The sequence below is a fragment of the Poeciliopsis prolifica genome, unplaced genomic scaffold (genome assembly GCF_027474105.1).
Source record: "Poeciliopsis prolifica strain line A6 unplaced genomic scaffold, Auburn_PproV2 SCAFFOLD007, whole genome shotgun sequence".
Taxonomy (NCBI): domain Eukaryota; kingdom Metazoa; phylum Chordata; class Actinopteri; order Cyprinodontiformes; family Poeciliidae; genus Poeciliopsis; species Poeciliopsis prolifica.
Window position 1 is genome coordinate 5,750,145 of NW_026562382.1, and position 272,356 is coordinate 6,022,500.

At 38.1% G+C, this 272,356-nt stretch overlaps 6 protein-coding genes and 1 long non-coding RNA gene across 13 annotated transcripts in view; 3 read left to right on the forward strand and 4 right to left on the reverse strand.

Annotated features, from left to right (window-relative positions):
• Nucleotides 1-1,541, forward strand: part of LOC129361501 (uncharacterized) — a 7,634-nt gene extending 6,093 nt beyond the window's left edge. Inside the window, exons 2-3 of the long non-coding RNA XR_008606150.1 lie at nt 370-450; nt 1,225-1,541. This is a non-coding gene — a long non-coding RNA (uncharacterized LOC129361501). The remainder of the gene's footprint in view (nt 1-369; nt 451-1,224) is intronic.
• Nucleotides 1,542-12,145: 10,604 nt separating this feature from the next.
• Nucleotides 12,146-200,593, forward strand: il1rapl1a (interleukin 1 receptor accessory protein-like 1a). 5 transcript variants are annotated; one of them, XM_055031848.1, is made up of 12 exons: nt 12,146-12,357; nt 40,473-40,576; nt 89,966-90,251; nt 103,518-103,704; nt 106,065-106,218; nt 140,202-140,276; nt 179,491-179,623; nt 186,037-186,182; nt 189,520-189,666; nt 192,984-193,154; nt 194,842-194,886; nt 198,619-200,593. In XM_055031848.1, exons 2-12 carry the CDS (start codon nt 40,495-40,497, stop codon nt 199,338-199,340), a joined length of 2,148 nt encoding a protein of 715 aa, XP_054887823.1. In that variant the 5' UTR covers nt 12,146-12,357; nt 40,473-40,494; the 3' UTR covers nt 199,341-200,593. The 5 variants fall into 5 exon arrangements, with proteins under 5 accessions (XP_054887823.1, XP_054887824.1, XP_054887825.1 ...); XM_055031849.1 differs by having other exon boundaries at nt 189,523-189,666; XM_055031850.1 differs by having other exon boundaries at nt 89,969-90,251.
• A 6,677-nt stretch (nt 200,594-207,270) lies between these two features.
• On the reverse strand, nt 207,271-209,046 carry nr0b1 (nuclear receptor subfamily 0, group B, member 1). The gene is made up of 2 exons (XM_055031853.1): nt 208,030-209,046; nt 207,271-207,873 (listed from the first exon to the last, which is right to left on the reverse strand). The coding sequence occupies exons 1-2, from the start codon at nt 208,715-208,717 to the stop codon at nt 207,632-207,634; spliced, it is 930 nt and encodes a 309-aa protein (XP_054887828.1). The 5' UTR covers nt 208,718-209,046; the 3' UTR covers nt 207,271-207,631.
• An 18,686-nt stretch (nt 209,047-227,732) lies between these two features.
• LOC129361361 (TLR adapter interacting with SLC15A4 on the lysosome) lies at nt 227,733-230,147 on the reverse strand. The gene is made up of 2 exons (XM_055032170.1): nt 229,996-230,147; nt 227,733-228,799 (listed from the first exon to the last, which is right to left on the reverse strand). Exon 2 carries the CDS (start codon nt 228,795-228,797, stop codon nt 227,871-227,873), a length of 927 nt encoding a protein of 308 aa, XP_054888145.1. The 5' UTR covers nt 228,798-228,799; nt 229,996-230,147; the 3' UTR covers nt 227,733-227,870.
• A 1,815-nt stretch (nt 230,148-231,962) lies between these two features.
• Nucleotides 231,963-235,658, forward strand: LOC129361422 (uncharacterized protein C13orf42). The gene is made up of 3 exons (XM_055032254.1): nt 231,963-232,488; nt 232,933-233,077; nt 235,176-235,658. Exons 1-3 carry the CDS (start codon nt 232,084-232,086, stop codon nt 235,439-235,441), a joined length of 816 nt encoding a protein of 271 aa, XP_054888229.1. The 5' UTR covers nt 231,963-232,083; the 3' UTR covers nt 235,442-235,658.
• Nucleotides 235,659-238,504: 2,846 nt separating this feature from the next.
• rnaseh2b (ribonuclease H2, subunit B) lies at nt 238,505-243,407 on the reverse strand. 3 transcript variants are annotated; one of them, XM_055031281.1, is made up of 11 exons: nt 243,167-243,398; nt 242,811-242,879; nt 242,059-242,166; nt 241,528-241,604; nt 240,639-240,753; nt 240,381-240,445; nt 240,189-240,294; nt 239,406-239,487; nt 239,272-239,317; nt 238,926-239,003; nt 238,505-238,676 (listed from the first exon to the last, which is right to left on the reverse strand). In XM_055031281.1, the coding sequence occupies exons 1-11, from the start codon at nt 243,228-243,230 to the stop codon at nt 238,566-238,568; spliced, it is 921 nt and encodes a 306-aa protein (XP_054887256.1). In that variant the 5' UTR covers nt 243,231-243,398; the 3' UTR covers nt 238,505-238,565. The 3 variants fall into 3 exon arrangements, with proteins under 3 accessions (XP_054887256.1, XP_054887257.1, XP_054887258.1); XM_055031282.1 differs by lacking the exon at nt 243,167-243,398 and having other exon boundaries at nt 242,764-242,874; XM_055031283.1 differs by lacking the exons at nt 240,189-240,294; nt 240,381-240,445 and having other exon boundaries at nt 243,167-243,407.
• A 10,439-nt stretch (nt 243,408-253,846) lies between these two features.
• LOC129361204 (uncharacterized) lies at nt 253,847-256,334 on the reverse strand. The gene is made up of 5 exons (XM_055031951.1): nt 256,124-256,334; nt 254,699-254,955; nt 254,390-254,576; nt 254,130-254,257; nt 253,847-253,960 (listed from the first exon to the last, which is right to left on the reverse strand). Exons 1-5 carry the CDS (start codon nt 256,266-256,268, stop codon nt 253,847-253,849), a joined length of 831 nt encoding a protein of 276 aa, XP_054887926.1. The 5' UTR covers nt 256,269-256,334.
• Nucleotides 256,335-272,356: the final 16,022 nt, after the last annotated feature.

The following is a 272,356-nucleotide window of genomic DNA, read 5'->3' on the forward strand; positions in this document are numbered from 1 at the left end:
CTTTTATGAAAGGGTGTAATTGCTGTGACCACTTTCAGCAAGTTACATCATCCTGCAACTATAAAACTGATTCAGGAATGACTCGAGGAGCATAAAAAAGGTTTTAGGTGTTGACTTGGCCTCAGAGTTTCTCAGATCTAAGTCAAATTGAGCATTGTGGATATACTGAAGAAACAAGTCAGATCCATGTAGATGTCTCATTAAAAATGTACAGGATCTAAAGGATCTTCCGCTGACATGCTTGTATATTCCCAATCATCCAAATTGTATCTACTACACCAAACTTAAATCTGTTTTGCTCAGCAAAAGTCTGGTTGCCTCTGAATTGAGCCTGTTTTTGTAGATATTCTGTTGACTTCTTGTAACCAGGTACCACAACACACCTTAAGGAGACGAGTGGAGTTCTTGCTTTGACCAATCGGGGCATTTTTAAGACAAACCCACAATTAGGTAAGAGGACAAGACTGCTAGTATTTACAAATTGTTATGCATGTTAAGATATTTGTATCGGGACACTGACTTTGATTGCAACATCTAAAAGGATGACCAACAAACTATTCTAACTTTTAAAGAAAGTCATTCACATCAGTTTTAAACACTTGTTTGACTTGCAGCAACTAATTACAGGCATATTGCTGCAGAGCAAATCAGTCAGAGCATATCATGAATCATTATACAAATTAATGTAAAGTCATTCATTGCATCAATGATTAACAAACATCTAACACTCCTTTATGTCACTCTAAGCTAAAAGTGTCTTTTAAAACCTTGCTGGGCTTTTTGGAGTTTTGTGTGCACATACGCTTGTTTTTGTAGATGACGGGAATAGAAATTACACTAATCATTCCACTGATGTTTTTCTTTCCTTTTAAGCACCACTGTACATGAAAGTTTGTGTATGTTTTTAAATCTTGGATATTTCTGCACACATTGGATCAGAAACTCTATCAAAATTTCTCACATTTTTTACAAGAGGATTAAAGTGAACACAGACTGCATGTGGGAGCAGTCTTTGTACTTAAATGAAATGTCCTGCAGTGCTAAAGCTTGCGTGTTTGACAAGCTGGAAAGTAAATATGCCTTTCAGTGTTAGTGTATGCGACATAATGGGATCTCCTACATTATGCTGGGGTGCTCTGGTTTTTTGTTATTTTCCAAAAGCGTTATATCTCTGCAATGTATCAAAGTAGAGCATTCTTACCCTCAGTCATTTTTCCAACATAGGTGACATCAAACTACATGCCAGAGCTGAGTGAGACATCATCAGGATACAGCTTAAAAACTGCTATGTCATTCTGACTGGATAAGTGCAGTTTAATTCATATCAAAGAGAAGCAAGATGATGAAAAGACATGAGCCCCAACTACAAGAAGGAAACCTGGCAGATTGTCAGAACAGCTAGCCTTGGGATCCCACAGATTAATGGCAAGCATTAAGTGACCAGTTCGGACCAATTTAAGTCTCAGATATGGTTTTCTTATGAGAGCTTTTATCACAGTGTCTGAGGGTATCTGTTGACAGACAGGCCTCAGTGAGGGATAGTTCACTCCTGCATTTACATTTGCAATGCCCCATGACTGGTTTAATTCACTATATAGTGGAAGTAATGTTTAACAGAATATATGATGAGTGCTTCAAAACTGCCTTTCATTCTACATACAGTATATATATTCATATACACTATGTGGACACTTTATTTGAAGTGTTTAAAGCCGGGGACAAACTGTAAGACTTCCACAATCATCCCAGATTTTGATCCACAGCATACCGTGGATCAGACCGCTCTTGTTTCTTGACTGAAAGACTTTGGCTCACTCACGCAACTGGACCAGATCAGGAATCACAAACGTTACAATTTGTTGGATAAACTAAAGCTAACATAAAGCTCTCAAGGAAACTCTAGGGCCCCAGATTTGAACGAACAAGCCAATACCAGTAGACGATGGTGATGGTTGCACTGTAGTTCTATTCTTAACGCTTTTGACAATGTATTCAGCTTTTCATAAAGACTTGCCATTTATTTATCTTGTATGTCTTTATGTCTGAGCTAAAGTGAAGTCATGTACTTACAAATACCTTGAATTTCATCTGACCAAAATCTTTTTGGATTTTCTTGGTTCAATTTCCAAATCTCAGCAACATAAGTCAGTCTTTATGCTCCTTTTATGTATATATATTCAAAGAGGGTCAGAGTGGATTAAATTGGTCCGTGCAGCAGTCTATTTCAGCAGGAGAGCTGGGCAAGTGAGACTCCCTGGGATTAAAACCTAATTTAATGAAGACGTATAGCGTGAAAATCTCCAGATACGTCCTGGTGTCAATATCATGAAGACGCTGTGGACGACTACTGCGACAAACGCAAGAAAAGAGAAAGATAAAGGGCAAAGGCTGATGGTGTAAAGTCCTACGAGATTTAAAACTTGGGTTTAAACATATTGAATTTATCTGCTACGATTTCTGTCTTTCAAATGACTCCAAACAATGTATGTCCTTGTTGAAAGCTATTCATAATTATTGAAAAGTTCACGGATTTTTTTTGTTTGTTTGCATTTGATGGTTTGAATGAGGATTGAAATGCTAGTCAGCTGAGTTGGTGGATTTGTAACTAGAACTTGTTCTTATTACTGTGAGTTGGTACCCTCTTTGGAACATCTCCGCAAAATTAAATGCAAATTTCTTCTCTTAGTTTGTCTTCGGAGAGACAGAAGCAGTTAGAGGCAAGGAGACCTGGTCCACGTTCAGCCCCTTGCACCATGCGTTGCTGTCTGTAAAATATTTACATATTAATATCCTGCAGGCATCCTCTGGAATGAATTAGATTTTATTTACATTTTCAGTTCTGAGTGGATGAATATTTGCCTGCAAAACTGACACACTTAGAGGTCCTCCTTAATTACTGACTCCTGGCTAACCTTGCTGCCTGAACTTAGCTTTAAAGCATCAATTGTGGCTCATCAATTTCTATGTAAATCAACACTATAGGCGTGAGGAGGGGATAATTGTTTTCTAACAAAGCTGATGTTTTAAAGAGGACAATTGTGTTATGTAACCTTGTGTTGAAAGAGAATTTGCAAAGCACAAGAGAAGTTCGTTGAAAAATGTGTATAGACGAATAACAAGGTCACAGATTTAAAAAAAGCTTAAATATTGGACTTTGTTAACAAAAAACTTTTCCTTTCTTTGTTGACAGTTTGAATGTTCCAAACTAGTGAAATATTATTTAGCAGAAAATTAATCCAAAGATTACAATGGCTCACACATTTCAAGCTTTTTTGTGATGTTAGTGAATATTCATCAGTTTAGACAGAGTGCTTGCTTAAAGTAGTAAGAGAAAAAGTGAGGCCATTTACAGGTCATTGTTAAGACAATGCTGGAACATAATTTACTCTTACCAGAATCACAATCCACTGTTTATAATTTTTGCAAGTGTTTCTCATATGTAATTGAAAAAACTATATCAGGGCAGTATTACTCAATCCTGATAGAGTAACATTGAAGCACATTTACATTATTCATTCCATTATAAACAAATATCTGAACAGAGGAGTGGAGGTGCAATGTTTTGGATTCTTTCGTCTGGTTCTAAAGCACGCAACTTTAAAACTGTACAGTAACAAGTTTATTATTTTTAGCTTGATGCTACCACTAACAAGCAGGTATGCAAGATATCAAACTTAATACTGGAATGTGGTTTAATACATGCTGTCTTTTCCAAAATATTATAAGTAATTAGAAACATATTTTTTCAACATAACATACATTACGTGGAATCATAACTTATGTTAAACATTACTAGATTTAGTGTTAATTCTTTCTCACTTATAATAAAATTTCCAGCATAAAAGCTCATTTTTGCAATGCATAATTTTGTTGTATTAATCTCTGAAACATCTGCAAGCAAACTTGAAAAAAGGCCAACTTGTAAAAATGAAAAAAAAAGACTTGTTTTCAATGGTGATGATTTTTGTTCAAGACCTACTGTTGTAGGTCTTGAACAAAGACCTACTATAGGTCTTTGTTCAAGACCTACAGTAGGTAGGTCTTGAACCTAAATTATTATCATAATAATTTGAGGGTATTATGATAGAGACAAAGAAAAACCTGCTTTAGTTTTGTAAAAGAAAAACATTTAATTGCAATTTGTAATGTATTGTGCTTTCAGTTTAAAATCTATACCAAGAAAATCTTGTCATAAAAGACCTTCAGTTTGAATTAGAAGAGTTAGAAATAAATCTGTATGAGAAAAGACACATCTTCCGTGGGCCCCCAAGGACAAAACCAGTAAATGTAACTCAGGAAACATCCCTGTTGTCTCCAAAGAGCAGGCGTTTGAGTGGCTCAACCAAGTGTCCTTGGGCTAGACAGACACTAACCAACCCTGACACACCTGCTGTACTATTCAGTGTGAGAAAGTGTGGAAATGCATGTCAGTGTATAGAAAAGAAAGTCTCGTTTTGAATCACTGTGCACCTAGGTGAATGTGGCTTGGTCTGTGCAGGGTTTTCAGTGCTCCAACATACAAGCACAGTGCAATGTTTTCTTTGGTTATCCAGAGCAGTGGGAAATAATTTGCCACATCAAAATAATTAACCATGTAAAGATTGTTTTTTTTTTTTTTTGGTGTTTGTTTTTTTTTCTCTTCTTTTTTCATTGAGAAATTATGCAAATGTTAACATCACTCAAAGGTTCAAATAGGTTCTGCTTCCTGTGGCAACATCTGCCATCAAACCTTTAGCATTATAGATAATGAGTCATTTACATCACTGGAGGAATTTTTGCTCTCATTTCTGTATGGCCTGCTTTTGTTCATTTCTCAGTCAAGCTTAGGAGAGGACTTTGACTAGGCCGGCCAATTTTCCACTTCATTTTTTTAAATTTTTTTTTAATAAATTTTGATTTGCCTGCATGCTACAAATTGTTGTCCTGCTGTAGAACATGCAGATCATGGAGACTTCTTTCAGAAAGACCACAAGCCAGTATTTAAACCCAGAACCTTCTTGCTGCAAGGTAACAGTGCAACCAAATGCACTATCATAAAACCAAGTAACTTACAATATTTTGTTCAAATGCTTTTCAGAGGAGTTAACAGTTTTCTTTTGCAGTGTTTTGCCTGAAGATTACATTTCAAATATGAAGTCTCCAAATACACATGAATCAACATCTAACGTTAAAAAATGCATTTGTAAAAAGCCAGACAGATGATTTTCTTTAGTGCCACTCTCAGCATCAAACACACCACATGCTGTAAACATGTAAACTTTAGCACTATCCCACCTATGAGACTTCCTCATATCTCACTCTTTCTATACTCCTCCATCTTTCAGTGGATTCCTTTAGATGAAAAAATGCAGATCCTGCCTCAGTCCTCTGATTAAAAGGAAAAAAAAAGCCTCGACTGGGAATTGTCAGCAACATTCCCATGTGGCTCCAGATGCAGACTCTCGATTGGCTGCTTGATGTATGATTCAGATGAAATGGGAACACCTAATGAGACTAACAAATGGTGCTAACATGGCTCTGAGCTGACGGAAAAACACACAAACACTGCAATTCAAAAGTCATTTAAAAAGGCAACATTATCATGCCATAAAGACGGTATGATACCAATTGTCTGTACAGGTAAAAACTGTGCTGAACCAAGACACAATATTCATTTTGATGCAAAACAAAGAATAAGTTTATGTAAGATTATTATTGGTGTTTGTTCAAAACAATTTGCAAATATGTATAAAGAAATTTTTTATGTTTTTTTTTTTTTTTTTCCTTTTTTTTAACATCCAGTAGTTTTACATTTGCTGATTTATGAATGTTTGTTTGAAACCAAGTTTTGCTTTCTGGACCCGTCTGAGATTTTGAACAATTTCTTCTCCTGAAACAAAACTATTTCAACAAGCATTCACTTCTTTGACCAAAGTACTTTATAAAAGCAGCTCTCAGCACTCGGGTCATTGAAACGGTAAAAAAAATATTCTCAATATTGCCCTTTTTCTTTAAAGAAACATCACTAAACAATCTGAAACCACTTTCTATTTTAACATAGTCTTTACTGCCTTGTTTGGAAAGAAAAAAGCACACAATTTTCCCAATGTCAACTTTTACCAGCTGTTCAAGTGAAAATCTGACACTGATGCCTTTTCAGATTATGACATCAGAGCTAGCCAGTCAGCTTCAAAGGTCATGGCACTGTAGTGTGGAAATATGCTGCTTTGATCAAGATGGCTTGCTTCCAGTCACCCTCAGAGCTCATCACAGCATCCGCATGAGAAACTGTCTAAACAATGATGAGGATGCGCAAGTTCAGTTTTTTTTAACACCAGAGAAATATCTTTTTCTTCACATTGACTGGGAAATCATTATTTTTCAAGGATAGAGTGTATTTTGACAGCATCAGTCAAATATCAGGTTTTTCTCCCCAGACAAAAAAAGAAAAACCTGATTAAAAAAACAAAATCAATATTCTGTCTCTTTCCTTTACACTGTTTTTATTTAATTGTGTTTCTTTTTCCCTGCTGCCAGTGGTTTATGCTGGCACAAATCTACATGCCAGATGAGCGAGGGAAAATGGCTTCATCTCTACAATTACAAGAAGGTCACGACCTGCTGTCACGGCAACCGCTTGGCATCTATTTGGAAGCTGCTTGGCACCCGAAACCTGCAGATTTCATAAACCTGCAATTAGGCACCGGGCATGTATCAGTCAGCACACTCTGCGAAACATCTGCTTGTGTGTGTATCTTTGTCCATATCCAATGTGTGTGTGTTTGCCGGGAGGCAAAATTACAATCCACGAGAAAAAATCAGCTCAAAACTGAGGAAGCAGCAAGTCTGATTGGAAATCTGCTTCATGTATGCAAAGTTGGTCATCATAAAAGTCTTTTTTTTTTATCTTTCATCTAAGAATTGGAATACTAACTGATCTCTTAGTTTTCTCAACATAAATGCATGTTTTCATTTGATTACACAAGATCAGGTTTTGGGTTTTGGTGTGCCCTATGGGATTACATGCAGCTGTTTAAGAACGAGAAAGATATTTCTCAAGAAGATGCACTGCTGCATCTTTTTGAAATAGGCAGACAGAAAATATGTATATGTGTGTGATACAATTCAGAACACAAAAGAAGTGGCAAGCTCACACATCAGAATAAACACATACGTCGTCGTTGAACAAAATATATGCATCCAAATTAGTCCATCAACCATTGGACCTGAGATCAAAACCGTGGGATTCACAGAAGGTCTCTGGACTTAAGGACCTATTAGGGGCTATGTTCAAATTAAATGAAATAAATAAATGTTATATGATTCTGTGTGAGAAATAAATCTCTACTTTTTTTTATTCCAAGTGATGAAATAATGATTTCAAAACATTCCAATTTATTGACATCCACCTGTATTTAACTTTCTAAATTTACAAAGCTTACAAAACTGATCACTGTATACAACAAGTAGATGGTTGTGTATAAGGATAGTGAGTTTTGGATTTTAATATATTTGTATAAATATCCAGTCAGTTTTAGACCTTTGCCCTTCAGGTCGGAAGTGTTGGATTTTTTTTAACACACCTGAGTCGGCTACTTTTCTGAGTTTCAATAAAAAATAAAGGTGTCAGATTCTTGTTTCTTATACCCATTTTATGCCATTCAAGTTTGTATAGGGTGACCGGAGGTGGGGAAAAGCCTACACAGACCGGTTATTTACATTAAATCCTAAACAAAACATCACCAAATAATTGGACGTTACTGTGAAGGAAGCCTTTTCACCTGGAGAAACAAACCCCCACTTGTACAAAAAGAACAAACTCCATGGGAACTCTAAAATTGATTCTTGTGCTTTTTTTTTTTTTGCAGCTCGGCAGCAGCACCATCCTCCCTTTCCAACAGAGTGATTTATTTGGGGTTTTCGGTTGAGGCCGTCTTTTATCTTTCACCCTCTGTGAACCATTACTGGAAGAAATCAGGTGAAAAGACAGGCTTCCTTTATTACTTATTATTCACATGTATAAGTGATGAAACATAAGACGTGTTTGCATTAGACATAGCCTAGTTCAATCCTAATGGTGCAGTACCGACAATTTGTGTCAAACGTGTAATCTGTCTGAAATAACACAGTTGATTTCGTTTAGTAAGTCATTGATACTGCAGTCATGTCTCTTCCTGGACAAGAATGTGGCAACAGTGGAGAGGAACAACTTTTTAACAGGTGAAAACATCTTGTAAATGGAGGCTGGCTATTGTTAGAACTAAAATGACCAACATTTCCCATAATTGTTCCAACATATTAGACGTAGTGGAAAAGGTAAAGAACAAAAATGCTATGATGGGATTGTTTCTGCGTTTGCAGCTGACAAAAACCTCAAATTCAGATTATTAGGAAGTTTGAAACATTACATTTTGAAAGGAAATAAAATGCTATGTAATTGTTACAGAACTCACAGAGCATAATTCTGACTTGACAGATCTCCAGCAGACAGTCATTGCACCATCCATGAGAAAAAAAACAAAGATTATTACTGAAGAAACTGGCTGTTCACAGAGTGATGTATCGTAGCAAATGATTAGAAAAACCTGTGGAAAGAAAAACAGTTTAAAAGGGGTGTTCAAACAATATGGATAATTGCAACCATGAGAGGATTGTAAAGCAAAGCCAATTTAAAGGGTTGAGAGGAAGCACAAGACATGGACCGAGGCTGAAGGCAAAGCTTCACCACACTGTTCAAATACTTCCTTTATTACAGCTAACATAAAACCCCAAACTTCAGGCATGTCAATGAAAAAACTTTAATCAAGTGACTTTATATGAGTTTTGATTGTCTAATTTATTAGAGATACACATGCAAATGGCAGTGTAAGGCTCTAATGTCAACACGAAGATTCACACTTTCAACTGATAAATCATCAGTGCAAGTACAACTTAGTTTTTTGAAGAATCACTGGAAGATTCACACCGTCTGAACTCAAACATAAAACATTTCATGTTCCCTTAAAAAAAAAAAAAAACTCCAATTCAGATAGAATCCATTTATTAACACCATCAGTGGCGCAAACTCACAAATCAACTGCTGCCACTGTTCTTGTGTGGCCTAGATCTAATTTTGCCCTACAGTTTTCAATTTAAGCTAACACATAATTGTTTCTTTATCTGATCGCATCTAACTGAAGAGTTTTTCTCTTACGATGGTAGAAATTGGGAAATGATTCTAAATCAAGATAATCTCTACTTATTAAAGTAGAGATTATCCCGGTTTTAAAAGCATGAAACATTTCCGAATGTGAGCATTTTGTCACAGACAGAGAGAGAGAGATGCTGAACAATGCAGCTGCTGCTAATAAGTAAATAAATAAATAATAAATAAATAAGAGAGAAGAAGAAGTGTGGGAGTGAGATGTGATTGAGTCATGTGATCTCCTCCTCTTAGTTTCTATGGCATCACTCATGGACCATTTATCCACCTAATACGAAAGAAGTGAGCGAGTGAGAGTTGTTTTTTTTTCCTAGGATGAACGAAGAGGAGGATTTATGTCATATCAGTCAGCCTGTATATTTTCTGCAGGCGGAATGATGGTCAGGTACCCACTCACACTCTGAAAGAAAAACTGTGGAGGCAGAAACGTCTGTGACTAGTTTCCTGGGCCCTTGGCGAGAGTGGTTATACAAGGTAGCTCTCGTTTTCCTCATCTATTTTATAGAGAACACAGACTCTGATAAGATTTGACAAGGTAAGCCATGTGTCCTTATGGTGACGCATAAACACATCAATGTAGTTGAAGCATTACAAATAACAATAATAATAAAGAAATCTGAACTACCTCCGTAGGGTGTTGCCAGAATAAATTCAGTGTATTTTTTGTTTCTTTTTAAATCTTCCATCACAAAATGCACAAAACTGCATTGTCTAGAGGAAGGAAATTATAATCTGAGGGTTACTAACTGCATTTCAATTCATCCCATTTACTCTGACATCCCTAAATGAAATCCGTGTCAGTATCTTTGCCTAATCCAGATGAAAAATGTGTAATTAACTACATATTATAGACATGACCTTTAGCTATAACTTAGAGCTTTTAAATAATTCTCGTGTTAAGACATGATTGATTAAGCAGTGCCTCATTTCTTACGTTAGGAGTTTAAGCAACACTTAGGAGGTGAACAGTGCTGTCTACAACCCATGAAGTGCAAAATGAAAACGGGAACCCCCCCCAAAAGAAAATTTGAGTAACTCTTTGGTTACTGCCCACCAGCCTGCAAACCGAGTCTCCATGGTAACTGACTTCTATACTGCCTCATGATTGGAGGTATTTTCTCCACAGATCCAGATGTCCTGTGTTGTCAGTCCAAAACACAGCGGTCTTTCAGTTTCAGTTGAACATACTTTGTGTGCACTTGCAGCTGCGTGTAACTCACTGTTGTGGTATTCATGACTAAAAGACGTAGACTCAAAGTGATATGTGGGCTTTTCCACATCTACCTGTAACAGAAAATGTGCCTGAAATCACAAAGACTGTTGGGATCCAAAACTGAGTTCACGCAGCTAAACTAAAAATTGATAAAATCTGCCATCTTTAAATGATTATCCGATAACAATCTAACTATTTTAGTAGTTCACAACCAAATAATGTCAGATGGAAAATTTCACAATTGACTTTACAAAAAGACGTTGACTGGCTGAATCAGATTCACTTTACTTGAGTTTCATATTGACAATACTTTGGATATAGATAATTGTCATGATCCATGAGGTGTTTTCAGTTATGGATGTTTAATTCTCCCGATTGCTTTGTCACTTCCACCCCTTCCTCAGTATATGGGCACATCGGTTTATCCTTACGTCAACCTATCTACGTGTTTCCATGATTCATTCTGCTACCATCTCTGTTAGTTTTTCATTTTATTAAAGTTCTTATTTTTCAAACAATGTTTGCTCTAGAGTTGAGTTTTTGCCAATAACAAATATGACCCCCATATTTCACAGAAAACCTTCTTCTTTTTTTAGTTTGAATTGTTTATTTTCTCAAGGCTTATTCCATCCTGCTCCCCATAAATAAACTTTTTCCTTTCAACTCATCTTCCCTATGCTTAGACGAATCACTCTATGAACATCCATCTTTTTTTAAAAAAAAAAAACATATGACCACAACCTTGGACTTCTTTTTGTAATGAAAATCTCCTTTTAAGTGTCTAACATAGTTAAAATTTTGAGAAGCAGAATTGTCGTGTGCACATAGATTAAAAGAATTAACTGAGTAAAACGAGTTTGTGGCACCAAAATACGTAAACTATTTAATATAACTCCAAATCATTGAGATGCGTTTTGAGAATAAAACTGAAAAAAATTAAATAAATCAAAATCTTGCTTTGTGTCTAGCTCCGCCCCTGTTTTAAACCCCACTCTCTCTCCCTTTCTCCGTTTTGCTTTCCTCCCTCCCCCCCCCCTCTCTCTCTCTCTCTCTCTCTCTCTCTCTCTCTCTCTCTCCCTGTCCCCTCGTTCTCTCGCTTTTCAATCTTCTCCGTCCTACCAACAACAAGTGAGGACCAGCTCTGCACCGTCCATCCGCTCTCCGTTCCGCGTCGGGGCTTTGAGTTGAGTTATAGATGTCTACTGGAATTTCTTTTCCCCTCGTCCATTTCACTGCTTAATCGATGAGGATGACAGATTGCAGGTGCAGCGGCGGCGTGCGTTAGAGCCAGCAGGGACGGTGTGTGGTGCACTAGGACCGGGGAGAGACGGCTCTCATCGTGAGCACTGGAGCTGTGGAGGGAACCCCCCCTCCCCCGCCCCCCCCCCACACACACACATTGGATCTGGCGATTATATCCATACATTTCTCTTTTTCTCCCCCCCCTCCTCCACCCCCCACTCTATCGTGTCCACGGGGATCGCACCAACGAGTGTATTCAGGAAGCACACAAGAGTGGATATCTAATTTGGCTTAAAAGTCAGCTATTAGATATTTTTTGTTGTCTTTTGAAAAAAGAAAGAGGGTGATGTTTTCTTAGGTTCTAGAAAAATCTTTTTTTTTTCTTCTCTCGGTCTGTACGTTTATCTCCAAGAGCGCAAAGTGACATCTGCGCCAGAAAGCGCCCAGTGGACTTTTATTTTCCTCCAAAAAAAAAAAAAAAAAAAAAAAAAAAAGAAAGAAAGAAAAAGGGGGGACAGAAGCATACACAAACCTTTATTCTTGTTTAAATTACAGTCGGGTGATTGGCTGAATGGGTGACCTCGCAGAAACACAGATCACCTCCAGCTTGCAGCCGCTGTACGCGCACGGTTTTTTCCTCCACTAACCGGGAGTTGTGATGTCCAGAGCTTTCCCCGCTGACTGACACTCGGCGTCGTACCATTTTGGAACCGAACTGAAGGTAGGCCAGTTTTGCTTCTTCCTCCTCTGGGCTTGCTTACGTGTTATGGTGCAATTTGGCAAAGTTTTCAAACGTCAGTTCAAGAAAAAGAAACAACTACCTCTATGATTATTTCAGGCGACGCATTTCTCCTGTCTCACTCTGGGGTTTCTCTCGGACAACCGAAGTTGGTACAAAAACAAAACGAGGTGCAGGGAACGCAATAAGCCTGACGCTTGGAGGAGAACTTCAGCACCTGGCAGATAATATCAGCGCCAATACCTGTAGGTTGCCACAAATGATCGGAGAATTGGATTATTTTTCGAGTGAAATTTCGGCCACTGTTTCGAGCTCAATCATGGAGATTCCGGAGGAGCCCTCTGCAGTGCAGTGTCTCGTACATGCACGGAGCCGCCGGGTTCACTGGAGCTCACTCAGGAGAGGATTTAGATAAAGGTGTAAGCGAAACGGAAGCTCTTCCCGAAGGCAAGCCTTATTAATACACACAATCCATCCTTTTATACGAGCTGCAGGTTCGGCAACAAAGCAGACTCGTAATAACGCACACGCATTAAAACTTGAGCTGTGTGCGTGTTTGTGATGCAGTTTGAAAGGACTGGATGAGGCTTTGCGTCACTTGTTTCAAATAACCTAAAAAGTCGTACAGATTTCTGTCCTGAGGGGAATGAAAGGGAAAACAGGAATGTGACCATGTTGGAGCAGCCGATCAGGGCTCATTCCGATCTACCCCCCCCCCCCCCCCCCCGAGGATGGCGGCGAGGCGGTCCGTTGGGTGGAACCGGAGGGATACCGACGCATGACGCAGGAATCGGAGCGATGGACAGGGGATTGTGTGTTCTGCTGCTGATGTCCCGCATTTATCGTTGTTTCTAAGGCTGCGTTTGTTCAAGCCCGGTTCAGTCAGAGAGATTGCGGGTGGTCTGCCCGTCAGCGAGCATGTGTGCTTTGAACGAGCCAACACGCACGAGTTAAGTCTCTCGCTGCCTCTCTCTTATATAGGTTTGCCAAGGCCGTTCACATTGTTTAAAAGTCAAACTCGACCACAACTGTGAATGTTAGCAGACACCCAGCTCGGACATAAACCCGGTTAATCGTACCTGGCAGCTTCCCCCCCAATCCCTCCCCTTCTCCCCGACCCCCCCTTTCTTATAATCTTGTCATAGGCCTACAACTAATTGCGCTTTCAGGGGCCACTTAGAGGTGAGCCACGTCTTCATCCAGCTTCGTTAACAGCTTTTAAAGAACCTGAGTGAAAAATGTCTTCTTTCTCTAAAACATGATCAGTGCGGGGTTTTTTTTTGTTTTTTCTTTGCTCGGAGCTCAGAGCCCGTCGTTAATGAATTCGCAAAGTCGCTTGTGTCTGATGTTGCAAAGTGCGGCAGATAACTGGCAGCTCGTCGCTCCCGCCGGCAGCGCCTAGTCAGAAGGATGATGACAGGAACTGTCCGTGGTGCTCAAACAGACAACTCCTTTGTTCGAGTCTGGCCTCATTTTGTGGAGTTGGTGCTGCGGTAACTCTGCCGTGAATCCGACTCTAAAATGCTTGAGCTGCACGACCGAGATTAAAACATGCGAGTGTCTGATGCTGATCGCCAAAAAAAAAAAAAAAAAAAAAAAAAAAATCCTTTTTATGAAGTAACATGTTATGATTACCTGCTTAATGGTGTGTTTTGTCCCACTTTGGCTGACAGGAAGACCTGACCTGTAGAGGGTTGAACTTCATTAGAGCCCTGAAAGTGACCTGGGGTATTTAGCAGCATCATGTTAGGCCTCTTCAGTCCTGGGTGTTTATTAGCCACCTTCCTCAGATGTGATGGAATCGAGATGTCAGGAATTTGTTGAACCATTTCTGTCTCTGTGGCAGACAATATTCCATGTAAAATTTCCTCTTGGACTTTTCTGTGTTTTGACCCTTACTGGAAAACTTTGTTTAGAACTAGGTTTCATCCAAAATATCAACGTTCATTAAACAATTTGGATTTCCAGTGAAATCAGGAGAATAACAATAGTATATTCTTGATTTAAAAGCCTAGTTGTATAGGAAATAAATTAGTTTTTTTTTTATCCTATTGCTTTTCACTAATGTGCTTTTGTGACCCGAGGGAAGGAGTTCAAACTAGTTGTTGTTGATGGACACTGAACTCTGCTGACTGAGCAGTCCATATGAAATATGCAGTATTTGGTCCCCACAAAGCCCGCTTCAGAATTCCTGTTTCACCTACTTCTTACATCAACTTTGAGGACTAAGTGCTTGCTGGCTGCAAAATATATCATGATGAAATGACCATTTCTATTTGCTTCACATGTTGGAGGTCTTGATGTGAGGCCTGACTTGTGTACATGATTGTTTTTGGTACAAGATCACGTTTTTTTTTTTTTCCTCTGTTACAACATTGTGCACTCAGAATTCATTGACGGGTCATTTGTGAAAATGGACTATATGGAAGAAATTATGTTGATTCTCTAAAAATAAAATGTGAGCTTGTAATCTAATTTAGGTAACTTAAGATTACACAGAGGGCTCACTTTGATGTCTTTAATGCTCATAACGGAATATCATATCACAACATACATTCTCGTCCTGTAAACTATGTACAACATGCTGCGGTTCTGAAATTAATCAACATTTCAATTCAAAGACACTTGAAAGAGTTAATTATTCAAGAGTACAGTTTTGTGTTGAAACTGATACAAACTGACCCATTCTCATTTTCCGAATTGTATCACTTCTTCCAGCAGCAGTACTGCAATAACAGTCCCTCCTCCTGTCCCTGCAGCCGCTCACCCGACCAAAATTATGACCTACAGCTGGAAGTTATAAACTATGCTAACATGACGATTACATCGAGAGAAAAATGAATACTGTCTTTTGTCAAAAGGGCAAGCTTAAAAAATCTTCAGAGATACTTCAGAGAAAAAAATGACTGACAAATGATGCCACATACTAGCTGCACTAATACATGCTTGCCAAGTTTTGGATTTAAAAATAAGGGACATTTTCCCGCCGTTCCACCAAGCCCGATCGAGGTCCAGTATCCTTTACATTTTAAGATTTACAAGAAATTTAATATAACTACGTCAACCACTTACAAACTACAATTAGGTGCTCATACTCTGAAAAGCCTACCTGTGTTAACACTCAAATGTTGTGGACATTCTTAATTACTCAAGCCCCATAATAGAGCCTAAATGAAAACACAAAAGGAAACTGAACCACATTTATTTATTTTATATATTCAACCATATCTATTCCCTTGAGTGAAACAAAGTCGTTTATGCAAAAATTGCATGTGATTTAGCCTTGGACGTGAATCTATGTGAATTTATTGGTGTTTGCATAATTTGTCTTAAAAAACAGAAAAATATCAAAAACAACTCAATGACACACTCTTTCTGGTTGATTGCGGTCCTCAGCATGTGATCTGTGTTTTTCAGAGCACCACTTTTGGTGGAAAACCTTGTTTGTTCCTGCTGTCGGCCCCTGCCGCGACCTTGGTGGCAGTTCTCCTGAGGCTAGTGAAAGATTTCAGTTTGGAGAAGGACAGGGATGTTTATCATTATTATTATATCGGAGATTTACATGAAATTAATAATACAGTAGGATGTCAGGAAAGAGGGTTGAAATATGTCAGTTTCCTGACTAATACGGGAGACTTGATGGGTACGTGCTAATGCTATGACGGATGTGTGGGAGCAATGTAAGAAGGTCAGAAAAGCCACAACAGTAAAATGGTAAACGTCCATAACAAGATGGGCTAAGGCTTATGTAAATATTTGCTTCACAGATGTGTTCTGTACCAAAGTCCCAAGCCAAGCAAGAGTCCATTTGTACCACGCTGTGGTACAAATTAAACCAGGATGACGTTAATCCCCTGGTGGCTGAGTTGGCTACTAATTAGTGAGGCAACAAAACAAACCAGTGTACCCCCTCTGTTACTCTACCATTTAGCTGTAAAGACATTGAAGATTAATGTGGCAAATAATAGCAAAGGTACATGGTGGAGCCAGACTGAAGCTGACAATTGGAGCAGAAGAAAAGGAACCCATGGCAACCTACCTTGCTGTTCTGGGTGATCAATTGAGAAAAATATTCAGCACAATTAGTAGAAAGACAGAAATTGTACAGGAATCCATTTGCATGAACCATTTTTTTTACTCTGTAAAAGTAGGTTTTGTATGCATCACATACATGTTTGTTATGAAATCTAATTTATTTTAGTAAAGAATGATTCTCTATTTGTCCATCAGGAAAATCATCATAAAGCTAACAGGAAAGTAGAAGCTCAAGGTGGCTTAGCTTTGTATTAGCAATTATAAAAAAATAGTTGCACAAACGAATGAACCAGACATACTTCCACAAAGGACTATAACACTTGTACTGTTAGTTTGCCAAAAGTTCTACCAAAAAAGGAAGCAACATCTAAATCATTACTTTTTTAAAAAATTATCCTCTATTTACTGGTATTTCCCTAATTGCAGAAGTTAATGATATTGTCATGATTAATCGTATAATTCTTACAACCGTTCTTTGGACTGAGAAGTAGTTTGTATAATAAGCCCAGCAGATTCGCAGCTAATTGCTGCTGCCTCTAGTCTGGAGGAGCTGAGGGGGGGAAACTGTGAGGAAGGGCTGGTCTGTGGGGCAGAAGCTCACCTGGAGATTGCCCCTTCAAGGAGGAACTGTGTGGAAACTGGTGGTGTTTTGTATGAACAATTATTTTGACACCCTGAGTAACTCAAGGATGATTCAAGGATGGGAGAATCAAGGATTTCTCAAACATGCATGAAAGAATCAAAGCAACATTCCATGCATGTTTTTGGTGAGGGAATAACACGACAACACGGTCTTAGATGATATCACTCACTCCTTTAGGGAGTACAAGAGGAAGTATAAATCTTTGAGATCTCAATCACATCTGTGACGAGTAACCAAGTCTCATCCATGGAGGCCTCAACTCATCTACAACTTTAAACTCTGAAAGGATCTGCTGTAAACATTTGGTGCCAGATTCCACAATACACTTTCTGAGTTCTAATGGAGTCCATGCCTCAATAGGTAAGGGCTGTTTTGGCACTAAATGGTCATCGGCATTCTGTTAAACAGCACAATAAGTACAGTGTAATATGCGACTGTTGTGTATTAAGAAGAGTAGACATCATTGCATCAGTAAAAGCCATATTGGCAGCATTTCCAGACCTGAATGCCTCCCTCCTGCTTCTCACAACTTTCTTCAATTAAAGCATTTAGTTTTTGTGATGCAGCGTGGATTCCACAGGGTTAAAGACATAATGTCTGATAGTGTGTGCAGACTGCACACCGTGTGTGCTATAAACACAGCTGGGGAACTGATACACCGCCCAAGAGGAAATCAAATTAACTCTGGGGGAGCTGTGACAGCTTCTGTGAACCCAATAATTGACTCCAATGCTTTTCTGTGATTACTGTTGCACAATATCTCTGAATGTGCATGATCCTGAGTACATATCAAAATGTCTTTAACTGGCTACTGTGATGGAGCTTGCAAAGGGTAACTGGGGACTACCGATGCTAAGTGGGGCCATTGTTGTTGGTCAATTCATTTCATGGAATATAAGGCAGATGTGCCCAGAACTAGAGCTACCAAATTGATGGACAACGTGCGTCCCCCTTACTAACATTGATTGAATTAGGCCACCCTGCAGACCCATTGCTTTCCCAAGGAGGAGAAAGCAGTCCTGCAGTGAGGTTTATCAATAAGCGGGTGGTTGGAGTGTGAATGCTGGTATTCCCCGTGGGCAGACAGCCGGTGATGAGGAAAGAACTCGCTCAGAGAGAGTCCCTGATCACACGGCAGATTGGGAGCCCTCGGTGCTAACGTCTGTCGGTCCCTGCCGCAGGGGAAGAACTGGGTGGAGCCACACAGAGCTGACCCAGAAGGACTCTCTGGGCCAACTTCAGGTCAGCCTTCATACAGAAACCAGATCTATGAAGCTGTGCTGTGTATTTTTTTATCGCAAGATCTTTTTTGTGCCTTTAAATCATAATTTAATTATTTTGTATTTGGTCAGATTAGCAGAACTGTGATCAGGTGACGGATTAGGAGCCAAAGCGTCTTGAAAGCCAAGAATTGTTTCTTTTTTTTTTTTTTTTGATGGCTTTGTTTTGAAGGCTGGTTGCCTTGACGTGGACCCCCTTGAGGCCACTGGCAGCTGAGCTCCCACTGTGGCAGATTGATATTTGTAATTTAAGGGAAGCTGTCACACAGCATCCTCCAGATGGAGAGAGCTGCAGAAGCATGCAGTCGATTAAACATGGTTTGTTTAGAAATAATCATTGTGATGCGGGAGCCGGGGAGCTATTTCAGGCAAATTGGCTCCAAGTTTAAAAATCTCCAATTACACACTAACCCAACTGAGCATGTTTTAATAACACACGCGTGTGGAGTGCAGAGTGAATGGGAGGGAAGTTCCTAAGCACAAAAGATCAGAGCAGTGGGAGCAGGTCAGTGATTTGTGGCCATCTTGCAGAAGAGGTTATGGGATGGGTTGAGTGCAAATTCATTATCAGCATTCAGATGCGTTCACACATAATCACGTGCATGTGGAACAGAGTTGTGTTTTCTTCCTTTTTGTTTCGTTGATTGACATCAAGACAAGAATATAGTGAATACAAAACGTTGCTTATTAACTACAGTGTTGTGCAACAATGGCTTTGGTTTGACTATTAACAACTTATGAGCCAAGGGTAATTATTAATAAAGTTTGTAACTGTGATCTAGAATTGAAAGAATTAAATTTTTCTTATACTTTTATTAACCATTGTAGTAATTCAAACCAATAAAAATATTGAGACTTTGGATTAAGAACCTAAAAATGGATTAAACTAGACGAGTGCAGGAAAAGAGTATGCACAAGCAGAAATGTATAGTCCTATTTATATAATTTTTTTATCTGAACAGCCATTTGAAAAAAAAAATCTGCTTTAACTACTATAAATTCTAAAAATACTTTATTTATTGTAAATATGTTTCACTGCTGCAGAATTTAAGCAAGTGCTAGAGGTACAAGTGCAAAAGGGAATCACTAATAACACTAATGACACTCCATGCAGAAGATTTCAATTCAAGTGGCTCCAGCTGATGGTACCCCTACCTACATAGTGATAAATATAGCCAGTCATTATCTGACCTCTTCAAGGCACTTATAGAGCACTCCTCATCACAATACAAACACTATAAAAGCAAATAGTTGAATGACAACAGAGAATCAGAGTTTCCAAATAATGTATAATCTCCTTACACTTTCACCAGTAATAAGTTGTTTTGTTATGTACATACACATGGAAAGATTTGAAATATGATAATAGCTTGAGAACATTTTTAGAGCCTCTAACTTAAATAAAATATATTTTTTTTGTTAGTGATTTGCCTTTACTCTTCATCTGACAGAACACTTAATCCAGGTTTATCATGAATACATTTTATCAGAAGTTTCAACCAAAAACAAATGGGCTTTGAAATATCAATTTCTGTATTCAAACATTGTTGTAAGATAGACAAACAATGCTTTTTGCTAAATAAGATGTAGCTACTTGCACATTAACACAAAAGGCTGAAAATATATACCTAGACTGCAGTACGTTTACGAGCTCAGAGCTTATAATCTTTAGCAATTCGTTTTGAATACTAGATCTAACATCAATAGATCAAGTATTCTTTAATTTTTGTGTTTATTAGCCAAGTTAAATTAGTGCTCTATATATTTACAATTAAAATAGTCTGAAAAAGCTTGCCAAATACCCACTGCAGACAGCTGACAAACATAAAATCAGTTTCATTGGTTCCTTTTACATTGTTTCAGAAAGGCTTTTCATCATTTTCAGTTCTGGGATTGTAGCCTTTATTGGGTGGGAAATGTGAGCACATCTTTAATGGGACTGATCACAAACATTATCCTCGCACAATATAATCTGTGGCATTTCATTACCTCAATGGAACTCAGCATCTGCAAAAATGTGACTTTCTCATTTAGTATTTTTTTTTTTTTGCTCAAACATTTTCTCAGTTGCAAGAGAGACTCTTTTACCTTGAAGAATTTGCCCTAATTGTTAAGTTATTTTATCAAAAGAGTTTTATCTAAGAGAAAAAACACAATCAATTACATCTTTGAACAGCCTTGTGCTTTATCAAAGTGTTATGGACATCCGATGACAAACACAACAATCCAGCAACATTGAAGGCGGGGCTGTCTGAACTGCTGGTGCATAAGCACACACAACACTCAAAACCGTCCACTTCACATCTCAAAAACTGAAGGAGGTGACTCTCCTCTCCTCTCCTTTGCGAGGACGGAATCCAACACTGAGGTGCTCAGCTGGAAGCTAATGGATAAACACACATTCGTCCAACGCTGCTCTTCCTGAAAGTCCAGCTCCAGTCTGTGTGATGGGTTGGCCAAGCTCTGTGTGGAGGTAAATCCATACTCTAGCTAGTAGCTCTTAAATAGTATCTCTGGCTTCTTTCCCACCAATGAGATTATTTTCTCTTGACCCAGATTATGACATTGGCAATCAACATTTATGGCCAGGCCCCTGGGTTTACTTGAACCATCCCTCAAATTGAATCTTACCTTAATGCACATGTCCACCATCAGTTGGTGGACCTGTGTAACGTGGGCAGCCTAATAGTTTTTCAGGTTGAACCCAGTCAATTCCTGAATGCCAAGGCTTAATCGGGAGGCTCTCCTTGCTTTCCCATCAGGCCTTCCTTTGGGAGGTTGTGTCAGTCTCCCTTGTCTGGGCAAGGCTATCAAATTTTTGTGGTTGTTTTCCATTAACAATCATCAAATTGCTTATTAGGTTCTTCTATAAAAACTTTTTTGGAGTCTTCTTTAATGTAATTGACGTTCAGCGTCAACTATCAAGTTCTTAAGTCCCGTGATTGAGATAAACTGAGGTTTACTAAGAGGGTTTTCTGAAACTTGGAGGTTATGGAGGCAGATAACATCATTGTGACTGTGAACGAAAAATAGACTGCAAGTGTCTTCTATGCAAACCATTTTTTTTTAGCAAGTCAGAAATCTGGCTCGGCGTTGCTGTCGGGACAAAGAAAAACTGTAAGATACAATCAAGGTCATACGGGCCTTTACAGATTTCCGAGTTAACACTTTTGGAGTCATTTTGTTTGAAAGACACTTTGCCCTTCCAGGTACTCTGTGCATATGTAATCCAGTCCCATCAAGGACAATTTTGTTTTTTTTTCTCTAATGTGATTGTGTCAGACATGACACCAAGCCTCACCAGATCTCATTTTGACCCTGCTGTTATTAATCTCTCCAGCCCTGATCACATGCTGGCTATAAAACACGGAGGCTGGACCACACCAGTTCTAATGGAATCATTCTCCCAGCTGTCACTTTGCATTGGTTCTGGGCAAATCTCAGCAATGTCCCATGGGACGAGAGATAAAATATGAACTGTCGCAACTTGTGGACACACTCAACTCACACACAGGAAAAGAGCACAGGAATGTAGAATGGAGAAACACACTTCTGTCTTCCACACTGACACATAACACTTTTTGCACACAAGACTAGCTCTGGAAAATTGCCTTGTCATACAAGATGAGATTGTATTTAAAGGTGTAATTTAATCATCTCTTCTTTCTTTTTTTGTGGAATTGGTGCAGAAAGTGAATCACTGTGGGTAGGATTCCTTGGAGATATTGAATGTTGAGAATCCCAGAGCTGGCAGTGACATGCCGGAAAATTGTTACAGTTTTAGGTATTTGATTTGGTCACAGCAATGAAATTGCGAGCTAGGATCTGTTTAAAGGCAGCCGGTTCATAAAAGAAACAGACAGGAAACACAAAAAAAGGTTATCTCCATTTTTTTCTGCACCCTGATTTGTCCACATGCTGCTGAAATCCAGTGAGATGACACAGATTTAAAAGAAGGAAAGACTAAATCATAGAGAAGGTCATGGAAGAATTGGCAACAGAGAGACAGAACGAAAAGCTGCAGTGGGAGGAAAAGAGAGCTGGAAGTATTTCTACAATTTCTTAAGCTCTAACACTCCACCCTCTTATGTTGTCAGCTGCAGTGGTCTGTGTTATGGAGCAGCAAGTCTCTAGGGAGTGGGGACTGCCATAAATATTGCACTGTTTTGAACAGCCGTCTCTGATGTTGGGAGCCGATTGTGTACAGGATGCTGGCTATTAGCGCCATTGGCCAGTAATGAGTGGGAACCAAGTCCCAGCCAACTGTTAAAGGTCTTTAAACACTCTTCCAATCGAGCTCACACAGACCGAGACACATGGCAACAATGGCAACAACAGAAAGCCTCCGTGTTGGAGAATATGTTGGAGTCAAAACTCTCTGATGGGCAGATTTCTTTAAAGGATGAAAGCAGATTGCCTTTAAGGAGGTTTAATGACGTATGACCGCTGATGTCTCAGTTTGTTGAGGCTGTGACATTGGTGCATGTTTGCCGAAGGTCAGTGACATCAATGTGTTTGTTTATCTTACAGGTGTGTGTGTGTGTGTGCGTGTGTGTCTGTGCTCACTAATTTGACACACAAGCCCAGTCAGTCCTGTTCTTGGCTCCAGCAGTGATCTGGCACTTCTCCTAGTCCTGCAGCTCCTGCAATGCATCGCTCCCTCCCTCTCTTTCCTGCTGCCTTTTTCCCTTCTCTTCCTTCACCTCCTGCTATCCTGTTTTCTTAACCCTCCTTCCTTACACTGTTGCTGATTTTTTCTCATTTTCAAGAAACAAAAGAGAGATAACAGGGGTTTAACCCAAGCATCCCCCCCACTTTATGAGTGATTTTGACACTATGACTGTAAAATGGGAAAAAAGTATGTAGCTGTACACACTCGAACCTTGAACACCTTGAGCAACCTCGCAGCAGGGACACGCACATTCAGCCATGCGTACCCAACTCAGCACTGTCTGTTTGTTCACAAAAATCCTGTAATTAGATCCCATCTGAGATAACTGGACAGCTCCCTGCAGGGCTTTTATGCTACTCTGAGGCCCACAGCAGCTGCATTATGGTCGGAGAACAATCGATGATACTGACTGAATGCGTGTTTGTGTGTGTGTGTCTTTATCCAGCATTTTAGGTATTACTGCTGAAACAACTAGATAAAGTGGATACTTTATTTTAACCTCAACAGCCCTTCTGAGATTTGAAATGGCCAAACATTTTTCCTTTGATTGTTTTGAAGCAGTTTTTTTTACTACAGTTTTTACAATGGATGTTGCATTTATAAATTTAAAGTACAACTAAGTACATAGTGTGTGTTTGAAATAATGCAATCATTTCTATTCCTTTCTCTGATACGCCTAAGTAAATTCCATGGGATATGCATGTGATTAGACGCCATACTTATACTATAATGAATTGAACAGGGAATGTGAAAAGAATATCAGTGAACAAATTATATGATGAATAATAAACACAGGAGAGATCAAACACAAAGTTTTAGAAATATTTATAGCAGGGTGAAGTTATAACATTATACTCCAAGTTTTGAAAATCTCAGAGTGATGTTCAAAATCAAACCATCCTCTGAAAATGGAAAGAGAGAATGAATCAGAAAGCAACAGAGTAATTGAAGCAACAGAGTAGTTGTTCAAAGTACTGATTTTCAATAAACTAAACTTGGTTCCCTGGTAAAAAAGTACCCTTAGAAAATAACCTTTTATATTCTGATGTATTGGTCTATATGAAGATTCGTGGTTTTACTTTGTTCAAAATGTTGTAAACCACTCATACATTTCTGTCCATTCCACAATAATGCTCTACTTTGTGCTTGCCTGTTGAATAACATGAAATGCGTTGACAATTGTGGCTATAACATAAGAAAAAGGGGAAAAGTTTAAAGCCTTCCAAGACACCATAGATAATTAAACGTATAATGTACCGAGGCAAACGGGTAGGCCTGTTGAGATGAAGGCGGAGAAGACAGGAGTGAAGGTCACCGGGATGTGCTTATGGAGTGTAATTCACACACAGGGGGCTGGAGTACTACGGCTTAGTGCAAATAAAAGCAGCACATGCTCAGTTAATTAAACATTCCCAATGCATCCGCAATCCATGCATCTGTCCCTGCTGAGTTTGTAAAACCAATCGCTCACATGTCTATCCATTACTTTATTTACATTTTTGTTTTATGAAAGATCTTTTCACCTCTTTTTCAGTTCTGCAATATGCTTCCAGTACAATTGGCACACCCACACTTTGATGAGTTTTCTGCAAACTACATTGTCTGATTTATTTTCTTCTCCCATTTGAACAAAGTCTTTACAGCATCTAGAATGTACATCAGAGATGACATCCCGACTTTAAATTATTTGAGTTTATTACATATTCTCAACGATTCCACTACTACTTGCTCAGTCATAACTTCCAATGTTTTATGCAGCTCTGTGGCTTCATATTTTCAGTTGTTAAAATTTTATTGAGTTCAACGATGTAATCAATCACCAAAATTTGTCAGTCTCAATGTTCCTCCTGGATAATTCAAAAGTTTCTATATCTGTTTTATATAGATACATGCAGATAACAATACAGTTAGAATGAGAAAAGGGTCAGCATCTAGTATCTGAATAACTGGGTTAAATATCTTAATTTATTATTAAAAATGTTTCTGTTATCTTTGCATAGACAATCAAGTTCCGAAAATACTATTTGTGCTTCTTTGAGAGTTTTCCAATCACACTTAGAATAGTCTTAAAGATTACTGGTTAATATGTGTATCCTCATTAGTTGGCTTCAGTTTGCAATATCAGTGCCAGGTACAATCATTATACCGACATGTAATTAATGAACAAGTTGCACAAAATCTGCTTAATAAATCAAAATAAAAAAAAACTAAACAATGGAATAGTCCCCTAAGTAGCTCCGGAAATGTATTTGCCAGGCTGTGGCGGTATTTTAAGTCACTGTAGGTTTCTGTAAAAAGTCTGGATAAATTGTCATGATTCTCTTGCAAGGTCTCTCCTTATAAATGTTTTGTTTTGAGTTTTTGTCCTTTCTTGTGCTCTGCTCTCTGTGCATTTTGAGTGATTCTCTTAGGTCAGTGTTCTGCTCCCTCTGTGTTCATTAGTTTTCTCTCTCGGTTTCTTTGCTCTCATTCTAACACAGCTGTTCCACATTCCCTCTGATTGAACTCATCTGGTTCCAAGGCCATTTCTCCACCCTTGTCTCAGTAGTTAGCTCCCGTCTTCCTTTGTTTAGTGCCGTGTTCTTCCATTAAGCTTACATGTTACATGTGCCGTAATTCTAAGTCTTTATTCAAACTTTTAATTTTTCAATGGTTTGTCTGCATTTGGGTCCAACTAAAAACCAAACAAGACTGAAACAGAGTTGAGCTAATGGCTTGTCAAATTTAGTTCCAAAATGTATTTTTCTTCTCTTAATATAACTTGAAATGAACTAATTTTCATAATGGTTAATGAAAAAGTGTAAATGTGTGCCTTATTGTCAGTGTCAGTTCTGCTTTAGATGATTATATAAATATGGTTTAGCAAAACCATATTTCAGAATATTTATACAGGAATGTTTTCAACTACATGTTTACCATTGGTGTCTTTCTCAGGTGCCAGGGTAGCTTCCTACGATAAATCTTAACACACACACCCACACACACACTTCCCCCATAATTAAGAAGTTATATTGCGAAAAGATTTACCCTAGAAAAAGGCTCCACCAGTGGAGTGGTAATTATTGTAACAGTAGGAACGTTGGGATGAATTCTGTGGAGAAAGTTGATTTTAAATTAGTTAGTTTGGGTTGCGTTATAGTCCTGCTAACCTACAAAAACAGGACTAACTTAGCCCACATTGTTGCTGTCGGTGACAAAATTTGTATCACACATTTTGCAGTTGAGTGGACAGGACAGCGCACTGGGACCTTGTAATTCACCTTTAAACAGAAGACAGTTTTAAACTTTGGCATTCTAATGCAAAAGTATGTTTAGGATGCATGCTAAAATCTAAATCAATTCAACAGTTTCATGTTTTACATTACTTTCACTTAGGAAAACGCATTTCAAACCTAAAGTTTAGGTAAGATTAGTGAAAAAAGTCAATTTTAATCTGCGTCTAATGGAATTTTGAAAAGTGATTTGGTGTAAAAGTTTAGAAAAATAACACTTTCATTAACCAGTATAAAATCGTGGAGAGTTGAGTCATATTGAGATAACAAAAATGGAGACTAGAAGGTCCCTTAAATCTTTTAACTTGTTTAATCTCATAAGAGCTCCTCTGTCCACTCTGAAGTTAATCAAACGAACCTCTACTATAGGTAAGAACATGTTTAATGATGGCAGAACTGAACTGACATTTAAATCTGAATAGTCCCATTAAGATAACTCACAGCAACATATTTATAAACTGATGTATTTTCTGATGAAACCAGTGGAAATTTAGTTCATCAGTTTCTTTCATATCTGTTGTTACCAATCCCAAACTCTCTTCCTTCTTTGCACACACTTTGCTCTCAATTTCTTCCGCTTCTCTCTATTTCCAGGCTGTCCCTAGTCAAGCAGAGAATCGATTTTTAAACAGGCAAGGCTCTAGGGACCGAGCAGAGAACCATTACTGGCCTCATTTAGGCTCCATTGCCACTGCGATGGCTTCTCAAGACAATAGGATAGAGTCTGTCATGGACACCAAAGCGTAAATGCACATTCCAACTGAAAACCGCTCAAGCCAGCATTTCCTGTCTTCTGAGAGCTTTACTTATTTATTTATTTATTTAAAGAGGACCATAGTGCTGCTTTTCCACTACTAATGCGGCTATCTATTTCACAGTTGCAAGCGAGAAATGAGGATATAGCTAATGTATGGTTTGATTTTTGCATGCTAGTTACTGTGTGCAGCTTTTCTCTCTTCTGCTTCTCCAATACTTTTTTTTGGTCAAGTCTGCAACATATGGTAGAGCTTCTCTACTGTAAACAGCAACCGCTGAGACCTCATCTGGGAACCGAGTTCCTCTATAGCAGCTGTACGGATATCTGACAGCTCACACATGCAGAGCCAAACTCAACTATGTTATTCTGTCTGGGATTAAAAGTTTCTAGGAATCTTGCGGTCTAAGATTTCTAAAAGGACTTATGAAGAAGAGAAATCCAGATCTGCATTGTTTTAATGAGGCAGAGGAATTGCAACAAAAAACTGTAAATGCCTGTGATATTAATCTCTTGTAGCCAAAATATTTTATTTTGGATGGTTTCTGATACAACAGCAACCACTGATTTAGAAAATTGTGTGAGCTATGGAGTGAATATATGGATGTTCTCTAACGAGACATGTCAATATCAGACAGCAGTTTTGTAAATTGGGGACATTATGCACTCACTTTGATAGAGAAAATCAATAACTATTTGGTGGTTATTTTTATTCACTTAAGCTAATGAGAAGATATTATTTAGCAAATCAATAACGATGCAAAGCCCTGTTACCAGGATGCAAGATTCACTCAAAAAGGCCATTTTTTATTTCAGAGTAAAGTATAAGCTCAGAGATCACACATTTTCCTCTAGGAGTGTGTTTTTAGTCTGAAAATGAAATGATACAGAACAAATTGGTTTGTGATTTTAGACAACCCTGAAAATCCTAATAAATCATTTTGCCTACACAGAAATGTGTAGGCAAAAGGATTGTTAGATGATGCCTTTTCAACAGTGAGCATAAAACAGAAGCTAAATGAAACCTAAACATTTTACTGAGTTCATGTAAACTACTGAACCTTCTGGAAATACAGATTTTACATTTTGGTTGGTATGTCTCAGAGTCCCAAGATTGTCGTGATGCATCACTCTAGGTAGAGTCAACACTTGACATAGGGTGAGCAAAACTTACTGCATTGATAATACTGTGTGATTTCTGAAGTCTTAAGTTGCGATCAGATTATCCCCCTCCAGCTTCATTGTCTGCATAGCAGTAAAATATAGGTTGTTTTTCTTTTATAAGTTTTCAGAATATTTTCCTCAAGAAATAACTCTGTAATCCTTTCCTGACTGAAGCTTGCTAATGAATTTAACTGTAAAATTTCTTTAGATCAAAGGATGATATTTTGCTTTTTGAGATCTTTTAGCCTTTCCACATTGTAAGGCTGGTTATATTAATGCAAATTTGTGTAACTTTAACTTGACGGACTCATCATTTAACAAGATGATTACTCTTTTAAATATGTTCAAGATGGTTTGAACATGTTTTTGCCCTAATAAATGAAATCATCATTTGGTATAAAGTCAAACCTATATTAGGACATCTTTTCTATACATTCATACAGATAAACATGTTTGAAGTAATCAAGCAATCACTCTAAAACCTAGAGTGGTCAACAAGACTCCTTCATCTTCATATTTCCACATATAAAACTATATATTTGTTTAGTTGTTCTAGGTTTTACTTTGAAAAATTAAAACATACAAAGCAGGATTATTTCGAAGTAATTTTGACATGGCATACAAGTTTTCTATTCATAAGACTTGTTTGTTTTGAGATTGTTTTATGATATTTTGTTTTTCTGAGCAACTTTGACTCTAAGGTTTTTCTTTTTTCACCTCCACTTCAATAAAATCATAAAACCTTTGGATCCTGTGACTGCAACATCAGTTCTGACCTAGTAGAGCAGATGTATTCATTGGAGCACACGCAAACCAGCTACATTTGATCAAAATGAAAAGGTCAACTTAAAACAGGTCACCCATCAGCTTTCTATTTCAACTTATTCTACAAGTATTAATATAAGCCATCACATTTATAAGTTCATGGAAATAAGAATATGGCAGTAGGCTAACTGGGATGCTAATTAAACAATACTATTGTTCTCAAATATTTGGTAATTGAAATAAATCTAATAATAATTTGTCTTTTATTTATATATTGCAGCATACCATTCGATAACTATGTTCCTTAGTTCTTCTACCTCAGCAGATGCGACATATGTAAAAGCCTAAAGAGACTGAATGATCTCGTTCAGCTTCAAGTGTCTGTGATTACAAGGAGGGGTTTGATTAATGGAAGTGGACTAAAAGTGCCCATCAAAAACAAACCAAGAAAGCTGTTGTGATGGCATGCTCTGATGCTCTCAAAGCTAATCCACTCCAACTTCAAATAGACAATTCAAACAATTCAATGTCAATTTCAACAACTTCAAATAGACAATTCAAACAATTCAATGTCAATGATCTGGCATGAGCACATGCCAGATCATTGACAATTTATTTACTAATGTAGTCTCTACATAGTGGCTACTCTCTGCAATGTCATAAATTAGATAATGCAAATTCTTATTAAGTGTCCCTTCATTGTATTATTTTATCTTATTTTTTCGGGAATGGTGTAATTTCTTTTCTTCTTTTTTTAGGTGTCAAACATGGTGGTGGCAGTATAATGCTGTATTAAGGCTTTTCTTCAGTAGGAAATTACCTCGTCAAAGTTTAGACTTAATTTCAGTTTAGAACCTTTTTCCGAAATCTGAAAATAAATTGATATTCAGATACACTCCATTCAATAAGACATAATTGTGTTTTGCTCATCTGCAAAAATAGTGGACAAAATATAAGATTTTTTGATGCAAAATTTAGAAATATATCTGAAGATTTCAGTGATTGCAATTGAAAGTACTGACTCCGCTGTGCTGCATACAGATTCTGAAGATTTTGTTTGGGACTGTGTGTCAAATAAATCATGTATCATTTTTGTGCCACCTTCAGCTCCAGAATTACTGTGAATTTAGTCCTCAAAAACACATGGAGAGTTGAGGTAACACCATGAAAAAACAAAAAAACACTAAAGGACAAATATTTTTTGCAAGGCATTGTCCATTTAAGCTGCTGCTATTGACATGCAAGTGGATGTAGTGCAATCAACGTGGATTACCCATGCTCAGACTCGTGTATGAAAATATGGAAGAGATCAATTTAAATGAATAGTTATTCAATATTTTCAGTTATGCATAGACTGAAAAACAATTATGTCAAATATCTTACAAATAACTTCAAAGCGCATAAAAAGACTGGCACGCCTGCTGCCATTTACTCAATGGCTCCCCAATTAGCAAGTCAAAGTATTATATGTTGGTATCCCTAGCCGTCTCTTGCACTACAGCAATAAAAGTGATGCCAATCCCCAAAAAAAGACTGTATGAATGAATGTTAAATCATACATGTTCTGTGGGATGTGGGATCCTGTGTGTGGGACTGGATGGTTGTGTTTTTAGTCTTCCTGTGTGTCGGTAGTCTTCCAGCTGCCCCCAGTGGGGAGTGTGCACTAAATGGTCGAGGAGAGTGTTGGCCCCTGCTCTCCATCAAAGGCTGCATTGACTGGGAGCACGAGAGCGTCTCTGCAGCCAGTCATCCTTGGACAGCTGACAATGGCCCGAGCACTGGGGACGAAGCTGAGAGTAATCAACAACAACTGGAGGAAAATGCTTCACTGCTGGTGGAAAGTTTCTCAACCCAGACCTCTGCAACAGCTAAGCTGTCTGCTCATGACCGATCATGAGCAAATGGATTTAGTTTGCCCTGAAGCTGTTTCAGTTAATTACTTACACAGTGTTGCTTTTTATAAGCCCGAATGTGTTCTTCATGCATGTGTGTTTTTTTAGAACGGCGCTGCGGCAGATTGGCTCAGAATTGTGCGGTAATTAATCTCACTCAGTGAAGAGGTGCATGTTGGGACTGAGGCAGGGCATAGCTCACAGCACCTTGCTCATTAAGTCCAACCACCTATGGCCAGCCCCTAGAGAGTTAACCAGGTCCTGCCACGGTCAAATGCGGTCAAATGCATTTTAACAAAAGCACATTCAGCCCACCACCAGGCATGATGTTTTGTTTTTGTTTTTCTGAGGCAAGGATTCACCATACTGCTGCACAACAATCCTCACAGGACGCGAGGCACAACCTGACACATCTGACAAACAGCCGAGCCTATGAATACGCAGATGCTACATTGATGAGACATCAGCTCAGGTAGACATACAGTAAGGATTGTAGCAGTGTGCTGTGCCTTGTGCTAGCTCTCAGCATGAAAGTCTTTGACACAGTGACACAAGCAAAACACCTATGACTCATTCATTTATTGTGAGCATTCCTGTGATTCTTGTTCCTTTTCTTTATCCTCACTCTGCCTCTTACTTGTTGCCTTTGATATTGTTGTAGCTAAACCTTCAGATGTGACAGTAAGATGCATCTGTGCACATATTAGCTGTTTAGATTTTTTTTCAGCAATGTAACAATAAATACAGCTCACAATAGAAGACAGTATTAATACTGGGTTCACAAGACAGGAATGCAACACATTTTTTTTCTTTTTGATTTTACAAATCTTTAGCCAGCAGAGAGTATTGCATTAAAGCTTTCACATTTTTTTTCTTTCCATATTTTATTCTCTATGTTCCCAATAAAAAGCATCAAAATGCTCATTTAAACTTTGGATCTCACTAGTTTTATTAGTCCCAAACTGTTTTATAGATTTGCTGTGAAACATTTAATTACTCAATTAAGCTTTGAACAACTGGAATATTTTAGAGATAATGAAATATAGTTAATGCATCAAACACTTCAAATCACATCAAAATAAACATTTATTAAGTTTGGAACACTTTTCAGGTTAAGTGTCACAATTCCAACCCTTCTTTTGTCTGAACTTGACCAGCAAAAGCACCCAGAAGAGAGCGACAGAATTAATATTATGTTTTCAATGTTTTTTAGTATTTATTCATTTATACCTGGGTAATTTTGGTATGTTATGGTAAATCTTTCAGCCCCACATTGACAACAATTCAACCAGTAGTACCATTTATACATGATATTGTAAGTGGGGGAGTTAACATCGTCTACTGTGACTTCAGGTGGGTGGGACTTCTGTGAGACGTCAACGCTGCCTGTGAGTGATTTAGGGCGGGGGAAGATCAGGCTCAATATCTGCTACTCTTTGAGGAGATAAAGTATAATGTATACTTCTGTATCTCTAAAAGTCTTCCAAAGGACCAGAAAAAGTAATGTAATTGACGGTTCTACCTGACTCAATACAGGAAAGAATTATTCACATTTAATGCAGTGAGATTTTTTTTTTTTATAGTATATGCAAATATCTGGTTTCAGCTGTATCTTGTTAACTTGTCACGGAGTACAACTCTAGACAAGGTAAAAAGAATAATATTATAATCCTTTAATAAAGCATTATGGGAAAAATACCATGAATACATACATGACATGACACCAGCATTTCACATTTACTGTGAGCAAAGGACTTAATGTACATGAGGTTCATTCTTTTCCAAAAGAGAAAACGTATGCCATGACTGTTTATTGAATGCCGAGACCGTTTGTGTCCAGGTAAGGCAGAGAGTCAACTCTCACTATGGAGATGTCCTTTGCCTAAAACTATAGTGGAGGCTTCCTTGAAATTGGATTAAATCCGATAAATGATCAGTCGTCCACTGCCTCACAGAGCAAAATTGTGGAAAAATCTTTCAGTTTCTCAAGGCGGCACAGCAGAATGCTGGAGAAACTGTGACAGTCCTTGAATCTTAATCTAGTATGATTCTTTTGTCTCTGGAGAGATGAATGAGGAAAAAAAATGCTCTGCGAGACTAACATACCTGGATAAGACATGCAGGAAATGTGCGTTCCTAACACAATGCACAATGTGGTAAATGAGTTTGGGGAAATATACAGATAGTCTTGGAGATACAGTCACATATTCTCCTGCAACACGAGGTACATTCTTCCACTTCTTTGTCAGAGGAAGCCAGCAGGCGTGGTTGGGCCGTGCCCCTCATTTTCTGGTTTACAAGCAGCAGGCGAACTGCATGGGTGCTGCTGTGTGTGATGATGTGTGCACGCTTCATGCATCACTGAATCGTTGATATCACGCAATGCCTCTGTGTGTGTCTTCTCAAACACACCTGCTCCTGAAGCCTCAGAGAAGGAGCTTGGCACGTGGTTCACAACACAGGCGATACCATATCTGTGTGGGACTGTGCTATGTACCAAGTGAAGTGCTGTTTGTCCTGTACTTATATTTATTTATTTTTTCCAAGTCACATATATTTATGCTTCAGTCAATGTGGAGGTTGATGAGACATGGGTTTGGAGATATTGATCAAGTTTCTGCTTTTACCTGCATTGCTCTACTCATTAGGGCAACTGCCTGTGTCCATGTGGTCAGAGGGTGAAAGGCAGGGTGTATTCCCTGGACAGGCTGCCCTTCTGTAACCCACAAATAGATTTAGACAACCATTCACTACCATAACTGCGGGCGATTTAGAATCTCCAGTGTAGCACAAATCTGCAGAAGAGTCAAACATCATGAGTAAAACATGCAGGAGCTGGGATGGATTGAAAGATGAGACTTTACTGCCATGAAACAACATGCTAACAACTGGCTCACTGTGCAGAGTATTCTTGGACATCTGAATCTGTCGTTGAATGTCTTTAGTCTTCCAGACCCTTCTGGTGTCCTGAGAAAGGACTAAAACTCATGGTGACATGTCATTTATTACGTCTTCATAGCTTCAGTAATTTTATATAACTTAATCCATATTCTATTTTAACTTATTTTATACATGTTGGTTCTATGCAATTTGGTTGAAAGAGTTTATTTTTTATACATTTTTTATTTTAGCTTGGATGATGAATTGAAAATTTCTTATCTAATTGTTTGATATCTACTGCTAGTTTTTTTTTTTTTTTGTGCAGTAAATAGAAATAGTATTGTTCTTGCGTTTGTCCTGTTTTACATTTTATGTTGGTTGCCAAAGAAATTATTTCTATTTAAATCACTTTCTGTAAAGGGCTTGACATTTACAATCCCTTTCCCTAGTTTTTCCCGTATGACTGTTTAATTAATTTAATTGACCTTCAAATACTGTGATGTTTTAAACACACAAAACCTCTGCTCGTTGAAAGCCTCTTCTACAAAACATGATCTAGAATTTAAACATATTTTTTTTTATATAGAATTGATGAATAGAAATATCATTTGTTGTGACCTGGCAGGCAAATGCAAGTGTTATAGCAGGAAGAGAAGTGGAGACATGAATTTTAACACATTGGTAAAAATAAAAATAAAAAATAGAAATATGTATAAATGAGAAATCTACAGTGTAAATTTAATACTGTGCAGCTATTAAGAAGATAGCATGCTCAGACTAAAATCAGTATTCAGCTGAACAAGTTGGTTTATAGAATAAATAAGGCTGTGATGTGTTGTTAAATATCACATTTTGATTGTGTTTATATTACAGCTTTTTTGAAAACTTCTCTTTTCTCACTAGAAAAACCTAAAACCTTCACCGCTTTCTGCTAAACGAGCACCAGGTTGGTTTAGAAAATCTGCAAATTTTATCCTTTGGTTATTGAACAGAAGGATTGACTCAAATAAAATCTAAATCGGAGCCAAATAAGCACAAGTATCTTATTTGCTTGTGCTTAAGATACACAGATGATTTTTAATTTGGAAGATTTCAGTGTGAAAGAAATTGGAGCATCCAGCATTCAAGGATATGTTATGCTATCCATTTATTATTTATCATAAACTATTAAATTTATTTTTTATTAATTCTACATTACATCTCATGTTGAATTGTTTGATGTAACTGAAGTGAACTGGTACTTCAGCTCCGGTGTGCAATAGAACAGTTTCCTGTTTTTACACATTGTTCAAAATCTTATTGTACTAAAGTTATAAAGTTACAAATCTTTTTAATGACAAAAGTTTTTAAAAATTAATTTAACAATTAAATTAACACAAATTAAGGTTGCAAATGATCACTTTTGTCCTAAATGGCTGCATGACTGTACTGGGATAGTAAAATAATTAGCTAAATTTCAAATGACACCATATGCACAACAATCAGTAAAATGAAATGGTAACATTTCATTATTTAAAAAGCCTGTAGGTCTTTTGTTAAATAATCACAAATGTTCATGAAAGCTAAAGTCACGTTTATGTACAACACATGCTGGTTCTGCATGGAAATCTATTGTGTAAAGGAAAGCTTTCTGACTTTGCAAAGGTGATTTGCATGCCACCCAACTGCTGCGTGGGTTTTGTTTAAGCGTCGTATAATATTCAAAGCACCTTTTAAAAGTTGAGTGACAGAGAAAAAAAGAAAACGGCACGAATCTTCAATTGTTGCTGCAAATAGTGGCAGTCATTACAAAGGTTAACAATGAGGAGCTGAAACCGCTGCTTTATGGAGTCCAAAAACCGCTGCTTTAATGTCTGCTATTGCTTTTTCCACAACTGGTACATCGAGAAACGCTCTGTTTTCCGAGTGTAAGCAGCGAGTCTGGCGTGCTGACCATTTTGGTGTTACCTCTTACAAGCTGCTTTTTAGCACTTATGTCTTTCAGTGGCAGCTGCCTTGTGGTGAGATTGCAGAAAGCGAAGCGATAAAGAGAGGTGGACGGGCAAAAGAGTTTGTGTTCATGGTGGTTCAGTGACATACGCGATGCTCTCTCTGTGCAGGAGGTGACAGAGGTCATGGCTGGCAGGACATAAATACTCCAAGCTTATGAAGGCATGAAGAAATCATCTGAACAAAGAGAATGAGTCACTGACATTGCTATGCTGGGTCAAACTACTGAAAAAGTGTAAACTAAAGGAAAGGAAAGTCTCTAACAATCATCTGCAGACTTTTGATTTGTCATCTATCTGTGTAAACAAACTCTTTGTATTTTTACACAACCACTCGGCACCAGAATAAATCTAATTCTGTCAATTAGATTTCCCCACAGTCAATGTACCCAACACTCCTTTGCTGGAGTGATGCTTCAGTAGTGAGAGAATGACATTGAGCAAATTAAATACAAAGTCACTTGGCATATCATTAAAAAACTTAATTTATTTTTACAATTTTATTAAAAAAAAAAAAAAACATTACTCATCTGTCTTACTGATACTTTTTAAAGTTTGTGTGTTAATGTTAAAAAACAATTATGTTACAGAAAACCTCAAATTCGGTGTCTCAAGCCATCTTATTTCTTTCATTACAGAAGGACAATGTTATAGCCTTGTTATGATGTACACAGACATCAGAAGACTGCTGACTTGACAGCTACAAGGAGTGCAAATCAGAAAAGATGTTTGCTGCCAAAGCTTACTTTTCAAATGACCATATCTGAGGATGTTAATGTGAAAAGGTGCACAACGGAGGATGGAAAGCATGATCTGTGGTTCAAGTCAGTGCTTCAAGGGTGACTAAACACGGACATCCACGACATTGTATTTAGTCACTCTTAAGTCAAAGATGTCAAAAGCATCTTCTTTGGGCAAAGAGAAAAATGGATTGGGCTCGTAAAATTTACATTTCATTTAGAAGTCAAAAATTTGAAGGAAGAGTGGAGAGACACAAATCCAAGCCTCTCGTGATCCAGTGTGAACTTTTCACAGGCAGTGATGGTTTTGTGAACATGGTTTTGTCTTCTGCTGGGGTTTGTCCACTGCATACAATCAAGTGCAAAGTAACCACAGCCAGGAAATTAAGGGCGTTTCATGCTTCTCTCTGCTAAAGAGCTTTGTGCTGATGCTGATTTAATTTAATTTTTAAGCCAGATTTGCAGCACCAATATCTGGTTTAATGACCATAGTATATAATGCTTTGGTGATGATGTACAATTGGGACCCTGTTAGGACCGCAGAGCCTTTATCATTCTTTTTTTTTTCTTTTAAGCCCATTTTAAAAACATTCTGGCTTTTTAGACATAAAGAAGGGTCAGTTGCAGATGTTTTAAGAGGAAATTGAATAATTAAGACAACTCTAGATCCCAGAGAAAGGAAGCATCAATTCAAGCCTCAACAAGTTCATTGTCAAATTTTCAGACCTTTTTTTTTCCCGTACAAAGAGGCACAAATCCAGTGTCCTTTAGCAGAATGTTATTCGTATTTTATCAACCAAAAGTTGTTTTCAAGCATACAGTCAGGAGGGAAAGATATCTTTTTTTTTTCAAATGGAGGATTGCGAGTACCTCGGAAACTCACACTGAGAGAGGCTCTTTTCATCAAGTATGCAAATCTAGAGAGCATGTGACTTTCCGCATATTCCAAGGTCCCCTCTGGCTCAGACTCCTATTTCCAGTCCTCGGCGGCCAGGGCTCCATTTTCTCCCTCCTAGCCTATGATCTGAATTTTCTGTTGTAGTCGAGTCATTCTTTACACCCACTGGAAAATATCAACTCTACTCATTTTTTGATAACTGTTCCCAAAGATTAAGAATTTATCTCATTACATCATACCACCTCAAGGAGAACACTATAATTTTAGACACTTTACAAAGGCAGAATAGACTTCTCTTTTTAATAAAAAAGACAGCAAATTTAGTGAGAATAAGTGTCGCGCAGATCTGCTCACGGGTTCAGATGTGTGTGCATGAACACACACATTAGTGTGCCACTCTGCAGCACTTCTCAGCTGATGAAATAAATCAGCAACACCCTCAAGTCAGGTAATATAAGGAATCCACCAAAACATTTGGCTGGTTTTGCAACAGAGCTGAGGAAGGCAAATAGTCTCCAAAGAAGCATTTCAAGGGAAAAGGACTTACTGTATAGCAAACACAACTACCAGTAAGGCGTTCACTGGACTCAGTTGAAATGTAATTTGACTTTGGTTTTCCATTTGATAAAAAGAAATGCAGAATTTATTGAAGGAACAGTTTGCACTGCTAGTTTTTTTTTCTTCCCAGTTTGGCTCTATTAAATTCATATTTAAGATATTCACTATAAAAACTTATGACAAGAGGAAAAGATAAAAAGGTCATTCTAAAATGTTTGGATTTGTTCGATTCAACCAAAGACATAATTAAATAATTTGTTACTTGAATTCAGGGTTAAAATTGAGAGAGAAATGTATGTCTAAGGTTTAAAATGGAATTGGTCATTAAGATAAATAATTAACTTTAAAACAAATGTTTAAAATATATGTTAAAACATTTTGTATGTTTTTGTGGGTTTTTCACCTCTTCATTGATTCACACTCACTGGTGAAAATAAAATATTAAGTGAAATTCTGAAGTCTCTTCAAGTACTCCTTTTCAAGGGTGGGAAGCCATGAAATCAGAACATTTGACAATATTCAACACATTGAAACATATTTTAATAACATTGGTTATTAATTGTATTTCTTCCTGACTGTAATTTAAAAAAAGAAAATTGATAGCCACATTGTTATGCCCCCAAGGTCTAGGGGTTCAGGGGCAGTAACATAAAAATGTCCAGAGAAAATAGGGGATATAAAAAATGATTACAAAGAGGAGGTTTCACAAAACCGAAACACAATACAGAAAAAAAAGAGGATTAACAAACTAAAGAATATTCAGTGTAATTTAAATTACAAAGTGTCCAAACAAGTCAATCCAAAATAACCCAAAATAAATAACACAAAGGGAGAACCTAACCTCCCAAACACACACTTCAGTACAGTGTAGAAGCAATCAAGATCAAAGTCAGAACTTGCTAAGCAGAACAAAAACAGGTCAGTCATACAATGTTCCCCACAATTGCCCAAAACAGTCAATTACAAACAGGCAGTCAAACAAACACAGAGGACAGCTGAACAAAGCCTCTTCCGATTAGCTGCTCCCCATTGGAAAAATTATTTTAGGTGCCTTTTATAGTGAACGGGTGAGGCTCATCAACATCTGATTGGCTCCTCAATCCTCGTGCTCTCGCAGCCGAACCTGCAAAACAATAAAGAAAAAAAGAGCCATAACACACATATTCTAGAAAACATAAACCTTATAAAGCACATAAATGATGGAATCACGTGTTTTCTTAATATGCTAATTATCTGAGCAAAAATATAGGATAAATAAAGTTTTGAGTTAATATTTCACCTTTTTAAGAATTTACAAGTTATTTGGAAGTAAAGAAACTTGATAAGCAAGAGATCATTAGAGAAAATAAACAGTTTGAAAAAGTAAAAATAATCTGTTAAAACATGGTTTCTATCATTTTTAGGCTGAAAATGTTAATAGGTGTTTTTGGATATGTTTTCAAGTTTTCTGTTACACCTAAAACTAAGGTAAAGTAGTAAATGTTAGAAAGTAGAAGGCTGTTGGGTTTGTATTTAATTTAATTATTTGAATGTTTTAATTGTTTTTCAATAACTTACCACAAACTAGAATGAAGATTTAATTAAGAAGAGTCTATCTAATGATTATTTTAGTAATGATTATTCTTTTGAACAGTCTGAGGATTAATTGGATTAAAAAAATTGCACTTTCTGCAGCTTTTTTAATCAGCAATTTAAGATAATTTTAGTTCTGATTGAGAACGAATGTTTTTTCTTGTTGCGCTTACAAAAGTACATATGAATTGAAAGTCTAAAAGTTGAAGTGTAAAAAAGAATATTTAATTTATTTTTGATCAGTTAAATGTTTAACACTGTGTAAACCCACTACATGCGACTGACTACGCTTTAGTGTTGTTTTACTGCAGGTAAATTGGGGTTGTTGAAAGGTAATGCCATCGGTCAATAAATGGCTACTTTGATTAGTGAATTCTTATTTCATTTAACATCAAATTTATAGAGCAGCACAAGCTCTATTTCAGGAGCCAGCTATTACAGGGTAATTACTTCATGTTAGATTATGTCATTTACTCAGGGAAGATGAGGAGTAGAAAATGAGCCACCACCGACAATTGATGTAAGATAAGTCGATCAGGGGAATAGGTGGTATATTTGCTTGATCTCTGTAAGTCACAAGGTGATGATGTGAAATACTGTGTGAAGTGTCCCACCTCTTGCCTCTTTTCGTAAGGGAAGTGGTGATTAAAATCTATGTTTCTCACACGTAATTTCTTTATTGATTTGTCAGCATTCCTAGAAACGGCTTCCAATGAAAAAATATCTGTGTAATCATCGCTTGTCTCAATTACAATGGTGAAAGTAAATCGTTACACAAAAGACCCCTCAGGGCAGCATTGGAAAACGGTGTTGGGTGAATGTTCAGGTTCGTGTGTTGACAAGTGGTTGTGCAAATGTGTGTGAGTGGAGAGTGCCTTGATCACATACATTGGCACGTGACTGATGGCCCTTCTCTCTCTCTCTCTCTATTCTGCCAACGCCTCACCCCTCCTCCCTTTTCCTCTTTTACTATTCTCTTTTCAGGCTTTGAGGACGGGGGAGGAAGATGAGACCTCCCAGCCCTCTCCTGATCCTGCTGTACTTCACCCTGTCCAAGAGTGTGAAAGTGGTCTCAAAGAGAGGCTCAGGTATTTAATGAGCCTTACCTAAACCCTTTGCATGAGTGCATTGATTGTCGCATGCCTCAATATTGATGATGCTACATTACAATCTATTACACCTGTCACTGGCACAGTTGCAAGATTACTACGCAATTCTTCTCATCGAAGCCTTCAAGGCACTTGGAGAAGGTGGTAAGAGGATCAAGAAATGAAAAACAAAAACAATGCCACAACTTTATTTAATCCATTCAATTAAAATGAAATTAGAGTAGTGTTGCTCAATGTCAATAGTGTAAAATGAGCTTCATAGACGACTTTTTGTTAACAAGAAGTCATGCAGTACCAATCATGTCCTGAAATGGTAAATATTATTTAATTTTCTAAAAGTTACAGAATGCCATGTGTGGAGGCTCACCTAAAATTACCAAGTTGTTTTTGCTTCAGTGGTTTTATAATCAAAGTGTATCCTGTCTCATTGAATGTCATTCTCAGAAGACTTCTTTAGGTTTGTTCATTCTATTACTTATGAAGCCATGTAGTGAAATAGTCAACTGTGGTTATGATGACTGTGCAAGTCCAAACTGGAAGGACAAACTTTCATGATAAACAACCAATCGGAAAAAAACAAAAAAGCATTTGTCACGTTTGTCAATTGTCAATTGTCACCCCAACCAGAATACACACTATTAGTTTGTTGTGATGTGCTTTTTAATCTTTATTTGAAATGCTCTTTTAACTAAAGTTCATGTATAAATATTGCTTTGCATTACACATTTTGACTGCATTACATGAATCCAAAAGATTGCTCATTTAAAAAAAAAAAAAAAAAAAAAAAGGGTCCATAATGTTGTTAATTACACAAATATAGTAATCTGAATCTGAACTGTTTGTTTTTATTATGTTTGGGCCAGCAATGAAGTTCTATCAAACAAAATGAAATATCTAGGATTAGTTGAGTCAATCAAAACCACAACCTGGCGGTTCTCCATTGCTGAGCATCATCGTAAATGAAATCATTGGAGAGCAAAATCCTGCTCGGTCACGCCCTGCCCATATTCATGCCCACAATAGTGAAGAACAGAGTGTAATAGAGACACTACCAAACTGGGGTACACCCAAACCAGATATTAAGCAGTTAGACTTGACAATGGAAAACCCTCTTTCGATTCTGCAATTGAGGTTAAAAATAGTTATCATGCATCACATGCTTTGAAACCTGACAGGTAATTGCAAAGACTGTTATCGTCTCCACAGTAGAATCACTGTTTTTGCAAATTGGCTATAATTGCAGTTTCTTTTCCTTAATTGTATCTCAGGTGAAGAGTACACTTCTTAATGAAAAGATATACAGTGTTCATCTTTAAACTTGCCCACCCTAACTCAATACGGACCGAGAGTGACGGCTGCCGAATGATCCAATTTCTCAGTAAGAGGGGTTACCAAGGGTTAATGTGAAACTCATTTTGGTTCTAAATACCAGAAAATTGAACATCAATTCTGGACAAATGCATAGGTCAAAAAAGAAAATAGAGTGCAAAAAGACTTGGAGTTTAAACTTTTCATGACATGAATACTGGTGTGTTAAAGATGGAACCACCTATGTGAATCCAAGCTGCCAGAGTAAAAGGGAGATGCATGGTATTCTTAATTTGCACATCCTGTTTTCATGGCAGTGTAGCAGTAGGGGTGAATTACCAAGAAACACCCGCATTTTTAGGATACTCATTTAAAGCGCACCTTCCTGTCCCTGTGATTTAAAGGACATAACCTCATATTCAATAAAAGAAAAAGGTGTGTGTGTTTGTAAAACAAACACACATAAAAACATATTTCTGTATTTCTTGGTATTGTTGTTTTGCAGACATAGTTGGACTTACTTAGCTCTTTAAAGGGTGACCTTTATACAAGCATTAGCGTTCTAATGGCAAATAAAAAGGCGAGCTAGAGACAAAGACCAGGAAGAGAACTCATAAGTAACTTATGGGATGTTACAAACTAAGAACAAAGCAATCTTTCATCCCCTTTTTATCCACTCAGTCCCATTCACAGGAACAGGAAGGTGGAGCTATTCCCAGCAGTCAACTGGCAAGAAGTTGACCCTGTACACGTGGCAAGTCCATCACAGACACGCATACACATAGCAGCTTTATTGCCAAGTTTACTAACTGCACCATTTTATTGTAGATAACTCTTCTACTGCTATCCACTGCTATGCTGTCTTGGTCATTTTGTCAGTTTCATCTCCTTCTCAACATATTTGGTAATATTTTGGAATACCGCCTCATTGTTTGTATCTGTATAAAAAGTAAAATGATCATCTCATGATCAAAACGGTTGAAAAGTTGATTTTGGAGATTTTAGAGTTTCACTTCCCCTGTCTATAGTTTTCCTTGTGCCAGGTCTCAACAGTGGGCAAGGGGGGAATTTATGTGCCAAAAGGAAACATTCACAAATAAAGGTGCTTGAAATGCAGATTGTTATTATTATTTTAAATGTAATTGTGTAAAAGAAGTAGAAACTGAATGTTGATGTGTAAGTTATATTATATCTGCAAGTAAATCAAAAAGATGGTTCGGTTGGTGTTTGCTCAGACATTCATAAATCCTGTGAAAAGAGCAGCGAGATATAACTGATTATCAGTTTTGCTGAAAACCAAATGCATAATTACGTCAAATAATAAATTGGCAACAGTTGCTCACTAACAAGCTGTTAGCTTTATGGACTGAATACAGTAACGCATTGCGAGACTAATTAAATACAATGTATGGTATTTATGAGCACAGTCATAACTAAATGACTCTTTCACATTAGGCATATTGGCGTTTTTGTAGCGTCATTATAATTAACTGGGACTCTGAATCCACGCATAAGCCGACTCAAGTGGTTGTTGTAGTGGTCGTGTTCGATTGTGCGTTTTATTGCACTTGTCAACATATGCAACTACCTTCGTTGTTGGATTGTTTGCTTCAGTGGAGTGTTTCCAGATTACAGATACTCCAGAAAAGCAGATAAATTAGGTGGCTCTATTGGGTCTGTTTGGTCAAGTATTGATAGGAAAAAGTCAATACTCCCTCGTGAACACAGGTCAGAGGTGAAGTGGCTACCAAATTAAATTATTGTGTGCTTTAGTTCGGTGTGATTCTGAATCAAGAAGGCATTTGAAACGTTTAAACACTTGAAACTCACCTTAACTTCGGTTGCAAAAAATCAGGGTTTATTTATTATTTATTCGTATGCACTGTATTAGTAGTTTCTTTACTATTATTTGCACTAGTTTTTAAATGACACAGAAACACTGAACCTGCCATACTGCACAAAAATAACAATATGGTTGCCTAGGCACATGTCTGAAATAAGTGTGTAGTTTTTACCTCCCTGAGTTACAAATTGACTTTGAATTGGAATCAATGAATCAATCCATTTTATTCGTGTATCACTTTTCAGCAACAAGACTGCTCAAAGTCCTTTACATCCTAAAAGCAAAAGGATACAAAGTCATAAAACGACATGCAATTCTTGAGAAACCAGTGTCAAACATTACCTTTCCCACAACATATTGCTGTTTTATTTATTTTGGAGTTTTATTAAACACTTATTTTTTTCTCCTCCCCTTTCAACTCCTGTTTTCCTTCCCTAAACTGAACTAAAAATTAGCTGAAATAAATAAGATTCATTAAAGTAAAGGAGATTAAACGGCTGATTATACCCTTAGTGGACGCTTGATTTTTGGTTCTTGGATTTTGGGCTTTTGTCTTCATGAGGGCTAGAGAAAAAAAGCCGTGAAAGGCCTCCCCTGACTGCTGTTACCTTTTCTTAATTTGAACAAAGGAAAACTAAAAGTTAGACAGAGATGTGGACCATTGCTTGGATAACGGTTTTAACGAGGTGTTTGTGGGGCATTGTGTTTCAGATGGGAATACTCTATTGTTTCTCGACTGAAGGAAAGAGTTAGGAATTTGACTCGACCACATTGTGGTGAGAAATCACCTATAAAGGCTTTATTGGTCCTCCAGGGACCCTCGATGGAGCAACTGTTCCATTGATTTTTACTCTTAATGTAAGAGTGGCATTCCCTGCATTGTAATACCCCCAAAATCCAGTAATTATTCAATGTCGAATCTGCGTGGGTTTGCACTGCCTACAATAATGACTTTCCCTAAGGTGTGCAGACTTCATATGCCTTTCATTCTCATTTTCTTTGTCTCATTCTTGGTGTAGCTGAAATCTTTAATGGCCGTGGAATCTCATTGGAATTAGATATCAGTCGCATTGAACTATTGTTCCAGGTTTCTCAAAGTTGCTGTCTCTGCACACAGAAAAGGGGATGTGTGTATCAACCTCCTGCGTTTGACCCACATCCTTGTGTGCATATGCTGTGCTGTTGCAAATGAGGGTTTCTGCTGCAAGTGCCCTGCGTGATTGTTCAGTGGACTGACCACAGCCATGCTGACACTGCTTGAGATTCACTCCCAGGGACTGGGAGCAGCCCTCTGACAGAAATGGACTGTCAGTGTTCATCCATCAGCATCCAGTTGTTCCAGTGGTGCTCACACCACAACACGTTAGACATTTGGCGTGAGAGAGGGGGCGATAACAAGGCTTGCATGTGTTGTGTAAGTGGTGCTGAAAGATGGATAGAGTGAGTGACATTCTCACAAGACAAATACAGTTGTCAAGTATTTGATAAAAGAAAACCTTTACACTTTGTTGATGGTGAGCTTTATGCTGAAGCTGAACAAAAAGGTAAAGATTTATTCAGATCGGTTTGTACTGATTTCTTTTCTATAGAAAAATTGTCAGTAATTCAGGATAATGTGACAGTGGTTAATGAAGCACTTTGAACTGCCTTGTTGGTGAAATGTGCTGTACAAATAAACTTTACATGAGTTAACAACAACCTGAAACAGGAGACAGATGCTGTTTTTATTAATTCAGAAATTGGTATTTATTGTTTTGCTGTATAACAAAAAAATAACTTTTTTTGCTACAGTTTTAGCTGCAAGAGGCTAAGGTATTTGTCTATTTTTGTTTGCAAAATCTCTCATAGCCAGGTAGGTTGGCTGAAGAGCATCTATAAACAAATTTTCAAGCATCACTGCAGACACTATTGAATTTAGAATTATTGTGCTAAAGGGGAGTTGAAATTTTTACTACGTATTGCAGAAATGTTACATTAACATTTGACAAACTTACGCTTTGCACAGCTTGGTTGATGCGCTACGAACAATGTGATGGAAACATGTCTAATCCACATTTTCTATTTTTTTCTTGGGACATTAAAAAAAATGCTCATAATGATCATCACTAATGGATGAAAACATAGCTGGTCTGGAAATATTGTTTTATAACTTTGTTCTGCTTTTAACCTCTCCACAACTTTATCCGAGACTTGTCTGAGTTTTTTTTTTTTTGGCTTCATGATGCCGTTTGTCCTCCAATGTTCTCCAACAAACCTTGAGCAGGTTGGTTATAGAGGTACAAAATACTTCTTTTATACTGGTTTTACACACGTAGACTTCAATGATTTGGTGACTTCTGAGAGCAATTTGTTTTAATTTGAGTTCTTAGCTACGAATGTTCACTGCACTTTTTTGAAGCTACTTGTTTTTTCCCCTTCAAATTTATGACTGATACTTTTTGTTTTGATCCGGATAAACTACTATGATGGTGACTCTATTGTAACAAATGGCTTTGATATTTTGGAAGTGATCTAACAAGATGGTTAAGTAAAATACTTTAGAAACGTGTTCAGGGACCTTTTTCAATCATATTTATAAACAAAAGAATATTTAAAATCCTTTAATTCTTTGTGACTTCATATTCTTCACTGATCCCGTTTTGAAGTGCATAGGTAGAAAGCAAAACGATTTCTCTTATTTGTTGAAGATAACCAATGTTCAGAACTGAATAAGCATTTTGGATGAATAATGAAATATTGTCGAGAAAGGAGAATCAATCTGATTCCACAGTAGCAAGCAGGAACTTCTCAAACTGAAATTGAGCCAACAGTAATAAACTTGTACTTCTCTTGCTGTGACAAGTCAAATTGCTTGGCAAAGACAAAATCTGTTCTATGAGCACAGCACATAACTGTCTATCAATCAAAGTCGCCTCGTCAAAAGGGGAATTTTAGTGCTGTGCCATCAGGATGATGCCCAGGAAACAGTTTGTGTTGTGTTTTACCCCAGGCTTTCTAGACAATAGCTCTCATTATGGGCTATACATAGATGCAGCTCTTTGCTACCTCACAAAAACAGAAGTCAGTAAAAAGTCACAAAAGAGAAATCACATCGATAGAAGCTCTGAATGCTATTTTAGGTAAAATTGTGTCTTTTAAACATACCTCTGCAAACTGTCTTTACTGGAGCTTTTCAAATGTGGCAAGTAATTTGTCCATGGAACATCATCGCATTTTACAAGACTTGTAATCTGAATCCTACATTGAAAACTTATATTTAAAAAAGAAAAAAAAAAGTATACCATCCTCTACATTGAATGTTGCCATCACCCTAATCTTTAGCTCTCTTTAATGACTCTTTCCCAGTTCCAATTTGAACTTTTTGCTGGGCCTCTCAAAAATATTTCAATTGCCCTCATTCAAAATCTACCAGGGCCTTGGATCTTTAACTTAATTTGCAAGAGGCATTTAAAACAAAATTAAGGACTAACTTAAAACAGATGAGAAGAAAGTTGGCAATGTGCCTGGTGTATTTGCACAGTCAATAGTTGTAAAGATCTATTTTAAACAGCTGTTTAATTAAATTTTCTGTTTGAGAAACACTAAATGTCATAGTAATGAAACAATTATGGATGCTCACAAAGTGCTACTAGCTGTGACTGTGGCAAAAGCCACTGCAGTCAGCTGTCTCTGCACTCTGTTATGACAGCTTATTGCTACACAGTGCTGGCAGCAGAAGACATCAGGGACATTTGTGTGTTTGTATGTGTGTATTCACTGTCTGTAAGATTTCAAATTCATGTGAGCTATAACATCCAGACCTTGGTCCCCTCGTTTCTCAAAGCAGGGATAAAGAAAAAAGAAATGATGTGGCCAATATTCTAAATGCCTCTGCAAAGTCTCGTTCCAAATCTCTGATAAGAGTGTGGCATAGATAACAGTAAATCTGACATGGCCCCAAGGCAATGTGGGAGATGAAGTCCATGGAGAGGATGCTTGAATAACCACTCGATAAGCACCAGGAAAGGAATGCAAAAATCCTACCCGTCTGTCAGTCAGTTAATTTATTTGTCAAGGTTCTCTCGATTCATTCCACAAATCACACTGCAGCAATTTCTCTGACACTTGAAAACTGAAATGTGCTTCTCTATACATTTCCTCTGTCAAGCAGATGAGCTAAATGACATACACAAATAAGATGTAGAGAGACCTTGTCTCTACTTGTCATGCTCATCTCATTCCCCAAAGGCCTCCGAGATGCTTGTATTGAACATTCATTCCCCTCATTTCTAGGGCAGGACATGAGCCTAATAGTTTATTGACGGATCAACTCTCTACTTTGACATCCATACACACAAATTTATGGCTGCAGTCAATCGCAAGCAAAATGACTGATCACGCTGAACCTTTAACTCAATACGGCTAAAATTAAACAACATTCTTGATTCAGCTGCTTTCCATTCTTATTGTTTGAAACAGAGCGCCAAACATGTTGCATTTAAAGTTCATTAACAGTTCTCTAACACTATTGCATGTCTGGTATAGAAAAAACAATGCAACTTTAGAAGAATCACATGGTAGATTGCTACAAAATTTATTTTAACACTGCTTAAATGCTGTTTTGATGACCCAATAATGACAGTAACTGATCTAATAAACAGCGTCAAAAATATTCAGTATTTCAATTTACTTTATCACATATTCAATCCAGTTCAGGAATTTTTTACTTTAAATCAGGACATTATATGATAATGTCCTGATGATTTCCTTATAATTTTATCATTTTTTTCTATATTTATTTATTTGTTTGTGTTGGCTTGCTTTTTGCTTATGTGTTTAAAAACAAGCTAGCAGATTTTATTTTATTTATTTATTTTTTTTTTTACATAATGCAACCTATGTTACCAGTAGTTAACCATAGTTGCATTATTCAAGTCCTGGACTGAACATGATGCATTTCATTTTATGAGGTGGACTTACTACTAAATACGAGAAAGAAGTTGCATATTAAATAGGCATTAATTATAGACCACCTCAAAGTTTTATGAGGTTGTTTTGTATCCAGATATTCGGACCTGAAGTTTTCTTACTGGGTTTTTATTTCCTTCAATGGAGGCAGCCTGAAGTGACAGATACTGGTCCATTTACTTCAAACTTCACTCCAATTCAAAATTTATAATATTCTTAAATACTGACCAGCATCTACAGCATTTTTGCTGTAGATGCTGTCACATGTCAAATGGCAGGCATTTGACATGTCTGCCATGATATGCGATACCTAAAACTTAAAAGAAAGAAAACCAGATGGCTTATATTTTGTACCTATTACCTCATTGCTTGGTCTATTTGTGCCCTAAAAGCTAGTGTGTGGCTTGATGTCAAATTTGTCTTTATATTGAACTTATCAGCACAGCCTGGTTTCCGATGAGTTAGGCTTATCCCACAGCAAACACACTTTAAAACCATGTAGGTGTGTGAAAAGAAACACTTTAAAGATTTAAAGATTACTTTCCTCAAAATGCATTCATTTCTTTCCATTTAGAGCCAAATAATGCATTTTTTGATACATCACAAGATCGGAAACTGTGTCACAGTGGCTTAAGAATTCCAATCTCATCATTTTTGCACGTCTCTCCTCTCAGCAGAAATGACAAATCAAGAATGTATTGACAGGTTGTCACCTTTGCTATTGTGCAATGTGTCCGTAATAAAAGAAAGCAACAGAGGGAAAGATTTGAATGAGAGGAAATGTCCGTGCTGTTTTGTCCTTGCATAGGCATATTAAAATTGTACATATCAGGGATTGTACTTGTAATGTGAATGATAAATAAAATCCAACAGGAATGCATTGTAGATTTTTGTTTGTTTCTTGTTTGTTCACAACCCACACCAATTCACTACAGAGGCAGTTCTGGCCTGGTCAATACCTCTCTCTCTAAATGATGAGAAATGACCTGCACTGCGGTAACACAGTGCCAGCAGATTGATCACATGCAGCCTACTTGAGATTGAGAGGCATTTTTTATTTTTTTGTAAAAAGCCTGAGCGCATCTGGATGATGTGTTGTGAAAAAAGGAATGTTTCTTTTGCCTGATTCACAAAAACTGCTCAGCAGAGGAACATTTGTGTATTTATGAGAAGTTGAAGGACTAAAAATCAGCTTTTTTAAGACGATGTTTTTACCCACAATGTCACTTTTTCTGACAGCTAAGATGATGACAAGATGACAAGAAAAGGCTAGCTCAAATAAAAATAAAAACTACTTTTCTAATTTGTTTTGGCCCACTAGGTTTCAACATGTTTTATTCAGCTAGCTCTTCAGATTGTGCAAAAGTAAGTCCCCTTTTCAATTCAGAAAATATCATCAGGCACTTTATTGTTTATTTCCTTCCAAGTAAATCTGAAATCATGCAGTGTTTCAGAAATCTTTTTGCTATACCTTTTGCAACACTTTTTCTGTGTTGCTAGAAACAGAGAAGGTTCAGTGCAAAACTTAACTTAGAAAATAGAAAATCAAAAAATTATAAAGCACCCTGAATGTGTTTATTTTATTAATTTCAACTCATTTATCGAATTGGAGTAAGTGTGCTGTTTGAAAAGCGACATTTAGGAGTGTTCAAATCAACTGCCACTGGTTTACTTATACATCTAAAATAATGTAATTGAAACAGAGATTATGGTTTATGTGTAAGCCATAATTATGTAAGATGCAAGAAAAAAATGTTTGGAATATTTTGCATGACTTTATATGAGTGTCACTTTCTGAGATGACTGGCAGGAAATATTGCACTTTTATGCTATATATATATTTTTTTTTTGAGGTATACTAGTGGTGAGTGTTAGTCTGTCATTGTTGCTCTTACAAGGTGTCAAGGGAATAGTGAGGGTTCTTTTTACTGTATACACATATTCCCCTTAAAAGACGTACCTCACAGAAGAGAGCTATGACTGTCTCTTAAAATCTTCAGTGAACCCTGCAAAAGACAGATTTGTAGCACCTTCCAATGAGGGCCATGAAATTAGCTTTGTTACAGTAGAATCAAGAACAAAACAGTCAGAGAAGCACATATTCTTTGTTTGCAGTCTTTTTTTTAATGCAGATGCCTAACCACTGACTAGTTACCATCATATTATAGTTAATTAACTAATTGCAGTCTGATTGAGTTCATCAATCAGAATGATAACATATCAGTTCATGATTCATTGGTCTGTTATTTATTTAATAAGTAAAGACGAGAAGATTTTGAGGCTTTCACCTTGTGAAATAGTAACATAAATATTTCAGTAATATTTAGTTGAGCAGCAGTTTGTTTTCACAAGACTAAGCACTGAAGTGTAAGTGTAGCTTTACGGACAAACTGGAAACATTTATTTCATATCATCCCGGGCTCAACAAACAAGTTTCTGTGACGAATGCAGGTGTCAAATCTCGTCACTAACATAAACACAAAAGCTATAAATGTCTGGGTAAAGTGAGAGTTCATCTGTTAAACTGCCTGAAGATGAATACATAAACCAAAAGCTGGACTTTGGACATTTTTATAAGCGTCTTTGTGAGCCTGTCTCTTTATTATTAAATCAAATATAATTTTAGATTTTTGTTTTTTCTTCAGGTTATCTTAGAAAGTGAGCCATTATTGTGACAGGTTAATTTTCTAAACTACAGAAAACTAACTGTCAGGGACGATCAATGATGAAAAATTGGACTGATCTGGATATACAATAGTAACACTAGTGTTAAACCAGATTTACCAATATTTTATTTCATCAATTTTTTTTATCTGATTACTTGATTATTTGTAAGAGTAATCAGCAGATTACCCGATTACTAAAATATTAGTTTACAGCAGCCCTAATTGAGTGTAAACCGAATCTGAAGTTAAATCTATGCTTATTCATCATGTAAGTTGCTACCTTGCTCAGCCCAACTTTGGCCTTTCAATTTCATTATAAATACTAAAAATCAGCTTGACATATCCTTAAATTAATGTTGCAAAACATTTTTGATTGTCTTTTCAGTATTGATGCCAGGCTTAAAATATTGATAGGCAAGGGTAACTGAGCCTGTTTATTTCAGAGCTTGAAAAGAAGGGAATTGTGGTAAATTTATTCTTTATAATCATGACTGAGGTACATCTAAATTTAAATGGTGAGGATGATCAGAGGCCATTCTCCAGTTAAATAATGAACACGATGCTTTAAAAATCGGACAAATCGGACACTGACTTCACCGTCATTAGTCAAGTAAGGGAGACGAGACGCCCACAGCCCTTTTGCACAGCGTGATGATGAACCATTGATTTGCAGATAGGTTTTTCCCTGTGAGTGCTCTTCCTACAACATAAAAAACAACATTCTACAAAAAATTTCTGGTTAATACTTGTTGAAAATTCAATCTGTACAAAGCAAAGTGTAGTAGATGTTTTCAGGTGAAGCATTATGAGAAGAAGACAAAAAAAGAAGTCTGGAAACGCAGAAATTACTTTGACTTTAGGACAGTTCTGTTGTGTCTATTCTTTATTTTACTGGTTCTTGTACTACTTGGGGATTTATCCACTTTTTGCTGTTTTCAGGTGAATTTGGAGGGATTTAGGATACAGAAAAAAAAGTTGAAGAGGCTGGCCACTACTGCCTAAAATATAGAAAATTGTTGGGCTTTGACCAAAGTGTTAAATCTCTAGTCTTTTAATAAAAACAATGGTACTTTTAACCCAGCCTGTGGCAAGATGCATACTTTTTGGTTACTGGTCCAAAATGTTTTGCTTTCATAACATATTTGAGTTCAATAAATAAAGCATGACTATGAACTTCATGTTTCACTTATGTTGGCAAGACCACATTTCAGGGATGCACAGATAAAGGAAATCTGCTTTGAAGGGTTAGATATATTCAATAAAATATTCTGCAGTTATGTTTATGGTACATCTCCCAATTAAAGACCACCACAGCCTAGTAATTATTTTCCTCAATTAATCTGCGGTCAGGAGAAGCAGTGTGTGTGCGGCTGAAGGCTTCTTATTCCTAAATGAACATGTGATTAGTGAGATCCAAACTGTAACATGTTTGTTCTGGTCTCTGCTGATAATGAAGCAATTTTCCTTGGTAATAAATCATGAAAGTTCTATATAAGAATAACACGTAGCCTTTGGGATATTCTATGGAAGTGAATGTGAATGCTTAGATGGGTTTAAATCTCCTGCAGAAATTTTCTGTCAGGTAATTAAATAATGATAAATGAAGACTGACTGAGACATCAGGGCAACATTTTCAGCATTACATACATGTTTTACAAGTACATTGTGTGGGATTGGGAAAGGCTTGTGCAATTTGTAATTTTTGCTCTGATGTTCCCTATGTTTTCAAAGAGATAAACTAATATTTAACTGTTAAGTTGACAAGCTAAGTTAAGACAAATAATATTAGGATCTGATGATGATTTGATAGGCGGTTGGGATTCAAGTCTAAAGCCTAAGCTACACTAAACTGAACATTCTTTCGATTTGTATTTTTCCTCTTAGATTTGTTCAGAAGCTGCAAAGCCTATACTCCACAAGTGCATCATGCTAATGATGGCAATAAAATCAAAATTAAGAGATAATACCGACCATGGCTAAAACTGTACTAGGCTAAAGATAATGAGGAATTGCAGCTCTGACTTCTTTTATATCATTTACCATAAAACGTCACAAACTGCTTCATCTATTACATGTAGAATTGAATGGAAACTGAGTTTGAACAAAATGGGAGGGATGAAGTCAATAAGCAAGAAAAGACAAAGTAAGCCTCCTTCAAATATAATGGAAAGTCTGTAAAAAGAGCTATGTCAAAAAGGTTGGTGTACTGGATTTGATTATTACTTAGGATATCTCTATTTCCACCATCTTAAGATTTCATTTGTTGTCACTAGAAATATGGAGTCATGTTTGATTGTTATTTGACTGTGATTACAATATATGACTTTGGAAAACCCAGAGGTTACACCGCAGGCAGCAAAACAACAAAGACCAAAATGTTAGGAGCCCCTTTAGGCTATAAAGCAGAATTACTCATAGTCTTCTGTCATCTTCCTCTGGTAACGGTTGCTGTTATTAGACCTTTAGAAGCACATGCTTCCAATCAGTACACAAACACACATCCTCAGTTGTTATGTGCATCTCTCTCTATCCCTCATTAGGCAAAAACTTGCAAAAAAAGTGAACTGCATGCAGAGTGTATGACTTCGTATGCAAATGAGAGGAGCCTCAGCCTCTACCCTGATGTGTTTGTGTTCTTCGTAGCTTGATTGTGCTTATGTGTATTTTAGTGAGGGTTTTTTGGCAAATGTAGGGTGATTTCTAGGATAAGCAGTTCTTTTTTTTTTTTTTTTTTTTACATATCATTAGTAGCCGTGCAGTGCAACCCCATCACCCTGACAACTACATCCCTTCCTTTCCCTTCTGCTTATCACCATAACAACTAATCTACCGTAAATAGTGCTTTCTCCTTGTCTGCCATGTCACATTCTTTCTTTCTCTCCACCTCTCTCTCTTTCACTCTTTGCTTCATTCATTTTTTTTCCCTTGTGTCTCTTTCCAGTCATCTTTTTGTCACATCATTGCCGTTGTCATTCTTTGCCACCATTTCTTCCATTTTTTTGTGTCGTTGTGTGGTTCAGAGCTCAGTTCCCCCCCTCATCCCACTGCAGATGTGGGTGGTTCTGATGACTGCACAATACCCTTTCGGCTGCCTCACATTGTCAAGTGCCTGAGTTCAAGCGACGATCAATGCAAAAAACAGCTCAAACAAGTTATACAGAAAAGTCCCTAAACCTTACATTGATTTAATACTTTAAATAAGATATAAGCTTAGACATACTTTCTAAAAGCATCCTTTGCATACCTGCATACTTGAGTCTTGTCGATCGATGTGATCTTGAATGGAGGTTTATGTTGAAAAGATTCAAGCCTTTGTGTTCGACCTGAATGTGTTATTGACAGTGGGCCTGGCCTGATGACTTGATTGGGCTACTATGCTCAGGGATTAACTTGCCGGCCTGGCAGGCTTTTACAATCAAAGACCGAGCCGATGGTCTGTTTGGCTGAGTTGCTCTGGGATTGACTCAACAGCCGGATGTGTTAATTCAGAGTTATCCCAAGGTTGAGCAGGTTTTAGCAAAGACTCACAAGCTGTTTCATAGTTTATGTTGACAATCTATATTGTGATGTAAAGGGAAAATGAATTGTTTCATCAATGGCAATTAACCCAGATTAATTTATGCTGTTGAGACTGAAGTTGGATAGTTTTGAGGCATTGGGTCTCAAATTGTGACCCGGTTTGTTGGGATAAAGAAGAGGCTAGAAAAAGAGTCCTCGTCCTCGTTCTGCAGACCATAATTTTGAACTCCATCCTAACCCTATGTAAGAAAAGTGGGTTGTGCTGTCTTTTGCATTGATCGTCGCTTGAACTCAGGCAATTGTAAAGCTGATGTGATTCAGTCGTGCAACTCCATGGAGGAATGTCAGTAACCCCAAGTTACTCCCAGATAAGTTCATCTCTCTTATTTTGACCATTGGTCATAAAGTAAGTAAAAACAGGGAAAAAAAAGTTGTAGTTCAGATTTTCTTGCAATCACTTTTTAGTATTATGACTCCCTATACTGACTAGTTTACTCAGTAACGTTTGGTGAGCTCATAAGTTGATATTGTCAAGACCAGTAAGTCTGCATTATTTCAATGTGGAGAGCAATGTTCATATTTGGGGATATTTTTTTCTCAATGACCTTTAAAATATAATCAATTTAATTTCAATAATTATTTAGTAGTTTTATAGTTTTATAACTATCTTTTTAGTTGTAACTTTAGATGTTGCTCACTTTGACTCATTTTTAGGTAAACCCCATGTGCTGCATCTATACCAAAACTCAGTGATGTTGTGAAAATTGACCAATGCTGTGATTAAATATTAGTTGTTGTTTTTTAACCAAGCAGTTTTTTGCACGTGAGGTCAACATTGCTTACCTCTGCTACATTTCAGATCATGTTTCTTTGTTCATTACGTTCATCTCCTTTGCTCTTTCCACTCATCCGCTACTCAAAGCTCAAGGGAAGCCCTCCTGGGGCCCTCTTATGTAACTACCACCCACTCGCTCTCCTGGATATGTGCATGTGCAAAACACAACGTGAGTTTTAAGGTGGGAGGAGAGTTGATATCATTGATTTACACAAAATATTACTTTCATCCTTATGGCTGACAGCTGAAAGCTTGATTACTGTCCTCTCAGATGAAAAGTTGGGACAGGCTCATTGTGTTTAACTGGCAGCACATCAAAGCTAAACACAAAGTGATAAAGAAATGGAGCATACCGGTTAAAATTACTTCTGAAATAAGACTTTTAAATTAAGCTTTTACCCCACATATTTAATTCCCATCACATCCTTTTATCTTGCTGAAACATACCTGGTTTGCAGTAGGTGAGGTTGCAGCCGGCTCCTGCTCTTAGCATAGGCCACAGACAGTTTTCTAGAGCACCTGCTCCTGAAGGGGGCGCTGCTGCAACAACTCACAAAAACGTTGTTGCAGCAATCAAATAAATAGCATTAATGTGCAGTTCTGATTGATGATCTTTTCTGATGCTTTGTATTAAAAATAAAAATCCACCCCCTTATGCTGTGTTGTTCCTCATTCTGATGGACCTCCCACCACTGCCAGTCAAATTCCCCCAAAAGCTAATTTAAATCTACCTACCATTGTGCAACAGACATTTTTAAAAGGTAAATTTGCAATATACCTGGGAGTGGAATGCTATGTATGCATTATTCAGAAAATAGTTGTTGGTAAGTGACTGACAGCCTAATAATGATGCCCTAAGAGACTACACATGTGCAATTTGTTGCAATGTCCTTTATTGAAAATATCCGTAATCTTAAATTATATGTCGAGCGCTTCAAGTAGTCTGCTGCGACTGCATGTTTTATTTTTACCACGCAGTAACAGATCCATCTCATTTACATCTGTCCTGAACAGGTGCACTGATAACATTGCTTCATTTAACTGTCATACAAAAACGTTTAACTGTCTTGTTGCTGAAATGTGCCTTACTTGACATGACACAATTGATTATGACAAATCTTTTTATGTGGCAATAAAATTGTTAAACTTCCCTAATGCCCAAATAGGGCTCGAAAGCAGTGTGTTCACAGATTCACTTTGTGTTTTAATAATCTTGTCACATATTTGATTATCATCAAAGAACTCGGTAGTACAAATCAATCAGCTTCTCATAATTAAACTGTGAATACAAAGAGCAGTTGAACACCCCAACATTTCGGGTTCAATGGGGACAAACCACAATCTTGTCTGAGGCACCAAAATGACTAGAGCTGGCTCTGCTGCAGCCTGCGTTGTCGAGGCTAAAAATGCCCATCCTTCCCCTCTCTTTCCCTTTCCTCTTCTGCCTTCACATAGAGGTTGTCTTAAGCTACCCAGCTTAACGCTATTTACATTTTCATTATTCTACTGCTACCAGGAAGAAATGGCATAAAATCCAGCAGTGTTCAGTACATTAGACAAGCTTCATTCTCACAGCAAGTGGATTTACATAAATAAGGAGGTTGATACATTGCAAAGAGAGAGACAGAGGAGACAACAAAAGATGAGGTAGAAAAAAGCACAAAAGGAGTGAGAACCTTGAAAATGCTCAGGTGACATAGGCAAGAAAAAGGCATAGAAAGTTGAAAACAAGAGGACATTGCAGCACGTTCTCTAGCTGTTTAAAGTGGGCTCTGAGGGACTGACAGAGGTCCTCTGATCCACTGCATGTAATCAATACAGCTCTGGCTTCCCTCATTACCGGCTTAGATCTCATTGTGCTTGCCATAACGTAGAGAACTGGAATCAAGCTGCTCATTGGTATGTGTGAGAGTGGATGGTAAGCTCATTGCTTCTTTAATTTTTCTATTCCCACTCATTTTTTTCCCCACAGTTTTATATCTTTGGCATTTAATATTACAAAAGTGACATTTTACACCACCTGCCATAATTTCGTTGTCTTTCATTTCAAAGGCATTTGCAATGGCAACAAATCTGTATCATAATAAGGCATGATGCAACAATAGTACCTCAGATGTAATAGGATGTGCACCTTCCAACAGGCTCTGCTTTTGTCTGATCAGCATGTGAAATATTTTCCCAAAAGTTATGGAGGTTTTGTGCTTGTTCTGGTCCCCATTGTTTCTGGTCTGGTAACATTTTAAACTGATTTCTTTCTTGTGACCAACCTTAATTAGCCCAGCGATTTAGATACGTTTTGGCTTTTCTGTCGTTCTTGATAAGTTGTCCAAGGTTTCACCCATAAAACCTGCTAAGCCTAGTGGATGGCCGCTTGGCAGGCATTCATCCAGCGGCCTGCCGTGTTTTTGAGTTAAAAACATGTTTGAGTTGAAATTTGAAACTATCATTTGGCATTCATCTGCTATTGAAAGGCTGGAAGATTAATACCTGAACACCAACTATAAAGTCTTAATAATTGCAAACATTTTAAAAAGTCTTAAATAAATAAGCAATGCTTAGCCTTTTGGGGGCTCAAGTAAAGCCTGGTGGCCCGCCAGGCTTGTAATACACTGGGGGAAACCCTGTTGTCTGTACAATGTTGTCTATCACTCCTGGGAAGATTCACTACAGCTCCACGTTTTTTCTGTTTGTGGTTCAATGGAATCCCAAAGTCTTAAAAATTAACATTTCCATCTGATGTCACTAACTTTGTTTCCTATCTGTTCTTGAATTTCTTTAAAGTGAAGAATGTTTTGTAAATTTTCTAAAATGTACAATCAGCTTCATCCTGTCAGTCACGGTTTGTGCAGTTGATTTTCCAATTCGACAGGTCAGTAATCAGGAATGGATGCAGCTTGCACTTAAATTAAACTTTTTCACATGATGTATTATTTCCTTAAGTGGCTGTGGGAAAAAAAATGTAGCAGTTGGCTTTCAATGTATTAATCCCAATTAAGCCCTTTCTTTTTTGACAAGTTAATGATGAAAAAAGTTGCATTCATGTGGAAAGTTAGTTTATTTCCTTCATAATTTAGCGTCTTACAGCTCCCCATTTTTTGTCAAGTCATAAGTGTTAGAAGTTCTTTTATCATGTTGTGTAATCAGTCTAATCTAACATTCATATTGCACATTAACCAAGATTAACCTCAACACAAATGGGTTTCCATCAGAAAACAAAAATAAGTGTTGTGACATTAATGACCCTTTCTCTTTGCGATCCCAACTCATAACCTCTAATTTTAAATGTGTCAAGGCAAATTAGTGTTGTAGCCTTAAGAGGAAAAAACCCACAATGAAGTGCAGCAAAATTTCAATGAACTAACAAATTATTTTGTCAAGGTTTATTTATCTGCCCCATGTAATCAGTAGTTTGCAGCAATCATTATTGAGCCAAAGTTTTTTATTTATTTTTGTATTTTGTTGATTTTAGAGGACTATTTCCCTATTATACAGTATTTATACAATACTACATTATTCTCCAATAATCTTACATAGCTGATTAGGGGAAGTCGGCATGTTAACTTGCTAATATTATTTAAGAATGGATCAGACTTGGGGATGTCGAAGCTAAGAAATAAAACGGTAAGCAATTTATTTTCTTTATCTGCAGCTTAAAATGAGGCAAATCATTTCAGTGTTGCCATCTATCAGTTTCTCTTCTCATTCAGTTTAGTCTGTGTTGGATCTTCTTTGACATAACTTTTAGTTGTATAGATCCTACCACAACTAACAGTATTGAAAACTTTCCATCTGTTCAAAAGTCAAAAGTAGGAGTACGAAAATGGATTACACTGTAGTATTTGTTTTCTTGACTTGAATGCCTTTTAACCTATTTATTTCTTTCATATTCATGATGGTATACAGTGCATTCTGTAGATTAATAAGAAAACTTACTAGCAGCCAAGGATTGTCTATTTTTTTTTTTTTTTTGCATGCGAGAAATAGTGACACATTTTTCACAAATGTACAAATGTTTGTTCTTAAACTAGTAAGAGGTCCTTTTTTGTGTGTATTTCTTTTTGATTTCCTTTGATTTCCTTGGAATGCTAATGACAGACTGGCTTTAGAAGTGTCTTAAGATCAACATTTGTCCTTGGCCAATTACGGCCACAGATTTCCCTCTTTCAGTCCTTTCTGAGTGAACTTTTTACAACCACTTTGGCCTTGGGACTTTCTCTTCAAAACAGGAAGAAAGGCTCAATGAGAAAAGGAAAGAGTTCTGTTTGGCCTCAGTCTCTTCAGTAAAATTTTCCCAGGAATTTCCCGTTTAAAATCCTTCTGAGAAACTTGTTGTGTGCTGGATGAATTCATCACCTGTAACCTTGGGGTTCTCTCAGCATCCCAAAGTGAATTTGAAGAAAACTTGTCAAAAGAAAGAGGCTCAGTAAGCTTTCTGAGAACATTTTCTAAGAGCATGTATAACCTTTTTTTTTCTTTTTAACTGCACAGAGCACATGCTTTCTATCAGTGTAATGACAGACCTGTAATACAACAATAAATATAGTTGCGTACCATGATATATAAATCATATTTATGGAATTACATTTTTCTAGTCCTCTTGCAAAACAGAGGATGGTGCTCTGGACTTTGACAGATTAATTTCTTCTTCTTGAATGTAGACTAATGTGCCTGACTGAAAAAGTAAAGATTTGTCACATCAATCGAAAACTGATGTTCTTCAGAAACCTTGGGGCTTGTCAACATCTACTTTTAAAGTACGCTCCATTTCTTTTTGGCAATTTCTTAGCTCTTAGCCTGAACGTAATTTGTTAATCTTGACCTTTTAGTGCTGCTCAAATTTTTGCATTTTAATGCTGGAGTGTTTCTACCTCATATTTTAAGCTATTTTTTATTAAATACCACGAGGCATTTATTTTGAATTGGTGCTATGTAAATAAGCTGAATTGATTTTAATTAATTGATCTACTCTGTTGCACATATGTAGAAAATTTTAATTACTAAACACTGTTCCATTGAAATGTGATGATACCAAGTAATTGGTTTGCATCTTTAGGTTTGTATGTTACTACTTGCACAAATACACTCACCAGTCTTTATTAGATACAGCTGTTCAGCTGTTTCTAAGCATAGATGGCTAACACACCAATCCAAGGACATCAGCTCAATGCAGCTATGAGATTTTATGAACTTAACATCAAATTGGGGAAAGGAATCAATTTCCCAAGAATGAACATTGTGAAAATGTTCAATATCTTTTCTAACTCATCTTGAAACTCAGTTATTACATAAAGAGTGTGATATTTTGAGCCTTTTGTTTTGTAATGGATATAACTTACAGATTATGATATTCAAAAATTCAATGTCTTAGAAAATCAGAAAAAACAAGGGATTAATCTAAAAAAAGGATATTTGAGACAACATTTTCAGAATTCAGGAACAGTTTCTGTATACTCAAAACTTGGTTGTTGCTCCTTCCACATTTATTACTGCATCAATGCAGTGTGGATAGAGGCAATAAACTTGTTTCTCTTGAGGTGATTGGAAGCCCAGGCTGCTTTGATAAAAACCTTCAGATCTTCTGCATTGTTCGTTCCAGTGTCTCTCTTCCTGTTGACAATACCGCATAGATTATTTACTAGGTTTGAAACAGACCAGTACAGTACATTTCATAATCATCAAGATAACAAGAAATAAACATGAAATTTTACAGTTTGTGTGATGTATTCAAATAGTACACAAGCGTAGCTTTCTGAAATGAGCGACAAAAATTACTGAATTTTTTTTATGATATAAAAATTTTTTCAGGCTGACCTGTAAATCACATTGATGGTTGTGGGTATCAGAGGGTGTTCAGCTATTGTTGAAACCATGAGTTGCTGGATTTTTTGCAAATAACCATCTCTTGAGCTTCCAAAGAAAGAATGATCTAAAAAAGTAGAAAAATGTGGGGGAGGATAAAAATACTGTGTTGATACCAGAGCGGAAGTAGCTTGAAGTACCACTCATTATAACCAAGGTACGCAACATACCGTCTCTGGTTGTGAAACTTTTAAAACCCTGAAAAACACCAGGATGCAAACTGTTCTGAGTTCACTGTCGACAAATGACCTCAACAGTCACCAAATCCAATAGATCAATCTTAAAGACCTTCGATGAGAAGCGGTGATATAAGAGATTTGCCTCTTGCAGCCAAAAAATTGGCAGCAAATGTAGGATGCCATAATGTCAGATTAGATTAGAATATTAAAGGAATGTTGAATCCACAGAGTGCCATGAAGATTTAATGATGTTCTCAGGGCAGAATAGGGTCAAATCCATTAGTAGTAGGTAATAAAGTGACATTTGACAGTAGAAATGCTGCCTGCCTAAAGTCTCAATGTCTATAGCTGTAGATCTGTATGTTGTTAAATCTTGTGGATCTGAATTAGACGATGGGAAATGTACATTGCTGCAACTGAGCTTGGCCGTAGTGTGACACAAATCCCTGTCTGATGAAAGGTACACACCATGGGAACACAAATAGGAGGCAGATCATTGCGTACACAAAAGCTGAGTACTTTACACAAGCTGTGCATCCACTCAGCTCTGTTTGATTAGGATGGTCAAAGGTATCCCTCCTTACCCATTAGAAGATTGCAACGAGAGTCTTGAGTGTGAAATTAAAATGTAATGCTACCCAAATAATTCTGTTGCAATTGTAGGTTTTGGCTTTGCAATAAAACACCATATCAGGTCAAAGCAATCAAATCAACTGCAAATAAAGCTCAGCAATTAGCTTTGTGTAATTATGAGTTAATGTTTGCGTGATGTAGAGGATATTTGCTTGGTGCTGCTTTTCACCCACACATATTCAGTGCAGAAAATATAAATGCATTAACAGGTCATTTCTTTTAAAGATATTTTTTATCAACGCCTTCGAAGCTCACATGTGTTTTCATTGTTTGAGAGAAACACAGTGAATGGGTATAAAAGCAATGTTTAACGTTGGAGGTGAAAGTATGAAGGACGGCACCTCTCCACAGATGCACATCACGACTTCCAAAGAGCCCTTATATCCCTGATCATGTATTCAGTTCACTTTTTTTTATCCCACTCCATGCCCTGCTCTCACCATCAATAATTTAACCCAGAGGTTTCAGTCAAATTAGCTGAATTATTTTGAAGTAGCCCAACGCCTGCTTTTCACTAATGGAAGGGTGCTTTTGGGCAGATGTTTTATTGAAAAGGAGGAGGTTTTAATTCACTTTAAATTTTTGATAAGTAGTGTTATACTTGGGTTATGGGCAAACTGGTTTCCCCCGGCCTAATGGACAGGGGAGCGGATGGCAACTTCACAGCCAACACCAAATGCTCTGGGGTTTAAGTACATCCCTTATTTCCCACAGAATAGGGAATTTCTGTTTCTGTAAGATTGAAAGAGACAGTAATGACCATAATTGCCTGACAGGGCCCATTCACATCCACAATTCAATACCCTACTTTCTGTATCTGCGCCTCTCTTGAGAATACAGACTTTCATTCAGCAACACACTTCTTTTTTTTCTTTTTATGTTTAAACACCTTAAAGAGGCTTTTAAAAATTGCTCTTTGCTTCTCCCCTGTGCAGAAGTAACTTGACACAGAGACTGAATACACACCAACCTTACACTTTCCATCATTTTTCTAGCTTTGAGCATTTTTGCACACCATTCCCAACGATACCTCGTGGTCTTTTCTTTCCCTGTAATGCTCGCTTTAACACCAAGTCCTCCCACCATCAGCCTGTCGCATACGAACGATCCCGCGTGCCTCATTGGCATGGCATGACTGAGCAAGGCGCAGCTGTTGCTGGATAGAGCAAATTCGGGCTCAGGTCCAGCCTTGCCAGCAGCTGGATTAGCAGTGTGGCCATTAGCATCTGAACTCCTGTAATAGGACAATATGACACGGATTATGCTTTCTGAGGAGCTGACAGCAAGACAGGGGGAAGCTGGGAATTGGGGTAAATTCAAACCTGGCAGGCAGACGTTTTAAAAAAGAAATATGTGGGTGCGTTGTGGGATTATTTGATGCTGAACAGAGGAAAGAAGTTAATAAGCTGAAATTGCAGAGTGGACAAAAAAAGACCAAACAAAGTGAGAGAAAAAATAGAATTACCCACACAAAGGAAAAATCTTTAATTAACGTAATTAAAGAATGCATATATTAAGGAAATGTAGTGTTTTATGATGAACTGTTTAAAAAAAAAGACTGTTGTTAATGGATAGACCTTACAGTTTGTTTCGAATAGTCTTTGATATTTAATGTTTATCTGCATTAGAGCGTCCTTTGTCATCAAAGCTGCCAGTTATAATTATTAGTTTCACAAAGGGCTTAGTTCATTAAATATTTTTTAAGAAAAATAAGATTTAATAATATATTTTGGAAACCAATCTGTTTCTGCTGAAAAAAAATGTGTACATTGGAATGTTAAGTTAAAAAAAACACCTTTTCATTCGACTTTGATGTGGCAATTAGACTTAATGAAAAATGATCCATGCTTAGTAAATAGGTGGAACTCAACACTGCAATTATTGTTTTACTCTTTGGAAAATTCAGGTGTACTTAACTTGAATCTGAACATTTTAAAAATATATCCATAAGACAACTAAAGGAAAAAATATTTGTAGAAAATTAATTTGAACTTACTGTAAATTATGACTACTACATAGTATATGTGCTCAATAATTGATTGCAGCCATCAGATAAGACAACCCAAATGGTCCCTGAATGTCAAAACTAGCTGGACCTCTGGATCGCTGCTTTGCCTCTCATCACTTCCTCTACATTGGGACCTTGGTTTCCAAATGAAATGCTAAATTTACTTTCCTCTGAATTAAGGACTTTGGACCAGTGAGCATCTTTCTCCTCAACCCAGGTCAGATGCTTCTTACTTGGGGAGAAAGTTAAGTTAATGAACATGATGACAGTTGCAGGCCGTGACCTGGGCACATCAGTGTGCTGTGGCTCTCAAACGACAAACATGTACTTCCACCGTCCACACCTTTCGGTAATTAACGCTTTGCAATTATGTTTGTTATTTATACTGCTAGATCAGATTTTCTTTCAACTCATGATCATTGCAACCCACAATCATTAAAATGAACAGAAATAATTGCTTGAACTGCACCACTCTATGGGTAATGATACAACATAATGTGTGTGTTTCGCCATTTTAATTGAGTTACTGACAGGAATTAGATACAGATACAGAAATTAATTAACTTTTTATGTTTTCATTTATGTGTAATTGTAATTTATTATTAAGAAATTTGTTTTGTTTTCTACTCTGTAATAAAACAGATTGTGTGTTTAGTTAAGTCTAGTAGTTGGGCTATCTTGGTCCAGACTTGGTGAACATTCTTTGCAGCAATAAATGGTATAATTACCTCAACAGCTGTAACATCATTCTTCTCTTAGTCTATGGTGCTTACTTGTTTATTTTATTTTGTCCAAATATTTTCTGAATTTCAACTAGTTTTAGCAATTGTATAAATATTATGTAACAAAAAGATAAAGATGAAAATGTCTGCAGTTTTTAGCAAAACCTATTAAAATTATGATGATATGGCTACTGTAGGGAGAGAAGTAAAGAAAAAAAAAAGATGTTGCGTCCTAAAAAGAGCAGTCTACATTTCTGGATATAAAGCCATGAGTTCTGCTCAACAGAGGGAGAGGAGGAAGTGCCTTCAGAGGCTGCTATACACAGCCTGATCCCGATTCTCCGGTCTCTCTTCAAGCATCATCTCGCTTGAAGGGAACCGATTAGCACTTAACCATTCAACAGTATCCGACTCTAGTTGCTGCGGCAACCAAATCTTTTGTTGGTCTCCTTGTCTTCAGTGAAGTGGCCCAGCTCTGATGAACTTTGAACTTTAGATGGCCAACAAAGTTGTGGCACTCATTATCAGCAAGGAAAAGGGAGGGAGATGGAGACCTAGCAAAATTGAGGGTACATTTGCAGACATGATTCAAGAGTAAGGTTAGGTTATGCAATCCAAGTAAAACATAGTGTACTATATCCTCTCTCTTAATTCTGCTGATTTATTTTTTAGCAAATAGTAAAAAGCATCTGTTTGTTTTACCAGATTTTACAATAATCTGAAGTGTAGAGAAACACACTGCAGGTTTCATACTGCAGTTATTTTTAAGTGGAAACAAAGTCATATTGGACAGGCTGTGTGTGGAAAACCTAAGTCAGAAAAATGCATTCAATCAAAGACAATGTTACATGATAAAACAAAACAATTGTGCTGTACAAAAACTAATTTCCAAACCCATCTTTTGATGGACTGTTGTTAAACACTGTTGCTTCTATAGGATTTAAGTGGAGAATAATTTTGAAGGTGATGTCCATAAGAGTACCAACGTTGCAATGACCCTATTCCATTTGTGTGCTATGCAGACTTTTAATACACAATTAAGTGAGACATTAATATAAGGGCATCTCCTTTTCATTAGATATTTATGATGAGAGCACTGCAACGTTTAATTCCTACGGTTGTCATTGAATGACACTAATAAAGAAAAGTATTTGCGGCAGATATCTGCAAGGCAAAGTTGAAGCCCAAGTTAACCACCTGACCAGTCCTTTCAGACAGTCGAGTAGGCGCTCGGATCCAATGGCCTGCTTTGCTGCTTGCCTCCAGGCTGAAGTGCTTGTCACAGGCATTGCTGCATTTTGATACAATGCTCCATTACATCAATAATGGATAGTAGGATGAAGGAGGAAAGCTAAATAGGATTGGACAGTTCACTCAACAGAAGATAACAAGTATGCATGATGAGGGGAAAATGGTTGGTTGTTTGTGCACAGGCAGTCTTTGACCGCGTGCATGGTATTGTACACGCGACATGAACTAGACACGCATGTGAAAGATAAGACGATAGGCGTGTGGAAGACAGAGGAATACGGAGGGATATCGACATAGTGTGTTTCTGCTACGATGGCACCATTTCACATCAGACTGACCCAGTTTCCACAGAGCCCATACATTTTAGATAATCCCTGAGGAAACTGGGTTGTCACAGTCTGCCTCCCCTGCATGGTTTTACATTGTGGTGTACAGCAGGTAGAGCCAGGGACACAAAATGAAGCACTTAAATGTACAAGCAGAATCATCCCTGGTCGTGTTAAAGAGAGGATATTCATTTCCCGACCGCTATTAAACTGTCTTCCTTTTGCTTTTCCCTCCTCCTCCACCTCCCCTTCTCCGCCTTTTTCTTTTTGCACCGCTTGAAGTAGTTATGTGGTTTTATGCGGCAGCCATTTAAATCATTACCTTTCCAACATTGATCCATCCAGAAGGTAATTTGCTCAATCAAGAGAATTAAAAGCCAGCATAAGATTGAATAATTCACCTTCCAGATGAAAAGAGGAGGGGAAGACTAGACAAAGAATGATATGAGAAATGCCAATGTTAACATAGTGAAGACAAAAATGAATTCACAAGTAAAAGGAAGGGCATTAACGGATTAAAATGGGACAGAGGCAGGAGTGTATGTGAAGTCAATGAAAGTAAATTAGGCTGAATTGCGATGCAGCAAATGACATACGGAAAGCAGTAGGATTGAGCACAGAAAAAACAGTCAAGCTAAAGTGATTTTAAGATTTGCTCTCAAGACTTCTTTGGTAATCAGAAAACATTCCATCATTAACCTGCTGCCCTGTTCTTTCTCTAATTCAGTCTAAAATTCCCTCTGAATTTCTGTGTGCCCTTAAGATTCAATTCTCTTTTGTTAATGACATATTGAGCGACACTTCTGCTATTTCTGTTAGCCTCGAAGCAATCTTACCAAACATTAGGTATGTTTTAAACAATTGCTTGTCTACTATGCTTGCATTGTAAAGGCCAAAGAAGCGGAGAAACGTCGCCATCGCTTTTGTTCAACTCGGTGTACTGAATGGTGTACTTCAGTTCTGTAGCTCCGCCCATGCTCATGTTACGCCAAAAAAACAAACGTACATAAAGAATGCCAATACATTCAATACGAAGGTAACATTTTTATAAATGGAAAATATGAATCTGATATGTCGATGGCCAAGTTAAACTTTTAAATCCTGATGAGGAGACGAGCCGTTAAGCAGCTAGGCGATTATTGTGGAGCATTTTCAATTATACTTAGTCATAAAGGTAGCTGTTAATGTTGACGTTTACAAAGATTACTTTTAGCATTATTATGCTGGTGCTATTGTAATAATGTTGGCATTACATTTCTGGTTAACATTATTGCAATAGCGGTATCAACAGAATGTTTGTCTTAGTGTGAACAGACATGCATTAATTAGTGATAACATGTTAGTAATTAATGTTCTCAACTACATCCCACTCCAGATCACATCCTAAAAATGCTTCATCTTGCAGCCTCTGTACACAAATGTTATTGAATCACATGACTAATTTCTAGCACACTTCATCATGGAGAAACAATTAGCAATTGAGCTGAAACACCAATTAAATGTCTGACTTGTTAAATGGAGAAATATCCTTGAAAGGAACAGATAATTAATAAAAATAAATTATGTTTGAGAATAAACAGACAAGTTCATCCAACTCAAACTTTCATTGGCAGTTATGTGAAGCTATGTGTAAAAATATAAGAGCTCCTGCTTTTTGTAACCCATAAATTATATATTTGAAAAGCTACTTTCTACTGTAGAAAATAGTTTGAAAGCACTGACATTTAGTTGGATGCCAAGTTGTACTGTAAAATAATGGGTAAATTTGGAGAGATTTATTTTAGTTTAGTTCAATTTTATTTAAAACAGTCCGTATAATATATATTTATTTGTTGAGCTAAACTGAATACACACATGTTTTTTTTTCTATGAGTGATGAGAAACTTAATTCCAGTCCAAACTCAACAAACTTGGGTTGTAGTGACAAGACACATTTGAACTCGGAGGTGAGGTATATTGAATACGGTAGCTGCTGTGCTTCCCTGTTCGCACTGTCTTTGTTGCATCACAACAAACTATTGCGCACATTCTGCATTATGCTCACAAATACATTTGTCTGGGGAAAAACTGCAAACACTGGAAAACATTTTAGAGTTTATGTTTGTGTAGACATATTTTTCACTGTATTGACTCCTGTAAATAAAGTTTAGTTTTTGTAAGTTTTGGTGCAGTACTACAACAGGCTGTCAACTGGCTCACAATTTACCCTGAAGTGGCCCTTGAAGCCATCACATAAGGGCAAAAACTAAATAAACCAAATGCTCTGACCTTCTCTCAAGACAGTATGAAGCTCCAACCCACAACTACTGTTTATTTTTGTCAGTAAAAATAATTTCAAAGCTTTCCTCTGACTTGCAGATGGATTTAATCGGCTTTCAAGCCTCTGAATGAAATTATGGCATCTTTCTGGATAACACTCCCCTGTATTAGCAACCAGGATAAAAACTGTTGTACCCAATTATTTTTGACAATAAATTAAAGGATAATGATTATAATTACAAGGTTGATATGATCAAGTAGAGTTTTAAAAAAAATCTTCCTCTGTAATACATTTCTGGATTCAGTTTATTTGTTCTGCGACAGATTAGCAAACTGTTTACCCCGCCTCTTGCCCGGAACGTTAGCTGGAGATAGGCACCAGCACCTCCTGACCCCTCGAAGGGACAGGGGTGTTAGAAAATGGATGAATGTATTTAGTTTAGCTCAACAAAATAGGTAGACTGATTGGATGTACAAAGGCCAAAATATATGAAGTACCCACTTGTTTCGACCACAGTATGAGGAATACCATCCCTAAACACACCACGCTTCAAAACCTTGGTGTAGATGGAGTCTAGAAGTCCAGAATAGCAGCTAGCAACAGGAAATGCACAAGCACAGCAACTGTGAACAGAAATAAATTGGAAAATGTGATGTAAACAACATGAAAGCATGGCTCCATTTCACATTATATCAGCTAACCAGTTTGGTGATGGCGGTGTAATGGTGTGGTTGATCTTTCTCTCTCTATCCATCTCTCTGTTGGATTCCGATTTCAAAGATCTTATGTTATGCAAAAATTACTGATAAGCCAACCACAGTCATGAGGAGGATGTGTGTGCGTGCATTTGAGTGTGTAATGGAAGGTGCCAGCTGAAATGTTTTTTTATTATTACTTATTTATTTGTTTATGGGGCAAGTGAAGAAGTTCAAGACCAGTAGTAATCTGTTGATTTCAGATTACAGGTGAAATGTTTGAAAGACAAATTCGTCCATTTTTTTGGTGTGTCCTGTTTGTTGATGCCTTTCGACTAAGCTCAGTTAGCGACTGTCTTTAATTGTGCCATTTATTTTTAATCAGCTTTTTTTTGTTCTCTTCATCACAAACAGAATCCGTTTCAACTGAGCACATGTTGTCATTTAATCTAACTCCTCCAAGCATGTCTGCAATGGCCTCACAGGAGTCTTCCTGTCAACTTTACAGGAATCCTGGCTGAGTGTGCCTGGCTGTCAGTTTTCTGCCTCTTTCTCACCAGTGAAAAGGAGGCACATGAGCACCTTCCTCCTGCTGTGCTCCCCTGGCTGCTGTGTTCACCACTGCAGAAAAACTCAAGGGGAAGTGTCTATGATTCGAAACCACCATCCCACCGAGTGTGTGCGTGTGTTCAAGTAGCTGACTTCACCTTTTCAAAAAAGTTTTCCTTGATGCTATTAAACACCTTATGCCTTGATAGATTCCTATACAGTAACTTTTTCTAGGTGGGTGGATGGATGGATGGAGGGAGGGAGGGAGGAAGGGAAGGAGGGAGAAGAAAGATATAGAGAAGAAAAACTGTTAAATGTACACACCATGAATCGCCTTCATTCTAATTTCAATGAACATACCCACACACATAGAAGCAGCCTCTGTACATTCAATTATCATCTTACTTTTAGGCCATATTTCATCCTCTGGCCCAGGACTCTCTGGACCAAGAAAGCCAGTATCAGCGCAAAGTTTCCCTCAGACATCTCTGTAACTTGTCACTGGTAATGGACCATGAATTATGGATATGGTTCATACATCATCCTCACATTCACGCTGTAACATGCACAAATTTACATGTGAGATTAGTGGAAGAAGTCTGACCTCTAACCAAGGGCGGGATGGTTGGTGGAGGAACTGGATGGGGGAGATCTAAAATTTAAGTCAATTTCCTGCTGTGCTTATCAGAGCTATTTCACCGGCATGAGAGCAGCGAGCGGCCATCGGTTTCAAGGATTTAAACTTAGGCAGGAAATGAGACATTGGGGTGTCTTCTGAATATCTCTACAATGATGGCATATAAATGAGAGAGAAGGGAAAGAAAAGTGACTCAAAATACTTCATATCAGTGCAGAAAAGAAAGCATGAGTCAGTGGCTTGATTTGTGTTTGTACGACGCCAGCTGTAGCTTTCTCTAGTGTGATTTAAAATGATCACAGTACTTTACAGGCTGTGGTGACTGCATCAGACTGTGTGACAGACGTATCTTTTTCCCTTCATTAATCTCAATTTTGTTGTTCACGGTGGGGAAGAGGGATGGAGATGAAGGGAGAGAGGCCAGCGAGTGAGCGACGGACAGAGTCAAAGGGAGAGAAGTGAGATTAAAGATACGACTGGCCATGAAATCAAAAATGAGACGGAGAAAGGGGTAAAAGTGAGAAAAGATGGGGAAAGGTGACGGTGGGAAGCAGAAATTAGCACTGATAGTGAATATATAGTTGCCTTGAAGATGGATGATAAAAGTGAGGATGATGATGGTTAGAGTAAAGATGAACTGAGGAATATACGTTCAAATTAGAGAAAAATTGCTCTGTGAAAGAATGGTTTGAGGAACGGAAAAGGCGCTTGCTTTTTGATCTCTAACAGGATTATTTTTCCATGCTATCCCTTTTATTTATTTGTTTCCCTTATTTATTCATATGTAAATACTGGCTATGCGCAGGCAGAAAACCATATTAGAGCAGAGTGCTGCGTTGAGCCCACCCTGTGACTGCGCATCACCAATGTACATTGCCATCCTGGGTAATCCTTAAAGGATTTCTGTGGACCTCAGCATCCCTGCTGCTGTCGGCTGGGACACAGGCAGCCTTTTGCTTGCACTATTTACTGCTGTGTTTAGTTTCTGAGCCATTTAACAGCTCAACCTTTAAAATATAACATTTGACAAGGTGACTAGCTGTTAGTGTTCTCGCACCGTGAATTAAAGAGATGCTTGCCTGGCGTATATGTCAGCTCATATTGAAAGACAAAATCGCAGCCGAGGACAGCTTTATTACTGTTCTGTCCCTTATTAAAGTAAGGAATTGGTTAAATGTTTGGTAGCTATTAGAGCATTCCCAGGATTTTCTTTGAGCAGGTTAAGCCTTCATTTGAGTGGTAGTTGTTAGATCCTGTGGAGGATATTGATTTGGTCTTACTTTCGGATTATATGACTTTGGCACTGCTGGTTTTTAATGAGGCCATCAGCGAAGGACAGCGGCTGTGCTCTGTGGCTTTAAGCTGAGGAGGGATTTCTTTATGTCTAGCTTTTCATGTATGTTGGTTTAACTTCTTGAAACCAAATATAAGATTTTCCCTAACTCTAAACTATGCTGATTTAAAAACTACCTAATGTAGGCTATTTGGCAAACCAACACAAGGTCCACGTAAAGATTTGACCAAATAAACTGGGTTACACTTTCAATCCAAAGCTTAGGTTCAGTTACTAAACTTCAATTTATATAAATATTCCACAATAACTTCTATTGCTAAAAAAATAATATCTATGTTAAAATTAATTTATTTCTGCATTAAACGATCAACATCATATGAATAAGATCATTGTAAATTAAATATGTCTTCATATTCCTGCCAGTAGTGGAATAATTTCCACTGTCAAATTATGTCAAAATATAACTAAATATTTTATTTAAAGGAAAAGCAAATCTTAAGGAATCATTTATTGTAAAAAAAAAAATATATATATATATATATATATATATATATATATATATATATATATATAAATTAGTTTCTGTGGCTGCATATTTTTGTCCTTCACAGGCTTAGAGAAAAATGCTACCTCTAAAAATTTTATATTCCCACTGTCTAACTCATAATTACTCAATTTCCTGGGGTAGTTAGACACAAGCTTTAATTTGTTTTCAATTAGAAATTAGACAAGGATCTCTCAAATGGAAAGAAAACAACATAGACAATTATACAATTGATCTATTCCAGGTCATTTAAAAATATGAATTTATGTATAGATATTTCTATACCTATCTTGGATCTACAAAAATGAATTGCTTTAAAGTCCAACTAGTGTTTCCAGTAACATTTATAAAATTAAGTTGATGTATGATTTACTAGAATATTGATGAATGTGCGCTTTATACCTCCAACCAACATGTGATTCCTTTCAGGTCAGAAAAGAGAGGTTGTACCCAGTCCCTCGTGAAAACGCCTTTTCATTCGCTGAGTCTCGAATCATAAACTAATGCAAATACATGCAAACACCTAAGATATATTATCAAGGAGAGTAAAATAAATATCTAACCTTTGTCAATAAGTGATTTCATAAAGTGGACCATAAGGTGATATTTGTCACGTGTTTTACTGTTTGTGTGTGTCAGTGTCTGCCCTTTGCTTCCCAAACATACAGCAAGAGCCCATTAAACCAGCTGTGTCAATTGTCTTGTAGGGTGCTCAGGGCCACAAAATGCAATTAGATTTTCCTATAAAATATTTATTTCCACAACACCTACAGTGCACCAGAGGGGCCTTTATCCACTGTGGCCTTAAATATGAAAATAGTATATAAAGTTCTTGCCTGAGAGAGCAGGAGATACAATTTCTCAGCGTGAGCTTTTGTTTGTGGGCACAGATGAGTCCAGGCGCATAAAAATGAGGGCAGTGCATGACTGCAAATTATACTACACTCTTATATTTTTAAAATGAACAAATTATAATTTGTTTTCATACACCACAGGTGTACTTTTGGATGCTTATTTTTAAGTTGAGCAGAGTTAAAGTATACCAAGCACAACACTAGAAACATGAAATTACTGCCCTGATAGATTAAAAAAAAAAAACTACTTCTCCAACTTGAGTATATTTTGAGTGCTTTACATATATTGTTGTAATTTAAGATGTTTGTATTCACTTAGCATGGTCATGGCTGTTATAATTTGGGTGGACGGTGTCAGGATTTCCTTTTGAAATATGTAAATATTATACAACATAAGGTTTGGTAATTTGCAAGAGAAGAAATGAGTGCACACAAGGTTTTTCTAACCTTGTGTGGAACCTGTTCCACACACGTTCACATACATACAGACTTGAATCTATCAACATACACTCAGAAATATTTTGGTCAATTGTCCCCTAGAAAGTTGCAGAGAAACCAAATGCTTTTGTAGCCAACAAAAAAAGGTGCTGGCATATTCCTGGCTAAATATTTGAACACTCTTCCTGACAAAATTAGAGCTCATTTACATTTCTATATTTCCTGGCACAGACTTAGCTTGTAAGGACAGTCCACACATTTTCAATAGGGGTAGAGTTCCTATAGCCATTGCAATATAGATTTTGATGTGGGGTTTTATTATTATTATTATTATTACTATTATTATTTTTTTAATTGTACTGCCAAACGTCCAGTATTTTCTAAGGTGATGTAAAAGGTCACCCTTAGGTGACTGGATTCTCGTTAGGATTGTCGAGCAATCCAGGAATCTCCAAGAAATAAGCCACTAACTAAAACTGTTTGAATGTCAGTGTTACTGATCACAGCGAAGGAGGCTTAACATCAGATTGTTGGTTGATTCTCGCTGGAGGGCATCAACCATGGGAGGGTTGATGCCCTCCAAGGGCCTCAAGGAATCAATACCAATTTCTTGATACAAAGGAATTTGGTTGATGCCAAATTTGATTTGACATCAACCAAGGAATTTTCAGCCTCTCACATTCATGCAACATTCCTATAGACAAAGATATTTTGAACGAGCAAAATATCTTCTTGAGAAAGATTAAATGGTCAGACAAAATAAGTATCACCCTTTTGGGCCACAGTGTCATTCGAGCCTGGTTATAGAACTTTAACGATGTGGATTACAATTGAAATATCAAGTACTTATTTTAAAAAAATGCCATTGTTGTTCCAGTTCTGAAAAGATGGTTCACATAAATTATTAAAAATACCAAACTATCATGATATTATGCAGAGAGTAAGAGTAGGCAATAATTAGCTTGCATTTCATCATTAGAAATTAAAAAGCACTCATCAAAACATTGTATATACTCTAATATTTAACCAATAATATTAGATTAATTTAAACTATATTCAATCAAGTATAGTTTTAGCAACAACAGAATGATAATCTCACATATTTCTCTACACTAATGTTGAATATTTAATAGATCTGATATCATTGCATTACTAATTGCAATAAAGACATTGTTTTGAGCACTCTTTTGTCCTTCCAAGATAACATGCTCCTACTCTTATCTGTTTTGTGTTTGTAAGCACTACTCTCAGGGGATATTTTAAAAGCAGGAGCTTAAAATGTCAAAATTCAATATGGCCATCTTTCATCTTGACCCTTTTTATCACAAGCTTTAGAATATATTTAAGTTGGACACTTGGGGAAATCAATACATAAGCTCAGCATACTAATTATGTGTCCACAACCTTATGCTGTGGCAGCTGGGGATTAATCGATGTGGTTTTTATGCCTCTGAAGTTTTGTCATGCTTCGTTGGAAAAAAAAAAGGTCTGTGTAGCAGTTTCCTCTCCATTCTTTGAAGTGCTTAACATTCTCAGCTGATCAGGGTTTTTTTGTTGACCTTTCGCGTGAAGTTCACACTCTGCTGCTGGTAAATATCAAAGTGCAGAGTCCAACAGGTGAACCCTAACTGTGGGAGGAAAGCCTGTAAGAGAATTATATTTTGCACTCTTACAGTGTCTTCCCATGCATGTGCTCATGTGGGAAGATGAGTGGGTGGAGGCCAAATGTTAAGGAATAAGCAGGATGGACCATCGTCAGTGGAAAGATCAAGAGTCTGTGCAGCAAGTATGCTTGAACCACTGTGAGCTACACTGCAAATGCAAAAGTCTTATGCTATCTCCTGAATCGTGTGTTTAGCAGATGTGCAATGTGGATATTTTATGATTCAACTGTTTTTGTGCATAGGAATGTTGCATGAATTTATTCATGTATGTGTGGGCCTATGATATTTATGCAACGTGTGTGTCTGGATGGCACTAGGAGGATTACTGTAGATTTACAAGTCGCGCTAACAATAAGCAGACACACCCCTGGGACCCATACTCAATCACTATCACAATGAAATGCTGCTAATTCCTATTTAAAGCTGCCGCACAGGCACTGCCCTCCCTACCCTCAGGGCCGGAGGGAGAGCAGGAGGCACAGAGCGAAAGGCGGGAGGAGAAATCTATGTTTTGTTAGTCTGTATAATTTCTGCTAATTCCTCCTGCTGATTTCATCTCTATAAAACCTCTCGTATCCTGTTTGTTTTATGGATGTTTATGAGGTTACTTCATGAGTCGGATGCTTTTGCCGCTGGAGAGCAGCACACGGTAGCATCTGTGTCATTTGTCTTGGAAAATACCCACGCAAATGTAGCCTCCTTATTGCACCTTATTGGCTTTGCACTGAATTACTTTGAAGCCTCAGACTTAAAGAGGATTGCTTTCATTTGTGGCCAACAGGTTAATGTTTAAAGTCCGTTGTTTTATTAAATGTGCACATTAATTCATAATGTCGGCGCAGTCAATGTGAGCAGCAAATGAGGGTATTATTTTCCGTTGTTAGGAAGTGTCACATCAAGGGCAAATGTGCTGCGTTTGTGAGTTTATTCTTGTTTCACAAAATCGCTGCTTGCTCTCCACTCCTGCTACAGCTTCCCTCTGCTATCTCCTGCACAAGCACACTCATTTAGAGAAATGCTTTAATTGGGCACAGAATCAGGAGCAAAAATCTCCAGCTGCATAAATATTTTAGAGGGAAAGCATTCAGCAGCGCTGCACAATCTTGTTCTGTTCTGTCTTTTCTGTCCCTTTCAAATCTCTGCTTGTTTTCTCTTGCTCACTATGCTTCTATACCTCACCACACAATAAGCTGTCCGTGGGTTTTAGTTGCTGTATTGCTTGTCTTCTTTCCTTTGGCCATTAACATGTGTAATTTTGAGAAAATAATACAACTGACTGATCCTTTTTGCTAATATTCAGTAGAAAATCTTGCATGCAGTAGCTGCCAAGCAAAAACACATGCACATTTAAAGTGGCTCTAAACTGGGACGCAATAATAAATGGGGTAATAATTTCTGCATTATTAATGAAGCGGCAGCATACTCCCCTTAATTGAAAAGTTCTTTTATCTTCAGCACATGCTCATTATCCCTTCCTTTAACACGAGTGTTACAACACAAACTGCAGATAGCAAGCTTGTGCTTTGTCCATTCTCATTTCAGTTTTCAGTCTTACTACACGATTGTGCAGGATTTTGACGTTTAGGGGGTTTAGGGGGTATATGGAGGAATGGGGCTTGAATGAAATAATTTGTCATGACACGATGTGGTGTCAGTCTATCCCACTCCTGTAAAATAATATGCATCGATATTTGCAAATACCATAATTACTAATTATAACTTTGGATTGAAAAGAAACATGCTTCATTCATAGTTTTTATTGAATTTTTTCTTCTTTTTTTTTCTTTTCCAATCTCAACATGCAGAGAGAGAGAAGTTCTTCTAGATCCACATTTTCAGAATAAGCTATAAAACATATTCAGAGAGTAGAGTGATATATGTGGACGGATGGAAGGAATTAAGGAAGAAAAGAAGAAAAGAACACGCTTGGAAAATCTGGACAATTGAAAACCATGACAGAAATAATTTAAGAAAATTGGTTCAAGAAACCTTAATATTTACCGAGCTGTATTGACTGGACTGATACTACAGAATAAAGGATGAAGATAAGATGAAACAAGGGGAAACATTTAAGGAAATGCAGGTCAATGAAAACTGGCAATTCTTTAGCAGAATGTCATCTCAGTTACACATTTCATGCAATAGGTTACTTGCTATCTGCAGATGCTCATGAAAGATGATGAATAGATCTACCTGCCAAATTGTGAGACCGTAATGGCATTATGTCATTCTTTATTTCCCATGCGAATAGTGCATGGATTAAGTATATAGTGCATTGGGAGTGCGGGAGACATGGGAGACATCGTTAAGATAGATGGATCACTGTGATTTGCAAATACATCCAACAATGGCTATAGTAATTTTTCCTTATTTAGGTTCACTTTCATACATTTTCTGTAATCCATCTAGTATCCCACACAAGAACAGCATAGCACAATGAAATTTGAATATATTGTTGAGAGCACTGTTGCCTAACAGCTAGTAGGCAGCATGTTCAAATCTCAGCAGGGGTGTTTCTGTGTGGAACCTTTGTGCTTGTGAATGCTGTGGGTTTTTTTCCTTGCATAATGCTTTTCTTCCACATTCCAAAAAGGTAGATATTGGGTTAATGGCTTAATGTCCCTGAGGCAATAGCGTGTGTGTGTGAGTGTGTGTGTGTGTGCAATGTTGACTCCTGTGTTTTTGAGTCAATGAAAGCGTAACAGGTTATGAACGTTTAATTCTAAGAGATTTCATGTAGATGATTTTAGAGAACTTGTCCAACTATAAAATGAAGTCAGCAAACAACAAAAATTGCTACACCAAAGGCTGTAAAGAAAAAATAGTTTATGTGGCTGTAAGACTCTGAAGTTATTTTCAATTATGGTTCTTTTATTTTTAGTGGACAGATGTCATTTTGTCTCAAGTTTATAAAAAGGTGAATAACTCTTAAGAGTAATGGAAACCTATATGCTAATCAAACAGATTTCAGAAATATAAAACAAATCAAACTGAAAATGATCCGCCTTATTGGATACAGCACCATATTAGTGGATATTAAATGTTTACACTTTAATAAGAGACCATTGTTGCATTGTTACTTTTCACATGTCTGTGTTGCTTGGCTGCATGAATCCTCTGAGCAGCAGTGATTCATCAGTCTACTTTAAGCCCACCAATGAAGGACTAAACATGGATTTTACAGCAGTCTGTCAAATGTGCAATAGCACCAAAGATGGTGTGTTCCTTTGTGTTGTTCAGTCCTGTAGTTGTTCAGAAGTTATCCCAGACATGTATCACTAAAAATCTGTTTATTAGGTGCACTGATACAGCACACAGGCCTCGACTTCTTTCAATAACACAGATGAGAAAAACATGAGTAACTTAAAGACATAAAATTCACATCTAATCCACTTTTGATTAACTTTGTGTGGACTGAAGTCTTTGTTGATCGGGTGATTGATACAGACAGCAAATTCAACATCACAGAAATTGCCCAATGGGAAAAACAGCAACAATGTTTATCCTCTCTTTTGAAAATGTATTGTGATAAAGCATTGCATACAAGGTATATAAAGTATGAGTAGGTTAAAGTTGCCAGTCAGTTAAAAGAGCGGCCCTGGTCTGACTGACTGGTAACCTCACAATGCATTTCCAAGAATTTATTAATTTTCTGCCAAGCTAATTGCAGTGTGACACTTTCTTAGCAAATAGAGAGAAAAGGATGACCACATCAAAGAACCTCATGTTAAAAAAACTGAATTATTTTTGTTATTATGTGAGGATGTGCTGTTTGCACATTAATAATCAATATTTCTTTGTCCAATTAAAAACAAGAGGTTGTGTGATAATTTCTAATCTAATATCTGAGGCAATTTCTTACATTCATTATTCCTGTTTTGCAAAAGTTGCTTCTGACTTTGCTTTGGGCCAGAAGGTTTGAAATGTTGCGTGCATTTTCCAAAACCCACAAGGTAGCCAGCAGCATCAGCTTTCCGTCAGGCAGCCAAAAAACGTCTTCGCGAGGGCTTTTTCTTTGGGTGTTCACTACAAGACCATATCAAGGCTTCAGGGAACGTGTTTTTTAAATACATGAAGTCTACATGGAATGGCATTTGTAAAATTTAACGAAAATAACAATAATCTTCAGAGTTCTAACTCAGGATGTTGACATATGTGTGTTTGCAAAAAGCGAAGTTAATGCCCTTTTCTTGCTCTGTCTCTCCTCCCTTTATTTTTGTGCTTCTCTGGCCACGAGAGGGGAGAGGCAGAGAAGCAACGGTGATAATGACTTGTCAAATTAGAAGCGACGGAACCTGCAGCGAGTGTAAACACAATTCAGGATGTTCAGATGACATTTTCCAAGCTGTATTTCTACTGGGGGAGATTAGCGGAGTGACAGCTCAGCCTGAATCTCATGGATCACAGCTGCACAATGGAGAGCGCTGGTGCACACATACACATCCTCTCGGAGAGAACAAATTACTGGCATTTTAATACGAAACTCCACACTGACACCTGCATAAACAAACACAAAGATTTCCCCGCAGAATAATGCAAGCAACCACACACACTTTGTATTGAAGACGCTTTAATATGAAATGCCTTTCTTCCTGGATCCCTCCTCCCTGTTCATGGTCCAGTTGGCCCTGCAGTCTCAGCCAGTCAAGCCTGTGTATGGATTCATGTCCATGTAGTCTGCCCACACCCTGTCAACATGATAGATTGTGTTCATGCACAGACTTGACTCTATAACTTATTGAGGCCTTATTTGCATACGTTCTCATTGCCAGTAAAACTCCACATGATGTAGGAGAGCAGTAGGCGTTTCAGTTGTTAAAATATTAGGGGATCCTGTTTCTTAGCGTTCCATTTTACGCATGGCCGTCCTTTTCTGCACAGCAGAGACCACGAGCGGCGCTGCTCATTTTCCGACTTTGCCGATGAAATAAAGAACCATTTACAAGGAACAATATCCGGACCGTCACATCTACCGCCTCCCTGCCCCGACTGTTGGAGAGATACTATTGAGAGTCCTGAGCACATCAATTTGGGCCTCAAATGACTTTCTCCGGCTGGCCAAATCCTGACAAGCTTTCTGTTCTCTTTAAAAAAAGAAACCTTTTATCACCAAGAAAAAGAAAGAAAAGATGAGCCAGGGAGAGAACGAGGGAGAGAAAGAGAGAGTGAGAGAGGGGGAAGTCAAAAAGCTAATATAACAGTGACACCCTTTCAGCGCACAACAGGGAAAATTTCTGTACTATAACGGGTTCTGGTTAATTTGAAGTCAATTGGAGAGTTATTAAAAGGGATCTGAATGAGCTGCGCTGAACTTGGTCAAGGGCAGCAAACTCACCCTGGTTTCTGCCTGGAACATTAGAGACATGCTTGTCACCTTCATGCAAACTTGGAGGATTTTTTTTTTTTGCTTCTAATACTCTTCACTCAGAGGCCACTTTATCTGGTACACCTGTTCAACTTCTTGTTAAATCAAAGTGAAGTTGTTAGAAATCCAACAGAGCATCAGAATGGGGAAGAAATTATGATTTTAAGCGACTTTGAATGTGGCATAGTTATTGGCTTTGAGTACTTACAAAGCTTGAATCTTCAATGATGTTTTTGATAAGAATGGTGCAGAAAAGAGAAAATATTCAGTTAAAACAATGTCTTATTGTCGCCTGGGCTAAAATAAAACAGGATGAATTGATGCAGTATGATTGACATTCAACAATCTCTCCTATCTGCACTCATTACCAGCAGAGTATGCGAAATACCGTCACTGAACACACAATCAGTCAGACTGGCTATAGCAGCAAAATACCACATTCCTGTAAGCTAACAGACTTACCATAACGAAGAAATTAAACTTCTGCAACATTTCTTAAAACTATGCTACAGACTATCTGTCTGAAAATGGAAAGGGTCCATGATTTTTAATAGAAAAGTGTACCTAATAAATTGACCGGTGTGCAATTCTAGGCTATTAGACTTCTGTCATTGGTTTAGCAGCAAACAAATCTCCCTGCTGATGCTTTCAATGCACCTGCTTTGATTCCCTGGGCTAAATCTCATAGCTGAGGATTCGCTGCAGTTTAGGTATTATTTCTTTTTGGTTTATTCCTTTAAATTCCACATTGCATTTGAAAATTATTCTGCCAATATGTATGCAAATGTCAACATCCACCAACAGAAATTAGATTTGCAGCAATTCCCCATACTTCTCTGATATCTTTCCTATGGTCCTCAGGTGCGGGCTCTGTGGCTTAATGCAGCATTGTTTTGCATTACAGCACAATTTAGATTGCAAGCACAACAAATATTACCAGGGAAGAAAATAACAGAGCAGGCTTGAAGAGAAATGAAAGATTTGATTGATGTCATGTATCACAGCATTGGATGAAGTTTTGACTAATGTGGCAATGAGCACATGCATGATATTTAAATGTGTGTTTTTTTTTAGACAAAGTCTTTGTTTATCAGCAAAGTAACTAAATGTTCTATGTCAAAATTTTAGATTTTTGTTCTTCATTTCCAACTAATTAATAACTGCCTTTTTCTCCGAAACATATCTAAGAATAATGAGAGGGAAGAGGAGAAAATAGAGTGAAGAACAGCTAACCTATCTGTGAAAGACAGTTTAGAGGACGTCAAGAGACGCTAGCTTCAGTCTTGGACAGTAAACACAGGAGGATAATGTTGCACCAATGGATGAAATCAGAAAACTGATACCAATTGTTGCTTGGCTCTTTTGCTAACCTGCAGTTGGTAGATAATGCTAGCTGAGCTTCGACATGTATACAGCATAGTTAATTATTTAATTACCCTTCTGTTTTCCCATTTGTGCACATTTTTAGTGTGTAGTAAACATAATAAAGAAGGGAACAAGATCAAATAAAATGTTTTTAACAAGCATTTGCAAGGTATTTGACATGTTTCACATATTACAGAAATTATGAATTATGAACAATATTTACTTTTTAAAAAGAAGCTGTAGCTCAGCAGAGAGCGAGAGGGAGGATATGAGCACTGCGTACACAAACATGATTGGTTTGTGTATTTAATTCTTCTATCCATGTTTTAGGTATTGGCCGGTATGAGGTTCTAGTGTGATTAACTTGAGATAAAATAACAAGGTTTCATAAAATAGATTAACAAAAATGTATAATCTCATCTAAATGGCAACAGTTATTACTAATGGTGCTGAAAGGTGGGTTAGAGGGGATTAAGATGTACTTTTACATAGTTTTAAGGTTTACAAAAATGTTGCAGTTTGGAGACTATTAGCGTTTGTGATACCTTCATGTCGTTTGTATCTTGACCATGCTCATATTTGACCCTATCCTAACCGATTTGGTTTTTAAAAAAATACGACATACATTCATTTATCTTTCAGTAGTCTTTCGGTGTTAAATTTGGTCTTAGAAATATAATTTAAATTTTCACATATATTTTAATCACTATAATTGTCGTTCACTTGGAAAAAAAGACCAAGATATAGAAAAAAAAATCTTAAGTATTTTAATGTTCCTGATCTACCTGTATTTTGTGGATAAAGAGCAAAGGTCGCTTATGGTCTTTGGAGTGAAATTATCTGTAGGCTTCTATTCCCATTTGCATATAAATGAACCGTGGTAAACTGTGAAAGAAGATGATTTTTTAACCCAGAAAATTATAAAGTAGCAAGACGAGAGAGAGGTCCCTAATCCAAGATTTTTTCTGCATTCATTAATTTAGTGGGAATATGAAAATTGGGATAGCATTGGATTTGTGTTGCTTATTTTAAATGAACTATTGAGAGGAGCAGATTATGAGATTTGTTTTTCTTCGAACTATTCCTTTTCATTCAGAAATGTTATTTGTATCAACATTTGGCATATTTATTTTAAACTGAAGAAGCAAATTGTGAACTTAGATTTGGGTGAATTTATTTTATTTATTTATTTTATATTTTTTTTGCAGGTTTGTCCTCTGTAGTTAACATTCTTAAAAACCAATGAGAGTATAATACGAGCTCTACCGTCTTCATACGTGAAATTCAGGTGGGGAAACGAAGGGATATAGAGTTGTAAGATCTGGACTCAGGAGTTTGTAATTTAAAAAACCTTAATTTGAGAAAACTGAGAGAGCCTCATTTACATTCCCAAAATATTACAAAACTTTCAGCTCGCGTCTTGCTAGTAAATCCAGTTTTTGCATTGTCTCCTTCCATTAGCTGGATACATCACTGCAACCCTGGTAATAGAAGTCCGGATACTTTTCTGATGCCTGGTATGTAACCATGTATCTTTTGTAAACATGTTGATGCAAAGAGGACTGACTTCACAATGAGCAAAAATTTTGTTTTATTTATTTGCACTTTCCATATCTGTAAGTCTTGATTTATTTCTAGTTTCTGTCCTGGGCACTTTGTCACAGTTTACAGTTGTTCCCTGTTCCACAACAGCCCAGCATAAAATTATTTTTAGAGTCTGAGTCACTTTGAATAAAACCATTTTTCAAATAAATGTAACAGAACGTAAAATGCATATCCACGCATTTGTCTCTCCCAGGTGTCTGTGATTGTAAAATCTGAAAATCACCTTTGGCCTTATTTCCACATTGATGTTCAACTTAAGACACATTAACCAGGCAACAATACAAGCACATTAAAAACCTGTTCAGGTGAGATTAACATTTTAAAGTAATATGCTATTTATAGTTCACTTTAAAGGTTTAAAGAATGGAGTCCAAATCTTACTTTTATGATACCATCATATTAATGGTCGTGTTTTATTATTCCACCATTTCTTTTACCTTCATTTGAAGGTCAAGAAGCCACAAAGACACGTTCAGATTCAACTTGGCAGGGCACACAGAGGACCTGTTGAGATAAAGTCTAGAGCTTGTGATTCACAAAGGCAGCTGGGATTCTGCAAGTTAGGCCCCGGTTTTTACCACCTCTATTGATGTGTGATTGAGTAATCTTGAGGATTAAGTAAGAAGAGCAAGACAAAGAGACAATATCAAGCCTAATTTACCAAAGTGTGATTGGAAACTAAGCCTGTTTTAAAGACTAAAGTGAGAATGCACATTGTCACATTGTCTGTGCAAAGAACTCCATGTGAATTTGGACAATGCTGGAGAATCAAGTAATTTGCAGAAAGATCATTGTAGAGGTTTTCACCTTATCCTCAGGCTAACTAATTTACCTTACGTTCTGCACAATTACCTTCAGTGGTGGCCATGTTTCATGCAAGCACTTGTGGAGAATATAATTGAGTTCTATTGTTCATAATTAGCCATTGCCAAGACTTGGATTTCTTTAGCAAATAACAATGGTCTTTTTTGCCATTTCTGTAGCTGATTATGTAAGATGTTTATTTTCTAAAATCTCATTCTCATGGAAAGTAATTTGACTGCTTGTTCTAAAAATTAGCTTTCAAAAATGCCCAAAAAAACACTCACGATGTAATGAAAACAATTGAAAAAGAGCTGTACATCCACTCATCTACAGTTAATCAAGCTGCTCTTCAGTGAAAATACAACGTTCATAAGCTATGCATTCATTTAAAAATATTAGCAGAGTTGTATATGTACACATTAAGCTCAGATAATTGAGATAAATTGTTTAATCATTAATCGCTGAAGTATAAATGTGTCACTAAACCTCCTCAGTTTATGTCAAATTCATGTCAATGATGAGTGTATGTAAACATCAGACTGCAAGTCTATGTGAAGTCTACTGAAAAGAACGTGCAAAAAATGACAAAGAAAAGTAATTCTCTGGAATGGATTCAGCTACAGATAATTGAAAAAGCCCAATCGCCTACCAAATATCTGATAGTTCAACTTTATCCGAAGAGCAAGAATGATGAGAGAAGAGAGATTTTTTATTGAGTTTCAGGAAACAATGCATTGCATAAGTAATATAATTTTAAAAATAACAACAAAAATAATATAATGTTAAAAATAACGATCATGAGAAAGCTGGAGTTGACTGAAGAAACACAAAATCCAGTCTGTGATTGGAGTTCTGGCTGTGGTGGGTTCACATTTTCTTTGTGCAACTCCTTGAGTGTGTGTGAGACGAAATTTATTCAAGCTCTAGGGTATGTATTTATTGGCTTGGTTTAGTGTCGCACAGTGACGGACAGGTCTGTCCTGCCCCTGAATGTAATAAGGTTTCTGCAGCGCTCACGTGCCTGCACATTTTTCTGAATTATGACGTCCCCACCTTGGAGTTTTTGAGTACCAACTGCACTCCACCTTTACCTTATATATCATGGGATGTAGCAATCACAGGTAAAGGAGCATTGCAGCCAACAGCCCTGCAGAAAGAATCAGAAGACTGACAGCCATAGGGGAATGTGTCCATATGGAAACACTTTTTCACACCATGGGCTTGTTGGATGGCTGAGCAAAATTGCTACAAATCCTTAACGTCTCAGGAATCCAGGGTGGAATAGCATGAGATCCTGTATTTGTGTGTAGTTTTATGCAAGCTGTCAGCAGCAGAGAGTGAAAGGTGGGGACTGCAGTATTCCTGCAGCGGTAAGCATTGATTTTCTTGCCTAGCATGGGGATGTGGGAAATGTCAGCCTCTAATTGAGTTGATAAAACCGTTTTGAGTCTCAGACGTAAATATGCCCTCCCACACCCCCACACGTACACGCACACACAAATGCTATTGCTTTGCACAACTCCACTTGGAATGGCCATAAGAAATGAAAGGTCTCCTTACGTATGTGTGCATTAACATATGCCTACCTTCAGTGCATGCCGAGTTGTTTTGTTGGACTAAACACATCTGCCAGTGGAAGCAAATGCATCACTTGCTTGCCAGTCAACGAAATGTTTTCTTTAGTTTTGAATTAGCAGGGAAGCTTCTTTTGCCACTAAGGGCAAAAATGAAGATTGGTAAGCTTGGCGCAGAGGTCATATCAATTAGTGTAATAGAAAGTGAATAAAGAGAAGGATGAATGAAGTCTTCTCCCTCCACTGATTAGAAGATTGGTATGCAGAGAGGCAGAGGAATTACCTGCTGTCTTTAGAGGAAGTTCACCACAATGTCAGAGAAGAAATGAATGTCCTCAGTTCAGTGTCTCTATGAGGACAATCTCATTTTCCTTCTATAATAGTAATAATTATGTCAAGAGATTTTATGATATTAACAGGCAAGATTTATTTATTTTTTTTGTCAAAGTTAAGTCTGGCTTTCGAAGCTCTGTCTAGTTCCTGTGATGCAAGTCTAATGGGAAATGTATATCAGGAACAACATAGTGCATCTAGTTCATTCAAGAACTTAAAACATTGCTTTAAGAAGCACCTGCCTCTTTTCTAAGCACACCAAGCGGGAACAGATCACGAGAATTAAGTCGTTCTATCAGAACCGATGCCTTTGGAGCTGGGCATTTTGGAGAGTCTGCAACCATCAAAAGCCACCTGTCTGAGCTGCATAATGGAGCATAACAGAGGTATATTTTTAGAAGCACATGTTACTCCACCAATGTGTGATGTCCTGTAACTATTATAATTCACCACAGATTTAAAGGTGCAGCTATATGGTTATCTCTCTGCTTTATCAATACTTGAATAATCTTTTGAAGTCAGTAATAAAGTAGGTTTTGAGTCGCCCTATGGTGTTGACAGTCAATAAAATGTCTATTTAGCAATATTTTTGGGTTTCCAAAAGAAAGACGAGACTCAGAGAAAATGTGAAAATTTTTGAAATGATGAGAGTTCCTCAACTGCTTTACCATCAACCCAACTCTGAATTATACTTGCAAAAACAAACAGAAAGATGAACATTTAGTTTTTTCCAAAAATAAGCGCAACATGAGCGACATGATTAGAAACAATGGCCTTTCCATATTGCTGATAGTGATCACAAGCAGGACACACAACAGTTAATCAAAACATAATTATTGAAACTGTATTAGGTGAACACATGACACATGTATGTTTGCATCTACTTTAATGTAAGGGAGAATAATTAGTGTTTCACATTACGACACGCACACACTTCCGCTTTCAGTTTATTTCACATTCCTGTGTGTGTAAGTGCACGCACCCACACACACAAACACTGGTGGCAAAGCCGATAGTAATTACTGAGGCAGACAACCATTCATATAGGGAATGCACGCTCATGCAAATAGACACACACACTCTTTCTCCCTCACACATATTATACCTCCCTGGTAATTAACAGTATTAATTACTAGCATAGCTGTCCCTGTGAGGCTCTGTATCACTCACAGACGGCACGCAGTGGGGTTCTTATTACTTTATCTCACCACAGCATCGCCTCTTCTGTCTCCCTCTCCTAGTCTCTGGTTATACACGCTTTCTGATACACACCTGCTGGATAAACAAATGTTAGCTAATTAGTTGGAGAGTGATAGCTGGCTGTGGGTTAAAATCCAGTCGCTTGGGATGTGAAGGAGCCATGTTTGCATGAAAAAGAGCAGGTCATTTTGTCATTATGACCGTCTGTTTAGCCACTGTAGCCGTTCCTTATGCATCTTGTTCTGCTGTTGTAGCTAAAGTGTCACATAAGTTTTTTTTGTTTGTTTTTTCTTTTCATTTGTGTTGCATCAGCTACTCTTCTTTCATTGCAGCAGTGCTCCAACCAAAACATGTTGGGCAAACTCTCTTATGCGTAATTGCTGAGCTGGTGAACATCAGGCCATAGACATCTTGCTTGAGAGACATAGTGGCATATTCCCATTTACCGAGGTTGTTTTGTACCCTGCTCAAATCTGATTTATATCCAGCAGCTAGATGTGGCTGGCACCATTTTTGAGGATATTGTACAGTTAAATCCCAAGTGTCACAGTGCTTGCATGTTTGAATATTGCATGTGAGTGCGTAAGCTTTCTGCAGAGGTAAAGATATCTTATACTCCGAGTGTGCTGGCAAAGTTGAGATTGAAGGTGAGGGCATAAAATGTGTCTTTCACATCATTACACAGTAAAACTGCAATCCTCCCAAAGTGTCATTGCAATATTTCTATGTAACATATAAAAAGTTTTTATCTCAAAATGTCATGATCTAACATGCTTTGAAAAGATTATATTATTTAGCTTTGCAGTTTATTTCTGAGGCAGCTGTTTCAGAGAATTAATCAATAAAAAATAAACAAGAAAATAATGAATAGTTTGTGAAATGTGACAGTTGCCTCCAAACACTTTATGGCTACTTTTGGGAAGAAATTAGTAACTTCCAAGTGGCATGTATAATTGATTAAGCCACAAGCCACAGTTGGAGCTTGAGAAGGATTTAAACAGCTTTCCCATGAGGGGCAGCATTTTTGTCTAATAGCAGCCACTACACTACGGTAGCAGATAGATGCAAATGGTAAAATGTTCTGGAAATGGGCACAAACATATAAATGATGCAAAATCCTAAACACATGGAAAACAACAAATTCAATAGAAATATGCTGCAAATAAAGCTACAGTCAACAATGCAATCAAAAAATGCTGCAATCACAGATGAATTTAAAAACTATGTTTAACTTGAAGTTAAATATTGATTTAATTTTTTTATTCCGGTGTGTTTATTTTTCAACTCTTTACTTTTGCAGTGCTGAAGTATGAACTTTTCTTAGCAAAGTTATTATTCAGGTTTATACCTTCTATGGCTATTGATGATTCAAAGCAATTACATGCAATCAACTCATAAATAAAATTTACCAGTTGGAGCTCTACCTATACCCCATCCCTCACCGTACCTTAACGCAATTCAGTTGTATTGTGAAATATGTGATTCAATAAAATTACACCGCTAATTTCACATTTTATGCTTACTTATTATCATAATTAATCAAAAACACTCCGTAGTAAATAAATCAACTGATATGAACTGGTTTACTAAGAAAGTGAAGTGAATAACATGCTACAAATAGGCACAGGGGAACTGACTCAGTGTATGTCAGTGTATCTTTCACAGTAAATTTCCATTTACAGAAAAACAAGGAAACAAAATTGTCTTGTTCTGTCGCCGTTATTTTGACTTGAGACAAAAATGACAGAAAAGTATGTTTGAAACACATGGTGATCAGCAAAACTTGCCACACTTTTAGGTAATATTGCTTCTCTAAATTTAGTCTAATCAGACATTCTGAAACCAGATTTTGTAATGCAATTTAAGTAACCAAAACAATTTTTAGAAATTAATAGACATTTCTATATAATTATATTCTTTTTAACTGTTTTAAATTTCAAATTTTCTTTTATTTAGACAAAAGACAATGTGGTCCTTTCTATATTCTTTAAACATTTTTCAGAGTTCATGCTCCGAAAAAAACTTCTTTTTTTTTACTTTTATAACCTGCTATTGAAAGTCTTCCATATGTTTTATTGTTCTCTTTTCTAGTAGACGGCTGCACAGATTGGTCAGTGGATTACAAGAAGTACCAGGTGCTGCAGGGTGAGGCAGTCCGTCTGAAGTGCGCTCTGTTCTATGGTTACATCCGGAGCAACTACAGCCAGGCCCAGAGCGGAGGCCTTAGCCTCATGTGGTACCGCAGCTCTGGCCTCGGCCACACCGACTTTGAAGAACCGATCTCTTTCGATGGAGTGCGCATGAGCAAGGAGGAGGATGCAATTTGGTTCAGACCTGCTGACCTTCAAGATGTGGGACTCTACTCATGTGTTTTACGGTAAGAGTAAGAAATTATTAGTTTTTAGATATACTACTTTGTTTTAATTTTGTTGACTTTTCCTATTGGGCTCTTGAGAAGCATCAAGCCCATGTTCATAAAAAGCAGACTCGAGCAGGGTTGAAGAACATATGCTGTAATTACTGTAATACATGGCATAAAAAGTACAAGTAAAAAGTACAATAAAATATGACGCAGCCTCCTTCTACAAATATCGGTGTCAATAGAAAAATGAAAATGTTTGGCTTTCACTGCAATATTTCTGTTCAAATTTAGTCTCAACTAAAAACCGTCAGAAGGTGAACAGTTAAAGTGAAAGCAGAAAGCACTGCTAGTCTCAGAAAAATGCCGAAAACAATAACCCAATGTGTTATATACTTAAAAATTAAATGGCCTGAGTAAAATGATCTAACGGTTTTTTCCTTGGACAGTTTACTTATGCAAAAACTCAATAGCGCCAGACAAAAATAACTTTATTCTTATGTTTATGGCCTAGAGTGTGATAGTAAACTACTGGTATTAACTTAGACATGCCCATTGTTAATAGTAAAGTGAAATACAAATAGCAGTGGATATAATCTTTTCCCATTTTATGTTACAACCACAAACTTCATTTCATTTTGTTGCAATTTTACGTGACATGACATAAAAGAAAATACTTTTTGGTAGTGCCTAATGCTAAATTAACAATTTTACAGTTTATTAAACAAATATTCAGCCTTGTTCAAATGTTTAGTGTGAAACTCAGGGAATCCCATCGTTCTGTGCATAGCTGCACTTGTAAAAATTGCCTCCAGCTCTGTGTTTCTCCAGCTGCATTTGTTGAGCTAGAGGGATTTCTCTCAGATACCCTAATCAGAAGACTGGGACATTTACCTCCCAGCTGAAATAAATTACTCTGTTTGAGAAGACGCAGTTGAGGCAAGTAAGTAAAAATTCTCCCTCAAAACCACAGGCAAACAGAACACACATTTTAGACTGATTTTTTATAAACAGCACAAAATTATTTAAGGAAAAATGTCCAGTTTGTATTAGAAAAATGGGGGGTGGAGAGGTGAGAAATCACATTTCCATACATGGGTACTTTACATAATAATGCATTAGTCTTTAATAGGGAATGCCAGAATGCTGGTAACCTTTGACTCCAAGGAAATAAATGTATTTTTGGAGAATGATTTAGACCAACACAGTAACTCAACCTGAAGAGAACCTTTAGGTCAACAATTATTTCAATGAGAGCCTCTGTTATATTATTTCCTATAAACGTTTTGATTCTGAAAAATGTTTTTAAGTATTATCACATATTATGTGTGTGACTTATGATGGGCTTTGAGTGGAAATAGCACATGTACACTGAGTAACAAACTCAGTTTGTTACATTTCTGTGATCTTAATTAGTTTTTCTTTAGATTGTTGTTTTTTTTTTCTTTTTCTGCACGGTAAAGATCAGAGAAACACCTTTTGCTTTTAACATTTGCACTTGTCATAATTGATCCATCTCATACAAATTTTGTTTCCATATAGACCTCACTGTGGCCTGATGCATATTCATCCTTTATGTTTATGCAGGCTAAAGTTAGGAACTTTTGCATGGCTAATTTATGATGTACAATTTCTAGCCGTTTTGTCTTGACTTCCATTAATAGTGCATTTTGTCTGGAGTCAGATTAAGATGCATCAAAAGCTAGGGATAAAAAAAGTAAATAATCCATTAAAGGATTCTAAACTTTTTGTATTTTAATAAATAACAATACAACAGTGACAAAAAAACAAACAAACATAATTTAACCTTACTATTTTAAAGGTACAGTAAATGCATAATAATTCAAGTTAGAGTGGAGATGAAGTAAACACCAGGAGGCTGGGTTTGTTCTCCTTTCAGCTGGAGGCAGGCACATTAATCTTTCAAATCTAACATGCCCACTGAATGACAGTGGTATTATTTTCTGAATTTGTGATCAAGGATTGTTCAACCCTTTACAAAGCATATCACTGAACTGTGGCATTTTTACTTTAAGTGTATGTGTTTTCCTTTGCTGTTTCATTGTAAATGGATCCTGCTCAGTGTTGTCAGTGGCGTTTTTAATGTTTGTTTCCAATTGCTTATTTAAATGAACTGAGCATTATGTAAAATGCTCCATTTCCTTCCTATTTTATCCCGACTGGGCAGTGATTTTATCAGCCAGCCTGTAGCATACACAGACTTGACAATTCAGTTACAAGTGTGCAAAAGGGGTTGTGTTGTTTGGTTTTCACACAATAACCTCAATAGGAGTAAACCTCCCAAGTCTGAGTCTGATAAATCACTACAGCTCTAAACATAACCCTAACAACCAAGAAATATATCATATTTAATTCACATAATTTTGACCAAAATTTTAAATCTCAAATTGAACACCCTGAAAGAATGTTGTATTAGGAATCTAGAAGTGAGTGATACATGCAAACCTTGGATGGATATGTAAATGATTCAGTTTTGAACGATCTTGGATGTCTGAGAAGTACGTCAAAGTGACATCCGGCAGTTTCCAGAGCAGTCAACATGCACTCAGAGAGGATGTCTTATCAGCACTGTCGGCACTCAAAATGGAACTGACCCTCTCTGAAAACTAAACCTCTCCACTGGCAAATTTTGAAAAATAATAGAAAAGTGGGCGGAGCCAAGAAACATGGCTGACTGTATGGATGAGCGGAAAAAATCCGTGTTAATTTAACCACTTTATCGATTTTTCAGACTTTACTAGATTTTCAAAACAACAAGTGACAAATGCAGTGAATTCTTCTGTGTTGTTGGAGGCTTTTATAGCTTTTCAGGACAGCTCGGCCAAAGCTGTCTGTCCTGATGAGGAGTAGGGGCCAATAGCCGTCATTCGCTTGTCTTACTTACTCAGCACTGCAGCCGGTCTCATATATCATCCATTCCAGTCCTGGAGGAAGGTTTTAACACACAGTTTTCCACAATACCGAATTTCTATAAAAAATAGATGTACTAATATTCCCATTTTTATTTGTTAACACAGTTTTGAACATGACAAGCAAGGTGGTACAGTTGCTTATACTATGTATTTGCAACAAGAAGGTCCTGAATTAAAATCTAATGTCTTTCTGCGTAGACTTTGAATGTTCTCTCCCTCCATGCAACCACTCTCCGTGTACTTCTGCTTTTTTCTGCAGTCCAAAAATATGACTGTAGGCTAAGTGGTGGTTCTAAAATAGTCCTTTGGATGTGTGAGTATGCACGAATAATCCTTTGTGTCTCTGTGTAGCACAATGATGGACTGGCATCCTGTCGAGGGTGCACACTATCCTTCTCCCAGTGATAGCTAGAGATAGACACCAGGTATAGACAGTTTTAAAAATAATAGGTCTTTCAATTTTTCACAATGGCAACAAGATCACAGGTCACCACAAACATATTATTTACAGCAGGATGGCTGTAAATAACAGTAAATTAACTTTTCCAAACTCTGTGATGCATGATGTGGTCAGCGTGTGGAATTTCACCAGATAATCAGACTCTTTCAAAGTATTAAGTTGCTATGCTTTTCCATATTTGTCTCAACTTAAGGGGACCAAAAATGAAATTAACTCCAGAGTTTTAAAAAAGGCACTCTTAACCTTTTGAGTGATTGTTGGTGATTCTCTCTCCAGCTGGGGACAAAAGTCTTTTTTTTCCTTATGTCCAACTCACAGTTGGAGCCAGGATTGCACCGGGTTATTGATTATAGAGTCAGAGCCTGCAGCAATAAGCATCGGATTGGAACTGGTTTGCTTGGAAAACAATACTTTCACCTGTTCTCAAGAAAATCCACAATGCAACCTCTGCTATTTATTTGACGGGTTGTGAATAAGACTGTCATGACACTGTCATAAATATGACATGATATGTCATGAACATGAGTAAGTCTTCATGAATATTTATGACTGTTGTCATAAAGTCATTCGGTATTACTGATTAAACTTTTAAAATTATGTAGCTTTATTTTATTAAAGCTAAAGTTTAATCAGTAATACTTATATAACAAATTTATGTCAGATCATGATTTCTTGGTTAATGACAAGTTGTCATAACAAAGGCATTTTGAATAATGTAAATGTTTATGATGATGTCATGACAGTCTTATTCACAACCCGTCAAATAAAGTATTTCCCACAATTTCACCTCACATGACCACTGCTGACAATTTGAGATATACCTACTGGTTTCAAAGCAAATGGCTTGTGAGTTTATTGTTTGAGTGACCGAGACCAATTTTTTGGTAGACAATTATTTTCATCAATAAGTGCTTAGAAAAACAGGATTTTTAGCAGCCATGATATTATGCTTAAATATGAGCAGTGGTGGAGTTACCTTTGCAGATGATTGATGTAGAATATGATTTCAGTGCCCCTTTACAGACAGAACAAGCCAAGAGTGGTGATGTGTTTGAGGATGCTTGAGATGGAATAATTCAAAATATATAAAAAAAAAAAAAAATACAAAAGCAATGAATTTCAAAGAACTGAGATCAGAGATGGATTTGCTTGGACAGCAATGATGGGATTTCCATTGGATCAGTGTGGTGATGGCCAAACTGCAAATGAGGTGTGTCCAAAAATGAGAGGAATTGAAAGAAAGTAGGCAACCAAAACACACAGGGCTGAACACAGATTTGACAGAACTGAGCGTTTCATATTAAATTTACAGAAATAAATCAGAGGGCTTTGCCAAACAGGCAAAGATATAATTTGTGTTGCAACAAAATATCAATCAAAACTGAAATAGCAATTGACTTTATTTGTAATTAAGGCAAGTGGAGAAATTTTGAAATGCTATATTTATAACACATTATCATTTTTTGTAGTGATTTCCTGTGTCAGTGTTTTACATTTCTACTTTTTCTTAGTTATATCCCTTAAGCTGTACTTTAAAGTTTATTCAGATGTTGTTATTGGCATACCATAGAAGTGACAATCCATGTTATATCACTTTCTGTATTACAAATTGGGATGCAAGTTATCAGCGTTTCTTCAAAGTTGATTAATCTTGGCAATTGACGAACAATTAATTGAAAGCTCAAGTTTTCTTTAAACCTTGAGCTTTCTCTTTTATCAAAAAGATTGACTATCTTTTCCATACCATAAAGGGTAAAATTTTTCATTCACTCTGTTGATTCCATCTCAACGAAGTGAACAATAACTGTGTTCCAGCTCTTTGCTGTCAGGTCGGTGGTGAGAACAACACATAAAGTTGTTAGCTGTGCTTTCAGTCCAGCTACCTGTTGCAGCTGTGCTTCCAAACAGGTTGCCATCGTGGCTCTCAAATTCATTTTAAAACTTGACTACATGAAGTGAATTTATTCACCAGAGCTCTCACCATAAACTGTGTTTTTTGGCATCATGCTACAATTTTTTATTTCTTTATTTTTTTCATTTTGCCTTTCTGCCACTGTGTCTTCACTTCCTTGCCTTCATCATAGCATCGTAATTTTTCATCGTACATCACAGCTGAATGAGCGCTTCTAAGGTGAAACTTAAAGAGCTTGTCATGTGTTTATATTTCAAATCAGACCTGCATAAAGTGCCTTTTCTTTCACTCACTTTTCTGGTATGGCCCCCCCTTCTTTATTCCAGTCTTATCTGGCTCTGTTTAACGATGACCAGCACCACCCTCTGCTGGAACGCGTTCACGCTGCAACACTGAAAGAAGGTCTGACATATTGGTTAATCAAACGGATCTAATTTTAATCTAATAAATCATTAATCGAGAATCTAAAATTGATTAACTGTCTGGATTATGTATTATAGTCCAACTTTTAATGTGAGCAAAAAATATAAAATGGAGCAAATTTACTTTAATGTTGAGGGTGTTGTTGATTTTACAAATACTAAGAAACCTTTATGTTATCTGTCCCTTATCTTTAGCCTCTTGCTTCAGAAAAAGAGAGCTTATTTTTGGCCTCATTTGTTTAAGTTTTGTTTTTTAGACAGATTAAGAAAACATTTAATCTTTGTGTATGAAGCTCTGTGGCCAATTGCCAAGGAAGCCGACCAAGCAATGGCCTGAATGATATTAGATATGACCTGAATGAAACAAGTGCACCATTGCATTTTTAGGGTAATGTCCATCCTTCTGAAAACAGGATGGATTATTTACACTTGAAAAACACATGCAGGATGAGATAAGAGACTGCTGTGTTTTTGACTGACTCTATAGCACTGTCTCTGAATGTGTACTCATTCTGGCACTTAATATATTTTAATGCAGATTTCTTCTGATATCCAGTGACAGGAGACGTCGGTTTTTCACAAAAGAAACATATTTGGCTTTTCACAAAGTTTTAGCAGTTTATCCAAGTTGCTTTTGTGGTATTCCTGTCAGTATATAAGCCATAGCTAACGGAGCCAGATGTAACTTGCCTTCTGCATGTGTTCAGTTCTTTTGTAGGCGTTGGCTTGCGGAGAATCATTGCTGACGTAAGACATTTTTCCCACTGCTTGTGCATCAAGAGATGTCAGGTAGCTCTTGACTGCCAAGTGCTTTTTAATTTCCTAACTTCTACTTAAATTTGTAAAAACAACAATATTCATTGTATTAATTTCAATGCAGAAGCTTTGATGATAAATTGTGCCATTTACCTTTAGCTATACGTGTGTAATGTACTGCCTGTGGTAGTAATGTTTAAGTGATCTTTTCACTGAAGGTCTCCAAATTTCCATTTTTCTCTTTTAAAAGACTTGAAAGCAAACTGATTAACTAAAATGTTTGTTTGTGCTGTGCGTGAGGTATTTGTGCTTTTGTGTGAATGGTTATCTTTGTCCTTCTCTGTCTGCTTTCTCTGAAATTGAAGTCTAATTGTGAGTTTTTATGTGAAGGTGACTTCATTTGCATAGTAATCTCTGTGTGCTCACCGTGAATCTCCTTTATTTCTGTGCCTCATTTTTTCCCTCAGTGTATCGCACATTAGGGTCTGTAGCATTTCTTCAGATTCATCCATCTTTCTTCCTCAGTTCCTTTGTCTTTATTACAGTCTCTCTTTGCTTCACCTGATAAATTATTTTATAATAATTCTGCTAATGAGTCAGTGTTTCAGAGGGGGTGAAACCATGCGTAATTCCTTCCTATGATTACATTATCACCACTTTTGGGTGATAATGTGTGAAGAATTACAGCCACCATGAAGAGCTAACAAATATCCAAAGCAGCCACACTCAAATAGAATGTGACAGATTTTAAAGACACCACAGGACCGAGCATCAAACCCCCAGCTGGCTGTCAGTCAAGTGGCACCACCGACACCTTCCCACAATGCTGCATGGAGCCATGCTCTGCATATTTAAAAAGTTTATCTCCTGTTTATCAGAGCAGGTGAAAAAAGAAAAAAAATCTGATCATCTCCACAATGTGATTAGTTTGTCTTAATTTACCTACAGTTTCATGTCCAGACAGGTTCACAAATTGAACAAGAATTTGGACATTTTTTGTTTGTAGTTTGAGGGAAATCTAGTGCTTCTCTCAAAGTCTTCACATGCCTCTCTCGGCATCTACATACGTGAACCGCTTCGACCTCCTCTTAGATATATACAACTTTCAATATGCCCTCAAATCCTTCTCTGTTGCTGTGCCCCTGGCCACAACAACTGAGACCCTTTTACCTGCTGGTGGCGGTCAAAGGGTTCAGCTGTGCCGATCGTAGACAGTCTCGCCTCAGAGCAGCTGTGGCTACAATATAGCTTGCCACCGTCAGTGTGTGAATGGGTGAATGCAGTGTAGGCTATTTATGCGGCAATAATGTGGTTTGCTGGTTTTAGAAAAAGTCTGATTAGAAGACTAGAAGAAGAAATAATGAAATAATTGTCACAAGAATACAAATACTTGTGTCATGTTGTTCCTGAATAATAAATCATCCACAATGGGGAAACGACAGAACTGTCCACAAGCTTTGTTGTTTTTCTTTTTCACCTCATACAATCTGACCCCCCCGAACACTTCAGAACCCAAACCAGTGATCTCAGTAGGCAAGTGCCCTGTGTGGACTATTAGTAATGTATATAATTGCATGGGAAAAATAGATGCTTGCTCATGTTTAGGGGTGGTGGAGCCTGTTATTGAAGTTAAAAGTGAAGTACACTATGGACTGGGCTTCAGTCCACCCTGGGGTTAACGCAGAGGCTCACTCACACTCCAAGTTATTAGGTTTAATCAGTTCCTTTAAGATGATTTTAGACTTTAGTAAAAAAGAGCACTCAAATTAAATCTGCATCTGCATGGGGAGCAAAAATAAAACAAGCATGAAATAACAGAGATAATCATCATTCCAGTGTGCAGTCCACACTTCAGACATGTAAGAGCAAAAAAGCTTGAAGAAAAATGCAGTGCAAAAACACGGCAATGGAGTAAATATCTCTAAAATATCACACTGCTCAATTAACTGACAAATGGTGAAAAGCGGAAGAAAAGGTCAACATTAGAAAATCACTTCCAAATCAAGAAATACTTCAGAATAAGCATGACAAATTTAGTTCGTTATTAAGAGCAAAGGGTTCCATGGTCTGGAGAGCATGAATTCATATTTCCTCTCTGGAAAAGGTTGATTGTATTAACTAAATTGCAAAAAGGTCAAATGTGTTCAAATGTGTTCTATTCATTATATATATATATATATATATATATATATATATATATATATATATATATATATATATATATATATATATATAATGAATAGAACACATTTGAACACATTTGACCTTTTTGCAATTATTTTTGCAAGATATATATATATATATATATATATATATATATATATAATATATATATATATATATATATATATATATATATATATATAGATAGATAGATATAGATATAGATAGATAGATAGATAGATAGATAGATAGATAGATAGATAGATAGATAGATAGATAGATAGATAGAGAGAGAACATAGAAATTAAGATAGAACATATAGAACATATAGAACATATATCATATCTTAATTTCCTTGATGATCTTTTTTTATTTTTAGACTGAAGCAGTTTAAATTGGGCATTTGTGAAGCGGAAGTGAAAAAATCTCTGATGTATCAGGAATAATCTGAAATATATGGAAAGACTTTTTTAAAAAGCAAATATATCTAGGCCAGACATCTTCTTGTAGACCGTCTAGATTTGCTCAAATTAATTTACAGTGCTGTGACTAAGAGTTTGATCACTTACATGTGTCTTTTAGACCAAAAATGGTTACAGCTTGCCAAAAACACTGTGATTATTAAAACTTAAAACAATACTTAATTATTTTGTGTAGACTGCTGAAAACAAAAATGGATCATATTGGAAACTGTCTATCCTGTTATATCTGGTGAAAAACTACTGCAACAATTCAGAATAAAATATTGTATTTAGTCAAAGGTGGTGGTATTGTAATGGTTTGAGGCTGCTTTTAGGACCTTGTGCTTGAAGTGCTTTATTAAAGGATAAAGATTCATTATTACCTGTTATCATAAACTATTAGTGACAGTTATCACCAATAACAATACAAATAGTAATTATCATTCGGAAGTAGGTACTATTTTCAGACATGGCGAGATTGATTTGTATATTTTATTTTCAGTAATGAATTAAAGTAGACTTGAAGAAAAACTATTTGTGCTTATTTGACTTCTTTTTGTGTGATTCCAAGATTTTTTTGATATAAAAATATAGTGAGAAAAAAAAACATAAGAAATCTGCAACTGGGCAAATAGTTTTTCAGGATACTTTTAGCTTGTTTATAGATAATGTGATGAAAATTATTATGCTGGGCTTTTATTTTCTTTATCACTGTTATAGAAAACCTGAGTAACAAAAACTTAAAAAGAAACAGATTAGATGAAGATACTGCATTTTCCCCCAGCATCAAAAGAGAGAATAAATTGTGAGAGTAATGGTTTTCCCGCAGAGCCCTAATTATTTTCTTCTCTCAGATAACGCTTTTAAAACTTATGAATGCGTTGTAATTATTCCAAGATTTAAAATGGCACCTGTCAGATTAGATTCAGGACTTCACTGTTTATTAAATATGTGTGTGTTTTTTTCCCCCCCTCCAATATAAAGAAACAGTGCTAAATGTTTCAGATTCACATACCAGAGCTGTGGCAGGTGTGCAAGTTAATAAAGTGGGAAAAATGTTAATTTCTCGTTGTTTAACCTCTTATGTGCCTCTTATGGTTTTTAAAATACATTTACTCAACTTAATTATTCTTTCAATTTATGCAAAGGTTGTTTGCGCTTCAATTTCCTTCAGGGGAAACCCAGCAGGGGGGCTAATCAGTGCTTTAGACACTACTTATATGGGAACATTTGGTGACCCAACACCTAAATAAGACATTTTCTTGTTTCTTTTTTCTACTTAACTGTATGTAGGTGTCGAGGTTCCTGTTACGTTACTTTGTATTTACAAAGTTCTGTTCCCTGGTTCTCTTCTATATTGTCCAAGAGTACTCTGCAAGCCTACATTGCAACTTCCCACTCTCTTCTCCCTAGATAGAAGGTATTGAGTCAGTAATGTTCAAATTCAACTCTATGAGGGCAGTGCTCTTTTGCAATATCTTCCATCTTACTTTTCTTCCTACATTTTCCAGATGCCCTTTTAGTCATCTCCTGTGTGGAGGTACACAGTATCTCCTTCCTCATTCAAGTAGCTATTCTCCCTCTGTTCCCCCTCACTGCTATCTCAAACCAATCTTCCACAGCTGCACAAAAGCTACATTTGTCTTTGGAGTGCGCGTGTGTTTGCATGAATCGTTGTGTGTGTCTCTGTATTTTATGGCCCTGGGGGGGTCAGAGGTGTTTATATGGGAGAGGTGACTCCCTTATTGCTTCTATAACCTGAGTATATGATATGAAACCATGTCATTTACAGTGAATGGGAGCATCTGGTCAGCTGTAAATGTAATCTAATGAAATGAAACGAAAGCCTGCATGGCTGTTCTCACAGTCCTACGACCAAGAGACTGACCGAGTCAGATCACAGGTAGTCGGGGCATGCGACAGAGGCAAAGTATGGGCTCTTTTGGGGTTTGATCTATTCTTCATAATATGGAGCCAGTAGAGTACTACTGACACTCTGCTCCACTATTGCATTATCTCCAGACTCAATTAGTGAAATAGCATCTTTTGAGAACAAAATCAAAGACACAAAGATATACTCCAGAACATCCATAACTCGGATATCTTTAACCAGGCTCCCTTCCATATCGATTCTTATCCAGGAACATACTCTTTCCTATTTTCCCATGTTATGTGACATCAACCTTCTGACCCTCACAGTCAGAATAAAGAACAGGAGCTCAATATAAATATGAAAACAGATGTTTATATACAGTTTATAAAAATATATTGATTTTCTCCTAGAATTACACCAGACATAACTTTTCTGTTTTGTCAGTCAGGGTAAACAGAATTATTTAAATTTTCTGAAGCAGAGAAACATAGTTTAGAGAATATTTATAACATTCTTTCCAGTCTAAAGGTTACATGAACTAAAATTACTACGGTTTTAGAAATGTTCGAAAAGCCCGATGCTTTGTCTTTGTGAGATTACAATAGATCACTTGACAGTGTTTGACTTACTTTGATGCACTCCTGTGGCTGTATTTTATCAGTGCAAAAATGCTGGAAAAGAAATATGGCAATATATCTAGAAGATAGCATTGGACCTGTATAAAACCAGTCCATCTGGGATTCAATTTCAAGCAAACCTTAATTTTTGTTTAGGAAATTAATGGGTTCTGTGTTGCAGAAATGGTTGCATGTTTGTGTGAAATGTGGATATCTCCCCATGAACAAGAAGCAAATGTCCATTCAAAGATGTGAAGATTCTGATTGGTAAGACAGTTTTATAATCCACACAAAACAAAGTCTGAACTACAATAGGCAGAAAGGCTGTTCAGCCATTGCTTCGAAAGTAAAATAGGAAAAAAACCCAGTTTGCAATTGCATACCTTGGAAGATGTGCTGCTGTTTGGTGAAACAAATTTGTAAAAATCTTTCTTTCAATAATTTTAAATCTGCAAAATATAAAGTTGTCTTACCAAGGAAATCATGCTTTTTTATACATAGCTCCATCTCATCTCCTTGTTTTTCTGTGATTAGCCCTCTTTCATTATAAAAGGGAATCACCTATTCTTTATTACGATAAGCAGTCTAGTATAAATTGCAATCTGAAGCCTGTAACCTTCAGATCGTAACACTGAACAGGAACCTTTGCCCAAATTAATGCCTCAAAATCCTGTGAAAATGCTTCCCAGAAAAGCGGAAAGTATCATGGCAGCAAAGCATTTTGTATGCCTTCAGCTTTGTAGTTTAAATCTAGCAGGGAAGGCCTTGACAATGGCAGCGCTTGGAAAGTGGGAGCTGTGGAATCGCACTGTGTCACAGGTGACACACACCGACATTAACAGCAACGAGAGAGAGTCATTATTCTTTCCTAGATAGCAAAGCTAGATAGCTGTGTTGAGTGTTGATGGTTGCTGGGAAACAAAAAGGGGTTGACAAGCAGTGAAGACTGACTCATTGTGATGACCAAGCAGCTTTCCCTTCTATGTGGGGCCATTTCTGCATTTTTCACTTCTCTGATTAGCATTCCCCGACTCTCTCCATAAATCCAACAGTATTCGCGAGAGCGTTGGGCATTGACTGTACAAGGCTGCTGAATGCGTCATTATCTCTAAGCCCACACTCACACGGTTCCATGAGGGAGATTGAAAAAAAAAAAAACAAATAAACTGGGAAGCATTACAGATAGTTAAAAAGACATCAAAGACAATGTTTTTATTTATTTATTTTTTCAAAATGTAACTGTAGCAATCTTGATGTAATGTGAGGTATAGAACAGGACGCATTTATTTGGACCCCTGGTAAAGATCTGAATATTGAAAGATAAATAAATACATCTTTCTCTGATGTTGCGTAGCTTAACACTGAAAACTGATGTTTAACTTAATGATCACTGGGGGTCTTCTAGCTTTTCACATCCTATAAAAGGATCTTTTACCATCGCTGTTTGCATAACCTCCCTCAGATTTCTGAGTCCTTTCTTGCAGACTCTGTTCTTCGTGTGTTCTTGTAAAATTTGACAGGTACTGAGACGGCGATGGAAGAAGGTTGATTTTGTCTTTATTGATTTGGCTACTTGCCAACCAATGTGACTGGCAGGGTAGAGGGCCTACCCATTAAATAAGAAGCAGTCACTATTGATCATTTTTCTGAAGTTTATTCTTCAATTGGTGTGTTTTTCTACCAACAGGAACTCTACGTACTGCATGAAGGTCTCCATGGCTCTGGCAGTGGCTGAAAATGATACAGACCTCTGCTACAACTCCAACATGAGAATAACTGAGAAGGCTGAGCTCGGTAAGAGGTTCCACATCCTATGTCCAGAAATAGATGACTACGTTGAACCTGGGAAGGAGCCTGAAATCACGTGGTATAAGGTAAGCTTTAGTTAATGAAAGGGATTTATTATATCTAGTCTTTCAAGATTTGTTGAATGTTGAATTTTGTCTGGATATTGATGCCTTCTTGAAACGAGCACCAACAGGTTTCCGTCTTTGTGATTATACAGCTAGAAAATATTTTTAAATGCTTCTTTATTTTTCATCTTAATTTTTTGCTGTTTAAATTTAAAAGCTTTGTCGGAAATACAGCTCCAAATCACTTAGTCAGATTATGTATGTGGGCAATTACTTAAGCTATATTTGCAGTGGTCCACACAGCTCTCTGAGACGAAGAGAGAATAAACACTGTGCAGATGGCAGCCACAGCAATGACTTTCATAATGAGCACAAAACTTCTATGAGAATAAAATTGTGCAATGTCACTTTGTGCCCCGTGGAAAGACTGGATGCCCTACAAACGCTCCTGCACCCTGAGTCACCCCTCCTCCCCTCTCTTGGGTCCTTGTCTCTCCCAGGTCGGGCACAGCCTGCGGACAACAAAGTGCATCCCAACCACAGGGTGGAGGCCAAACTAATCACAGGCAGATCAGCAGTAGATTAACTGGCCAGGCTTGACCTCAAGTTCTCTCGAAAATTCAATTACAATCTGGGTAATGACTGGGAGTGCTGGGACCCAGAGTTATTTGGACCTCAGTGGAGCCTCTGTGATTGAATTCAGAAGCTGCCGGGAGCAAGGATAGAATAGAATCGTCGTCCTCCCCGACAGAGCGTCAAGGAGCTGGAGAGCGGATCGTGTCATATAGTTACTCATTGTGCTTGCACACGGATACACTCGCATTTGCACAGAAGCAGAACAAACACACTTATTGTGCCAGAAGAGACTTCTGTAAATAAAATTTTCCTTCCTTTGTGGCTTTAGTAGAATATTGAAAGGAGAATATTCAGTTCAGTGCAATAAATCATAATCAGATAAGTAGGATAATGGCAAAGCCCGATCATTTTACAATATGGAATTATTTTGTCAGTGTCAATCCATGCATCTGCAACAGTTTATCCAGTGGCTTAGAGCTGCGTGCTGTTCCCAAAGACTTTGTCAAGCTTGAATAACGACCAGTGCTGAAGATGAAACTCTGCTTTGCTGTGCCTTACAAATATATTCACACTCTTTGAACTTGTTCACATTTTATGTTAAAAATCAAATAAGGTGTTGTGTTTTGGGGGGATTTTATTGGGTCGAACAGCACAAAGTAATGTGAACTTGAAATGAAGAAGAAAATTGATGTTCAGACATTTTAAAAACGTGTGGTGTGCATGTGGATTCAGTCCCCTTTACTCTGATTTCCTTCAATAAAATCAAATGCTACTTATTTCCTTCAGGCAAGAACCCAATCTGTAAGTAGACCTATGTCTAAATTAATCTCAGTACAATACAGCTCTTCTCAGGATGACATTAATTAGCAAAGCAGTCAAGAAGCTGAACAGCTCCACTGTAAAGGTAGAAGAATCTGTTGGCTGATCTTGCTTTAATGTGAGTGACAAAACAGAAAATAAATTTTAATGAAAACCATTACAGGTCTGTTTGCAGTGTGGTATAAATCATGCATGGCAAACTGCATGACTTTCAGTCATATGTGTACCTGTCCACAGTACACAGATGTAATAAGAATATCTGTTTAATGGAGGTAAAAGGGTGAACTTTCTGGTCTTCATGCTAATGACCTTGTGGGCCAGAAAACAAATACTGCATTGAGACTGAGGCAAGGGGTCACTTGCAGCAGGAGGGCCTGCATAAACAGTATGCAGGCAGTTCTACAATAGTTTAAATCAAATCTGAGTTTTGTGTTACACTGGCCCAGTTAAAGTCCATATCTAAGTTTATATCAAATTGAGGATGTGAGACCAGACTTGAAAATTGACTTTCACAGAAGCTGTTTACTCAATCTGACTGAGCTTGAACTGTTTTGCAAAGCCTTCAGATTTAATTGCGGTGAAAAGTGGCTCTACCAATTATTGACTCAGGACACCTGAATACAAATGCATGCCACATATTAAAGATTTTTAGCTTTTTAGGTTTTAGAAAACCATACATCATTTTCCTTCCATCTTAAAATTATGCACTATTTTGTGGCGATGTAGGACATAAAATATCAATAATGTGCATTGAAGTCAGGAGTTGTGATGTGACAAAACGAGAAAAAAGTGTTTGGTATCAATACTTTTTCAGGAGTTTGTAAGCAGTGTTTAGGTCTCATTTTTCAAACTGATAAGAATTGTTTTGCCATTTGCAGTTCAATGTACTTCTCTATCGCTTTATTGCCAGTTTTCAAGTGAGGCATTATCATTGTTTAAAGATAATATGAGACACTCTAACCTGGCTATCCTTCTCTGTTATGTAGGAGTGTCGTCCAAAAAAGTGGCGGGCCACTATCTTCCAGAGGGGAGACAAGTTGTTCTTTCAAGAAGTTAAGGAGGACGACATTGGGAATTACACCTGTGAAATCCAGTTTGGCGGCTTTGTTGTCAGAAGGACGACGGAGCTCACAGTAACTGGTATGAAGACGCACAAGCTACTGGTTGTAATATTTGTTCACAGAATTAGAATTAAAGGAAAACAAAGTGGTGTAAAAATACACACACACACACCTGCAGACTTACCACTGTGTAAAGCAATGATGTCCTGCTGCTGTGTTAATTGTTGGAGGAGGCTGAATGCTGTTACCTGGCCCCCATTTCTCCCTCTAGCTCAGCAATTTCCAGTCAGCCCAGCAGTGCTGAAATATTTAAGGGTATAGGCTAAAGCCCTTTACGCAGAGAGCTAAAGAGCCAGACACAAGGTCAAGAGATTTACTATGAGTGTGGCTGCCTATTTCTCTCTCTTTCCCTCATTACTTGTACAGGTGCCAGGAGGACATGCAACAAATAGATACATCCATAAGTCCAGTGGTAGTAGTTATGTGTGTTGTGATATGGCAGGCTGCTTTAAATCAAATACAGAATTATTGCAGTTTCCTTAAAAAATTGTGGCAGTAGTGACCTAGTAGTCAGAAAAGAAATGGGCAAGGTAAGTGGAGAGGATGAGCAGCCAAAAGTTGGTTGTGGTCCAAAAGTCCAGAGCGCCATCCATCCATTTTCTTATATCTCGTGGGGTCGGGAGGGTGCTGGTGCCGATCTCCAGCGAATGTTTTGGGCAACAGGTGGGCTACACCCTGGACAAGTCGCCAGTCCATCGCAGGGCAACACAGACAACCATTCACACACACTCACTAAGGAGAATTTAGAAAAACCAATTAACCTGACAGTCATGTTTTTGGACTGTGGGAGGAAGCCGGAGTACAAGGAGAAGACATACAAACTCCATGCAGAAAGACCCCGGGCTGGGAATCTAACCCAGGACCTTCTTGCTGCAAGGCAACAGTGCTGTTGCCTGCGCCACTATCCATCCTACCCCCAGAGTTGAGAATTTCTAATTGTCTTATGGGTATTATAGCACTGATCATTCTCTCGTTTAAATGTCTCCATGTGTGTATTCGTTGGAGAACATAGATCCGTACTTTAACATTCATTAAAGTTAACATGATGTAAGTTTGCACCTTAGGAATGAATTTACAACCTGAGATAGATGGCAGTTCTTTTAACAGCTTTTTACAATTTGTGTTTTCATTGATTTAATTTTTAAAAAACATTACTCACACTGGAACCTCTTCCAGTCGTCTTGCAGTAATAACCTCTGCCCCAAAAATTGTTGTTGTAAGATCAACATGATGTTTGTTGTGTGTTTACGGATTGGGAAGAGATCACATTATGCATTTTTCATCAGCTTTTCACTAGTTGATTTGACCCAGTTGAAAATCGACTTCAATTATAAGCTGATTTCTCTGTGCATTTCTACTTACACAGCTGTTGTATTTTAATGCAGAGGCTGGCTAACTCTACAATCACAGAATAAATCACAACACAATTTTTGTCCAATTATCATGGCTGACTAGACTATAAAAAACAAAGCTAAAAGAGAGAATTTATCAGCGATAAGGATGCCGGATCACGTGATGATATGCAGACTTCAAATGTAATTTCAACTTTTTCAAAAAACATATTCTTTGGTAATCCAGAATTTTCTAATGTTTCTTCATCTTATTATTGATTTTTACTCTTTTGTAATTAAATGACAACTTATCTATGCACGCTGATACAGTTTTAAAATTTTACTTACACCAAGGATGGCTGAATCTGGGCAGACATACTAGTTTTTGTCTTTTTACTATCATGCCAATGTCTGCAAAGTTATCACTGCTTCCATATGAGCAGCTTGAGCTGAAAGCATATCCAGACATTTATTCACACCAGGAAAAGCAGGATTTTATTACGCGTCAAGGTCTGTGTGTTTTTAATTTTGTGTGTGTGTGTGTGCATACGTTACTGGTAAAGATTTTCATTTACCAAAACTTAGCAGTCATTGCCACAATGAAAATTTTGTCCAAAAATAATTTACAGACTCTGTAATTTGCAGAAATTAGATTTTGGTTACAGCAAAAGGTAGATAATCGTGAATGATGAAATGTTGATAAAATGCTTTCATTGTAAATGAGAAAATGTAAAGTTTTTGGCAGTAGCTGGCAGTGTTCTACTTTTACACTGTTGTTTTATTATCGTCATGATCACAGATCGAATGCATTAGTTATTAGTATTTTTATCTTGTGTCTTTGTTATTCTGCATGATACAGGTGTATCTTAATGAATTAGAATACTTAAATAGTTTATTCTTCAGCTTTGAAAGTTAATCTCATATTTTATAAATTCATTACATGCATATATCCCAAGCATGTTTCTACTACTTCTCAGGATTAAGGCTTACAGCTAATGAAAACCTAAAAGAATCCCTGAGAAAATTTTAATATTGCATGAGACGAATAATAAAGGATTTAAATGCAGAAATGTTGGCACACTTACTACTGTATTTGTGTGTAATGTGCAGAATATGTACTAGGTTTCCTTCTGCTAAAATCTTTACACCAGTGCTGCACAGAACAGAGTAGATCAACCGGTGGTGTTTTCGTCAAAGTATAATGGTCAATCCAGCACAGTGATTTTATGCTCATTAAGGCAGGTATTGGTACTTTTGGGAGGTTGATGCCAGGGTAATAAGTCCTGCAGGGAAAAAAGGAAGTCAGCACCTCTATTAGGTTTGTCAACACAGTGAAAACATGATGATCTCTAAAACTTCTTGGGTGACAAATCCAGACATTTTGCTCTAGATGCCAAGCAGACTGTACTACTAGACTATTTTACATTTGTTTGGTCATGATTTTGTTCAGACTCTATGGTTCTCCTGATTTCTTGTATTGATCACCTTTTTCTATTATTCATTTCCTCCCAATTTTACTTGATCATGTTTGCATAAAATAGTGTACAGACAGTCAGATTATCTTGCAATTATCGTTTCTGGTTTGTTGCCCTTCAGGTGTCAATGACTGTCTGTCACTCATGTGTCGAATCAGCATGACCCTCTCCTCCACAATTGTGTTGGCCATAATTCTGGAATAAAAAAAATATATTTGTTGCTTTTATGTAAGGTTGAACTTTTTTAGAAACTAAAGCTTTCATTTTGAGTAGCTCCAAGCCATAATACCTAAAACTTGAAGAAATTCACTCTTGAAATATATCCCTGTGCATAAAGAATTACACTTTTTGAATTGAATTACCTTTTTCAATTACATGAGTTAAGATGCTCCTACAGTATATTGTGCTTCCTTTGGCTGTACTGCGGTGTGTTTACTGGCTTGGTGGAATGACCTTAGCTTTTACTATGAGGTTGATCATAAAAGTTAAATATGCTGTCTACATTTTTAATACAAGGAGGTAGAAAAATAGGATGTAAAAGGAAAAGAACCTTCTCATTTCCACTTTTTATTAGCTCCATATGATGCAACAAAAACATTGGAAAAAGAGGGCAGCCAAAACCAATGTAAAATACGAGATATGAAAAGTACTTTGGGAGAGCGGCTACTTTGATAGACATGAGAGAAACAAGAAGAAAACTGCAGTATTGAGTTAACTGTTAATATTCTTTTAATATTTAGTGATTATTTTGTGACCTTGGTTTGCTAACTGTTAAATTTATATATATAAATATAAAACCACACTACATAGAGCAGCTTGTTTCCTCTGTAAATACACTATTTGTTACCATTTTGCCTTATTATGTACATTTTACCTTATTACAACAGTGGGCTGCCTCCTCTTTAAAGCTCTGGTATCCGGATAGAATCAGATTAGCTCATCCTCACCATGGACTCATTTCTTTTAATAAACCCACACCATCATCCCCTCAAGTGGGCGTGCGATTACCCACATTTTATCACATCCTGTTAAACCACCATTGCCTAGACAGCAAGTATAAAAGGCCAAACTATGTTTAAGATCTAGGTACTAATGTTTTACTGTTTTTTTTTTTTTCTTTCCTCCATAGGCCAGGAGGATAAAGGAGGTCATTAAGTTTAACTGATCCTGAATTTTGTGCAATAAACACTAGCTTTTACTCCGACCCTGACTTGCTCCATATTGAGTGAGGTATATATGCTTGTGTTTGCGTGTGTATGTGTGTGTTTGCTGTTCTCACTTTGCACGACTATATAAAAGACGAGACAGGGCTGCTATATCTGAGATGAGGTCAGCCTTGTAATAGAGGTTAACTATGGGTATAAACAAAGGATCACAATGATCAGGCTGATCCAGAACCTCTTCAATCAAGTGCTGAAGTTACTCAGGTTAATAGAAATTTAAAGCAAATGGGGAGCAATGCCTCATTGCTTTATTTTACTTTATTTTACAATGAGGGAGATTTTAAGGAATTGAACTTGTACCAGAACTGGTTTAATGTGATCCAAGTCATGACAATTAAAAATGTATAAGTGTAGCCATAATTACTTGTATATATACCAAGAACATCAAACTTCAGTAAACAAAAAGCATCATCTGAGTGCAACAAACTCCAAGTCAAGTTCTGACAGAAAAGACGATTCACAAAGACGGCACATCAGCCCAAGTTGTCACTTTGAAACAATTGTCTAACAAGTAACTTTGGAGATTTTACTTTGCTTTCCACCATCCTCACTGTGGGTAAAAGAAATGTGTCTGCACGATATTATAATAATTCCCTAGGTATATGGAAAGTTGTGAATCTAAACAAAAGTTCCTAGAAACTCAAATCAATTAAAAAAAAAATAGAAAACCTTTCAGTTATGATTATTTTTTTAAGTATTCTTAGCCGTAATTGCTAAGAATACTTAAAAAAAGTATTCTTACTTTTTTTAAGTAAGAATACTTACTTAAAAAATCCCCCTACTGATTGTGTTTAAAAACATGAATTTAATAACATAGGACTATTCCCCTACTGCACATAAAAGTTTTCTTTCTTTCTTGAAGGAGTTGTAAATTAGCTTACGAACCACCATATTTCTAAATACTTTTGTGCGATTTCGTTTTTCCTTTTTATGTGTAACTTGGGGTTTATATGTCTGTTGTTTATTGCATGTCTGAATCATTCTTTGCTCATTTTTATGGTTCTCTCAGGCCTCGTTCCAGCTGTGATGACCACGCTACAATAGTATAACAACAGATAAAAGCCCAGTTACGCTGATGTATGCAGCTCCCCTATGCGTTCTGTGGAAAGGAAAATATAATACAGTGAGAATGGGAATAAGGATAAAGAGAACAACGGAGTGAAAGTAACTGATAACGGCGAAAGGAGGAGAAGAGATAGAAGTAACAAAAAAGATAGAGGTTGGTACTCCTGTTTCATATCTGTATTCGCTTCCAGTGTTTCCCAGCAGAAACGGTGTGTCCACGACCATAAACAGACTATTATCCCAGTGTTTATCACAGTGCACATTACCGTTTGCCTCTGTCGGACTTACTGTAATGGAGTCGTTCGGTTTGATGGATGCCTCAGGCGTACGCTTCTATCCATTGCTCCCATTATACCTCTGTCTGCATCCCCTCACAGCAGAAATGTCGGCCTGCACATTCAGCATCGCCTGCGAGCGTTGTTATTGAGGTTATGGCCAATGTAAATGTACCATTTGGCACAGTGAATCGGAGGTGGAGAGGGCAGGAGGAATTGTGCTCGGGAAAGAAATTGTCTGCCACACATTACCACTCATGGAGCATCTGCATTGAGTGGGGTGACCCTTGGGAAACTGGCTTTATGTGCTGTGAATCAACATATTAACGAATGAAAATAAAATAACTGACAATTTATTTATAAATGTATATTTATGGGGGGTTTGCACTTTATTCTTAACTCACTGTACAGGATTGTGTTGTGGATGAATTCAACTTCCGCTGCAGAAAAGGCTGGTATCGATTGCTTCATATCTCAGGACTCCCCATCTTTTATTTCAAACCGAACAGCATGCGTAGTGCATGTGCTAAGAGTATCAGTGTTAAATTTAGATATTGTGTCTACGGATTTGAGTAGAGCTGAGGTGTAGAGCTGCTACATAAGGTTCCTTACTGTTTCTCTTCCTGAGGGTCACCTTCAGAAACATGACCACTTCCTACCCTTGTGAATCATTGCTGCCTGTGTCCACTTTGTGGAGATATGATGTGTTTCTTTATCTTTTTTATTTTTTTAATAAAGGGATAGCTCGATTTGTACCAATTCAGCTGGATGTAATCTCAGGCGATGTTGCAGAAAGTCAGTCAGTCAAAAGAGACACAGGGAAAGAGACTTGTGGCATCCACACATCTCCCATCTGTTGTACCTCCTTATATTTCAGACTGAAGTAGGATGAGTGGCTGGATAGAGAGGTGGAGATTAGCACTTATGTCACACAAGTGACAGGTTAGAAGAAGAGAAATTGGGTAAAGATAAGAGATGAGAGAAAAAGATGGATTTGCTCTTAGCTGAATTCCTTTTCATTTCCGAAATGAGTAAATATGCTGCATGTTTACCGTCAAGCAGCATGCCGCCGGCACACGCATACACACTGCACCACGTTCTGCAAAGGACCTCAGAGAGGAGATAGTGAAATCTCACCTGAGATTAGTGTTACTCTGGCGGTTGACTTTTCTTGTCTTCATCAACATGTATGTACATGTGTCCAAGTGTGACATACACATCCTGCTTGTGTAAATCACACCCATGGGAGGCTGCTGCACACACTGTAAAATATTTGATGCATCAGCGGGGTAGCATAACCTACTGTCTGTCATACTCATCTAGTGTGTAAAAAAACATCGGGTATGAGAATAGCCTTGGGGACTCTCACATAAAACCTTTACATAAAAGACCAGGATTCCTATTTCTGGCCTGGTTAAAATGACTCATTAGTTTCTGGTCAAACAATCTCTGAGTTCTGAAGATAGGGTGGGATTCCAATAACATTTTTAGTTGTTTTTTTTTAATCCAAAAGTTCAGATCTGGCTGTTCTGCATTTAAAAGCAGTTCCCCCGCTTTCACCTAATTCCTGTACTGGATTTAAATAGCAGGCTGCACTGAATGCATACAGGAGCAAAGACAGCAGGCAAGTCCAGCAGATGTCAGCAATTTGCACCTAACTTTGTGTCAGGTTGCACTTATCTGCATTTTAGTGAGAGATAGAGAGAACAGATGCAGAAGTGACCAAAAAAATAAGATAAACCCTTTTTCTCAATAAATATTATTAATAAATAACTGTGGGTTCTGTCTTGTCAAAGGAATCATCAAAACTTTAAGAACTACATCTGACCAGAAGACTCATGCCAGAGTGATGTTTTCGAATCAGTAAGTGTGAAATGTTTCATTCAGATTTAAAGAAAGAGAAAAAAGACTAGCAAAATTAGTTGCTCTAAAACGCATCTCAGAACAAACGGGGAATTCAAACCAAAGCCTTGCAGTTGTATTTTATATAGACCACAAGTGAATGATTTACATGTACAAACGAAGGACTTCAAAAGCTGATATGTTCACTATAATTATGTTACACCTTTATCCACTATCATTTTCACCCTTAAAAAATCTCAAGTGTTTCCCTGTCTCCCTCTGTAGCCTCCCTTACTTCCACTTCTCTCTTGTCCGTGGTTTTCCCAGCTCACCTCATCGCCATTCAGCACCAGCTGTCCCTTCAGACTCGAAGCAGGCCCAGAGTTCATGTTGTTTAAATTCAATTAAAAGTGACATCAATCTGCATGTGACGAATCTAAATTTACATACTCTGCAATTAATCTTTCCCAACCTACCCGACTCCACCCACATACTCACCCTCAGTCTTTGGTGATTATCATTATCTAGGCCGAGCGATCCTCACACAAGAGCATGATTGAAATAAAATTCTGCCTCTTTCAAGCCTTTTGAAGTGAGACTTAATAATTAACCAGTGTTTCTCTGAAGCTGAAAGTATACGACTGGAGAAAATTCCTGCTGCATTTAGGAGTCCTGTGAGTTTAGTAAAACTAAGCTCTGTATTTGAGATGACATATCCAACAGCTACGCCTGCCAAATTGCTTGAAAGTCACTGGTCTATGTCTCTATAAGCCTTCTGCATATGGAATGGAAAGAGAAAGGAAAATCGAGTGATAAGCATGGGATAAAAATGAAGCAACAGATCGAGAGGGGGGAAAAGGCATAATTTATGGAGATTTGAATTCCTCTTGAAACATCAGCAGAAGCATTAATAGAGATCTGAGTCTACTTAGGTTTTTTACAAAAAAAAAGTCATGCTTTCCATCTCGATGAGATTTAAAGACTATTTATTGGTTTCAGCTCTTTTGCATCTTGGCTACCACTCCCCGCTTGCTCATTATAGGAATGACTTTGGCTGACCTTTAAATGCTCACAAGTGCCTGATCTCAGTTTATTCGTCAGGCATGTTTGAGGTTTATAAATCCATTAGCCTGCTGTCTCCTTCAAGAGCTCATTCAAAGAAGATTACACTTTGATTTTGTCTAAAAATTAATTTGAACTTTAACGATGGTGATAATGATTGAGTGTAATAGCTTCTGCACTGAACAGCATACATAAACAGTTTGTCTGGCTTGGTCCAGAGGTAACAAAAGACTCATTTTTCATTCACTAAATGCTCAGAGTTTCCTCTAACAAATATAGATTAGTTACTCTAGTTTTACCTCACAGGAAAACTGCGTTCAAAATTAAATGAACCAATTTAACATTATTTTCCACTTTACTTATCCATGATTGCTTTTATAAAATGCATATTAAAACTGAGTTTTCAAGCAGGTCAAACCCTTGGAAAAAAAACAGTTGTGCTTCTCATGTCATGATGTGCTTTCTAATAATTTAAAGTGCATTGAAGTCCAATACCTCATTGGTGGCATTTGAGAAAACTATAACTTAAATTATTACAACAGCCAGTTGGAGTTTTGATGATATTTTTTTTTTCTGAAGATGTTTCAGCACCTATCCATTGTCAACTCTGGAGACTCACACTTGAGCTGGCTGACTAATATACACAGGCATGTGCCTCAAAGTCCTCACAATTATTGCTCCTCATCTGGAACCATTGTCCTATTCATAAAAGTTATAGTTTTGGTTATAAATTTAAGCACACCTGCATTTTCAGTAGCCTACTACCTCAAAGTTGACATGTCTTCAAAACATGCAATATTAATAAAAATGTTTTTGCAGTCGAACAGCATAATAGGCAAAACAGTAAGTGTTGATTTTTGATAAGGGCTACAAAGCATTCTGCCCAGATTATAAAGGACAAAGGGGCAAACAATGTGAAAACATTTTAAAAGCTAAACATTTTTGTCAATTTTGCCCTGGAAGAACATCTAGATTAGTTGTTGGAGTGGATTTTCTTTTATTAGTGGTGGCAAATAAAACAAAATTAATAAAAAAAAACAAATAATCTGCTTTTAACAACCCCCTGTTAAAAGCAGAAAACTGTGCTCTAGCTCTTCACACAGTGAAGTCCAGTGCAAGTCAGAGAATATTATTTTGAACAGTTGCATGAGTCTTAAAATTGCTTTTCTAACTCATGCGCTGGTCTGGTGAATGAATGGTGGCATTATTCTACCAGTGAAAAGCTCAGCCAGAAGCAGCTGTCTTTTCATCTTTTCATGCACACTTTGACATGAGGCTCTAATTAATACAAAAGGTTAAATAAATAACATGTTTTTGGAGGGATAAATCTTCTTTCTTCACAGTACTTAAATCACTAGGAATATTATGCTGTCTATATTTTCTCCTGACTCACAAAAGAACTTTGTCCATATTCAGAGATGGCCTGATTAAAACTTAAAGCTCTTAGTGAAAAAATAAAGAAAAATAACAAACAAAACAGAAGCACCATGTGTGTCACAAGGCTTAGAGCGTGGCAAGGAAAGAGAGAGAGAGGCTGTTTATTTCAATTTATTGCTGATTTTACACATGAATCATAAAAAAGAGATGCATGGCAGAAAATAGAATGCAGTAAAAAGGGCCACAAATCATGTTTAACACAAGTGCAATTCTTTTTAAAAAGAGATTAAGCTTTGTTGAGTGGGTTCTCTCATGTCAGTGTCAATGAAAGGCTCTGATGTCCTAAATAATGTACATAAGCCTGAATATTGCTAAAAATTATTTTAAAAAATTACACAAAATCTTTGTAAGTTTTAGCTTCTCACAAATATAAGCTGCAAAACAGACCTCACAAATAGCCAAAAAAATGCTCTGAAATATGTTCCCGCTTCAAGTATGTATAAGCACCACTTACTACTACAACCCATTGAATGCAAGCAGGAAAACAAAGCTCTGATTCTGTTTTCAATCCTGTCTTTGGGAAGGTAAAATCTGGGTAATTTCTCTGTCTATCATTTTGACTTTCTTTGTGCAGTATGCTGAGTTTTGCTTCACCATGCAAACCTGAACTGCCTCTGCAAAGCTGCAATTTGGCCTCTGGTTTAGAGTCTAATTTCTCTCCTTGAATAATATTTTTTCTCTTTTTTTATTTACACAGTGGCATCATTGTGAAGTTTGTTTTACTTGTGCCTGTTCCTTTTCTGAACTCTGAGAGTCACAGGATGAGTCTTCATTTGAGCAAATAGCGAGGAATTTACACAATGTACTTCAAATAATTGTTTTGTCTCCCATTTCTCTGTGCCCACCTCCTTATTTTGTTCTTCATCAATATAAACCATATTGGCCATGTTGATTGTTTCAGCACAAATTATGAGTCACTTTTTTCTGATTTTTAAGTATCACCATAAAGATGTGAGCATACGTTTTTTTACAGTTTTTTTTTCTCTGCATGTGTGTTGGTAGTGGGTTTGTTGGCGTGGAATTGCATCGGATTTACAGCGACAGACCGATCCAGCCTCAAATACATGTGATTATATACCCGTTAATGAGTTAATTAAAGGTGAATGGCAGGATCAATAAGTCTTGAAAGCATTGAAAAAAGGAAATTCAAAATTTCAAGGAAAGTCAAGTAAATTACTAAAATATGTCAATATTTAAAAATGAAGTCCTGTTCCTATCAGTGCAAATATCACCTGAGTTCTAACTGATCGCCATTAAAAAGGTTTCTCATTACCAAGATACTTAAAAAAAAACATGCTATATTGTGGAAAATAAGCTCTCAAGATCTTTTGCAATGTTTTTTTTTTCTTTTTGCAAAACACTTTGGTGGCATTGCTTCTTCTGAGTCTTGTTTACGCTTGGAAATCACACTATCAAAAAGATGCCTAACCCCTACCTGGAAGCGTCTTGTCAAAGGGCTTGTGATATATAACACACAGGCATGCAAGCCCTCTGGTTTCAAAAAAAAAATCTTACAGCCAATATGAAAACTTTAACTCAACTGGAAATATATGGAAACAGCTTAAGATCAGAGGACAGAGATTCTGAGAGCATTCGAGATATGAAATGTTGCAAGAAAAAAACAAACATTTTCTACAAATATATGTGTATGTAATAAACATATTACACTTGTTTATTACACATACTATATTAGACTCCTTGAATTGATGCTGACAACTAACGTAAGTAAAATATTGGCCTGTCCAATACATATTTTCCCCTTTCCTTTCTTCAATCTGAACACGGATTGCTGCAGAGTATTATCGAGGCTTGACTGTCTGAAGGTCAGCTGGGAAGCTCTAAATAACACCCTCATTAAACAGTGTCCTTAAGAAAAGAAATTCAAGAAAGCCATCTGTCCAATTAAAAGATAAGGATGTGACCATTAACAACCACAGGGGACGCTGATTATAAAAAAAATTGAGATTTTAACACTTTTGATTTCAGCCACAGAGAAAAGACGGACATACTCTTGAGCTTGTCCTCATATATCCAAATTAAAGGGGTAGGAACATAAAATGCATTTGTTTAAGGTCCACCTGATACCAATTAGCGAAATGGCTGCAAAGCAAAATATAGATGGCATGTGCCATTTTTGTTTATGTCTCTGCATTTCAAGCACTGCCTTCATCTCTAACTCTTCCCACTTATGCGTCACATCAGTAGACCCAAGCAGAGCACAGTGGAATGGCAAAATAGGCAAAGGACACCACAATTTTACTGATATCTGAAAATAAATGGTCAGTTTGAACTTTACTACAATCAGAAGGAATCATGCACACAAAATGTGTGTGGTTTGCACACCGCCCACTGGAGGCTGATGATGTTGAACCTCTAAAGCCTAAAATTATTTGTTTCTAGGAGAATATGGTACAATTTAAACTTTAAGAGGTGTTTTCCTTCATTTTGCTTGTACTTGAAAAAACATGATTCCAGGTTATTTCTTTCACAGAGGCAAAGAAACAAATGTTTCTCATTATACTTTCAAAACCTAAATTCCAGTAATGTCTCAAACCCTCCAGTCAGGATGAGAAGGAGACAAACCACTTGACAGTTGTCGGGGGAATTACCTGGCATTTTCAACAAGTCTTAAAATATCAATAGCCTAATTAGCTGTTGATGCTGACAGTAAAGCTAACGGTGGGCTCAGTCTGTCTTTTTTGGAGACATTTTCATTACAAACTCTGTACTCTGCATTAAACAATAAAATGGAAATTTACAGATGGACATTTTTACACCAAAACAAAATAGCAGACCAATTTTACAGTGAAATACCGAGACAGAGAGGGGACATTTAACATCTTAGTTTTTAGCTTCACCCTTGCATCTGGTTTGTTTTGTTCCCATGCACCTGTTTGAGTGTTTTATCAGCTTGGTTCCTTTTATGTTTGATTTGTGTGAGATATGTGTATCTCATTTCCTTCTTCCCAGATTGTCTTGGTTTTGTTTAATTATATTGGTTATCAGTTTATTATGTAATCTTTGGATTTTTTTTTAATTGCTTAATATTTGGTTTTGTAGGTGTTAATTAGAGATTTAATGTTGTCATTCTCACTACCTCCAATGAGAGCCATGTTTATGAAGCATGGCTTCGTATTTTCAGGTGTCTGAAGATATTGCACGTCCAGTCATCTAGCCACATGTTGGGAACTTTAGTGTTCGCACTGCTCACTTTCTATATGCTTGTGGATAACTATGGTGTAAGAATACAGTAGTTTTTATAGAATCTTTGGCGGAATGGGGAAAATAAAATGCTTGATATTTTTCACCTATTGTAGCAGGGGGAAATTTTCTCGTCAGTGTTGCACAAGCAGAGATTAGACATGCATCCGTACACGAGCCTCAATTACAGCAAGGTCTCTTGCTTTGTTTTGTTTTCTCCCTCCATATTTGTTTCCCTCCATACTCCCACTGTTGGCTCTTTTCCTCCCTGGAGTTATTGATCCCCATATGGTTAAAGCAACCCTTGCCCTTTCCTTGTCAATCAATACTCCTAATCATACATTTAGCATGTAATCATTGCATCTCCGGTCTGCGGTGGAAACACAAATAGAACTGTGACAGCTTGATGTAGAATTGCATTCCTAATTACATCAGTGTGTCTCTGTGTTATACTATTTTTATGCCTGTGCAGATTGCATTATGCTGCCCACTCACATCAGGTGCACTGAGTTTTGTGCTGTGTCATATTGTTCTTATAGGCCCAATGGCAGTAGCTCAGAGAATGTTGAACGTGTCAAATTGATGGTGTTTTCTTTCAGTACCTTTCAGTAAGTCCGTGACTAAACGCCTTAACTGTCATTACCATTTTGCATTGCCACCACTTTCCATGGTACACAATGAAAATGATGTCTTTACAGCAGCATCTCAGCTTCCATTGCGCTCTCTCTCTTTCCTCCTCCGCTGGCACTGCTGCACAGTTAGAGAAAGCTATCCAAGAACCCAGAGTCAGCATATACAGGGAGTGTGTGTGTGCATGTGTGTGTGTGTGTAAGGTGTGAGGGGGAAAATAAAGTGTATTCTGTGCCTCTCCTAAAGCAAAACTGTACGAACATTCACAGGTAAATTTCAAGCAATGTGGAGAGAAATGAAAAGTTTATATCGTATATATGGATTCATTTCACACTGACAAGTTATCATTTCTGCTGATTTGACAAATAAAACTCACGTGTAATGAAAACCTAATATTTTGGTTCTTAAAAAACACAAATATAATAAAATTAGAAAGGATTTTTAACGCTAAAATAGCTGTCCATCCACTGTCCAGCATATGGAATCAATATTTAGATGCAGATACTTTTGCATTATAAAGTCAGACCAGTATGGCCTGGAAATGATCGACCTATGGCACAGCTGAAGTAGCCCACGTTGTTTTGATGGCAACCTTTACCTCATCTGCACTGCCTGGTCCTTCATTTGACAAAGTCTTGTTGCTTGATCTATAGCCGCTCTGTTGAGCTTTTGATAAGTGAAGCTGCTTACCTTCCTCTTGCCCTTCTATAAAGTCTGGCGAAACAGGTGAAGGTCTCCTGTTTGCCAAGCTGAGTTCCCTGACACAGGCAGGACGCCAACAAGGCTGATGATTACCGGGGTTTGTCAGTGGCTCCCACATACCAGTGCTATTAGCTGTAGCTGCAATTACAGATAGCCAAGACACAGGTGGCCAGTGGATGTGTAGGCTGACAAATGTGGGTGAGAATATGCAAATTATTATCTCTGATTGACATATTCACCTTACTGAGCTTTAACTCAGATTTTCATCATGATGATTCATCTTTAGAGAGTTTTTGCTCCTGTCAGATACCTTGTCTGCTGTAATCAAATCAAAGGTGCATGGAAAAACGAAAGCTCCAGAAGAAATGTGAACTGATGGAGACAGACTCATTCTGTTGCTTTAAAAAAAAAGATGTGGGTGTGAGAAATGTCATTTCCTTCCTTCATATCAGGAAATGTCCACAAGTATTTTACTTCTTCCCACTTTTTTGTTTCCACTTTATTAGATTCCATCATTTCTCTTTCCACTGTTTATTTATTTTTGTTTTTATCCATTCATCTGCTTTGAGCAAAACAGGCAGGATTTAAAGGTTAGCGATTGATTTAGAGGCCAATTCCATCCAATTTGATATTTTTCTTCCCTCCAATAGTTGTCATATAAAATTGTTCTGAACTTGGGAATTTGGGTATCTCAAGTATTCTAGATAGACCATAAATACATCACCAGAATATATTTATGGCAAATTAAATATAATACATTGGTCAGCAAAGATCTTATAAGTGAGAGTTCCTTGGGGTAGTGATGCAGTTTATCACGTTAAGGTGTTATTTGGTGTTTTTCCATTAACAGACAAATATAAATATTTGAAAGTGTTAGTATTTTACTCTTTGCTCATTTTAAAGAGCAGCAGATGATGCAGAATGAAACCTCGACCTATTCTGTGTGCCTGAGCTCATACCCTGAAGCTAGCTGGATGTCTTGTGTGGTATTTTTCCACACTCCCCACCAATCTTTGCACACCTCTTAGCACCGTGTCCTGGAAGTGTCTCATCGGTTTGGCTGCTGTGAAGCTTCTTGACAGAAATATAGACTGTTGAAAATGTTTAGTTTTTCTTTTCTTCTTTTTTTTAGGCTTTTGCCAGCTTCAGGTCTGCCTTTGGAAGTTCTTCTTCCTCTCATAATTCTTTTTATGGATTCTCTTAGGCTTACAAGTCCTGTACACACGGTGCATGGCCTTCTTATAATATTACAGAAATTTTACTTCAGAGTTTCCCAAAATGCTGAGTAATAGCATTTGGCGGGGCTTTGGTTTGTTTCTGCAGTGCTGTTTGTAAAATATAACAGAATCAAACTTTTGGCCAGAATGTGAGGTGGTTGTTCTGCTGGAAGGTGAATCTCAATCCAAATCTAAATATCTTTGTAGCCTTTAAAACACTTTTTCTCCAGGATTGCCCTGTTATCAGCTCCTTCCAGCTTCCCATCAACTCAGGCCAAGGCCCTTGTTCCTCCTGAAGAAAAGCTCCCTCACGCTTCATCCTACCGCTACGTTTAGTTATGTGGCTGGTGTTGTCTTCTGGGTGAATTGCTGTGTTAGTTTTGCCCTCACACAATGTGTTTTACATACAGGCCAAGATGTTCAGCCTCAGCCTCATATCACTGGAACACCTTATTTTTTACCTGTTTGCTTTCTTTACTACATGGCTTGTGGTAAACTGGCTTTTTGTCACTTTTCTATAAGTTTCAAATTGGGAAAGTGTAGAGCTTGTACTGGATTTGTCTACAGGTTCTGCCACCTGAAAAATCTGTAGAACGGTGATGTGGTTAATCCGTCGCAGGTCAAGTTAGGATGATGGATTGAACAGCAATCAATGGGATGTTCAAACCTTTGGGTATATCTGTATAAGCAATTCACAATTTTAAACTTTGCTTTAACCTTATCATCGATCTCCTTGATCTCCATGATCTCATAAATGATCTACATCAAGTCTCAGAGATCTTTACACAACAGCTTGGAGATTGAACAGAGTTGGACAGATGCATTTACTTTTGACATAACTTCTAAAGACAAGATTTTTAGACTTCTATTATTAAAAAGAATGCCTCATTTTGCCCATAACTTCACAATAAAACCAACACAAAGCAGCACGCATTCCATAATTACACCATCAGAACATTGTGTTGTTGTAATGTTACAAAATACTAGAAAGTTTTAGGGATGCGAATACTTTTGCGTGGCAGTGTGAAATTGTCCTGTCTAATGGACCAGTTGGGAAAGGAAAATTGGTCTATCCGTTGGATTTCCCTAAAGTTTTCTCAGAGGGTAAGTATGTGACTCCTATGTGACTCACTGTAAGCTCTAGGTTCATTCTTGCAGTTGTTATTTAGCAGTCCACTGAAGCAGGCATCATGCTGATTAACTGCATCACATCTGATGACCCTCCTCTCGCCCCCACTCCCAATATAGCTCTAGGAGCCTTTCAGGGGGAAAAGGCTTCCCTTTTTAATTAGGCAAGAATAGGAAATCTATTAGTGGGTTCAGTCGAGGCTCACAGTTGAACAAGGAATTGAAAAGTTCTGCAAGTGTTGAACAAGCTAGTTCACAATCAACTCTGAGTAAACATTAAAGGCTGATTTCTCTCAGCCTTTTCAGACGAGCAAAGAAGAGACACCATCCCAGTCAGGTGAGGCAGATATACAAGAAAAAGAAACTGCTTCTCAAAAGCCTTCTAAAATGTGCTACATGTGCCGCACTTGATTTGCTTCAGGATCATTTGTTTTGAATTCCACCCACACTCTCCTGATGCAGTGAAAACTATCAATAGGTAAACATCTAACATACAATTTTAGAGTCAATACAAAAGCACAGTGACGACAGATAAAGAAGAGAGCGTTAGTGCCACAAAAATATCCCCGGCTCAACCACTCAAAGGCACAGTGAGGGTCTTTGTGTTTATTGTTTTCCCAGTAATAATAAAAAATTGATGCTTAATTTTTAATATGCCAAGCTTCTTTTCTGCAAATTGTTGAATGATTTATTCAAAGTCTTGTTTGTAAGAAAAAGAAAATTAGCATATTTTTCTAACTGTAAGTTGCGGGTCATTTTGTGTCATTCACATCTGTTAAAAGTTTTTCTATTTAACTTTATCGTAGTGTAATTATTTCTTGGTTTGGTTTTCCAACTTATTCTATATTAACTTGAGGAGACACGAAGATGGTTCTCGCATAAAGCGTTTCGATAAAGCCCTCTTTTGCGTTGCAGCCCTGAGCACTCCTCTAAACACCTTCGTCTCGTGGCATCTGGGGTGTCTCACTGGGATAACATGTTACATAATTAGCACCAAATTAACAGTCAATTAGGCATTTCTTGTTGAGAGGGTGAGGGTAGGCTTATCTTTAGAGGATTTATAAATCACATCAGAGCCACATCCACCACCTGTTCTACTGAGAACACACTTTATGTAAACTGCATAAAACCTAATTAGATCATAAAATTTACAAAGTCCTGATTATTTACATAGTGAAAAACGAGCTTTAATATTTTGTGATTAAATATATTTGTTATGGGACTCTTGACATGAAATTCACAGCAGATGTTGGGAACAACTCAAACAATTCAAAGAAATTCAAATCCAAATTGAGGGTATAAACTAAGTTATGGGTAACAAAAAGTGGAGGTGAACTCTGCTGTTAGCATAGGCTGAAAAAACCCCCAGCTTTATGATCTTCCTACTTTGGTGGTGACAGCATTGCTTCGTTTTGTAAGAACTGTACCTGCTAATTCCTCGTCTTTCTTTAAGTGGTCCTTGGTTCTTTGACAGCTCATGATTATTTTTGACCCCTTTGTCAGAAATTATGTGATTGTGGTTGTTTAATGACTACCACTTTCCAATTCTAGATCATGACCCAATCACTGGATAATATGTCTGTCAATGTTTCTTCTGCTAAAGATTAATAATGAGAAACCTTTTTATAGCCTATTTAGCATTATACATGTTGAACTTGTGTGTTTTGTTTTTTCTTCTCTGAGAAAAATGTTCATGTTAAATATGTATTTTTCTTGGTGTATTGTTGACTTTTTCATTGGTTGCTTGTAATACACAATATATTTGGTACACTGCTGAAGTGATAGAAATTTGGCCTGTGATAGAAATCTGTAGTCGGTTGGCTAACTGCAGTAATGCTTCTTGACAATGTAATCGGCTAGCATAAAAGCAGAGCAAGCTGGAAGCAGCGTGGCAGAGAGCGCAAGCCAAGAACTCATTAAAAAGCCAGATGCAAAAACGTCAATTATCTGGACTTGGTTTGGGTTCAAAATAGACCTGTCAACTTTTACCCATTAATGCATGCAATTAATGTAAAAGGTTTAACACACCTTTTTCAGGTTTTCTCCAGGTAGTCTTACTTCCCCTCCAGTCCAAAACACAAGCATGCTAGATTAATTTGTCTCTCTAAATTGTCTATTTGGATGATCATTTCTGTGAGTGTTGTCCTGCCTGTGTTGCTCCATGATGGACTGACGTTCTGTCTCGGGTGTTCCCTGCCTCTTCCCCAATTACCGCTGGCACCAGCCCCCTGTGGCCCTACAGGGATAAATGGGTGTAGAAGATGGATGGATGCTCATTTTGCCCCTCTGCAACCATTTTGTATTTTTGGATTGTCTTGAGACCAAAAAGGAGCAGTATGCAACAATGCATCACTTTTTCTGCACCAATGGAATTATTTGTAAAAGTTTTCTTTTAACTAACAAAAAAGGGAACACAACAATTTTGTGCACAAGAATGAAAAAGTTTATCTTTACATAATGTAGTATTTTAAAATTCCTACAAAAATATGCAAATTAAAAAAAGAGAAAATCAAAACATTATATGATGTAATGCTGGCCTCTATTTCATTTCTAAGTTTTCTCATTCTTTTTGAGTTGTGATATTTCTTGCTTGTTATAGTGTATGTCAAAACGTTGTGGTTTTCTTCTTCTATGTGATTGTGATTTCTGAGATATTTGTTGTTTTAGTCCAGAGCTGGCATGATTCTTACCTCAGAGGCTTTTCTTTAATTCCCTTGAGCACAAGCTCAGCTGCAGAACTGCATCAACTGTTGCCGCCAATAAATAACATAACCATCTGACAAAATTGACAGCAGCTACCACAGTTCATGCGCAGCAATGACCTTCCCCAGCAGAACCAGTTGGAAACAATCTCTTTTGACTTATAATACATTTTTTCTGGTCAGGTTTTTAGACTTACTGTCTTCTAAGGCCATATTTCCCAGAGGAGGAGTCATTTATTTGATTGCCCCTCTGGCATCCAGTCTCTATACATATGATGCTCTCTACACATTGTTCATTTCCAGGAAAGCAGATGTATAAGAGCAGCTTAGTTCAAGAGTTGCTGTAATATCACTGAAAAAAAGATACAGCTTTTATGAGTTATATCTTTATTCCTTAAGTTTACAGTGTTTCACTCTTCTGGAGCTATAATTTGACGGCATTTTAAGCTCTTGTTTCTACAAGTCATCATGAGTTCAGAGACTCTAGCGAGGAGAAGTAACCTTAACTGCAGTCTTTTTGCCTTGCATTGTTGCTACCAACCAGTTTTCTTAACTGTAGACAAGTAGAATTTGAAACAAAATGTATTATTTTCACATGAACAAAAATTGCTTATTTCCCTAAAACATATACATTTTAAATACTTTGGAATAAATAAGAAAAGCCAACAGCATAATGAATGTTTTTTTTCTGCCTACAGTAACAGTGCTCTGGCCTGACACCTCAACTTTTTCTGTCTTCTCCCTCTTCTGTCTTTTTGCACATAAATGTTACACACACATTCGCACCTCTGTTGGGGTGGGGTTCTTTATTTCATTAACAGCAGTTTGCTTGCCAAAATTCATTATGCCAGCCTTCTGTTGTCGTGCACCCAAGCATGCCAGCTAACGTGCGGAACAAATTTCTCTCCCCCTCCTTTCTTCACCCTGTCTCCCACACTCTCCTCCCTCACTCCTGCTAATAAGTGCATTTAGGATGTGACTCACCTGCAGCAAGCACTCCCTGTGAAGAGACTCGCTTTGTATCACTGGTCCATGATTAGTCATTACTGTCAAAGCCTCTGTTTCCTTCTGCTACTTCGCTTTCAAACGAACAGGTGGTTGAATCCGAGATGCAAATATTCATAATAGCAGTACGTCCTCTGGTGTCCCCTCATTCCAAGGGAATGTGAAAGTAAGGTGCCAGTTGTCCGTTTTGAGACGCATTTGAACGATGTACCTGTCAGCTGATTCCCTTTCATCCGAGCCGAAGGTCTTCATATGAGGCTTTTGATGAATATTTCATACTCAAATAAAAAATGTGGTTATTACAAATGTTCAGAAAATGTGGGCCTAAAATCTCTTTAAAGCACTTATTAGGAAATCAAAGGTATGAAGTTGTTACAGTGAAAGTAAGTTGTTTGCATGAATTCCTGTAATTCTTGAATCGGTTTGAATATAAAACCTGCATCATGGACTCAAGGCCTATTAAATGGTTTAAATCTGATTCAGAGTGGCACCAAATGTGAATGACATGCAGTCATGAGTAAAAATATGTGAACAGCCTACGATAAGTCTGGAGGTGGAAGTGTCATGGTTTACCAATGTTTTAATAAAGCAAAGCTCAGATAATTCTCTATCATTGCGATGGATTCTGCCATTTATCTGATGGTACTTGTGGAGCATGAGACCATATGTGAAATTAAAAAAAAAAAAATCAAACAAAACTAAATATTACAGTTTCTCTTAACATAGTCAACCAGCAGCATATAGAGGGATGATCTCCAGTTCTCATTTCTGGTTCGTATCGCATCTTTCTCAGAGAGTAGAGCAGCACTGTATAGTTTATATATGTTTACTTTCTATAAGTGTGTGTCTGTAGGTTTTTACAGGGATGAAATTGCCACTTGATTTGTGGTCTGAGAGGATTAGGCATCCTCCAGGGAGCAAGTCAAGTTTTTAAAGGCAAAGAAAGAGAACCGAGCACTGCTCTCGTTTAACCTCATCCACTGCAGGGAGGTCAAAGCACTAAATCAACTCTTCTACTTTTAGCTGCTCAAGTAATGCAGTCAAGTGTGGGGTCTGTAGATGTGTGTACTTCATTGTCTGAATGCACCTGATGATATATGAAAAAGACATTTGCATAATTTATATAATAAAATTTTTGACCAGTGAGAACAAGATGCCGTTTTTATCGCTACGGGAAGCTACGTTCTGTTGCGTTTTCAGTAATGAGGACCGTTACTGAAAACACATCACACTGAAATTACATCTAAAAAATGTAGAAACAATGCAACTGCTGCAACCAGTCAGTATGACATTTAGCCAACACACAGAGCTCCGTGTTCATTGTGTCCAGCAGTCAATCACAATTTGAGACCCTGGAATTTCACAGCTCAGCCTTATTAGAAAAATTACTTCAGTTATAAATTGTGCAGATACTGTGCATGATCAAGGATTATATAGTTGCTGGAGAAAGGTAAGAAAACATGCATGCTTAAATTGAAGCCCTAAAGAACTGTCATTCCAAAAGAAAAATAAGTAAGCCACACTTTTTGGTCAAGGAACTGCATTTAATTTGCTTCCCTCATAGATGCTAAGCTACCCTGATAAAAACCTGCCTCCTGTTCTATGCTTTGTTTTGTACAGAGAGTCTGGACTCTTGGCTGTTGAGAAACATTTGCTTATTGGAGGTGTGGTTTTCAATTTTACCCAATCTATGTGTGGTTTGGTTGGATTTTGGTTTTCTTATTTCGTGTCAGAGCAAAGCAAAAAGATTAAAAAAAATCTTTAAATTCACACTTTAAAGGTATAGCAAACGCAACATGATGATTAAAGAAAAATCATGTGCAAGCTTACAACAGAAAATATTACATTGGTATATACAGTGCATCCAAAAAATAAATAAAATCCAAAGTATTAACTCCTTTGGATTTTTTACCCCTCTAAAACAAATTAATCATGGTTGGCATTATTTTCAGTGCCTAATATCTACTGTAATATAGACCTTTCGGGCAAAGTAAAAGATTCTGATGGACCTGATGCAAAAAGATGCAGAATTTATTGCATCACTCCGCCATAAACAGTTCCAGGATACAAGTGGTGGAAATTACGGCTACCCACGAACTCAAACTTAAACAAATGGTTACCATTTAGACTCTGGATGCAGATCGATGACATGATGTAGTTCTTGTTTCTATACACAAGGACAAAGATTCATTGACAGACATTGAGAGAATCAATACCTTTGGAAATGTGATCAGACTGAACCTTTTCGGTCAGAAGAAATTAACATTACACTTTCTCTTAACTCACATGTAAAAAATACTTGACAACATTATTGTAGAAGTGGAAAATCTGGTTAGTCTCAGAGGTTCAAAGTCACGGCACAGAGTGAAGCCTTTGATGGAGGCCTTCTCATTCACTGTGGGATCAGCAGAGTCTAATGGCTTCTCATCAATTCCTGCTGTCTGGAGAAGTGTATGTCATGACTCCTGTAACTACTTCTGACAAGAGTGATGAAGCACTTGTTAAACTTGTAAGATTTCAGCAGAGTTTGAAACCTCTGGATATAAATCTGTGCAGAACGGGATGGACAGAGACGGTGAGTGAGGGGCAGACATGGAAGGTGGATGAATGGAAAGGCAAGATGAAGAGCACCGGTGGCTTAGACTTGACTGATCGTAGCACGGAGAGGGGAGAGAAAAGCTAATGATCTCCATCTGTCTTTGAAGGCTGAGACAGAAGAACATTGTTAGGCTTTTGAATAAGGGGGAGAAAACAAACACGTGATTCGCAGACCTGGCACCGTGTGTTGCGTGAAGAGCTTCACTTAAGGCAGCAGGTGAAACATCTCTCAAGGTCAGCTTAGTCCATTAGAAGTGTCGCCCTAATGATTGTTTCTCCCCATTCAGAGTGTTTGTGTAACAGCACGCAATTACTCTGTTTAAATACCAGAGCACATTATATGTTTTAGTATATATTTGTCTTTGTAAGTGTGACTGTGTATTTATAACTTAGAGTGTTATGAGCGAGCATGTATGTGAACATCTTGTGGGCATATTCACAGATAAGACTAATGAATCTTTAATTAGAATTTGGCACAGGCCAGACGTGCTGTAGCATTAGTGGGACTTCTCATGCCAGAACTCAGTATGTGTTTAATGTCTTCTCTTCTCCTTTCTCCAACTAAAGTTTTCAGCTGCTTCATCTATTTATTTTTCTACCTTTCCTGTTTGAGTGGAACGGCGCTAATTTTCAGAAGAAATAATTTTCTGTGGAAACGGGTTACCAGAAAAAAAACCAACAAAAAAAAAACATTTTATGTGCTTTAAGGATTTTGTTTTTAAACTGGAAAGCTTGAAATGACCCTGACTGACTGCGGGAACATTACACAACATTGTATCCAGGTGAAATTTATACTTACACTTTGACTTTATATTTAAATAAAGTCAAGATTTTATTGCATTAGAGCTTAAATTAGACATGCTTCGAAAGTGACTTAAAATAGGAAAGTGTTGTGTCTGAAATTCTAACTTTTTTTGCTCTCTGTCCCTATTAACAGAAATATAATTTAATACATGAAACTGTATTGGAAATATGTTCTGCCTGATTATAATTCTGTCTATGTCAAATTGCTCACGTTGGAAATATGAACTCAGCTCACTTATTTTTAAGTGATAAGATATTACCGAATTAATATAATCACTCATCAGTGTAATAAACTAACGACATTCATTCAAAGCGATGTGATTTTCTTCTTGCCAAGCCGCTCCCGAGAGTTACAACAATCACCTAAAATACAGGCATGCATAAATATAAAAATATGTAGGCTGTAGAGCTCTCAACTTTAAATCTACTATTTAAAAGGACTGTGGGAAATGCTGTTCATTGAAAAAACTCAAGAATCAGTGTGCAGTGGAGTCAAATACGTCATGGGAAGAGGAATTTTAGGTAAAAACAATCAGTAATCATAATTTCAAACAGAAAAATATAAAATAAACACAAACTTTCCTGCAGATATTTGATCCTCTGTGTAGTTTCTCAATTGTTGGTTTGCACTTTTTTGTCATGTTATTTTTGGTGCACAGCTGCTAAGATGTGAAGTACTATATGAAAGCCTAATTTATGTTTGGTTTTGCTTGAAATTATTTATTTATTAAATGGGCTGAGAAAAGAGACAAAGACATTGCCTCGCTCTAGATTCCCAATAAAGTCATTGTTGCAGACATGGTAAGATTCAGATGTTACTGTATAACAACACAGACACTGAATAGAGATAATTTGTAGATGGTAAATCTGAAATTGAATGAAACATGTTTTTGTTTTTTATGGACACATTAATAGCCAAATGGGCAGAAATATAGAAAAATTAGATGCGTCAGTGGAGTTTCTTAAAGAAAAAACAAAATGCACATGCAGCACTGATTTTCCAGAAGAGCAATTTAGAAAATCTCCTTTTCGTATTCCAGTTACTCCAGGACTGAAATTGCATTAGACAATAATTCAATTCATGTAAAATTCAGGGTTATTTTATTCATATCTGAGTCCATTTTGTACCTTTTTATTGCAGCGTTAATACATACAGCTGAGGGAGGAGGTTGGGCAGTTGAGCTGCCGAGGTTGTTGTGGAGACGAGTCAAAGGGAGCCGATGGAGCAGATGGTGGTGAGGTGACCCCGCAGCCTGAGTGTCTGTTCCTCTGCTGCTTCATGGAAAGCTCTGCCTCATATTCAGGTAGCCCACTGGCACTGCCACTGTGTTTACACACCTGGACAGACCTGAGGCTGGTGGGCAGAATAGCAACAAAGGAGAGAAAAAAAGGACAAATAAATGTAACCTTCCAGAGGGATTTTGCGCAGGCCATGCTGGCTGTAATGTGCCAGGACTGTGTTAATCCTGTCCCTCAGGTTTGTATCACCTGCCTTGGCTCTCTGCTGCAGTTGACTGGCTTGGCCTTATGCTCCTGCTCCTACAGAGTGACAGAATGGATACCAGGTCACTAGGGCTTTCCTCTGAATCACCCATTGAGATCAGAGCTGATTACGAGCTAATCCGCTGTAAGAGTAGCTACTGGACGCTTTGGTGGTCAGTTGTTTTTTTCTGGGGGTTTTTTTTTGTTTTTGTTTTTTGGGTTTTTTTCCTTTCATTTCTGAGTCACATTTCCGTTGTTTTTTGCTCTGCTTATCTGCATAAACTCCATGTGGGGATCAATTTAACATTTTGGTCTTTTATTTAGTAGAAATGTCTCCTTTCTGACTGCTACCCCACTGGGTTTTGTTATCTGAGGCTAACAGGAAGGTGTTTTTCACTGCCTGGGTGTGTGGCATGCTGGCCTGAAAGACAACACGTGTTTCTCTGCAGTGTATTTGTGGATCTCTGGGATGTGCAAATGTTTGTGTGTTTGGGAAGCATGTGTTATACTCAGGTTTGCACTAAGGTTACAGTCTGGCAGTCGTACGAGAGCACTGACCTGTATTATTGAATCCGAGAGCTCTGTCTGTAAGCTGTGCCGTGATGGAAGAACACTGTAGCGTAATCTCTAACCATTATAAAACATTAAAGTTCAAGGCTTATTTTCCCAGATGCACCAGACAGCTACACAGACTGCATTGTCCATGCTGCCAAGGAGGGCTGAGGGCACAGGCTGGGTTCAATGGAGGTAAAGTGAAGCTGAGAAAGGCCAAGCTTACTGAGATGTAAAAGTGAAAGTGCCAGGGCCAAAGATGAGGAAAAGATGACAGTGCGAGAAGAAAACATTTTCTCATAGAGACCAAAAAGAAAATACAGTGAAAATGATCAAGTTAGAGGTTTACCTGAAAAAGGATGCCAAACACACTTCACACCATGTGTGTTCATATTTCATCAAAAACTGAGTTGAACTCATCGTCTAGACAGACTTTGATTGCAAGGTGCAAGCGGTGAAGTGATATTAAATCCATCTCTACACTTTTTGTGGTGATCTGTTTCTTTTTCTTTGTGCCAGTTACTCCCAAATGGTTTCTGTGATGTTGAAAACATGGAGGGAGTTACAGAAATTTGACAGCAAGGAATACCCACAGTCGTCGCACTGCAGTGCACTCTGGGATTGTGTTTGCCACCTTTCCACTTCTGTAAAGACATAAACACAAAGACTAGCAGATTTTATTTATTGCAGGAGAAACTACAGTCCATCATCTTGACTAAATCAGACATTTAAGGGGTTAAATCTATATGAATTTGACAAAAGGTAAATTTGTGTCTGCCCCTTCTGCATCCTAACCACAGCAGTCTTACGACACGCATTCATCCTGCAGCATGCCACCACCCGCAGTCAGAGCAGAGAAGGCCTGCTCAACTCACCACATTTAAAATAAATCACATGTGCAAAGTAATTATTTGCCACTGCTACATTCCCACTCCTGACTTGTCTCCAGGTGGGGCCATGTGCCTGAGAGAGAAGCTTTTATACCCAAACTGAGCTGCGATGTAAAGCTGTATTGTTGTAAACGATAGAAGAATTCAACTTCAGTCTCCACCGTTCGACATAAAAAAGAATTACAAAGTCTGATGGTGAATTAATGCACTGAGGCAGTTTTGGGCAAACTTTGGCTGAACTAAGCAAATTTGCACAGAATCATAGAAATAGAGCCCTAAATAACATGTTTAGTTTATCAACACACACAAAAAATATTGATTTTGGGTCTAGTTGCACTTTAAATATGCAAAGAAACACCTGAATGGAATCTGATGACTCATTCACAATAAGCTCTGTCGTTATTTAGACATTTTTTAAGTTCATAGTTCTACGTCCGATATCTACTCTTACGAAATCCTCTATGGACATAATCCTGCCTTGCTAGTTATTTCTCTCCCACCTTTATTTGTGTTTTACATATGTGGTTTCACAATCTTTCTTCCATAACATTGTGATGTGTTCTTTCTTTTGAGCTCAACTCTCACAAGCCTTGTAGCAAAGAATTCCCTCCTGAATTCAGAAAAGTGGATTGTTTATATTTGATGTTATTGTAGTGTAAACACTCTGCATTCAAAGCTCCTAAAAACAATTTAAAGTCTATTTCTGTACTCTTGATCTTTGCTCTGAAGGTAAATTACTTGGCATGAAGCATGTATTAACTGTACCACATCTGAGTGCTGCATTATATGTCACACACACCCAGCAGTATAGACCAAAAGAAATGATGATTGAAGTATTTTGCATGTGTGCTGTGAAGTAGCTTTGTATTTGGCTGAGCAGGCGAATAAGATCAGAAAAACAGCAAGTTGTATGCACACTATCTATTTAATGTTTGAGTTTATTTTCTCACTTTTGAAGCTCTAGATTTCAGTTCATTATTGCCACATGAAAAGAGAAAAAAAATGTTTGTGTGTTTCATCTATTTCAAATTAGTGCTTCAACACAGTCTTATGTGCTAATATGCAAGTGAGTTTGTAATGCTTTCATTTATCTGCTCAACTATGACGCACAAATAGAGTCCATTAAATTCTGTGGAGATTTCCCCTGAATCTTTTATTTTTTTCTGTTTTGTTTCCTTGTCTACTGTTAACTATTCTGCAGATGAACGACATATTTTATGCTCATTTATTTTAAAGACAATGCTCACCTTACGATGCTTATTGATTGAACTGCTTAGTCTGAATACAAGGTGCGTCATCATTATTTAAAAAATGTAATTATTTTTGAAGTTTGAAAATCTGACTGAATGAGGTTGCTGCTTTGCACTACTTTTAGGTTGATTGTCTTGTGTAGCATTGAAAATATTTATAGTCATTCATTGAGTGAACAAGCCAAGTAAGTTCATGTTTTAAGATTTTATTTTATTTTATTTAAGTATAGACAGAGGGTAAGAGCGCAAGCAGCAGAGTGATTCCTGTTTATCATTTTAACATCCAAATGTCTGGTTGGGTCAATATTACAAAGTCTATGATGGTGAATTAGTGCCTCAGAGTCTACTCTGCAGTTTGACTGAAAAGATACTGTTATTAGTCATTTTAGTTATCATTGCACAAACTTTGCAGATCTCCAGGAACGTCTTGTGAGCGTCTGTGCTCAGTCTAGACTTTTCTGAATACACTTGAGGTGTGCAACAATTAATATCCCCAACATGCATCAAAAAAGTGATTAAAATAATAAATAGAAGAAGGAAAGAATGACTATTCCCCTTTTTTATGACTATAGCATAAAACCTGCAGTCATATTCTATAAATTGGAATATTATTAAAATACCACCATTCCTAGTTCTACTCATGATCTGCTCCATCTGCCTCTGTTGTCCTTTTGTAAGACACCTTACCCACATTGCCTGCTGGTGGTGGTCAGAGGGCCCGGTGGCACTGATTGTATGGCTGCACATAAAGGAGCTTTTCTTTTCATATGTTACATGATGATTGTTGTTTCCTTCCTAACTCCAATGCTTAGAGTCAACATTTAAACTCCAGTTGAGTTTTACAAGCAGATTTTAGATGCATGACTCAACCCAAGAAACTGTGGCGCACAAAAGTACATGTGTGCGTGTGTGTGTGTGCACAAATAGATGCACACACACTCACATACTGAGAAGACAGTAGATAACAGTAACTCTGTAATCAATCATACATTTCCCCAGCCCTCCTGTCTTTGTCACTTCTCATTGGTCTTTTATCTTCTGGCTTTTCTGTCACTTTCATCCATCAACAGATATATTTTTAATTGCTCTCCCTGTCGTACTTATTAGGTAATGAATTCTTGAATGTAGCTTCCAGTCGTTTGTTAGCGTAGTCTCATAATGAGCAGTGAGCTGACAGGCAGACATTTAATTTTCTTTTTATTCTTATTTCACAACAGTGTGTATTATTAAAGTCCCACAGCTGGAACTCGACTTTGAGCAGCTTGATTATCGACATATTTCATCTTTAGACAATCTGAGAGCGATAATAAAACCTTAAATGACCGTTTGGCTCAAAAGTGGGTAGTTTTTCTCTCTTTTTTGTGACAATAGACATGTTTTTTTCTGATATTGATGCAAAAACTTGTCAAAGCTGTTCTGGGGAGTGAATTTCACTCTCCTTTTATGTGTTGAAATGTTTTGGCTCTTCCATGGCTTTGTGAGAGAGCAACAGAGCTGAACTGTGATGCTGTGTGATGTGGTTAAGAATGAATATAAGTGCTGTTATTATCTTCCCACAGATGACACCAACAAATTCACTGCTCAGCTGCTTTCATGCGGGAAATAGTATGGTCTGCAACCAAATTCTCTATGCAATAAGGTGACTTTATAAGAAAATCATACAGGGAGGTTATTGCGCCATCAGGTTTAAAATGAAACTGGCTGAAAGGTGACTATAAAACAAAGGAAGGTCACTCTTAATATATGGAGATCTCCTTCAGTATAGTACAGGAGTCTATCAGCCATAGAGGAGAAGTCGTCTTTAGGGACATACAAGGACTTTATATTTGCTCACGTCTCTTTTCACCTTTTTTTTTCTTTCTTTCTCAAGCTTAACTCCCTTTCGTGGGTATTTCTTTTAAAATCTGTGGTCAGTCTAAATGCTTTATGTCTGTGTTGATGTGTCTGCTAGAGTAGTTTTTTTCATTCTATTTCTTCTCACTTTCACCTTTATAGCCAATTTTCTACATCTTTAATGCAAATCCCAGACAGCAGCCCCGCAAATGAGAGCAGTGACAGAAAAACCCCAGTGATCTAAGTGTCTTAGCTCTATCCTTAATTCATTAATTTGATGTTTGCCTACAGTCGGTCACCCGGAATAATCCTTCTGGAAAGTCCACTGAGCTTTGCCACCAAGCAGAATTGGGATTCTGGATGACTGATCACAAAGCGTACGCCCACACAGTCCCACGCTCTGTTCATATATCCAACATGTAGTCCAGTTTGCACAAACATACAGAGCACACACCAGCTGCTCTTTAATCTCACTTAAAACCTACTTAAGTGCAATGAAACTGCGGGATCATTTCATCATATTTACCCACTGGATTTGACTTTTTTTTAGCACAAACATAAGCCCTTAAAGTCTGTTGAATTATTATCATACGTTAATTTAAGAGTAAATCTTTATGAGACGCAGAACATCAATTTGAAAATGGGCCTCCTTTAAACAGATATAAAAGATAATGTATCAAATCAGACTGTGTTCATTACATGGCTTCCAACTGAAAACAACATAAATGGAAAACCGCACAATTGATCAAATAAGAAAAGAAACATTTGTGATTGAAATATACTTAAAATGTTTCAGTTGAATTTAACTGGACGACATAAGATCCTGTTGTGCCTTATTGCAAGCTATGCTGAGTGCAATGAAAGTGTGTGATCAGAAGACGCTGTCTTCAGATTATGACAGATCTGCTTTTTGATTATTATTTATCACCACATCAAACTGGAGCAGACCCCAAATTTCTGCTACAAGGAAATCCAAATACAGAGCCCTAAGAAACACATTCATTATATAATTTACACGTTCAGCAGTACACAGTAAGCCCAACAGAATAAACCTTCATAGAGGCAAACAAGGTGATGAACAAAAACCTCTGGAAGGACGTACAGAACTGACATGTTTCACACAGTTGAAATACTTTTAATTCAAAGTATTTCTTTAATTGGTCGTACACAAGTTTCTTAAACTCTTAGATGCAGAATTTGGAAATTAGCTGAGATCTTTTAGGAACTGAAGCATAAAAGCAGTTATTTAAAATTTGTGTAACTGGGTTTGTATTCTGGTCACATATGGATTGTTTAATATGAATGGAGTTATGAAAATGTATGACAGTGCCATGTGCCTGTGCCATGCTGCAGTGAGGAAAACTATCAATTTAATGTGGTAAAACTACCTCTAAAAAATGTTCCAGCTTTTATAGGCAGAAAAATAGGATATTGACAAGTGCTTTTATAGAAAAATGAAAGAAATCAAATCATAAATCAAATTATATTTGGAAAATTTACTTATATGACATGTATTTTTACCAGTGAAAATAGCATAATATGAACAGGGAATACGTTTTTGGAGAAAAAAACGAAAAAACAATAATCTGTGTTTAGGAAATAAAAATATGATTATGTATGTTATATGGTTTACACAGGAAAATAACACAGGCAAGAAAGCTCTGGTTCTGTGATTCTAGTTTGTCTGTTTTTAGCTCTTATGTGTCTCTAAGTGTTGTGTTTTGAAGGATTTTTATTATGTAGCTGAATAGTTTATTTAAACTGAATAGTTTATTATTTTTTCAGAATCCTCTGCCCCTAGGCTGCTAAAAATCTGTGCTTTACCGTGATGTTTAAAGTGATCTAAAAGCTTAATGAGCCTAGATATTCCAAATGAGTCAATCAGATCCCTCAAAGATACAAATTCAGGACTCCATCGGAATAGTGAAGCTTAAATAATTCCCACATTTTACCCACAGAAATGTCAAATGAGGTTGGGTTTTCTGTAGGAATAAATTGGAATACAAAAACATTTTCTGAGTAGCAGAAAGTTTTCTAAAGCTCCTGCTGATTTAATGTTTTATTTACTTAAATTTACTTGTTAAACATGCACGATTACGTTCAGGGTTAAGTTCTACCTTACAAACATAATCCAGTCTGAATACAAGACGCATGAGGTTCCCGTTATTTTCTTGTGAGGCACAAAACCATTTTATTACAGTTTCCTAGATATATTTGCATATTTAATTGCATTTATAGTCAGTGAGTGCTTATCAATGTCAGCAGAGTCTTTTGGTTGAGAGCACCTTTGAGTCTGTCACTGTTTAAATGGTGGTCTCTCCCGAGCCATGATAATTGATGTATTCCTTATAAAAGAGTGATGATTGAGTTGAGATTTTCTAAAGTAACCACAGTATGCCAAAAGTAGGACAAGGGAATGTGGGTTATGCTTTTGCAGCTTGTTAATGTCATCTTTATAAGAATTTTGACTTTACTTTCTTTACGTGATTAGCACGTTAATCTTTGTTGCGACCTATCGTCCATCTCTTTACCACGTCTGCTTCCCCGCTTGTGTTCCATACACAGACTGCACTCATTTGTATGCCTGGTTCATAATTAGCTATAGGATCACCCATTGTGTAATTATGTATAACAGTTTGATATGTAATTAAAATTGCCTCCGTATCTAGTGTAATTTGTGCTGATCACCTATTAATGGTGCAAACAGTTGTGACTAAACACCCGTGACCGCCCCTCTCACAGATATCACTGAGCTTCAGTCACTATTTACGTACTAGCAGGTGTGACATCTGATCGAACTGATAAGGAGCTAAAACGGTTTTCAGAAAATCATCTCTGGTTGTGGTGAAGTATGTTATTGGGAAGTGCTAAGACAAGAGCTTTCCTATTGATAAAGATTTAACTTCTTTGGTATAGAGTAGTTTGTTTTGCAGAAATACAGAAAGTCAAATGGATGTTTTTTTCTTTTTAGTTTTTGAAGTTGCTACATTTGTTATTAAAAATATGCCTGATCAAATTTAAGTGACTTTTCGGGAGTGGTAGGTCAATATGGTGGTCGTTGGAGGCCACACTTCAAAAATGTCCAACTTGCCTGTGTGCCACTGGTCCACACAGTGGCCTTATGTTGAAATACCATTGCTTTTCTTGTTTATAAGAAATAATAACATTGTCATACAGTTAGTCTTGCTTCAGTTACTTCACCAGCTAGAGAGTAGACTGATTGAACTGAATTTAAGGTGCAGCTTGGGCAAGATAGTTTACCTACATGAAAGTGAAAGTGTTCCTGACTTGTAGACATTGAATCTTGGTGTTGGTAATTAGCTATCAAATGGAAAATGGTGCAACTCTGTTCCAAAACTGTGACTTACTGTTTTTGTGCTTTTAAGTGACAAACTGTGTACCTACATGAATAAAGCTGCACTCTGCACGATATTGTAGTCATTAAAACATGTATTTGTTTGTGCAGTATTGCAATTGCAAAGAACTTGTATCCAGTATTTGGTAGGGTGTTGCATTTTAAGTGCCACTCTGTTTGCCAATTTTATATTTAATGAGTTGCATGGACTCACTGCTCTTGAAAATAATGATACTGAGAATAAATGTTGTTTCTTACATAACTACTCAAAGTGCTACAAAACCACTTCAAGATGTTCCACAGTAATTGATGCTTACAGGTAAAATAGATTTCAGTGGCTAAGATGCTGAAGCTGATGGTGAATAATGAGATGTTGTAATGAAAACTCAAAATACTGATTCTAATTGACATCTGGATCACAATATTCAGAAAGATTCACAATCATACAACTTCCTGATACCTGATATTAATCCTAATTATCTAGAGTAAAATCATGGCCTCCCCTTTTCTGCAGCCAATTTATGGCTGCAGAATACAATGTTTAAACCTTTTTAACTCCAAGGAGTGCCGCCACCTCTGTACAGACCATAAAACTGCAGCATGCTCCTGCATTCCCCAGAGTAGAGACTTAAGCAGCAGGTCTGACATCCACCGTATGGATGATTAGCATCATTAGAGCATCAGCTGCTCCCTCTCTCCGAGGCACACTCTTACACTCTACAAGGGCTCTTCACGTACATAACACTTAGGCAGAAGAAACGGTGTCATGTTTTTAGTAAAGTGATGATGCATTAATTACAAGTAGGTCAGGTGAATGAACCATTATATCTGCAGAAGCTCGAACTGTTGCAATAAAGATGCAGCAGTTATGTTTTGAAATACAAATGTGTGTTTGTTTTGTTTTTTTTCGCATGCCTCAATTTGTGTCCGTTTTATTTTTCAGCTCCAATAACCGTCGACCCACCGAAGATCCTGTTTCCGGCAGAAAATAAGACGACCAACATGGAGACACAACTCGGTAAGACCGTCTTACATGTTTTATTTTTCTTCTTTTTTACATGCTGTTGTCACTGTCTTCTGAGTTGTTCCCCAAATTGAAGAAAATTGATAACTTTACAAATTGTCTTCCCCACACCTCTGGGCAATACACGCAGATCAGCGATAGCACTTATTTGGGAGACGGTGAAAAAGAAAAAGTGGTTTCTGTATATGCTAATTGTGGGTGCTATTATCCCTAAGGCTGTTTTGTCAACAATGAAGAGCCCATATGGTACCGAGGTTCCGTACTCTGGCTTGGCACATTGCAAGGCGGCCGCTTTCTGTCGCCGTTGTTTGTCTTTTTTGACGTGAGGTCACAATGGGACTACCATGTGGGCATGCATGCAAGAGCAAGTATACGAGAGTGGTTTGTTTGTTGCTTTTTTTTTTTTTTTTTGCTTTTTTTTCTCCTGTGACAGCATATTGCTTGATTTCTGGGCACAGTCCTCTGTCCACATGGCGCTTGCCACGCTGTGAATGGCTAATGTGTCTGTCACAGTGCAGCCAATCAGACAAGACTGAGAGGTCTGGAGGATCGGAGAAAGATTGGAAGAGTTTGTGACACAAAGGGGAGGTATGAAGACAAAGCCCAAAGAAGGTCCAATAATTCACATAGAGCCTGCCTTTTGTCTTCAATCTGATGCTGCTGGAATGCAGGTAGTTCATTTGAAATGCCTCCACGGTCGGCTGATCAAGGGTGAAAAATTGCTGCTGTTGATAAACTGACAGGCACAGCCTCACATGTCAGCCGACTCACACCTATGCATGAACAGGTTGCACAATGCGGGCCCTTAAGCTATTTGTGTCATTCGTCTCTATCTTTACTCCACTGAGATTCGGGAAAGTTTCGACTTTTTCCATGAAAATGTCTCAAAATTGTTTAAATCCTCATTGTTTGCTTCGTGACTGTGTTTTTTTTTTTTGTTTGCTTGGGTTGTTTTTGCTGTACTCTGCATAAGTGTGCAGTAAATGGCTGTGGGCTTTTATGAAACTGGGGTGTTTTTTGGGAATTATTTTTAATGAGAAAACAGTTCAAATCAGAGCAGTAGAGGTCAAAGACAACTTGCATGTAGAAACTTTTCTGGGTTACAGCAGGTCAAAATTTCCACTAATAATTATAATTTTAATGTTTAATTAAAAAATGTGTTTTATAAAGATTTAGTTTGTTCAAAACTCAAAGGATCACCTTTCACGCTTTTAGCATCTCAGCATTCTGGAGCTTGTCAACAAGTTTTACCAAGCGTTTCAGACTTTATGTTTGGTTGAACTTGATGAATATTTTTAGGCCAAACCAGAGCATGCCAACTCCCATGCAGTCCTGACTTTTTAGACGCATTTCATAGACGTGGTGAGTTTCTTTAGCCATTTGTTTGGGGGGGGAAAAAACTAGCAGAATGCATAAAGACCCAGCGAACAAAAATATATTGTCGGGTCACTGAATTTCACAATGATTCATAAGTAAACTTTTTGGAAAAATCCTGATATTTAAACAAATACAACTTCCTAACTTGATGGAATGAAAAGGAAAAATCAAAACGTTTGATACCAAAAGAATTTTAGCAAAAGCTACAGAAATTGCTAAAAAAAAAAAAAAAATCCCTGACAAAAAAGCAAATGGAAATCCGACTGAAGTGTCTCACTTCTCATGAAGACATTTTGAATTTTTATTTGAAAAAATTCAAGGTCAAAGCTCAACAAACCTTAAAGATTCAATCTGTCACTGAATAAAAAAAACCATTTGTAACTATAAACCTCCATATGATTGTTTGCAGATGCGTGTTTGATCTAAAACACTTTTGTTTTACTTTTTCTTTGCTTCTCTCAAATTTCAGTGTTTTCATTTGGAAACAAGCCAGTTTTTGATTTGTAATGAAATGTTATTTATCTTTACGCTAAGAACAGAGAGCAAATTAATAACCTTATTTGTCTGCGACTATATGAGTTTCTTAAGTATCTGTGCTTCTGAGATTTCCATAACGGTGACATAAATAAGTATTCTTAATTACTAATTACTCCCTCATCACATTTAGCCATCAAATGAATATCTGAAGTAATCTTTTTCTATCGAGTCCTCTGGACTAATGATATTGGACTTTTTAAAGCAGAACAAATTGTCGGAGAAAGACTTGAGAATCCTTTGAAAGGCAGAGCTGTCTAACTCTCACGAAAAAGGCCTACTCAATCAAGCAGTGGGCTTTTTAATATGGAAACATTTCACTGTTACAAGGAAGAGTAGATTAAATTAAATGCTGGTAATCTTTGGAAGCAAAAATCGCCAGCTGTAGAAATGAAAGTGGTTTGTGTCTACAGCCAAATAATGATCTTAAATCATGTTCAAAGTCGAGAATGAAGGGACGTTGACTGAACCCAGATATCAGTAAAACAATTCATGGCTGGAGCTGAATGGACTACTGACTGCAAGATGATCAGAATCTCCTTAAGGCTGAAAGAGCCAAGACAAGAACTAGAAGATAAATCTAAGATTGACCCAAGCTGTCACCCTCAAATGGAGGGAAACTGGCTTTAGCTAGTATAACACAAGAACCATCCAGCATGAAGCATGCTATGAAGTGGACACTTCTTGAAACGCGAGTGTCACTATTCATGGGGAAGGGATCCATGAATAGTGAACTAAGAGGAAGCTCCCAGAAACAGTTTTTTCCCCTAAAATACAAAGGGAATTGCCTTGTGGTTTACGATTGGTTGAAGACTGAGCTATTTGACAACAATGACAACAAAAGTATTTGGACATGTTAAGGTGGCATAAGTTAAGATTATATCTATGTGGTATTAAAAAAACCATAATTCCAGACATTGAATTTAGAAAACAGGCGATAAGGTTCTGGAAGGTTTTCAATGCCTAATTGTCTTTTTTTGTCTCTAGTTTGAAATGCAAAGACGCTCCATAAGAATAATTTTGCAAACTCATTTCTGAACAGAATAGAACCTGAGTAGCTGGGTTCACTGCCTGATCATTGAATGATCTCACGCTGAAAGCAGAACAGCTTCATTTGTTCACATGGTGTAAAAGGGAATGGCACACCCATCAACAACAACAACAACAACAACAAAAGATGAGCACGCAGAGCAGCAGAGACATGAGGGACAGTGGAAGAGAAAGTCTGTGATGTTATGCAGTGAGCTCCCGCAGACTCCTCACAGAGGGTCCAAAGCACCAGGACCGAAGTAAATATTTTACAGTAGGGCTTCATTTTGTGTGCAGAAATGCACTCTGCCTCTAAACAGCAGCTTCTCATTTATTTAGCTGTTATTTATTTATTCTCTCTTTCTTAATATTTGTTGAGGCATGCCCTGAGCAGCTTTATGGAGCAAGGTGGCAGATTTATAGGAGCCGGAACGTGCATAGAAAGAAGCAGGTCCCTTATGGTTAGTGAAAAGTAGAGAGAGAGAGAAATGGTATCTAGCGTAGGCCGACCGATGGGCAATAAAATCAGGGCCATAAGCAGAGAGATAAATCTGCAACAGTGCCGGGAAACACAGACCCACTTTATCTCTTCTTCTCTTGCAAACAGTGCAGGTCTCACACAGCCTCCATCTTGGCGTTACACATCGCACACGCATGCATTCACGCACACAGGCAGATGTAAATCTAACACTTATGTTACATAAGCTCTCACAGAAGACTCTCAGCAGGGGTGTCCTGGATAAAAGCCCAGAGATGTTGGCGCAAAGATTTGACCACAAAAATAGGAGTAAAGTAGAATAGAAAAAGCTGCACCACAAGGAGGGTGATGTTTGAGGGTATTACTAAAGAGCTTTTTAGAAAAGAAAGAGACTGAGCTGTCGGAGTTTGCTTTTCTTTAAGAGGGACTTTGTCAGATTTTCCCTTTCTGTTCTGAAGCTTCGTCTCCTTGGTTGTTTGTCCTGCCAAATTTCCTCAGAAAAAGATTTTCTCTGTTTTGCATAACAAGCCCCAATGCCACCAACAAGGTATTGTGTGTGTGCTCTGTGTCTGCGCTACAGGAATCATCTGCTATGTGCTTTTATCACAAACAGGTATTTTTTGTAGGGCATGCTGACATTTTTGTCTAGTTTCTGCAAGAAACGGGGTTGCCTTTGTGCAAGTCGGCTGAAGTTTGACCAGAAAACATAATTTTATCATTATAGATTTTTTTTTTGACTGTCCCCAAGTGATGAGCTGTTGAAGTCTACCTCTAGGTGGAAGATATGATGGAATCCCTCAAAATACACACCCTTACACTAAGTGGAATACTATAGACACTCCAGCAACAAATTCAAAACAGAATCGCACGCAAATCGAGTCACTGGTTTGGTGTTGATTCCCCCAGGATGATTTGTCATAGACGCACCAGTGCAGTAAGCGTGCTTGAGGGATTCGGCTCATGCTTACGCAGCACACCACTCTGAGCATCTCGCCAGCTCTCCCTCTTAATCACCCGAGCAGATATTTGCACAGCCCTGCACTAGTCGGGGTGGAAGGGTCACACTCACGCTTGGAGCACATTGCTCTCCTTTGGAATAATTGTAACTGATAGTGGATTTTACTGTCCCCCAAAGCCACCAGATGGGTGCACTCTTCTGGAAATGAATTAAAATCCATTATTTCAGCAAGCAGGACTAAACAGACACTTTTTTTTTTGCTTCCAACCTAAACTGTACAAAACTTTCTCACGTTTAAGTGAATACATACACTCAGTGGTGCATGTATATGTAGAAGGCAGACCCGTTTAGAAAGTATTTTATTTAAGATCAGATTATGTGCCTCTTCATCCTCTTCTCCAACTGAGGAGACCGCACGTGTTATGCACTGGAACTTCATTAATTGGTTGTAAGGTAAAGGTTGTGATCAAAGTACTGCTTATGGTTTTAAAGCTAACACACTCATGCAAAACTATTAATACACCTTGAATATTTCCATATTTTATACTATGATAAACAACTGTACATTTTACTGGGATGTAATACTAGAGAGATAGACTAACACTTTTATGTAGTATGCAATTGTGGTTGATGTAAAATAAACATGATTTATGAAACTTCTTTGATTTAAAACATCCTCATTTTTGCTTAGGGCTTAAAAAACAGTGTTATGTTTAATGCTCAAAATTGTTTTATACCATAACCTACTTGTGGGACTGTTAGGTTATTATTTGTAAAAAAAAAAAAAAACATTTTATTTTACATACTATTTTATGTTGGTCCAATGTGACAAAATGTGGAGGTTTATTGGGTATGAATATTTTCTCAGGTCAGCCATATTTGATGTTTTCATTGTTTTTCCGTTTTAATTTTTTTTATGACTTAATGTATTTCTTTACTGAAGTCAGCTATTTTGATTCAGCCACTGCATGAACTGTCTGATCTGAGGCCGGCACAAATACCTGTAATGTAGATAATTGTCTCAGCTTGCATGACAGACATCCCTCTCTGGGCCCATTTATTTTCCTCCTGTCCTGCTCAAGCAAACAATTGCAGGCTCCAAGGATCTGTAATGGTTTATATTACACCATCCGCCTGGAGGATTGCCTTCCAGTAGATCTGCATTAGCATAAAGAGGTATTACGCACGCTGTTAAATTTATGTTGATCACTGTGATAAGCATTACACATTTCAATCTACTGATAGGGTCAACAGTTTAAGCCTTACCACAAACACACAGTGTTGGCTATTACGGTAAAATGCAAGCTCATTTGTTGGTGCAGTACATTGTTGGAGCAAGCACACAGAAAGCACCGAGTATAATGTGAAGACTGCGGAAAAGTGGTTTAGATGACGTAACAACATTGAAAGAATATGTGCTTAAGCGCACAGCGTTGATGCTAATTATGTTTTTATTTATTTTTCATCCAAACTGTAACCTTATTTCTTGCTATAACCCATGTGCAGAGTCAGCCTTGATCTCTTTATTTAGTGAATGGAGCACATGGCTGTTGCATCAGTGTCTGCTCTCTGATTCTTAAGAAAAATGAGACAAGCATCAGTAATTGGACTTCATCATAAGATAAATCAAAATTATTTTTTATAAATTTACAACAATAGATGATAATTCACAGGTACAAAATCTTCCACAGTGATGTAAAAACACCAGTTGAGGTTATCAAACATTTTATCTCAGGTTATCTTGAAGAATAAAATTTGCATGGTGATTTAAAACATTTAAGTGTGCCATCAAAACAGAAGAAACCTATTTTGGGATAAATATTTTATCACAGCACTGTGTCAGCCTTCTTTCTGCCTGTTTTCCACAGACAGACAGATGGAGGCTCAAATGGCAAAGTTCAACCTCAGCCATCAACGTAAGGTCAAACTGGGGGAGACAATATTGTGGACAGCAGTTGAAATATTTCTTAACATTTCAATTGCTCAATACGTTCAGCCATCCAACTTTTGTTTGGAGATTTTATAACTTGATCTGAAATTGCTGCTAAGCAGCTCTAGTTCACGATGTCGTTCCACAGTTGTACCTTTTTCTCTGTCTTGGTTCAGATGGTGGCAGAGCTTAGCGACTCTGATCAGCCATCACTGGGGCTGTTTGCATGGGAGAAATATTGTTCTTGTTTAGGCAGAGGCCGTGACACTATGGCCTCTGCCCTTCTGCTTGATTTACATGTAAATCATGTTTATAATCTCTGATTACAGTGACTTCTGTCACACTGCGACCTCAATGTTGCAAAGCGGAACAGCAATAATGCAGGGCTTTCGATAGCCAGACAGTATATTCAGTTGATTATTCATCCAATTACTGAAATATTCTGTATAATTGGTGCCTTTATCTGCAGGTAGGCCACAGTTATTAACTATGTGAGACGGCTAACAGGCACCATGCAACACCTGTGTGCTCCTCCTTTATGCCTGGCCTCTTATCTGTTTGTGTATTCCTTTTTCCTCCTTCTGCCCCTACATCCTTCTTTTATCCCTTGCCTCTCGTCTCTCTTCGGCACATCACCTCCTGACCTCTGCATGTGTGCTTGGAGATTTGAGGATTCGACAGATCTATACAATAGCAAGGACAATCTCAAGCTCCGACACCTAGCTGTGACAACAGATACGCCACCTTTCCACAGGGAAGGATGAAAGCGAAATTGACTTTGCTCTAGAGAGTTACTAAAGGTCAACGCAGAGCTCTTCATTAAAAATTACTCTGTCTCCTTCTGTCTGTCTGTCAGTCAGTATCTGACACACACACACACTTGTGCACACACACGCAGTTTTCCGGTTCCTTTCGCTGCCTTTCACATCTGTACATGTCACATCTTTTTAGTCAGCTCAAAGATGAATCACAGTGTGAGTATATTTCCGAAGGTTTGAATTATATTCCTCACTGAATTTCTGTGAAGTTGAAAACCTAATTATATAATGTCTGTTTCCAGTATAATGTACTTTACATTTTATGAAAATAGTTTACTTAATGCTTTCATGATTTAATCATCAGTATTGTGGGTAGTTTGGACCACGTTATGTTAATTTAGAAATTCTGTTTATCTTCCATGAAGAAAGTAATTTTTTTATGTTTTTAATTGACAGTAAAATTGTTTCACTGAAACAACAACATTCATCCAAATGCAGTGGTTATAGGCACTGTAAATTATACACACATACATTGAACCCGCAAATTTTGTCACATTACAACTACAGAGTTGAAAGTTGTATTGGCACTTTAAGTGATGGAGTAACATTATTACAGTTGTGAAACTGAAGGAAAACTAGATGGGGTTTTTTTGCTTCCACCTCACCGAACGCCTCTCCAGCCATTCAGCTTCTTCAGACTACCAGCAGCAATTAGCAAACGCCTGGTGGAACCAACCTTATAATGTAAACTGTTCCACAGTCCAACATTTACACTTGTGAATGGCTTATTGAGCAGCATTGTTGCGATGATGTGCTTGGAGGCCAAGTGTCCCAAAAAGTAGGAACCTTTTCAAGAGACAGAGGTCAATTTCAAGCCGTCTTATTGTGAGGGCAAGTTTCTTTTATCTGGCTGGAAAGTACCTTATACCACCCCTTTAAAATACACTGAAGTTTGTGGTTGTAAAACTACAAATCTGAAAAAGATTAAAGTTTCTAAATATATTTGGAAAACTCTGTAGCAACAAGACAATACTGAGAAAATGTTTTTAAATTGTTTAAAAGTACAGTGAATAAATGTGTGTGCATTAATAAATGGAGAAAAAGGCCACAAGACAGGCTTATTGGTTGTATGCAAATTTTTTTTATGATGAATGACACATTTATATTCTCGTACGGTGATAAAATTCACACACACAGAGCCTTTAAAGGTCACTCCACTGATACGTCACTGTGCTTCTGCAGTCGCACGGTAAGCCAGCTTTAAGTAACCAATGGTGACCAACATGGTAAGTAGTGTGTCAGCGAAACAAAGCTAAATGTTTAAGTCTGTGAGCAGTCGTCATTAATCACGGAGTCTGGAGCTGAGGGCAGGAGTCTGCAGAATGATGAATGAACTTACAGCTGGTACACATGCCTAATGGGAAAAAAATAAAAGAGAGGGAAGGAGGCAAAGAGATGAGAGGAAATACAGCGGCAGAGACAGGAGCAGCAGCACATAATGTAGCATGCTATAAAGCCAAACACGATGCCCTGAGAGTACCGGTGTAATGAAATTACTTACAGTAAACAAAAGAGCTGAGAAAATAACATATTTGGTGAATGAAACTCTGTTGGGTTTAATACAGTTTAGTTGTCAGTATTAACCATATGTAAAAATCTAATCATTAAAATTTTAATATCAAAAAATTTGCTGGAAATGTTTATTTTAAAAAAGAGTTTAGTAAAAGTTAAAACATCTTTGCAAAGCCCATTCAAAATGAAAGTTTACCAATGAATAACATAAAGCATAAAATCTATGTTGGATGTAGAGGCAGAATATAAAATACAATAACATAATTTAAATTTAACAGACAAAAGTTATTAAAAATGAATGATTTTGACACGTTGGTGCAATTAAAACATATATATTCTGCCCAAGTTCTCCTAAAACATACTTCAGAGAAGCTTAAAAAGGTGAACAGGTTGTGCAGCTCTGACGAAAGCAACAGTTCAACAGACTGAGTGCCAACAACAAAAAAACTTCTTTCACCTTTATTTTTGTCCCTAAATGAAACAAAGTGCAACAGGATTTTGTGGCCGAACGCTCTGGCTGGCAGATATGGGTCCAAGAATTTATGCAAATATGCAGGTCAAGTATTATCATTAATGCGCTTAATATTGTAAACAAGACCAGAGTCCCAAAATAAATACAGCATGCAATACATTTTCATTGTAGTTATTCCTACATGGAATAACTACTACGGAATAATATTCCACTGAATTGTAAAAAATATTTTGGAACACGAAGAGAACATCTAGAGATGCGCAAAATCAGGAAAACATGTCAATGCAATAGTTTTTATGAAAATGAGGACGTCAAACCACATTGAACTGACTTTTTTTTCTTCTTTTTTTTTAACAATTTTATTACATTTTGTTTATTTATATAGTGTATATTCACAACAAATATAATGCCAAGACACAATACAAAACTAGCAAAATAAAATTTGGATACAAAAATATATAATTGATTTATTACCATCACACTCATGATTATTCACTGACTCTTTAAAAAGTTAGAAAGTCTTGGTGTCTTCTGTTCTTTGGGGCTCAATCCTTATGTAGACATGATGTCCAACATTCGCCACTGACAGTGAATCTGACTCTGTTAAGAAGAAGCAGCCAAGAGTTGGTGTACAAGACAGAGAAATAAGTGCATTATAATCTGTGAGATTGCTGAGACTGAAAAGATTTGTATTCTGCCATGTATTATAATGTGCAGCTTTTAAGGTAAAAGCATTTTCCAGCTTGGCAAGAAAATCACTGCATACACAGAGCATAAACTGTTTGGTTCAAAACTTGAAAATCTTTGCTGATTTCATTTAAACCTTCAGAGTAGGGCCATACATGCGTCTTCCAGAACATGAATTGCCTATTAATCCATTCACATGAGTGACGTTTTTCCACTGTATGCAGAGGGTTAAGGAGTTAATATGGGAAAATACAATACTTGAAAATGCAAAAGTTTGATAGCTGTGGTTCTGCTTTATCTTTCTTTGAAAAGTGGCACCATCAATGATTTCAGCAATTTCTTTTTTTATATAGCTTAATAAACACTGCTGCAGGCACTCAAAAGACAAACTGAGCAAAGCAGCAATCCTATTATTTTGTTATGGTGCTTATAGCGTGGGCTAATTTGCAACACTTGTCTCTAGATGGTTTTTTATAAAGAAAATGCTTAAGAGTCTACAGAAGTGGAATAATGATGAAAGAATTAAAATATTGATAAAACAGTGTTGTTGAAAATGTGATTGAACCCAATATTGAAGTTATTTGATAACACTTGTTGAGTTTAAAACCTGACACTTACATGCTATGTTACTACACACAGCACAGTCTTTCTCAAGTGTTTATTCCTGCTAATTTTGACATTTATAGCTTAAAAATAAAGAATTCGCCAAACAGTTTATCATATTTATTTACCTTACATATAGCCAAAATAATTTTTTTGAGCTTTACATTATTATATAATGTTACTCCTTCATCAGAAACATATAATTTAATGCCTTACATAATGTAGTAAATGTTATTTTAAGTCAAGCCAAAAGGTCATTGCTCAGATGGTTGTTTATTTTGCTGCATCAAAGAAAAGTAAGAGTTGAGTGGCAGAAAACAGTGAGGTAGAAAAATGTCCAAAAGGCCCAAGAGTTACTACTGCGTGCTATGAAAGTTTCTAAGAAACTGAATCTGGTTTAAAATGTGTGATGAATCAAAACATAATAATTTTTTGAATGGACGAACTAAGTTGAATTCACTTTTTGGTAGTATTCCAACTTATTGAAATGCACAGTAGATCAGTAGAACTAGTCACTTTTAATGTACACATGCAGGACGCGTCTGCTTGCGTGTGTGTGGGTGTCTGCACAAACTTGCAGGTGATCGTGTGCCACACTCGTTGGAAGTGCTGCTCAGCGGATGTGAGGCGATGCAAGCTGACGCATCTGTCGCTTTTTGTTTCGACTCGGTGTGTCTGGTCCGTAACGAGGCCAACAGATCTGCTTCATGTCTGTCTGGTCTGAGCTCAACTTTATGCCTACTGTCAGTGTGTGTATGCAGTCAGTCAGTCATGTGGTTGTGTGTGTGTGTGTCTGCCCGGGTTTTAACTCAGCAGTTATGCAGCCAGCTCTTAGGTTGTATCAGGCCCTGATGAGAGTTTTTCCATCTTTGTGCCCATATCTGTCTTTAAAGAGAAACAATTTAGTTGATGATAGCATTTACCTCATCTGCCTCTGACGCTCAGGCTGTCTGACAGGTAAAGAAAGAAGAGGAGCGCCCTGCTCATCACTGCATCACTCTGTATTTGATGCAAGAAGGGAAGACAGGAGGAGGAGGAAAATATGACAAGTGTCTGTTTTTTTTTTTATTTTTTTATTTAAAACATGCTCTTTAACACTCTTTTCCGTAACTAAGTCCTCTGTATTGTCAACATGGCAATGGCAACATCTGAGCTAACTCAGAAAGTCACCACATTTAAAAAGGTGCAGTGAATACTTAGGTATTTACCCATTATGCATAAAGATATGCGTGTACAATAAGAAAGAGAAGCGAGAAAGGATGAATAAGTGATAAAATAATGACAAGGACAGGCAGCGATTGGGGGTGTGTGAGCGGGGAATGGCTGGCACTGGAATGACATGCATGAACAGCAAAGTGAGCAGGGGAAAAGGCGGCTTTGCCATTCACTTTGAAGCTTGCTCCACTTCTGTCTCCCTTACATAACAGAAAAATGAAGAAAAACAAGTGCCAAAAAAACTAGGCAGGGTGGAGGGAGGAAAGGAAGAAGACAGAAGTTCTAAACTCTGGTAAGCGGGTGGCTGTGGATGTACGATGGACTTTGCAGCCATAATTTATCAGACTCTCGCGATCAGCGAGGGTTGAGGGTGTTGGAAGAGTTTCTGGTGCAGAAAAAGACGACAGAAGGGTTGAGAGGAGGAGGTCGGATAGAAAAAGACAAGACAGAGGAGGAGGGAACCCCAGAGAGCTATCTGCAGTCCTTCTTTCGCCTTTACTTTCCTCGTGTTACATAACCAGATCTTTCCATCCTCGCTGAGGAGACGAGACCAGCTGTTGCCCTTCAGTTATGTCAGTTCTTCATTAGCCAAAGAAGACTCCTGGCTCCAGGCCACGACTTCACCCCACTGAGGAACGCCGGTGCACTTTAGCAAACACCTTTATCAACGCTGCTCTCTTACCGCTCCGCTTTTGCTTCTTTTTTTCTTTTTTTTATGATGACGATCAGTCTTCATGCCACCATCGCCCACGGCGGTGAATGTTGCTATGGAGATCAGTAGATGTGCTCCGCGCGGCTGCCTCGGGGAAAGAGAGTGCGCGCGTGCGCCTCTCTCCGTGTCTGCGCGCACGGCTCATCTTTAATTGCCATCCGCAATCTGCATCCCGGGTGCAGTCTGTAATTCAAGAGGCCCAGCGTGGGGCAAATAGCTGGAGCTCATTTACAAGTGTGTTAATGGACTTTTTCTGTCTTTGTCTTACTAGTTTCCACGATTCTCCCCCCACTGCCTTTCTGCAATGGTCCTTCTTTATCCGCCTGTGTCGCTCTCCGTTTCTACCATCATGCACACGAATGTAAATATACTGCAGGGGAGTGCAACAGTTAAAGCATACATTTGATTTTTGAACCATTTTTCAAGAATAACAGACAAAACTATAATTTTGATTCAATTTTTATCAAGTGACCTAATGCCTTCATACTGCTCAATCTAGTCTGATGGGATGTTTTAAGATCCTTAAATCCATCTGAAATTGATTGCTGCTGTAATAAAAACTAAGTTGGGGGTAAATTCCTCCACAAGCAAAACTTTATGAACTTATATGCAGCTTATTCATAAGAATAATGAAAGAAAGTAACAACTTATTTTGCTATTTTAACTAATCTTCCCAATTTTCTCTATTGTTGTCCACATCTTTTACTCCCACCCTCTTCCTTCCTACATTAACTACTCTTCTTCAACCTCTACAATGTGTTATTAGTTTTAAACAATGGGGGAATGGGCATTTTAAGTACCAGCTTTACTTCCCTTAATACCTACTTTCTGTTGTAATAATTACCCCCCTTTGAAACAGAAGAAAAAAGCCCTTCTTGAATTACCATGCAATGAGTACGCAGCTGGGCCTGAGTGTGTTATGTTTGTGTGTGTGTGGGTGTATTTAATGTTACCTATATGTATGTACTTAATCTGGTAATTTAGCATTTGATGTTTTTGCTTCCCTTTTTCTTGATTTGTAGAGTAGCAGACCAGACCAGCATTCATGAACCAAATACAAACTATTTACATATCACTCCTCTTAGCCTCCCTTGGAAATTGTGCTCTTCGGTGTTAGAAAGAGAACTAAGACCAATTATCCAACCTAAAATTAAGGAGACGAAGTGCTGCCGTCATCATGGCAATGGAGCAGAGCACCAGATTGTCACCAGGATGACATCCTGCCACCAGCACTGATCCAAATAACGAGAGGAACTAGCTTTTGTACAAAACAAGAAAAAAAAGGAATCTTTTGAATGTTTGTTGGATTGAGCTGGAGGGAGGAAGGTGCCGTAACTCTACCCGACGTCAGAGGAACCGATGCGCGCGGCGACGAGGACTCTCCAATCTGGATGCTTTTCACATCAAGATTGAAAAGAATCTTTTTTGGCAGCTCGGTCCAGTTCATATGTGTTTAGTCAATCTATAGAAGGTTTATGATAAGCAAATGTTCCTCAGAGAACAATGTTCTCTGAGGAACATTGTTGGGGGTATTGCAGGAGTGCAAAGCAGACACTGGTTTTATAGGCTCTCTAGTTTTCTTATATTTCCAAGTCAACAGCTACATCTCTTGATGCAAAGTCGAACTTGTGCCGAATACAAGATGCAGATGGGGGCTTCAAGACCCGAACTATTTTTGCAGACGATGGGGTTCTTTTGTCATGTTAAAACAATCAGTGTGAAGTGGAGAGGTTTGGAGGTGAGTGATGAGAATCAGCCCCTCGGTCAGGCCGAAGTCAAACCGTCAACAACATGAGGTCACGTTGCGGGACATTCGTTATGCAAACACCCTTCAGTATACACAAGACACACTCATGAAATCAGGACCAATAACATAATAGCATAACATTGAACAGTGGTGTGTGAAAAGTTCACCAGAGATTTTTTTACAAGTGGACTAAATGAGGCTGCGAACAAAATGACATGATTTTTGTCATGAAACTGCGACAATAAGAACTGATTTCGACAAGTCAACCCAACCATTCAGGGCCCTTAAGGTTGAGGCCACTGTTCTCAACCACAAGAATGTAGATTTCCTTTTCTGAGTCAGAGGTCAGCCTTTGCATCAAGCAGAAAAGTTCAAATGTTATGTTGTTCATAGGAGAGTTTACAAATGAGACACTGCAAAGTGAGAAGCTCTGACAGAAGTCAAGGCAACACATCAGCTTTATAGGAAGAGTATAGAAATCATAAACACTGGAGAGACTGTGAGACTGTCTCGAGCTTTGCTCTACTGAAGGTTATCTCTCCAAGAGAAAAGCTTCAGCGTGTTGGCTCAGACAAGTTCCCTCTGGGAAAGTTTAGAAACATTAAAACAAAATCACAACCTGACACAGTCACAAGACACTAACTAGACTGAAATAAAATTTGCCACAACACCAGGATGCCTGCCTGTTGCCTCATTTTTTAGGTATTCTGGGCACATCCCACTAAGAGAAGACCCAGTCGAAAGTATTTCTGATCTTCCAGGAAACACAATAGAAACCTAGTTAACTTATAACTTTGCTTAGTCTTGCACATAGATCTTCAGAAACAAAGGCATTTCGGAAAAACTACATTCTGGTCAACGTCCGGGTTTTTTAGCTATTTTGTAAAAAGGAAAAATAATATTCTTAAAGAAGAAACATTGAAATAAAAAATCTGAAGAATGTAAAATCTTCAACATACAGCTGTAATCCTGCTGTAAAATTAATTTGATGGGTTTTTCTGCATTTTTTGCCTGGTGTGACATCAACAGACAGCGGAGCCATTGTATATAATAACACACCAGTTGAGCAAATCCTGCATCAGATAACCATAAATAAATATTTTACACCTTACTTTACCTGATTATTTCTGAGTTTATTTCGGTTCCAGTCTCACAAGTCATGATTATTACATCTAAAGAATTACGAAAGTGTTCAGCTATCTTAAATATTTAATTAATGAAATGTATTATTTTCTCAGATCCTGATTATATTCTTGATATCTCCCTGCATGTAAAAAGAAATCTAGAAAGGAATCCTTGATAATGATCATTTTTAAGTGCATTTGCTCTCATTTGCTGTTGTATCAACCTTCCCGACCTCTCAGGTCTTCTGGTTCTGGTCTGCTCTGCATTCCCAGAACCAGAACCAAGAGAGGAGAAGCAGCTTTCAGCATCTATGCACCAAAAATTTGGAACAAACTTCCAGAAAACTGTAAAACAGCAGAAACCCTGACTTCTTTTAAATCGCAATTAAAAACACACCTGTTTAGAATTGTATTTGAAATGTAATATGTAACAATGTATTGTCTATTCCATGATGCATGACTTTGTGTTCTTGTGTTTATGATGTAAAGCACTTTGAAATGCCTTGCTGAAATGTGCTATTCAAATAAAATTTGATTGATTGATTGATTCAAGAGGCAAAAGTGATTTTCAAATGAAGTATTGAAGCACAGTACTTGATTTTCAGTGATGCTGATTTGAAGCTGATGTGTTTGCAGCTCTTTGCCTGCATGTTTTAGAAGCACAAACTCAGATAAATTCAGGCAGTTTGGGGCTCACTTTAAAGCACAACTATGCTTCACTTATTTATCATTTTATAACTTTTGATTCTCGCTGTGTTTGTGTTAACCTGAGGAGCAGCAGCCCTTCCTATTTCTTGTGGTGTTTGTACTGTAAGGCAAAGTATCACTCTTCTATTTCAAGCCTCTGCTTAATTTTAGGTAATGCTGATGTACCATACCTTTCAAGCACAAGGCTCAACTTTGCTGACTTGCAACTGTATGCATTTCCTGCCTGGCTTCTCATTTAATTCCGATTTCTACCCAGTGGCTTTTCTAATCGCAAGCATTCCACTATTAGAGATAACGTGACCTTTCATGTGTTGGCAGTCGCCTGCGTGACCTTTAAGAGTGGCGCTGACTGAGAACAGATGTGGTCTGAGTGGAGTTTAATATGTTGCTAAAGTGGTCCCCGTCACCGATTCAGACGGAGCGGCCCATTACAACATTATGTCCTGAGCTGGAAAATGAGAAAATTAGTCACCTTTATGTACACGCAAGTGTAGTCAAGCACCTCTGACTTCATCTGTCGTTCCATTCACCGGAACAGTCCGACCAGATCACACCGTGTTTCACAAGTAATCTGTCACTTTCACTCCTTCTTAGTATTCATCCTCATCACTTTCCATCGTCAGCTTTGGTCTCCTCCAGTTTTTTTCTCACTGCTTCCACCAGTTTTGTTTCTCATTTTTTCACTCTTCCTTTCGTGAGTCAACTTTTCAGACTAAATCTGTCAAGTCCATTTTAAATGTTTTCTTTTTTCGCTCTGCTGAAATTGAAGAGTTGCGAGGTTTCTTGCTGTGCAGACAATCTGATTTCTTCTTTTATATTCCCACAGGTACGTTTTATTTTGGAGGTGAAAATGTATTTTTGTTTTCTTTATGCACTTTAATCACTGAAAAAATGATACTTAGATAGAGTTGAAGCAACTATTCCTATACATTTTATAATAATTATTATAAAAATATCAGGGTACATTTTGAAGCTTGTCTTTGGTAAATGACAAAATAAAAAAGGGGTCTTAAATTTGACATTAATTTCTTTAATAATTGTTAAATTTGGCTTTGAACTCTATAATGTTGGTCCATGTCTTGTTTCACTTTGAATCATAAGCGAAAACTGAATTTAGTTTATTTATTTAGCACCTATCCGTCATCTCAAGGCTCTTTAAAAGAACAATGTCTATACCTTTGTGTTGGAGAGATATGGGATAAAACACTGAAAAACAGGGGCAAGTGCAACACTGATAGAAGAAATACATTTATTTGTCAGCAGCTTCTTATCAGCTGATGCCTCTTGACCCACTGTAGCTTCAAGGAAGTGTAAAATAATGAAGAGAACACGATCTTAAAATTCAAAATAACAGCAGATTATGCAAAATTGGGGAGAAGAACGACAATGTAGCAAAGCAAGAAGGGGTCAGTTTGTCCTCCAGCACTCTAATCTTATAGCAGAATAACTACAAAGATAGTTCAGGATAATCTAAGCTGTGCTAACTGTAAGAATTAAGAAAAGGGAAAGTCTTAAGAGTAGACAGAGTGTCGGCTCAGTTCAGTTTCTTTATTGTTGCCCTAGGGGGAAATTTGTTTTGCAGTCAGACATTTCAAACGTGCAAAACGACATGAAAATGCATAGACGATGTTAACACACACAAAGCATGCATGTCTGCTTCACAGACTTAAATGCTGAGCTAGTTCTACAGGAGAGGCGCCTGTTAACTAAGAGAGCCTCCTCCTTTTGATGACTTTGATGACATACGTACACATGGTGTGTTATGTGTACATGTTTGGTTTCAGCTTTGTATTTAAAGTGAAGTAGTTGAATTTGTCTCACATATTTTTCTGAAGTATATTTTACAGGGGTATCATTATATAAATTGCTTCTGTCCTTTTTGTTGTGGTTTTTAGTCTCAAGTATTTTTTTCACTGAGTCTGATCTCTGAATGTTTCTCACTACACTGAGCAGAGTGTCTTTGAAAAAAAACAAATAAAAATGTTGTTTCTTTCTGTTTCCTGAACTGAAACAAATTATTCAGCACAACAAAAAGGCTGTTGCTTTTATGTTTGTTGAACTCTAAATGTGAAAGGGTCCTTTGTTGCTGGTTCTGCCTTTTTGAGTTCAGCTCTCAGTTGCTTTTTCGCAACATTATCAAAAAAATATTTTTTTTTTTCCAACAGACGTTCATCCATCCTGATGAAGACTTTGCTAGTCTTTCTCTGAATGCACTGGGTAGACCTCCTGTTTTTAGTTTAGTTTTGTCCGACTGACCTAGCAGACAAATAGAAATGCACTCCCACACAAATATGCAAAGGGAAACAGACGCAGCATTTCTTAACCGAGGTAAATCTATTAAATCAACTTTAGATTTCCCAGTGTAGATCAGCTCTAATGCAATTTTATTTGACAAGTAAAAGTTTACTACCTGATGAAATTCCCAATATGTGGACTCATTCTGCTATGATTAAGATAAGTATAAATAAATGGCTATTAATTAATATGCAGGGTGACAAAACAGACATGGATATTGTCTGGAGTAGTTAACATTTTAAGATTCACATCCACACAAAGTTACAGTGGGTTAAATTTCTCCAAGACTAATTCCAAGTTACAGAAAACTCTTTCAGTTGTTACTGCCATGGGAGGTGCAATCAGTCAGCCTGCTTAGTGAGCAAACACTTTTCACATACCCAGTCTGGTGTAGAGGAATTTTTTACGGCTTTGTAAATTTAGGTGAATATTCAGAAATATGCTCCTTCCTGCTGCAGTCTTTTGATTCACACTTAATGTTGAAAATATATTGAAAGCAAGAACGAATTTTATGCGCAAGGCCAGGCTTCACGAGTGCTGTTTCCATTAACCAGGTGAATTGAAAATTGTAGTTTCCACTGTGTCTGCATTGTTTAGTCGTTTCTTTTTCTCCAAGCTCCCTCTGCACTCATGTTATTTCCAACAGAACGACACTACTGCCATTTGGCTTCAACATTTTCATTACTGTAAGGATTCCCCATGCTCTGCAGGTAGCTTGGCTTTTCCCCTATTTGACTGCAAAAAAAAAAAAAAAAAAAACTGGTAAGCATAGAGGAAAGCCAATGTGTGTGCTGGCAGACACACGCTTCCTGATTACAGGGTTTATGTTTGTGGGGTTTGTTTAAACATATAATTTTTCCATACCACCAGACTCTCCAGGGCATCTGTAGGGCAGAGAAAAGAGGTTGCAAAACCACCACTGGTTTAAGAACTCATTCAAACAAAGATTGGGTGTGTGTCTTATAAGGAGACTTGTACATTGAAATACTCTAGTTTAAATTCTATGTAGGTTTATGTAGGTACTATGGAAAAACATTTGGTTTATCATGAGATGTGGATTCTCTTTGAAGTACCTCCAGAGGAAGGGGTTCCTCCTGTAATCGACGGGTTGCCAGTTCAAACCCCTGTTCCAACCGTGTCAGTCACGTTGCCTTTTTATGTTCTTGGGAGAAATACTTCACCCACTTTGCCTGCTAGTGGAGGTCTGGACGCCTGACTGGTAACCCCACTTCTCTCAGTCTGTCCCAGGGCAGCTGTGGCTACAATGCAGCTTAACAGCCATCAGTGCATGAATGGGTGAATGACTGTAGTCCTCTGACTTGATAAAGTGTTATACAGGTGTACTACATTTACTGTTTACAAAGTACAGAGGCTCGTTGCAGCATGTATTTTTTAACCCTCAAAGATTCTTGCAAATGTAAAACTTCATCATTATTCCCAAGCCAGTTCAAAATTTCTTCACCAAATTTTGACATATATTTTATTTCAAAATATGTGCTTGAGTTTCTCAGTTTCACAGTCCAGCAATCAAGGTTGGATTGAATTATACCTCAGCCTGAAATCGACACAAAGCATTTTCTGTCTTAATTTATCAACACCTTCTGTGCTGAATAAATGTTCCATACCTTTTATGTGACTTTGCTTGGGTTAAATGCTTTTTTTAAAGTATTTACTGTGAGTTTAACTTGATTCTTTAAGAATTGAAATAGAGGCACACCCACACACACACACACACACACACACACACACCCCACACACACACACACACACACACACACACACTCACACACCCTATGCATCCATAAATACACAATCGAAGTGAAAAACGTTTCCTAGCTGGGTGCCACAACATATAATTTTCATTTAGGTTGTTGCAGTTTCTCTGCGGTGATGTTCTTGTCTTGGCAAAGATGATTGCGGAGTACAGTGGGAAAGGCGCTGAATGTTAATGATATCTTGCAACAGAAGTTCCAGTTGTGTGCCGATAATCATTTCTACAGGATTAAGTCCTGACCTACATCAGCCGAGCATATTAGCATTCTAAAGACAGGCTTGCAGCAGCATTCCTTGCAGACTGGAAGCTGCATCAGAGTGCATGGGAAAGAAGATGGGAAGCTAGAATACGGAGAGTGTTGAAGAAGTGTAATAATATGAGGGAAGAAGTCTGTTTTTATACATGTGCCATGTCTGCTGTATGACTGTTTTCTGGCAAAAGATGAACCCTCTTGTCAGTGTGTTATGGATTCATTTGTAGCTCAGCTTCTGTAATTGCAGAACTAACAACTTTCTTTTCCCTCTTTGTGTTTAAAGACCAACATGCTCAAATTCAGATGATGACGTTGAAGGTTTAGGGACTGAACTTGTTTACTTCAGATATTCTTCTTTCAGCTTCTCCCTTCAGGGGTTGCTTCAGCGAATCATCTGCTTTCATCTCACCCTGCCCCTAGCATCCTCCTCTGACACAATCACATCTGCATTTCTATCGGTTTCCTAATGAAACTTACTGCAGTAAAAGTCTTTCTTTCTAAAACTTGCGTTTAGATTTAGGTTACGTTGTGGAAACTGCAATAGATTATTATAACATCTTACAGGAAATACGAGACGTTTGATATATACCATATGTATGGAACACATTGGAAATACTAAACAAAAAAAAGAAAACAGAAAAATAAAAATTCACAATATGTTCTTTAACAGCTGATTCACACTTGTCAGACCTATGGTTTTATACTACAAACGTACTGGTTGAAAACACAAAGTAACAAACACGATATCCACTTAAACTAAGTGGATATCTTTTTCTGCATGTTTATCTTAAGATTTATTTTAGTAAAATGACTTTGTGTCTCTGAGTTTGGTTCTCTTAGATGAGTTACCAGCTGACTCACTGGTAATAGCTGCTTCTTTGTGCAGTCAAAAGGAGTCTACTATTAAGCTCAATTTCTATTGTCGCGCAAAGACATTTGTTCGCAGTCAAAGCCAATCATTCATAAGTTCTAATAATAGGACCATCTTCACTTATCTTGTAAAGATTAGTAATGTCTGTCTGAATGTGCTCGGCATTTACAAAATGTGGGATAAACCTGGAAGTCATTAGTTTGTGTTGTAGTTTACCAATAACATCAGTTCACTCTGTTGATTGATTTTTAGCTGTCAATTAGCTTCTATTTCTAACATTTCTAACATGTTCCTTCAATCAGCCATCAGCTATGACATTAAATATAGTCTCAATATTGAAAACAGATTACTTTAATTTTTTTTTCTTTGCATTTGTCACTATTGAGAAACCTTGTGCCAGAATTCTTTCTGACGGCTCCAAAACAAATTCAATATTAAGTGGCTGTGTCCACATTTTTTAAAGAAATTGTTAAAAACAACTCCAAATTACCTTCATTTTTTAATTCTTAAGACATAAACTCATCAATAGATTATATACAAATTTTCTGATTAAATACAGACTTTCTGACTATAGAAACCAGGCATGTAACACAGAAACTTGTGATACTTGTGATGTTTTACCCATCAGCTTCATTTTTATTTGCACAAATTGCAAACAGCTCTGAAACATTAGCTGAAATATGCTGATGTGTCCTTAATTTAAGTTCAATCAGCTTTCCAGACTTTTACTCTACAGATTAAAGATTTGGGGATAGGTTTTAATGTCTGTTGTTAGCAGGTCCTTTTGCAGCTTGCAGATCCGACCAGGTTTGGCAAAAAGATCATAGACTATAGATATATAAAATACTTATTTACTTAACGCATCAGTACCATTCATACACAAAGTGACAGTTTTTGTTAAAGTGTATTTTCCTGGCACATAAAGTAATTTCACGGCACAGTAAGGTAACAATGTCACCTCAAGTTGTTTTAAACGTGTTCTACATGTCTCGCTGGTGCTAGTCTGAAGGAGCTGTGTGGGACAGGAGTGAGGACGGGGCGCTCTGTGGGGCCGAAGCTCAGCTAGAGACTGCAGCTACAAGGAGGAGTTTTGTGGAAAAAAGCGGCGCTTTGTATGACCGGGCGTTCAGGCTCCCCCGAATTGATGCAACAAGGGATTTAAAGATTTCTCCGACATCTAACGAATGTGCAAAACTCTCTGGGTATGTGTTTGATGAAAGAATAATATAATAAAGCTTAAATAAGTTGATTTTGCATGACACTCCTCTTTAAATCTACAGCAAGGCATATCTATGTGATTATTTAAATGGCATATTCACAAAGCAGATCTCTACACTCAATAATGAAATCTTCAGGTGAACAAAGAGAGAGTTTATAAACAAAGACTGCAGACAGTTACACATTGATGTAATTACCTCCATCATTCACAGATTTGTGTAAAAGCTGCTGAAGAGAAACTTGACTTCAAATGTTCCATATTGTTGTGGAAAAGGAAAGCATATTAACTGCATTTGTTTTTGTCCTGGTTGAAATGCACCTTGGGTAAATGTGCGTACTGAAACAACACCTGCATAAACACAGTCTGTTTTGCTTAACCTACTGACCTAATTTGCATGCATCTATGTGTTCAAGACGATGCACTTCTACAAGCATGCAATGTTCATTTTCTAGTGATAATTGAAATATTTTTTTCTTCTTCTTTTTTTGTGGATAAGATGGGAAGTGAATGATTCAGTTTCTATAGAAACCAGAACCCAGTGGTGTTCTTTAAAGTAATGATCCCCAGGGAGCAAAGGAGGGAAGTGAAAATAGGATATGATGCAACGCTTTTTGACGTCTTCAAAAGTAAGTCCTGGCAAAGAGTCGTGGATCGGACCGTCGGATGAAGGCACTGTTAGATTTCTGTGAGAGAGCATGTGACATCATTGTATTTAGGGGACATTAAAGGTTGTGGTTGTGGTCAAAAGTGACAGCGACTGGGGAAAAGTGATGGATGTGTTGATCCAGCATGAATTTATGCAGTGCAGCTTATTTAATTTCTTCTGGAGACAAGGAGGCTCTGATTGATGCCTCGCGCTAACCTACCACATGAGAGACGCACACACACAAATCAAACACACTTGGCATCTCAGAGGAAATCATCATGGTAATTAACATCCTAGCGTGTTCCCTCGTTACCTCTTTGATTGGCTGAAACTCATCCTAAGAATCGTTTCTGAGCCGTTCCCACAGGTATTTTTGCAAGATTGAAATTATCCCAATGCTTGCCAAGTGCCAGGGGACGCCATCACCCTGTGTTAGTGTGTAAACATTGCTGTTTTCCCTGATGACCCTGTCCCAGTGTCTCCAGCCCACCCCGGCACAAGTCATTTGTCAGCCTTGATTTAGATTTATCAACATACAAGTCCCTGTGGCGGGAACTCAATCTTGCCCTCCCACTCAACGAGCCCAGAATTTACCGGACCCGCACACAGCAGATTCTGCAACGAGGGCAGAGAGGGGTGAACGCACATTAGTGAGTGTCAGAAATTGAAATGTGCAGGAGCTGGTGAGGGTAAGTGTAAGGAAAAACACATAGAAAAAGGAGAACGAGAAGAAGGGTTGAGAGGCTTCAGTCAATCTGCAGAGGTGCGCCGAGATCTGAGAGTCGGCTTCTGAAACCGAGGGGTGAGTGGGGACAGAGTGGTCGAGGTGTGATAAGAGGCTGAGGTGTCAAGGTGAAGAGGGCTGGGCGTCTCGTGGTGTGATAGAAGGCAACAGGAATCAGGAATGAAAGATTTCCAGTCTGTGAGCATTTATGGGAAGAAATCTGTTTTTAGGACAACATAAAAAGAAGGAAAGTAAAAACAGTGGTTTGGCAAGCTGCAGAGTTTTAGTTGGGGAACATAAATCACCTCATATTCAAAAAAGAAAGTTTGAGTTGCAAAGTGCCGCCTTTGACCAGAGAACTGTAGCGTTAATGGATGGACGGACGTTGTACTGTGGGATTATTTGTGAAACATCAAAATGATTAAAGACATTTTTCTGATCATCACATTCAAACAAATGCATCTTCAGAGAGGCACATTGAACAAAATGTTCAGTGTGATCTTATCAGAGTAGCTTAAAATGCTTAAACTTCCCAAAAGCATAATCAGACTGATTGTTTGCTAATGGAGCAAAGCTGAGTTCACTTTTACCCTCCCCACGAACATGCCGTGTGTTTTGGTAATGGACAAAAAGGAAATGTTGCATGAGGAGATGAGCTGAAATGATCATTATGTAAGTTATTGGTTTGTGTAAAACTACAAAGGTCATGTAAAACTATCAGCGTTTTTAATCCAAGTTGGAACAAACGTGCGGTTTTCAGACCAGTAGGACTTCTTCGGAGTTGCACCATTTTAAATGCTTGGGCTCATTTGACTTGCAAAGCTTGAGAAAATATTTCTCAGTACAGACTCAGGAGACCCTAAGTGTGAGCTTAAATGACTGTGATGACATGTTAACAAGTTCTCTTTGAAAAAATGCATTACATACATGAGACAAGTGTAAATTCACACTGTAGAAGCAAATTACCATTCCATCCAACTTTTTTTCACGTTTGAGTGTTTTTAATAGACTTAGCTTAAGAAATTTTTGGCAGCTCAGTACTTTATTTTTGGTAAGATGTATGATACTGCACCACTCTATTGAATGTGCTTCTACTAACAAGTGGGATAATACAAGGTTGTGGAAAAGGATTAGATGAAGTCATCTGGGATACGTGGATTTACTTGTAATGGCTGGGATCCGTTGGACGGTGAGAACTGGTCTTTATTGCGTTAGTCTGACCTGAGTTGATATTCTGGTCAGTGGGTTTCTGCCTGCAGCCAGGCTTCTCTTAGGTTGTTAAATTGTTGTTAAAGTGGTGTTTGTTGTCAAGTGTTCAGATCACACCATTTAATAAGCCTCCAGACCCCTGGACAGCAACCAATTACAAATCCGTATTTCTCTGCTTACCCTGCACTTGTCTTTCGGTTACGATGTTATTACGTCTTGTTCTTTGCCAGTTCCGTTTCCTCCGCTTTTATTCACATTGTTGCCTTCATGGTGATTTGAATGCACACTTATTTAGATTGTCAAAGGACTCAAAATGAGGGGCAAATCTTTTCAAAGAGGTCAGTTTTGCCTGAAAGGCAGCTTCCAGATAGCACACAGCACATAAGGAAAAAAATCACATTATCTGTGGTCTCATTTTGGCCATAAATGGATCCCTAGAATAACATGAGAAGTGATCCCAAAACCCTCAGGCCTAAAAATGACAAAAGAATAAAAGAAAAGCAGGGTGTTGAGCTTTTAGCAGATATGAAATGAGTAACAAAGACACTCTGTGAGAAAGTCCAATCATTTTTATTTATTTATTTATTTTTGTAAAGTGTCTGTTTGAAACTTGAGCAAATGGATGAGATGCTATATTTTTGAGTAATTCTAATTGACAGTGACATACAGTGCCCTGCAAAAGTGTTGATATGGTTTTAATGTTTTCACACCGTGTCTTGTTGTTCCCACAATTACACATTACTGCCAAAAACATTAAGAGCATATAGATAATCACAACAGTGCATATATCAATTTAGAAAATGTACAGCTCTGGTTTTAATCATAATTTCATTTATTTGCTGGCCGATGAGAGCAACAGGTGAGCAGTGAAACACGATCTACTTGTTTAGTGGGCGTCTTTGTCTGTTGAGGCCCGTAACTTTTTTTAATAAGCTGGTTGACCAGACTTTCGGCTAAAATGCCACAAACATCATGGGAATTGACCTAATATGGGAAGGAGAAAAGGTGAAGGGAAAAAATTATTGGTTTGTTCTCCCTTTCCTTTGCCTTACTTTTGTTCAGCTCCTCCTCTTTTTCATCCAAGTCCTCCCCCCTTCTCCTGTGAGGCCAGGTCCGGCGCAGGCTTTTACCAGATATTAGCTTAAAATTCAGCCAATGAGATCAGAAGAGTTACCTTCGCCAATTGGCTAAAAAGCCCACTGAAAACGTAGAGGGAGTACAATTTTCTGGCGAGAGCACACAGATGGGTGGACAGACCGTGTTTTACTGCTTCCCATGCGCCGTGCATGGACCTGCAAATAAATGGAAATGCAGCCGTGAACAGAGCTATGTGGTCTCTTGATTAATTGATGTGCTTTTGTGCTTGCTCAACATACTCTTTGGGTTTTTGGCAGGAACGTGACGCTGTACACAAACCCAATGTGTTTCACTGGGGTTTATATAATGTATCAATGCAAAATACAGTGTAACTGTGAAGTCAAATGGTTTTCATAATACTTCAAAAAACTATTAAGTGTGGCATTCATTTGCCTTAAGCATGATTAAGGCAAATGACCAAAAACAAGAGGAAACAACTGAGTTTCGAACCACCGTAATTAATAAAAGCCAATAGTTAATCTGAGTGTCATTTAATCTCAGCCTAAATCCAGATGTTCCATGAAGGCTTCAGAGGTTTGTTCAAGAAAATCAGTGAACAAAGACCAAGAAACATAATAGACTAAAATCAGTGTAAGGTTTGAATGTCTCATAGAGTGCTGATTAATTAATAATAGCAATAATGTGTTATATGAATACTCTCCTTTCAATAGCTTGAGCTACTTTGCAAAAAAGAGTGAACCAAAATCTCAGTCTCCCAATAAAACAATTATTATGGGATTGATTAATGACTAAATGGCAGTGTATTTAGCCAGGAATGATTGCAGAGAAAGAGATGAGGTTTCTGGTTCTCGAAGCTACATTTATTCCTCAGAAAGAAAAAAAGCAGAGGAAGTTCACATCATCATAACGCCTCCACAGTACATCCTGTGACACAATAGGCCTCTGTCTTCCATGGCCTAAGGCAGAGCACCTATTATGTCATCAAAAGGAAACGATTAGCACAGTAAAAAGGGGTGATGAAAGCAAGGGCACCAACTACCTGTTCACAAAGGCCATAATTTTTACCGGTAATTAAAGGCTTAAATTTTCCTGTCTGATCATCAGCGGCCACAGAATGAAATGGGGGAAAAGAAGCAACAGAGGGGGAAAAAAAACACATACGATTCTCCTCTGTTAAAAGCTCTCTAGTTTGTAGAGGTAATTAAGGCCTTAACTCTTGATGGGGGACATTATTAAAATGGTAGAAAGGGTGGTGCACAACTCCCTTTACGTTCTCTGTGCCCTTTTTTATTCTTCCATTCTGGCCCATGCTACTAAAAATCCTCAAATACTCTCTTTTTTTGCAGTTGCCGTTGTACCCTTCCTTCTGGCTCTCACGCCTGACCTGCACTTTTCCGCAATGCAGAATGAAATTCATTAGTTCTGTCTGTCGACATTGTTTCACACTAGCTCAGCTCTAAGTTTGGGAACAAAAGAGTATCAGGGACAAGGCCTGTATGCGGATCCTTTTTAAACTAAATTATATATTTGGAAGATTTTCTGACTACTTATATATAGCTAGCTTCAGTTTATGTTTTATGAACATTCTTTTAATCTATTACAGTAACGGTGGTCTTTTTTTGTTTTTTACGTTTTCTGCCTTGACGGAGCCTGCAGAGCTGCTGCTAGTCAGTTCACTAGATGTAGTCATGGTAACCTGCAGGCAGCTGAAGCAAAAAAAAAATATATGTTGACAGGCAGACATGGACTTTTCTGAGCTTAGTGCCCCCCCTTCCTTATATACGACCACAAAACAGCAAACACACCTCCACGGTTACGGCTCTCTGGAGATTCCTCCTCCTGCGCTGAGAGTTGAGCCTGGACAGGATGCGTGATTCAATATATTTAGCGCTGGGATTTGGAATGAGAATTTCAAGGAATCTCGTGTTGTAGATGCCAACTAGCTGTCATTCATCTCCCTCTTCTTTTTTTTTTTTTTTTTTTTTTTTTTTGCATTGCTCCATTTTCATCTTTCCCTGCCTCCTCGGTGCTCATCTCTTTCTTGCTCTTGGCCAGTGCACATGTGTATTTTTACATGCTTCATGTAAAAAATGCAGCAACTTGCACCGTTGGGACTGTCGTCTACTGCCCTTTTTGTGGTTTAAAATATATCATAAATCTTCTCTCCATTTCTACAGATGTCTGCTTGCTTCATGTCTTGTTCACACTCTGAGCCTTCTTGTGTGCAGAAAAAGGATTACACAGAAACATGCACTTTTTCATGCTTGTTTCACACCTTGTGGGGGAAGCATCATGACTGACAGGGCTTGTATCTGATTCTCCTGCGGCGTTATCCACAGGAAATATTCACAAACACTCTCCTTCTCTTCTCTCTCTCACAGTCTTATATATAGATGCAGAAGTTAATGCTTCCCGCATGGCCATTTTAACAAAAGACTAAAATATCGAAACTAATAGCAAAGGCCTCTCAGACATGAAAGTTGTGGATTTTTTTCTTTTTTTTAAGTAAAACTTTCACAGTTTTTGCAAATTGTATCCTGTGTGTGTGTGAGAGAGAGAGAATTGGTAGAGTAACTATAGCACACATATATTCATGCACATATTGTACTTTTTTCTTTTCTAAATGAACCTACTCAGCTGCACATAACCTTCAATCAGAGTATGCTCAGCGCAGGATTAGTTTTCTTATTGTAAAATCGTCCTTACTGCACAGTCTTTTATTCTTACTTTTAGGTAATTTCTACCTCGATGTGAATATGCACTTACCTTAACTTTCTGCTGTAACACCTGAATTTCTCCACTCACGTAGGGCTATTTTTTAAACCATTGTTAATGCTGAGCAGTTATTGCTGTTCGCACCGTGTCACTATTCTCCCTTTGTGTTTTCTGGATGGCAGTGTATTGGCAGCACCATATTTCATTCCACGCTATATCACCAATGCCAGAACAAAACATAATAATTATGTACTTTGCACAGTTTAAGATAAAATTACAGTGAAACTTTCATAAAGCAAAACACAAATGATCTGACTTATATACTTGTGTGATTTCACCGTCTTGGAGGTACTTGCTAAAAACATCTTTAGCTGCTCATTGAAGTTTGATATTTAATTATAATTGAGGGGTTAATGCTAGAGGTAAATCCATCCTTCACCACATACATCACTCACTGCTTACACTTCCATAGGTTCATCACTCTGATTTGTAGCACTTGTTCCCTCAGTGGGTTTGCATGTTTGTTTTCAGGATGCTGACTTTGAGATTTCTTTCTACTGACAAGCTTAGTTTCTCACAACGAGGACGAGGCTAAAACAAGCAAAGGAAGAAGGGTTGTTTTTGCCTTTTTGCAACAGAAAGTGACTTCACCGTATGGTATATGACAACCCAGCAACAGAGTACATTCCATCTGTCTGGGGATTGTCCTCACCAGGACATTGACCGAGCCAGGGGCTTGTTGTTTTGTCATCTGCCTTGACGCTCAACTTTGAAAAAATGGGTGCAACCTTGTCAGAGAGGTGCTAAAATGGACTGTTGTTGCACAGCATGACTCCCTTTTCTTTTACTTGGCCAGTCACAATAGAGCTCTCTCTCTCTCTCTCTCTGTCTCTCTCTCTCTGTCTCTCTCTCTCTGTATCTATCTCTCTCTCTCTCTCTCTGAAAAGCTCAGTATAATTTTGGGGGGCTCTTGAGTTGAACCTGTCTACCAGACAGTGTGATTCAGTGTGACTTAGTCTTGGCTCAGTGAGTTCATGTTTGGAAGGAAAATTGCATGAATTGATCATTTTAAAGTTGATGACCATCATTGGCTCAATCATCTTACAGCACCCTTCAGCTCCCTATGTCAGTTCACCTTTATTTACAACTTTCAATAACCATGTTCTTCAGATGATCTATCTCTCTGAGATTGAAACTTACCCTATTGCACACACAGTCCCTAAAAGTGAAGGTGTGTTTCTGGAAGGTATTGTCCACAGATGCCTCCCTCACAGGGTGGGGGAGATTTGTGCGATAGCATGGGGGTAAAAGAGAATTAGATGATGGCTTAGTCCAAGCTTCCAGTCAATCACCTGGAGTTACTGGCACTATCCTAGCTCTAAATCATGTTTGCCAAGTTCTGACAGACCAACATGATCTTGTCAGAATTGTCAAAACCGAGGTAGTTTTCAACAATAGGTGAGACCATCTTGCCTCCCATAGCCAGCTTCTTTCCGTGCTATCTGAACGGAGATGCTCTGCTGTGGGCAAAATTTAAGTCATTCTTATGGTGTTTTACCAACAATTTAAGTTCTTTCTCAGGAGCATTAAATCAACAATAATTCTGATTTAAACAGAAGTGTTTGGATCAAGAGATCTGCTTATTTGAGGACATTCAGTTTTTGAGTTTTTGGATTCAGCTCAGTGCTAGTCTGCTTCTGTCTTAAGTTCACAATTAGACATATTTAATTATAATTGAGGGGTTGAGGGGTTAATGCTAGAGGTAAATCTGTCTTAATGTTCGCCTGAAAGTCGGTTGTGTAGGCTGAAACCCTTTAATAAACTGGATGAACTTACGATGTCAGTCCGAGTGACTGTTTGTGTTCTAGAAAATGAAATGAGTTGGCGGTTATGAAATGTCCTGCAAACAGAGCTGCTGTACTTTCACCTATGCAAAGCAGATTTACCAGGCTCCATGTGTCCACTGTGCTCTCCGTTTTCTTCATGTAGCTCTAAATTTACTTTTCACTTGAAGCACATATTTACCTCAGGTTGTTGCATCAGACCACAGCTCTGCGCTAACCAGTCACTTTATTGGTTACGCCTGTTCAATGGCACCGTGACTCAAATAGCGAATCAGCCAATCGCGGAGCAGCAGTTCGGTGTGTATAAATTTCAAATATGACTTGCTGAGATTAAAACTGCACATGTGGGTGAGAAGGAAAGTTGATTTTATATTTTAGCATAAATTAGTTGTTGGTGCCAAAGTGTCTGGTCTGGGTATTTCAGAAAATGCTGATGTTTTGGAAGACTGTATCTGAATGCACAAAACGCTGAAGCTTGAAGCAAATAACCTACAGTAGCAAAAGGTCACACGGTGCATCTTCTGTCTGCTAAGAACAAGAAATTGAGGTTATAATTTGTCCAGGCTGACCAAGAAAAAAAAAACTGGAGAATAACAATTTGGAAAAAGTTGTCTGGTGTACTCAGTCTTCCTGTCAGCTGTAAAATTCAAATGTCTGGGTCAAAGTTTGGGAGAAATAAAATGGAAAAAAATAGATTAGTCTTGTCTGCATCAGTTCAGGCTGCTGCTGGTGATCTAATGGCGTGGGCGATGCATGGCATAATTTTGGCCTGTTAGTACAAGATTGAGATGATTTAAAAACCTCAACCTAACTGAGTATTGCTGCTGGACGTGTGGCTCAGTTTTTACAACTGCTGTGAATTCATCCCCTGATGGCCACAAATTTAATATTTTTGTTCGAATGTCTGCTCCCTGATGATGAGGAACAAAGAACTTGCTGGCCCACTGCTCATTATTCGACTTAATGAAGATCAGCTATCAAGCTCAGAGAGGACTGTTGTGATTACAGGTCAGGCTGGCCCGCTCACACGCCGGTCCGTCATTTTCCAAAAGACAATATTAGAGACGTCCTCAATTTGGAGACACAAGGACTTAATCTCCCATGTCCTGACATTACTAGGATGAGAACAGCAGTTAAAAAATATGTTTTCCTTCTAAAGGATGAAAAGTCCGGTCATAACCAGCAATAAAAGTAATGCTGATATATTCCTTACTTTAATATAGAGCTCAAATAAGAGCCAAAACACTTGTTGCATTCCTGCTTTTACGTTTTATTCATTCTGCAGTTTGCAGGTCGGTACTGTGAACCTGGGAGGATATGCACAAATGTTTTCACCTCAAGTGAGGTGAAAACTAAACATTATGATCCCAAAATCAAATTACTATACTTAATATATGTAAAATGATCATTGCATGTGCTGGTTGTCCTACTGAATGTTTGTGACATTACAAGGAAGTTGGGATAGTCAAAAGTATTTTCATTAGTTTTTGCATTATCTGAAATAGAGAAAATTTGTCTGTTCAAGTGAATTGATCTTCTAACGAGAGACCAAAGTAAATATCAACTTCATGGGTCATATTAAACACACGCTTCTTCAAATTAGGCAAGCGGATTTATGTACACTGCTGTAGTAACTGCAAATTATATTTCATGACTAAACAAGCCCGTATGGTTAATATGATACGGCACTTTGTTTACAATAGCTCTCTTGTTCAAAGACAGAAATACAGCTACACGGTGACACTTTGTAGGTTTGTTAGAGTGATTTTAAGTCAACTTCAGCAGTAGATATTCAGCAGCCTGAAACTGGTTTCACTCGGCTAAAATCAGTTTGAATCAATGGGTCTCTAAACTGCAGAACACTGGATTCTCTGTTTAAACGAGTTTAAACTGCAGGAATGTGGTGATGCAAATGTGGATTCTTGTTCTACCTATGAACTAGAAAATATGACTCTCTGAGGCTTTAAGATAAAATAAACATGAGCAATAACTTTGTGCAAAATAGGCCAAGTTTAATTTGGGTTTTTGTTTATAAATTTTCTGTACTGCTGTCGATGGACCTCAAGTGGCAGAACTGTTGACCTGTTTTCTTGCTCTATTACCATGTGGGTTTTTCTATTTAAAAAATGAGAGCCTGATGAAATGGAGGGAATTTTGTGCTACATCAAGCCCTATTGTTACTTTGAGGTATGTGTGTCGCTTTTTATACTCTCCTATTCTGAATAGTGCATGTTGGGATGAACAGTGTGGTATTTGGTGTTCTTCTATGCTCGGACAAGATGCATTACTTTTGACATCATGTCAACGTGTTGCCCTCGCAGAATAACACAGTTCTGGACACTAGTGTTGTGACAGAGTCCAACCCTAAATGCACAAGGATTTTAAAAAAATATGTCCTCTGTGCTGAAACTTCTACAAATAAGAACATATTGATGGCAGCTACAGAACAACACATTATCCAACTCTCCTCCAAGCACTGAAGTTTAAGTGCCTGGAAATCAACTTTGTGTTTTTGAAAAAATGATGAAACCAAAAAAAAAAAAAAGAAATTACAGGACGTGAACACAGGGCTCTTCTACATCCATGTTTGTCTGTGCACTGTTTATTTATATGTATATATTTTCAATTGAACTTTCTGCCTGTCAGTTCATTCATCTGCTCCTCTGTCGGTGTTCTCTCTGTCAATCTCACTGTGTGTTGTGTGCTTCTGTGCTGAGTTTGGACAGCATCTGCAGAGCCTTTTTCTGTGTAAGGTTTGTTTTTCTCCACTTTGGCTCAAAGTATTCCTCTGTGTGGATGTGAGCGCCAGCTCTGTGAGGTCTAATTATCCCAAAAATACAGGGAAATCAGCAGAACATGCAGCAAGAGTCCATGCATATCAAACTGGTGATCATTTTAAAGTGCCTCTAAACCTGATCAGGATGCCTGCTCCCCTAATTACTGCAGCAGGATTTATCTGTTTATTTTCCAGTGAGGAAAGACCTGTCCCACATTAGAGGTCACTTGTTGTCTACGAGCATTCATTGCTTTGTGGATCATCCGATGAAAGGGCCTTTATTGTTATTTAAAATGAATAATGTGGCTCTCTGTTTATTTTCTTATTTGGCATGAATGCCCAAATTGTCTGTGTTTGCCGTGAATTCATTTACATCATTCATTCAGGCCTTTTAAATCCCTTCAGACATGCACTTCTGCCAAATGAAATGTGGCATGATTTAATAAATTTTACACAAAAGTAACTCCCAGTAGAAAATAGGTTTTGTCACCTGGAAGAATCGTATGTGACAGTTTATCGGTAAAATAGTTTGTAATTTAATAAAAAACTGTACCATATTTTCTTTCAGAACTCAAAAATTAACTCAGTACAACTTTTTTTTGTATTTGTTTCAGTGAAAGGTTATGTGATGGATTATTTGTTGCCAGGCTTAGGTGACTTCCGGAAAGTGCTGCCAGTTGCTTAGTAACATTACATTTAATCTTGTCAGTTAGCAAGATTTTCTATCCAAAGAAACTAACTTGTGATAAACAAGCTTCAAGCTTCAAGCTTTGTTGCAATAAGAAACCTGCAGATGCATGTCTCTTATGCAAGTATTTTTAAAATAGCTGCAAACATGGAGTAGGTGGGGATGCGTAAAGGTAACACAAGTGATGCTTGTTAGTCGTTCGTGCAAAGACTTTATGGAAAAAGTTACAGTTCTGAAACTAATGAAAATTGTTCATTTTGTTAGGAAGTGAGTAAGTGGATGTATTTAAGCCTTTCTCAAAGTTTACGCTGTTTCACATATGGAAAAATCAGATCCTGGAATGCTTTTACTGCACTTGTGGGACTCGTAATGTTATGCTGCAAAATGCTTTTAACATAATCATTTTTGAAAGAATGAGGTGCAAATATAAAATTTTCATTTTTTAGCATGAAATCACTTTTTCCTCAGGCTTTAGTTATAATTGAATAGTTCCTTGTTGCAAAGGTATTCATAGCTTTTTCTTTTTCTTGTTTTTTTGCAGATTGTCAAGTTGCAAACTTTTATGTGTTTAGCAGGATTTTATACAAGAGACTATTGCAAAGTAGCAAATAATTGTATAGAAAACAATTTATGATTATATGTTTGAGGTCATAGTCTTGGTGAGACGTGAACACATTTCCCAGTTACAACTCTTTGGCAGCCGCTAACAGGTTTTTATCCAGGACTCCTGTCCTCTAGTCAGATTTGTCGATCTTCCCATCAACTTTGACAAGTTTTTCTGTCCCTCTTGTAGGTGTGGATCCTTACAGCACGTAGGTGGTGAAAACGTTGTTTTCAGGGTGTTTCACCTTCGATCTTATTTAGTGTTTTGTAAGTCAGATCATCTGATCCAAGCAGCCTCTCCTCATGTTTGCTGTATCCACCGACTCAACATGTGTATGGGCAAAAACACAACACAAAGATATCCAACAAAAAATAAATAAAGCCAACTCTTGAAAACCCATAATCATGCTGGGGTGCTATATTAGTCAGCGGCTGATCATTTTAAATTCTTCACACTGTTTCCTGCCAAGTGTTTTTCTGAGCATCAGCGAGGGAAACAGCTAGAGGAACCTAGAATAAAGACAAAAATAAAGAGAAATTGAAGATAACTGTGAAAGGTTCGACTCAAATATGTTCACAGAAGCATCCAGACGAACACAATCGTAACATGAATATTTCTTTATTTTTTATTCTTACTCCACAAGAAAATTTTTCACGTGAAACTTATGACCAGTATTTCAGGCTCTTTGCAGATTATTTTGCTGAAACAAGTGTAGAAATTTCTAACTTGTCTGTTTTTCTTTTTTGCAAAGCCAAGCATACTTTCTGAAACTTTATGGCTTTGAAAGTCAATAGTTTCAGGAAGTCATTGAGATTCAGAATCACTCGAAGCAAACGCAGACACCATTCTTCCGAGTTACTATAGGTTACAATCTGCTCTGAGGCTATAAATAGATTGTGATAATAAAGACACGGCTCTGGGGCTTTGACAGTGTGACACAATGGAGATTTTTTACTCTTCCTCATTTTTAGCTTGAATTATTCTCCTGAGTCTCGTAGTTTGGACTAAGAATCATATCATCAACTTCAACTGGTTTCCACTCACAGTGATTTGCTATTTTGTTTTTAGTTTTTCTAAAACTATGGTTAAGTGGGAAAGTTTGTATTCTCTCTACCTAATAATTATTTTTGTCCACCGTTCTTAAACTACAGGTACTTACTTTTTTGTCAATTAGCTTGAAGAAAAACGTGTTAACATTTTATCTGAAATGTTGTAAAAAAAAAAAATGCTTTATGCAAAGAACAAGGCATTCGTGTTTGGCTAAATAATTGGAATAACAGGAAATGAATCAGTAAAAGGGACTTATGAGAAAGCGCACCAACCTTTTTGAAGAGAGAGTGCCCAGCTGTAATTGTGTGTTTTAGTGAGAGGTAATGATGATCACCATCCACTGGTATTAACACAGGTTGACACGGGGGTATTTTAGAAAGTGATGTGTATGGATTAGAATAAGACAGCAGGAGGGTTTCTGCTGTTTCCTGTGATTCCCAGGCAGCTCAGTGGAGACTTCCTCTGCAGGCAGCAGCTGCTGGCAGCGTGACATTCTTAATTTGCAGTTGAGATAAACCAAACAGATTTATTATCAAAGAGAATGCAGTGTTTTTTTTTGTTGTTGTTGTTGGGGTTCTTTTACCCGTCTCGTGCATCAGACATTTTTTGCAGTTTAATTGTCCGGTTAAATAATTCAGCAGCTGTGCTCATGTGCACGGAGCCTCTATTTTGTAGGTACTGCATGTAGCCTTTGTAGAGCTTAGCTGTGCACAAATACCAAGCTGAGAGTGGCTGTTGAACTTTGGAAATGTCAGTCCTTGCTCCTTGCAGAGAGTACTATCTCTTCGGTCCTGATTGTCTTCGTGCACATCTTAAAACTTTCCCCGCTCTGCCAGTGTCCTCCTGAAGTCGTTTGAAGCTACCTCCCGGTTGCAGACAGGAAAAGCTCAGAGGATGCAGGGCCTCAGTTCAAACATGAACATTCTCATTTATTTATTTCTTTAACTAACCTCTGTGGTGTTGTTCTGAAGGCATTTGACCCAGTGATACAGCCATGGTGTACACCCTGAGGGGAAAAAGATGCTGCTGTCAGCACTATGCTGACCCTTTTTGTAATGTATTGCCGTGGAACAGTCTTGTAATGAAAAATTAAACATTTAGTCCTCACTGCAGTGTAAATCATTTGAATAAAACACAGGTACGCTCTGATGCGTTATTTACTTGACTCTCAGCTGGGGTCTCTGCGGTTCTGGTTGTTTAATTTACTTCTCAGAACAACAGAATGAATAAAAATCTTATCCCATGCAGCAAAGGGTAACATGACATGCACATGTTCAGTCACGGCACATGTCATGTTTTTTGGGTTTTTTTCATGAATCTCAGTAGTGAAGAAATGATCAGAACTCAAAGAGCAGGACAGGCCCACTGTGCTTGTGGTGGCTGCTGTTTGTTTCAGCAATGCCTTTGTTTGGGGACCAAGGGGACTACAGCAGCGGTCCCTGGGGTTTCAGTGAACACACGTCTCTGCATTCAGTCTGATTATCTGCACTGACTAATAAAAGGAATATATGACCTGAAGAACACATTTATTGATTATTCATCAGGCTTGTTTACATAACTCTTTTTATTACACAAGCCTGTGTTTAAACTGATATGTTGTCTACGGATGTAGGTCCACAATCCTTCCTATTTTCTTTTCTGGCAAACGAACAACTGGACTTGATTATGAATCAGCAGCCCTATTAACTGCACAGTGGAAATGTTTATGCATTTATATATGCACATTTGCCAAATAAGCAGAGTGTTTCCTTAAGTTTTGGAATGCTTGTGTTATTTTTCTCTCTCCTCCTTGTTCTACTTTGTGCTGCTATTGATCTTCAAGTAAAACACAAAAGCAAATAATTATTAAATCTTCACAATAGATTGTTTTAAGTGCCTGATTCTAAAGAATACAGCAAATAAGTAAAATTAATCTGTCTGTTCAGTGCCTTGCAAGATGATAATTGTTTCCCAAGCCTTCACATTCTTCACATTTAGTGACATTTCAGAAAAACTATTTGAAACATTTTTACTGGGATTGAACTCAAAGTAGCTCATGACTGTGAAGTGGAAAGAAAATAATGCATGAAGGTGAATATAGCAAGTCTGCTCCTAAACTTTCAGAAAGAGAGAAAAAAATAGAAGACATCGAAACCACATTGATAAACATACATTTATATAACATCACAGAAAAGCACAATACATGATTCATTCTGTGGCACCTGGAGCCCAACAGAGTGTATCTATAAAAACCTGAATCCAAACACCTGTGAGTGAGTGTGAGCAAACTTATTCATATAAAAATAGGCATTGTTTAAAGTCACAAGTTCATTTGGGGAGGTGTGAATCTTAGGTCTTGGTATGGTTGAAGTGAACTCTGGTGAGGTTTGATTGCACATATGAATGCCAAGTAGACAGGAGACCGCTCCAAAGGCAGGAAGAAGATTGCAGTGCTGGGCATTCTGCATAAACACAGCTAAAACAAACACGCTGGTCTAGAGTTAGCAGGAAAAATGGCTCATGGTCTTTTGCTAAAAACAAAACTCTGACGTTACTCCATTTATGTTTATATTTTGAGAAGAAGGAAGTTGCACTTAGCGTTCTTGGTACAGTACCACCACAGGTGAAAGGGTAAACAAGTTTTCAAAAGATTTGGTTTATATGACATGTTACAGTGTGAAGGGGAACAGCAGCAGCTGAAGATTTGTGTTGATCTATCATATGAAATCTCAGTACCGTGTACCAAAACGTCAAGAAGTTAGAAGTAGGAATAGATTCATGGTATGCATTTAAAAGGATTTCAAATTCCTCACTCTTTCCCAGAGGAGAGTACGGGAAATGTTACACTGAAAATGTTGCAGAAGGTGATGCTAATTGGCTGTTGTTTACATGTTGCACATAGATGTGCTCACTGTACCCCAGGTCCCTTTCCTGGAATATAAAAGACGGACATGTGAATAGTTCAAATGCATTAACAGTTGAGCATGAGTGGAGGCAAAAAAAAAAGTCCTGCTAATGCCAGCTCTGATCAGCTCATAGAGGTGCTTTCTGTAAAATATGGTTTTATAATTTATCAAATTTTTTTTACCCTGGGCTCATTATTTATTTTACAACTCTCTTCTCCCCTGAATATCTTAATGATACCAGGAGTTTTAGTGAAACTTTAATTGGGGCTGAAGTGACAGACTGCGTGAATACTTACCCCCTCTTTTTAGTCGTTCATTTGCAGAGCAAAGATCCCATTGACTCCCCAGAGACAATTAGTCCCTCTTCCACAGATCAGCTCTCTGCAAACTGCAGTTGTTGACTCTTGACCTTCCCTCGTATCCAGCAGCAGCTCCAAATAAAATAATGTTATCGTCTTTCTTCTCTCAAATCCCTATTTTCTCATATGACACCAGTCTCTGGGGGCGATTTGAGCAGCTCTTGAGTGCCCCCGTGTGGTCAATGCTGTTTACTTGTTTTTATGTCCAAAAAATCAAAACATTTTGCAAACACATCACCTTTAACAAGGTGTCAAGGACTCTTGAAAGTGACATCCTGTCTCCTTTTTCTGCAGGAAGCGCTTTGAACCTCACATGCAGAGCATTTTTTGGCTACAGCAGAGACGCCAGCCCGCTCATCTACTGGATGAAGGGCGAGAAGTTCATAGAGGACCTGGATGAAGAGAGGGTCCAGGAAAGTGACATCAAGTAAGGAACACACAACTTTGCTCTGAGTCATCCTCGCCCCCCAGCTCACCAGTAATGAGGAATTAAAGGCAGATGTGGACAAATTTGCCTCAAAGGATTAAGTGACAATACCAGTAGTTTTTGGACGTTTTAGTTCATTAGCTCTAAATTGCGTAGATCAAAGTAAACCGACAAGAGATCCATTCCCCGCCTTTAATGTAGCTTTTGTTTTTAATTTGTTTCTCTATGCTATGAACACTGTGCACAGACTTGAAACTCGTTTTGGGTCATTATTCATTTGTTTTGACACTTTTTTTTGGTTCTTCATAAACTGAAAAAGTGTCATGAATAAGGAGGAAAAATGACTTTCTATGTGATGTGATGACACGCTGGGAGATCCTTACATGCTGAGGTCACATGCAGAGCAATCCTGATGAAAATGTCAAACATCTTAAAATGTGGCATAATTTCTCACAGAAAATCCCAACCTTAATTTTATCTTAATTTATCTTAAGAAAAAACTGAATAGTTTTTTTCAACAGTAGTTTTTTTTTTCTTTCAATAATTCAAATGCATATACACCCGCAGTAATCAGTAGATGAAAATTTACCCATCATAGAGTTGACTAAAAAAAGCGTGATGATGTTAAATAAACCTAAATAAAATTAATTGCGACACAGCATCAACACTTTTGATCACATCTTATTTTCGTCATCATAATGATTGTGATTTGCTGCAGCTTTTCGCCATGCTGGTCATTTCACTGCATCACATGTTGCGTCATAATTTTTCCATTTTATCAATGTGATGCTCATCTGTCAGCAACTCACTGTGTTTATCTGGTGAAACGACCAACACAAAAACGGCAAACGCGGAAAAAGCAATCAGGATAAGGAGCAGTGCCTGCTGTTGGCACAGCTCTATGCAGGTAGCAGAGAATATCTCTCCTATCTTACCTGGTTAACCCTACAGGAGTCATTCCCGGAGGGGTCAGACTGACTCCACTTGCGCTTTTATGAGTTTTATTTATTCATTTTATTATTTTATTTATTCATAGTTTTGGAGGCTGACAGGAAACACCCATTGCGTCATTGCAGTGATATCTACCTTGCTTTCCCCTACGTCTACAGGAAGCTTAAGAAAGTCTTAGGTTCAGTAAAGGTCACTTCTCGTAACATTTTGTCACATTAGGAGCTCTCTTAAGATTCTTAGTGAATACGGCGCCATAACTCTGTTTTGGAGTAAAAAACAAAAATTGTTGAAGAATTATGATCAAAAATAAAATGGTTGCATTTAGGACTTTTAGTTGCACTTTAGAGGTCAGGTTTATTGTTCAGAACATTTTGTCTCTCTGCAATTCCTCTATTTAAATAGTAACACTAGTATAACAAGACTGATAATATATGTCTCATTGGTCAGGTTATCTGCTTGTGTAACCCTGCAGCAGTTTAACAAAGATGCTTTGAGCAGCGTTTCTTTAATAAGATAAATGTTCTCAAGTTTTTACTTCATCACTCTCCCATTTTCTTTTACTTTTACAATTTGAAGCATTTCAAGACAGCCAAATCTTCCTTTTTCATAAGTGACAGAAAATTGTTGTCTCATTTAAGCTGGCTGACTGGCATTGTTCTACAAACAATGGGGGAGGGGCAGCACTGCAGAGAACACTGGCAGAGAAAATGCTTCAAACTTTAAACTGCAGAAAATTAATGGTGGGGAATTTTAGCAGTTTTGAAACTATAATTTTTGTAAACAGTGGCATAATATAACACTGGCAAGAAAATTATCCCAAATTTAAAGTTTTGTGTTTTGTTTTTTGTCATTTTTTTCCACCTGGAAAAAAGTATTTGTGCAGTTTGTAGTAAATTTGGTCCAGAGCAGATATGTTCATCTGTTTTATCATAAAATCTCTCTCTGACAAGCAGATCAAGAACACATTTGCTGCTCTCCACTAGCGATATAACATCTTTAAAAATAATGCTGAGCTCTTTTTTATGAGCTTTGCACTGTTTGGTTTTATTTTAGTGCAGCCTCTAAACTTTCTTTCCTTTGAAACAAGAGTATCTTCATGTCAGTCCCTCCTCCTAAAAACATATAAAGAAGTCTATTGTGTCGTCCCGGTGCATATTTCCCATCAGGGCTGTTTGCAGAGGATGCAGCCCCTTCTGATTGTTAGCTACTGCCTTTTTTTTTTTTTTTTTGCACCACACTTTCTCCTTCTCTGCACTACCTATTGCTGCAGATGGGCCATGAGGACCAGAGGAGGAGAGGAACACAGAGTAAGAGCAGAAGAAGTAGACAGATGAAGGAAACATGTTCCAAGTCGCTGCAGAGCAACGTTAACAAAGACGCATCTGCGATGATGAGTTTTCTCTTGCGTTGATGCACGCATGCAAGAGAAACAAATTGCATTTAAAGCAGATCCTTTTTCTTCTCTCTTCCTCTATTACTCCCTGACAACAAGATTCTCCCCACTCAAAGGCTTAGGGCTTCTCTGCTCAATAATTCATACCCGGACTTCATGCAGCAGATCAATAATATATTCAATCATCCGTTCTCTGTTGTTGAAGCTGATACCCTGGGCTTTCTCGGATCCTGCTTTGATTTTATTTCCATACACACATAGCCAGAGATGAAGCCAGGAAAACTCCAGGGGGTGTGGGGGGAAGATAGAAGATAAAGCTGAACTAATCTGTACACTCCATGAGGTTAAACTCTGTGCCCCTGATATGATAACCTGTATCTTTCTAAAGGGTTAACATCTTGTCATCACTCTGGCACATTGGGTTTTATTGCTGACTTGTCAGCAGCCAAACCTGAGTGCCGAGAGGAGCAGTCAAACCTTGTGCTGCTTCGGGTTTCTGCAGGCATTTATTTACCCAACTCAGAGCCTATTGATTTTGGAGACGGGAGTTCATTTCTGTGCTAACCTGAGCCCATAAATTCTCATTTGTGCCACTGGGACAAGACTGCCTCTGTTATCGTGGCACGGTTGGCTGGACATTAGCATAGCATGCTGAGATTAATAAATTAACAAAACAAATCTGGCTCAGCATAATGAAGTAGGTGGTCGATAAATTATTGAGCATGTTGTGTTGGCGTTTTGCAGGTGAGTGTATGAAAGCAATGGGTGAAGTGGAAATTGGTCGCTAAGTGAGCGAGCACTGTGGTATTGTTTGTGATTCAAACAAAGAAAATTCAAGTTGACAAAATGTTCGTCGTGTAATCATCCTGTTGAGGCGACAGAATCATCAGACCTGTTTCCATAAACTGGTCTCAGTTATGATTATAAGATATGAATCATAACATAAAGAAAATGAGCTGATGGACAGAATGAAATAGTTGTAAACATCATCAGTAGACAGAAAGGATAAACATGATTGTGAGTGCTGAAGTGGGAGTGTCAGAAAGAGTCTGAGTTTTTTAAAGAGACGGCGGCCAATGTCAAGGTTTCAGATATGGTTATGAAGCAAATTTATTTCGTCATTTTTTTCAAAACATGCTGCATTTTTCACACCTAAAAGTAACACGCTTACTTGATTGAGCAATAAAATGGCAGTATGTGACTTAAAAATACATAATATCCTACTTAACCCAGAACAGGAATCAAACATATTAGTTAAAAGAAAAAGATCCAGGAGATACTCAGCCCAGAATCTAGAGAAATTAATCATTACCTTGCATCAACATTTAGCATTAAGCTTGTAAGAACTGTAGAAACTCCTTTTAGATTACAAATCTAGAACAAACTTGGAAAGTACCATCTATCAGAACTAGAATCCAGAGAAACCACTACAAATTACAGACTATTTATTCTTATTCTTGGTAAATATGAGGAACTCAATATGTAGTTCTATACTTTTACCTGTTTGTCTAGTTTCATTTGTAGTTTTGTTTGTATTTTCTTCTAATTCATATTAAGTACTTTGAACTGCTTTGTTGCTCAAAATGTCCTGTGTAAGTGAAATTACCCCACCTTGTCTTACAGCTTAAAAAAAACTAAATGACTTGGTTATTTAAACTTGTATTTAAATAACTATTACAATTCAGTTAACACATTTGAGATAATTATGCTGCTTAGATTGATAGATATGTAATTAACCCTTTTGTTGCATGCAGACAAGATCCCCAGACTAAGCGGTAATGTCTGTGAAAAAGTGTTTGTGTTGCTAATGGTACTTGAACATCTGCTGCAACAACCACCATTTAAAGTTATTGAAAAGCCGCCGCTCGAGTTCAAGCTCTGACAACCTGCTGTGGAGGCAGCAGCGGAAGGACCTTTCTCATCATGTAGCATTATGGATATGCTGTTCCAACAAGTCCTTGAAATATGAGAGTGTTTACCAAACTGCTGGGTGGAGGTCTCTTGGAGATAATAAAAAAAAGGAGAATCAGTCTGAATCTCAGCCTCCCTGGAAGAACTTACCGGTAATGGTTTTTCAACTCATGTGAGACCGAATTAAATATCTTATTTCATCAGATTCTTACAAACATTTTACAGTCATAGCTTTAAAGTTTATTTCATCCTTTTTGATACTTTAGTTGATGTTTGCTTCCCAGTTTCTGAAATGTTTTGACACCTTTTGTCCAGTTCAGAGTGATTGGTCTAATACATTTGACAGCAAAGTAATTATACTTCCTGTGGAGGCAACACCTGTTACCTCCACCATCATGTGCAGTGGCAAAAGTCGTTTTAGCTCCTCTCTGTATAAATGGAACCCATCAACCCTGTTTTCCATGTCAAGTCTCCACAAGATCTCCATTTGAGGCCCGGGTGGTCTTTTTCTACCAGCTTCTAGAACAGAAAACTCCCTTCGCGTGCCCAAGCTGTGATTATGTGAAACAAGAGGCTTCAAAGTGGTCACCACTCCCTGGAGAGCCATGAATTATTCCTATGTCTTCATCTTAAGCCCACCCTTCTTGCCACGCCACAACAACTTCAGGATCAGCAGCCCTGCCTTAAACTCTCTCCTCACTCATGATACATTTTCAATTACAGTTGCCAAAACCTCTCCAACAAGCCGTCGTTGTGTGCAGTTTATCGGCTCGAAGGCAAGAGAAGTGAGATTCTTGAGAGTCATTAACTCCCCACTCATTCCTCCCAAATACACTCGAGCTGGCACGCAAACACTCTGCCCTCGTCCCGCTCCTCCTTCTCATCATGGCGAATGATAGAGACATACACACACAAACAGCGGAGTCGCGCTTTCTCATTTGTGCTTTGTTTCCTTTGTCACATCATTTGTGCTGAGGGTGCTGTAAAAGTGGGCTAAGTAGTGTGTCTGAGATATGAGCGAGCGTCGTCTCCCTTTTCTCTACTCCATCAGGCTCAAGCAGCCCAGCGGGGGAGAATGTGGGTGGAGGGGGGGTTAGGATGGCAGGGCACTCATTTACTTTATAGAATATTACTTTCTCTCCATCTTGCCGTTACCATGGCAGCCGCTATAAAAAGAGTTTCTTCTCATCGCCATTATTTGATTCCCCCCCCACTCACACAAGCTCAGGAAGATCCCTTATTGATTTTCATTGCTCACTTATTTTTAGTGCAGAGAAACGAAATTAACATTCCATGAACTGCTAAACAAAACAGAAAGGGGGTCTTCCACTGAATGCGCTTGTGCCACATAGCTTGACATGTTATGTAAAGCTTAAGATCCATATAGCGATTAGGACTGATCCATCCGTCATTGTCAATAGGTGAACTAGGGATACTAAGGTATCGATACCCCAAGCAACACTCACCAGCTATATCTGTGGGTTCCCAAGCCACTCCCAGGCCAAAAGAGGCATATAGTCCCTTCAGCAGGTTCTACATCTGCACAGGGGCTTCACCGAGCAGAAAACCTCAAAGATCCAACCCCAAAACCTCCTCAACTGACTCGAGCAGAGGACCAGGCACTCCACTTCAATCTGGGCATTAGATGAACTCATTCTGGTTACTTTGCATTCCGCTTTCTGCTCCAAAGCATGCTGAGAGTCATGCATGACCGCCTTTTCAACTAATACATCTTGAGATCCTGCCCATGAAAACCACAAACAACATAAGCGGCAGATCTGGCTGAGTCCAATACCTCATAGAACAAGCGCAACTTCATGCTAAGATTGTAGGCACTCTTTTTACTTTAGATTCAATCCCGGGGTCCCATGCTCTTGCAGTAGTTCCCACAAAAATATCTCGGGGCACACATTTGTAAGTTGTGTCCAGATCTATAAAACACATGCAAACCGAACAACCAAACTTACTTGACCTCCTTCGGAAATGAACTCAAGGTTTCATAATCTGGAGGCACCTCCATTGTTCTTCCATTTGTATAATGAACTTTGGACTAAAAATTCAGGCTGATGCATAAATCAAAACTACCTAAACAATTTTTTATCAGCTGTGTGAAGCGAAGCACATTTTGTTGATTTCTGTTTGTGTATTTGTTTTGCAGGCTTGTCAGGGAACATCTCGGAGAGCAGGAAGTGGCCATTTCCTTGACTATTGAGTCTTTGGAGGAGGAGGATTTAGGAAACTATTCCTGTCATGTGGAAAATAGTCACGGGCATATCAACGCCACCGTTCAGATCTTCAGGCGGGGTAAGAACTACTGGCTATTTCCCATTTCAAATGTAAAGCATTAATTTTTTTCTTTCTAAGTTTTTTCCCCAAACAATTTTTCTTTTCTTGCTCACAGTCTCACTGCACCAGATATTTTACATCAGCTCTCTTTAAGATAAATCATATTTAAAATAATCAAAGGCAGCTGCATCATTTCATCAAACATTTTTTCCTGTTGGTTTATGTATATTTACCCAAACTTCATGATTGCATTTGGTACTGTCTTATCTTCTGTGTTTGCACCAGCAGCTTTGTAGCTATTTTGGCTCCCTTGCATGACTTGTCTGAAGCTGTTTTCATGCTCTAGCTGTCACCCCACAAGAGAGGTAATTTGATGGCTGTTTAAACAGCAAATTGGTCTGCAGCTTTTCCCAACAGGCCAATACATCCAGCATACAATTACATTTTAAGTCTTTATACGTCTGTTTCCCCACTTTAATCTCTTTCTCTGTGATCATCCTTTGTAGACGGCCCAGTTTCGTTTGAGTGGTCTTTGCGGACCGCAGACGGCTTCATTTAACTCTCTTTGTGAAAGGAGAGGGATGCAAAGTCAAGCTTTCTCTGTCTCTCTCATCCGGATCTTGATGTTCATTTCATGTTTTTTTTTTTTTTTTTTTTTGTTTTTTTCTCAAAGAACCTATTACTTACAAGCCCTGCAGCAGGTCTAACGACACTGGAGACACTTTGGAGACACAAAGTCTTTGTGTCTCCAAAGGATTTGATGGCGAGTATCGGTCAGTGGGACTTCAACAACTCTAGGAGAGAAGATAAATGGTGGTAACCAGCTAGATGCATTACAATTATGGGAAAAGACAATGGAAAGTATATTTGAACATATTTCCAACAACAATGCTTGAATGAAAAATATCTTCACATAGAAATAGCAAAGTATATTTTCACTGGATTTACTTTTTATGCAAAGGGTTGTTTAAGGCTGATGAACACAGTGGTGCACTTATTGCACCCATTGTAAAGATAGGTAAATAGCTTTTCACAGTGTTGTGCAAATGTTTGGAAAATCTAATCTATATGTTCTAGCAAAGTTATTCCTCAAGGGGAGAAAAAATGCATTCTATGAAAAAAAGGCAAATATTTATCTCAAAAAGTCAGGATGTAGCTCAAAGAAAACTGCTATTTGTGTAACATCTATTATATAGTTTTAAAAGCAGTAGTTTTAAAAAGATACATAAACTCTTGCTCTTATAAAGTAATGCCTGTTTCCACAAACACCTGGTCAAAATGTGAGTCTGCTGAACTCATAGGAAATTCTTCAGTCCCAAACTCCTACAAATGTATGTAAACAATAAAATAAAACAGGTTTGTGATGATGTGCGGAAAGGGGAGTGTTGAATAGAGTAGGATCTTCTTAAAGGGACAGAGGCCAATTTCAAGGCATCAAATTGCAAAGTCAAATTTCTTTTTTAGGTCATATTTACTCATACAACATTTTTATAACAAGTTAAGGTAACACTTGCTTGACTGTTTTATAAAATGTGCCTAGAAAATATATAACACTGCACCTTTATAAAAAAACTTTGTGACAAATAAATGGGAACACATTTATTTTGCCACTAAAGAAAGTGAGCAAAATGGTAAGCTTACTGTTGGAGAACTTCCCTAAAAAGGTGCCTTTATATAGACACCAAGTCTCTGTTACAATTAGATGTTTTCTACATGTCAACTTGTTGTTGGGGTGCCATACTAAAAAATTAATAAATACATTTCTGTCCAACATGACAAGCATTTGGATCTTGCTAAAACTATTGGGACTTTAAGTAGAGCTTCAGTTAAATCAGACAAAACACTTCAAGTGGGTCTGGCATGAAACAAACAATAAATCATTGGCAAAGGACCCCACGCCTTACGCCATTGAGTTTGGTAAAGATATAGATCTGATACCTTTTTCTTATCCAAAATCCTTGCAACTTGAACTTGGTGAAGGTGTTAAAGTAAAAGAAATTTTTCAAATAAAAATCTGTAAATCTCTTAGTAAACTGAAAATATATCAAATAAATAGCCGATTGATGATTCAAAGCATATGGCCAAAGCAACATTGGAAATGGTTTATCACGTACAAAATCAACCATCTGTTAATTTTGTGTCAGTCCCACAAATGTGTCCCACACAACACCAGTGGGTTGTGCATGTTATCAACTGCAGTGGTTCAATAAATCTGGCAGTGGACATTTTGTGTAGCTAAAACATTTGCTAATTCCCTTTCTGTAGAAACGAAAGGAACATAAAGGTGTGTTTCATTTCCAATTTATCAGTGACATTTTGCTACAGCAATATTGGATGAATTTATTTTAAGAGTTACAAGTGGTGCCAATTGATTCATGAAATTAATTGGTAAGACCTCGTCTGCCATGTTTTTACAAATTTTAAGACTGGCAGAATTGTAAAATATAACGTATCTCAAACTAAAACATAAAATAATACGTTTATTTAATTCTTGAAATAATATTGTTCAGATAAACATTAGGTCTAGATCATTTTAAACAAAATGCAAATGCCTAACCGAGGGTAGACAAGATTTAACATAAGATCGCATTGTTTCTATTGCAGAAGATGTGTGTCTTTGCTCTGTCTGATAAAATAGAGAGAGCATTGCAGCTGGCATGGCAGCCACGCATTGTTAAAGCCCACAGTGTGACAGAGATAAAAGGTGAACGTGTTCTAGCTGAGCCAACCAGGTAAATGCTGCTTTAATACACATCATAACTCATCCCCAAGCCAGGTCTCGGGGGAGACATGGAGGCGATAATAGAGAAGAGAAATGAACTGAAAAGGGAAGGAAAAACGGCAGCGAATGCAGATGGAAAGGCGACTGACAGCAAGATGAGTAATCTGAAACCCGTTGTTTTGAAAATGCCGCCATCCATGTCCGGAATTGTTACAGTCCCACTATGGATGACAGCGAGAGTGTAGAGCTGTGTCATTGCTGCGCTATGAAAAAGAAATGAAGCCCATTTCTCATTAGATCCCCCCCCCACCTCATGTCTCCCTGCAATGTGCTCTCTCATTTTTCTCAAACTCGTTATGAGCCCTGTGTCTTTGAAGATTGATTCTACTTTGTTCTGACTTGAGCTCAGATTGTCCGGCTTTTTTGGCAAATGTAAATGTGCCCTCTAACTGCTTCAATTCCCCGACTTCAACAGTTCAATACTGAACAAAAAGAGAGACGGGCCCCAGGTCCAATTTGGTGCAGAGACAATACGCTAACACGCAAAACTGTGAAAGGAGCTTAAGCTGTGATTGTGTAAGCAGTTTCTTTTTTTTTTTTTCATATTTTTTGGTCTGTGTTTCTTGTCCTCAGCAGAGCTCATGTACACAGTGGAGCTGGCAGGAGGGCTGGGAGCGATTCTGCTGCTTCTCATCTTCCTCATCTCCCTGCACAAATGCTACAAGATTGAGCTGATGCTTTTCTATAGGAGGCACTTCGGCAGCGAGGATGTAGATGGAGGTAAGGGCAACCCGCTCATCTGAAAAGACAAAACATCTGCCTTCTACTATCAAGATTTCCCTACACACACGCACATCCATCTATCTATAGATATATATATATACAGATCTATACATGTAGATAGATAGATAGACAGACAGACAGACTATATATATTATATATATTTATACATATATTCAGTTGTGTTTGACCTGAACCGACTGCACGGCAGATATTAAATCCTTTCTCTACTTTTTCCTAAGTGGCCAGGGACTACTGCTGCCATGGCTCCATTGGGGGAAGACAGGAAGGATTTTCAATTTGTTGCCCATTTAAAAATAGATCAGTCTCAATATGTCAGGGAAGGATGCTCATGCTGCACCAACGAAGGCCATGTAGCCACACAGGGGGACTGGACAGGCTAGAAACAACCTCCATGAGTGACAAATAGGAGCCAAATCCAGCCCGAAATTGTGGAGCAGCAGCTTGTTTTCTTTGCACAACATAGTTAACTTTTCCTTCAGCTAAAGAGTTGTCTGTTTATGTCCCAGTATCTCTCTCTGTGTCCTTAAAAATTCCGGAAACAAGAAACTCACTGCTTTTTTTCCCCCTCCACATACATGAATTATCTATTACACGCAGTTTTGTTGACTCAAACTTCTACATGATTAAGTCACACTGTCAGGGACAGCTGATACAAGCGGTTTTGATTCCTCCAGCTTTGCTCTGTGGTTAATTTGAGACGTCTGTTGCTAATTTGAAGGCAGTGTTTGATGTTCGGATCCAATCGAGCGCGGGTCTGGCCCTTTCCAGGGAGTCTCAAAGCTGCGCCTGCTTCCCCAAAGAGTTTTTGAAAAAGCCCCTCTTCTCTTTTTTGGCTGTCCCACATTCACAGAGTTCTACAGAGAATAATGACTAGCACTCACTGAACATGTCACCACCACTGTGCTTCTTTTATTCTATTTTCTGCCTTTTCAGTTCTTCTCACTGTCTTCTGAGAAATCATTTTGAGGTGTGTAGCAGTGCATTGCTTGAGTCTTGATTTGGTCGTGTTTATATCTAACCCATTTTTTTCTTCTTTTTTTTTTTTTGTTTTTTTTTTCCGAAGAGCACTTCATGGCCTAATGGATGTGACACCACTGGGAATCAGTGTTTGTACTCTGTTGTTTACGACAAGCCCTTCTGTTCCAAATAAAACTGCTGAGCAGAAAATAGTCAGGTGTTATTTTGGAGAAGAGTTGCTCCAGCTCTTACAGAAACAGACTTAGTCCAGTGTGAGGAGACTTGACTGTACAATCAGAAAGTTTTAGCCTCGCACGCTTCAGGCCAACTCTTGATAGTCAAAATTAGGATCACAAACTAGACAATCTGTTGTGATTAAATGGATAACTTTTATTTAGAAATTGAAATGTTTGCACCTCGTCCTGAACACGACATGTTGCTGGAAGAGATATTGTATCTCAGAGGAACATTCCTGGTTAAATAAAATAAAGTTGTTTCCTGACATTTTGACCACAGCTTTAAAGCACCTAAAATAATTACAAATAAAATTGAAATACCTCTTTGTGTGTTTTCTCAGATTTTATAATTTGATAAACAATGTCTTAGTGATTTTTCTCTTCAATGTAGAACTAATCAAATTCAGATTTACCAATCTAGGTATTTTACACAGCACTAATTCGCAGCAAATAAGACGTTTTATAAGAGAAACAGCTCTAAATTATATATAGACGTATAAAATCAATTTCATCCAATCATGCAAACAAATTCAGTTATATGCGCTCTGATTTGATTAAAGTTAAATTAAATGCCAATGTAAACACAGTGTTGTCAATAAATAATTTTATATGATGACAACAGAAGCAGAAGCTTAGTAATATATCTAGAAAAATGCTATGAGTTCTTTGAACAGAAGCAGGTGGAAAAAATTATAATTTAGCATATTTTTTCTAACTCTTCCTTGCAATGAAACCGATTAATAAGACATTAATAGGCTTTAGCAAATAAAAAATTTAATAGTAGCCCAAAATGTATTGATACATGATTTTTACTCTAAAGAAAAATTTATGCAAAATAGGGTCAATACTCCATCTAATGTCATTACAATTTTTCTACCTACTAGAATTTCCAAGTATAATACAACAAATAAAAACCTCTCTACCATCAAATTCAATACCTAGATTCACATCATCACCACCAAAAACAAAACAAAAAAACACTTTTTGTGCTTACATACAGCAACCTCTGCTCCATTTTTTACATATTTTTGAAAGTATTAATGTTGCAGACAACATTATTATTCACAGTAAGAGCTGGAAACAGGTGGAGCAGAGGCTTAAGAGATGGAGGTGTGCACTGAAGTGAAGAGGAATTAAACTAGAAGGATGGAAGATTATAATATTCTGGGAAAGAAAGGTGGAATGAAGCTGCAAGATGTAGGGATTAAATACTCGGGTTCAATCCTCCAAAGCAACGGACACGAGAGGCGTAAAAGAGATGAGTGTGTGGGCGGCTAGTGATGGAACAATATCTGCCAGTGAAATGAAGGGGTTACAACTTGGGAGTTGGATCTACTATGATGTACAATTCAGAGACAAAATTAAGATATAAGGGTGACATCTCAAAACTGACAGACTGGACAGCAAGTCAGAAAAGTGGGGAAAGGAGAGTCTATTCTGGAAGGAGAAGCGAAAAACTACAGTGGAGTTTTATGGATGGTCAGAGAAAAGAAGTCGGCTGATGTTCGATGGAAAATGGGGATTAAAATAAAATCGGATGAGTCATATGATTATGTCCTCTAAAGTTTTGCGACACTGATTAAACATACAAGAAAAAATGACACTTTTGCAGCTTCTCCACAGCCTGATTAGTTAAATATTAAGAATTTGATTGAAAAGTTGGCTTTGATTTGAAAGTTTGCACCAAGTTACAGGTCATTAGTATTTCCATATGAAAATTTTACATTCTCGGTTTAACATGTATACAGCAACATGTTTTCTAAGAATTAGCATAAGAACATATTCGTACCAGATATAATGTAAATACCAGCTGCTCAGGCGAGGACTTGGTAAGTGACTTGTTCCAGTTTTATTCTTGGCATAATTAATTTCTTTTCATGGTTTCTGATAGATGTAGGGAAAAAAAACAATACCTCCTTATTTGTGAGTCAAAATCAAGAAGATCTTATATTTCGCTCTGTAAAAATATAAGCTTTGCAGCTTGTCTGAACATTTCCACTGAATGTTTTTGAATGTTTGTGTGGTTTTAAATTACTCCAACCGTGAGCTGCCTACACCACTTTTTTCACAAATCGCTGTCTGTTTCGCTCTCTTTTTCAGAGAACAAAGACTATGATGCATATCTTTCATACACCAAAGTGGACCCTGACCAGTGGAGTCAGGAAACCAGGGAGGAGGAGCGCTTCGCCTTGGAAATACTACCCGATGTGCTGGAAAAACATTACGGCTACAAACTCTTCATCCCTGATCGAGACCTCATTCCAACAGGCAGTAAGCGCTCTGACTTGTGTGTGCTCACATGTTGACAGTGGGGTGAAAGCTTGCAATGGCGTGTGCAGAGCATTTGCTTTTGCAAATGATGTTGTTGTTTAGCACATTGCTTTGCGCGTTGTCTTGGTCTATACTTGTTTTTTTGTGCTTGTCTTCACTGTTCTTCACCGTCTCATTTTGTGTGCTGTTAAAACAAATTTAAACTAAGCTCTCACAATTGCACCACTTAGCCATAACATTATGACCAATCAACATTTAGAGCTACCATTTCCATTTCCATTTGAGCAGAACCTCTAAAATGTGCACATATATATATATGCAAATGTTGTGGATCCAATGTGGAATCCATCACATTTGGATTGGCGGATGTGGACTGGAGGACTGACCTTTTTTTTTTTTTTTTTTTTTAGCTGTTCTTTCATTTTCATTTCCTTCTCCTGACTTTTCAATTCATATTTGCTTCAAGTAGACAATAATAGACCAGTGGGTCATAAAAACCACTGGTCTTTAAGAATCAGATGCTCTCTGTTCAGTCTGTAGGTTTCACAAATATCTGTAAATATCCGTCAACAAGGGCAGGTTTTCCCCTAATAACATACCCAATATCTGAGTTAAAGAAAAAAAATCCTTCCGACTCCCCTTGTGAATTAAATGGAGTTGCAACGTTTGACTAACAAATTCATATTTATCAATTTAGATCAACTTTGATCAGTTGTGAACTTTTCACTACTTGATAAATTTTCCTTTGTTGTACCTTTTTAAGTAAATCTTTACCACTGCAGAAGACATCTGCAGTGGTAAAAAATATTGTATACTGAAGTTTGCAATATACACTTTTCTAACAAGTCTTCTTATAGGTCAAAAACTTTTCTCCTTTTTTTTTTTTTTTTTTTTGCTGCCATGCTTATCCTGCCCACACCCAGATGCTTCTGCAATAAAATAACAATTTTTAGCTGCTCAGTGGTTGTAATATTATGGCTAACCTCAGTTAATTGTAGATTATTATTTCAAATATCCAAAATATTTAGATCGAAACTCTCCGCAAGGATCTTTTTTCTTGCATCGTATCAAATCTCTTTGGACTGAAGCAGAAGATCACAGCTCTCCTCCTTGGCTCTTCCCTAACTGGCTACTACTGAAGGGGGAATACAGTATGCAGTGAGCACTGGATGCTGACATATTGAGCAAATTCATCATCCCCTTTGGTTTCCATCCATGCAGCAATAAATCCATGAAAATTCTGTGTGAACATATTCTCATGCGCGCTAACTCGTGCCTGCTTCGCAGTCTGTTTGTGCCAGTGGTACACAGTGTGCTCCACTTTGTAGCGATGCTGCGTGTTTGTACTGTAGGCTTCATGTGAAACAGATGAAACGCAAACACGTCCTACTTGGTCCAGAAAGAATTAAACATCAGTGGGAAATGTGGGAAGGCTCTGAGCCGCGCCGACCGAGCCGCCTCTATCCTTTAATCAAAAGAAATTGCCGCCAGCATCAGTGCCAAACAGAATCACTGCAGATGAATGTCCAATCAGGGGAAACATGCTATGTGATTAATTATATGTGAAGTAAAAAGATGAGCGTGAGGAAGCGCTGCTTACTTTTTATGGCGGTGTTTAGCAGTTTTGTGTGTCTGTGTCTGCATTGTGTACTGCCTGTGACCTGAATGTTAAAATGTTTATGTTTAGGTCTCACCAATGAGCATTACCAGGATGACACACGACTTTTTGGAGGTACTCACCCTCAATATTTTTCTCTTGCATTTAGCTGCTTTCATTTTCCCGCACCTTTGGATACTGCAACGCAATGCAATATTAGACATTAATGCTAAATATAACACGTCTGAAAAGGCTCATGTAATACATGATATAATTGAGTCTGTAAAATATGTATTTTCTATATACTCTACAGCCATGACTAGTAATGATTTCATGTTTTTTTGTTTTGTCCCTTTTGAATCGACTGATAGTACTTGCTACAGAAAGGTTAATTTATTTCAGTAACTCAGTTAAAAAATGAAACTCATATGCTGTACAGATTTGCGACACAGGGTGATATAACTGAGGAAAACCCAAAATTAATTTTCTAAAAAAATAGCAGAACAGTATATAAAATCCATGTTAACATGTTAAGTTTTCCAGCAGATGGCCATTGACTCCCTTCACAAGGAGGCAAAGCCTCAAACAATAATTGCTGAACAAGCTTGATTTTTAAACGGGAAAGTCGATTGAAAGAAAAAAAGATCCACCAACAAGGAAAGCTCCAGCTTTCAGTGGATTATGAAGCAAAACAAGATGTTTGGGGAGATTCACAAGCATGTGATCTGCAGCTGGACTCAAAGCTTTAAGAAAGAAAACACACAAATTTGTCGCAGGCGCTACAGCTGTCGCATTCCTGAACCAGAACATCAGAGTCATTTTACCTGAACTAACTAGAAAAAGAACTGGGCTGTTGCATGTCATTTGTAAAACAAGACCCCAGGGTCTGGAGGAAGAGTGGAGAGGCTCAGAATCCAAGTTGCTTATAGGTCCACAGCTGCTGGTGATTTGTGGAACTATGTCTTTTGTCAGAGCAGCCATCTGTTAGGCAATTTTAGAGCACCTTGTGCCTTCTCTCTGCTGACAAGCTTTATGGGAGAAGGTGATTTCATTTTCCAGCAGGACTTGGCACCTGCCCACACTGCCAAAAGTACCAATACTTGGTTTTATTACCATAGCTCTGTGCTTGATTGGCCGACAAATTTTCCTGACCTGAACCGTGTGAAGAATCTGTCAAATACTGTCGAGAGGAAGGAGAGAGACGACGTGCTCTCAAAGGCATGTGGGCAGAAACTGAATTTTAAGTTTTTATTAGCTGTGAAATGCAATCATTAAATAAAACTACATTAAAAAAACACGTTTAAAACAGAACACTAAGAAATAAACAGGGTTATGTGAGTTTTACTTGTGGAATTGAATTGCTGAAGAAAATGAACTTGTTCATATTCTGTTTGATGGAGATGCACCTGTTACAAATCACAGTCTAAAAATCAGTCCATCCTCAATTTGTTTAAAACAAAAGACATAAATACCTCCTTTGCATCAGTATTCAGCTCTAAACTTTTTGCATCTCACGTCTTCTACAGCTCAATTAAAACTCACAGAAGCCAAGCTGAGTATAACCCACAAAACTAGATGGAGGTCAAGTTTTTAAAACAAACTCTTGCAGCTAAATGAGATTCAGAGAGTGAAAACTAAGCCATTAGATGGAGAGAAGTTCCATTAGACTCGGGAGACAGAATTATGTCCAAGACAAAATCTTTAGGAAGGATAACATCACTTAAAATGCCCGAAAGCCTCACTCTTGGTAACATAAAAGGCCTTTAGAAACGGCCAAGGGCTCCTATACATTTGTCTGACCAGTCAAAGTGAGCAGACAGGGGTGATGGGCCTCGCTCAGCCCATTAACCAACGAGCCAAACTTTGGAAAAGAGAAATGAAGGAGAAATTTAGTGACAGAAAAAGCTTTACTGCAGAACTTTTGTGCAGTTCTCAGCGAAACATGTGATCAGCTAATTAGAAATCCTAAACAGAAAACAGGAAAAAAAAGAAAAAGGATATAATCTGTCAGTTTTTAATGAGTTGTGAATGAAATATTTGACACCAGGACAAGCATGTTGGAGGTGTTGGGATATTTTCCAGCAGGACCATCTGAGAGAGGAGTCAGAAGTTATAGGGGAAACTGGAACAACCTTCACTAAAACCCAACTGAAGTCCTGCACAGACCTAGTTGAAATCTAAATCTATAAATATTTCAGGTGTCTTCTGTCAGACCTGAAGTTTTTATCCACTTACGCTCTGCATCTAATGTGCCTGAGTCGAAACATTTCTGCCAAGAAAACAAAGTAAACTTTGTGTTTCATTCCTTAAAGACTGAAAGCATCTACTGCTGCTTAGAGTCTTTAACCAAGTCCTAATTGAAAGGGATGGATTCTTCCCCTAACATACATTCATTTCGGTTTCAACTGAAACAGATTTTCAAGTACATCAAGCAACAGTATGAAGTACAAACTTTTGATTATTTCTGATTTTATTTTTCTTCTTGTCCACACAGGGTCAACATTATACAGACACGCACAAATATAAACATGCACCCATCTCATTAGATATTCAAAAATCCTTAGGCTCCTTAAGCATCTTGTGATGCATTGACTGAATATTTTTGCAACCTCTAAAAGCTCTGATATGATTCTCAATGACTGTTTTATCTGCTGTTCTTGGGCACAGGCCTGATTTTTACTTGTATTCTGCTAATTTTCAAATGGTTTCCAGTCTGAGCCAATCAAGCTACTTTATTCATTTCAAGGCCAGTGTTGATGGATGTTTTGGATCATCGTCCTGCGTCCAGTCGTGCCCAAGTCTCAACCTCTACCTGTTGGTTTGTGTGTGGGTGTAGTTGCTCTTCTTCCTGATGCCATCTGTTTTGAACCAGGCACCTCTACCACTGGCAGTGAAGCAGCATTACAACATCATGCTTTAATGTTTCAGCTCTCACTGCCTGAATATATTTAGTTTTACAAAAATAAACTTTTGTGGCACATATTTGGCCGTCCTAACCTCCAAATTGGGATTAGGATGGCATATTTTGGCAGAATTATGACCACAAGATGTTCTTAAAAAATAATCCTTGCATGTATATTGAAAGGGAATTAGTGGTACGCTATATGTCCCATTAAACAGGGTGGTTTGTCTGTTTCATCTAAAACAAACTGCTGGTTTGAGGTGACACTAGCAGTCCTCAAGAGTTTCACAGATAATTCAGTTTTCTTAACTTTGAAACCCGTCTTGACTTTTCCCGTCTCTGTTTCTGATTCCATTGATAAAGCGGGCTTACATTAGGGCTTTCAAATAATGTGCCCCATTCTGAATTAAATGCGATGGGCTTTATATGCCTGAAAGCTCAGTCTGTGCCAGAAAACCAACCAGGTAACATAAACTACCAGTTGTATCAAGAAGATTAATCAAAAGTTCAACCACAATGGTGCTTGATGCTCATTAATAGTTTCAAAAAGTGTGTGGTCAGGGTGCAATTTGAAAAGGTTCATTAACCAAATATAAGTGGAGGTGTTTTTATATATTTGAGCCAGTTTGAGCCTTTGTGGATGAGATAAAAACTTTACTTACTTGTCATAAGTAGTCTAATAGATGCAGAAAAAATGTTTTGGAGATTCATGTGTGTTGTTTGTCAGTCTACTAGTCCAGTCATTTTCAGAAAAAAGCTACTAAGATGTCTTAATGACAGTTTTGAGTAAAAATTAAATTAGACTGACCAGGCAAAAAAGGTTAGCTGTCATCGTCTTGTCTTTGTGTGTTCACCCATCACTCAGTTCTGTGGTTCTGGACTCTAGATTTGAAAGGATGAACTCTTAAAGCATCTTTTCTCTGAAAATTTTGTTCTCATTTGCCTTTCCCTCTTGTTTCATGCAGCGTACATAGAGGATGTTGCGCGTTGCGTAGACCAGAGCAAGCGCCTCATTATAGTTATGACACCCAACTACGTGGTGCGGCGAGGTTGGAGCATCTTCGAGCTAGAGACCCGACTGCGCAACATGCTGGTGAGCGGCGAGATCAAAGTCATCCTGATCGAGTGCGCCGAGCTGCGCGGCATCATGAACTACCAGGAGGTGGAGGCCCTCAAACACACCATCAAAACCCTCACCGTCATCAAGTGGCGGGGCCCCAAAAGCAACAAGCTCAACTCAAAGTTCTGGAAGCAGCTGCAGTACGAGATGCCCTTCAGGCGCACAGAGCCCATGCTCACGCACGAGCCGGCGCTGGACGTCAGCGAGCAGGGTCCCTTCGGGGAGCTGCAGACCGTCTCGGCCATCTCCATGGCGGCGGCCACTTCCACGGCCATGGCCACCGCCCATCCAGAGCTGCGCTCCTCGTTCCACAACACCTACCACACCACCATGAGGCAGAAACACTACTACCGCAGCTACGAGTATGACATACCCCCGGGGGGTACCCTACCGGCTCTCTCGACTCTGGGGAACCAGCACACCTACTGCAACATCCCGTTAACACTGCTGAACGGGCAAAGGCCTCCAGGGAAGAGCCGAGAGCACAGCCTGGAAGAGGCTCACGCCAACAACGCCATGCTCCCGCTGCTGCCAAGAGAAACCAGCATCTCCAGTGTCATCTGGTAGTGACGAGCGGTCTCGACATCGGCTTCGGGAAGACCAAGGTCAGGGTCGGAGATGACGAGAACCAACAGGAGAAATTGGATCTAGAAATGGATCTGTTCGGGTCCATGCATCACCACTGATGGAAAACACAGGAGGTGGTGTGGGGACGGGTTCCCCCTGTCTTTGAAGAGGACCAGTCTCTTCTAATGAGCGATTTTATTTTCTATGTGGAACTGAAGAAAACATTAAAAGAAGCAGACTTTTTTTTCTAAACGGATAAATAAAGTGCAGGAACTCCGCTTTAAGGAAGACAAACACAATTCCAACATCTTCACATAAAGAAATGTGCATACATACAAACAAAAGGAAAACAGGGTCTGTACATATATTTGCATTTTATCGGTAGCATCAGTGTTTTCCTGTTTTGTTCTTTAGTCTGTTTAATTCAATCAAGTCTGTTGCCTTCTCCACTGTAGGACTTTGCTTTAAAAATGTGACACAAACTTGTATATTTTTTATTCTTTTCAGTTTTTTTTTTAATCCTGCTTTTAATACGCTTGATTGGAAAGCCACTATGCCATGTACTTGCGCTGTTGTGTTCTTTCTATTTGTTTTATCTTGTTTGTTTGTTTGTTTTAAATCATTCTGTAGTTTAAGCTAACTTTTTTTTATGAAACAAAAGAAAAACTTTTTGGAAGACCTGGACATCTTCAGGAGATGTGAAGAGCTGAAACCTGTTTTTGTTTGCCTGTACAAGGTGTATCTATTTTAAAACAGAACTCCTTTGGAAAAAAAAAAAAATTTGAATATGCAAAAAGACTGAGGAGCTGGCATTAAAAACATCCGGCCGCGTGGGGCACAGATGACAGAAGTGGTCGGAGAGAAGCGCCGGTCTCCTCCAATCAGACCGACAGACTGGCAGATCTCTTTCTGACGCTTCGGTTTTTGTTTGTTTTTTTTGTCTTTTTTTTTTTTGTTGTTTTTTTCTATCGAAACAAACAGCCTGGCTGTTTTAGACTGATAGAGATATGCCTCACCTTAAAAAGAAAATCTGTAGATTATTTAAAAAAAATTCTATTTTTATAACAGAAAAGAGTTTGCTTGAGAGGTCATACTTATTTGCATTTCATCTTCCATATAGAAAGGGGATCGATGTCTGCACTCTGTTGGTTTTGTACTCTTGTGAAAGTGGTTTCTGATTCGCTGAGAGACAAGGCCAGTTTTTGAACCCCACCTGACAGATACACCCTCTACTACTCCAGGTTCTAAAGAAACGGGGAAAAAAAAAAACATTTCCAAATGTTTTTGTTTTTGATGCATCGTTTTATTGCCATCTTGAAAATTCAGGTTTATTCAGTTCATAGAGATAGTTCACGTTTTAATGAGAAAAAAGAAACCAGGTGTGTTTTGAAAGACTTTTTAAATATATTTGAAGGTGTGATTTTTAAGTATGCATAGCAAATAGATATGTATTCTATATATAATATAGATATTTATATAAATATATAAACACAATTTTCACTTGGAAAGAAATGTCTATCTTTATAGAAACACAATCATTATCAGTTTCCCTTACTTTCTCACTGCACATTAAAAGCATTGATTTCCTTTGAATGGTTTCCTTTTGTGTTCAGCTTTCACTAATTGCTGCCAATAATTCATAACACCTATAATACCCCAATTTACAAACCTAACAGACAGAGTAAACGTTTTTCCTATAACATGTTTTTACTGGCTGTGAGCGTAACTGCATTTAAATCAGTGAGGCTGCAGGAAAATGTGCCACATGGATTTGTCATTTCACGTCTGATCAACTGATCATTTGGTGACTAACACATACAACCCATTATACAAACCAAACATAAGGTTTATACATGTGAGGCAAGGACAAAAAAGGCTTTTTTTCAAAACTGCAGCTTATAGAAAAACAAAATGGTCTCTATGCTGATATTTTCCTAAGCTACAATGAGATGTATTAAAATCAGGGATTTTGTGACCAGAACCATTTGATATTTAGTTATTGTTGAGTTATTCATGCTTTATTGTGAGAGACTGTATTTGCTGTTGCTCCCTGTCTTTGTGTGTTATGTGACATGCTCTCTGCTGTGGAGGAAGGAGAGACGTTCAAAGAGCAGCCGAAACACCAGTCACATAAAGAAAATTCTCTAAGGAACATTTATGGAGCTCAAAAACACTAGTCTTTCCACTATTGATTGTAAATGCACTAAAATATGCTACAAGCTAAATTATCACAGAATCGTCACAACATGCTAACATTACTGTACTTCTATGAAAATGTTGACAATTTTTTTTTCAAATGTTATGTTCTCACAGTTCCCTGAAACCAAACAAAATAATTTTACAAGGCAAGTTATCAATGTTGGATAAAAACAAGAGTAAAAGCATTAGCTTAGCATCGAGCTAAATGAAAACAGTCGTCACCAGAGGAAAGGCAGGAGCTGAATGGAGTCAGATGTTTTAGAAGCAAGTGATAAAGCTGCAGACATGTGGCTTTATCACATGTTTGTGGCAATGTTTATAGAACATTGTAAGAGCTTTCCATAATTGAAGCAATTATGGAAAAAGGAGTTTTTGATGCAAAAAGGAGTTTTTGCAGAGTGTCCTGCAAAAACTCCTTTAGGGACAAAATATCTTTCACTATCAAGACAAATTGCAGATACTAAATCATCCTAACCCTCAACAGTGAGTGGTTTAAGTGAGCCATGAACACAGTTTTCATCTGAACTATGTAATCCTGATGAAATCTGGTGGATTATTTTACTGCATCTTTGTTGAGTTGTAATGGAGAGCATCAGCTGTGACTTAAATTTTTATAGAATTAAAAAAGTAAATCCTGATCTGGAAATCCCTCATAAAACATAATTGAATTATATCTCTCTGAACTAGTTTTTGATTTGCTCCAAAGCAGTTTGGGCCAAGGCCACTGTAATGCCTGACCTGCTTTCTTGACAGGTTTGAATCATATTTTTTCTTCCCCATTTGTGTTGTTTGGTTCCCTGACAAGACAAAATCCCCTTCATATAAAAGACCTGTATATAACGGCAGGAAATCTAAAACATGCTGCTGTAAATGGCACATTTACAGAGCTACCAGTCAGAGCAAAAACAGATAACATTTCAAAGGCTATTTTGATATCAGAAGTAGAAATTAGATTGCTGAAAAAGAAAAGAAATGAGATAGAAAACTATATATGACATAAGAGGATGATTAATGATCCCAAAAAAAGAAATTGTACCAGAAATACATCACTGAAACGACAAATGAACACCATATTCCTATAAGGAGGCATAAGATTATGATTGACTGTAACAAAACTGTGCCATGAATATATCCAGGAAACAGTCGTGCAAATGCACACTGTTCCAGGAAAAAGGCATCTGTGTCTCAATGGAGCGAAGTACATATGTGACAATCAGGAGGGAGAGTTCAATTCCCTCTTCCCTTTGATGTATATTGTCCTTGGGCAATGCATCAGACAACAGGCTTATTCTGTGCATGCTGTATGGACGTTTTGGTGCTTGAGTGTGTGAATGGTGACTCTGACTCAGTGGAAAAGCTGTTTGAATGGTTGGAAAGATTAGAAAAATGGTATGTAAATGCAGTCCATTTACAAATCGAATTTCAGTGTTTAAGAATGAAGCCACTAATACATTTCAGACAAGTACAAACATTAACAATTACAAAAGGCTGTGTTAAATGACCAAAGAGAAGCAAAAAGTGCAGCAGGAAAGTTTCCAAATGACCACAAAAGACTCAAAATGAGGAACGAGAGAGCCATCATTAGCACAGACGTATTTGAAATTACGACAGATTGTTAAAACACAAAGCAAACCAACTGCAGTCCCAAATGTTTGCAATTTGTCAATGTTTGCAATTTGTCAAGGACAAGAGTCATTATACTAGAGGCAGAAAACTTTAAATTTCTACATGTCACCAGTTTAGACAAATATAGCCCTCTAAAACACAATGTCTAAATATCAGTGGTTTTGCTGTCTACAAAAGCTGGGCATGATTTCGTATTATTATAGTACATAAGCAGAATTACTTTTGGATGTTAGAAAACAACTTGGAATCGCACAGTTTGAGATGCACGACTGAAATGAAGCAGATCTCACTATATCTACCAGAATACTGCCAATACTTTTTATTTTCTAAGCTGTTTTTTGTCATTGTGGAGATACAGAAGGAGATTGGACTCACCATGGAGAACTTCTAAATCTCTGGGTAGGGTGCTGGTTATTTAAGTTGCCAATGTACTCTCTTCTACACAACATTATAATAGATTTCTAAATCATCAAATAAATCACCTTATGACCTCAAAACTGGAAACATTACTATCAATAATTTTGCTGTGGGTGGACATTGTGTTTGGCATTTACGCTGACTCATAAAGGAAGATTAAAAAATAACAGCACTTTCCCTTTTATTATTTTTCTATTTATATGTCAAGTATTAATGAGTGGACATTGTGATGTTGTGAAATTATCACAGAACGATGACAAAATCCCAAGGTTGGAAACGGGGGAAGGTTTTGTTTGTCTGTTGTGTGTTGGTACCTTTAAATATCCATTACCCTCTCACTGCAGCTTTAGTGTCCAAACACAAAGAGGAAATGTGCTGATGGAAGAAAGATTTTGTCTTAACGGCCTAATATGAAACATTACGGCTTTGGCTGCTCCAGATGATGAGTAAGTGCTGCCAAACACTGCCATCTCCTGGGAGTAAACAAAAACTACAAGCGTTTGTATTTGAAAGCTCAAAAAGGAGCTGAGAACAGATTCACTGATATCTAGAAACCCCAGGAGAAAACAGAGAGAAAAAATAACTGGGTCAGAGAAAAAAAAAAAAGACGAAAACAGTAAAATACACAGAGAAGGAAACTGGGTTGAAGGCAGAGTTTGTCAGTTAAGGCGAGACTGAGCAGTGGAAATGCACAAACAAATCTGCCAAACTAAAAATCTAGAATGAGCCATTTCTATAGATATAGGAGGTCTGCACACATGCAAATATTGTCAAGAACAAGACAGGGTGGTGGCTGTTGCCAGTTCGCCGCTTCCTGCCAGACATCTGGAGCTTTATTAGCCGTCACAGGATTAATAGACTCTTTATTACCCAGAGCAATTAAGGAGTTAATTGCTGATAAAATAGGGCCCATTGAGAATGAACATGCAAAGAAGATAGATTTGAACAAGAACATAATCAAAGCGAAGCAGACGGCGGCATATGTGCAATTGTCTGTGTGTGTCTAACTGTGAGTGTTTGTGTGTGTGTGTTGCCAGTTTATGAATCTCTCTGGGTTTTTTTCCCTCTCAATCTCTGTTATCCTGCAATGCCTTGCCAGACCACCAGGAGGTACATGAGAGTTATTCGCATGAACTTCAAACATTACTTAAATCCCAGTTTATCACTGACATCACCTTCCTTCCTTTGAAGGTTGCATTCAGTTTTGATTGAGCGCACGCCTCTGTGAGAAGGAATAAAACACACACACACACAAGGACAAAGCTTCTGCAGTTCTGATGGATGCTTAGAAAACTGGACTGCAGTTGCAAACGTCTGTTTGGAGAGCAGCAGAAACATAAAGACAAAATAAAAAACAAACATTTGTCATTTTAGACCCAGAAGACACCGAGCTGCTTCATGCTTGGTGTCTTGGCAGGGAATTATATTTTTATGTTGTTTCGTTAAAACAACTATTTTGTGAAATCTGGACGTTTCTGGAGGAAAACAAAAATTTCAGCCAGACTTCCAAATGAAACGCCTTCAGATGAATGATTGTTCAGAGATTAGTATATGGTAGATTTCCAAAGTTTAAATACTCCTGCTGAACTAGCTGCCATGCAAAACATATGGCACTGGCAGATAATTTCACCTTTTTTACATATCTAAAAACACAACACAATCCAACCAAACAAACAAATGTCTGCTGGGGAAAATGTAAAGTAAGGATGCAATAATCTTGTTGCATAGGTGTGCAAAACTAAGACTTTTCTCAAGCTACTTTTCATTCACTTCTTCTTGATTTCTCATCTGCCATCAAACACTGAATCTAAGATAAAACAAAACTCAATCACCTTTTAGAAAATACATTTTCTTTCCGTCTAATTATTTGTATCTTTCAGCTGATGCTTCAACTCCCAGAAAAGTTGCAAAGGATCAAAAGTGATCGTACTGTATAAAGGTATCAGTCAGGAGCAAAGAACAAAACAATCTCCAGGATATTATGTCACACATATGAAATCAACAGCGATTTAACACTATTCACATTATGAGAGCTCTATGTTGTGTTCAAAATGTGGAGGTCTAAACTTATTAAAATTCTACCCCAGTACTAGGAAAAAAAAAACACCCCGTCATATTGATGGGGTGAAAAGGATTAGATATGATACTTGCCTACAAAAATTTGTCAAAAAAGGTTCATTATGAAGCCACTTTAGACATATATATAAACAGATACACTGAAAGACGAAATGCATACATGCAGTCCAACTAACACTTGCTAAGCTCTTGATTGCTGCTACTGAGCTGAAACCGATGGAAATGATTTCTCTCTTGAGGCTTGAGGTTGTCCTGGAGGGACGACGCTATTTTATGGTTCATTCATTCTCTAGCCTAGATTAAAAAAACATCTTCTTCAACTTTGTGTCGACTGCAGAAGGTGCCTGACATTTGTCTGTTTTTTTCTTTACTTCTCTCTTCTTTCTTTTTATTTAGTTACTGTGGCAGAAGGACTGTAACACCTGATCAGAGGAGTCTGTGCTTCTCTTTCCACTTCCTTCAATTCAATACTTTCAGATTAATGCAACTCCAATGAATTGTTATCTGTGCAAATGAAATAATATATATTTATTTAAACAGTTCTGATGTCTCACTTTAGTCACTGTGAGTGGCAAAACAATAATACTCTCCTGTAAGAAAACAAATAAAGTCAGAAGGATTGGTATATTTTTATTTTCTTTACATTTGATGCTTCATTTCAGTAAATTAAACTTGTATTAGATTTGCTTTATTTTTCTTTTAGGTTGCACACTGTAAAGATCCTTATCCTTTGAGAAGATTGAGGTGTTCCACACCTAAGTTTTTGTATCTAAATAAAAACCATGACACAAATAACAAAAGAGATACTCCCTAAAACATAGTCTGACAAATGTACGACACCCATTAAATATTGAGTTCTTTAATTTTGACAAAAAACAAAACCCTCATGTATAAATGTCTTGATTTTCTCAACCTTGTTTTCAAAGCCTGGGGAATCAGGACTTTCCATTTTTTCTCAATTCTCAGCAAATCTATGGTGGACTTACTGGTATGTTTTGGATCACTGTTTTGTGGAGGGGTCCACTTAACCATTCAGCTTCATTTTTGTTGCTGATAATTTTCTCAAGTATCCTCTGACGTACGGCAGAGGCTGCAATCATAATGACGTCTTATGAAACATCTGCAAGCCGTCTCCTCCATGAGTCAAAGTTGGTATGACGTTCTCTTAATGCTCTATTTAGTTTATGAGGAAAATATTCTTTGCTCTGTAATCTGGATAACTAGAAACTAGACTCATCTGTCCAGAGATTTTTTTTATTTTTTATTTTTCCACAAGTGCTGGTGCTTCAACATTTTCACCAATCCGTCAGGGTGCACGTATGGGAACCGAAATGCACGTGGTGCACTTTTGCCCTCTGGTGGCCCAACTTGGCATTTCACCCAAAATGTTTTCTAGTCCACAGTTTAGCTCATCTGCAGCTGATGTGACAGTGGCATGCCTTCATCGGTCTCTGCTGTGACCTAAAGCTGACATGAAACTCGGCGTGACGTCATGCAAACCTATCATCTTACGTCATCTGCTGCATAAGATTGGCTGGCACACTTTCTCCAGCTGAAAGTGTGCCAGCCTTGAGAGGCCAGAAAGTCACACACACACAAGGAAATGTGGTAATGTTTTTTTTAATTATTATTATTTTAGAAAAATAGTTTTTTTTAAATATATATATATATATATAAAAACAAATAAGTTATGAATTCCAGCAGCTGCTTTTAAGTTTCCTTTGTAATGACATCTCTCCGCATCAACATTCTCTGTCGCCATCATTCTCGTTCGCACACAAACACACACACGCACACACACACACACTTTCTTGCTTGACACAGGTCAGTTCCCACAGTCCTTTAGTTGTTATGCATTGTTACTAGTCCATATCTGCTTCACCAACCACACAATACAAGTTCAGAGCATCTCTTTTTTTCTTCTTCTTCTTCTTTTCTTGTTTATTATTCTGGATTCATCCTTGCTCTATGACCTACTTTCCGTAGAACATCTCCATGAGAACCTCCTCGATGTTCACCGCCCCGATTACGGGTCTGAAGAAGAGCTGTGCGACCACCAGCGGGCTGATGGCCCGCAGCATGGACAGGGCGATGAGCAGCTTGGCAAAGCGCATCGAGTCGTCGCGGTGGATCAGCCGGACGTGCTCGTTGAGAGCCTGGTGCGCCTCCCGGCGCAGCGCCTGGATGTAGTGGAGGCAGCGCAGACCTTCCAGATCTGAGAGAAGAAGAGAGAAAAGTTTAGTTTTAAAACGCAGACCACTACGGGTCCATCTCATTGGTGTTCCGATCGACATCGTCAGCTTTCCTATACTATTACAGTCTGTGTTGCAGATTTTATTCCATGCAAACTGATTTAAAAGCTCTGATTTACCTGGATTGAAGAGCACAGCTCCCTTGAGATACGCGTACTCCTTCGTGCTGATATCCACACTCCAGCACTTCTTCAGGAAGGCTTTGATTGCCTCGATGTCCACCACGGACACCCCGACTGCCACCCTGGTCTGACCGGCCAGGATCTCGCCCTGCCGGTCCGGCACACCCGTGAGGATGCGCTGCAGCATGCTGGGCTCCACGGTCTCCGTCGTCTCAAAGTCCACCCGGTCCTGCGCAAGCCCCAGCACCAGCAGCGGGGCCCAGCCGCTCCGGATCAGCATCAGCTGGTCGTCCTCCGGCAACTCGCGGAAGCAGGGGACGTTTTTCACAAAGCGCAGCGTCTTCACCAGCACCGCCGACGCGGCTTTGCACGTCACCTGCGGGGAGCGCAACACGCCCCGGCGGCGCGTCGACCCGCAGGAGCACGCCTGCTGCCGGAGCTCCTGCAGCGAGCCAGGCCCGGAGGAGGAAGAGCAGGAGGAGGAGGAGGAGCCCTTGAGGAGTAGATGCTGCAGGGTTTGATGCTGGGAATGCTGCTGCTGCTGCTGCTGCTGCTGCTGCTGCTGTTGGTGGTGTTGTGGCTCCTCGGCGGTCACAAGGCTATCGCTCTTCAGAATGCTGTAGAGAATGCTGCTGTTGTTTCGGGCGCTGGCACTCCGACAGCGACAGCCCTCCAGCGTGGCCATGACCGCTGGCCGCTCTACATGGGCCGGAGCTGCCTCTTTGAAGCTCCGGGGGTCAGTGACAGAGGGAGCTGTTTCCTTACCCCCTGATAGCCCCGAGTGAAGGGCAGCCTGTTTATATTAGCTCCCGTCTGTCCCCGCACTTTGAGAGATTGTTCAGAGTTGCAGCATATTTCCACCTCCACCGGTTTATGCACCTCCTCAAACTCCACCTCCTCTTTTCTCTCCCTCTCTCTCTCTCTTTCTTTCTCTCTCTCTTTCTCTCTTTCTGCTGCTTTCACAGATACAGCCTAGTCAGAAATATGGGGGAAGGTGGGTTGATCTAAAATAAAAACCATTTGATTTTGTGTGTGTGTGTGGAGTAAATAAATTAATTAATTACTTTTTACAAATTTAATTGTATCTCTCTGCTCTCAAGGGTCAAGGAAAGAAAAGTTCACACAACACAAAATGTGACCTCAAAGTTTCAGCCTTTCTGTCACAACTTGACTTTCATTTTGAAAGACCAAACGCTGATGAAACTGAACATTTTTTTCAATTAAACTGGGGATGAAAGAACGATTGAGAAAGTCCATATATTCATATAACGGTGGTATGGAGTTTTATGATTTTTCAAATCGACTCCACCTGACTAGTCAGAAAATCAAAAACATCCTGCTGTCCTCAGTGTTGCAGAACTTGAGACCGGTCTCAGTCTGGAGACCATTTTCTGATGGTCTCGGTCTCGGGTGCTGAGGATTTTATTTCAAGATCAGTCAAGACCACAACTGTAAAAATATCACTAAACTCACAGCATGCTGTCCAGTTTATTTGTCAGCATGTTTGTTTTCACTGGATGCAAAACGCGCCGATTAAAACCCAAACAATAAGATGACTTACCAATTACGTGTTTCTGTTGCAGAGTTTGTTCTGCTTTTAATATTGGTTAAGTTTATTTCAGCTCTAAGTATTTAACATCTAGGTGTTTATATGGGAATGTGAATCTTTCAGATCAATTTGATTCGTAATGTTGATCATATTTCATGTTTTATTGTGTCAAGGGGGGGGCCTAAAAGTCTTGTTTTTAACTTCGCAGAGGAAAGGTTCAGACAGCAGCAAACATGGCAACAATGGGGGAAAAAACTTTCTTAATATTCTTAAGACTGGAGCAGGCACCGGAGTAGATTTAGTAGTCTGTTGCAATTACAGCCACAGGTTCCTGTGTTGTCTTTATGTTCTTCTCTGATTGTACTTCGACGTGAGCTTTACTGCGCCACAGCGCCCCCCACAGACACCAGAGGTACTGCTCTGTTTGCTACGTTTGCACATGGACTTGCAAGCAAAAATATTTATATTTAACTTTGATTATGAATAGGCCTTTAACATCTTTTTACACAGTTCATGCCCAGGGTAAAATGGAAAGTTCTGGGATATGAAAGAGCTCCATCCTTTGGCTCAGCTGGTTCTGATGCTGCCTGGCACCTCAGTTTGTCGGCTCCTTGGGGACGCTTTGTCAAACTGGTGAAGGACGAACGAAACAGACAAGAAGGTTGAGAAGAGTACAGCAAACTTGCTCCTTCTTTCTTTTTAAGCTTTCAACATCTGTCTCTCTGAGACAAAAATCTACCTCTTCTATATACATGGCGACACAGCTAATTGTGCTACTCAGTGCTGTAAAATGTTTAGATTCATAAAGGCAGCTCTACAAAAAAATAAGTTGAACAATTAATTAGAAATCAATATAGCGTTTCATAATCACATAAATAAAAAGTTGATCAAAATTGTCTACTGTTCTTAATTTGGTGCATCTCTGTGCAGTTCTGACTGGAACCAATAAAAAAAACACACACACACACACAAAATAAATATATATATATATAGACCATGGTCGGAAATGAAGGAATAATTATTTAAGGGGCAATTTATGTGATTTTCTATGAGAAAGAAGTAGGAAGAGCTGAGCTGTGAAGGCCAGTCCCCATCCTTGACTCGGACACGGTGATATTGATTTAACCGTGAAAACTGGAGCTTGTGAATTATGATGTCATGACTCAGTGCTCCGCTTGCCTCTGTCACCGAAGGAGGATGAAGAGGAGCGGACTTGGAGGAAGGAGGAAGCAGACGCAGGAAGACAAGTTAGGCTGAAGCAGATAAATTAAAGTTTTATCTTAATTGCTCCTAAGATGGATTACAGGTCTGAGAGGAGGAGGAAGAGGTGTAACCGAAGGGTTTGTGGAGGAGTTTCAGAAGCAGGCACCAACAGCAGAAGTATCTGGGAGCAAAGGCTGAAGTTTGGAGCAGATGTCCTGTCTTGCGGTGTTGAGTGGGCCACGTCAGACTCATCCTCGTACTGTCACGTAAGGCTCTCCATGGAAGGTTTTCTTTGCCATTGAGCGCATTTCTACTTTCATGAGAGAGCATTAAGTACAACTTCAGTATCTCTTGCTCTGTTGCTTTGAAGGACACAGTTATGAATACAGACAAGATGAAAAACTTTTGCTGTAGCACTGTAACACTGTTCAGAGGCCAAATGTCTTTGTATTGATTTAGCTGAGAGAAGGGAAAAAAAGGGAGAGATTTTTCACATGTTTATATCAAGGACACTGTGGGATAAACAGCCTTCAATCAGCTAGTCTCTTCTCCTGCTCAAGGCCCACCCTGCACAGGTTATAAAAATCTTTCCGTCTCAAGGAGAGATTACATTATGTCTTGTTGCAAAAGCACAGAGCTGAAGAGACAGCACTCTGTCACCCTTTGTCTCTCTTTGTCTCTCCCTTTGTTCCACTCTTGGCTCCTTCTTTTATTTTGCTGTTTATCGGATTTGTGCAAGAGGTTTTTTTTATTTGTGTTTTTGTTTTCTTTGGGTTTTTTTTTTATCTTTGCTCTGTTCCACCATTTTTACTTCAGACAGGGTGGATGGAGTCTGTTTTAAGTCAACTCTCACTTATTCACAGCACACAGTGGGCAACCAAAGTGATTGTGCAGGGAAAATTTTCAGCAATGCAAGTGAGATATTAAAATGTTTGGTGGTAAATTTGTGCCCTAAATGAGAGCAAAAACAAATTAAAACAAACGTTTACCTATGATAACAGCAGTATGCACAGATAAAGATGTGGGAAGGATATTGAAGAAAAAAAGGTAATTAATTTGTTGAGCCAAAATCTCAATGCTTCTCGGAGGGAGTCATGAATAAACATTTGGTTTTACCCATTGAAAAATCCATCTCTGTGATTAAAAACTGTCTGAAATGTTCATGTAGCTGTTTCCATACATTATTTTTCTGAAAGCCTAATCTGAAATTGGTTTATGCTTATTTTAAATGCATTGGACGCAGACGCGGAACAGAAATTGAAAAGAGAACAAAGAGGAGAAGTGGGGGGAAAAATTAAAAAGGAAAGACGGAGGTAAGAATACAGGAGAGGAAGAAGGACAAAGACAATACAAGAAAACACCCTTGAGATTCTAAAACTGCAGACAGAGAGACTGAGAAAGCACAGGAACAAACAGCACATTAGTTCTGTTGCTCTGCAGGACACAACCAAAGGTCAAAGGTTTTTGGTCAAAACACTGTAAACATGTTTTATTGTTATCATATATTTTTTCTTTCAAAATGTAACAATTCAACAAACAGTTTTTATACTTATCAGTCATTTTCGTAACTTAAACAAGACAGAAATCCTCTAACAACTGTGTGAGTGTGTTCTCAAATATAACATGATCAGGTCATTCTGGCCACTGGTTTATTTATGAAAGCGGCCCAGAGATTGTAAAGTTGTTCTCTTTATTCTTCAGGGCGTCCAAAATGTTGAACGTTTTAAATCACTGTTTTTATCGCCCTGAACATAATGTACTTTGCCCAGCTGAGTTAGTTTGAAATCCCCTTGGAAAGGCCTGCACCTAAATAAAAAGTGCACTAATTATGTCATAATGCATTTTAATTGATACAAATCTATGGGATGAGGACTCTAATGAAAAATAAAATATCTAATATGCCTCTTGTCTTTGTTCCTCCCCTCTTTCCTGCCTTTTGTTGTGCATTGACAGGTCAAATTTCTTGGATACAAATTTCTTCTATCTGGCCTGGTGCCTGTTGATCCAAAGCCCAGTTTATCAAACCTCTCACTTCCCCATCACATGCAATAAATCCCAAAAGCTCGCAGAGTCCCGTTAAAATGCCAGTTTTTTGAGACATAAAAGAAGCGAGACCATTATAGATTATTTTATAACTTTTCTTCCTATTAATCTTACAAAATTCTAAAAATAAAAATAATTGTGGTTGTGAGAAATTCAAAAGTCAAAAAGGTGTAGCAATTTCTTTGCATGAGAGTATTCAATTTTTATTACATTGCTCATGTTTTAACACTTTGCATCTTTTGATTCAATTAGATCAGTCATCCTCACTTATTGGGAACCTAATCAATCAGAAATTAGGGTCAACTCTGAGATTTTTCACTGTTTGCTTATGAATGTCTTTTATCTAAAACTGTAGTTTTCTGAGAGATTACAAAGGATAAAAAGAATCTCATTGTGTAAATATATAAGTCAGAAAAATATTAGTGAAGATATCCATCAACATCTGAATAAAATCAGGGAAAACATTTTTTTTTTCCACAAAAGCATGTTTAAAAAATCAGTAGAACATGGCGGTGGCAGAGTCATGCTGTGGGGTTTTCTTTTCACCTGCGGAAGTGGGATTTTTGTCAAGATGGATGAAACTTTTAACATTTACACAAGTCAGGCTTAAGTGAAATCTTGCAGGTGCCGTTCCTAATGGCTTCATCAGAGGGAAATTAGTATTTCAGAAAGAACCAATCAGATTTCAGAACTAAATCTGACCTGTCTGTAAGGTCACTTTAAAGGGTTGTAGACAAGAGTTGTGCTTACAGTCTGATAGATCTGGAAAGCCTTCGTTAGACAGAGCAAGAGAAGACCGCTATATTGAAATGTGACAAGTCGAAAGACATCAAATAGAGATAAAATCTCAGAAATTATTCAAAAAGAGTATTAGTTTATGCCATTAATAAGCTAAAATACTTAGGTGATGCTTTTCCTGATATTTTTTTAGTTCTTTATTCTCAGGCACTCCACCAGTTACTGGTGTGTCATTAAACGTCTGCACATGCAGTGCAAAAATATATATGATGAGATCCAAAGATACAAAGCAGCTGGTATTTGAATGCACACCCACAAGCTCCCACTTGTCTGCTGTCATCAGTGCTTCTTAAACAACTGCAGTTACAGCGGCACCCAGACAGTCCAAGTCAGACGGCATTAGCCGTGCTATAGTTTTGTGTCTAGCAGTGAAATTTAGAACAAGGTCAGAACCGAGGAGGATATTTACTCAGATAGGGGGCCTGGGAAAGTGAGAGTGACATGCAGGGATTACATTGCAAGGGGATGCGAAATGATATCTTGAAGAAAATGCTTTTCCGTCCCCCATTCTGGGCTTTTGTGTGTGTGTGCATATATGTGTGTGTGTGTGTGTGTGCGTATATATGTGTGTGTGCGTGCGCGTTTGCGTGTGCGTGTGTGTTTGTTCAAATGTTCTAACCAGGAAAGTAAACTGTTAGACGAAAATGAAAATTTTTTTAAAAAGAAAAAAAAAAGAATCTCCTGAACCCTTGTCCTTCCTCCTCAACCAGCGCGATAAAGACAAAGGGAGCTATTCAGTCATTTTTATCACTGTACAAATGATACAAAATATACAAAAAAAGAAATGTGCCAGTTGCTGGTGTAAACACACAGAAGGTTTTAGTGGATGACTGGTGCTGTGTGCTTCTGCATCAGTGAGCACTTTTTTTTTTTTTTGCACATTCTGAAGGCTGATCAGGCAAATGAAACCCTGAGGTTGCCATGACCCAACACTGCAGCTCTTTGGCACATTCGGTCTCCTCGGCCTTGAAACCCATCCGGGGAGAAAAACACAAGTCTTTCCTGTCTTTCTTTTTTTTTTTTTTTTACTAAACACTTGGAGCTCAGACACCCACAGACAGGTCTCAGAAACTTGGGAGGACAACTTTGTATGATTCAAGGCTTCGCATTAAATGGCTTCCCTGGAAAAGTCTCGTACTGCATTGTTTGTTGATTTGTTGGGCACTCTTCTGGCGGTTGCCATGGTGACTGCCTCCATTTTCTCTCTGTGGCTGCTCACATAAAGGACTGTGTCCTTGTCTCCATAATAGTTACAAATTGAATACTGCACTTTCCAAGGACTCATGTCACCAACTTACACCAAAGTGAAAGTTTATGCGTATGCGCGCCCGTGTTTGTGTGTCTTGAAGGGCAACAGGAAACAAGCTCACTTTGCTGCAAAATGTGTAGGATGCATGAGGGAAAGTGCTTTTGAGCGGTCTCCTTTCATAAATCAGAAGGAATAAAAGAACAAATACAAATATCACCTGCAGCACAGTGGAAGGATGCAGCAAAGTGCATGAAAGACGGAAACAAAGGAGGCGTTCGAGAATAATGTGGGGCGGCAACTGAGGGGACCCCACCCTAACACAAATAAGAGGTAAAATACATGTGATTTATCTTCATGAAAAGCACAATGTTTTATATAGATTATGTTCACACGTTCATCAAAACTGATTTGTCAGTGCTTTGCAGCATCTTTTAAACGAAAATCAAAGTTCTTGCAGAACAAACAGTGCTGCCATCAGCCGTAATGTTGGGGTAAAATTCATCAGTTCATAGCAGAAAAAGATAAACATGCAAAATGATGGTCAGCAGATGCCAGCGAAATAATATTGTGCAGATTTTTTATTTCTCTGTGTGAAGTATTCAGCCTGATGGGGTTTGTTTCTACCTGATTTGTACAGAAACTTTTGCCCATCGTTGTTTTTAAACTAGTTTGCGCTCAGTGATGGAGACCGTCTGTGAACATCAGTCTGAATGTATTTACACAGTATCTAAACTGATCCATTTTAACATGTTTTGACCTAAGCCACTCCTTTGTAGCTCTTGTTTGAAAATCACAGTAAAACAATGATTGGACTAAAGATGACTTTTGCTAAGACTGATCTAAAGACATAAATATGTGAAATTTCATTTGGGTTCCGATTTTGATCATTTATTTATTTATATTCCTTAGATTGTAGCATGTCAGTTCAACCTTTTGTATTGGATTATTTACATGTTAGTTCTGTTCTTGTTCTTCTCTGGTGTTTATTGTTCAGTTTTTCCAACTCCAGCTCTCACCAGCCACCCAATTCTGCAGTCTTGCTCAGCTGTTATCATTCACTTCTGACTAATCCTTCTGGTTATTGTCAGTCCCACATCTCCCTCAGAACATAAATGCATTGGTTCTCATTTGTCCTCTACTGATCTCTCCTCTTATCATTCCTGTTACACGTTCCTTTTTCTTTTTGTCTATTTCCAGCCTGTTCTCCTGTCTGTGTCATGAGCCATCTTGTAAGTTTCCTCTGTTTTATTCTGGTTATAAACGCTATCACATCATCTGCTGCCTCTGAGTTTTCCTACCTTAACAGCACCATGCCAACATGATTGCCTTTGCTCATGTTTAGGTTGACTAGTTCTACGCTCACACTTTTTAGAAACTCTTATCCACAAAAAAACAAAAATAAAACATCAGTTTTCCAAACGCAAACCCATTTTAATCATTTGTGACAGTATTTATCCAAAAGTTAAATCCTGGCCTCACAGTTTCATCATTGGGTGTTAGATGTGGGCCAATCACAGTTTGAATACCAGCTCAATGACACGCAGCTCCGCTCTGTGAACAAACACAGTGGAGCTCATTGTTTACCTCAGCTGTGGTCCTCTCACTGAGTGTGGGTAAACAGCACATGTAATACACGCCTGTGATAGGACGGCTCAGCATCTGTTTGTCTTTGCTCTTGTTACGCCGCTCAAGGTTGGTTTATATATGCGCAAGGTCGCCCTAATTACAAAAAACAAAATAACAGATATGCAACTTTTTAGGTCAAACACAAGAGAGGCTGCTGTTCTAGAGTGACAGGAACGTGTCTGGATACATGGATTTAGAGCGCAATGAAAAAGGCAACACCACTGACAGATTGCTTTTGATTTTTTTAAATCAGACTTTAAATGTTCAAGAGTTTATGTTAACAGGCAATAGAGGAATTTTGACTATTCTTTGTTTTGTCTTTTTTTTTAAGTAATGGACTTTGTTCTGTCAATTCCACCTAGTTTTCTTCTAGCATCATTTTCACCGTCAAAATGATGGAGTTTTTTGTGAAATTCTGGGTTAGCTTTACAACAAACGTACCGGGTAACACTAAAACATTTGATTTTTGTAAAGGTTTCTTTAATAAGTTCCTGGATGAGTCATCAGTGCAATCTAGAATTAAACCAGCCAGTTTTAGCGTTGTTCCATGTTTTCTCCATTGTGGATAAAGGTTTTCACTGGAGTGGTGCAGATGACTGAGATGACTTTGTAAGGCTTTCCGGATAGACTGAGGTCAGTGACTTTGTTTCTCGTCTGCTCTTTGATTTCTTTAGATTGAGGTATGTGCTGCTTTTGAAATCGTCATTGCTGCTTTATGTTGTCAGAGAAAGTCGACTTAAGTGATGTCTTGATTCTAGACGTATGGTTGTAAACTAGGTCTGGCTGCGAGTGACTGAAACCGAATAGAAGAAAAGCGGTTTTTCACTTTTCTTAGATAACTTTTTCACAAATGGCCAGGTTGGTTTGGATTTGTTTTTTGCCCCCAAAAATGAAATAATCTTTTGAGAATGGATTTTTGTATTTACTCAGGTTTTCTTAGTCTAATATTAAATTCTGTTTGATGATCTCAAAAACTTTACAGTTTTTTCTTTTTGTAGGTTTGAGGTTTACATTTGAATTATACAACAAAACTCTGATCATTATCACCTCCACTTCCCTTGAATCATCCAAAAAAAAAAAAAAAAACAGCACTGACAATAAGCTAAAATAAGCCAAGGACACAGCATTTTGTAAACTTCACAAATGAGATATTCTTTCCTTGGAATCTGGAGGGCAATTCACATCTGATTTCTTGGCAACTATGATAATTATTATCATCGTCCTCATTATTATTCTGTCGATAAAACAGAATAATAATGAAACCAAGAAACTTTCAAACTAAACACTTGCAATAACTCCTTTCAGCTCACACCTTCAGGAGCTTCTGGTTATCAAGGACTCTCTTCCTGTGCTGTTGGTGCAAAGAAAAAGAGCTTTTATTTTAAATTAAATCCAGTGCTTCAATTTGAAATAAGAAAATAAGTAAAATGTATTCTTTTAAGCGCTCCTCACAGACAAAACCATAACAAAGCTCTGTACAGAATAATAAATTGCTCAGGTCCCACAGTAGTTAATCAAAATAAACAGATAAGCGCAAATGCAAGTTAGATTCTTAATAAGAGTTTCACCAACAAGATGAATAAAATGTGTTTTATAATAGCACGTAGAAAAAAAAGAGAAGTCTACACCTGAAGAGTGGATACTTTTCGTCTTGCAACAAATGATTGTCTCCTTCTTAGGAGAGACGATAAAGTAAATTCCAGTTAGGTGGATACAAGGAGAGACGAGTCACGGTGACATCTCTCTGGGGCATGGTGCCCTGGAAACCGCTCTGTCAGGCTGATTCAGGCATGGGAGTGTTGAGATGCTGCAGGCCTCCTGGCAACCAGCTGCCACTGGAAAAACCCGCAACATAACTTCTCTCTTTCCTATTTGTGTAAATATTCAGCACAAAGTAGAAATTCACAGGGTTTTTTTTTCCATTCGACTTCAGTATTTTGTCAAAATCAAATAATTAGGCAAAATATGTTTTGTTTTAAGGATGATTTATATGTTTAGCATTATTTGTTACACAAGTTTTGAATTTGTCCCATTTCCATTAAATAAAATGTCATCTGAATCTTCACTTAGTGACAAAAATTCTTACTGACAGCTTTTGCTGTGATCTAAGTAATTTAATTGTTAAATCTACAATTCAAGCAGAATATTAGAGAGCAAAACCTAAATTATTAACATTATTTGTGGTGCATGGACTTAACAAAACATGCAGGAATGCAAATGGCTTTTAATCCACGTTTCACTTTTTGCAGAAACCCATGTTGTTTTCTTACTTGTCTTCAAGGGTTTGCAATTGCAATGCATTTCGTCTATTGGAGATACTAAAACAAAATTTTTTAAATCATTATAAGTTCTTACTTTATTGTAGAATTCTCAAAATATTTTCAGACGCCCACATCACACACAGCACTCTGGCGCTCTTGGATCAAAGACATGTTTTGTTAAAAACCTTAGAGAAGCAATTGCATTTTATATTTTTCTACTCTGACCCCAATCTAAACCTTTCAAGGTCTTGACCTGAGCAGGCCTTTGGTGTTGATCTGAATCTGCATGCCTGTACAACCAAAAAGAGACTTCACAACTTCAATTTACACGAGAAGTATTCCAGGAGAAAACCTTTGATTTCTAGGACTGGAAATTGTCGCAAAAGACGTTGACAAAACCAGGAATATTTTTTGGGACAAAAACGTCAAAGGTTTTGGAGACAGGGACTAAGAATGGAAGATTGCAAAGTGATCCAGATGCTGTTAATATGGAGGAAAAACGAATAAGTGAAAGAGTGCATGGGTTCGAAAGGGTGAAGCAAGGACGTGGGGAAAGGTAGGGAAGAGAAACTAAAGTTAAATGACTGAGGAAATGGAGATAAGGAATTAAAGAAAAAGGTACGAGGGAGATAACAATGAAAAATGAAGGGCGAAGGGTAGAGAAAGAGCACAACAAACAGCACTCAACAGGAGATCAGAGTATAAATAGACAGCTGGGATTAAGGTGTGGTTGAGGTGTGGCCCTGCCTCAAAAATCTAAATTAACACAATTATTAAGTTCTATTTACATCACTCCAAAAGTGTGTTTTTTTTCTTGCTAAATTTAAACGTAGGTGAAAGCACTTAAACTTGAACTTGAACATTCTCTCTGTCACAGGGACAATTCCTCCTCATCATTACCCATGACCTGCTTCTCACTCCATCATTCGATTTGTAGCGAACCTAACGGCGTCGACACAAAGCAATACATATTGCAGTGAAATTTAGAGAAAATTGCCAGGTTTATTCCAGAACAATGCAGAGCAGAATGTAAAGTGCCATTAACAGTAAAAAAAAAAAAAAGAAGAAGAAAAAAGTGAAAGAAGCAGCATCGATGTGGGACGCTGGAGTTGTGTTGTCCTTGTTGTGGATATGTGGTGGGGAGCATATGCCACTGGGATGTGAGCTAATTAGCCAAGGTTGAGTGGGACCGAAGGGTTGGGGGTGGGTAGGTTGACATGTAGGAGGGTGGAAGCACAGAGAGGCTCACCAAGGTCAAATCCACGAGACTACAAGTGCTACCAAATACAAGCAGTGCTTCACTCCCTCAGCAACACCCTGAGGATTTCTCTGCATTCAGTTTGTGAGCCTCAGCTCACCAACACTCTCCTTCACTCTGGTTATCTCCTCGTAACATGGCCTGTCCTCACTGATCCATTCATCTTAAGCAGCCATGTCACTCTGTGACACAGTGCACCTGTTTTGTATGTATGACCTGCACCGGAAACACAGCAAAGACATGTATGCATTAATGCATGCTGGGTGATGTGATGCATGGCGCGCAGAAATATGAAGAAGTCGCGGAGCAATAATTTATGTCGCCCCAATCTCATTGTTTGTTGGTCGCTCAATAAATACTGTATGAATATTTTTGCCTTACAGCATATCGAGGACAGGGTCATGTTTGCATAAGGAGGTAAATTATGACACCAATAACAATGTCGGCATGCTGGGAGGAGGGCGAGGGAGGAAGAACCAGAGAGAGCAAACATGAAGGGGAAACAGATAATGTAGGGGAGGAGATGTGGGTTGCCAAGATAAATGCTTTGAGAAATGTTTATCTGTAACAACGTAGTCGAATTCGGAGGGTCATGCAAGATTTTGCCGAATAAAATCAGTGAAAAACTTTAAAACTGTAATTTGCAAAAGTGTGTTATCACAATATTCTTTGCTGTAAAGTCAATGTATCCAGTCACAATGCCTGTTAAATAACTATTAAGTGTATTTTTGGTAACTTAAAAACATATTTTGAGAAAATTATTCATATGTTGTCGGTCACATTAAGTCATAATCTGTTTAGAACTGCAATACAAATATAAAAAACATATTTAACTCTATTTCGATCAAAAATATGGACAGACAGTCAGAAAAATACAGAAACAGTGGCCCTCTTCATCTATTGGCTTGCCTAAGCATTTATCAGCTTATGTGCAGTGGCATCAGTACTTTGCCTAAGTCCCTACAAAGGAGGCTAAAGCCAAAAAAGAGCATCTGTCATGTGGACACAACTCCAGAAGCTTTTTTCATGATCAGTTAAATCATTGCTCTGTTTGGATTGGGCTGTTTTGTTCACAGAAGCTTATAATTATTAATTATTGATACAGGTAATGGAGGTTGGAGGTGGTGCACAGGAACTTGAAATGCTTTATCTTTTCTATCCTCTGTTCATGTTTCATGCAAGAAAATCAGTGGTGGCTCACTCTAACGAATCTGGATTTGGACAAACCAGTGCCCTAATTGAGTCATGTACTGCATGTAAAATGTTATGTGCTTCTCTTTTAAGTCAACTTCACTTTAAGACTTCTGTGGTTTTCCTATAAGCAGCCCTGGGCTTCCCAGATTTGACCTGGCTTCAAATGTCTGGCATTCGGTGATTGAAATCTCTGCCTCGCATTTTAAAGAGCTGGTTAAATCACCAAAGTAACTACGACTGCAATCTGCCTCACGAGGCTCCTTGTGCAGGCTCAAAAGATCCTACCATAATCACAGCACACATCAAACCTTGAAAAATGTATTTTCATTTGTGAATAGTACGATAGCTTTGGGAAGATTTGGAAGATCACACTCCAGTCATATCCATTCATGCTATTTGACAATTAGCAGTGTGGACCGTTCTGGCAACACATATCTTGTTCGACTAAATGGGAGGGTTGAGAGTTGTCTACGATAACAACAAATATGTATTTGAAAGTACGTCAGACTTCATTTTTATAAAAGGTATCCTTGACTCTTTTGTAATAAGAACTGCTTTCCAATTATGTTGTCGACTTTTTTACCGTTTCAAGTTTATACATTAACCTTGCTAAACTAAAAAAAAATAAATCTTTTGCACATCATGCTGCCTCTTCGGCACAATTCATTTTTACCAGTAAATCTTCTCCTCTCTTTTCAGGGTGCTTTTCCTATACATGTTTGCTTTTGCCAAGGCCAAGACCTTCATTAAAAGCCTGCAAAAGTTGTACTTCCTGTTTACTGGCAGAAATGTTTCACTCAGACACTTAAAAAAAAAACATCATACTGAACACAGACCAGCCTGGAAATTAAAACCCACAGACAGACAGAGTGGTTTAGTTTTAGAGCCAAAATAAATCCCTCTACATGGTTAACATAAATACAGTTTGGCTTGTTCCACTAATGACAAAACTGAACATTACCAGAAGTTAGCTTATTTTGTATCAAAGGTATAAAGCACTACAACATCAAAACATTACATTTTTTTTCTACTTATAGCTTTCCTTTAGTCATTACTTATTTTACATCATCATTTAAAATGTGTGAAATAAATGAAAATAAAAGAAGAGACTCCCACACACAGATTTAGACTATGCAAATGTATATGTGTGTTTGCGTGCGTGCATGTGATGCTTTGCTTTTTTTACATTGTTGTTTGATTTTCCATTTGAAGCAAAAAGGAATGTGAGCTTTTATTGCTTTCATTGTCCTTATATATTTCTGCATTGCCTCTTCAATAAACTAGCCATCTCTACTGGGTCTACATAGACTGGACTTCATTACCCCTCCCTTTATTTTCTTCAAGGCTAAGATGAAATGCGGCATCTGATTCCCTCTACAAGCATTTTTAAGCATTAATAGGAAAGTTAAAGAGTGATCAGAAAAAAATATATATATTTATATAAGATTTATTCAATTTACTTTCAGATTTCCTAAAGTATTTCTTAATTTACTTGGAATGAAGTGAATTGAGTTGAGTTGAATTAACAAAATATTTCTCCTTCTATGTAAAGCTTGCATTTCTAAAAGTGAATAAGTTCTATGCGAAAAAAAAATCAGGTAAATAAAAGCTGTTTATACAGACTGCGCACATAATACACTCAATTAGGACACAAGGCTTTTCTTCCTAATGAGTCAGGGCAACTATGGTGCTCAAAAAAAGGTAAGTACTAGCAATGACAGACCTTGTGTTCCTTCATTGATTTAAACTAGATTTAATTAACCAAACAAAGGGGGGGGAAATTACTCTGATACTTTTGAATCTCAAATCCCAGCTTCTCTTTGCTGTCTTTCTCTTTGAATAACTTTTTTCGTGCTGTGTTGTATTGTTAACCAGAGTGCAGAACTTCACACAGTGGAGAATAAGTTTTTATTCCAATCAGCGTTGTTCATTGTCTGCTGCTTTCTGTGGAATTTCAAAGGAGTTGGAGAGAACAGCGGAAGAATTGGTGAGAGTGAGTAAATTGACGTGATTGAGCGACACAACAAATCTTGTGCAAAACAAACGCAAAAACCAACTATCCATTTTCACAGAAACGTATTTGCTGCTGACATAACGATGGAAAACTTAAGTATCTTGCTCTTATTTTTCAGGTTTTATTTACCTGGTTATGTAGTTTGTGCTGCAGTCTTTAGCTACTGACGTTTCTATGGCTTATGAAATATTGAGCTTTTTGTGATCATCTTGAATGTAAAGATGGGAGGCATAATATGACTGCCCTTTATCACATCTGATAAGAGCTGGAGCTGGTCTTTAAGAAGCTGGACCCTCTCTGGTGTGATGTATAAGATCATAGAGTAGGCAGCCCCAGTCATTGTTGACTCATGGTTGCTAAAAACTTCACTAGACCGACTGTTTTAAGTGACATAATGGACCCGCCAAAACTGGCAGCCCAGAGAAGAAGCCGGACTAGTTACAGGTAGCAACTGCGACATTATTCACAAAGTGAGTTAACTGTAAACTGACTGTACATTATTATTTTGTTTGCTTTGACTGAAAGTGACTTTAATTCTAAGAGTAAATCTGCACGAGATGTTATTCAAGCTAAGCTACAATATTTTGTTTAAATATAATTTACAGAGGGTCTCTTTTGCAGAAAATTAAATGAGATAAAATAATAATAAACTCAAACTTTGCAGTGAAGACTACATGCTTCTTTCACTAAAATATGTAATATTTTTATATTTCTTTTTCAGTAAGGTCCATGTGAATGAAACTGATATTCTTTTTCCCATCCTGCTGCATCCACATTCATACGGCTGCAGTGTGCTGTGATATATAGTCAAACACAAACACATTATGTTTCCCAGCTCCTTGAGAGCACAGATCCTGCCGCTCCGCTGTCTCTCAAGGTCTCTCTCCGTCTGCTCCGGCTGCACCAAGGTCAGCCGCTCCGCTGCAGGCTCCCTGCAACCTTGAGAGGCTAACTGACCGGGAAATGTGCGTTCTCCTGTTCCACCACCTATGTGTCTTAGTGTCAATCAGTAAGATACAGAACGGGGCTGTCGTTAAATGTTCCGGCGCGCTGCCACTGGGACATTAGGTCACTCTAGTAGATTTAATCTGAAAACAAAGGACGTTCACTCAAGGCCAGGCATGGAAAACAGGAGAAAAGCGACAGCTTCTGAGCAAATGTAAATCCCATCAAGTGGCTTCGAGCCTGCGAAACGTGGCCTAGAGGGAAGTGTTTCTTTGACTTGCACATTTCCATCTTTTCTAAAAAACATTAAACATTGATACACACATTTGTATGTATTAATGCCTAATAAAGTAAGAAGTGTAAAAGATCAGGTTTGAAATCTGTCAGGGTTTTTCTGTTTTCACAGTCAGAACGCATGACCAATGTAATCTGCAAGCCCACAGAGTGAAAGCTTTTCTAATTTAAATCAAATCACAGAGTTGTACCTGAATTAAAGTCACAATAGTGAGAGAGTATCCAGGCCTTGGTTTTGATGTAAAATCTCACGGCCTTGCCTCTGCTGCCCTCTGTGTTAAAAAGTCTTTGTGACAAGGAAATTGCTTTATGAACTGATGAAAGACACTCCAGTGTTTTGGCCTCCCTTCTAGTTTCACTGCTAAGATGATTAGAGAGATTTTTTTTTTGTCTATGGATCATTCCACCTTGCCTTTTATATTATCAGTCTCTGTCCTTGCTCTTCTGTCACAGCCTCTCCTTTGCCACTTGGCGAAGGGTTTTTGTTATTTGAAGGAACAGCTACTGAAATGCTAATCATTTTCGGACCTTTGCTTCTGACCTGTCTTTAGTTTACATAAACAACTTGTTGAGAATGAAACTCCTTTGAATAGAATTGGCTGCATTTGCCAACCCTGAGTGAAGTTGGGGTTTAGTGAATAAATGGAGGGAGAAACTCTGCTGCATGCAGCGTTACCTTCAGCCCTTTTAAACAATTCTGGTAAACAGCCTGCGCTGGAACAACAGGTCTGCTTTTCATTTGCCCAAGGCCTGCGGAAATCAGTTTATTTGAATGTGCTCGGTTTGGCATTGGGTGAATCATATTTATATCTGAACATGTGTGTTTAGATCTGTAAGGACTTTTACCTGGAATGCTCAATCCGGATGGAAGCAGAAATACCAAACATGTGTCTTTGCAGCCTTGAGACTTCACACGGCTCAGACTGTGCAGCGCTCAGCTCGGTAAACAGAGTTTCCTCCTGCGGGCTTTTTGTTTGGACAGGAAACAAGGAAGCTGATCAAACACCAACTCCAGAAGGCCACGGCCAAATCGAGTTGGAATAGGGTTGCAAGTCCCTCAAAAGCACTTTAAACATAGTTGGGAGGAGTAAATGTCACTTTAATGCGCAGATGTGCTGGCTTGCCGCCCCACTGAGAGTCTCATTTGTGCAATTTGTGCAACGTTTTCCCCAGATATGTTCCCACGCCTTAGATATTGCCAATCTCGAATGTGTGCCAGTATCACAAACACTGTGAAACTCTGGCTGATCTTGACTGCCTGCATGCTCCAGATTTACTGCCCAGTCCAGATGACATCATAGTCTCTGAGTAGACGGCGACAGGAGATAAGGAGTGCACGGCGGCTGATAGAGGAGGAGGAATAAAAGACGCAGAAGAAGCAGAGGGTGTTTGTCTTAGCCATGACAAACTTAATGAGTAAGGTGATAATGCTCCCCCCTTGTGACTGTTTATTAAACTGCAGGATTTACTGGGAAGTCATGAGCGAGTCAAAGTCTATGGAAAATAAGAAAGCTCTGAAAAAATGTTTGGTAAACTTCCTTAATCTAAGTAGACAGTCATAAAGACACAAATGGATAGAGATGGATACATTTTAAAAATATTTTTGAGTCCTGACTCCATAAAAAGCATATTAATGTCAGAAATGAATCACACAGAGGATCAGATAGTATTTTAGCACAACTCAAGCAAATAGTGATGTTCTTGATAAGCTATCACTCAAACGTTTTACTTACCTCGCAGCTGAAACTACTGATTTTTTTTAAGCTGTGCATAATAATAAATAATCTGTTCAAACAAAACATATTAGACTGGTTGTGCATTGACCAACTTTTTGTTTTAATGTTCATGAAAAGTCAGTAATCCTCCACAAAGCTGTTTTTATTTTCTCCTTTTAAAACTATCATGACTTTTATTGAGGCAATTTTCAAACAAACCAGCTAGAAATCAGGCAATGATAAACCGAAAAAAAATAAAAATAAAGTAAAATATTGAAAATTAAAGATCCCCCGTTTGGATTTCATTGTTTCTTTAATCTGCGGTTCAGATCAGAAACTTTCTGCTTGTTGTTGTGATTAATCTTTGTCTCATCTGACCATAAAAATGTTTTCTGGGAGGCATTTGGCTTGTCTATATGGGAAACAGCACATTAAGTCAACTTTAAAGGTATTTATAGATGAACAGGTTTTTATTAATAGCCTTCATGTATATGTTTGTATCTATGTGAACTTGGAAAATCTACAATAAATGTAAACTTGAGCAGCAAATTCATGTTTTTTTTAAATCAACTTACTTGCTGTATCCTCAGTCACGAGAGAGAAAAAAGTTACATTTTATAATAAAATCCCAAAAATGAATGTTGATTCCAATAATTAGTATTTATAATTTTTTTTCTCAGAGCTTTATTATTATCAAACCATCAGATTTATGTTGTAAGAAAATAAAGTGCAGTTACGATGCTTTCTGGACGCCTCCATGGTGTTCCTGGCACATCCCACCAATACGAGACCCAGACACTGATCCAGAGCAGGATTATGTTTCCCACCTGGCCAGGAAACACCAAGGGGTTTCCCCAGAGGAACTGCCCCAAGTGAGAGAGAGGGAGGGAAGTCTGGGCCTCTCTGCTTAATCTGCAACTTGAGTCTTTATTAAGCAAAGGATCATGGATGCAATCAAACTCATAAAAACAATCATTAGGCAAAAAAAGAAGAGAGAAGTGTTTGCAAGGCATAGGGACCACAAATGCCACTGAATAAATCAGTGAATGCTTGAGACCCCTGATCTAAAAGCCCTTATAACTTCTATTTTGGAAGTTCAAACAGCAAAGATACCTTCACATAAATGAATGTGCACAGTGGAAACCATCTTGGCACCACTCTCAGAGGTACAGCCAATCAGCCCCAAGGAAAATATTGGCGTTTCTGGATTGGCAACTTTGCAGACTCCAGGTGAAAGCGTGTCACGTAGCTTTGGGAGCACAGGGAGAACCGGAGAACATGCAAACTCCATGCAGAAAGACCCTGGGAATCAAACCCAGGATCTTGCTATTGACTGGTCATAAAACTGAATACATGGCTTTAAGTAATTAGTTGGACATGAGAGTGGAGGCTATGTTTAGCTTTACTTCACCTCACATTGCTTCGTTTTACAGTTTGACTATGTTAAACAGTTGCAGCTTTAATTGAAGGTGGGGTGTTACATGTTGTGTTGATCAGTTTGTTTTCTAAAGGAAAAAAGGGGAAACTCCAGTTTTAGTTTTCATTTCCTGTTTATTGACAGTTAGAAAGACAAAAGCAACACATGGAAAGCTGCTTATCTACGTCTATTCTAGGTTTTCACTCTCCAGAATAGCAATAATCAAACTTAGTTGTAAAGGAGAACAGAAAGGCAGCTTTTTAGCTTTGTGGTTATTCTTGTGTGCTCTCTGTGAGCTGCTCCCCGGTTGAAATCTGCAGGCAAGGCGTGCTGATCTCACCCGACTGCAGGTCGCTGGCCACCCTCAGCAAGCAGCTCAGAATCATGTCCTTGGCCAGACCGGCCTCCAGGTTTCCCTCCCGGCTGAGCTGTTGGGTGATCTGGTCAATGCTGGACAGAACAAGCTCTGAGCCCAGCAATGGGCAAATGGCACCGTCATCTGGACCGGGAGCTCCCTCCCTCGCCATGTTCTCCATCATGTACTGCTGGTACAGATCCAAGAGCTTCTGCTCCAGGTAATGATTCAGAAGGGAATTGGAGAAGGGACCCTCGCGACCCTGAAACAAGAAGCTGCGATCGTGGCCGCTCGCCTGTCTCCAGTGGTTGGATCCCCTCCTGAGCAGATTCTGCAGACCTCGCTGTCCTGGAGGAGAGTCCTCCACTGCAGGTGGGACATCGCAGGACTGTAAGAACGGCCTCACAGCCTGTGCTTCAGCACATACCCTCAAATCGGCGTCGTTGGCTGACAGAGGCAACACCTGCTCCCCTCCGATGTGGAGGTCGCTGTAGTTTTCATAGATGGTCTGGCAGAAGGAGGGAATCACGAGGGCGGTGTTACCCCCATCAGGGTGAGGTTGGGCAGGAATTTCCATGTCTGCAGATATTTGCCTCCCAACATAGACTCCCTGGAGATATGATGAGGTTGAAAGGGGAGAGATGTACAGGTCGACTGAAGCCTTCAGGCTTTCCGTGTCTCCCGTTTCCTTGAAGGAGCTGTAGGAAACGAGCGGAGCGGGGTCGGAGGTTAGGGAGGTTCTAGGTCGCCCACCAGCACAATGGGAAGTCTGAGGAGGAGGTGGCGAGTCCGTCTCCTCCATCTCACCGTAGGTCATGCTCAGCAGTCTCCCTTCACACAACATCACTGGAAAAAAATTACAAATACTCTGAGATGGTAGCAAAAAACCTCAACCTTTTATCAGCAGTGTATTTTGAATAAGTCTGAGATTCAGCACAACTAAAGGAAAACGTTCAGCATCTGCTGTGTCTTCATAATGCTCCGTGAATCTTTTTTACATCAGATCACGCTTTAACCAGAAGCTTTTCTGTAATGTCCTGGATGGAGAGTCACAGTGACCACCACACAGATCAGGGACAAAGCCATAGAGGAGATTAAGAGAGACGTAAGTAGTTTTGTGAAACTTCAGACAGGTCTGGATATAAAGACCCCTGTAGGCCGAGGATGAGAAGACGAAAGACATGAGAAAACCAGAGAGAAAACACTTTCCAACGCGAATAAATAGATGTTTTTCTGTCTAATCAGAAGGAAAGAACGCTACGTGAGTTATTTGCTCCTCTTCCACCTGCCGCCTCCTCTCACTCTGTCTGCAGCAGATGCTGCGTCAGTAACATTTCACACAGTGTTGTCTGGTTTGTCTGTTCAGTGTTTTGTTCACCTTGATGTTGCAGATGTAGAAGAAACTGAAATATAAGTAAGCTAGTGCAACCAGTGAGAGAGGAGACCTGTTATAGGGTTAGGTTGCTAAGTCTGCCCTGGTTAGTTTTTTGGGTTTTTTTGGGTTTTTTTAATTAGCAGCAGCAAAAAATGTTTTATCGGTTTGGTCTCGGTCTCCGTCCCGCCTCATTCGCAGTCTTGATTTCTGATTAGGGACTCAATAGGAAAACATCCGAATAGTAAAACATGGTGGAGGCACCATCATGCATGGGGAAATTTAATGAAATATTTTTCATTAAAGGACGCTAAATACATGGCACAGTACAGATTTTTATATGCAAAAATTTAGAAAACAATCCACCTAATAATTACGCACTACTCTGTGTTTGACCAGTCACATAAAAATGCAATAAAATGGAAAAAAGTTCATTTGTACCATGATAAAATTTGACTCTTACACACTGAACTTTGGAATACATTTCCAATGGAATACATTTCTGATTTAAATATATTAAATATACTTATGTGAAAAGCCCATTCACAGAAATATAAATAAATCATCATTGCTCCAGCAGAGTCAATCTTTAACCTTTGAAATGTTAAAGATAAAATGAGTAAAATGTCAAAAATAGCAGCAAAAATATCAGAATCATACATCTTCCTACCTTGTACCAGAATCAAACTTCCACTCTGGAAATGTGCTTTAGCTTTTTAATCCTAGATGATGATGCACTTTTTTTTTTCCTTGAATCATGCAGCAGGTTTTTAAAATTTCAGATCTTTACAAAATAGGTTTTGGACATTTCTATAAACTTAATGTTCTTCCCAGTCAGTGTAATTAAGTCTGCATGTATGTGAATGTTGTTTTATACAATTTGTTAGACGGAAGTGGGACGGCTCGCATCTTTCTCTCACTTCTGGAAATCTGGCTTTAGCGCAACTCTCAATTCAGTATCTTTCTAAATCATGCAGGCTTAACATTGATGGCCCACGATGCTCTTTAATAGCTTCTTGTTGTTTTCTATTTATGATTTGTGTTCCTATATGCATTTGGTTTTGCATCGCCAAAAGTTAAAGCTTCTGTCAAAGAAATCAACAAACATATGAGCCGTGAGAAGAAACCACAGATGTTCTGTTCCTATTCAAAGGAAACAGGTGTTTAAAAGCAGAAGAAAGACTAATTTAACACATATTATCACGAAGTGAGAGCTGGGGGACATTAATTCCTCTTTTCGTTTTTCTAAAAAGGCAGCTAAAGGTTCCAAGGTAAATCTAGATGTTTGGTTTTTGCAGCTTGTAGCATCATCTTAAAATTCTTTGAAATTCAGAGGTTCAACGTTTCCTTCTCTATTAACGCTGCTTACTAACGCGTTTATGTTATCATGACATCCAGCAACATGATCAAATATTGAATGGTTTTCCAATACTCTGGCAATGGTGCTGAAGTTCCAGCATATTTGAGTTTCAGGGGGACCCGGTTTGAAAACAGCTCGTCTCATCCAGCGGAGAAAGTTTGTGTCAGATGGTTTAAGTTTGGATATAACTGGGTGACTTGATGAGAATATTGATCACAAACACACTTCACAGCTGGTTTCAATGGACAAATCAAGAGTCCAAAAATAATAATAAAAAAACCCATAAACCTTATTGACATATCAAGCCAATCAATTTAAATCCATCTTACCAAAGCAAAGAACAGGCATAACGCATAAACCTTCTGCTAGCTACAAGTATGTGACTGAAGTCCAAGTTGCTAAAGGAGATGAACATTTCTCTATTTGACCAGATGACCCTAACTTTGAACAAATTCAACCTTGTGCCTCAAATTCTCTGTTTAAAATATTTCAAGTTATTTGTGGCATGGTCATTTCACACTTGGGGGAGAAAAAAATTATTAAATTGAAGCCTCCAAACCCCAAAATCCAAATATTGAGTGTCTCGCCAGAACATCATTAGGTAGATATTAGTTACCCAGTGAAAGTGACTGATCCTGTCAGCCTGTGGGGTATTCCCCAACATAAAAGCCCCCTCTTTACATGTGTATCGGTATCAGCTAAGCGTCTTACATACTTCCTCTGCTGGGGATTGAGGAGCCCAGCAAACAGCAGCCAATCAAAACAAGAGGAAAATGCTTTACTATTAATTAACAGAGGTAACATCAGACATAAATAGCATCGCCTAAATTATAAAGTTTGTGGAAACAATTAGGACAAGCTGCAAAGATAAACCGTATACATATTGATCCCCAAGTAAAAAAATAAAAAAAAGAAAGAAAGCAGATCAAAACTTCCAAGGAGTTTATTCTATACTGAGTGAAGTTTTAATTATCCTCTGATCTATAATGCATGTTTATGAACAGATGGATTCATGTGATTGAAGTCAAGATCTGAAGTCTTGCCTAGTTTGTGTCTCGGTCTGCTGCTGGTAATGATACCTGCCAGGCGTGCGGCAGCTCAGTGTAATGATAACACCGAGTGTAGAGTTACCAACCCGACTCCGCAGCAGTGTTGCTGAGCAACATCCGATAACATTAAAGACACGCCGAGATCAAGTTAGACACCTGTTTTCAGGTCTGCTTTTCGTTTGGCTGCTTCAGCAGCCCGGACAGACACTGGCCCCAGGAAACAGCTCAGTCAGAGTCAGCAAGAAGCTTTATTGGCTTCACAATGTCTTGAAAAAAAGGTAGAGAAGACGCAGACAAACTGAGGTACACAAGAGCAGGTCTGGAAGCATGTAAGAGTCCTTTTAGAGGGATGTTCAAGAAGCTCAACAATGTGTTCCGACCTAACCATCATGGAAACAGAGGCCGAGGTGATGGTGGGCTTCACGGCGACTACCACAGCGCCTGCACGGTCCGACTGGTCCGCAGCACCTCCATGCTGGTGGTGGGGGAGAGAAGTCGCTCTTCCGAGGGGTCAACCCTGACGCGGAGCAAGAGCAGCGTGAGCATCGAGTCAACTCTGTACTATTACCAGAGGCAAGAGGACAGGATTTGGCTGTACTCCCAGAACCAGAACTGTCTGGAGTACCTGGAGGCTCTGGTGGCTCTCAGGAGGCAGTACACTAAAAGTGTCAGCGACCTGAAGAGCAATGATGCCAAGACTGCAGCGAGTCCGAAGAGGAAACCCGCACCCCCTCCTCCAAAGATGGAGGAACCGGTAAGATGCGCAGAAGTATTGGTGCTCCACATTGGCCTTCATCATCTTCTAACCACAAACTGTGAAAGCTTTGATTGAAGTTTGGTGAGAAAGATCAGCATATAAACATTTTATTGCGAAATAGAAGAAAATTTGAGTTTTTTAACTAAAAGAAAATTCAAAGAGTAAAATACACACACATGGACCCTATTTCTTAGTTAGATGCTTTTGAAAGCAAGTAGTTTTACTAGATTTTATTTGCGTAAAGACACTTTCCTTTTTTGTTGTAAACCATGAGCCCTTTCCCTTATACTTCAAAAAAATGACACACTATTTTGTTTTGCTCTATCGCACAAAATCCCAATTAAATACATTACAATTTATCATTGTGACATGTTAAAATTCAAGTATGAATACCTGCTTATTGAAAGAAAAAGTCAATTCTTCTTCTTCTGTCGATCACAGATATTAAGACCCAAACCATCTACGCCTCCGGTCCCCACAGAGCAGGACACGCTGCAGTTCTTGGATGAGGTTATCGCCAGCTGTGACAGCGAACCTCTGCGTAAACCCTACAAGGACGATGGCAACGCAGACGTAGACTTCATAGGTGAGCAAGACAGAGGCCGATCCTGGGAATTACTGGGATCATTCTGTGAATTCTGAATGTGAGCGGTGACAAAGACACAAGTTTTAGAAATAAAATCAAATTTGGACATACTCGATGTTTCTGGTTTTAACAGAAACAGTTAAAATCAAAAAGACAGTTGTTTTTTTTCCTTAGGTTGACGCAGTGTATTTCTAATCATGAGACACGAACAGATAGTATCGTTCCATACTCTTAATTCTTACAAATAACATTTTTATAATACATTTTTGAAAATGAAAGCAGTCGAGTGAGTCCAAGCGGACAAATATTCACATTAATGTAGAAATACATGCATTCACATAATGGAGGTCAACTTGAGGGACGAACCGTTTACTGCATTGTGTGCCTGCAGTTTTAGAACAGGCTTGTCCCTGTGAATTCAATGTGCAATTACATAAAGTATTCCTGCAATGTGAGTTTACTTGAAATGTTCCTTTAAGCACAGTGAGCAGTCTGATATATGTACATGCAAAGTGCAAAAACATAGACTGAAGTAAATATTTTGACATCTAAACAATAAGGCAAAACAAGCCAATTTATTCGGGTCACAATATGGATTTCAAAAGCAAATCAGGCACAATTTTAAACCTGTCTTCTTCTGTGGTTAATTTGGACCTTGACAGTGTATGTTTCATATTTTATCCTCAGAAAAGAAAATCACTTTCAGTAAAATTTTGCCCCCAAGGTTTACATATGTGATTTCTAACAGTGTATCAGACACTGTGGTTGCGTATCTGAGATCTGAGCAGTTTCAAATGCCTTGTGGTGGAATATTCAGACACAATTGTTTTTGCAAGAAAACTGAAGGTATTATTCATAATCCTGATAAATAAAGAGAATACATCAAGGTCAGACATTCTTTGAGTAGTAATGAGACCTGTGTGCATAATTTGGGAGAAACAAACATGGCTCCAGATCTGTGAGGCAGGCTCACTTTCCAGATATGCTACCTTGCCTCACTGAAGCTTTTGTTGTTGAAAATAAATCTGAAGGAATTTATTATGGATACTTGACGAATCTTGTTATGCACGGCAAAAGTACAGAGTCATAAATTTTCTTATTTTATCGATGCTTTTATATTATTTACAAGTTCGGTCAAAGTCAGTGTTGCTAGCTTTTTTCTAGTTTTTTGTTTTGTCTGTGTTTTGGATTTAATCTGGAACAGGTAATGTTTACATATATATATATATATATATATATATATATATATATATATATAATATATATATATATATATATATATATATATATATATATATATAACAGGTATATATATATATATATATATATATATATATATATATATATATATATATATATATATATATATATATATATATATATATATATATATATATATATATAAAGGTTTTTTGACTTTTGAACATATCAAACTGTACAGCAAACCTCTCCAGTGAAAAGTTTAATATTTTCTTCTTTTTTTTTTATGCGCTGGCAGGAACTCTACAAATTTTACACCAGCATCTGTTGGACTTTTTATTTTACCAGCACAAAAACCCACAGAGATTAAAAACCTCCTTTTCAAGGGAGTCCTGGCCAAGAGGCATCAATAAATACAAAGTCCATCTCAGTTCTCAGACCTAAATCCTTTAGAAATCCTTCAGCCTGAGCTGAACCAAGAGGTCATAAAAGGTACCCTGATTATGGAAAATGTACATGAATTATGCAAAAGGTACTAGTCAAATATCCCTCTCTCCTTAACCTTCAACTTAAAAAAAAAAAAACATTTTAGTGAAGGATTAACCTGCTGCACCAGTTCTTCTGCTGAACCTATCTTGATAACAAACTCCTCCAAACATCATTAAGGATTTTTCATAACCCAAAAACTTGCCATTGAGTATCTAAAGTTTTTTCTGCTGTATAACCTTTGCCACATTTACTGAGGGTGCCGATAAATGTGGCACCTTCAAACGTTTACATTGAATTAAAACTGAACTGTTTTAATGGTCTGTAACTAAATTGTGTCCTAGGTTTTTTTGAAGCTGTACACCACTTTCAGTCTCATCTCGTGCTTTCTCTCTCTGCTGCCCTGCCCCAGTGGCCTCCAGCTCAGCCGAGCACGACCTTCACTCCAACTGGGTGTTGAGGGTCCCGCGGGCCACAGACGACTCCGAACCGAGTGAAGCTCCCGATAGTGCCAAGGAAAGCGCTTCAAAGAAGGAGAAGAAGAAGAAAAAGAAGCAGCAGCAGACCGGTTCCACAAGCAGCAGACTTCAACTGCAGAGGAACCCGATCCACCTGCCCAAAGTGGTGGAGAGTGCATTCCAGACCCTGCGCTTTAAACCCAAATTAAAAAAGCAGTGAGGCTAACGTGGACACGTGAAACCAGCAGCACAGGCGTGACGCTAACAGAGCTCAGACTAAATTGTTTTCGCAGGCAATACATCTTTTTAGAACTGTTACACACTGACCCTGCAGCAATTACAGTAGCTGGCAGGGTATTCGTACCCCTTCAACCTTTTCGCAATTTGTCTCGTGTGGTTTTTATGTGGTAGATCAACACAAAGTAGTGCAAAACAGTGAAGAGGAAAGAACGTCAATCCATGCTTTTGTGATCTTTTTACAAATAAATAATCATAAAAAAATTACCGTTTTTCCCCCTTCACTCTGATTTCGATAAATAAAATCAAAAGCAACCAACTAGTTTGAGAGGAAACCTGACTTAATAAAATTGGCACAGCTTTGTGTAAATAAATCTCAGTATGAATCCAGCTGTTGTGATGTTTGGTAGATGACATTGGTGAACAAAAGAAGATCAAGAAACAGAAGCAACAGGATGTGGAACAGTTCAAAGGGACAGTATTAAGTAAAATTTACATTTTAGACATTTACTCCACGTTCTGATGTTATTCCCTTATCAAAAACATACCAGGACAGTTGCCTTCGTTTTTTCAAGGATATTTGAGAAATGCTTTAATTTCCCATGGCAACCATTCAGCTCTGGGTCCAACGTCTGGTTGGATAAAATGCCGCCATTGAGGCGCATCTCCTCCTCCGAGCTGCAGTTTCCAATCTTCAGATCTTCCATCTCACAGTGCAGCCCTTCCTCGCAATTACCCCACTCAGCTCCTTCAGACTAGCCAGCAGCAACTAGCAAGTGACTGGTCAAATTGTGCATCTGCTGAGCTCATCATAGAATAGAAGCTACTTTTCAACGCGATGCTAGTAAAAATGTTGTTGAAAGTCTAATAAAGGAGATGTTGTGATGGCTCCCTAAAGGCAAATCTGCAAACCAGCCTGGACAAGGCTGTCCACCTGTAGTGCTAAGCTAAACTGAGAGAGCATTAAAGTGATTTCTCAGACTTGCGGAAAAGTTGGCATAATTGGTAAATATTACATGTGCAAAATTTTCGAACGACTGAATCAACACATTGCAACTTCCTGGAATGACTGGTCAATAGTTAACAGAAGGAAAGAAAACAGGACTGGTAATTTGGTCCAGAAATATTTTTGTGCTAAGTATTTATTTATACCAAAAGCACCACTGAATCTTTACCCTGTGGATAACAGGAACCTGTAATTAAAGCTGCAAATTTGATTTGTTTTTCATGACCGCGTTACAATCATTTAACCTTCTACTTACATTAGCTGTACTGCACAGCAATAAAATAACTCGGAAGGGTCTGCAATGGCCCAACATAGATTCTTTCTAAAAGTTCTCAGTTTCTTCCGTCAACTTGAGATCGATTTGACCGACTGGTTCGTCGCATTTCTTTCTGAATGCCTTTTGAGCTGAACTGTGCAAGAGAAACTTTCAGTAGGGTGGCAAATGTCAAATTTTGGCTGATTGCAGTTTAAAGTCCAGACCCGTGAGTGTGTGCTTTCTGTGAGGTATCAAAGACGATTTTTGAAAGCAACAATGCTTCCTTTCAAGCTCAAATGTCAGAGATGGCTACATGAATTAATGTTTCGTTTAACAGGTGGACGCGGCGAGGGCAAGGTCAAGGCATCCCGGCTGTGTGAAAAGCTTCATACCGGCTCGAATACAGCACAATAATCCCTGCTAAAGGTAAATAGGACTTGTACAAGAAGGGTAAATAAACAAAGGCGGAAAGCTTTAATGCTATACAGAATTACTGACTTTCCTCATTTTTGAGGGTTTTTTTGTTTTTGTTTTTATGCCCACCAGAAATTCATTACATAATTCTAACACAGTAAATACATAGGTCTCAATTTTCATTTTATAAACAAAATTTTTAGTCATTAATTTATTTAGGTGAACAAAGCTGTGAACCTCCCTCCCTCCCTTCTGTTTTTACATGTTTTAAATGTGTCACATGAGCCTATTTGCACTTTTAGACACATTTTTTAAAAGAGAATTTATTTTATAACAGGAGGAAAAGATACCCAAAACCATCAGAACCTCTACGGGAAAAAAAGGATTTACCCACGATTGACTACACCTTTTTGGACAGCTGAGTTCACTTTCATTACTTAGGGCTGAATAATATGGAGACCTGTAGAATCAACAAATCAATAAAATATAACCTGACTGATGCAATGAAGTAGGATAAAAGATCTAAAAAGCAATAGCTCATGTCCCAAACTAAAGAAATTCAAGTACAGACAATACACAAGCTCACTGACACCAGCCTGGAAAAGGTTACAAATGTCTCACTCGCCTCCGTTGAGGTTAAATATCAACTTCAACTGGGTAAAAATTTCATCAATGGGAAACTTTCAAGGTCAAAACCTGCTGTTCACGGAAAAGAACAAAAAGGCCCGTCTCGGTTCTCCCAAAACATCTTCAAGAAATAACATTTTGTAAACTTAAAGACACATTTTGAAAGCTGTGCATCCTTTTCTGTTGCAAGGCGAGTCAAACAAATGCAGTTGCTGCAGAAAAGAAAGTCAGAGCAGCAAAGATGGCAGTGGCAGTGTGATGGTGTGGGCCAGCTTTGTTGCGTCAGAACTGCTTCAACTTTCACTATTTCATTAATAACATTTTTATAATACATTTTAACCATTAATTTAGTTACCAGAAATCCCGTTTAAGTTACTTATTAGGTTACTTTTAACATACGGTCAATACATTCAATCAACTGAAAACCTCAATTTTGTTTTTACTCACTTTATCTTAAATCAGTTCTATGGTCAGAAACAATTAAGTGTGACACTAAAGCAAAAAGTAGAATCAATCTGTAAGCGGGTAAATACTTTTCGTCATGATTTATACAGAGATTATGCTTTTAATACCCAACCTCTGTAGAAAATGTCTTGCCGCTGTAGCTATTTGAAAGCTAAACTATCAGTCTAAAAGCACTAAGAAGTTTATTATGGTGTATTATTTGTTACTTGTGAAAATGAATTCCCTTCGTCTTGATCCCTTTTCCTTCCCACAATTAAAAAGACAAACAGCCTTTCGGATAGGTTTTTCTTTCCTTTATTACAAAACATGGGTCGGACGCATCCAAAAAGCACAACACATTCACTTCTTTTCAGCTTTGGTTTTAGGGCTGAAAAAAGAAGACATGGGCTTCATGCCACTCTTGTCCACTTTAGCCAAGGTTTTCTGAGCAGCTGTCATCTTCTTGGGTGGCTGGAATAAAAAACAGAGACAAACCAAAAATAAAGCAACAGCATAACTCAATTATCTAGCATGGAAACAGTAGAGAATCATGATAGTAGCCCCACTGCGCTACACACAAAGCTTGAAGAAAGCAGTAAAAAAAGCAAATTTACACAATGACTGACGTTTCTGGACAGAAATTAAATAACTGTTTGATTTAAAATGAAATAAATGATGTTTGAATCCACTGAGGATGTTTCCTGATACGCGTGCACTCACTTTCCGTGCGAAGTCTCCACTGTTGAATTTGGTGTAGTCTTCTCCAGCCTCCACCGGCTTGTCGGAAAGTTTCCGCTTCTGCCAAATGAGGACGTGAGAGATGCTTTTCATGACAAGAAGCACCAAAACACAGACACTACCGCCGCCAGCTACACTGACCACAAGCTGTAGCCCGCAAAACCACAGAATTAAACCGCATAAACAGTGACTGAGGGTGGTTGGTTCATTAAAGAACACAAAACAGAGAAAGGTTGAAGACTCAAAGGAAGCGCATGGTAGCTTTAGTAGCATGCAAGACAAAAGAGCTGAGAAAATACTTCAAGCTTCTTCCATAAAACCAACATACCTTAGATGGAGGCTCTGTTTCCTTTGCACTTTTTAGCTCTGGTAACCTGTGGTATTTAGAAAGAGATGGGTTTTGTCTACAAAGTCACAAAAACAAATGCAAATAATATTCATTTTCCATTCAATTTAACTTGCCTCAAGTGTTTAAGGAGGGCCTTGCTCAGTTCTCCACTGATGTACTCAGATATTAGACCGTGAGCGTAGCGAAGGTAGTCTTCTGTATCGAAAAGAAAAGAGATAATCGATCAAATCCTGATTTATTTAAATAGTTTGTGATGTAAAGACAAAAAAAGTAGAAGGCTCTTTCCTGTGACCATACAATAATACATCACTACTGCCATCTACTGGTTGACATCAGCATCTGCAGTTAAAGTAAATTTAGGTTTATGAATATTTTCCTTTATCAGTGTAACAAAATTAGCATTTCTCTAATAGTTCCTTGCAGAAGTATTCATATACCTTGTCTTTTTTCACACAACAATAACAATCCTATTACATAAAATTCCTGCTATAAAAATTTCATGTAATAGATCCACATAAAGATTTATTAGTGTAATTACTTTATAAAATAAACTAGTTCTATTTAATTGAAAAACGATAAAGTAATCCGTTGAGAATCAGCAGAATACTTGAAATTTGACAAAATGTTAGACATGCAAGGCCAGGACACATGGATACTTGATTATCCTGCAGCTGCATCTGCAGCAAAATGTGGGATATCTTGTAAAATATTTTGAAAACCACATCTTCATTTTACATCCACTTCACATTCACGCACCACCTTCTCTTGGTTTATCACATAAAATCCAAGTAAACCATTTGGAGTTTTGTGGCCGGAACGATACACTAACAGGTTGAAGGGCCTGAATACGTTTGCAAAGCGCAGCTAAAAAGGGAAATACAGTGATGCAGGTTTACCCTCCTGGTTGTCTGACTCAGACTTGACTCTGATATAAGTTGTGGATTTCACTCCTTCTCCCACACAGATATTTTTCTTCTTCAGGGCAACGATCGTTCTCTCCACCTACAGCAGAAGTATTAAACATCTTCACACTTTTCCACTTGCTTTTTGTTTTCTTTTGCTGCCTTAATATCCTGCACTATCTTTACCTTTTTTTGTAACCAGTTCATGGTTCGTTCTGGACTGTAGCGATGAAATTTCAGGCTTCCGACCTCTGTAAATGCCACACAAGTCAACTCCATTTACGGGTAATTTTCAAAACAACATAAAAACAATCAAGTGACAAGCAGTTTGTTTCATAATTTAGAGGCTAATACTACAACGGCCACTTTGTATCAGCTAAATGAGCAGCTAAAATAAAGGCTGTAACTTAAGATTGTAGCTAATTGCCTTCAAGGAAACTTCACCTTTTTCCTCTGCAATGTGGTGCAGGCTGGTCAGGGAACGTGTGCAGCTGAGCAGTCTGGAGCTCTCTGGAAATTCATCATCCTTAACAACTTGATTCACAGGCTGGAATTTCTCCTGAATGGCAGAAAACAGAAATATCCCTAAGCGTACCACAGTGGAGCGAATTCACAGACAGCCAACAGGTCAGACAAATGTCTCCTTCTGTTGTTTCTACATGCAAAATAATTCAACACCTTATGAGATAGCATACATTTCATATGCATGAAATTATAGCAAAGTAGTGAACACCATATCGAACATCAGACTGAGGGGGGAATGTGTGCGCAACATGTGGCAAATATTAGATGCACGAGATTTCAGAATTTTCCCAGAGACTAATATTTAAAATGAAAAACATCCTGAAAAATGACTGAACAGGCTTCAACACCTGCTGTGTCAATGTACAGGCTCATCTCAACAAATTACAAAAGTGTTATTATTTTTTTTCTTTGAGTATGCGTCGATTCGGCACTGCGTGAACCCCAAGATTCTCAAACTACGATCATTTGTGCGACTTAAGACACAGTGTTCTGACCCAGACTGAGAGGCCATTTAGGGACTTGGAAACATTGGCAGATGTTTTGAGCTAAGTAGCTAATTGGTATTTCATTTTTTACTTTTTCACAACGGTGAAATTTTCAGAGAAACTGTTTTAAAAGTTTTCATTAACTGTAAGGCCCAATCACCAAGATTACAAACAACAAGGGATTGAAATATTTCACTCCTCACGTGATGGATCTACAGAACGAACGAGCTTCACTCTAAAATTAGTGATCAAAAAAGTATAGCTTTTCACAATATTCAAATCTTGCAGACGTTTGCAGAAATGTACAAATTGTTGTTCTTTACCTCTTGGCCACATTTAATCATATAGGGCAATATCAGATAGAGAGGGTCCATCTGTGTTATGAAGAGAAGTTTTCCATCTGAATATAAACAAAGGCAAAATATGAACAATTATTGGATTAGACATGAATTTACAACACCAGAACAGAAAAAGCAGGCTAAACGACAGCAAAACATCTTATTTAACTTTTAAGAAGAATAGAGGAAACATATTCAAACTTTAAGACATTACATTCAACAATGGGAAACACTGATAGGGAATTGTGTCTTGCTTTTTGATATCTTTTTGCCTAAACTACAACAATAACCCCTGATGTGGTTAATAAAAATAATCCAAACATTTTAATCAACCACAACCAATTCATGATTTAAAAGGGAAGGGGATAATTTTACATGTGCCTGTGTGAATGGTCTCTTTCTAAATGGATGCTTTAAGATTTTTAAGTGTCGTTTCGCTGTTTTAGTCTTTTTCAGTCGAACTCTGATGAGAGACAAGACGGTCAAACTCTGACGCTGACGAGAAATGGGACACACCTCTCTGTACAGTCTGTCCAACAAACCAGGAGTGGAAGTCTTCTTCAAACGCCTTGACCTCGTATAGCTGTGCATCACCAGCACCGAGCATGTACAGAGATGCCTCGTCTGCAAGGACAAGGGAAAATGAGGAACAGTGTTAATTTCACTTTTGCAACAGCAGTAAACAAACATAGTAAAAGACGTCCTCAAACTTTTTGGGAAGTATGCAGGAACTCGTGTTTGTTTGTTTTTTTTTTGGCTTGTTTGTTTTTGTTATTTTTTTTAATCATAATAGAGTTGATCTTTTGTCACAGGTTCAACCTGATGATCCCAATTTGCTTTATTTTTAAGACTATACAACATGACAGAGAAAAAATGTGCTGAAGGTTATTTGACAAAGGAAGTAGTTTTAATCCAACAGAAAATGAGGAATTTGAGAATTATCGCCACTACAGGATGAATCAGATTTTTATTCAAGTCAAATAAAACTGCACCAAAGTGCATAATTTCTTTGTTTTGATGTATTGACTGAACAGGCAGGAAAAAACAGATTCAATAAAAATTTACTTTAAGACTACATTCACACCTTAAAAGGCAGAAAGAGCTACATTAATTGAAAAAATAATCTAATTTAATTCAGATGGCAAGCACAAATTTATTCTTCATGCTGATAGGGATTGAATCATAATGTTTTTTAGATTTAGAAACCAGAAATAAATTGACCATTAGTGCAGACCAAGAGATCCAATTAACAGTGAAGACTTTAAAACCTGTGGCAGGATTCCTGAGCTTCACAAAATCTGCATCGCAGTCCTGCTTCTGTGTTTCAACTACTGAGTCTGTGGACAGAAAATAAAAACACTGTCACAACAGATAAAGAAGTAACAAAAGGATAAGAATCACTGTTTAGATGGATAGCTGGACAGATCGATCTAACTACAGTGTGTTAGCAGTTAGAGGATATGTTCTCCTTTAATTAAGCTTACATGTAATTCACCTAGCTTAAAAACTAAGAATAGCACCACCACTTAAAGTCAGCTACGCTATGCCCTAGACGCAGTTATTAAGCTTTAATAATAATGCTATCATGGCAGGGTAGTGTTATTTTTCTTTGCTAGTAGCCTACCTGCGGCGATAACAACCCAACTGTCGTTATGTGTGTTTGGAGTCCGCTTCTTTTTAGCAGCCATGTTGTTTCTTCACACTTAGCCTAACTTTGCGCTTCCCCATGCCGGGGTAGCGGGGTAGCTAGTTCTTTTTTTTTTTTTTTTTTTCTTTTTCTTTTTTCTTTTTTTTTTTTTTTTTTTTTTTTTTTGCCTGACAACATGAGCTCAGAAAAGGCGCCTTTCGGTGTGACCACTTCCTGTGTCGGTCACGTACAAAGTCAACACGGCGTTGACTTCGGCTCTGTTACGTCGGCTCTTTTCTGCTTTTATTTGAAAACAATACTGTTAAATTTATAAAATGCTTTGGCTTTGGTGTGTCCTCAAAACCTCGAGCAAAAGTCACAATTTCACGCTTTTAATTTGACCTATTTACCTCTGCTTTCAAGCAGTGGTATGCGCCAGGTTGACGTCACAACGTCGGGTGTTCTTTGTAACACCACTAGAGGTCACCCAAGAGCCTTTATTAAAATTCAGTTGTGCCAAACTGTTAGAGCTTCCTCTCTATATAACTACTTGTGTATTTAAAAATATATATATTCTTTGAACTAACCAGATTTTATCTATTACAGCCGAAGGTTTCTTCTCGGAGGCCTTTCAGATTTGGTGGCCATTTGTCCTTTTGGCACACCGGCATTTAACAGATTGAGGGATCCATCTGTGCTTTAATGAGAGGAGGGCATCGTTCTTTCTCTCTCTCTTTCTCAGGATGTGACACTGTGCGTCCCAGTTGGTTTTCAGTGACTCATTTGTTTTTTTTTTGTTTGTTTTGTTTAGTTTTTTTTTCCTCCTGTACTGCTAATGTGCATGCCTGGAATGGGGTTATGTAGGAAGCTTGGACTCCCAAACCTTTTACACGACTGCGCTATCAATCCTTTCATGTCCACCCTTTATATATTCCAATGTATTTTCTCTTAAAGAATAGGTGTAGCACAGAGGGATGAGTGTTTTAAGTGACAAATATACCCTCGGACAAATATACCCTTTAAACGTTTTCACATTGTGCCAACATTCTGACAGAAAATGTTAAAGGATTTGACTTTACAGTAAAAAAATTTAAAAGTCTTACTCATCCCATCTGACTTTATTTTAATATGTCTATTTCTTTTCATTCACAACCAGTCATGTTGTAATTCTAATCATACTGCACAAGTTTCTTATTTCTTTTTCGTCGAATGAAATTTGATAAAACCTTTTTTCAACTCTGACCAGATTCATTGTCCCTTTGAAAGGAAAACCCTCACACCGACATGATGCTACCGCCACATTGCTTCTCTGTGGGGATAATTTGTTTAAGGTGATGGAAAAAATATTTTCTCTGCTACACATAACATTTTGCATCTGCCAAAATTGCTGTTTTCCCATTTATGGCCTATGGCTTTATGTCATGGTTCAAGTATTTAAACCTTAAAGAAAATTTTGCAAATGTACCATTTTATTCATTTGTGGTACAAATAATTTGTGACAAAAAATACTAATATTTGACTTTATAACCTCTGTAAACTTTTGAATCAGTCAACTTCTCACGGCGTCAGTTCACTGTCCATAGCAGCCAGATTTTGTTGACAATTTATGTATGAAGGGATAATGTGGAAAAAGTTCAAGGGATATTAATTCTTTTGTGAAACACTGATGCTCGCCATGCCACATCTGTGTCTGAGCGTGACTAGTTACAGTTTGTTTCTCTGGCCGTCTTATTTTCTCATCTTTTCTCTTTTTCATGTCTTCACCACTTTGTTTCTATTTCTTTTTTCCTGTCCGTGTTAGAACAGCCTTTCCTTCCAAGCCTACTTGCCCGAATTTGAGCAACACATGTTCTGCAGCCTTTGAACGCTGCCTCAGCTCCACCTACAAATCACTTAGATTTATGTCGCTGTAGTCTGTGGCAAAAAGAGCGTGGGGTGAGATATTGTCTGTGAATTACTCGTTTTATGGGGCCCCGGAGCCCCGTACACAAGAGTATGACCAGCTTAAACAGAACGTTGCATGAAAGCTTTCTTTTGTATCTTTTTTTTTTTTTTTTTGGACTGGGGTGGAGTGCTGGGGGGCTCCTGTGTTTTTGATGGTCAGACAGAACAACAGCAGCCTTTTTTGGAGCAGTGGACCTCAGACGGCCCCCGAGAGCCAAGCGCTCTGTCATCAGCACGCGAGAACAAAGTGGGTCTAAATTTAGGCCTGTGGCTTTGGACCCCCCATGCTGTGGACCTCTTGATCCTCCTCCAAACCTTGTTCCGCAATCCATATCATTCTTGCTTCCAATAAAGAGAATTTCACCACAGTCCAAGACCACTCCATCCTCTCCTTCCCTTTCCCATGTTTTGCTACTCCTTGTTTTTTTTTTATGTTTGCTGTTTTTTGTTTTTATATATATATATATATATATATATATATATATATATATATATATATATATATATATATATATATATATATATATATATATATATATATATATATATATATATATATATATATATATATATGGTGATTTCTCTAAACCTCTCTGGAGAGATTCCTGTGACTAGTCACACTCGGTTGAGCTGACTGAACATCCAAGGGTTCTGTCATTCACTGTGGCCTCATTAGTGGTGGTCCGATGCAGGGTGACTGGTTGCAGCTTGCACATCGACTCAGCCTGGAGCGTTCATGTTCTCTGCGAGGGCTTTACGGCGGGTGTATTTCATGCTCCTTCTCACTTGGGTCGAGCATTTTTGCACAAAAAGTGGCATTCCTTATCTGACGTTGCTGCCAAGAGACCGTGGGATAAAAATAGATGTCACTTATTCCGCACAGATGCATTCGAGGGCTATTCTTTTTAATGCTGATTTTTAAATACACATTTGTAATGTAGACCACATTAAGATCTCCTTTTTATATATATTCAGGCGAATGCGCTGACACAATCAAGCAGAGGGGATAAGAAAAGCAGATGTGGAGTGTTTCCCGCTGCAGCAGAAGCGTTTTGAGTCATCATCTGGGATTCCCTTCCTCTCACTTCCAAATATGGGTGGGATTGTGAGAAAGCAAGTGGAAGAATGCGAAAGAGCAGTGGAACCCCCCCCCCCCCCATCCAAGTGATGTCAGACGGAGCAGTGAGCCTCACACTGCCTGGAAATTCACAGGAAGGAATGTCAGGAATTCCAGCAGCAATGCTTTTCACTCAGGCATGTTTGTAAAATCTCTGAAGCAGCAGCAGCACCACCACACACACCTCCCTTGCTATCCTCCACACACGTTCACACACACGCAGTCATGTAGCACGTTTCACCAATCCTCTCACTGGGGAGATATTTCTTCCCGTAAAGTCTTATTCCCCTCACTCACACTCCCACTATGAAATGGTGAGTCCTTCTTCCCAGCATCGGGTGCTCTGTGCGAGGCCCCCCGGGTAAATGTGGTGTTTTCCCTCTCCCTGTGTGAGAACTGTGTGATTACATTAACCGTTTCCTGCTCGACAGATGCGTTTCGAAACAACAGTTGTGAGAAAGCGGTAGATCAAGAATAAATTAAACTGATTCGATCTAAAATATAGGAGGTCATGGTAACTGCTAATTTTGCAATTTAAATTTAGTTTGCTTTCCGACTGCTAAGAGACAGCCTCAGGTAATGTAATGTCCTTCAGATGATTCAACCCCAGTCAAAGGAGTTCATGACCACAGACATCAGGGCAACAGGCCTGCAGCTTCTTAACGTTGTGACGGTGTGTTTCTTGAATGATGGTGGAGGGAACTAGATAATGGTGAAACTGGTGTTTTCCTGGTTTTAGTGAGAACGCAAGCGGCAGCATTCTGGATCAGCTGCATTTTCAACATGTCTGCTAAAGTCTAACGACCTCAAGAAGTCGTTAGTGGGAAAAAAAATGCAAAGTTAATATTTACAGAATTTTTGACTCTGGAAAATATGATAAAACGTTGTACAGAAAGAAAAATATGGATTGCGACATGAATTTTCTTAAAATGTTACTTTACAAATCTTGGTTTTAAGTCTAAGATATTTTCACCTAAACCAACAGCTGGGCATGGTGCCAGAACCATGACAGTGTAATGAGAATCTAAAGTAATGAGAAAGTTTTTCGATGACATGGGCTGATCGGTCAGAGGGTCATAGAGTCACAGGGGGGAAATTTTAAAATTGTGACTAAATTGTGACCGACAAATCTGCAAAGGCATAGCGTGTAAAACGTGGCTACAACAGTCAAGTCACACGGCATGTGAAATAAAGAAATTTCTTTCTTTAAATGCCAATCACTGGTTTGAAACACTAACAAATAAAAAACTAAGAACACTAACATGTTATTTTTATTTTACTGCATATATTTAAAATGGGTAGTCATTTTTTCTCCAATGGAGCATTGTGAAATGTCTCAGCTGGAAACGAACAAGTGCATTAATGATATCTACATTCTTCTATGGGGAGGTCATGCTGCTGTGCACTCCAGTTCATTGTCATGGAAGCTAAAGTGAATTCAACCATCATTAAGTTAATTGTAAAAGTGTTGTCCTGCTGTGAGAAGTCAAATACATTTTGCTGTGGAAAAGGTCTTTACAACCATCCCAAGATCACATCCATATATACAAGCACAACTCCAAAAGTTTGAATATTGTGAAAAGTTTAAATTTTTGTTGTCCTTAATTTTAGACAGTGAAGCTTTTACATTGATTAAATATAGAATAAAGTATTTGAAGCATTGATTTCTTTTAATTGTGGTTATTGTGCAGGTACTGAAAACCCCCAAATCCTGTCTTCATAGAATATTAAAAACCATTATTAAACAATATCTTTTAAACAGAAATACTTGGCTCTAAAATGTATATTTAATTCTACGCACCTATTGATTGGATTATGGGTTTTGCATTAATTACTGCATCAATGCGGTGTGCCATGGAGGCAACATGATGAGGCAACTTGTCTCCTCAGTCCAGTCCAGTTTGCTTTCTTATCATTGAATCGTGAACTTTTAGGCAATTAAATGCTTTCAGTCTTGCTCTGGGTTTATTTATGACCTACTGGAAGAGTCATAAATATGCTCTTTAAGTAGTTTCGTTGACGATTTGCTTCACATCGTTCTTTATCTTGATATTCCTTAAATTTGAGTGTGTTGCTTTTTGTTCTCCCAAAGATATACGTTTAACCACAATTTCTGATTTCAAGGAGTGTTATGCTTCGTTGCACTTAAAAGCTGGTCTCACTTTTAATTAACTATTTAGTGCAGCTGTTGGTCAGAAACAACACAATTAATTAAAATGTGTTCAAATTTCATTCAAGAAATGAAAACATCGTGGTTTTAATAAGCTATAAAATATCAGGCGTTTAGACCTGAATAAGCTATAAAACAGTTTTCTTGTTAGCACTTCAACAATTCAGATATTATCCCCAGGCTTAAAACCGGTAGCTATAAATTTTACTATTAATCTAGAGGAAATTACAGACTAGGAATCATTTATGAAATTAAAGCATATTTTCTGCCAGCCCCCAAATGAAACACAGTTGGACATAATAGGCCTTTTAAGTTTCAACCTCAGGCAGACTTTCTCCTGTCCAACATCTCTGCCCGTCTCGATTCTCCCTTTATCCCGCCTAGTCCCACAATACTCCATACCCAACCCTAATTATTGTTTACCAGGATCAATCTCCCTCTCTCCCAGTCCTTCTCTGTTTCTCCATCCCTCCCAGCGCACAAGGGACCAGAGATGATGTGGTAATTACATCTGCCGACTGACTGGGCCGCCGCAGACGGCTCCGAGAGTTTCTATGCTCGGTAGAAAAATTAGAGGCTGCGCTGCGCGAGTTCAAGGCTGTAATTAGAAAACTAGAGTACTCAACAAATAAAAAGTGTTTATTTGTTCATTTATGAGACCCCAGAATTGCAACACTCTGTCATTCTGCTTTCTAAAGTTGGGTCCTGTCAGGGGGTACGGGCTGAAACACTCCCACTGGAGATCTGGAGGAAAACATATCTGCAGGATTTCTCTGGAGCAGCAAATTGCTGGGAACTTAAGTATTTGATGCTTCCGCTGGAATACTTTTTCATGTTTTCACTGTATTTATAGGACTCTCAGGAAATCAAATTCATTCATTCATATTTTCAGAAAGAAGCCTGTTTTTCCCACTTTATGCATAGCTTTTAGCTTTTTGCTGATCTCTCATAAAGAGTGTATACATAAAATTTTATTTGTTGCAAACAGCAGATTGTAGAAAAGTGAGTCAGTGATGGCAGCCTAAGGAATGAATGTCAGTTTTAGGAGATTTTATCAGTTGAAATATTTACAGTGACAATGTTTTTATTTTTGAACTATGGCAGTTTATTAGCTAAAAGAAAAATAGGTTTAATCTCATATTTACATATGCTATGTATAAGATTAACTCACTTTTATTAATATTGCCAAATTATTTCAATTACTTCAATTATTCCAGTCATTTCTACATTTGAGACAAACAGAAAAATGTTTGTAAGTACAGTCCACAAGGTTTATGTGTCATCTGTGACAGAGATGAATGTGTTTTGGTGCGAAATGTTGGAATCAACTCAGAGATAAAGCAAAAGATCTTGTCAAGATGCTAAATGAAGCTGGTAAGAGAGTGACATCACTTGTAGAATTAGTGCTGTGCTGACATGGGCTGAAAGGCCACTCATGTGGGAAGAAGCAACTACTGCAAAAGCTCACACACAAAGGCGGATTATAGTTTCTGGCATCAAACTGGAGTGCAGCTTTGAACAGAATGAAAGCTGTAAGTTCACTTCATCACATTTTATCTGTTAAAAAAATGTTTTAATCAACAGTTAACAAGTCTTTCTGTAAGTTATTTGCTAAATTTCTTGTCTGAATGTCTTTTAATGTCTTTCTTTTGAGTTTTGATGGGGGGTTTTCACTCATTGCCTTTTCATTCATTGTGTCTGACCGTAACAACGTGGTCTGCAGTGTGGGTTGAAAACCAAACAAGTGGAGAATGAAGAAAAAAAAGTTTCACCCCTAAAAGACGATTGACGTCATTCCAACAATTTCACTTCTGATCTTCTGCATTTTCTTCTTCACAGAAATACATGAGCTTGAAACAAAAGTGCTGACTGGGACCAAAGTGCAAAGTGACCAGCTTTCTGTAGACACAACAACGGTCTTTATTTAAGAAATCTTCTATGTTTCAGTGATTCGTGTGTCCGAGTTATGCACTGTGTGGTAGAAAAAGCTATTTTACCAAGCACTGTCAGGTGAAATTACTGAATTTGATGACTGAAACAATCCAAAGCAAAACTTTTGATCCTCAGAAAGCCTGAAGAGACATTACGCAAGGTGGTTTCAGAAGATGATTAAAAAGTCTGGTATCTTGGAGGGAAGATTTCAGAGAGAACAAAATAAGAACTGAGGGATGACTCAAAACTTTTACCCACACACTCAGTGTTTGTTTATGATGCTTTTTCTGTTTTTCTCGGTATGCTGTCTTATAAAGGTGTGCGTCCCCATTCTGTCCCCATTAACTTCCTTTGTGATGATGGTGATTAAAAATAGCTACAATGTCTATGTTCAAAGGAGAACATGGTGATATTGCAGGGCAGGAAAATTATTCACCCGGCAGACTGGGGTTTTGTTATATTTTATGTGTAATGCCATAAGCCTTTCAAATGTATTAATTTTTTATGCTTATATTATTCATGTATTTGATTGCCTGTACTCCAAAAATATTTGCCTTTTTACACATTGTGTGTGTGTTTGTTTGTTTGTTGTCACGTTGCAATGTTTCAGATCAACAAAATGTCAGACAAAAATCGCCAGAGGAAACATAAAATACAGTTTTAAAATGATTATTTATTTTCATAAATGTGCAAAAAGCTATCCAAAACAAGAACAGAATATTATATCAGAGCTAAACAAGATTTCAATATGTAAATGTGGACTTGACGAAATAATCTTTTTTAAAACTATGCTTAATATAGTAAACAAGCCTCATTACACGATAATCCAATTTATTGAGCTGCACCTGTATATGTTTGTCACAGGTTGTGCATTTAAATTCCAACTCTAATAGAAATGTAATTATAGTGGCAATTTGTATATTCACACTTAAAATTGGCCTAGTTTAAACTAAATATCAATATTTAGATAGATAGATAGATAGATAGATAGATAGATAGATAGATAGATAGATAGATAGATAGATAGATAGATAGATAGATAGATAGATAGATAGATAGATAGATAGATAGATAGATAGATAGATAGATAGATAGATAGATAGATAGATAGATAGATAGATATAGATAGATAGATAGATAGATAGATAGATAGATATAGATAGATAGATAGAGATAGATAGATAGATAGATAGATAGATAGATAGATAGATAGATAGATAGATAGATAGATAGATAGATAGATAGATAGATAGATAGATAGATAGATAGATAGATAGATAGATAGATAGATAGATAGATAGATAGATAGATAGATAGATAGATAGATAGATAGATAGATAGATAGATAGATAGATAGATAGATAGATAGATGATAGATAGATAGATAGATAGATAGATAGATAGATAGATAGATAGATAGATAGATAGATAGATAGATAGATAGATAGATAGATAGATAGATAGATAGATAGATAGATAGATATAGATAGTAGATAGATAGATAGATAGATAGATAGATAGATAGATAGATAGATAGATAGATAGATAGATAGATAGATAGATAGATAGATAGATAGATAGATAGATAGATAGATAGATAGATAGATAGATAGATAGATAGATAGATAGATAGATTATCCCCCTGCTTTTCTGTTTGCCCACAAGATACACATTTTCTTAAGTTTTAAAAAAATAATTTGAAAGAAAAATATTTTGCAAGCGGAGCAAACCACAGCAGAATTGTGCAAAATAAAATATTGGAACCATCTGTACTGTCCATGCTTGTTTTGCAGCTTGTTCCTTACATCCAAATTTTTCTCTCTTGACAGCATTTTCTTCATTTAACTTTCAAGGGACCCAGTTTCAGACATGAAACCGTCAAGAGGACAGAAGGGACTGCTACCTCCACTCCGAGAGTTGTGAGACCGTTGACAACTCACGCCATTAAAAGATTATCTGGATTGTTCTCAGGCTCACAGTAAGAGCACAGTCATCACGTTCAATCCACATAAATCTTTAGGGGTTGACACACTGAGAGAAACAAAAGAAAGACTTTCTGCTAAATCTCTTCATTTAGAAACTTACTAAGAGGGAGACAATCGTCGTTTGTGCTCATCAATTTTGTGGGAAACAATTTTGATTTTCAAACTTGAGATTTAAGGATATTGCGAGATTTTTTCAGAGAAATTGCATTCTCTGACGACTCACATCTGTCGTTGTTTGGTTTGGTTTGATGCCTGTTTTTTGGCATCGACTGTCCTCCCTTTGGTCAAATATGCAGGAGTACACAGGACACATCAAGACGTTTCAAGCAGTCAGAGGGACGTCACAGAGCTGACAGGAGCCGGATGGCTGGGACGCAGGCGTGCAACCCTCAGAAGATGGATTTACCCCTGCTGCTTCATAAAATTAACAGTCAGTCTTTTAGTGAAATTGTTCCCCTGATGGATCTACACTTTAATGTCAAAACTGTCATTTTCCATGAAACTGGCGAAGCTGGTTTAGAACGACGTCATTTTTGAGGCACACGAGTCAATAGACACAATGATATTTCACCCGCGATTGATCAACCTGTTCATGAAATTTTGAACGTCAGCAAATGCTGCCATAAAAGTAGATAGATGCGCTTTGTGAATAATGGTCAAAAAGTCCAAATAAGAACATGACGTCAGAAATTTTCCTATATAGTAAGTGCTTTTTTGTCCAGACCATCATCATCATCTTGTGTGAACAGGACAACAGTGGTGAAACCAGACGCCTTCCTCTCTGAGCTATTACACAGTAAATTTGGCAGTGTTAAAGCAACACCTATAGTCGAATTTAACACCGTTTCCGAGTCTATATGTTCCCTATCGGAATTGGTGTTAATGTTACTCTTTCAACAGTGTTACATTTTCAGAGTTAAATTTAACTCTAAATCGAGTAAAAATTTTACACTGGCTAACACTGTGCAGTGTTAATAAAACTTAACACTCCTAGTCAAATAACTCTGATAAGAGTAAATCTGATTCTAATCAGAGTTAATAAGTTACTCCATAATGATGAAAAAACTACTCTGGTTCTCATGTTATTTAACACTGCATCGAGTTATTGAGAGTTTACACTGGAGGCTCATATAACTCCTATGACTGTTAAACTGACACTCCACTGTGTAGATAATTTACTCTTTAGCTGTGAAAAAACAACTCTGCACAGATAAATATGAAGTGCTATTTTTACAGTTTTGTAGAGTGAAATGTACAACTGAATAAAAATCACATTACCACAGAAATGCATTTAACTTATTTATTGAATTAAAGCAGATTTTAATATCCACTGTTAACTTTTGTCACAGTAACATCACATGGTGTACATCCCATTGACGGCTCGAAGTTGACAGAGTACATTTAAGGCAAAGAGTTTTTCCATCCAAGTAACCATGAACATGTATGTTGTGGCAAACACGTAATGTGCCTTAAACAGTTCATCAAAAGCACCAAGAGAGGATGTTGACCTGCAAGCAATGGCATTCTTGTCAAGGATGATGAAGAAACTGGTGGGCTACTTTCTTCCTCCGTCCCACAGCAAGGAGATAGGGTTGTGTGCTCGTCGTGATGGCATCAAGATGTTCTTGGATGTTGGTTCCTGTCTGTGGGGGGAAAAAAGAAAAGAACAATATAATTACAAAGCTGCAATGTTCCACAAAAAACAGATATGGAAAAACAGCATTTAACTATGTGATATCACCATAAAACTGAAATCTCCCAGTGAAACAACCTCGAGTATAACATAAAATAAAATTTGCAACAAATACAAACCTTCTTGAAGACCACAAGACGCTTCTCTGCTTGGGAGGCAGATACCTTCCCTGGTCTCTTACGACCCAAGGCAGAGGGGGGAATCAGGTGTAGCAGCAGCAAAATCGATGAGAGGTCACTGTCCCAACCTGTGATAAGAAATATTTGATGTTGAATTGACCATCAAAACCTAGTGACTACACAATTTAAATTATGTGTACATCACTAAGTGAAGCTCACACAATAATTGAATTCTACATATTGTTGAAAGTCATCCTTACTCATGTCATCATCCACTTCAGTGCTATCCTCAGGAGTATCAGCTGCCAGGAGAAGTTCTTCAAGGTCACTGGTGGTTGGAAGCTTCCTGCATTGTTGGATGATCTTTCTCTTGAACGTGGTCGTCCATTTTTCCAGAAACTTGCCAGACACATCTTCTCCAAACATCAGGACAAAATCCTGCTCCACCTAGGATGTAGATAGTAAAAAGCTTAAAACATTTCCCAGCCACTTTAACTGTATTCATTTTGACTTGTCACAAAAATACACTATTTTTACATGAGTGTAAAATTATCAAAATAAATAATTACCAAGCCTTTGACATCTTTGAAACGTGGAAAGACAGAGAGTATGTTGCTTGACCGTTGGGGGTCAAGGACCATGTTGCGCCGGAAGTCAAATGTGAGCTTCATCTTCTTGATTTTGTCCTCATCAGCTGAATGCTTAATCAGTGTGATGGCTTCCTTGCACTCTTCTTCACTCAGGACAGTCTCTGGAACAAACTTGGTGTCTCGTCTAGCAGCTGGTCCTCCAAGCCCTTGTTGACAAGATCCTTCTTCGGATGATGCTAGTAAATATAAGAAAATCTTTCAACTTACAAAAACAAGAATGAGCTTGGCTGAGATTCCAAATTCTAACCATAAGAGAAGCAGATGAAAGACAAAAAACAGTAATCACAATGAAATAGCAAGCTTATTAAATATTAAAATGAATTACAAATATAACAAACCAGTTTCATATTTGAAGGTTAGCAGAGAGATCCTTAACAACATCTTCATCCAACTCAGTCCCTGAACTGTCAACAACCTTCACGCCCTCTGTTACAGTTGGCACGCCAAATTTTGCAAATGCCAGAGAAAAAGACAAATGCTTGTCTAAACAACAATTATGAGGTTATGTTGCTCTAATACTCACATGTGCACATAAATTCTGGAACATTACTTTTGAATAAACAATGTCAAGTAACATTACAAGCGCCTCAGAGCTTCCTGTGTAAAGCTCCCAGTGTCTTACCTGCTGTCAAAAACTCCTTCAGATTCGGCTTAGTGGGACAAATTTTTGCAGCTCGCCAAGTCTTGTTTTAATCAACATGGTTCCTGCAGCACATAATTCCTCAGTCATTCATCTTTAGTACTGGAATTCTTTCAGTTTATGAAACGTGCCAACTGCTTCACAAACCAATACAGCTCACATCACATCGTTTTCATAGAAAACAATGATTAAAGTTTACACAATAATGGCTTGGGCGCAAATTAATTTGACTTCTTTGCACTCTTATCCAAGTTAGACAATTAATAAATTCCCATTCCTTCAGTAACTAGAACAGTTAATTCAACTGCCTCGCTTCTTTTTCGCCTTGTCTGTTAGCACTAGCAACGGTTAATGGCGGAGTCACTCAAGGTTTACAGTAGAGCTATGATGCTGGGCACGGAAAAAAAAATCACTCGCGCCAAATTCAGTGTCAACTATGAAACTGGACTATTAGCATCGCTTACGGTTAATTTATGTTGCATTGCAAAAAATAACTAAATAAATAATAAATGAAACAAATATCTATGCTATATGGCTTGGACATGGATTTTAGGCGGGCATTTTAAGCTAGGCTTTCACTCGTTCAGGTTAGCCGTATAAAACTCAGTATTTAGATATCTAGCCCACTCATAAACCGGGAAACAAATAAAATATTCTTATAAAACAATTCAAATTGTATTATTATCTTATAAAAAGAAACTTACCGCAGTCGTTCAAGCAGGAGAAAAATGGCGTCCACACAACGGTTAGACTTGTTGGTTTGAGAGGAGGAGGTGGGCGGAGCTTGTCAGAGTCAAATTGACACGACGTGAATACACTCTGGAAATTTACACCAACACTAGGTGGCATTATACTCAGTCTGTTGTTGTATTAGCTCTGAAAGAGTCAATCAATTTTAACACAGCATATTTAACACTGCGAAATTTACTGTGTACTCTTCGGACCGAACTCGGCGAGTCTTCGTTTTGTCCTTGGCTTTTCAGAGATGACGGTTTTGGCATGTAGAAAAAAGCCAGACAGTGAATTTGGGGGGGGTGTGATGTCATCACTATGAGACACGGGTGTGATATCATAATCATGAGGTAATGGCGGGGAAGGGTGTGTAGGTTTATGACTTTGGCACACTCTCAGTTTACCGTCAGCCCACTGCAACTATCTTAATGAGAATGGATGGCCCGCCTCAAGCCATCCATGTGTGCCTGTGTACGCGTTTGCGTGTGGTTGTGTGTGTGCGCGTGTGCATGTTCACGCGTTGATAAAGTGATGGATGTAGGCTAAATAATGTGCTTGGAAAAATTCCTGCCAAAAATGACCCATAGGTACTCTTTATTTCTAAAACTTGAGTCAAGAAACTGAATCATTTTCCATTGACACATTCTGCCTCAGACAATACAAAAAGCACTCACCAGATGAATAACCTTGGTCTGTTAGAATGAGCGCAGGTTGAGGCTATTTCCAAACATACTCTCTTGTGGTCCGAGCAAACATCACAATGTCTTGCACATGGCTGCAGGGTGCTGAGTGTTTTGCCTTTTCTTTTCGATTATCACGGTGAGGAACTTCCCTGGATAATCATGGCAAGTTACCAGCACAGATGACACCCTTCATGTGTGGAGGGTTTAAACACCTCATCTTGCGTTGAAGTGCACGGAAAACCCACGTTAACTGCTGGAAAGACTCTTTCGGCCGAATAAGTCAACCGTTGCTTCATCTCGTCCTGCAGACGTTTATTCAACTTATTGAAACTTTAAAGGAAGAAGCAAGGCTCAGTGCAGAACTAATTTATGCGTTGTTGGGTTTTTGTTTTTTTTTTCCCTGAATTCCAAACTTTCTTAGAAACAGAACAAAAATATCAGTAAAGTACTCTCACTGATGACTGTTACCAATCTAGTAAGTAATCTAATATCTATAGTTGAGAATGCTGGGCTCTTTTTTCAGAAAAATACTAATTAAACCGAGTGAATTACATTCTGATCTTTTTAGCTGTAATTCATCTGTAATGACATAGTGATTACATTATCTTATAAGTTGAAGAATTGATGTAAAAATCATGAAATAACTAAAAAATAATTTTTAAACCAGAAACAGGAGCACCAATACCAAACTGAAAACTTCATCCTTGCACGCTATGTCATGTAAAAAGGCTGAAATTATGACTGAAACAACATTTAGCAGATGTTTAATGTAAATAGTGAAACTTTTTTTTTTCCATCACTTGATTTGGAGATGAGCTTTTGAAACCCTCTTTTGCTCAAATGACAAATACATTTTTAAAAAGTCCAATGAATTTTTTGTTCAGTCTGCTGCTTATAAATGTGAAAATGAGGGTGAAAATCTCACTTGTTCATGACAAGAGCAGTGAAACAATCAACACAAGCTGCTGCTAAAAAGCACGTATTAAATTCTCACATTACATTACAGGGGAGTCAGTACAAATATCAAATTCAGATCTCTGCCCAGCTTCATATGGGATTTCATTTAAATTTGCTCGCAAGCTCAGCTTTGCCTCTTTGGCAGTATTAAAAAAAAACAGATTAATAACACATTTCTACTCTGTTATTTCTGACTACCTAATGTGTGGCTAAATTTGACGTGGCTCAATCTACAGCGGTGACCCACTGTTTCATTGTCAATTACTGGGAGTAAAAAGTGAACGTGTGACCTCACCCAAGCGATCGCATGTGCCAAAGTCACCCTGCAGAAATGACATCATGGATAATGATGTCATCCCAGGATTCCAGACCCTCTCCCATTCCTGCTTAAATGCTTTTAGGCTTGGCTGCACACACACAGACACACACGCACACGCCCACAGACTGGCAAGTTAACATGCTTGCGCTCACACATACATGCAGACCAGCAGGCACACACACATTTGAGAGGCCTCACCCAAGACTGATTCGTGATATAAACAAGACAAACACACAGCAGATGCGATAAGGATGTAATTTGGCCTCAGAACAAATAAAACAAATCTGCAGGACCACAAGTGCCTAATATTAGTCCTTGACGATAGAAGACAGGCAGCAGATTCGTGTATTCGGTCCCAAGAAAACAAATGGGTTTTTTTACATCTTAAATTTGATTATTTTTCTTTGAACATAATAACATTTTAGACCATTTTATTAATCGAATCTATATTTAATCTCTGGTATCTGATCTTTCATACTCTTTGAACAAAGAACAAATCTTAAAATATATCACTCCATACTTTATGTAACCCTATTTTGCAGCAATAATAGCAGCAATCTTTTGGGGCATTTCTCCAGCGCCGATAAACATCTGCAGTGTGAAATACGAATTTATTCTTATTTGCAAAACTATAGTGACAAACAGACAAGTGATTGGCTGTGAACAGCTATTTTCAAGTCTTGCGACAGATTTTGTTTTAGATTTACAGTCGTTCTATCATTTGAATATAGTTTTCTCTTATTCAATTGTAGCTCTTTCTGCAGCTTTTGGGTGATTTTAATTGGTAAACAGCCTATTCTTGTAACTTGCACTGAGCCAGAGTCTGCTGCAGGTTTTATTCTTGTTAAAGGAGAGATTTTCCTCTCTACTGTTGCCACATGCTTTTACAATATGAGGGATCATAGGGTCAGTGACACAATGCAATTGTCTACTGTCGCTATGCGACTTTTCAGGAGGAGTGATTGCTGCAATCTGTTGGGTTTCCTTAAATACAAGCTGAGCTTAACGAACTGTTTGATAACTAGGATTAATTGGGATGAATGAGGAATTGAACTACAATTAAACTTTTTGCAAAGTGGCACAAAACAACATTTGTTGTGAATTGGTGAATGTGAATAAACTACATTAAACTGAATTGATTGCCCTGCATTTAGCTCCATTCCTTATATATATATATATATATATATATAATATATATATATATATAATATATATAATATATATATATATATATATATATATCAGATTGGGTGGATTACTGCTTCTCAGCCCCCTCAACACAACAATTATATATATATATATATATATATATATATAATATATAATATATATATATATATATATATATATATATATATATATATATATATATATATATATATATATTTTTTTTTTTTTTTTTTTTTTTTTAGTAAACTCTGACTAGCTTCCTTGTCCCTGCTGAGGAAAATGAGCCCCACAGTATGATGCTGCCACTACCACGTTTCACCCGGTTCATCGTGTGCTCCAGTTTCGGAGTAATCTGACCAGAGGACCAATTAAAGCAACCTGCCTGCTGTCTTCATGCTTCCATCTGTGGTCCAAGTGTGTTGGAGTACATGGGGCTAAATCGTTGAAACACACACAGCACTTCTGAGAATTTTCATTTATGAATAAAACATTATTGCAAACTATGTGTCATTTTCCACCCACTTCACAATTATGCATTGTTTTCTGTGGTTATGTCACATCCAGTCCAATTAGCGCACGCTGAAGTCTGCGGTTGCACCATGCCACTTCAGAACAATCACCAGGTATGTCAGTACTTTTGCAAGACACTGCACTAGTTGTTGGAAACCAATGTGCAGGCAAAACAATAATTTGCTCAAAAAGTTCTGCTTTCTGTGCATTTGTTTGCAGAGGCTGAACAAAATGATTAAAAAAAATATGATCACAGCTGTGGACTACAATTAAGCTCACTTTCTTCTTGCGCTTCCTCTGGCTCCTTCACAGGGACTCCCCCGCACCCCCTCGGGCGCTCTGCCCAGTCCCTGACCTTTTTAAATACATGGCTAATGTGAAGCATGTGGTGGCAAATTGGAAACACTGAGCTTTTAAAAGTTGTGGACTTTTCTTTTGCACATGCTAATTTCTCCCAGGAGATCCCATCAGATGAAATGACCCAAAACATGTCAATGTTAGGGGTGACATTTAAGCCCACGGGGTGGGTGGGTGGAGGGTGTGTGTAAAGGGAGAGGAGGACGACAAGAGTTCGGAGAGTGGACAAAGATCGGTGGAAGGGCAAAGGATTGAGTTAAATAGGGTGTGTTAAATGGTCCCCTCCCTCTTCAAAAGGATCGTCAACTCACACACACTCGCTAAGGAGCAGACCCCTGTTCCCACGCAGAGTTGGAGACCTGTCGTTCTGTTGCAAGCTGTTTTAAGAGAAAAAACTCTGCAATCTTTTGGGGGAACAGGTGCACGCAATGCAGGAGAGCACATGTGCTGGCGAGAGTGTGTCTGAAAAAGATGTGCGTGGGGAAGTGCAGGGAAGCAGAGGGAGAGCTTGGCTGCAGAAAACATCTCAGATTGGGTGGATTACTGCTTCTCAGCCCCCTCAACACAACTAATAAAATAAAATAAAAAAAAGAAAGGATCACCATTGTTATTCTTCAAGAAAGGCTTAGAGTGTTTTTGTACTCCTCAAACTTTTTTCACAATTTGTCACATCTAAATCTCAAACCTCAGTGTGTTTTATTGGAATTTTACGTGATAAAACACAACACAAAAGAACATGTAGTTGTGAAGAGGAAGAAAATGAATGTTAAGTTTGTGTCCAATGAAATTTGACGCTAATGACCAGGCCAGAGAAACCAAAGAGGAAAAAGATTGCTTCTTATGAGGATGGCTTCTCTCTGAAACACACAAATCTGAATAAGTAAATGTCACTTTCCAAACTGAAATCATGATATTAAGGATAGAAAGTGAAAATAAAAACAATAAAGTCTTTGGCCTGGAACTTGGTACCATTTCACTTGCAAGGACCAAGCCACATCATCAGTTTAAAGCTTTTAGCAAAAAGAACTGAGAATGTCGAAAAACGAAAGGTACTGATGAATATTGAGAGTGATGGAATCTCAAAATTGTTTTTCCAAGGAAGGCATGGGGAATCAAGGATGAGGGATGACAAAGGTCAAGAAAAAGGATGCAGGATGAAGAAAGTAGGAGTGATGGATGGAAGAGGAAAGGGTGAGGGTGGCCTAGATGAAGGAGGGATGAAGGGTGAAAGGAATTAAGGATGAACTGAGGAGGTAGGGATAAAGGACATAGGATTTGAAGAAGAAGAAAGGGATGAAGAAGGAGGGACTAATAATGAAGATGGTAAGAATGAAGAGTGAAGGTTGACGGATGAAGGAGGTATGATTCGGGGAAGTATGGGAGACAGATATGTTGCGAAGAGGTATGAAGGAGGAAGAAGGTAGGAATTATGGTAAGGAACGAAGGAGGTAGGAATAAAGGATGCAAAGAGGAACTGAAGAGGAGCCGAGGAGGTAAAGAACATGAGAACGAGGGATGGTGATTGAGGACGATGAAAGAGGGAATGGAGGTGGAGAGGAAGGATGACTACAAGACAGGGATGAGGGATGATTGAGGTTGGGTTGAGATGTGAAAGACAGAAAAGGTTGAGAAGAAAGATGGCGAATGGTTTGATGGAGATTGGAGATCAGGACGGGGGATGAAGGAGGAAGTTAGGAATGAAGAATGAGGGAGGAAGGATAAAGGATGATGGGGGATCAGGCATGAGGGGACGAACGGCTGAGAGTGAAAGAGGTCTATAAATTCACACCAAAATAAAAATATAAGTGCATTTGGAGCCATGGCTAAGTTTTCACATTGAGTCAGTTTGCTGCTCTTTTTAAGGCACATAGAAAGAATCCAAGAGTTAACCAGCGCAGGAAAAACTCATCTCGGTATTCAGTAGAGTTGTTCCCACTCTTTCCTGCTGTGTTTGAAAACACACAGACTGCTACAACACTACGCCTCTGCTCAGTCAGTGTCAAACAAGCAGAATGGAACAGCAGCAGCTTAATGCCTTTTTCTCCATTAATGTAGCACAGCCAGTCTGTGAAAAGGTGCTTCACTTCTATGGCAGCTCCGTTGGATTGAACAGATCACATTCTTGATTTCTTTCCGAAAACCAACTTTTAAAAGAGAAAAAAATACTTTCATTTCACAACAATTTATGTGCATGGAATCAAGTACTACATAAAACACTCAAAAACTAAATCATTAAATGAATGCAAGAGATGACAGACACTTATTTGGTTCACCAGTCCAGACAAAGACCAGATGTTTTCAGCTTTGGTTTGTCACCCAGGATTCAGTACACATAAAAACCATCAAAAGCCAATATAAGACATGATTTTAAAAGGTGAGGTTGAGTCCGTGTGTGATGGAGAAAACTCAATTTGAAAATGTTGGCAAGTTTTTTTTTAATTTCTGACTTAAGGGTCAATGCTCTCTATTTTCACACATGGGACTGTGATTTTTATTGTGTTATCTCCCTAAGCATCAGAGGTTATAGACAAAATGTTACCTTTACTATCATTTTGTCGCCGTTAAAAGTAGTAAAATCAGTCTTTCTTACACAACACGACTAGGCCAAAGCATGATGAATGCTGTCCATATTTTGTCCTCTATTATTGTTCTTAAAGTGCAATTGGAAGCAGCTGAAACTCGCAGATAAGAGTTTTACAGAAACCTGAGATCATAAATATAATAGCTAATTCAATCGGTGCGTCTCAATAAATACAAAATGTCTCAAAAGCTGGATGTTAACAACATAAATGAAACATGTTGACATTTCTATGGCGTCTCGTCGCACAGAGCAAGGAACCATCTCTGGGTAGCTGCCACCAGTCGTCAGGAGGCGCCCATAAATATTTAAATTTTAACACAATTTCAGCTAAAATTTTAAATTTGTTTTTCAAAAAATACTATAAATTTTAGTTGATGAGAATTTGGATTTTAAAATTTCGCAACATGGTGTTTTTATTACTAGATTTTAGTTTGTTTGTTTTTTATTAAGTGGTACTTGAATAATAATCCAAAAATGTCACGTTTTAGTCCGTCCATTATTTGTTGACATATTTAATTAATTTATTCATATATTTATTTATTTATTTATCACAAAAAACATAAGGTACTTGATATAGATTTGTATTTTTCTTTTTGTTTCTGTCTTCAGCTAAGTGATAATTGTCTTTCTGGATTGGCATAAAAATGTGATTCCTAGTTTTCTAGTTTTCCAACAGTCCGTAAGAACATCTATCCCCCCATCGTGTACACAAAGAGCTTCCTTGTTGATGTAAAATTAGCCCTGGTCCCCTCTGGAGGCTGAAGCAGGTGGAGGTGACGGGGGTCTTGGCCTGTTCTCAGGGAACAGATGGGCAAACGCCATGACTAAACCCCCGAACCTTACAGAGCAGCTCTACGACTCTAATGAAATCCCCTCCTCAACACAAGCACACATATGCCATAAAAAAAATCACTGTCACTAAAAAATACAGCTGATTTCACTGTAAAACTACTCAACAAAAAACTCCAACAATATCTTAACATTTTGAGCTTTATAAAATGTATTTTAGAAGAACCTTTTTCACACACTTCCACTCTAAAATAAAAGTAAAAACCTGCACACATCACTTCTCTTCCTTTATTTTACTGACACAACAACTTCAGTAGTACTACTGGCTTATCTATGCCATTCCTCATTTCAGAAACTTGCTGATGGCTAAATTGCTGGCCGATACACCAGAATGACATCACTGGTTTTGAACAGTGCCAACTGTGCTCAGTAAAACCCAGGCTCCTTTCAGAGTGGGAGTGCCTCTTCACATAGACATGTGTGAAGGATGTGAGTGAGAAGATCTTTTAGGCAAATTAGTCACGGCAAAAAGTTTCAGAGAGCCCTCAGCAGAGATAAGCTTGAATCTCTAAATGTCAGATATTATACAAATGTAGACAGAAAGAATGAAAACGTGAATTTAGATGTTATCTGTTGACAGAGCTAAAACCATCTCTGCCTTTCTACAAAAACCAGTGTTGGATTTTTCAATGTTTTATATGGTTGGTGTTATGTTAAATCACCTATTTTGAGCTTTTCATTCCCTCATGTGTCGCTTTGATTCCTTCATGCATGTTTGAGAAATCCTTTCATTTCCTGTGGCAGCCATTCAGGATGGTTAAGTGCTCATGCTCACCAGGAATTGTCTTTCCCCAGTACAGAGCGCATATCCCCTTGCTTTCCCCACTCAGCTCCTCTAGACTAGTGGCAGCAACAGCTATCAAACCGCGCCTGATGAGTCTGTTGAGCCTCATTATAAGAAATGTTTCTCAGTCCAATGCCAGTCAGAACGATTTAATGTATTATGGTTTTTGTGACGATGTGCTGAAGGTAGGAGCTTCTTAAAGAGACAGAGGCCCAATTTAAAGACATTAAATTGCAAAGTTGAAGTCATGTCTGATATGTACTGTAGTTCTATAACAACTATGAAGGAAACATAGTTACTTGAATGTGCTATAAAGTGACACTATAGGTCTGGGAAATACATAATACTGCACCTTTAAAGCAACACATGGCTTTCTGGAAAAGTTACATCAGAATCAGAATAGCTTTATTGGCCAATTTGTGGGTACGAACAAAGAATTTGACTTTGGTTTTTGAGCTTTACAGTGTGCAGGCATAAGTATAAATATATAAACTTTATGGGCAGTAAAAAAGAGATAAAGGAACAAATGACACTTTGTAGCAACAACCTCAAGATAAAAGTCTGAACTGTTTAAGTCTATTCAGATTTGGCATCTTTGCCTTCGCCCTTGAAGTCCACTTCCACCCTCCGATTTGAGCTGCTCCAATCGGGCCGGCCAGGCAAGTCCTGAGGTGTAAAAATGTCTTTGTGTCCACATGTGTCTGCAGAGATGCCAGCTCCTCTTTTTCTGACCCTCGGCCTGTACAAACCCCTGGATGGAGGGAATGTCGGCCCTGCTTTTCCTCTCTGCAGACCGAATTGTTCAGTCCTGTTCTGTTATGTGGATGAGTCAAACCACAAAAGTGCAAAAGTGGGGAAAAATCTCAAACGGCCAGCCTTAATTTTTCACATAGACAAGCCATCTGCAATTGTCTTAAAACAGTATTGTTCTGGTGTCTGTGCAAACTTTTTAAAATGCATGAAAAAACATTTTCTGAGCAAAGCTGTGAGGCATCACACATAAACAGAATTTGTTTATGTGTAGCAGCTTAATTTTTCTAGTCTAAAAACATTTGGAAACTGCAAATGGATCACAGGGTGAACAAGGTCATGTTAAGCCATTTTTACTTTTTCATGTCAAGAACCCATGAGGAGCTTTTAAAAACGATCATCTCCCACCACAACTCTAACAGCAACATGTGCGTGCACAACATGGCGTTTGCATGGAGACGTGAGAGCAAAACTAAATTTTCTGTTTTAAAATTCACCTCTGGAGCATTGATGTTTTACAGTTCCAGCTAAAAAAGTTACGCATCATTAGATCTCAGATAGAAACCTAAACATGCCTGTTCTGCAAAATGTTGTTTTAGTCCTTTAAATTCGTTTGTTTACCAGAAATCTGAACCAGGCCATTAAGTCTTATATATAACTGTGTTAACAACAGACAATAGAGCCAAGAAGAATTCAGACAGTCTGTGGCACTCCTCCGTGAGCTACTTTTTTATCTTAATGACAGTTTATGCCTTGGCTTTGTGGTGTTATAGTAGCAGCAATGTTGTGTAATTAAGCTGACTCGCCCCTGTAGGGCCCATCCCCTCTCCAAGTTCTTGCCACACCTCCACACTTCGTTCTCTGCCCTCACAGCACTACCACCACTCCAAGCACCACTTCGCCTCCTTCTTCTTTGTACGAATGTGTGTCCACGTGTTTTCGCCTTCCTGGCTGTCCACGGCCGTTTCTGTCTCATTCTCCTCGACCCGAGCTCTTGTAGTTTGGCTGACGGTGGGTGTAGCGGCCGTGTGTCAAACAGCTCCTTTCCTCTAAAGAAAGGAGCTGAGCTGCAGGATGAGGGACGGAACGTGTGTGTGTAAATGGGGGTGTGAGGTGAGGTGGGTGGTAGGGGTGCTACACGTACTTATACACACAGCACAAACACACACACACACACCCACACACACACACACACACTGCATGGTGATGTCATCTGAAATGACATCATCCTGTGGAGGGGAGCCAAGGGACCTGATGGGTTAGCATCCTCCAGTGAGTTAAAGAGAGAGAATAAGAGTGAGACGGAGTGAGCGACTTGTAAATAGAGAGCTGGACAAATGAAGACAGACACAATTAGAAAGACAAAGACTCTGTTCCGAATTGCCCCTCTTTTTGTCTCCCGCATGTCGGCTTCATCTGTGTGCTCAAGCCTCGAACAGGAAAGATGTATGCATTTTTCTTCTAGGAATACTTCCTTTATTGCCATGCGCAGGTGTTATCGTCTGGAGGGAAGCGTGCATGAGTGCTGCTAAAGTGCAGCTAGAGTGCAAGAGAATCAATACCAGAAAGCAACATAAACAAATAATCCGCAGGAGCACATGCACGCTCCCGAAGAGTATGAGCGCATGCCAGATGCATGGCGACAAGTAGACATGTGTACACATGGCGCCAGATTCACAAATAAACATATTCTGTCACACGCTGGGTTCGTGGCAGGGACACCTGCGCCTACGTGCTTCCATTGTTGTCCACTTGGCTGTGCTGTGCTCCACACTGTGCTCTCAGCACGCCCCGCCATCTGAAACCAGACGTGCATCACCCCAGCTGGGGTGATGCACGTCTTCTTCTCTGTAGCTGCTACTGATGCTACTGGGGCCCTCTGTGAGTGTATGCATATATGTTTATGAAGATGGCTGCGGCACTTTCCCAGGAACCCCCGAGAGAGGCTGAAGCAGAGCACAGCACTCTTAAACTGTCATGATCAATGATTATTGAAAAGCTTTTCATTTTATTTTATTTTATTTTGCGTAACTCAATTCACAAAGTAAAACATATGATATACATGAATTACTCACAGCCTATGTTTTCAAGAGTTTACGTCATGTTGTCCACTTACACCAAATGAAAAGGTGACATTAAGGGTTTAGAATATTACATCACACTCATAAAAAAGCACACATTTCAAATGTGACCTTAATGAAAAGTGTGTTTAACATTTGCATTAAAGTAGTTATTTTTAAAAGGTGCTTTTACTCTGGCAAACAAGCCTCGTCAGAACGCATATTTGAATTGAATTGAAAGTGCCTGTGCGTAAACTTCAATGTACATTATTGGAATTAAATATAGTATGCCTTCAATTTTTCACAAATGAAAATTGGGAAAGTGTGAAATGCATTTGTATTATGTCAGTACATTTCAGTGCACTTAAAACTTTTCTTGGCTTATGTCTCCCAGCTTTGCCTATCCAGACACTGAATTGTAACTCTTTGCAAGTTAACTTCAGTTCAGTCAGATCAGATGGAGAGTGTTGGTGAATGGAAGTTCTCTAGTTTTTATCTGTGACTGTTCTGTATTTTGCTCCATCCGTCTTTCAATTAATTGTGAAAGAAAAGGCTTTCCCATGGCATGATGCTGCGACCACTGAGTTTGCACTGTGGGCCTGGTGCAAGTAAAGGGGCATCTAGTGGGATTTCTTTTGTTGTTTTTTCCACCACGTATGACACCTTAAAAGCCTCCATATCTACCATCTCTATGTAGAGTACATGGATGTGTTTGCTCTACAAACTGTGTCTCCTAAATGTCTTGTAGCAAATTGTAAACAGGACTTTAAATTGCTTTATTTTATAAATGAGCTTCTTTTCTCAGTCTTCTTCAGAAGCCAGATTTGCTAAGTGCATAAGTAATAGCTGCCTAGCTGAAATCTTATCTCACCTGAGCTACTAGTTTCCATTTGCCTCCTGGATGCTGGATTGAACTGTGTTTTGTGAGATGATTACGTCTTGGGAAATTCAGATGCTATTTTTATGGCCTCACCCTGATTCAAGTGTCTCCCGGCTGAATCATAATTTAGCCTTCATTCGGCTGTTTCTTCACTAACTTATATGTTTTTGTTGTTTTTATTTTATTTTATTTTATTTTTTTACGAAACTGATTAAAACATCACAATGCTGCCACTACCAGGTTTCACTGTAGGATGGTGTGTTGAGAGTGGGGTGCAGCGTTATTTTTCTACAGAACAAAGCATTGATATGCTCAGCACTCTTGAACACTTAGACCACCACAAACACTTTCCCTTTTAGAGCATATTGATAGTGGACGACTCATGTTGCTAATACGTGATGATTCAATTTCCCTTATCACTCAGTGCTGTCAAACTGACTCAACAGTGCAAATCGCGAAGCATGTACAGTAGTGTGGGACAGAAAGCGACGGGAGGGGAACAAAAAAGTGTTTCTCATGATGCGAGGGTGTAACGCCACACAACGAAGAAAACTGTTGGCAAGGTGAAAACTGACAAAGAATCAGATAAGAAGCAAATAAGAATGAAAAGCCATCGTTCTCCCAGCAATGTCATATATGGACCAGAAAAGGAGGAACCTGAAGACTTCAGACGCTACTTCCCGTTTAAGTGTCTTCCGATGTGGTCTTTAAGTCCCTTCACTTCATGGTGCATTTTACTGGAATGACTGCTGCCTCTCTCTTTAGGACTGCTAAAGAGTCAGTGTCATGCAGCCTGTCTCATGAGCGCAATAAGTTAATAATTCACAACCGCAGAAATGCTTTTACGCACATATTGCACATGGCATTGGAATAACACTCTAAGCACTTGCACGCAACCTCTACTTAAATGTAAATGTTTACTGAAATGCATCCCACTCCACACACGTAGCACTATTCTGGGTCTCACTATTTTGGTGTGTCCGTTTCTCGGGCCAATCAAAATCAGCCCATTCCTACCCCTCTGTCTTTTCTCTCCGCTGCATTGGTATGGCAACATTGGCACAGGCACACTCCTACTCTTTTCCGATCTTAGTCATAGGCCTCACTCATGAGGCAACCAGCCCTCCAACAGTTGATGTGTCTGGTCACTTCCGTGTGTTCTCTCTCACTGCGCCTTTTATCACCCTTGCAAACGCATACAGTACAAATGCAAATGGAGCCTCTACTATTCCCTCTCGCTCTGAAGCGAGAGGACGACGAAACCGGGACTCAGTTGATGGCTCTGGATGCCTTTTTTTATTTTTTTTTCCAGAAGGCATTTGCATACATGTTAGTAGTATTTATCTTGTAGGTGATTGAAAGGGAAATGTATACCTCTGTGGTAAGTCGCCAAGTATACTTTTTTTTCTACTGTGACAATTTTGTTTAGCTAAGGGAGGTTACTTGTTGATTCACATTGTGTTGACTGACCAAACAGAGCAGGACAAGGAACTTATGAGAGCTGCAGTCCCTATGGAACGCGTTTCGGATTGTCTGTATGAGAGTCAGGTTAATTTTCTGACAGACATGTTGTGTAAAGCATGAATAAAACTAGGATCGGGTGAAAGATAAACAAATGCAGTTTTTCTTTAAAGTTAATATAATGAAATACAATGACGTTTGATAGAATAGCTGTGTGGAAACATGCAGAGTGTTTAAGATAAACCATGTTGTGTAACAGCTGTTTTGTTGTTAATGGATTTAAAGTGGTTTTGCTGTGTTTTAAATGCACCTCACATTAATGAAGTGATTGAGCAGGGAAAGAGAGGTAAACAATGGCCACCCTTTTAATTTTGCTTGACCACTCTGACCTATGTACATTAGATTTTTTTGGTAACACTTTATTTGACGGGTTGTGAATTAGACTGTCATGACACCATCACAAACATGACATAACACCTGTCATGAACATGAGCAAGTCTTCATGAATATTTCTGACTGTTGTCACGAAGTGTCATTTGGTAAATCATGACACTTTTAATACAAAGTTGACATTATTCAAAAATGTCTTTGTTATGAAAACTTGACATTAACCAAGAAATCATGATCTGACATAAATTTGTGATTAAAGTATTACTGATTCAACTTTATTGAAGCTAAAGTTTAATCAGCGATGTCAATGATGTCTTTTCTGTGCATTTCTGTGTCTATGTCATACTGGGCTGCTTCTGAATGTTGATCACGGATCCCAAATATCTGACAACAGCCATTGCAAAACTTTGACATTTCTAATGGCTTTTGATTTTTATGAAGATTACTGGTGTCTTCCATCTGGAGGCCTATTAAAAAAATAAAATAAAATAACGTTCTATAGACACCCGTCTTAACATGCATGTACCCATGTTCTGTTTTCATTTTCTTCAGCACCAAAACTAAAAACTAAAAATCCAGCTGACTCCTTCAAGCAAAACTGACATTGAGACCTAAACATCTCAAATAGATAATCCTCCCCTTAAAGTTATAAATGGAGGGGTCCCTCGCTAATGTTTACTGAAGGGGACGAGTGGGTTCCAATTATCCCCTCAATCGAAGGCAGGGATTTTCCTCCTCGTGCCTTTTTTTTTCTCCTCAACTTTCCTACACATGCATACGTGTGCGAGAGAGAAAGAAAGCAAGATCATTCCAACTCACCAACCGGCAGTCTCCGTTGACCTACTTCTGCTCTGGACACAGGGTGCTTTGGAAGAGGCAGAGCCTCACCCACGGTCTCCGGTCCCACAGACAACACAAGTTATGGACGTGAACATAGTCCCTGAGAAAGAAAGAAAAAAAAACTCCACACATTGTATTCCATAACCTCAGGTTAATTGAGTGCACATCATTGATTTTGGGATATGGCCCCCTGCTGACGAAGACATCAGCAGAGTGACAGTTGAGGTTTGCATGCAGGCAATGCGTTTTTGGTATAGAGACCCGAGCGAGGAGCATGCAGTGACCAGTCCTAGAAGAGCTTCAGATCTGGACTTGATTTTGCATTGCATTTTGTTAAAGCTCAATAGTCAGCTGACACAGGACAGAAGGTTTGGCATATTGAGCATAAAACACAAAACTGTTGTAGGTATTTTATGTTGTCATCAAGGTCATGCTTTGAGGAGCTGGTAACATCATTTAGGCTACAGCAACCAACACACTTGCATAAATAGGTCACTTTTGCTCCAACTCGACATTTTTCTTCCCTTGCGTTATATTTGTGATCATAATAATATTTCTCATGTAAGACATGTCTGGTCAGAGGGACTGGACACTTACAGGAGTTTGCCATCACCCTTACCTTGCACTCCCATCGTGGCGCCAAGGGATAAATCACATCACGACGCACTTTAAAGCTGCTTCTATACATTCTGACTTTTAATTTCAGAGGGTGCTGGCGAAATTTGCGCCGTGTCATCAATTACGTGAAGGGTGAAAAGGTTTTCGGTGCATGAAAAGCAGCTAAGATGCTGATCCGTGAGAAGTGCGCTATTATTCACACGGCATGCACACGCACACCCACCCACATGCACAGACACACACACACACAAACAAACACGCAAACAGACGAGGATTTTTCGTTTTGAGTCACATAGATTCCTCCCACACAATATGACCTTTCAGTCTCTCTTTGCATTGTAAATATCAAAATTAGGTGATAGAAATGTGGAGAGACGTCTGGGCGTTTCCTTGTCTGAAATTTGGCGCAACGCGCTGCGCACACGGACACATTTCTTCATGCAAAAATAATAACAGTAAAAAAAAAACTTTCACTAAAAGTTTCAACTTTTCCAAACGCAAGCGCAGAGACGGAATGCTGCAATGGTTGTTCTTTGGTCTCTTCTTCCCCTGTGGCGCCGCAGACGCGCCGCGCCGAGGCGCAGAATCGAAGCTCCTTCGAGAAGTTATAAAACTTTTAAATGCGCACTCTGGAATCCCGTCCCAGAGAAAAATAAATAAATAAACAGAAAGGGTGGGGTTGGTGGGAAGACGCCTCAGACTTTAAAAATATCCAAATACATTTTAGAAATCCACGATGGAATTACTTTTAGAAATTAGAATATCTCTTCACGGCTATTTTTAACGTTCTCCTTGTTCTTGTTTTTCGTCGATGACCTTTTAGTGGAACCGCAGCCCACCAGATAATTGAGCCTGATTACGGTTTCTTCTTTTGCATTCTGACTCTGCATCAGCCCACACATCGGGCAAATATTCAAATTCTGCTGCGAGTGTGACACTCCCAAACATGAGAACGGCAAGCCTCTCGGTCCTGTGCAAACCTCCAGTCAGCTCTGT

Coding starts and splice junctions, on each gene's coding strand:
- il1rapl1a (XM_055031848.1), top strand. CDS start 40,495: ATGAGACCTCCCAGCCCTCTCCTGATCCTGCTGTACTTCACCCTGTCC. Junction 186,183..189,519: donor CGTTCAGATCTTCAGGCGGG/GTAAGAACTACT, acceptor TCTTGTCCTCAG/CAGAGCTCATGTACACAGTG. Junction 189,667..192,983: donor CAGCGAGGATGTAGATGGAG/GTAAGGGCAACC, acceptor TCTCTTTTTCAG/AGAACAAAGACTATGATGCA.
- nr0b1 (XM_055031853.1), bottom strand. CDS start 208,717: ATGGCCACGCTGGAGGGCTGTCGCTGTCGGAGTGCCAGCGCCCGAAAC. Junction 207,874..208,029: donor AGCTGTGCTCTTCAATCCAG/GTAAATCAGAGC, acceptor TTCTTCTCTCAG/ATCTGGAAGGTCTGCGCTGC.
- LOC129361361 (XM_055032170.1), bottom strand. CDS start 228,797: ATGTTGTGTGAAGGGAGACTGCTGAGCATGACCTACGGTGAGATGGAG.
- LOC129361422 (XM_055032254.1), top strand. CDS start 232,084: ATGTTCAAGAAGCTCAACAATGTGTTCCGACCTAACCATCATGGAAAC. Junction 232,489..232,932: donor CTCCAAAGATGGAGGAACCG/GTAAGATGCGCA, acceptor TGTCGATCACAG/ATATTAAGACCCAAACCATC. Junction 233,078..235,175: donor CGCAGACGTAGACTTCATAG/GTGAGCAAGACA, acceptor GCCCTGCCCCAG/TGGCCTCCAGCTCAGCCGAG.
- rnaseh2b (XM_055031281.1), bottom strand. CDS start 243,230: ATGGCTGCTAAAAAGAAGCGGACTCCAAACACACATAACGACAGTTGG. Junction 240,446..240,638: donor CCACATTGCAGAGGAAAAAG/GTGAAGTTTCCT, acceptor TGGCATTTACAG/AGGTCGGAAGCCTGAAATTT. Junction 238,677..238,925: donor GTGGAGACTTCGCACGGAAA/GTGAGTGCACGC, acceptor TTTTTATTCCAG/CCACCCAAGAAGATGACAGC.
- LOC129361204 (XM_055031951.1), bottom strand. CDS start 256,268: ATGCCACCTAGTGTTGGTGTAAATTTCCAGAGTGTATTCACGTCGTGT. Junction 254,577..254,698: donor TCAAAGATGTCAAAGGCTTG/GTAATTATTTAT, acceptor TCTACATCCTAG/GTGGAGCAGGATTTTGTCCT. Junction 254,258..254,389: donor TGAAGTGGATGATGACATGA/GTAAGGATGACT, acceptor TTCTTATCACAG/GTTGGGACAGTGACCTCTCA.